The 288,358-nt window shown below is 38.9% G+C and overlaps 2 protein-coding genes across 2 annotated transcripts; one reads left to right on the top strand and one right to left on the bottom strand.

Annotated features, from left to right (window-relative positions):
* Positions 1–64,020: 64,020 nt before the first annotated feature.
* LOC121518444 (reticulon-4 receptor-like 1) lies at positions 64,021–219,793 on the bottom strand. The gene is made up of 3 exons (XM_041800751.1): positions 219,183–219,793; positions 72,756–73,210; positions 64,021–69,563 (listed from the first exon to the last, which is right to left on the bottom strand). Exons 1-3 carry the CDS (start codon positions 219,193–219,195, stop codon positions 68,673–68,675), a joined length of 1,359 nt encoding a protein of 452 aa, XP_041656685.1. The 5' UTR covers positions 219,196–219,793; the 3' UTR covers positions 64,021–68,672.
* Positions 219,794–280,514: 60,721 nt separating this feature from the next.
* Positions 280,515–284,409, top strand: ovca2 (OVCA2 serine hydrolase domain containing). Its single transcript, XM_041801570.1, has 2 exons — positions 280,515–280,889; positions 283,599–284,409. Exons 1-2 carry the CDS (start codon positions 280,736–280,738, stop codon positions 284,120–284,122), a joined length of 678 nt encoding a protein of 225 aa, XP_041657504.1. The 5' UTR covers positions 280,515–280,735; the 3' UTR covers positions 284,123–284,409.
* Positions 284,410–288,358: the final 3,949 nt, after the last annotated feature.

Raw genomic sequence — 288,358 nt, 5'->3', positions numbered from 1 at the left:
AAGGCCAACCAACCTTCTTGTGTAGGACACAATGATGAGCGCTGTATCCATCACCAGTTATAAATCTAAGCGCGGAGTGATAGACAGTGTCCAAGGGCCTGACACAAAGACGTCTATTCAACAGCAGTGCATATGTGACCAGAACGGTGAGAAGGATATATCCTCCCTTTTTTCTGATCTGTTTTGTGCGGGGAGGGGATGCATCACTACAGGAAACGTGCAAAACATCTTCTCTGGCAAGGCAAGCTGTTGTTGTGGCTCTGCTCTGGTTTTAAGAAAGAAAGTGGTCCAGGCATTTCTAGAGTGACATCCGAGCTAACCACTAATGCACTAGCAGACCCTGAACATACTGGACAAGCCGACAGAAATGACTGGAAACCTATACCAAAGCAGACTGGGAGTATAGCGAAAACATTTTCTCTGTCATGGATAGCTTGTTGCTGTCTGCATGTTTTAATAAAGACACGTTGTTCAGTTCAGACAGAAGCGCCGCTGCATCTCAGTCCCAGCTAATGATTGCACTAGCAGGCTTGATCTCACAATAAGTAAGCCTGGCCTCATAATGATCACATAGTCATGCCTAAGCTGGGCGGCAGAAGAGAAACATCTTTCCCAACATGAAAAGCTTATAGGGTTGTTTCATTCTTCGTTATACAGAAATGTGGACTAGTTCTGGTTAAACAGAGGCCATGCTAAAGCTATATCTGAGTATTTACAGCAGTGGAGGCAGCCATTAGAGGGCTTTCAGCAAAGTAAACCCCACCCATAGCACAACTCTGTATCTATGGCTCTAGTTATCACAGTGGAGGCAGCCATCACTGCCAGCATTCAGTACAAGCAGACCCAACTCTGTATTCTAAGGCTAATAAATTAGGATCACTCACTCAGGCACTTACTGACTCAGACACAGACATTGCCATGTGTAGGGCTGACCTCAGCGGTCAGCCAAAAATGGACACCATAAAGACAAAAGAAAATACTTAATGGAAATTAAAACTCAAGTATTTTTATGTGTAACACAGTAATCAATAATGACCCATGTTTTTTCTGTGTACAACTGTTCTCCCATCTCTCAGGGACCAAAAAGTAAAAAAAGAATCATTCTGTGACAAAAATCTTCAAAATATTCACAAAAAAGTCGTTGCACTTCTTTGTATTGGCTCTCCTTGTGCTACTATTAAAAACAGTTCCTGTCTGCAGTGACATTGGAGGGCCACTCAACGACAGAACAGCCTGCCATTAGTTGTTGCAGCCTGTCACAAAGCATTGTGGGATACTACAGGGCCATTGGCATGCTAATCTAGTGGTAAAATGATTAAAAATGATTTATAAAATTGATAAAAAAGACATTCAATATCAGATTAAATGGTGTGGATTTAATCTTTAAATACCCTGGAAAGTTGCCTTAATACCAGGCTCACTGGAAAAGCTTCCCTAAGAGACACAAAAGCATAAATAGTGTGATTAGAATGAGACTGGCTGGGAACAAAGACAGGAAGTCACACAGTTGCTTGCGTAGCTTGTTATTAACAATCATTTAAATAACCTAGAATATTTTAAATATTCTGATGAATCAAATCTTAAGTCCTTTGTTTAAGTGTAATGCAAAATTACTTTTAACTCACTATCAAGGTAAATATTTTCTATGGAGACAGCAAAACAAAATAAAAAACATTAATTTCAAAGTGACACCATTGGTCAAGTTACCTGAGGTCATGTGTTTATTTTCCTTGTGTTTTAAGTTATTTCCTGTTTTGAAGTCACTTACCCTTGTCTCTGTCTTCCAGATCTTGCTCCTCGTGTTTCCCACCTCAAGCATCTGCTCTTCCCTTGATTACCCGCACCTGTGTCTCGTCAGCCCTGATTGCCTGTGTATTTAATCCCAGTGTGTGCTCCCTCGTCGCCAGTTTGTAGCCCCCGTTCATTCTAGCCTAATTTCTAGTGATTGATTCCCAGTGTTTGACCTGCTCATGTTTTCTGATTTAGCCTTTAGCCTACACCTCTGGATTTGTTTGCCTTGTTTACTCTGCCTTTTTGTGTATCGAACTTGGACTGCATCAAACGACCTGCCTTTTTCAACAACCCAATCAAGTCTGCACCTGAATCCTTTTCATGAGCGATTCACTGTGTCACAAAGTTAAGTAACAAACATTTACTCACAAATTATTTTAACAATAAATAACAGTAAACTGTAGGCAACAACAGTGGTTATCACCTTTCAGTATTAAGTGTTGCTAAACTTAACACTGACATCACATCATTGAGCTTATGTTGCATTTACTTCATCTTTCATTCATGTACTTTAGCAACTACACACAACTTACATACACTCATGAGCAGCAAGCTAGCTATTCACTTGAGTTTAAATTGCAATATGGCTTTAGCCTGCTAGCATAAAGCTAACACATCAGCTCGATTAAAAAAAAAAAAAAAAACGAGTGGCTAACATAATCCAAAACTCACATCTAACAGTCCTGATGTAAACAAGCAGCAGCAAGAGCTGGTGCAGTTATGGCGGAAGAGATTAGCGTGGATGCTGCTAAAGCGCCAGTTTTATCAGAACTTGATGACATGTCTTCGTTAAAAGAAGAAAAAAGAACAGCAGTGAGTTGTTTTCTTTTCAAAAACGACAAAAGTGGAGTACTTTCACGTCTATAGTCGCCATGTTTCGTGTTTCAAACTCTCAAATGTTTCCAATTGAAGCTTTCCCAGATGGATGTTTGAAACAAATCCATCTGGTGTGTCAGGTTAATTTGTGCCTTTAACGCATGATTTTATGTTTTTAACAGTTTACTAACCTGAGAACAAAGACAGGAAGTCACACAGTTTCTTGTGTAGCTTGTTCTAATGTTCTCATTGCTTTCCTAGCTCTTTTACCCTTGGCGACTGTCTATGTGGAGCACCATCTCCTGGACAAACGGAGTATATATGATTGACAGATACCGGTTAATTCAGTGACTTTCTCTTTTATAAAACACACATGGATTTTGAAAAACGTCAACCTTTTAAAAGTCTTTTAAACTAATTTATAACTTTAAATGAAATGCAATTTCAAGACCTGTACATATGCAACAATGTCAGTCTCTTTTCTGAAGGCTATTATAGTCATCACAGAATATTGAAGTATTATGTATGTAAACATTTAAGTGTGAGCTCATTTCATCAGCAGGGTAACATTACTTTTTAAAACTTCAATCGTGTCCTTGTTATCCAAATACTCAAACTAATGGGGATATATCCAGGAATTTGAGTTAGCTTTGCATGTATACTGTCAGGAAGTAAACATTCCTCTGATATACCAGAGAGAACGAACTGTGCAGATGCTTCTAGGATTTTTTTTTTCCAGTGATGGATTCCTTTTTTGAGAAAGAAACCATAAAAGGGATTACATAAACTGTAGAACTAATGTGTTATATTACCTGTTATAACAAAAAGTAATCTGAGTACCCCGACGAATTTCTGTTGCCTGTTTCTCAGTGCAGTTTAGAGCCATAATATTGAGCACCTGAGACTTTCTCCATTAACTATGAATGTCATGGAGGCAGTTTCAGAGGCGTTATAGAGATGAAAATTGGATCAGCTGAGCAAGCAGGGGAGCGCAGTGCTGTGGCTTGTCTGACTGTGTATGCATGTAGAGCTCATGCTGTGCCGTGCTCTCTTACCATCCCACAGTGCTGAAACACGCTGTGAATTGAAAAATAAGGATGTGTAATATCACACCATCACAGAATCAGTATGAATGTCTCAAGACATAAAGGGGGTGGAGCTTTGTTACAGCACTGTTGTGGAAGCACACCTCGATAACACACACTGTAGCATGTCACCCTGAACACCGTTTACTGATTGCACTCATGGTAGCACTCATGTGCTGCATATCAAAACAGCTGATTTGTCAAAAACATGCTGATATTTGGTACAACTGCACAACCTTGAGTATGAATGACATTGCTTTCAAACATTTCTGCCAGCTGCAGAGTTAACCATGGCAGTAATAATAATTTTGGAAATTAAATATTTCACTAGGCTCCAACAACACTTCTGAATTTCAAATGGAACAGACTTTTATAAAGCATATTAAGCCATTTTTGAACCACTGCTGTTTTTATGTCCAGCATAATTAATTGATTTGTGACAATGTAAATGAACAGTATGAGGGCCTATGGTCTCAGTCCAAAGTCCCACCCCTGCTATGTTATAACAAAAAATAAAGTACTCTTCTGTAGTCAAATCACAGTGTGACAGATGTCACCTGTCTGTCCTGATCAGTGTTATCCAATGGTAATTCAAAGCCTTTATATTTCATTTGCACTGGCACTCACCTTATCAGTGCACAGTATACTTGTTTTTATGATGTTTTCAGAATTTGTTGAAAAAACATCATGAATGTGACATCTCTGAAGATCCCCTGCAGACATGTTTTAAATGTTGATGCAGTGCTTTGAATACAAATGTCTCTGACGTGTTTTCCTCTAACAAAACTCTCAAAATTGCACCCACTCTTTCTCTTGTTAAAAGGATACTCTGTCTATGAATACAAAAATATTATTAATTTAAAAAAGAGCAACCATTAGACACAAAGGGGAGCTGTTTTTCAGCAGAAGATGAACAATTAATGTGGAAACTGTTTTCTTGGGTCAAATTTGGCACATTTGCCAATCTGACAGTGAGGGCAAAAAAAAAAAACATTCAGCTGGCAGTTATTTCTAATGAAGCATTTTAAATGGAGGCACAGTTAATGAATGTCAGCACACATAATAAAAATGTATCAATTTAGAAATACTTTATATATAAATATTTCTTAAAACTGCAATCCAGTAAGCTTCATTTAACTTTAAAAGCATGAAATTAAGGTGGAAGGAGAGGCTTTAGAATAAAACAGAGCATTCAATGCAAAGGGCTCCCTCATGCCTCTGGTAAAGCAGGGGGTGCCTCGACATTATTTTGGAGAAGCTTCTCACTCCATGAGGACAGATGGGTCAACAAAATATTGGCCTTTAACACAGTAACCCACTGTCCTTTTCCTGTTTCCGCCTGACTGCCAATAGGATTTCTGTCAGCCATGACAGCAGAAACTGTGTTTGTTATCATTTCAACCGTGAACACCTTTCCTTCACAAACTCTTAGGCCATAGATTACATACTACTGTCAAACACAGTGTGCAGATTATCAGAAGTAGATGTTAACAATAGGCCTGTGCTAAAAAACATCGATACAGCAATGTACCGTAACCTGCACCTTGTCAGTACTTGTATTGATGCAGATTTTAAGGTCAATACAAGTACATAGTGTGACAGCAGTACACCCTCTATGATGGCAGCAGTCATTAAACTGCATGATGCAGCATATACCCCTCATGGAACATAGCTTCAAGTGGGCTAAACTCAACGGTACTGGATTATTCTTCAAACACCAGAAAGTCAAGAGTTGGTTATGAGTCATGGAAGCTGTTAGAAGGTAAAACCCTGCAGTAACACCAATCATCACTGACACACAACACCAGGTTAACAAGCAGTTAGCAAAAACAACTAATCTGTGTTGTTCCAACCAGCACTGAATGATGCTGTAAACTCAAAATCTCCCTCAACATCTGAATGTTATCAGAATGTCATAAGCAGCACTTTATGCTGTATTCATAAGGACATGAGCCAAACAGCAGTGCTGATTACAAGGGCCTCTAGCAGCTGCTTCAGGCAGTGTTAGTGACTCTGTTTAATCCTTACTCATCGGTTCATAACAGAAACTGTGGTGTAAGTAATTTTTATAAATATAAGTGGGCTTATAGTATAGTGAAACCAGAATTTTAGGTATGAAGAAATGTAAGAGAGAAATCAGAGAGGGCCCTTTAAAGTTTAGGAGGTTACCTCTATGCAAGCTCTTTACCCTTGCACAACTTCTTTAGGGAGTACGGGAGTTTTGTTTTCTGGATCTGGAGAGGGCTTATGATTGTGTTCCAAGTGGGGTCATGTAGGGGGTACTGTGGAATATGTGGTCCTGGTGCTGCTGCAGTGAGCCATTGGGTCCATTACGACCAAAGTGTTTGCATCCTAAGCACAAAGCTGTACACACTCCCAGTGCACGTTTGCTTCTACCAGGGCTGCCACATTATCTCAACTGGATCTTGAAGTGCAGTTGGGGGTAGTAGGGTTGCTAGTTAAGGACCTCAGAATTCCATCTCTGCTTTTTGCAGATGATGTGGTTCTGTTGGCTTCTTCTGCTGGGGACGTCCAGCAGGCATTGGAGCTGAGAGTGAAGCGACTGGGAGTGGCCTCTTTATTGTAATAAGCATTGTATCATGACGATATGGGAAATGCCCAGCCTAAGTTAACAATGGCCCATGGCTAATGCCACCACAGAACAGCAGCATAAACTTATGATATAAAAATGAATAATCAAAATGAGTAAAAGCTTCTAGAAAAGCTGGTTTTTAAATACAGCCTAAGTGTTTCTCACAAGTTGTTTTGTTACATCCAACAACAGTTTTATCATTTCAGAGAACAACAACAAGTTTTATTGTTTATTTGAGCCACATGTTGTGCTTTCTACCTGCAAAATCCCTCACAGTGGCATTGTTACAAAAGAAAAACAATAATTTTCTTCATTATTCTTCCTAAAATTGCTGTCTGTATTGGTGCACAGAGGATTCACTAGCTTGTTTATGGGTGGAATAGGACGAGAACGAGTTGCACTTATGGTGTAAGTAAAGACAGCAGTGATAATATTTAGAGATTTAGGACAAACAGTATAGGGGAATTGTGCATGAATAACAGACATCACTCAAAAAACTGTAATATTTTGGCATGTTGTGGCTGCAGTCGATGGATGAATTGGTGTCTCTGGGCTCAGTTTTATGGAGTCAATGGTGCAGAGTGCTGCTCTGTGAAGACTTTTTATATTTCCTTCCTGAAGGCATGTGGCACAGCTGAAGTGCAATTGAAAACAGGATGGGATATCAAAGCTGTATTATGATGAGAGGGTAGGGGCGCACGTCAGTCATCATCAATCAAATTAGCCTTTTTTCTCTTTGTTAAAAAATGCTGGTTTTTGCCAGAGAGCAGTCTGTGATATGGATTTACTCCTGAAGCTTCTCTGTGGTTTGTGAGGTGCAGAACTGGTGTTCAGAGTGAAAGATCTGTTGTTTAATCTTGATTTTAAAAAAACAAGTGACAGAAGTGTAATGAAAAGCAAAGGTGTCCAAAAGGGGGATAAATTTTGTTTTGATTTTGTTTCGGTTCTTTAACCTTGATTGCTCTCTTGACGTTGTTTTGTTGTCTTTATCTCTTGTTTGGGTTCTGCAGCTTTTCTGCATGTCAAACCCATGTTTTTAAAAATGCTATACAAATAAAGTTGTTGTCATTTTTATTATTATCCTCAAGCATAAATCCATAAGATATTACTGTGGTGTGCTAAAGGGATATTTTGGCATTTTTGTGGCTGGGTTGTATAAGATATTTCCAATAGTAGTGTCATTAGCCTCTGGTGTGTCAGTGCGCGTTTTATCAAGATCCAAACAGCTATTCAGATACGCTGAGGCGAAAGAGCACACACCAGGTAGCCAAAGCTCACATTGCAAAATAGTGCCAAACTCAAAGGTTTTCTAGGTTAAAATAACACACTTCAAACATCTTAGATATAGCATACAACTGAGCCAACATCAATTTTTGGCCAACTTTTAACTAAAACACACTAAAGAAACTGTACCTATGTGCTACACTGTGAATTTCTTCTCCAAACATGTACTTTTTGAAGGAGCAATGTTCACTGATATCACTGGAGGCTAATGCCACTACTATCACCAAGTACTTCATACAACCCAACTTCAAAAATACTGAAATACCCATTTAAATATGATCTTTCACTTTCAGGGCTATATTAGAGACTAGAGCTCCTACCTACAAATGATGTCAACAAGGATTTCAATCACCAGACAGTAAAAGTACAGGAATGGGTGATGAAAAAAGGCAGGGTATCTGTAGTAATGGGATTTGTAGTAATCCTATAAGCAAGGGATGAACATGAGGCCCTGTTACGCTGACCTCTGGCCTCCACAATCTAATCAATCATTTTGAGTCAAAGAGGAAATTTGTGCAAGGTTTGAAGAAAATATTAGAGCATTCTTGAGGTATCATTTTCACAAGTAAAGGTTGAACAGAAGGTCCAATGATCTTGACCTTTGACCTCCAGAAAGATGTCAGTTCATCCTGAGTGAGAGTCAGTGCCGAGTTTGAAGCAAATGCCCCAAAGTATCCTTGATGTTTCATTTTTACAAACAAGAGATGAACATCAGACCCAGTGATGTGGACCATTAAAGATGCCTTTCATGTGTGTGGCTGAAAATGTGTCCAGCTAGAGCAAAAGAGATGACGTTTATCATTATGCAAAATACATTTTCATAGTTGTATTAAGCTGGATTTGTTTTTAATTATATGCTCACAGAGAATATTTTTTTCTGAGCACAGATATTGCATCAAGTTATAGAATTATACAGCTAAGATTTAAAAATTCTTACTATATTTGTTTGAGTTATAGAAAAAGATGCAGTGCCATTCCTCCCCCATTCACCAGGAACCCTTGATGTTCTCCCGCCCCTGCACACCTGTCGCTGATCCCTCCTCATTGGTTGTTGTGACCCACTACTTGACGCACAGTCATTACCTCAAACCTTAACATTGTATGTATGTAACTGACATTTTGCCTGCTGGCTTTTGTCAGATTGTCCTGACTTGTCTGTTTTTTTTGCCTCCCACACAACCACCTACTCACCTGTTTTCTCCATGCATGTTCCTACACTCTATTCTGTTATTCATTTTGCTGAAGTCCTCACTTGAAAAGCCTGGCCACTGAATTTTGAGTCTGTGAATCCAACATTTTTCATCCCTGTTAATAGGTAAATTTGACAACCATGCAAGATTCTGATGTAAGGAATCTCTAAAAATGTAATTTATTTTAGTATGTTTATTAAATCCACATGCTGCAGCCATTCAGCACCTTAGTCTTTGCCAGTGAGTCCACAGTACGCCGTCCTGCACGGAGCACCTGTAGTGCATCAGTATGAGCCAGTAGATAACTGTACTAAGCTTCTATCTTCATAACCTGCTATCTGATGGCACAGAGATGACTGTGATAACTCTTCCTTGTTTGCTTTGCTTATCTGCAGGATTAGATACACCCACTGGGATGGCACTTTTCTATTAGCAGGTAGAGAGAGGAAGAGGTGTGAGAATCAGGCTCATGCATGAAGATTAATAATGTTTTCCATCTTCACATATCCCGACATGTCAAGGTTTTAACACACTCAGGTTTCATTTGATTAGAGGGAATATTCCTTAATTCATTTAATCAAGCAGTATTTAAGTACAATTTTTCATTTCTAAAACTTTGGTTAACTTGATTGAATCTGAAAGAGAAAAACTGAAGTTATTATTCCACTGAGCGATTCCATGATTCAATATTTTTGCGATTTTAAACATTTTATAGTACAGTGAATATTGCATTACCATATATTGCAATCTATACCGTTTTTTCCAACTGTTTAACTGATTGAGAATTAATCTTGCACTCATGTTTGTCATATTTCTGCAGTATTTTATTTTTGTGTAACACTTCTTGCAAACCTCATGTGTCATGCCCATCTCATTTGTGCCCTGCTTGTGTTCCTGATGTCCTTCCTCTGGTGCTGCCATATTTGTCTCCTGCTCTATGACCGTCACCTGTGCAGACCTCACCAGACAAACAATTGTCCAAACAATTGATTTTATTTTTCCATTATCACAGACTTCAGTTAATAGTAGCAATTAATTTGAAAAAACAAACAATACTTGGTGGACGATACGATATATCACCAGACAAAATATCGTGATACTATGCTGTATCGATCTTTTTCTCCCAGTAGTTTTGAGTGTTGGCAAGGAGATTCAATAAAATGGTGTGTTGTCTGCAGCCATCTATCTCTCACCAGAATACATATGATTTGCTTGACATCACTCAGAGACCCCATGATACCCCAGCATAATAAGAACTATCCAAAAGTTCTCAATATGCTGGACCAGTCACAAGGCTTGTGGTCTGCATCATTTAGTTACATTTTTAAGGAGGTTGCATGTCAGGTATGTGTGCCTCTGCCAAGTTTTAGGACCCTGTTTGCACAGCAATTGCTGAGTTGTGAGGCTAGAAATATATTCCAACTGGTTAGTGTTCAAAAAATTTCTGTCGTAAGTAAATTATGAATAAAAGCCATGGTTTAGCACTGTCATTACAGCCCAGTCAATAGAGCAAGTACCCTGTGTAAAGAGGCATTGAACCAGTTATTAGCCAGAGGTTTGACTTCGGGCCTCGGCGCTTCCAGTGAAAACTTACATATGCCTTATTTGTGATTGAGCTGCAGCCTTTTCAGATTCTGATTTTACCAAACAAATCAGATGTGTTTTGTGGAAAATTGCCTGAAAAGAAAGAAGGATTCAAATACAGGGCTGACATGATTCTGCTGAGGTCTCTTTGTGCTGTTTGTTTTCTTCTTAAGAAGAGTTCAGCTTCAGGAGGGAGTGATGGGGGAGGCAGAACATAAAAGCAAACAGTGCTGATTGAACACACTGCTTATGGATAGTTCTCATTATGCAAGCATGTGTTTTATAATGATTTGTTTCGGTATTGCATTATCCCGTGATGGAATCAGAGCGAGCAGATGTGGCGAAGTCTCTGTCTGCTGCTCTGCTCACCCTCTCTCCCTGTTTCCAGCTGAGAGCTAAGTGGAGACAGAGCTAATTACCCAGTTTACACCACAAACGTAATTACACCCCTATGGGAAGTTACACGATGTGTGTGCAGTACGTACTGAATGTGAAGAAAGTGGGTGGGAGGATATGGAGGCTCTTTCTCAGTGTGTGTGTATTTCATCACAGGTACATCAGGGGAGTGTTATCCTTCATATCCTAACATTGACTGATAGGATATGAAGGATATAATAGGAGAGATTCAAAAGATATGACATGATATCATATGGCATAATACCTTATGATAAAACTGGATATGATATGTTCAACAATATGATACAATATCATGTGCCGTGATGACACACGACATGATGTGATACAAAAAATGATACAAAACAATTTGAAGATGTACAAAAGGATACAATATAACACGCTATGTTAAAATATACAAGATGATGCAATATAATACCATTTAAAATTATACGATACACCACCACAAGATAGAATTGGGTATGCTACAATTTGCTACAGTGTCACAGTATAATATGATTCAACAAGAAATAATATGCTTTGATATGATATAATACAATAAGATATGATATGATACACATCCATATGTTACAATATGCTACAATAGGCTCTAAGATATGCTATGATATGATACATTACAATATGATATGAGATGCTACTAGACAATAGGATACAGTTTGCTATGCTCAATGATACGGCAAGATACAATACTCTAAGATACGTTATGATATGATACAATACAATAAGAAATAATACGATACGCAATGATGCGATACAATATGCTATGATATGACAAGCTACTATTGGATTGGGGCCCTTCAGTCAAACTTTGCTTAGGGCCCCCAGTAAGCTTGGGCCGGCCCTGAGGCCTTGAGTTCATGTCATTAATGCAAGATGTAGAAGTCAGGACCTTAAGTGTACTGTATTGATGATATTTACAGTGAAGTAACACATGTGATTGACAAAGTTCCTCTCAGGGAACTGTAAGAAATGTCAATAGCAACTTTTGCAGCTTTAAACGGTTTGGGTCTGTCTTATTTGGTTAATGTTGATGACAGCTGTGAAGTTAGCTCAAAGTGCACAACCACGTGTCTGGGGTTTCCATAATGCTTGTTGTTTATTATCAACTATGTCAACTTTACAAAGCTTGGTTGTATAGTCACACTATTAAGCAAAACACTAGTCCTCCTAACCCTGGGGTTCCTGATCTTTATTTCCTTTGGGCCCCTCCAGTATAGTAAAAAATTGCACAACACTGTCAAAAATCAACATCATTTAAAAAAAAAAAACCCTCAGAAAATAGGCCTTTGTATGTGTTTCTTAACAAAACAGCTTTTTTAAAACTACTTTTAAGTATTTTATCATAAATTTTGTAAATCTGTTTTTGACGACCTTGAAGCAAATTAAGTCTCCTGCCTTCCCAGGGGGTCACGGACTCCAGGTTGGGCACTGATGCACTTACCATTATGTTACATACTTGTGTACTAAAAACTAAAGCTGCCACATACACAAGAAACATGAGCACTAGAATGTGGTTGTAGTTAAGTGATTATGGAAGTATTTGATTGAAACAAATCAATGGAATCATGAAAAAAATGAATCACTAAAGGAAAAAAGAATTGCTAAAATAAATAGGAAGGGCAGAACTAAATTTGTTTGGAAGGCCATCTATCAGATTTAAGGTTTTAATTTGTACACTTTTTGATATGACATGTTTTAGTCCCCAATCAACCTCCACTGAATCTAACTTGAAATAAAACAACACAGCTCGAGCCTCATAAATCCCTCCTCCCAGCGGGACATGGCTAATCACTGGAGCACCACATGTCTGTAGCTCCATCATTTTCTCCTCAGTGCAGGAGGTAATGTGAAACAATGCTGCAGACCACATTCCTAAACATAAAACCTCAGGAGGAGGTGATTGCTGGAAATTTTGCAACCTTTTATGTAATTAGATTTAAAGGGAGAAGAGAGAAGATGATATTAAATGGGGGATTGGAGAGTAGAGGCTGTCAGAGTGGAGCTAATGTGTAAAAAATGATCTTTTCTTCCCCCTGCTATTACATCAAGCTGCTCACAGACATTTCTTGTTGTGTGTAGCATGTGTGCCCACTTATTTTTATCAATCCTGCTTTCAAAATGCTTTAAACCTTTTAATTCACTTACCTTTTTTTAAATCAAAGCTCCAGGTTTGTTTTTCACCTGCTGAAGTGTTTGTGAATTTCACACAAGCACACAAAAGACATTTTTTAAATAAATAATTAAACACAAAAATAGAAAATGGAAAACAGTTACAGCCTCAATCAAATAACCATCACAATTTCCCATAACAGGTGCAATATTCAATTATCTCTGTTGCTTAATTTGCCTCCATGCTGCTGAGCATTCACTGCAACAGTAACAGCTCTGATGCAACAGATGCAAACAAGGTGTTATTCAAAACATATTCCACATCCCAGCACAAAAAGACAGTAAGGAATAAAAAATCAGACATGGTGTCTCTGCCACAATAGAATGTCTTCATCTTTCTGCACCAGCTGCCTCTCTTCTTTGTGCCCTAAAAATTGATGTTTACCCTCCATCCTGCAGACTGTCTCTGTATTGTTGTGGGGAGAAAAAGCTGCTTTGTTGGAGGACACACATACGTTTTCTCTTACAAAGCCATTTTACCAGTTAAAAAAAAAATCTGGCCCTTGAAGAAGATAAAGTAAGCTTAACATCAGACTGAGAGAGCACATTGGACCTTTTTCATTTCATACTTAAAAGCATGATAACTCACCTGCATGTTGCAAATTGGCCATGTCGAGATGTTGGCGTGATCTATAGCTCTGCAGACTCAACCATACTTTTTGATATCACATGTTTTAAAGCATAACAATCTGTTATTTTAATGAGAAAGTATAACATTTAAAGAGAAAACTCATATTAAATCTTGACTGGAGTTCACTTAAAGGCATGCGGGAGACTCCATGGTCAAGTGGAAGACAGATCTCTGATCTGTTGAGACAAAAATGGTGCTTTTTGGCCATCAGACAAGACGCTACATTTGGCAGACACCAAACACTGAACATCACCACAAACATACCATCCTCACTGTGAAGCACGATGGTGGCAGCATCATGCTGTGGGGATGCTTCTCGGCAGCCTGCTCTGGAAGGCTTGTAAAGGCAGAGAGTAAAAAAAAGCAGCAAAATTTAGTAAATCCTGGAGGCCAACCTTCGCTTGGGCGAAGATTTATTTTCCAGCAAAACAATGACCCCGAAGCATACAGTGAAAGCTACGCAGAAATCGTTTAAAGACAAGGAGGTGAGTGGCCGAGTCAAAGCCCAGACCTCAATCCCATGGAAATGTTTTGGCTGGACTTGTAAGGGGCTATTCATGCCTGATCCCTGTGCAGCCTGACAGAGCTTGAGCAGTTTTGCAAGTAAAATTGCAGTGTCCAGATGTGCAAGTCTGATTGAGACCTGTGCATACAGACTCAGGGCTGGGATTGAAGCCAAAGGTGCATCTACTAATTTCTGACGTAAAGGGGGTGAATATTTATGCAGTAACTTATTTTCACCTTATATTATTTTATTTAATTGGCATTACTTTGTAGAAATCTGTTTTCACTTTCTCATTAAAGAGTTTAGAAAATAAATGTGTGGCTATAATTAATTCTTTATTAGCAGTTACTGATTCACACTTATCCTTTTTTAATGTTTGGCAGTGTGGCTGTTCTGTTCAGTGACAAACCCAGAGCAGAGCAGGCACTGACGGTAACAGAATGACATTGATAAAGTCAGTAGCAGAATGAAGGAGGAGCTGGGGTGGAGGAGGGTTGCAAGAGTAGCTTGCAGAGAGAGCAGCAGAGCATGGTCAGGCAAGAGCAGTTTAGATAAGGCAGCCTATGTGTGATCAGTCATCAGCATGCTTGGAGCAAATCAGCTGGCTGTCAGCTGATGAAGGCTTGTGTGACATCAGCTGATTTCAATTATGGCTACTCTTGACTCTGTTGCATGGACTAATGCTTTATTCTCAATAATTATAATAGTGAAGAGCAATTAAACATTTTGTGCTGTTTATGCCTCCCTGTGTCAGTCAAAAGACTGTGACAAAATGAGGGTGAAGATCAATTAAAGGGATCCAGGAAGCCTCTCAGCTCAGTACAAGACTCCTCAAGACTCTTGTCCATCTTCATCTGGCTAGGCATGTAGGAGGAGATCTGCAGAAATTAATCATTACAAAGCCAAGAAAACTTGGGGTTCTTCACTTCCTGCCCCCCATCTGACTATTGCGTGTTTTGGTGCCAATAGTTTTTGACATCTTAAAACAAGAAATTGTCTAATATTAGGTGCCCTGGACATTACTTTATAAAGCTGTGGTATCAAAACAAATCAGTATTGCTTGATTTTTCCTAGTATCATTTCAATGTATAATTTTCTGGCACTTGGAGACAGCTACTTTTCATCTTGGTTAGGGATGAGGACAGAACTACCTAGTGCTCAAAACTCTGAAGAGATTGATGTTGACTTCATAAAGAACCCCAAGAATCTGACCATCACTACCCAGAGAGACTGTACCTGATGGTCATGGATGCGAGGATGGCCTCAAATGACACCGAGCAGAATTCCACTCCTACTTTGTCTCACTCATCCATCTGAGATTGTTCAAAATTTTTGACATCCTCCCAAATACTTTTTTTAATCGCTGCTATAATGATGTTTTTTGAGGGAGCAGTAGGACTTCAGAATGGCAAGCTGTAACTGCCTCAGTCAAAGATAAGGGCAGGCTGCAGCGTATTATTTGTAGTGATTAGATGTAATCTCTCTTTGCCTCCAGGACCCTGTGGTAAACAGCCGAGTTCGGGGCTGACACCGAAAACCCTAGACATAAACTCTTTAAGACTCTCTGACCAGACAGGGGGCAGTCAGCTACATGGTGTAAAATATCTCGCCTTAAGAGCGAATTTTACCCGCTCATTAGCAAGGCCTTAGCTGACACTATCTCTTATTTCTACACTGATAGACACAGTACCCTCAATAGCAGTGGCAGCTGGTGCATTTTTCTTTAGGTTGGGGCTACAACAAAATCCCAATTTGAAATGTTATGTATGTAAGGAATATCAAAAGATGTTACTACACCGTGAGTTACGTTATATTAATATGCCTTTTTTACATCTGCATTTGTTTGGTTGGTGAACAAATATTAATAAAGATGGCTATAATAAGGGTCATCAGCAGCCACAAGTAACTAACTTTTATAGCAGTAAACTTAAATTTATAAGTTATCACAGATTATCACAAATCAACTCAATACATGACAATATTATGTTAAAAAGCTAATTGAATGTTTATTTTAAATAGTAAGACATAAGGTGTATTAGTCACTGCTTCAAAAGTGACTGGATTAGTAAAAAATATAAATTCCAGACCTGAATGCAGCAAACATGTTCAAACACACAAAACTATTATTTACTGATTGATTTAGTCATTATTGTTAGTCTAATATGCCATCAGGGTACTGTCTCCCTCTGTCACAGCTTTGTTGCTTCATCCTGATATCCGGCCGGTCTGGTCCAAGCTCTTTAATTCTAAGTTTCTCCTCCAATTTCCTCCTCTTAAAGGAGATGTAATAATCACTTTTTCAGGCTTTTCTAACACAGATATGTGCCCCTTGCCTGTCCACAATCCCCTCAAATACCAGAAATTTCCATTCCCTTTCCCCCCTCTTTCTCCAACTTTCAGAAAATGTGTGCTGAAACAAGCCGTTCTCAGATTTTACATCTAGTGACCTCACCAGGGGCAGGAGCCCCCGCTCCCAGGTTTGGTTGGCCCACCCCCACTCAGAGGAAAGTTCCACCCTCCTCTACTGATCCTCTCAGCTACCAGCTGAGATGCTGGATAGCTCAGTGGGTGATTCTGCTGACTATGAGCTGGGAGATTGATGGTTCAAATCCCAGTCAGGTCCTAAACTTTGGATAAAAGTGTCTGTAACATCGGGAGTGCTGCATCCATGTCCTGAGAGGGCTGTGGTCAGGGGCGGAGTCAGACAGCTCATTACCATTTACAGACACAGAAACAGCTCTTTCTGAGAAGGGCTGAAATAAAGGAGTTTTTAGACATGCAAAAATCTAATACTGAAGTGATTTTTCAGGAATAAACTTCACAGGCATGTTTTGGGGACCTCTGAGACTGATATAATCTTGTCTTAAAAGGGTCAGATATGTCTCCTGTAAAAGACCTTATTCTTAAACACTCAAGGAAGGCTGTGGAAGCACTTCAGGAAGGAAATGAGTGAACAGGAAGTAAAAGCAAAGGCGTAGAAAGCTTGTAATCTACTGATTTATGGCACACTACACATTATAATAATCTCAGAAAAAAATCATATTCATACAGTGCATAATAAAGTTGATCTGAATATACATTTATTAATATTTAAAGGAAAAGTTTAAAAAATTTGTTCAATGAACTTAAGCTTTATCCTCTGTTTTTTGGAGAAAGTGATGGAGCACCACCACTGCTCAATGGTAAAAGTATTAATTTTAGTACAAATTAGTCTTTTTTGTTTTTTGCTCATCTATCTCATCTTATTCCAATCAGGACGGATTTATTACGAGTTTAACAATTTTCAATTGATTTCATGAATTTTAATGAAAGTGAAATGTGCAATGTCCTCAGCAATTCGAGTTTAAGTTCTTATTGAGGTACAGAGGTCATACATGCAAAATTAAAATAGATTTCCAACCAAATTATGTAGGCATGTCAGTCTGACTTTGAGAAATGAGGTTTAGTAGTATTTAGTATTATGAACTTTAATGTTTTTTTATATCCAGAGCTTTAACTCCAGTGACAGACAGCTCACTTATGTTTGAGTTTAGCTTTTTTTAATATCATTGATCACATAGGGAGACTGTTAAAGGAGAAGATCGGTTCATTTTGTGAGTTTTTGCCTGGTTGACTTCTCTCCATTGGACACACTTGGTCAGTGTGGATGCTCGGTCTTTATCAAACATGGCTGTGCAAACTTTGATTTTCTGGCTGATTAGAAAGCAGTGAGCAGTAAAGCCAGACTTTAATCTTCATAATGCCCGTTTGGAAACCTGTGAGTGAGAAGTTCAGTACTTTTTAGAGGGATTTTTACATGAAACACCACTGCCTATATACACACTTCTCCTTACAAATTCAGTTCAAGTTGACAACAGCCATAATGTTTAAAAACCCTGATGTTTCCAGTGACAGATGTCAATGAATTCTCTGTAGTAAAATCTAGTAATGTGGCTATCTTGTAGACTTCACAGCCTTTAGAGAGATGACATCAGTATCATTTTTATTACATGTGTCAAAATACAGATTGACAGTAGGTTCTTTGAGTCATAATGAATCATCAGAATGGCCAGTAAACACAGTGAAAATGGACATATTCATATCCTAAAATGTAGTTTTAGTAGTATGCTTAATGGAAAACAAAACTAGTTTTCTGTTGTATTTTATCCTAAATTAAATATCTTCCCCCTTGCCTGCTCCAGCTTTAATATTTGGGCATGAGTGAGTCACTTGACACAGTTTGCAGAGATGCTGAAATCTGTGTCAGTCAGTTCTTTTTTAAAATCCAGCACAATGGTCGAGCAGTTTGCCTCGAGATAACATGAAAGAGAAGAAAGAAATGCTTTGAACTCTATCAGCGTGAACACAATTTGGACTTTTTTAATGAAAAATTCTGTGTGTAGTCCTATTTATAGCAGCACATCCTTTAAGATTAGCATGAAAATAAAGCCAAACAGTGCTGAGAGTATGGAGCCAGCTGTCAGACTGACACATCTGTAAAATATATAAATATATACTTAAATAAACCGTTGTCTTTGTTGCTTTCTTAGTGGGTTTAGTTAGCCACATGAGAGTTTTTAGAAATCATCTTGGGCTCTCAGGTTTTCATCCAAAGACAAGCTTGATGTTAATTGATGACTACAATTTCCCTTTTTTTGTGAATGTTTTTGTTTGTCTGCCTCTGTGTCTCAGTTCTGTGATTGACTGGAAACCAGTCCAGCATAGACCCCGCCAATCGCCCAATGAGAGCTGGGATTGGATCCAGCCCCCGGTGACTCCAAACTAGATAAGTGGGATGGATGAATGGGTGAATGGGTGACTGTAAATCCAGTCATGCTCATTAAAAGTTGTTTATTTTAGGCTCAGCCTCATGGTCAGGTTTTGTATCAGATTAGTCCACATTAAAAAGCCTCACAAGACACAAGGAAGAACAAAAATCATACTATTGTTGCTTTGTTAAAACCTTGATCTTAGTGTTTTCTGTTAATGTATTTATAATTGAACCTCATTTTGCAGATGATTCATGACCACAGAAGATAACTTCCTAATCTTCCTCTCTGCAAACATTCAACTAATATTTGTAATTGTGTTGTGTCTTGTCTCCTGTATTTTTTGTAAAGAGCCCTTGGGTCTAATGAAAGGTGTTATATTAATCCATGCAATTATTATTATCTATTAAAAAAAAGTTGAGATTACATTAACCTTTATTGATCCCATGTTTGAGTAAGTTTGGTTATTAGAGAAGCTCACAATAGAGGGGAAAAGTAATCAGCTATATTACACAAAAGTAAAAAAATTCAAGAAAAGGAACACCAATGATACTTAAATACAGAAGACAAAAACAAAATAAAGTATTGATGTGAAATTGGGGCTGTATTACAGGGTAACATTATACATATGAAAAAATAAAAGAAACTGAATATTAAAAAAAAAAAGAGTACAAAGCTTTTGCGTGGTTTCACATTGGGGACCAGGACTGGATCACAATTCCCTTACACACAATACACAGTGGGTTGTTTGCAATCATGTGATCCAGAATGTCCATTTGGAGTCTGGCAGAGGGGGGCAGCCTTTAGGAATGAGTAGGAACAGAGGAAAGTTAGTACTTCAGAGCTCCAAAAGGACCTGTATGCAGCAATTATCTGAAGAAAACATTGAATACAATCCCTACACTTTACAAAACAGTGATTTTAACCACAATTTGAGTGATTTACCTGGCGTGGTAGCAATCATCACAAATACTCAGTCCTGCAGACCTCCTAGCATCTAGCGCAGTCTAGCCAGATAAGGCTGGCCACACAGTGCAGGATGTTAAGCCCGATTTGAGGCAAGATCCATCTCCTTCGAGGATTGTGGGGGCATATCCCGAGTGGCACCTGTGGCAAATGATTATTTGTCTAAATAATCCTCGTGTGTGGTGTCACACAATTATTTTACTGCTCCAAACTGCGTTGGACCCTCCCAGGCCCCCAATCGTTAATAACAGCGAGCAGACGGGGTAGCGTCACCAGCCAGATCATGTGTAATTTCACCGATCACAATCATAAACACAACTGTAGCTTCATTCCTGCCAGGATTTCATCCTGAGTCTTTCCCTACTTTAATGATTTTTGCAGCATCTGTAATGTATGCCAGGGCAGCCTGTTGTGGAGGGCCAGCAAGAGAGTATCGACAGAGAACCGTGTTTGTTTGTTTTTCTGGAGTCACGTGATCATGCGAGGTCGCTGGCAGGTTGGCAGATGTTGGGTCTCCAGTGATCTGACAGTCTGGCTGACTTGTCTAGAGTGTGCATTCAGAGGATTAAAGAATAACAATCATTTGAAATTGTCCGTATGTCTGTGGTCTCCCATGTTTTTAAAATTGTTTCAGATTTAAAAATCATCTTTTGTGTGGCTGGCCTAAAGGGAGAAAGGAATCTCGAAAAGTCTTGTATTAAACTAGGAGTCTATCTGAGCCCCTTTAGCATGTGAAAAAATCCTCATTTTGTAAAAAACATTCTTTTAATTGAAACAGTGATGTGCTATCAACCAAATAAACCTTGTGGGGTTTAGTGACCGAGTGATGATGAGAGGTTAATGAACAAGCCTGTGCTACTAAATGGTGTTTTTAATGTTAGTCATGGTAGCTACTTCCCATCTGAGTGCCAGTTTCTTTTCCTCCATCTGTTATTATTGAATCCACATTTAAAAAGCCAAGTCAAAACTGGATCTCTGGATTAACTGGATCCAGTTATCCAGTGCCCAGTTAATTCTAAAAGGAGATATATTTCCCATCCCCACAAAAGGCTGTGTGAAGTCATCTGCCAAGAACCTAAAGCAGGGAGGACTCAATTCTCCACATGAAGAATAAACATAATAATGCCTGCAGTAGCCATGGCCGCCTTTTGTTCTTCTCATCATAGAAGCGCTTATCACCAGTGGTGTAGTGCAGGGTAAGCAGTTTTTTGGAGCATACCCACTTATTTGAAGTCTCCACAGAGTTTAACTACATCTTAATAAAGAATATACCCAATAAAGAGTATATGAACTGAGAGTACACCCACCTCTGCACTCACCACTACACCACAGCATGCCACATAGGGTACAGACTGTGAATGTACAGTATGTAAGTGTGCTTGGGCACGGAGTGATGGGGAGGGGGTGTAGTCATGCTCAGGCATGCCCAATGTGAAATGCTCCATACTGTCTTGATTTGCAAGACAACAAAATAAAAAAAATTACAATAGAACTCCATGAGCTAGAGTAGAAATAACTGAAAATTTATACATATTCACATTAAAAACATTGTATAACTGATCAGTAAAACCACAAAATGTGGTTTGGGATGTTGAATTTAGACAGCAGCAAATACTATAGAAAAGTATAATGACACCGTTAGTCACATGAGTATATTTAAAAATGTATAAAATATATTTATAAAGTATATTTATATTTAAAAATGTAAAAATAAAATATTGTTCCTTAGGATGAGGTAGAACACTCAAACTAAAAGACTGTGAAATTTGGGTGTGCTTTTACAGAACCAGCCTTCTTATTCCTCTTTAAGTGCCGTCTTTTGTCTCCTTTTTTAAAATATGGCCCTCTTTCCAATATTATAAGCGAGCTTCTCTGTGGTCTTTTTGTCTTCACTTTAATTAGAATCCCTCTTTCCACAGTCCTCTGCCTACCCATTGATCATCAACTGTCTGCTAATGAGTTAAGCTTAATCAGGCGTCCCATTTCACTTAGGACCTACTGAAATGTTGAGATCTTTCACCACAGTTCTCATTTTTTAAAGGGGACTTCTCTGCATTTGGTTCTCTTGGCACAGTCACAGTAGATTACTTAAACACAAAGCAGTGCTTCCCTCACTGTGTCTCTGAAGCAAAGACATCATTTCAGAGGACGTTATAAAACCGTGAGCCAGGCTATAAGAGATGTTCCTCACAGAAATGATAACATATTACACCATGTAGTCCAGAGAAATGGAGACTCAATGTGCTTATTTATGATTTAAGAGAACAATGTGAACACAGGATATGAGGCGTTTCAATCTTACACTTTGTCAGACAATGAAGTTGGAGTAAGTGAGAATTACGTATGCTGTGTTCAGGAGCAGGATCAAACTGTGGAATTCAAACTGATGGGCTAATTTATGGCTCAGCTATGTTTCAAAATGCAATGACTCATACAGCGACATGCTGTGAGTGGGCTGATGTGATCAATGACACACCTCCTTCTGTTAAGTGTGTGTGTAAGACAAGGAGGTAACACATGAAAATACAGACTGTTGTAAAGAAACTGAGACTAAAATGTGTTTGTACACAACATCCTTGAGTTTACATGTCATCCATTACCTGAAAATATCAGCCCTCTCATTTATAAGCACCTGTGCAGGATAAGAATGACAAAATAAACCTGCTGAGGTCCATAGCTTAAGTTTATTCATCAGCAGAATGAGAAGTTGTACAACAATCAGGCGTTTTTGGATAGTGTGGCACTAATGTTCCTCTTACTATGGAGTGATGATGAAGAGTCCACACAGATGCAGGTGATGCTCTGAGCCGTGGACTCATTCAGTGACTGGATTACAATTGATCCTCAGGTTGAGTACGCTGTTAGAGTGAGAGTCAGGAGTGAGTAAAAGTAGAATCAGGAGTTTCGTTCCAGCTGGGGAGCAGGAAATGCAAAATTACATTTTATTTGTGATATGATACATATTTTTACATCTGCAGCCTGAAAGGGCCCAAAGGCCTTTAAAACTTCACTATTATGACATTTCTCACTGCAGCGGACTTAAAGAGTGCTGGAGTTGACATTAGGCAATTAACAGAGGTGGGTAGTAACACGTTACATCTACTCCCTTACATGTACTTGAGTAGTTTTTTTTTTTAAATCCTACTTCTGAGAGTAGTTTTTGAGCAGAGTACTTTTTACTCCTACTCCGGTACACTTGTGATGAAAAAACTATACTTCTACTCCGTTACATTGGGTAATACACTGGTCACTACTTTTACTTGTCTATAATTTATTTTCATTAATTATTTTTATACACTCAGCTGAGCTCTTACAGCAGCGTGAGGTAAAATCCTCAAAAAAAGTGGAAATCTCAAACTCCAAAAATAGCACATCAAATCTAAGATAGCACGTAATGGTAAGCTAAACAAGCTAACGGCTGCGCTGCTAGTTAGATAAACGTGTAAGTTCAGATCTCTGTTTTAACTTGCAGACTGCAAGGACACGGTTGTCTCAGTGATAAATGATGTCTTGTGTCCAACCAACTCTGCAACTCTGCCACAAATGTGATTTTAGATGTCATTATTTAACGTTACATCATAGGTACTATTATCGTGTGTGCGGCGTATCTCTGATATCAGTGATTATACCTAACATGGTTATAACGTGGGGCTAGTGGGCCAAAGTAGTCTTTGGTTTTAATAAGTTTCAGTTTGGCTTGCCAAATCTGTGGAGTGATAATCAGGATAAAAATTTATGAATTGGAGCTAAAAAGTAAAAAAAATGAATAAAAAAAGTGTCAGCCAAAAGTCAGAAATGAGACAGTTCATAAGACTAATTTCATAAATATGAGCCAAAAATCAATAACACATGAATCATCATGTAGAAATAACATAGCTATTATGAGAGAAAGAGTCTGTTTTTCTCATTATATTGAATTTTTCATCCAATATTTGTGATTAACAAACATAACTTCACTGCTGCTTTACGTATTAAGTTAAGATTTTTATTTCTTTAACTTTTGGCAATTTATTCTACTTTATTAATGACAATGTACAGTCTACATTACTACCTCTGAATAATATGTTGTAATGCAATACATTTTAATAAATTGCAGAAAATGAATAACCTTGCAAAGCAGATGGGTACGCCCGCTTCCTTGGTTATAGGTTGATGGTTACAGGAAGCAATTGGTTTCAGGTGTTTCCCAAGGGTGTGCACCCAAATATAATATAGAGGATGCCAACAACTTTGTCTTGCCTTTTTTTTTTTTTTTTTGAGTTTTGTGTAAAATTATGTCAATATTGGCTTTTTTCTTGGTTTTTTTTTTTTTTTTTTTGGTGTTGTTCCAATGCATGTAAATGCAATAAACACGTGGATACCAAAAACATTTGTAATTGCAACAATTTCTGGGAGAAATTGTGTACTTTCTGAAAAAATTCCAGTGGAGCCAATACTTTCATCCATGACTGTACAGTTTTGGGTACACAATCATGAATGTGGATGTGCTTGATGTGCTGGATATTCTATGTAGGAAAATAGTTTCCCGGCAAACTTTCAATGAAAGTTCAAAACTTTTTATTCGACACTGCATATTATTAAATTAAACTTGTAACATTCATTCATATCTAACACAAAACTGAAACTGTGTACAGTTGTCATTTGCATTTTTCACACCCTTGAAAAAGTGAAAATCCTTTCTGGATGACGAAGTGTCACAAACAAGAAAGTTGTCAGTCCTCGGGAGAGTTCATACAAATAGATGCATGAATAAAAATTCAACATGACAAAGAGTGAGCACTAGAGATCAACAGTAGAAGCACAAACATGTGAGTGATGTTCTGTTGACGTGCTGAAAGTAGATGTGAAGAATGCAGAGTGGACGTCAGCTGAGAAAGTAGAGGCAGGGCTGAGCACATTTTATAACCTGAGAGTCCATGTAAACTATATGAAGTGATTACCTGTCACAGTCAACCTACTGTCTGCTGACATAACAAAGTCGTCTGTCTGGACAGAGGGAGGAACCTCATACATCTGTCTTCATGAACCAGGCTCTACTTTGAAATCTGAAACGTGCTACAGAGGGAAAGGTCCAAAACAAAGATGATGCAGAAACATGATCTAATTTCTCCTCTTGATTGTCTCAAAGATTCAGTGAACTTTCTTAAACCAAGGAATTTTCTGATGCACAAATAAGCGAAAAATAGAGGAGTTGATGAATCTTTCTGTGTTGAATTTGTTTCAGATTTAGGTAAGATGGATGATTTCATTAGTACTGTGTCATATTTTACTAGTGCTGTGTAATAAAGGTTCTTGTTGGTGATTAATTGCTATCATTATTTTCATTAGACAAGGATGGGGTGAAGATTTAATACTATGGGATCCTGAAATATATTTTCTAACTTCTCTCTGATGTTTGGAATTACAAACAGCTCATAATAACCCTGGAGGAAGCTTGAGTGATGGCAGCCATTTAGTTACTAAAAGGATATTGTGAGTCCAGTCTGCATCAGCTGCCACACTGAAAATGTCTTTAGCCTCCTGATGAACAGCCATATTCATGGACTAAAGTATTGGTACCCCTGGAATTTTTCCAGAAAATTCACCATTTCTCCCAGTAATTGTAACTGCCATTAGCCCTATCTCCCAATAGTAAGGAATCCTTAAAAAAATTCCTGGATCCAGACGATGATCCAGATCACTCCCAAAATCGAATCAGTTCTTCCTTATGCCATTTCTAACATTTCCTGAAAATCTCATCAAAATCCGTCCATGACTTTTTAAGTTATGTTGCTAACAAACTAACAAACAAACAAACACACCCTGCAGATCACATAACCTCCTTGGCGGAGGTAAAAAGCCAAAATTTACAAAATTTTACACAAAACTTAAAAAATGGGCCAGACAAAATTGTTGGCATCCTCTACTTAATATTTGGGTGCATAATCTTGGGAAAAAATAACTGAAACCAGTTGCTTCTGATAACCATCAACAAGCTTCTTACACCTCTCAACTGAAATTTTGGACCACTCTTCATTTGCAAACTGCTCCAGGTCTCTCAGATTTGAAGGGTGCCTTCTTGCAACAGCAATTCTGAGATGTCTCCATGGGTGTTCAATAGGATTTAGATCCGGACTCATTGCTGGCCACTTCAGAACTCTCCAGCGCTTTGTCTCCAACCATTTCTTGGTGCTTTTTTAAGATATGTTTCAGGTCATTGTCCTGCTGGAACACCAATGACCTCTAACACAGACCCAGCTTTCTGACACTAGGCCCTACGTTGCGGCCCAAAATCTTATGATAGTCTTGAGATTTCATAACCTTGCAAAGCAGATGTTTTTCACTGGCGAATCCATCTTGCACAGCTCCCTTCTGAACCATTTTGGCCCGGTTAGAAAGTGACAGGACCAATCAGCAAGTCATGACGTAAACAAGCACCAGCAAGAGGCTGGTGCAATAATGGCGGAAGAGATTAGCGTGGATGCTGCTAAAGCGTAAGTTTTATCAGAAGTTGACGACATTTCTTCGTTAAAAGAACAACAAAGAACAGCAGTGAGTTTCTTTTCAAAAATGACAAAAGTTGAGTACTTACATGTCTATAGCTGCCATGTTTCGTGTTATTCCTCCACAGCTGCGCACGCACAGCTTGATAGCAGCAATGTCACGTGTTTTGTTGCTCTGATTGGCCCATAGAGATGTGACAGACAGAATGTTTACCCAATCACACTCAGAGTTTTTTTCAAAGCCTCTGCCTTTTTCTGAAAAGTTTCCAATTGAAGCTTTACCAGATGGATGTGTGAAACACATCCATCTGGCGTGTCAGGTTAGAGATTTCATGAATCATTGCACACAGTCAAGGCACCCAGTGCCAGGGGCAGCAAACAACCCCAAAACATCTTTGAACCTCCACCATGTTTGACTGTAGGTATACTGTGTTCTTTTCTTTGCAGGGCTCATTCTGTTTTCTGTAATCAGTAGAATGACGTGCTTTTCCAAAAAGCTCTGCCTTAGTCTCATCTGTCTACAAAACGTTCTTCCAGAAGGATTGAGGGTTACTCAGGTACATTTTGCAAACTCCAGTCTGGCATTTTTTTTTTTTTTTTTTTTTTTTTGTCTCTTTGTTAGCAGTGGGGTTTTCCTCAGTCTCCTGCAGTGGTGGGTAGAGTACACAGTTACAGTACTCAAGTAAAAGTACTGTTACTGATTAATAATAATTACTCAAGTAGAAGTTAAAGTACTCATAAAAATAAGTACTTGAGTAAAAGTATAAAAATAACTTATTACAAAACTACTCAAGTAGTAAGTTCATTTTGTGCAATTTATTAAAACGTGTTGCATTATAACATATTATTCAGAGGTAGTAATGTAAACTGTACATTGTCATAAAGTAGCATAACTTGCCAAAAGTAAAAGAAATAAAAAACTTAACTTTAAACATAAAGCATGAAGTTATGTTTGTTAATCACAATTGTGAGATAAAAAATATAATATAATGAGAAAAACAGACTCTTTCTCTCATAATAGTTATGTTATTTCTACACGATGATTTTAATCTTGCATACATGAATTTGTACCTTGCAGTTCTTACTTTTTAATGTCATTATATTCATTTTATCATGTGTTAATGATTTTTGGCTCATATTTATGTAATTAATTTTATAAACTGTCTCATTTCTGACTTTTGGCTCTTTTTTTATTCATTTTTTACTTTTTAGCTCCAATTTATGAATTTTTATCCTGATTATCACTCCACAAATTTGGCAAGCCAAACTGAAACTTATTAAAACTAAAGACTACTTAGGCCCACTAGCCCCATGTTATAACCATATTAGGTATAATCACTGATATAAGAGGTATGCCACACACAAGATAATAGTATCACCTATGACGTAACATTAAATAATGCCATCTAAAATCACATTTGTGGCAGAGTTGCAGAAGTGGTTGGACACATGACATATGTTATCACTGACACAACTGTGTCTTTGCAGTCTGCTAGTTAAAACAGAGATTTGAATGACGAGATTAAAGTCAAAATGACAAGAATAAAGTTGAAATTTCCAGAATAAAGTTGACAACCAATTTTGACATTAAAGTTGAAATGACAAAAAACAAGTCAAAACTTGCTATTACTAACAGCGGATCTTAGACACTGTGTTTATGTGTTAATGAGAGAGAGTCTCTGTTGTTTTCTCCAATAATGAGGGCTAGTTTCATGTATTCATCAATATGAGGCATGAGGCAGGATGAACTGTTACTGTCTTAAATACTCATAAATCAACAGGGGGGATATAACAGCGTTCATGTCTTTTCCTCTCCATCTGATCACCTGCAGTGACGCACAGGTGACAGACTCAACCTCGATACACAATGGGCAAGCAATGGGAGATGGTCTTGTAACCTTGAGATTGTTCATATTTTTCCACAATTTGCTTCTTAAGTTCTCAGACAATTCTTTGCTATTCTTTCTCTTCTCCATGCTTTGTGTGACACACACCAGCACACAACACAAAGATTGAGTCAACTTTTATACATTCTAACTGGCTTCAGGTGTGATTTCTATATTGCCAGCACCTGTTACTGCCACAGGTGAGTTTAAATGAGCATTAGATGCTTGAAATAAAATGATTTACCCACAGTTTTAAAAGGGTGCCAATCATTTTGTCCAGCCCATTTTTGCGTTTTGTGTAAAATTGTCAATTTTGGCATTTTTCTTCTGCTTTTTATGTTGTTCCAATGCACATAAATGAAATAAACATGTGTATACCAAAAACATTTATAATTGCAACAATTTCCAGGAGAAATGGTGTATTTTCTGGAAAAATTGCAGGGAAGCCAATACTTTCGTCCATGGCTGTATACATCAGAGTAAGTTAATATGTATTAATGTGTATAGTATGGGTAGCAGGCAGACTTGTCCCAGATTAACTGTGGTGGGCTAAATGCAGCAGACAGACATTTTTTCCTTGATAGTACATCATAGACATTTTGAAGAGGTTAAATGTTCATATGATAGTTTTTCACCCTTCACTCTGTGGTAAAATATGCCTCAATCTATCTCTTTTGTTTAGGTGTTTCCACCTCATCAAAAAGCTCTTTAAAATTTGAAACAAAGTGGAAAAAAGAAATTAAATGAAATTGTTGCATAATTGTTACAAGCTGACATACAGAAAGGCCCATTTTTTTTCCTGGTAGCCACCTTTTTTTGTAAACTTAAAACTGCAGATGATTTGCTAGTCATACTTGATTACTTTTTAAGTTTTACTCTGTGAGTACTTTATTTTTAAAACAACTGTTGTCACAGTTGAATGGATGTTCAACACTGGTTGAAAGTGAACCATTTTCTCAGACTACTTGAAGACAATGATAAAGCATTTATATTTAGACCCCTTCTCACTTGATTTGCAACACTAGCTTTCAACTGAGGAAAATAGTTGATTATGTTTCAATTTAGCTGTAGATAATTGTGTGGACACTGCAGAGGAGGATATAACAGTAAATTGTTGCAAATCTCCTGTAAGTAGGATCCAAATAGATTATTAAAAACTGCATCAAATAGTCTGTGAAAATCAAACTTTTGAACCCCTTTTGAATATCTGGTCACTGGTGACTATTGTTATCCCTTAGGCAACTAATGAAAAGGTGCTAATATTTTTGTACATGCATTATATATTTCTCTGCTTATTTCTAGAGCAGATTCCATGGCAGAGTTTCAAAGGCTTTGGGAATTAAGTTAACCACGGTGAAAGCCATGATCCACAAATGGAGAAAACTTGAACCTTTCCAGGAGTGGCCCAGCCTACCAAAATTACTCTAAGAGAGTGCATCGACAACTCATCCAGCAGGCCACAAAAGAACCTTGAACAACATCTTAGGACCTGAAGACCTCACTGGCCTCAGTTAAGGTCAGCGATCATGGTTTAACAAGAAAGACTGGGCAAAAATGTCATCCATGGGAAAGCTCCAAGACGAAGACCACTGCTACATCTTGATGATCCAAAAGACTTTTGGGGCATTCTATGGACTGACAAGACTATAGCTGAATTTTTGGAAGGTGTGCGCTACGTCACATCCGAATGAAACTAACTCAGCGTTTCATAAAAGAACCATCTGGGGCTGCTTTGCTGCTTCAGGACCTGGACAACTTGCTGTAACTGATGGAACCGTGAGTTCTGCTCTCTATCAGAAAATCCTGAAGGAGAATGTCTGGCCATTAGTTAATGACCTCAAGTGCAGGTGCAGTTGGGACAATGATCGAAAACACAGCAACAAGTCCACCTCTGAATGGTGTAAACCCCCCAAAAAGTATAGGTTTTTGAGTGGTGTTGTCAAAGTTTGGACTTAAATCCAATTGAGATGCTGTGGCATGACCTTAAACAGGTCAGAAATGTGGCGTAAATAAAAGAATTCTGCAAACAGAGTGGGCCAAAATTCCTCTACAGTGATGTGGAAAGCTCACTGCTATTTATCCCAAATCATCATTTAAAAACTGCATTTTATATTTGTATAAATACAGATTTGAAATGAGGGCCTTTGTAGACCACCATATATATAACGTGGAAGATGTAGGGTAGCAGTTATAGAGAAACAAACTCTCCACATGGGGCAATTCACCAAAGACAATGTGTGCATAGATCTGTGTATGTGTGTATCAACGTAAAGACTTATACCTCAGAGGCCTTTTTATGTCTGCTACCCAGAAGTCCTGGGAGAGAACATGTGCGAGAGATCCCCCGGCCGGTAGAGTAAGTTAGCTGTCATCAATAAATAGCTGCCTGTGTGTTATTGTGGGCCACTGGGGTGGGCAGAAATAACGAGGGCTGAGGATGGAGCCAGATAAAGCCTCGCTTCACACACTCTGCCTCTGCTCCACTTCCTAATGGACAGTGTTTTGTCAAGAGGTAGAAAAAAACTTGGGTCAGTTTTCTGTCAGTTGTGTTTCCTGCCAAAAATAGAGGCATCTTTATTAGTGTTACAAAAATGCTGATGTGGAAATACTGCAGAAGGATGGAAACACACCCATGGCTCAGCAGTCAGCATATTGGAACAGACTGGAGCCTTGGAAGATCAGCAGTATTTTCACCTCAGGAGATAAAATTACATTGTAATGAGTGATTGAATAAGCTAATATAGTTAATCATAAAAGCAAAACTAGAATAGGCTTCATTGAATGTGCAGGATAATATCAGACCTTTTGAACTGTTGTAGAACATTACCCAAGAAAGTGTCATCGATGTTCTGAGAAATCTGACATAACTGAAGGCTACATTGGATTTTTATGGTGCTAAGTGAACATCTTCCACGTGCATGTTGGCATTTGTGAGCTTGCGTGTTTGTTTTTGTGTCTGGAGCGTTGACATTTGTGTTTGCAGAACAAATGGTTTAGTGGAGTGTACAAGCATAGCCAGCTGTATTGCCTGCTGTAACAACACCCCCCCCCCCCCCCATCTGGTATCACCAGAGCACATTGTCTGAGTCACCCAAGTGTGTGTGTGACTTAAGCCTGAACTCATTGTGAATTGAAGGAAATTGCATAAAAAAACAAACGCAGTGTCTCTGTGAGCTCTCTTTTAGAAATTTTGAACAACAGCCACGCAGCAGTCACAGAGCATGAAGTGAATGTGGGGAGGCTGGATGTGCTTATTGGATGCTGTAATATGTTGCCGGCAGTGAGTGCAAATATTACATCAGATGTAGTGCTCACACAACAAAGACGGTTAGTAAGAGCAACTATTTTTACTCAGGAGGGGAACAGTCTTTGTACAATCCTGGGAAGAGGAAGCAGTTTACTTTTGTTTTTGTGGAAGGATACACACATATATATAGCTGTAGTTTCAAAACATCCCAGGTCATACAGTACGTCAGAGTTAAAGCTCCTGCGAGGGGATTTTAGCTGTGCACGAAGGACAGTATATTTGGTTCTGATGCCTTTTATTGACATACATAGGCATATGAAACTATCAGGAAATACATAAGCTATTTTTATATTGTTTTTAAACTGAAACCTGTGGTGTAGTCAAGTCTGCCCACAGAATCAGATGGGAAACTACAATTATAATAATCTCTCATACTAAATTATTCATGGTCTTAACCTATTTTTTTTTCCTGTGGGCAGAGCTAATGGTATATAAAGCATAGTTTACAGTACACTTACCTCAGTTTGTGATATTATGGTTCTTCTGAATAAACCAAATACTACATAAAAACTTAACAGTTATAGGAATGAAGGAAGGATCGTTCAAATTCATAAACTGTTGTCACAAAAATATTCCAATCAATGCGGCAAAGAGGGAGACTAGTACAAACTTAGTTGAATTAACAATAATCCACTCAGAGCAATAATCTACTGCCACAATTGTCCAAAATAAACAGCCAATAGCCAATATGTATTAGAAACTTAATAAATAACTGCAGATATGTATAAAGCAGCCACACACTTCTAATTAGAGGCCTTTAAAATACACATTAAACTTAGTTTTCCCTCAAAAACACTAGCTACATCTTATCATAGCAGCTTATTTTATCCTTTTATTCTACATTTATTTTCAAGCATGTAAGGGATGAAGACAGGTGATTTTAATTCTCCTCAGATGGGGCTGAACGTTCAGCTTTAACGCTCCCTAGTGGCTAGTGGCACTGTGTTATTTTTTCCACTTTTAGCCTATTTTCAAGACTCTGGTTAATTTTGCAAATATTCTACCACTTTTTATAACCTTGTAAAGCAGATGGATACACCCCTTTCCGTGTTTCTCACTGGCGAATCCATCTTGCAAAGCTCTCATCTGACCCATTTGGGCCCGGTTAGAGAGTGACAGGGTAAATCAGTGTCGAGGGGCAGTACTTTCGGGCGCGGCGGAGTCGTGATGTAAACAATCAGCAACAAGAGGCCAGTGCAATTATTGCGGAAGACATTAACGTGGATGCTGCTAAAGCGTAAGTTTTATCAGAACTTGACAACATTTATTTGTTAAAAGAACAAAGAACAGCAGTGAGTTTTCTTTTTAAAAACAACAAGCTGCTCATCATGTGTTTGTTGCTCTGATTGGCTCATAAAGATGTGACAGACAGAACATTCATCCAATCACCCACCAAGTTTTTTTCTTTTTTTTTTTTTTCAAAGGCTCCGCAGTTTCCCAAACTCTGTCTATGAGTGGCTTACCACTAATGGCTTACCTCTTTTAACCATTTTTGCCATTTGTAACCATTTTCTACTGCTTTAAACCCATTACTGCCATTTTTAAACCTGTTGTTTCCATTTTCCTACTGCTTTCAACAATTTGTTACACCCATTTTTGTCCCTTTTTGCAATTTTGTATCAAATTTTTCGACTTTTGTTGGGGTCACTTTTTAGCCAATTTTGGATTTTTTTAAACACTTTCCAGAATTTTCTCCACAATTTTTGCTTCTTTTTTGCCCATTCTGCCGCTTTTTCCCACTTTTGGCAGTTTTTTAATAATTTTTTACCAGTTTTTTTTCATCAACCCAATTTTTGCCCCTCTTTTCCAATTCTTACCCAATTTTGGGATTTTCTAACCGCTTTTGAAAAATTTTCCTCCAGCTATTTTCCCCTTTTTACATTTTTGTAACCCAATTTGCCACTATTGACTTATTTTTGCTACTTTTAACCCATTTTTGCCATGACCTTTAACTCATTAATGCAACTCTTTTGAACCACTTTCCCCATTTTTTCCATCCATTCTTGCCCCTCTGTTGCATTTTTGTTACTGATTTAGCCTCTTTTATCGGCCTTTATTGCCATTTTAACCCATTTTGGCTATTTTCAACTGCTTTACACAATTTTCTCCATGAATTTTGGACTCAGACCATTTTTGCCCCTTTTAACCCTTTTTGGCATTTTTTTTCACCCCTTTTTTCATCAATATTTGCCACCTCTGACCAATTTTTGCCACTTGTTGCCCATTTTTGCCACTTATAACCATTTTTGCCATGTTTGACCTGCTTTCCATTATTTTTTTCTCCCTCACTACACCTCTTTTTACTAGTTTTGATATCTTTAAGCCTCTTTTCACCACTCTTTTAGTCATTTATTTTGTCCCTTTTAACCCAATTTTGACATTTTTTGCAATTATTGTTCTGATTATTTCTCCCTTAAAGTTGTCTCTGTTCCTTCTACTTCATTTTCTGGCATCCTTGTTTGTGCACATCATGTGTAGCTATGAAGTCTGACATTACTTTCCAAGTGGTTTAGTCAATGTGCCCATCCACATTGTCAACATTACTACAAACATGATTCTGTTTAAAGAAAATGGTTTTACATTTTGGAAAAGGGCAATATTATTCTACAGCATAAGTGAATTAACCTCATTTTTCATTGCTTTGATAAGAGTGGTTATTATTCAGCTTCAGTATAAAATATGGTTATCACTGATTAACTTTACAATGGACCATGATTTTGCTGACTTCCATGGTCCCCCCATCTGGCTGGGCCCCAGGAAGCTCTTCCTTTTGCACAAAATAAAATCTAATAAGAATAATAACATGTCATCAAAGTTAATTGAGAATGCATCAAATAAGATCTGCTTTCACACCTGAAGTCTAAATCAATGACTCCTAAAATCCAAGGGCACATCCAGTGAGTGCACAAACACGCAGTGCAGCAGCTTACCCAACATCTGTTCACATGTCCCCGCAGAGGTAATAAATCAGGGGAGTTTTCAAGGGATGCAAGAAAAATTAGAGCGCACGAGAGGGAGTGCACAAATCACAGAAGATGATGCTTTTAGTTTTGCCAGTTTTGAGAAACTTTAAAGCAGAATTTAGTTTAAACACAAAGAGAAGAAGGACATGATTCTTCCTACAAACCCGAATTACCATTTTTCAAACTGAAAGCAGCAAAAACACAGTCAGTAAACACAACACTGTCACATCATTAGCCTACAGTGAAATGATCAGCTTGTTTTAAACCCAACAAACCATACAAGTAGCACAACCTCAAAGCTGTTTATCTACCACCTCTATTTCTAATCACTGGAGTGTTTTCTAAATCAGTGGTTATCAACTGATGGGTCATAGAGCTGTCAGCCAGTGTGGTTGTGTTGGTCACTCTGATACAAACAGCACATCCAAGCTGATCCCAAAAATGTCAATGGGGTTGAGGTCAGGACTGCTGGCAGGCCATTCCATCCTCTCCACTCCCATATTCTGGAGGTAGTCTCTGATAAACCCTGCTCAGTGGGAGCAAGTGCAGTCATCTTGGAGTATAGAGTTTGGTCCCAGACTGTGGAGAGATGGGATTGCCACTGGTAGCAGAATTTCATCTCGATATCTCTCCTCATGGAAATGACCAAACAGGCACCTGATTGTCAGCACCTGGGGGTACCAGAAGCTCAAAACAAGTCAATAGAAACAGGAAAATAAGCTGTTTAGCATTGGCAGAAAAGATTCTTTCATTTTTTTAAGGAGCACAATCCACATACTCAGCTCTGCTGCTCAATCCACACTTGTACGTTCCTTATGAATGTGGCACCATGAGAAAAGGGTGAGAACAAATTTCTTCAATTTTTGTACTAAATAAAGCTAGCTAGCTAACCTTTTTCTAACACAAAAAAAGTAACTGTTTTCTATTTGATGAAGGAATTATGTGGTTTTTTGTTTGTTTGTTTATTTTTTGGTGCAGAGATTATCAGTCTGAGATATGTCAGTGATCAGAAACAACACTACTTTTGATTGATTATTACTTTTTGTGTAATTATAGAAAATAAAAAAACCTCACTTCACCCCTCCAGCAGCCCTAAAAGGGATTCTGTAATTAAACAGTGCATTTGTTTTTGCCCCTGAATGACAGGGTTACAGAGGAATTAACATGATTTCATATTTCTGTGTTGCAATGGCAGCAGAATGAAAGTAAGTGGATTTAATGATAGTCAGTGGGGCCAAAAATGGCCCCAGGGAGAGGACTCTTTACCCACATTTTAGAAAAAGTGTGCTAAAACAAGCCGTTCTCAGAGTTTCCCCTCATGATGTCATGTGGGGAGTTAGCCCCGCCCCCAGGTTCAGTTTGCCCTTCCCACTTGGAAGAAAGTTCCACCCTCAGTGACATTTAAAGCTACAGACACAGAAACAGCTCATTCTGAGCAGGGCTGAAACAGAGAGGTTTTTGGACATGCAAAAATCCAATACTGGAGGGTTTTGTAGAAACAAACTTCACAGGCATGTTTTGGGGACCTCTGAGACCAATATAAACTCGTCTTAAAGGGGTAAAAGATGTCACCTTTAAACCAAGGTTATAGAATTAAATAACAATTATGATACTGAAATCTTTTTTTCCACAATATATACACAATATATGATTTATTTGTACCCTGCTTTGGTGATGCCAACACATGTGTTCCATGCAGATAAAGCTCACTGAATCTGATTTGAAACAGATATGTCTTCTGAGACATCCACAGTTGTTAGATATGTATAAAATCTGAAGTAGCTAGAGGGACACACTTTGTTCAACTCCACTGTTAAATCCAAGCTTATCTGGCTGACATTAATGTCAAGCCCTCTGACCACAAGACACCAAATTAATGAGATGATGACAATTAAAGGAAACTGTGACACCACTTAAAAATGTGGGCAAAGAAAGGCCAAAATTAGCTCAAAGTCTTTCATGTTAATGCATTTGTGCTAAATGGGGTCCTCCCAGTAGACTTCTTTTAACAGGACTAATATAGAAGAAGCCTTTAGAGTTGCTAGAAACCTTCAGAGCTTTCGATTAAGTCTGTAATGAGGAGGGGTTGAAGCAACTTTGTCACAGCAGAACACAAAGGAAGTATCATCGAGTAACATGGAGGGGATGCATTTTTTTTCCTTTGTCAAGGATGGAGGAAGTGATGGATCTCAGAAAGCTGCAGCACAATAATAGATCCTCAAAGAGGGAGTGACAGGGTGACATGGCTGGATGTTGCACCCTCCTCCCTCTCTCTTGGTCTTACAGTCACGAAAGTGTCGCAAAGAAGACAGTTATCTTAGAGGCACAGGAGGAGGGAGAGAAACAGTGGGAGAAAGGGGAAGAGAAGAAAATGAGGAGAGAAGAGGATGGAGGATAAGACAAAGAGGAATGGAGCTGTAAGAGACGAAGAGAGCGTGAGGATGAAGTAAGAGTGTGAGGGTGGGAGGAAAAGGAGGAACAGCAGGAGGCATAAACACTTCGAATGTGAATCACAGGCATCTGGCAGGAACGGAGGAAGAGGGGAGGAGAGGAGGAGGTGGGGGGACTGAGATGTGAGACATAAGGAGAGGTGACAGAGTTAGGGTGGGTGAGTGAGACAAAAGGTAGACTGATGGAGAAAACAAGAGGCAGAGTGGGAACAAAACGCGCCAAAAAAGAGAGACAAATCGAGTGTGATACATGAAATCAGCATATTTATCCTCATGTCCTTTTCCATGGCTCTCTTATTTATTTGGTTAGAGCTTGTAAGGGTGGTGGGCTTCCCCGCCTGGATGTGTTGGAGTATGTTTGTGTGAGAGAACAGGCAGGAGGGAGGGAGGAATGAGAGTGAAATGTGACAAATCTTGTCAAGTCGCTGTCCTCCCACATAATCTGCTGACAGCATTTTCAGTCCGGTAAAAAAAAGAAAAAAAAAAAAAAATCACAACATAAGAAAGGAAGATTTTATTTCTCTACAGACATTAATGGGCTCTCAGATGGGGAGCAGGAAGATTTAGAGAGAGTGACAATAAGAACTCATCCGCTTTCTTGGGGGGAGTTTAAGCAGAGATAGGAAATTTACAGCTTCCTTGTGTTTATCACAAAACCTGCATAGATTTTTCTTGAGTCATTTGATTTAATCTGTGAGAAATCAGTCAGCCTTTGACAAAGAATAAAGGGAAATGAGGCATGTTATGACAGTTGTGTATGAGTCACAATCAAACCCATATACATCTCTTCTGTTTTGGGGAGCAAGTTGACAGGACAGCCTTAATTATAAGGATGCCTCTGCAGGTTTTGCCTCTGATAAGATGCCTTTTTGAACTCAGTGGTATTCAGGCTGAGCTTCATTAGAGACTTGTATGGTTTGTCATGGAAGCCAGATTTTTTGGAGCTTATATCCAAGAGTGTGTTTGTTACAGATCTTATCCATACTTCAGTCTTTTTCTGATTATCTGGGGTCAGGTCATGGTGGCATTAAGCAATCTCAGTCTGCACTACTTCAGGAGGAATCCTGAATCATGCCCTGGCCAGATGGGATGTATAATACTTCCAGAAAGATAAGATCTCTGAATCACTCAGTCCCTGCATCACATAACAATACATTAATGCTCAGGCAAGAACTCATTTATGTGTAACACTAATGCACACTGGACTGGAGGACTGCCTTAGCCAATATACAATGTGTGGTTTCAGGCTGAATTTGATCCAGCAGTGAACCCAACTACTGGCCAACTTTTAAGCCGGATCCTGCATAGGTTATCAAACAGTGTACATCAAGGCTTACCACAGTTGAACAGGCCGCAGAGCCGGGGACTGTTTCCTCAACTTTAGGGCTTTTGTTGCAACTGCATAAAAGTGACAGACTATCATCCCAGATATTGGGTTTCCACAAGGCTGCACACAGAGTTGGCCAGGCCCCTGAAGAGAATGAGCGCCCCCTAGATGTAATTTACTGATATCAATGCAATTAAACTAAATTTATATGCTACTTTTTAACCCCTTTTCACCCCGTTTTCTGCTTATTTTTGTTATATTTTTTGACCATTTCTGACCCGGTTTCTTTGCTGGTTTTTACCCATTTTTGCTACTTTTAACCCATTTCTGCCATCTTTTGCCCATTTCTGCAATTGTTTAGCCACTTGTTTTTGACATTTTATTACACTTTTGCCACTTTACCATTTTTGTCACTTTTACAGCTTTCTGCTCTTTTTGCCTCTTTTTTGCCACTTTAACCCATTTAACCTCTTTTTACCCATTATTGCCTTTTTTTGGTCATTTTCTACAACAATTTTTGCTGATTTTATGCCTAGTTTTGCTGCTAATTTTAGCCACTTTTAACCTATCTATGCCAACTTATGCCCATTTTTGCAACTGTTTTTCACTTTTTTGGCACTTTAATCACACTTTTGCCACATCTTGCCCAATTTTGGCCCATTTTTTTGCCACTTTTAACCAACTCGGCTGCTTTCTGCTTGTTCTGCCATTTTGGTAAAAAGGTGGAAATGATGGGCTAAAAGCAGCTAAAATGGATAACACTGGCAAGAACAGTGGCCAAAAATAGCTGGAAACTGCAAAATGGGTAGGGAGCGGCAAAAACTAGAAAAATGGGAAAAGCAGCAAAAATGAGTAAAAAGCAGCAAAAATGACTAAAGGGCAGCAAAAGGTTGGCAATGATGGGCAGAAGGCAGCTCAAATGAGTTAAAGTAGCAAGAGAAGGGGACAAAAATGATCAGAAAACAACAAAAGTGTGATATAAGTATAAAAAGGAAGCAGCAAAACAGTTACAAAAATGGCCAAAAGGTGGCAAAAAGGGATGAAAAGTGGCAATAAAATTGGCAACAATTGGTTAAAAAAAGCACCAACGTAATGGGTCAAAAGTGGCAAAAACAAGTTTCAAAAATCTGTGGCAAACCTGGGGAAAAGGGGTAAAAAGTAGCATGAATAAATGCTAGCACCAATCCTACTTATCCAACACGCGTGCATTGATATCATGAATAAATTACATCTGGGGAGAGCCCATTATCTGGGTTATACAGGGGCCCAGCCAATTCTATGTGCAGGCCTCTCCCTCATAGTTGCATAACAGTGGTGAATGGAAACATACATTTACATGTTCTTTTGCCAAAATTCTAAAATTTCATGAAAAAATGTGCAAAACATTTGGATTGAATCCCCACTTGTCTTAATATAAACTGGCTTCATCTTCTATCATTGAAAGTTTTAGAGGAATTTTTTATCGATATTTGTCAATGCTCCATCTAGATCAAACTAACAGAATTAATTTCAGGTTGCACCCAACAACTGGACTGCAGAGTGTGAGTACCTCAGATATGAACTTTGGTCATGCGCTTTAAACATTCCAGCTGTGTAGTGTAAGCTGGCATACGATCACAACATTTTTTGAAATGATGTAGTGTATCCTCAACCTTACCCTGCACACTGTAATAACCTCACACAAACTATGCTATGATCTACCATAGCCTAAGGTAAAGGTTTGGGTTTAGGCATGAACTAAATGATAAAGGTATACACAGACTGTTGAGTGGTCATCAGAGTAACCCTGTGACTGTTGAGTGGTCATCAAAGTAACTCTGTGACTGTTGAGTGGTCATCAAAGTAACTCTGTGACTGTTGATCAGTCATCATAGTAACTCTGTGACTGTTGATCAGTCATCATAGTAACTCTGTGACTGTTAAGTGGTCATTGTAGTAACTCTGTGACTGTTCTGTGATCACGATAGTAACTCTGTAACTCTTGAATGGTCATCATAGTAACTCTGTGACTGTTGGGTGATCATCATAGTAACTCTTTGACTGTTGATCAGTCATAGTAACTCTGTGACTGTTGAATGGTCATTGTAGTAACTCTGTGACTGTTGAATGGTCATCATAGTAACTGTGACTGTTGAATGATCATCATAGTAACTCTGTGACTGTCGAATGGTCATCATAGTAACTCTGTGACTGTTGAGTTATCATCATAGTAACTCTTTGACTGTTGATCAGTCATCATAGTAACTCTGTGAATGTTGAATGGTCATTGTAGTAACTCTGTGACTGTTGAGTTATCATCATAGTAACTCTTTGACTGTTGATCAGTCATCATAGTAACTCTGTGACTGTTGAATGGTCATTGTAGTAACTCTGTGACTGTTGAATGGTCATCATAGTAACTGTGACTGTTGAATGATCATCATAGTAACCCTGTGACTGTCGAATGGTCATCATAGTAACTCTGTGACTGTTGAGTTATCATCATAGTAACTCTTTGACTGTTGATCAGTCATCATAGTAACTCTGTGAATGTTGAATGGTCATTGTAGTAACTCTGCGATTGTTGAGTGATCACTTTAGTAACTCTGTAACTGTTGAGTGATCATCATAGTAGCTGTGTGAGTGTTGAATGGTCATCATAGTAACTGTGACTGTTGAGTGATCATCATAGTAACTTTGTGACTGTTGAATTGTCATCATAGTATCTATTTGACTGATGAGTGATCATCGTAGTATCTATTTGACTAATGAGTGATCATGGTAGTAACTCTGCGACTGTTGAATGGTCATCACAGTAACTCTGTGACTGTTGAGTTGTCAAGGCACCACTATGTGCACCATTTCCCAAGACCTGTTTAACTTCAAAGTCTTATCTATTATGCTCGATATCACTGAGCAGATTCTGTATCTCAATATGAAACACAGGAAGACGCTGTAATTTAGATCTTAAAATTTTTCTTATGACTCAAACTTTACACGATTGGCCGTGAACCCCATCAAAATTGATCTGTAGAGATCAAACTATGATTTACTTGAAATGAAGGCACTCTGGGGCTTTTTACTCTTAACCCCATATGGGAAATTTAAGATAAATTCCTCAGATATGAAGCACACCTTCAAGTACTACAGTGCTTATAAAAAGTATTCAACCCCATTGGATGTTTTACCCTTACCCCTACAAATCAACCATGGAGGATATAATTTTGCCTTCTGACATAAAAGAAAAAAACCTCTTTACTGTCAAAATGGAACAAGATTTCTACAAAGTAAAGTTAATTGAGTAAAAATAGTTGATTCATAGAATGAATAAAATGGAAAAAAACATCAAAGGGGTGAATACTTTCTGTAGGCATTGTAACTGCATATATTGCAAATACAGGTGGTTTTATTCGGGAAATATTGTAAATGTATTCTTTACTTTTGAAGACTTATTTTCTTCTGCTAACTCAGGTAGCTGGCCATCATCAACATTCTTATCTGTGATGATGATAAACACTGTGGCAACCATCCCTGCAAAGAAATTTTAATAAATGCCATGGCGACATGTCGTCAGTGTTATTCCTGCCATGTGGAGTAACAAGAATGCTACATCAACCAGAATGTCTGGGGACACTCTGAGCAATGATATGACTTGGAATTGATGATAACCCAATAGGCACGGCATGCTTTGTAGTAACCAGCCCCCTGCTACACACATTCACACACACTGAAACAAAAAACTCACACATACAAACACAGTTAAGGTTTTGGGACACACAAGGTCTACACAGGCTCATAAAAACAGATTAAAGCATGATGGATCCGGAAATGTGCAACACAAGTCAGATAAACAGGGTGAGGTTATGAAGAGGAGGAGGAGACAGGGATGAAAATGACAAGAAGCTCTTTTGTCTCTCCTTTATTTTCTGAGTCCTGCTCCCACCATGCATTCTCATGCTTTCTTCCTCCCCCTGACTGTTTTCCCTGCCATTATCCACACACTTAAAGTGTGCACTCATACACACACAAAGAGCTCCAGGCACAAACCACCTACACTTTAGTCATTGTTCTCTCGCTCTCTCCCTCACTCAATGCGGTTTTAATTTTCCAAATGCTTGGGCTTTAATTAATAAGGGAAAGGGAGAAGCCCTTAATTGAAAGCATTCCTGAGAATATCAACGACTACTCCTGAGGACTGCTCCATTTTCTCCCTTTTAACAACACAACGCCCAACCACAGCCTCACACTCTTTGTGCAACAACATATGTAACACCCAAGTTATGCTAGCTATTAAATTCACCAGCTCAAAAAAGCCACGTGATTTAGCATTTAGCTTTCAGCACTAAGAGCAGTGCATAAAAAAAACTTCTGAAATGATACACCTGAAGGATTTTCTTTCTTGAATGGATTTGTTGAAATGAATATTTTTTCTCATCTATGCAGATATACAGGCTTGAATTTATGATTCATAATAAAAAGGGCTGCAGTTGTTAAGAGTGAAAGTAGATTAAATAAAACTTTGTCAGTCTGCAGTGAAACACTTGACCACAGCGTGTGATATGATGAAATCAGTGCTCCCAAAGCGGCTGCAGAAAACTGATGTAACATATGCATGAAAACACATTTTGGCCCAGTGTAACCTTACAGCGAGCTTCTGAAGCAGCCGATCAAAATGGAGCAGTTCAGAGTTGAAACCTGCACCCCGGGCTAAGAGGATTAGCGCTGAACATCATCCGACGTCCGCGGACAGACCAAAGTCATTCTTGACTTTAAGAAGGACAATCTCAGTATTGTGTGCTCTGAGACCTGATTGGCCCTTTTGTACATTGGCCTACTGCTCTGTGAGACACTTTTAGCTCTCTACTGTTACCAGCCGTAACAGAGCTGCCACATTGGCTGGAATGTGAACTTCAATTCTGTTTTAAATAATATGTGGTCATTTTTTCTCTTTTTTCCCCCTTTGAATTTCTGTCACTACATACCCACTAAACAATAAAATAGAGATAGAGAAAGTGCATGACCGGGTGAGTTTGCACTGAGGACAAAGGGGGTTTTGAAGTTTTCTGGTAATAACTATGGATTTCTTTTATCTGATTGCCTAAAGATAACACTGGTGAAAAGCCTCCGTGTATTTTATACACAATTTTACTGGAGTGTTTGCTGTCATGGCAAGCAACATATGACTAGTGGTGCTATTATCATAACACTAACCAAAAACCCCACAATAATTATCATTATTATTATTGTTAGTAGTATCAGTAGTAGTAGTAGTACTAGTAGTAGAAATAGTATTGTTGTTGTTATTGTCATTGTAGATGCGGTAAAAGATAAAAATAACCAGATATGTTACTTATCAAACACAGAAATAGTAATTTTGTGATATGACAAAAGAAAGCAGTTTAATGTCCAAAAAAGGGCTTCTGAAAAATCTCATGGGATTTCCCGGCACTTTAACTTCCTTGTGAGTCGTTTTTTCATGTTTTCAAATGGATAAGGCCCCCCAAATAAAAGTTAAACTTTTAAGCAGCCAACTGACAGGGGTAGCGGTTCCACATCGCTATGAACAGCTCCAAACGTACAGATGGTACGTTAGGTTAGGTTAGGTTAGTAATGTTTAATAAAATTCAAACTGTACATTTTACAATTAAAGTCAAGTTATAACAGACAGTGGTAGTTTCCTTTGATTACCTGAAGCTATAATTCAGATCGTTTGTGATGACTTGCTCCTTTGTTTTTAGAAAGAAAAGACACATCGCAGATTAATAAATATTGCCTAACACGAACCTAAATAATACAGAGTGGTTCCTCTTTGTGTAATAGACCCATCTTTGACAAAGCATACTGTCTATGAAAGTCTACGATGTTTGGCTAGCAAAAAAAGGGTTTTTTGGTGTTACATTTTCTAAATACAGACGCTATTACGAAGAATCTGCTTGGAGACACATTTAAACAACCAAAAACAAACGACTACTCCTTTATTTGAAAGCTGAGTTCTCGTTTTGCTTGCCAATCCACTGTCTTCACTCCTGTCCGCTGTGCGACGCTGATAAACTTTTGCTGGTTTGCCAACTGCCAATCAAATCAAAAGAGGAGGAAGGTTAACTTTTGGTAACGGCTGTGGGGAATAAGCTAGTGCACCACGCTGAGCCTGTTTAAGTTAGCTAACCACTTACCAACAGTTATTCTTGTGGAGAATATAACATTTGCTTGCTAAAGCTAATAATTTAGGAGCATGTCAAAGTATGAACGTAAGTAATTGGTAAAAATGTTTTTCTTAAGCTTGCTTGACACACAGTATCTGCTTCATTAGCAACGTTTTCCCTTCTAATTATTTTGCATTTACACAGGGTATGCCTATGTGTTACACTATTTTGTGCTAGAAACTCCACATTCAAAGAAAAAATGTAGGCCTAAATTGACCAGGATAAAAAAGCTATGCTTTATTTAAAATTTGTCAGACACCTGCTCATGTATCAGTTTGTTAAGATAATGAACTGACCTAGTCCTGTTTTTGCTTCAGGATATTGTTTTTCTTTGGATGCATGAATGGGTCCACTCTATGACAACTTACCTCTATGGAGCTACCTGCCTCAAGCACTGAAGATTTGGCTTACAAAGGTGAGTTTGTTACTCTCATTTCTGTAAATATAGACATCTGGGATGCCTGTTTTGTTTGTGTGCTGTGCAATATGGCTGCTGTTTTTTTTTCTTATCTTCAAGAAATATGCTGAGCTATTTATATATTCCAGATCAAACTATACCACTGTGATTGCTAAATGAAGCTTGTGACAGACGTTGTTTGTTGAATGTATTTAAAAAGCATTAGAACCACCTGCCTTAAAAATACTGCATTTGCCCCAGTGTTGGTCACTTGAGTGACAGCTTTGTGCTGCAGTCATCTATTTCAGACCATCTACATTTGTTTTCATGATGACTAACACACTGGTACATTTTCCTTTTCATATTGCTGTTGGAGTGTTACATTATGATGCTTACATGCTGTTATTAAGGAATATGAAAATAAAGGGCCAGGTTTACAACAAAGCTTTCTTGATTGGCACCTGGTGTTGTTAGGGGATGTCCTGTTGTAAACGTGTTTTTCTGAAAGTTATGTGAACTTTGGGGATGCAGATTATCACCGCAGGGCTTCATGAAAACCTCCAGGAGACTTTGCCACTCATCAACATTATCAACGTTTCTTACAAGCATAATATGATCCTGATGCTGCAAATCAGGCATGTTGCAGGTTTACCATATCAGTTGACTAAATCCTTCATTTCCTGCTCTGGCTGATGTTGCTCATGGGAAATATCTACATTGCTTCTACATAATATAAGCTGTTGGACTCTGTAATGCTGTTTCATAGGGTGTCTGTGTGATCTCTGCTAAGCAGAGCTTGGTGTGAGCTTGTGGAGAATGATAGTACTATTTATGCATGTTTTATTCACATGATTCTGGTCTGTGTGAGCTGTCTATTGTATTTTTGACACATTGAGTGACAATGATTGAAAAAAACAATTTAGGCAATAGATCCACTTCTTTAAAATTTTTTTAATGATGTACATCTCTTACACTATATGTTTTTTAAATTTAATTTTATTATATTGCACATATCAGGGTTCTCCTGGCTGAAATTGAGGCAGAGGTGGTACCATTCTGATCATGTGCACATGTGCATATACACCGCTTTCCACATTATTAAGCAAATGACATTTTTCTCTTATTTTCTGAAATATTAATGCAAATGACAGTCAGAGTATTTTTCAAGTTATCAGCCATTAGAGCTTAATTCAAATGTTTTTGAACAAACTTTATAATGATAGCCGTTATTTTTTAAATTGCAGTTAAAAATGACATCTACCTAGTCAGAAAATTACACATTTTATGACATGAGTGCTTTGAGGAGTGGGGGCAGCAATAAATTTGCTGGAGGCAGTCGCCTTTTTATTTCAAAAGCAGGAAAAAATCCTCACATGAACAAAGAAAAATGAATCAAACACAGAATAGAACAAGGAATGCAATGCATGCAGTGCATGATGATTTGGAAGTCAGTGACAAAAAACTAAAAAAAATGTGCAGGGGAATACAAAAAAAAACAAAACAAAAAACACATATGGGCTTTCCCAGTGTTCTTCCTAATGTAAGAAATTGAACATTTAGATTAAGAATTAAAATGGTACAAATCAAAACTATACAGATATTTTAAAACAGTTAAAAGAATAAATCAAGAGAGATATTACAATAAGAGAGAAAACTAAAAAGATATGTATTTTTTAATCTATCATTTTGTTGTGCTTAACGGGTCCAACAAAATATGTTTGGTTGGTTTCTTAAACAACTTTAAGCTGCTGTACTTTCTATTATTACTCGGTAAGTTGTTCCAACAATGAGGTCCTTGATACTGGATGGTAAATTGTGGATAAAGTGTTGTGAATTTACTGTGTAATTATGGCATCCTTATCTTCTAATCATGATATAACATTACCCCCCCATCCCATACAGTGAGCTTCCGTGTAGTAAGTCCACTTTCATTTTGAAAACTTGCATTTGCTAAAATGACAAGTTCATTCAAGTATAAGTAGCGGTTACACTTGTTTCTGTTCAGAGGCTATTAGTTTATTTTTCCATTGAGGAAATCAAACCTTTCCAGACAGAGGAAGGACAGTGGATAGATTCGGAAACAGGGAAGAGAGTGGGGAGAGACATGCGGTAAAGGGCCACAGGTCAGATTCAACCTGGGCCGCCCGCGTACATGGGTAGTGCCTTAAACCACTTGACCATCTGCGCTCCCCAAACCTTTCTTTTTAATTCAAACTGAGAGAAAAAACATCCCGCATAAATGAACTTTCCCATCAATATTTTATACAGTCCAGGCCAAGTCAAGGTTCTTGATATATATTTGACTATGAGAGTTTTGGGACAAATCACAAATGAAGTGTTTTTTTTTTTAATCAACAGATGGGCTAAATTGAAAGAAAACAGTGAATCACTGCCGAGAAGTGCAAATAATTAATAATATAGAGGACTTATGGTGTAGGAATGAGGCCGGGGCTGCATCTAGATGACAGGTACAGGACTAAAAGCGAGATGCTGGCTTGTCTAGGAACGGTTTCAAACCACCCAGCACAGCAGTACACTCAGAAATAATAGATAGGACCCCATTAGTGGGGAAGCTCTGGGTGAAGTTCCGAACTCTTTAAGTTCTTTTTTTAGAAAGAAAAAAAAATAGGGGAAAAATACAGAAAGAATCTTTTCTGACTTCTCAGAGAAGGTTTGAAGTGGGAGGAGCTGAGAATATGCAGCATCATATTCAAAAGCACTCTTCATCACTGTGGAGGGTTTTTTATTCATGATGATGCTTTTATTTTCACACTGTGACCTTGAATTGGTTCTACAAAGTTCAGCGGACAGTAGACTAACTTTTATACTTATGTCTGAACTGTGTCTGACCTGATTTGGGATCTTTTGGTTTCTAATGTCGTCAAGTAGTTCCTGGAGATTTCTGAAAGTCAGCAAAAAACACCTTTAAAGTGAAGCATGATGCTCATGTGCAGCCAATTAATGATATGAAAGCAAAGATATTCACTGTCATATATTCAAGCCAGTTATTTCCCTACAGGTTTATCTTTTAACTCGTGTTTTTCTTCATTTGGACTACACATTTGTTATCCTTGTGAGTCAAATTTGACACCCCATTTCCTTGTTTTTACAGTATGATAGCATAGTGTCTGTTACTGTGTTACATAATTTTCTCCAACTCCATTTCAAATAAATAACACAAGGTTTACACCTTTTCTTCAATTTGTGGCCATTATTCCTCACTCACAAGATTATTCCTCATTTTGGAGTTAAAGAAATAATTTTAAAACAAATGTTTAGAATAACATTTGATGGTTAATGATTAGAGACTGGATTATGGTACATTTTAGTTTGAAAATTTTTAAACTATAAGTATATTTTTAATGGTACCAAATAATCACAATTGTTGTCCTTGCCTCAAAGTATGTGTAAAATATATCATTATTTCTATGTTTAGACTTTTTAGATAGATAGATGGATAGATAGATAGATAGATAGATAGATAGATAGATAGTAAAAATGCAATTACGTGTGGCAGTCTCCTCTGTAGCATTCAGAGTTCCTTTCACTGGAACTAAGGGGCCAAACCCAGCTCCTGAAAAACAACCCCACACCATAATCCACCCTCCACTAAACTTTACACTTGGCACAATGCAGTCAGACAAGTACCATTCTCCTGGCAACCGCCAAACCCAGACTCGTCGATCAGATTGCCAAATGGAGAAGCACGATTCGTCATTCCAGAGAACGCATCTCCACTGCTCTAAAGTCCAGTGGCGGCGTGCTTTACACCACTGCATCCAACGCTTTGCATTGGACGCAGTGGTGTAAAGCATTGTGTCCAACGCTTTGCATTGCACTTGGTGATGTATGGCTTGGATGCAGCTGCTTGGCCATGGAAACCCATTCCATGAAGCTCTCTATGCACTGTTCTTGAGATAATCTGAAGGCCACATGAAGTTTGGAGGTCTGTAGTGATTGACTCTGCAGAAAGCTGGCGACCTCTGCGCACTATGCGCCTCAGCATCCGCTGACCCCGCTCCGTCATTTTACGTGGCCTACCACTTCGTGGCTGAGTTGCTGTTGTTCCCAATTGCTTCCACTTTGTTATAATACCATTGACAGTTGACAGTGGAATATTTAGGAAGGAGGAAATTTCACGACTGGACTTGTTGCCCAGGTGGCATCCTATCACAGTACCACTCTGGAATTCACTGAGCTCCTGAGAGTGACCCTTTTTTTCACAAATGTTTGTAGAAACAGTCTGCATGCCTAGGTGCTTGATTTCATACACCTGTGGCCATGGAAGTGATTGGAACACCTGATTTCAATTATTTGGATGGGTGAGTGAATACTTTTTGCAATATAGTGTATCATATATTTCTACGTTACCCCTTTTAGCAGACTTGTATCCCAAGTTTAACTCTTGTTTTTGGAATTACTGATCAATGGTCTGTTTTATGTTTGTGTAAAATAGCACAAATTCTGGTTAAATTTTGATCATTACAAACTGGTGCATGACCGGTAGTAGTCAGGACAATCACAGTCCATATTTAACTGATCTTACCTGTTTTCTTTCAAACAGCCAGATAGTGACACTTAGAGCTCAAGCAGACACTGGGCTGAAAACAATTACAGAGAAAGTTTGCACCAAGAACTGCTGACAAGAGTCCAGAGGGAATGTGAGGGAGAGGTAAAGGGTTGAACAGGTAACAGTAGGGGTAATTGGCAGATATGTGTAGGATGTCCCCGCCCTCATACTCTGTCTGTAGAAGGTCAATACCCAATGTTCACACATTCAGTATTAACCAAAGGATAGCATAAAAGGGACATTGAGAATTTAACAATATTTGATTCATGTTCATTTTGATCCCTGTCTTCCCTTTATTTTGGGTCAACAAAAACGAGTTGCAAAATAAAGAATATACATGGTCTGAAACAGAAAACTGTAGAAGCTCGAAAACAAATATTAGAATAATATTAGTAAAATGCTATCAAGGGAGAGTGATGATTTATTTCAGCATGTTCAAGGACAAACGAAAAAGTAGCTTAAACTTGACAGAATAGCTCAACCTCTAAACAGAACAGCCACTCTCACCTCAAGAGGTAAAATTCCCCTTGTTCCAGTCACCATCAGACAGACAACAGGGCAAATACTGACATCTTAACTACAGGAATCCTCTACAAAAAGGAGCAGAAGAAAAAAAACAATAGAAGTTGAGTACATGGTTGTGCAAGATGATTACAGCCAGGAGGAAGAAAGTATCAACATGAAAAGCAGAGTGGTCTAGAAGAACACTGAAGAGATACTCATCAGAGGACATTAATCACACAGCCAAAGAAAACCAATGCACACACTTGTTGGCTGCTTCTTTTTCTTAAGATGAAATCTCCAAGTTGATCTGTTAAAAAGCTTGGAATTATTTTTTAAGGAAGATTCAAATGCTCAATGGCAAATCTTCATGGAAGAAATCAGTCTACAAACTCCAGGAGAAACCTTTTAAAGGCTCAGCTCTGTCAACTTAAGCCAATTTGGTCTGGCCAGTGAAAAGACAAAAACATCAGGGTAAATGGATAAAAACTTGGGAGTGAAGATCAAGATGTACTGCAATCAGAGGAACATAAAAACAATTTTCAGGGCATTTGCCCTGATGAAGACGTTGTAAGTTGGAACCCATAGGCACTTTAGCCCATATATTAAAGGCTTTTTATCTTTTTCAATACAGTGTGCCTTAGTTTCTTCTGGTTATGACTCTTTTTACCCTCAACAAAATACAAGTCTGACCTCCCCCCCTTTTTTCGGAATCACTCGTTACTCCATGTTGACTTTTCCAATTGATCCTTTCAGACACAAGTTTTTCATCTTTTGGCTGTGCAGCAGTGTTAATTTTGGCAGCTATTTTTAATTTTAGTCTAAGTTTCAGTCTTTAACTGAAATTCATTTTAGTTTTAGTCACATTTTAGTCATATCTATCCTTTTTAGTTTTAGTCTAGTTTAAGTTGACGAAAACTTAAAACATTATAGTCTAGTTTTAGTCCATAAATAGTCCTCACATTTTAGTCTTTACTTTCAGTCGAAACATTTGTTTTCTTGCCTAAATCTGGTACCAAATCCATGGTAGTGTGTTCTATGCACTCTGCTAAACCTGGGGTCCCTGCTTTCTACAGCTGAAAGGCAGAATAGCTACAGTTACATTGTTTTTTGACAGATTTACCCCCATTTGAGAAATATCATGGATTTTGAATGTCAGATGAAACCCAAATTACATTTAAGTCTAGTTTTAGTCATCTATACAGTTTTAGTCATCACAGATCTATTTTTGTTAGTTTTAGTCTAGTTGTTGTCATGGAAAAAAAGGCTGTCGATGAATAGTCATAGTTTTAGTTTACGAAATGAACACTGTTGTGCAGTGGCACTTACATACATACAGTTGCAAGAAAAAGTATGTGAACCCTTTGGGATTTCTTGGATTTCTGCATAAATTGGTCATAAAATGTGTTCTGATCTTCATCTAAGTCACAACAATAGACAAACACAGGCTGCTTAAACTAATACCACACAAAAAAAATATGTTTTCATGTTTTTATTGAACAAAAAATTTAAACATTCACAGTGCAGGGTGGAAAAGTATGTGAACCCCTAGGCTAATGACTTCTCCAAGAGCTAGTTGGAGCCAGGAGTCAGTCCAATCAATGTGATGAAATTGGATGTGTTGATTAAAGCTGCCCTGCCCTACAAAAAACACACACCAGTTTTGAATTTGCTGTTCTCAAGAAGCATTGCCTGATGTGAACCATGCCTCGCACAAAAGAGCTGGAAAGAGTTACAAAAGTTTCTCTAAAAGCCTTGATGTTCATGTGTCCACAGTAAGACAGACTGTCTACAAATGGAGAAAGTTCAGCACTGTTGCTACTCTCCCTGGGCGTGGTCATCCTGTAAAGATGACTGCAAGAGCACAGCGTAGAATGCACAATGAGGTGAAGAAGAATCCTAGAGTGTCAGCTAAAGACTTACAGAAATCTCTGGAACATGCTAACATTTGTGTTGACAAATTTACAATTAGTAAAACATTAAACAAGAATGGAGCTCATGGGAGGACACCACGGAGGAAGCCACTGCTGTCCCAAAAAAACATTGCTGCATGTTTGAAGTTTGCAAAAGAGCACCTGGATGTTCCACAGCACTACTGGCAAAATATTCTGTGGACAGATGAAACCAAAATTGAGTTGTTTGGAAGGAACACACAACTCTATGTGTGGAGAAGAAAAGGAACAGCACACCAACATCAAAACCTCATCCCACCTGTGAAATATGGTGGAGGGGGCGTCATGGTTTGGGGCTGCTTTGCTGCCTCAGGGCCTGGACGGATTGCTGTCCTTGATGGAAAAATGAATTCCCAAGTTTATCAAGATATTTTGCAGTGAAACTTAAGACCATCTGTCCACCAGCTGAAGCTCAACAGAGGATGGGTGATGCAACAGGACAACGACCCAAAGCATAGAAGTAAATCAACAACAGAATGGCTTCAACAGAAGAAAATACACCTTCTGGAGTGGTCCAGTCAGAGTCCTGACCTCAGCCTGATTGAGATGCTTCGGCATGACCTCAAGAGAGCAATTCACACCAGACATCCCAAGAATAATGGTCCAAAATTCCTCCTGACCATTGTGCAGGTCTGATCTGCAACTACGGGAAACGTTTGGTTGAGGTTATTGCTGCCAAAGGAGGGTCAACCAGTTATTAAATCCAAAGGTTCACATACTTTTTCCACCCTGCACTGTGAATGTTTACATGTTTTGTTCAATAAAAACATGAAAACATATTTTTTGTGCGGTATTAGTTTAAGCAGACTGTGTTTGTCTATTGTTGTGACTTAGATGAAGATCAGAAGACATTTTATGACCAATTTATGCAGAAATCCAAGAAATCCCAAAGGGTTCACATACTTTTTTTTGCAGCTGTAAATATGGATAATTGTGGGCTTTGTTAATCAGTTTGTCTTTAATTTTCTCTACTATTGTTGTTCTGCTGCTGCTGTGTTGACTGTCACACCTCCTCTGCCTCTACGAACCAACAAGCAGTGGGTACTCCATGCTGAAGTTTTAAATATTGTGGCAAGCAGGAAAGAGTCTTTTGAGTCCCTTAGTACATTTAACACAGTTTAAAAAAAACTGATTTATTATGTTAGTCTGACTAAAACTGGACTTTAACATTTATCTTAATTGTCCTCTACTTACTGGCATTAGTCAGGACTCTGTAGCAGAAGTTAAACTCTTCTATTTGCAGCAGTGAGGGCAAATGCTCATGAGTTTATACATTTTTGGACACAGCCATATTGCATCAGCCCCAACATTATGCTATGTCTTGTTTCTGTGACGCGTCACAGTCGACAGTTTGCATGCAACTATGAGCAAAGATTGCAAGGATGGGAGATGGGTCACTCCTAGTCGATATCCATGCTGGAAAATAGTGCAATGGGTGCTTTTAGCTTGGAAACACGAATCCAATGAATTATCGACCACTGAATCGTTTGGCAAAAAATTTTGCCATTGAATTTTGATGACAACATTGATGATTCGTTGCATCCTTATCCAGGTGTCCCTAATCTGGCCCACTATGCTCAGCTAGTGAAAGGCTCCTTGTTCTTCCATCACTTTAGGGCCCTAAGTCTCTTGCTCAACTCTTCTCCTCCATTGTCCCACAATGGTGCAATGAATTACACTACTCTATTCAATCCACAGTCACTTTGTACTTTCAAGGGAGAGCTAAAAGCCCAGCCTTTTCAGGAACACCTCTGTTGTTTCCAGTGGTAGAATAAATCTCCCAAATACAGTTACACCAACCCATTCTACTTCAATAGTTTAATGCCTCTTTGTGAGCAACCCAGCACTTATTGCTAAAGACTTTTCATTGGTGATCGTGATATGATGTATATTACTAGGAAAACATACCAAAAAAACCCCAAATCAAAACACTTGCAACAAACCCCTGCTTCTATTCACTATGTGTATTACCTCATTAGTGTATGACAGCACCTGCGTTCGTTTGGGCTTGAAGCACTTTGTGGCACTTAATGATGTCATTTCCTCCTGTCTAGAGCTTTGCTTGTGTTGTACCTGTACTCTCAGATGTGCATCATACAAAATCATCTAAATCTAGAAAAGCACTCGGAGAGCGCAGACCTCCGCCATTAGCCCTATCTCTCAATAGTAAAGAATCCTTGAAAAAATTCCTGGATCCAGACGGTGATCCGGATCACTCCCAAAATCTAATCAGTTCTTCCTTATGCAATTTCTGACATTTTCTGAAAAATGTCATCAAAATCCATCCATAACTTTTTGAGTTATGTTGCTAACAAACAAACTAACTAACTAACAAACCCTGCGGATCACATAACCCCCTTGGCGGAGGTAATGACATTTTAATATTTTCACATTTAAAGCTTTTTTGTTGCTCTGATTAGAATAGTTTTTATTCAGGTCAAAAATAAGATATGATTATTACAGCTTAACTTTACAATGGATCATGAATTTTGCTGTCCTTTGTGGACCCCCAGCTTGGCTGGGCCCCCAAAAGCTCTCTCCTTTTTACCTCCTAATGGGCGGCCTTGGATGTGATGATTCAACCAGAAAAATGTCCAATAGTAACTCAGTGAAAATGACATATTGCTACCTACCATAGTTGACTTGCATTTCTGTCATTCGATTCTACCACAGTGCGTATGTACTGGGACAAGGACAGAAATCCAAGTAGTCTTAAGTGTGCATGCAAACATGCACAAGCTAACTTCTCTTAAGCATGACCCTGCAGCCACATTGTGCTTTCTTGTTTGCATCTTAATGGTCCATATGTTCATAACTTCATATTAAAACTTTGGACCTAGACGTTACAGTTTTCCTACTTTAAAAACAAGCCATGGACAGGTTGTCTCATCTTTCTTTGTGATGACAGAAATGGACTTCATGAAACCCAAAATGCTGAGCAAGCAGGGTTTTTGGGTAAACATGACTCAAATTCACTAAAAAGAACAACCTCCCATTGTGTGTTTGGCAGGACACAGTAACTGCTATGGTACTGTTTAGGTCCCATGACTCTACTGAGAAAGGTTCACTGAAAGGAAGTGAAAAAACAAAGCAGGAGTTGAACTAAAGTGAGATTTGTAGTGCCAGTATGCCTTTCTGACTACCAAAACAGCACATAAAAGATGTGTGTTCGCTGAATTAATGCCAACATCCCTCAAAGACATGATGGATGCAGATCATCATCTTCTCCTAAGCTGACAGATGGTTCAATGTATACATCGCTGCAAGGTTTCCTGGAGGAAAAAAAAAACATTCATAGCTGAATACAGTACAGAGTGGCATCAAAGACTGGCTGGAGGAGCTGGCACAGAAACTCGTTATCCCGGTGACAGCAAGAAGTGCTCCTCAACCAACAGTACCTGAGGGAGCCACATCTGAGCATGACCGAAACACTCTCTGAACAGAAGGATCTGCAGGGAGTTTCACTGATGCCAGTGCAATCGTCTGAGTGCAGACAGTGCAAAGAGACCAGGCAGATGTTTCCTTGCCAAGAACATCCCTAGACCTTGCATAGAGGTTTGGTGACATATACTAGCTGTTTACTGTCAGCTACCTGTGATATGCTGAGTTAAAGCTCTACCACTGCCAGCTCCACGTCTGGGTGCAGATATGTTTTCTTTTAATTACTGTAGAAACAATAGTTTTCATAAATGCGGAGTTTTAGTCTCTAAAATGGTTTGAACATCATAGACACGTCTGTTACATAACCTGCTTTACAAAGTTTTTAATCAAAGGTGTGGTGGATGTTAGCCTGCTAAAAGCCCTCAGGTTTCAGCCGGTTATTTTCAAACAGCGCCTTAGGTTGTAATTGTTTTAGTTGACATTGACAAAACACATTCACACTCACACATTCACACCTGAAAATTGTCCTGCGTTTGTGATGTTGCCCGAGGATACTCTAGTCCATGAGAACGTGACAACTCATTATGTGAAGAAAGAAGTCAGAGAATGCAAGGGCAGTTTTAGAAGTGGTAGTGTGGGTTCAAGCACAACAGAGATCCATGGTAAACCATGCTACATGTGCTGTAGAAATGAGAAATTTAATGATACTAGAATTTCAATATAACAATATTTCTATATTTTCAGAAAATGTTCAGAAAGTACTGATACATCATGCAAAATCATTTCAAAATGTTTGATTTAAAGATCACAGAACACTACAAAGTTCAACTTGTTAAGACTTGAAATTGTCCACTTATTGAATATTGCTGCACAATTAATCTGACTTCAATCACGATGTCAGAATGTGAAAATGCCTGACGAAAGGCCTTTAAGTTTACAAAAGCGCCACTATTGCACTTTTCAGATTGTAGTTAAATATTTTCAAAAAAGGAGCAACTTATTATTTTGGAAAATATGAAGGTATTTTAAAGTAGTACGATAAAAACATCAAGTTTTTTTTATTATTATTCTCTGTATTTTCCTTGATGATCAAGTAAGTGCACCAGTGATACCATTTATGCTTTTATTGTATTTGTAACCACTAATTGCAGTAATTTCCAGTATAATTACATTCACACATTATTACCAAATAGTGGAGCAGTAAAGTGACCATATAGTTTAACAAAAGTCGTGTAAGCTGTGTAGAACTTGAGTTAAAAGGTAGGACAGTCATGATTCCATCTGTTCTATTCTACATTGCTGAAAAATAACCCAATTTTCATCCTATTCATTGAAGTTTTTTTTTTTGTCAGAAACAGAGTTTTCCTGATGTTACATTTGAACACATCATAATAATTATCTGTCAGCTTGTTGAGTCTGCTGATCAACTATGACTTTTTTTTCAAGCAGTCAATGGTATGTGCTATGGTGGAGATGATAGCAAGCAGAGGAGAGAGACAGCAGTGTCTGCTGTCCCTAAAAAAACCTTTTATGTGCTTTTTCCATTCACTTTGGTTAACTTGCAAATGGGGCAGTGGGTTTGCTGAGCAAGACAGTGTGGTGCTCCCATATCTGAGTATGCGAATGAAGTCAGAATCTTTCGGTCCTTGTATCCCCTAGTCTTATCATACTCTTGTGAGACCTGGTTGTTGACTGATGGCCAGAAGCACCAGCTGGACTCCTTTGTGACAACTTGTGTTTGGCACATTTTTGGGAATTGTTGGTAAGACTGTGTGTCTATTTCTGACGTGCTCAGGAGCAGTGTTGGGGATAACGCGTTACAAAGTAATCTGTTAGAGAACTCAGATTACTTTTTTGTTTTAATGAGTAACGTAACGCGTTCATTTTACAATTCAAGAAATCCTGTTATTAGTTATATTTTCATAAAAGTAATCCGTTACTAAAAGAAAAATCTCTCAAATTTCCTGTCTTCTGTGGCTTCAAAAAGAGAAAGAAAAAAAAAGCTCCTTGAAGCATCTGCTCTGTCCTTTCTTCCTGTAATCACATTACCAACTGAAGGTGAACATTCTGTGCCATTACGCACGCATTGCAGTGTTTCCCCTAGGTTTACAGCTTTTTTTTCGGGGGCCGGGTGTGGTTTCCTCTCACAACTGCCCATCTAAAATAGATGAAGAACAAACAAAATAGACAGAAAACTTACATAATCCCATATATATATATATATATGATTATTTATTTATGCATGCATGTATGAATGACAGAGTCGGAAATTAACTTTTTTCCTACCTACCACATCAGGAGTAACTTCAGGACTGTGTGATACCAATATTAAGTGTAAAGTTTACCTCTCCAGTCAAAAAGGCCTCCCCACATGCAAATGAGTCGGACATCTGAAAGATTTAACAAATAAATGACCAAAAAATTATTTAAGAAACCGTTTGTTGTAATCGTATTTATAATAGGTAAGATTATGTATTTTGGTAGATGTTCTTAATGATGATTGATTGTCCTTCACTGACTTTACTCATTTTCTCTCTCTTCACTATTATTATCCACACACATGAGACTCCGCTGCAAGGAAGCTGGACACTCAAACCTGTGGTGTTTTTGTATGGTTATGTTTAGGGCTACAGCGGTTGCCTTGACAATTTTGAACAAAAGGCAAAGGCAACAGATGACAGTTCAGAGGCAAAGTTCGTATGGCAAAAGCCACATATAAGCATATGAGTATGATGTTAAGAAACGTCTCGGTCCCCTCTTCTGTTTGCATGGACCACGCCATGTCGATTTGGAGTGAACTGGTCATGACACAGTACTAATGTCCTGTGACAAAGAAATGCGGAAAAAGTGTTTCCATTGCACTTTTGTGATATATTTCTATATCGAAACGTCTAAAAATCCTCCTCATGGGAGCATCAAACCTTTTTAGCTATATTTGAGAGGTTTTTTTTAAATTAAGGTGTTTCCATTACCTTTTTTTAGGGCTATTCAGATTTTGTGCATTTCTAAGGGTAATGGAAACGTAGCTATAGACCAAGGTTGACTAGGTAAAGTGCCAAACTGGCATATGGTCCCATACCTGACCTCAGTTAACAGGCCCATGTTACGTGCTGTCTGGACATAAACCATGACATGAATTTGCACTTATTGCAAACTGTTTTGATGCTTATCAAAATTTGAGCAGTGTGATAACTGTAGAGAAGTTTTTGGGATGCACGATATTATCGGCGTGATATCTGTAGCGGCAGATATGAAATTTTTTCTGATAATTAAAACTGATATTTTGGCTATAAAAATCTGTCTTTATCAGCTGTGCCATACAAACAAATAAGTTCGAGAAGTGTTAGGCTGGACCAACAGAACTACGTCCACTGGAGTTTTTTTATCATCATCATTCCTTACACTTACAAGTGTGTTTTAAGGACTGAAATGTGTTCACCCTCAAAACTTAAAATTGTTTTAAGTATTGATATCAGTATTGGCTAAAATTAATTTGTAAATATCAGCATATCTGACATCGGCAACAAATGCAATTTCCTGCGTCGCTCAGAATTTTTTTTTACCATGGTTATTGGTAAAAACAGTAGCTGTTTCATCCCAAGTAGAAATACTTGGTAGTATAGACATCTCATGTTTTTGATGGTGAGTCCTGATTCTCCAGTTAAGTTGGGTTGAGTTAGAGTGATAAAACTTTTAATCTTATCCATGAGATATAGTAAACAGCCATGCATTTGAACTGGACAGGGGATAAAGAAGATAGAAGGAGGCACTAGATGGTCATAGAACTTGATTGCATTGGTTATTACCATACAAACGGCCATATGGAACTTGGCTCCATCTCTGTACTGCTTACCAGAGCTTTTAGAGATAGACAGAGAAGTACTTTATTAAAGATGGGATCCTCTAACATTATTGTGATCTTATAAGGATAAAATGCTGCATTGATAACCATTATTCTAAGACTGGCATCTTTTGTGAGTTAACTTGACCCTCACTAAGCCACAGTGTTCCTGAGGATCACCATGTCTCCCCCTGGAGTCTCCCTTCAGTGTCACCTCCTGACACTGCCACTGTGACAGCTTGTCTCAGTTATAATCAGCTCACATAACATATAGATAAATGGCTCTGTGTATTTACATTTTAGTGTCTAGATTCCAGAGGATCATACTTTTTCACATGATTCAAGGAAAATAAAACTGCCTGTATTTAGGCTTGTATGGCATGTTTTATTTAGGATTTATCTGCCATTCTTGACAAATGTACAAATGTGTTGTAAACTTTAAGGTATGTTTGATTAACAATACAAAATGAACGGCTCTTATTACTTTGCAGGATGTGCCCCTGTTATCACAGCATGTCATGCTCCTAGATTAGAACCAGCACAGTGACAATTACGCCTAAAAACTGTCACTTTCCTTCAGATGTGTTTGAATTAGTTTTGACATCTCTTTCAAGATGGCTTGGTTGAGGGAACAGTTCATTAAAAATGCAGTTAGAAACACAAATATTGTTTCTGTGAGAGCACAGTGCAGATAGATCAGCTTCACTTATTTAAGACATTAACCCAGGATGATGAAACATTTAATAAAGCTGCAGCAAGACTCCAAAAACTGATGAAAACACACTGACACAGATGGTTTACCATGCATACACAGCAGATGATGAAGACATAAATTGCATGTTTCAAAGTCACTTCTAAGATTTCCTTGTGCGCTGCTTCAAAGTTTAAAAATAACCCCAACTGTTTGCCTTTTTTGTTCTTATGCTCATGAACTTTTGTTACCCTTTAAATGGTGACATTTAGACCTGCCAAGTGACAATTATGTGTAGACATATTGAATAAAGGAGCTTGCAGCATGGCGGGGTTTATTCTTCAATAGAATAAAAGAAGCTGTCAATAAGTGGAGAAGTGTGCTTAGGTTTAAAGGAAGTTTTGACTTGAAACTGACAAAAAATACAACTTTTCCAACAGATCAACTCAGATCCAGCAGAGTTTATTCTTCTGGTTTTACAGCTGCATTTCCTCAGTTCCACTGTGGTTCCATACGTTGACCTTCCTCCTAATTAGAATCAGATATCTGCCTGTAATGAGAGTAATGAAGCCTTATGGGGTTATGGCAGTGAAAAGATGGCTGGTGTTAAATGGTGCTTACAGGAAGGTAAGGTATGTGAGCTTGGGCGTGAGAAATCCAATGCGCTTGGCTGATGAGAGGAACGAAAAATTCAATCACACAGTGCTGATATTCTTCCTCTTTAGAAAGAAACATGCATGCGTCAGTTTGTTTGAAACATTTGCATGTCTCTTAACGTGTCCCTTATTTTTCACTTTCCTGCTTGTTTCACCAAATCTCCCACTGTTCTTTCAAGCTGTTCTTTTTCAAATAAATCTTCCTTGCTCTCTTCTTTTTGCTGAGTCTCAACTCTTCAGGGATTCACACAGAGAAATCAATTTTGCTTGGCCTCTTTGCCTTTGGAAGGGAACATAGGCATATATAAATATTCACATGCGGCTATTTCAGATCCTCAGCTTAGGGACTGAACTAGTGGATGAGCTGTTCTTCTGTTTGATCATGAAGCCTGTATACATAGGTCTCTATGGATGATTTCTCTCTCTCTCCTTGTCCATACCTCTCTCCCTCTGCTCTTATTTCACTGCTTTGTTTTCTTCCTTAATACCTTTCCACTCTTACCATTGATCACCCTTTACGGCATCTTTGTTTCTTCAGTTCCTTTTGCCTTCAGTTTTCGGCCTTGGTTCGTTTTTCATCTTTCTCTTACTCATCTTCTGTCAATTTATCATTAATTCCCATCCATTTTTGCCTTCATCCCTCTCACTGATCTTGTTCCTTAACTTTCTTCATTGCTTTTGCTTTCCTGATATTTTTCTTGCTAACTTATTTCTTGTAATCCATCTTCTGTCTTTTTCTACTTGCTAACTTTCTCCAATCTTCCTCCCTTTATCGCTTCGTTCCTTCATCCTACTTGTCTAATGAGACCCTGACTTGCTTTATGATTCTCTTTATTTTTGTCTTTAATGCAGCTTCCTTTTAAATTCTAGAGCTTATGTTCCTCAATGCTTTGCTCCTTTTTGTTTCTTCTCTGCCTTCATTCACTAGGATATTCATCCTCAATCTCGCTGGCGATTCTTGCATATTTTTATATGCATATAGTATTTATATACCTTTTTATTTTTTTGGTTCTTAATAATGAGTGTGCCTAAACCATGTGGTCTTATTTAAAATGAATTATATTTAATATTCTCCCAGAATGTATGGATACGGAAGGTCTGGCATCTATTTTAAACTATGGACAATGTTTCCCACAGGACATTTTCCAGTTAAGGTGGTCGCTGGCTTGCTGGCTGGGAGTTAATTACACTTAATACACTTAACTTGTACTTATTATAGTGAATGAAAGTGCATGTACACAAAATAATAAAAAACTGAAGTCACTGTCCACTAAGTGTTGTACTATGTGTTGTAGTTACTGCTTGTGTTTGTACTTCTCTATAACAGAGCTGACATGGAAACATTGCCGTACGCTACCTGGCTGTGAGGAACTGCTCCATGGTCCTGTTGTTATTTCAGTCAGCCACTAGTGGGCTATTGATACCAGTACGTCTAAATTAAGTAAGAAAAATCACAGTGTTGTGTTATTGCCATTGCCCATCAAGGGCAATAAGGATAATTGGCCCAAATTTTCAAAACTTGTAAGAGGCAAATTTCTTCTATTAACATTAGTTGCAGCATGATTTTCTTTGTATATTATGTAACTCTGAAAGCCACTTACATATCTTAAGGTCTGCTGTGTTGTTTGCACTTTTCACCGGTAAATGTAGATACTTCAGATAAATGCGATAACTCAGAGGCGAATGATGTGCCTTTCTTGCACTTCAGGAGCAATGCGATTTTCTGAATAAATTATACAAATTAAAAAATATATATTTGCACTGTGAAAATCTTCTGTGTTTGGCATTAATCGAAAATTTGATCAAATCGCAATATGGGCTGCTGCAATTTTCAATTCAAAGGTGCAATACTTTTTTATCCTGAAATTTGTGTCAGAATACCAACTTAAAACCTTTTTTGCAGCAGAGATGTTACACATTACATATCATGCAGTCATTCAGGTGCCATTTATTTTTAGAATAGTCTACAAAAAAATGCACCTTCTTCATTTTGCACTTTTTTCTTAATATCAGAATGACAAATAAAGATCATTCCTTTCAACACATCAATTCATATCCAGTTTGCAATATGAGTCAAAATCAGCAGAACTAGGTATAATTTTTGAATTTGCTCAGCCCTTGTTTAATATAATGTGTTGGTTACAGTATAAAATAATTGAATGCTTGTGTTTGTAGGAAAACACATTCGATGAGGAACTTAAGGAATAATCGCATATAAAATCGCAATATTGGGGGAAAAAAAATCACAATTAGATTATTTTCCCAAATTGTTCAGCCCCATTTTGCACAATCCTCTGGTTAACTGATGGCCAACTCAGACTGCATGAATTCAATCAGATTTTTTTCCTACTGCAATGCCTCAGCTCATTATTTAACCTCGAGTGCGATTTCAGGACTTTGATCTGAAAGTTATTAATAATAATAATAATAATAGTAGCCCTGTGAATGACTCGCGGCCAGTCCAAGATGTACCATGTCTCTCATCCAATGACAGCTGGGATAGGCTACAGGCCCCTGCAACCCCAAACAAGATAAGCTGTATAAAAAATGGATGAATAATGAAAATGATAACGATAATAATAATAGAGTAGTCTGATTAATTTAGCATTTAATTTAATAATTTGAAATTTGTCTTCTAGAAACATCCCTGGCTCAAACGCTGCTCTTCATCACATCCTGTGTCTCTTTAAGGATGGACTCCTGTAAACTGCAGCCAAGGCTTTGCATGAGACGCATGCTGTGATTGGCTGCCTGTATTATGCCCACTCCCTGTCCCCTGGCTGCTGGTCTGTTTTGCTACTGATAACTACTTCATGGATTTCTTTTGTAGATATCTCCACCCCTCTGCCTTAAAATCCTTGTGCTCCACTCGTTTCTCCTCTCTGTCTCTGTCTCTCTCTGTCTCTCTCCCAATTGTCAGCTTAGTTTTGCAAACAGAGCAGTGATACTGTCTCTCAGAGGCACACCTCTTCCCCCTGCCCTGGCCAGCTGTCAGGCTGGATCTGCCATGACAATGGGCATCCTTGTAAACCGTTAGACACACACCACACATGTATACACACAAACAAATGCAGCAGAAATAGAACATTTCAGTGGTGTGCGGTGTTCAGATGCATTAATGTGAACACTGCGCAGACGGTCAAAGTGGATGTGGCACAGGCTAGCGCTCTGTTTGACCTCACCTTGACCTGACACAAGACACCTCCTTCTCAGGCTCAGCACTAACCCAGCTCGACAGGTGTGTGTATTTGTGGGTTTTTGTGTGCGTGCTTACAGTCATTCTGTTGCATATTTCATACCAAGCTGCTGAGTGCACGAGTTAAACTAGGACATGAAGGAGGCCGAAATATACCCCGGTTTGATGTGGGTGTGTTCCTCTCCCAGCAGTAGATGAATATGTGTCCTTATTCCATTACAGTTTTACTTTTCAACCATTTTTTCTTCTTCTTTTCATTACTTTATCATGCAGCCTTGGGGCTCTTTTTTGAGGTCTGTCTATTAGCCCCACTCACACACACATATATATATATATATAGGCTATACGCACAGACAAATGTGCATATGCACCGACAACAAGGAGGCAAACAAACAGACCACCTCAGCCGTTTGAGGACACTTTCTGTTTAATGTTATTTATAAACAGCTTTTGAGTCTGGCATTGTTTGATAACCACATACAAAACATTTGGGTTGCACAAATGAAGAGAGGAGAGGAAACAATAAGGAGATAGAGAGGGGAAAAGGAGAGGAAGAGGAGGAGAAGAATAGGCAGACAGACAGGAGGAGGCAGGGTGAGAAAAAAAAGAGTGAATGAATATGAGGATAGAAAAGAAGAGAGGTGCAGGAGGGGGCCAGTGCAGTGTATGCTTTATCTTGAATGAGTCAGCAAAACCAAAAAGGCAGAACTGAAAAATATTAAATAATGATAATAATCATATTAAATAAAAAAATTAAGTTCCAGCCCCAAGCTCCCTGTTTATTTTTTTAAGGGAACTACAGAGACACAATGGAACATTTCTCTTTTTTTTGTTCTTCTTTCTTCTTTTTTTTATACAAAAAGTCATCCTCACAAGAATAAACGGACACAATTTACATCACCTCTGGGTTCACAGCAGCACAAACAAGTTCACCAGTAGGGGTCTCTAATCCTACATGTCATGAGAACGACACCAGCAACAGGCTTCCTGTTCATCCCCAACATTTAGATAGACACGAGAAAGGCGCGGCTCTGCAGAAAACACAAACATGCAGGGTACAAAAGTGGACCCTGCTCTTGGATCCCCATACAAACCATGTTTTTAGGTTACCATCAAACCAAACAAATGTTTTTGTGCTTTCAATTAACATGTGATGAATTTAGCTTAGTCATCTGTATACAAGGGCAGTCCCTTTTCAAATAGAGCTCATAAAGTTGTAATGCTATAAGACCTGGAGAGACTTTAAGGTGCCCAGATAGCCTGTATGAATCTTCACGTTTGTGACCATCTTTTGTGACAGAGCACTCAAGTCCAGGGTGGGGAACGTGTTTGTTTTCATTTTTAACCATACTATTAGAGACACTTTGAGTCTTACTTGATACCTCTATTGATGCTAAAATTGGACTCATGAAATGAGTTTGCAGTTAAACAACTTGGAATTCCATTTTTTACATCTGTGTTTGATTGCATGGAAAATGTGCAAATTTGCCTTAAACAGTGTATTTACTCAAGATTTTTTGCCTTTACATAGATTTTTCTCAATGATTTTAGATGAGAACAAATCATGATGGCATTTAATTTACTTCACCTTTGCCAACCAGTCCATGAACTCATCATAAAGTGACAGTGTCACTGTGTTGTGTTAGCTTACTAGCTTCTGCACCAGCCAAATTCAATTAATGTTGAATTGTTATTTTTAATTAGCAGGACTTGCTAGTTTGGGAGTGTGTACAATGGCTGTCGTGAGAGGAGAGGAGGAGGATGAATGTCCCAGTATCATTCAACCCAAAAAGTCAAAGGTAAAGCATTTTGGTTTAATTTTCTGGTCTCTTTGTTTTTGTTTTTTTTTTATTTTTAGAATGGCCATTATACACTGTCACAATATTGGATAGTTTATTCATGGATCTTTTGCTCTGTTATGTTAGGATTTTTTCAATGAAAACAATTAAAATTGATATTAATTTTCCTAAGTGAGTCCTGGCTGGGGGGGGGTAGCTTGCAAGGTTGGGAACCACTGCTTTAGGAAACCATGCCACTCTTTCACAATATTATTATTACTAAGGCTGTGTGCTTTTAGCGGTCTAAACAATAAACATTTTTACCCTCTTTTGTTTACACCAGAATTAAATGCATTCCGTACACCTTGGCCCCTCTGTGCCATTCAAATATCACGTCCATGCTGACTACCACTAGCTGTATCTGTAGCCACAGAATGGCCCTGGCTAATGCGCCTTCTCTTCAGACTTTACTGCCAGGACTGCTGAACAGTGCCGGCCCAATTTGGCCGTGCTGTTTCCAGAAGTGATTTTCACCATTCAGATACCCCATAAATATTTTGTAGAGTTCTTATTACAATGCTTTAGATGCATGGACCAAGCCACCTGAGTACTCATGACTATAAAAGATTTGATATGGTGCAAAAATAACGTTTGAAAAATGGAGAAAAAACCAAAGCTAGAAGACAGTGTCCATATTTCTTTACAAGGAAGGAACTATGTATCCCACAATCCCTTGCTTTTCATTTTCTTTGTTGTTAATGATAACTTTTCAAACATTCAAACCATTTTTCCTACACTTATCTTTATTGTAGTGATTATATTTGAAATGATAATGTCGTAGTTTGAGTATTTATTGCTTCATAATGTGGCGACATGCATTGTCATTGTCAACAGGTAACAGCCTTTGTTAGCAGGCTTTGTAGAATTTCCATGATAGGATTGTGGGTCTGGGTAATTTTGGCTGAGATTGTGTAGAAGTTTTTCTTAAAATAAGGTTCATATGTCATGTCTTCTACATGAGCATATACTATGGTTTCAGACTCAGGTAGCTCGTGTTAGGTTTATCTTGGGTCATTTCGATAATAGAGCTAATAACCAAATGTACTGTGGAGTAAATGAATGGGATTTTTGCTTCCTGAACCGCACTGTTGAGCCCTATAAACAAGCAAGAAAACCATCTTATAGGGGAAACATGTCTGGCAGTATTTGGATTTAGATAACTGATGTGAAATTATATGTAGGCTGTGACAGTTTAAACTGGCACATCAATAGGAGTTATGTCTTACCAAATCCACTACAGACACGAGAATGTTAGCCTGCAAGATGGACCGAAGGCCGGTGGTGTTTGCACTGCTGACTTTAGCCACCTTTAGACAACCAAATTACATTGGTTACTGAAAAACAATTTGGAATTAGTTGTGCTAAGTTTGGACTATTTCTGAGTTTTTTCTCACCTTTAGACTAATATGTTAGTCCGAGTTGAGATTTATTTTTAGTCAACTTGATTGGTCACTTACGAACATGACTATCAACATGGCTATTGCGCTATTTTCTTGATTGAGCTAGGTCTCCCCATCCCTACTTAAGACTTTTACTGACAGACTCTGAAATAACCGTGGTCAAAGATCAAAACATAGACAACATGTTGTGCTCTGTTCTGGGATTCAAGAGGCCCTGGACTTGGCAGGGGTTTGTAGTTTGTAGTGAGACTGCTGTAAAGGTAATTGGGCTCTGTTAGGGGCATGTGTGCACTTCAACCAATTCTGTTCATACAGGGTACTGTTACCCACAGTCTTTTCAGTCCTTGGTACTTCTCAGCAAAAAATCCCAAGCCTTGGAAAGGGATTTTCTCAGACATAGCAGCATTAAAATCCAACTCTCCAATCAGGGCTTAGAGATTGTTCAGTCCATCTGTTTGGGAGCGCACTGAATACACCAAAGAAGATGAAATGTGAACTTCAGTGGCAGGTTGTTATTTCCTTCACCAAGTGATGATCACAGGAGAGTCTGGCCTGCTTTTGTTATCAAGTTCAGCAGGTGAATAGATCATTGCAGGTGATATATTGCAATGTTGGGTTGGTGGTTATAAGTATTCCTCCCTGATTAAAGCCTTTTCCCCCAGTGTTCAAAACCCTCATGTGACTCATTGGATTGAATCGTGTGTCTCCAATGATATATATTTTTGTCTTATTAGCCTCCACAGGGTTGCAAAGAAAGTGCATATAGTTTTTTGGAGTCAGAAGTTTCTCAGACAAAGACTCCTTTTCCTTTGCCTGCTTCAGTCGACCATCCAGGCTTGTTGGGGTCTTTGTTTTTGTAGCCAGTGAGGGCTGAAGAGTGAATGAAACTGTCCACTGGTTTGTCCTCTTTGGCTCACTGGCTCTTGTTAGGCACTCTTGCTATCTAGTGTCGTTCTACCCGCATGGCTTTAGTGATCATTTTCAGTGGACACACACACACATACAAATAATACACAGAAGTCTTCACTCATTCATTTTCGCTGACTGTGACAAGTTGGCTCTTAAAATCATAGGTCAGTTCTGAATGGCTTTTTAGGTTAATGCTATGAAAGGGCAAGGGCAATGATAGAGTAAAAGAGATGTGTCACAACTCCAGTGGTGTTTTTTCAGAGTTTAGGCTAGAATTCAAGAACACAGCTGTGCAATAACGTAGGTCCACTTTACTGTGACACATGTCAAAATAAAAGCACTCTGCAGGTATATGATGTTAGACGTTTTACTGCTTAAACAATGACTCATGTCACTGCGTTTTATGTCTGCAGTATTTTGGATCTTAAGGTGCTGCTGAGTGATCAGTGTGACAGGAAAGAATGACTGTGCTTCTGTCTCAGCATGAGTGACAGATGGATGGCGTGCTGAGAGAGCATTATTGTGTGAAAAGGGCTAAACATGGAGACAGAGCCTTGGACCGTTTTGATTTGTATTGTGCATTCTTTTTGCTATTATTTGAATGGATCATTGGCTCATTTAATATGTGGCTGTACAGTTTTTATAAGTACATACATTTTGTGAGGCAATCAGTGCCACAGAGACTGACGTAAAGTTTTGTTTTCCTGTTGTTTTCCTTGGTGACATCATCAAAGAAATGGGCTTAATTGATTTCCCTGACTGCCATACTTTTGTTGTGACTTGTAAAGACTCCTGCCTTTTTACCACAGGGATACTTCCACAGTAGATATTTGATAATGTTCTTTGTACACAGTCATGTACACGCATAGTTTTGCACATGTGCCTCATCAAAAAAGCCGGGGCAGGGTGGTTCAGCAGAGTGAATCCATTGGCTGCATCACCAGCACAAACATGTCCATTTCCTGCCTCAGCGTAGGATCACAGAGATGAGTGATAGCAGCAGAGCTGATGGTAAACAGAAAATAGAAGCAGCAGTGTGGGATCCTGCTTTATTGTTTGCTCTCTGGACCCCACTTGGTGGGCCAACAGAAGTTCTGGGGATGCACTTGTTCTTCCTCCTTGTAGTTCCAGACAGACCATATTTACCTCCCTCTGGAGAGAAGTCTTTCTCACCCTCCATCTGGTGCACCTGCACCTCATTGAGCCCACCCTTTGCCTTACGCCCTCTGCGGGTACAGTTTCTGCGGCCTGACTTGGGTGGCCGCGGCAGGGGTGAGGGTGAAGGGAGGTTGTACTGGTCCCCATGGGGCAAGTATGGGCGCTGATGATGATTGTGATGGTTTCTGTGGCGATTCAGGTGGTTCAAAGACTCTCCGTGCTCCATCTCCCTTCCCCCAACACGACCCTCACTCGACAAGCAACTGGGTAGCTCCTCTTTCTTGAGTGCTTTCAGGTCCTTTCCCACCAGCTCTGGTGGTGAAACACAAATCAGAGAGGAAGTGGAGCCTCGGAACCTTCGCAGCCAATCCCAAAGAGACAGGGCTTTACAGTCACACTCCCAAGGGTTGTCATTCAGTCGCAGATACTCCAGGGCTGGCAGGAGAGTCAAGCTGGCACCAGATAGCTCTGTCAGGGAGTTATTGAACAAGTACAGGGTGGTGAGGCGTCGCAGGTCATGGAAAGCCTGGCGATCCACCCATTGGATTCGGTTCTGGTGGAGAAGAAGGCGATCCAAGACCCCAAGACCACGGAAGGTGTTCTGCCTGAGGCTCCATAGTCGGTTTCCATGCAGGAAAAGATGGCTGAGGTTCAGCAGGTCAATGAAAAGGTCATCTTCCAGGAACTCCAACTGGTTGTCCTAGAAGGTATAGAGAAGTTAGGAAGGGTTTAATATCAAAGTTACAATTTAATTGATACTGCACAGCATTAATTACAATAATCATTAACACACCTGCACAGCAAAATCATTAATGTCAATTCAACTCTAACAGTGTTAAATCGAACACTTTCTCAGTTTAAAAAATTCTGACCAGCTCTGAGTTGGCTAACTCAATGGATAACTTTACTCATTGTGCATAAGTGTCTAACATCAAAAAACAACTGTAATACAGTGATCAATGTACAACAGGCAGCATCTAGTCATATCTAACACACTCAGCCCAAGGACATGATTGGAAAAACCTGCTCCAATTTGCAATGGCAGTGGTCAGAGTTTAGATCAGTTGACTCTCTACAAAGTTGCACTAACACTAATACTGAACAGTGTCAAATAACTCCAACACTGAAAACCATTTAATTCAGCATGGCTTCACAATTACAGTTGGAGAGTTAAAATCAACTCTGAAATGTTTAAAACTCAAAATTTACTGTGTGGAAATACAGTTCAAGCTTTGAACTGTAGTGGATCCGAGTGTGACATTTCCAGCCATCACATTCAACACTTACAAATACAACTTCAAATCATTCTGAAGGGGCCTGACCACAGTGATGGCCTTTAATACCTTTTTTTATTAGCGTCATGAATATCTCTGATTTCCAGCAAAGTCAGAGAAAGTGCAACTGTGTGCCCCACAAAAATTTAGTTATAAATTCAGAACACCAAAGATTGTCTGTTCTGCCCGCTGCTTACAATGTTATCAGCCTAAGATTCAATCACAGTGGAGGGCAGCAGAGTAGATAGTCACATAATGTGATGTAACCACATTCTGGTGCAAAAGTTGCTCAGCCAACTTCAGTGAAAGTCATCACTGGAGCAAAGAGCGCTGGAGCAGCCAGCATTCATGCTGCCCTGTGTCAAAACGGTCTCTCTGCAATGTTACTATGTCCATCTGTGATATCCAGCATGAACTTCTGCTTGTTTTATTTGACCCTTTTTGGGAAGCACTTTGGTCAGCTGAAGGCTGTTTTAAATGTGTTATCCAAACAAACTTTACTGACTTACTAACTGTTCAATGAAACCCTCCTGATTTACCTGCTAACCTGATTAACTGATAACATTAATTACACTAACACAAATAGGTGATGCTTGGCTTGATACCTGGTCTCTCTAGTGTCAGATTGAAACATGCTAATGACTGGACTCAGACGGAGCTGTTATCTATCACATATCACTCTGGTATGCTAACAGCAGCATTGGCTATGCATTGTTTTTGTACTACAACACAACCCATGTGTTGAAACTGGTGACAAGGTGATGATACAGATTACTGCCCACCACTATCACTTTATCTAACTGCACATTGTTTGTAGGTTTGTTGGGTTAAACTAGCATTTAGCCCTTTGACTGGAGCAATTACTTCTTGCTCAAAGAACACATTTAACTTGAGCGGGTGAAGTCTGAAGTATTTTTATTTCAATTACTTATACAGTGCAGAGTACTTTACATTCAAAGATTGCTACCTCACATTAAACTGCTATGGCAATGTAAGGTGTCTTACGGCAATCGTTGAGCAATGAGACAGATGCAAGCTAACATATGCCTTGAGTTCAAAGTCTGCAGCCCCACTGATATTGTAAACCATACATTGCCACAGTCAGCAAGTGACCAACTTAGCAGGCAACTTCACTCAGGGTACAGAAGTGTTTAACATCAAAAACAACAACAATTCACCAGAAACATGAGCACAGGACTACCAGTGATCACTGTACAATAGGCAACATCTATACACAGCTAAACATCTAAATACTTCCAAAAGATACAAACATATCAACTGACTCTCTACTGAATGGATAAACGCTGTTAGATAACTCCATCACTTAAGGACATTTAGTCTGACTGGAGCTAAAATTACAAGTAGTGTTAAAATCAACACTCGGATGTTTAACCCTTTTCTGCTTACCTACCTTGCACAAGTGGGCCATGTGGATTTGTGACTCATTACTGGCACCTTCCACTCTGAAGTAAATTGCAAAAATGATTTGCTTTACTGGTGTGTTGTTAATATGTTGACTCAGCATAAATGAAATGTATAAATTCTAAGTTCTTGCATTTTATGCTCAATCAACATGATGTAATCTAGTTCAACCTTAAATCGTGAATTAATTATTGAATTGCATGTTCAGTATTATGCCATCAACTGGTTTTTAGAAGTACTTCATCCCTCTTTGAGTAACTTAAATACTTCATGTCAGCAAAACATGTAAATATATTTTAAAGGGGACAAGTGACAAATTTACATTGACTTTGTTAGAAAAAATATTTAAACCCAACAAATGCATCTATTTTAAGTTAACAAAAATAATTATAAAATAAACAGTTTCTCTATTTCATTTTTTGAGTGCATACTGAAAGCTGATACTTGGATTGGGCAGTATGACTGGACCAAATGACATACAGTAGGTGTAAAAGCATTCGAAGTATCCATGTAGGCAAGTACAATCAGTAGCAACAACAGAATCAATGCAGTACTTCTTTAAAATGAAGAATGCAGGGAATGGCAAGATATGCAAGACATTTAAATTCAGTGCTATTCTTGATGCTGGCTGGGTGGCTAGTCAGTGATCTGAACAGCCTCTGCAGGGAAAGTCAGGACTTTCTTTTCTGTTTGAGTTGGCTTTTGAATTCAGTGAGTCTTTAATAGAATGGGTGTCAAAGATTGTGTAGTAAAGTCAGGACTAGCTCTGTATATTTGACTAGCTGCAAAGTCATAGAAGACATACAAATGTTCTCAGACATTCAAGCTGTAACCTTTACCTCACTCTCTCATTGTCAATATTGGATTGATTTCCCCACAATGATATGAATATTAAATCTTTTTATAAACCAAAGCTGTTCTCCTTATAACTCCGACATATAATGAATGAATTGAAATCCTTCATCCTGGATTTCAGCTGTTGTCCTGTTTGCCTTTAGTGGTTAACCACAGGAGCTATACTGAAGCCTGCTTAGTAGTATTTTCCCTGCACTTAGGATAACAGGGAGCATTTGATCAGCATCCAATTCATAGGCAGCAAGTGCTGAGCCAGGCTGATGGACAGATTACACCATAATGCGATTGTGGCAGCAGCTGCAATATACAGTAGAGATAAAAGGTGGCTGTTATCCATGTACCTGTAGGTAGAGATACTGAAGATTATGGAGCCCCGCAAAGATCCCTGGAGGCAGGCTGATCAGACCACAGTGGTATAGATGCAGGGCGTGCAGTCGACCCAGACCAAGGAACGTGTCTGAAGCGATGGCTTTCAGGTGCTTGTTATCCCCGAGGTCAAGCTCCTCCAGGCGGTCGAAGCCGTGGAAGGTGGACGGCTGTATGTAGGAGATGTTGTTGGAGTAGAGCCACAACATGGTGGTGGTCGGCGAGAAGTGGCCGCGGAGCAGCCGCTGGATCTTGTTGTTCTGCAAAAAGACGCGCTCGCTCTGAGCCGGGATGCCCTCGGGCACGGCATGGAAGTTGTGGGCCTGGCAGGAGACGGTGCTAGGTGAAGTGTAGCAGATGCAGTGGCGAGGGCACGGCAGAGAGAGATCCAGGCCGCAGAGCACCAACAGTAACTCCACCCCGCCATAACCTGAGACAGGAGAGGACAGGAGGAGAGGGGAAAGTGAAACAGAGATTGAGAGAGGGAAAACACAGCCAGCGTTAATTGAATTCATACAGCAGAGCTCCTGTTATCACACTCATCTTAAATGAAAACTCATTGCTCTCAGTTTACAAGGACAACAATAGGCATGGTTCAGTGCAGACAAATTACAACGCTGACACAAATCTCTTAGTAACACACACACCCACTCATGTATTGTTTTGTGTGCTAATTCTCTTGGCAAACTTCAGTCTCTCCCTAACCGTTTACCCTTAACCTTGAGTAACCTTCATTGTTATCCTCATTTTAAACCATTTAAAACCCTAAATCCAAACTCTTGGGACTGTTGATTCTTGTTTCAGAAAACCTTAAAACCCCTTGCCACCCTACACAGATGCTTAAAAACCCGGCTGTTGTTCCACTTTTTGGAGCAGAACGTGTGCAGTCGTGTGGTTTTTTTTTATTGTTTTGTTGTCTGAGTGTCACAGAGGTACCAACATTTTTATTTATCTCTTCCTTGAACCAATCTTGATGATACAGCTTGCACACAAATGCAGCATTGTGTCACGCACCGCACAATGTTATATTCTTTGGTTATCCTCTAAAGGCGACAGAAAATCGATGCCACTCCTGCTTACAAGCGAACATGCAGCACACCTGTAATACATTCCCACAATAAGGGGGAACTGCAGAAGAGAGACGGAGAGAAGAGGTGGATGGCCGAGCAGCAATCACCTGCATTATTCCTCTGAAGTGGATATTACTTTTTGTTTTCGGATTCCATTCATCTCATGCCCTTTTGATTTATTTATTTATTTAGGTTTTTTTTCCCCTGCCTTGGATCATTCTAGTGTTTCATGCATTTTGGGCCTGGGAAGAGAAAAAAGGGTTAAAGGGAAAAAGCTCTGAAGGTGAAGACATGCTGATCCAAGAGGAAGATACAACCCAACATGAACATCGAGTGCTGACATGTGTCCGGCCTTCTGTGTGGGTCAGTGACATGGACAGATGTGAGAGACAGATGTCTGGATCACTATGACACGGCCGCTCCGTAAAGAACGCCATGTTCTGAAACGTCAGCAGAGGACACAGCGGTATCACCCAGAGAGGAACACATGTGTCTCTATAGCCGGGTACACTTGTGTAACCTCATACGCACAGGTGCACACAGTGCTTGTGTATTTCTGTGTGTGTTTCACAGTATAGGTTACATTTACCCTGAAACATTGTGACAGCAGTGTCTGTTGTGTTTGACAAGTCTGACCTTTTCTTTAAAAAAGGGAAAAAAAAGAACACAACATTTAACAGCTGTTGTCACGGCAGCCCATCTGCAGTCTTGTAAACACAACAGATAAATACTGCTCCATCATCTGTGATTCAAGCTTTTATATGTGTTTTGATTTAAACAATCAAAAAAATGTGAGACTTAAACATTACAAATACACTTCCTGGTTATTCATAACATCCTTTAAAGTGTCGTTTTTTCCTCGTTATATTTGGCTTTTTTCTTTTGGGCATGACAGTTTTTCAGTGAACTGTTTTTTGACAGAGTATCATGGTGCACTCACACGAGGACAGGTTGCCCCATAGTGTGCAGAGGCATCATAACCCCCCCCCTTCCCGAGTCCCCTGCTGGGCTGCTCTCACATTGTTCCCAGCATGATGCCTGAGCACAGTTACCTCTTGTGCATACATCATCACAAAGTAATATGACACATGCATGGCTTAATGTCCTCATGAAGTCAGTCTGCACTCTGGAAAATGACACAGACAACATGAATGCATCTTTACTTAGTAGCTTATGTGAGTCAATTTGGTCAGATGCAGCCCTTAAAACTCATGGATTTTTCATTTAGGCAGAGCTATGATTATACAACATGTCCATGTTGTGTACTGATGCTTTAACCTTGCAAAGCAGATGAATTTGCAAGACTCCATGTCTGTCATCAGGCACATCCGTCTTGAAAAGCTCCAATCGACACCATTTGTGCCAATCAGTGCTGTAGATATTGGCTGGGTTTAGTTGTACTAGCCCAAATATTTCTATTTAATTCTCAAGTGTTCAAAATAAATGAAATGAAAATATTTGATTTAGCATTAAGGGATCTTTTTGTTAAAACCCTTTGATTGTGTGACTTGTTTGTATTTATAAACCATCTGTTTGCTCTGAGATGAACTGAATAATGAATATCATAAAATCAATACATGTTAATAACTAATGCACTGGAAGAACCATTTGCACGTGCAATCCTTTCCCTCCCTTTTTTGTGTTGCACTACCTTTCCTCATCCTTTCACTGTTATCTGCTCCACACAGTATCTTTTCCCTCATATGCTGCCTATAGGTTTAATTGGTTGAATATGATTGTTACGAGCTGTAACATATAGTGTGTATTCAGTCCCTCAGGGTAGCAAAGTGATTTCTATCTCTCTGTTCTTTCTTCCTCGGCTGTATCTGTCCATCTGTGCTGCCCTTTGCTTCATGCTTCTCTGCCTCTTTTCTGTGCAGCGTTTACACTTCCCTTCCTCCACAGCTTATCTTTGTATACTGCTCTGCCCCGCCTGCATGCTCTGTTAATTACATATAAGGATGCTATTTGCCACTTTGTGGACCTACATGTTTCAATATGTGTGTATTTGTTTGTCTATATGTATCAGTGACTGTGTCCTTGCATCTTTATGGCACTTTACTCAGCTGTAGATTGTTCATCTGAATGCCTTAAGATCTATTACAGGACTCATACTCTCTTCTTACAGACTGTACATTTAGACTCTTTAGATTTTAATATGAGATCTGTTCTGGTTTCCATTTGTATTACATTTATGGTCCTAGTGCTACAGACCAATTAAGAATCAGCACGCTTTGGTGTCAATTTGGAAAAATATCCGAACAATACAATCTGCGGTAATACATCCTGACTCCATCTTAAGTGATCTAATGATTTAATGATTTCTAACAGATATCTGCATATTGTGTCAGGCCAAAACCTTGTATCTCCAATACCACCTGTTCAGGGAAAACACACACAAAAAAAACTGCTGTATTTTCCAATTAATTTAACACTAAATAGTCATAGTCAGCAGCGCTTCGTCCCTTTTTATTGCTTTAAAAGTGGCTAAAACCTATACAGGTATAAAGGGTGACAAATAGCACTGATTTATGAAAAAAAATCCCCAAGAAATTGAGGTACAAGGTTTTTACCCAATGCCAGTGATGTAAGTGAAGCTAACAAGTTCAACTAGCTCCAGATCAAAAATTTAAGCTTGGATAAGTTATCTGCTTGAAAAGCCAATCATCGTTGATTTTCTTACCATCTAGAAAAAAACTGAAAAACTTTAATTTTTAAAGTTAACAGTGTGGATCATGATGTTATTTTGCAAACTTAAGACACATTCATTGTTAAAAATTCCAAGTAATTGGTTTCATTTACACTCATTCATTCCACTTAAGTAAGCTAGAGTGAATCCTCAGAGCAACTTTGTATGTATTATCACGCTTCCAGGGGGGTGATTACCTTGGATATACAGTGCTTAACAAATTTATTAGACCACTTCTCAGAGGCCATCCAGCATCATGAAGTGCTTTAATGCAGACTCTTTATTTTCAGTGAGCTCTCCACGTTTTACCATTTTAAACAGGAATGAGTAATTTCACACTGAATTCATCCAAAATTTGAGCCGGCTCACTGGGCTTCTCTGAGAAGTCAGAAATTAATCAAGCATAACATTCAACCACTAAAACTCATTTTTTTCTTCAGGAATGCAAGTAAATAACTATAATTTGACATATTAATCAAGAAAAATAATGTGCTTTACTATTTTTTCAGTTTTTTTGGAAATCAGTAAATTTGAAAATTCATGGATAACAATAATGATTATATTTTAGCATTAAAAATATCATTTGGGTTAAAGAGCTTCTACATATTGGTGTATTAACCATTGCAGAAACATAAAAAATGATTTTTGTTTTACCAGTTTTTACCAGTGCTGTTAATTTAGGGCAGCTGTGGCATAAACCTTACTTTGGGTGGTGGTCTAATAAATTTATTAAGCACTGTAGCTCTAGTGTAGCGGCAATTTTACCACAACTTTTACATGTTTCTGCATGAAATAAAGAATAAAAACAACACTAAAAGCTTTTCATGATGGGAGAAAAGTGGTTGTATAGAATGGCTGCTAGTGGAGTGATTAGCTCAGACTTAGCCACAGCAGCAGTTTCATTGGAACTTGACAACACATCTTTACCAAAACCAGGGCAGAGAGCAACACTGAAAACTTTCCATGACAGAAAAGGTGTTTTCGGTGTACTCCCTGCCTGCTTTGGCATGAGTTTGCAATTGTTACGGACGGGGTTTGCCGGTGTATCCAATGGCAGCTGCCATGGTAGCTGTTAGCTCGGATGTAGCTGTAGGAAAGCAACAGTTTAAATGGAACAGGGCCTGAACTTGTCTTGACAGAGAAGATGTTTTTGCACATCCCCCGATCGGCTTTGGCATCAATTTTATTCACTGAGAAGCTGCTGCCATTAACAATCTAAGGCAGTGGTAGCCTGTCAACTCAAGAGTAGCACATGTGCACAACGGCACTTTGTCTTGTCCCTCTGATTGGCTCGTCATGAATATGACAGACAGAGCGTTCCTCCAATTACCTTTCGAGAATTTTTTGAAAAGTCCTGCCCTTCCCAAATGCTTTCTATGGGAGCTTTCCCAGATGTATGTGAAATATATCCATGCAATGGAGATATGAAACAGTAATAAAGGCATGTGAGGCTAGCTGTTTCCTGCCGACTCTATACAACTGATGATCAACCATGTTGTCATTGTCATCCCAATATAAAAATATGCAATGAACTCATTCAAAGGAATCCTAAGAGGCCATACATTAAAAGTATATTTAATATACACCAGCCATGTACTACGTAAACATTCGACATTTGACCAGTTGGCTGGGGCAGAGGAAACAAGAGCAAATCAAATGAATCTCCAGCTAACAAGCTCCCCAGAGTAAATGGGTACCACTTGACAGTGATGAACATCAGCTACGACGGATGAAAAAGAAGAGACAAGAAGAAAATTGTGGAATACATAGACTTGAAGGAGAAAATGAACAACTTTGAACATTTAGATTCAGGAGAGACTACAAACAGAGGGAGTATGTAAAAGTTGCAAAGCAACTGTGGCTACTTGTAGAAGAAATCTGACAAACCTCTGTCACCATCTACAACTCAAACATAAAGACATGCTCAAAAACTCAAACTAAACATGTAGCCTAGTTGTCATAATCACAACAAATGTCAATTTCTCAGTGTTTTGCAGAGAAAATCATAAAAATGCTTAAGAGAAATAACAATTGGCATCACTTGTTATTTGGCTAAGGACATGATGCAAATAAACATGGTGAACAGTACATATCTGGCTGAGGACAAGATGTCTGTGACCAAAAATGGCTTTGTGAATCTGACTTTTCTCATCATGTGGATTTAGTTTCCTTTTATATTCAAAGCTCTTTCGTAATGCCCTTTTTCTATTTTTCACCCTCTTACATTATCTCTCTACGGACCCTCTAAGGCTCAGGTCAGACAACATAAAACGCTGTTAGCAAATCCGTACCCACCATTTACAAATTGTTTCCTAAACTGTGCCCACAAACTGTTGGACTGTAAACCAAAAACTAACTGGACTGTGAATAATGTAGCCCTAGGAAAAGGAAGTTTTACTGGAAGTTGTTAATGGCTTACTGCTAACTATACAAGGATCTCCATGAAGACATTTACCATAGTCAGATGATAGCAGAGGGGATTGATCTAGGATTGCTTGATTTATTGACTTAATGAAATAAAAAGAAATTAAGTGACATTTAGCTCTTGTTGTAAACTTTTCATGCCTTGGCAAACAAGTTCTAACTGCAGCTAGAAAGCAGCTTTAGGTGTCTTTTTTCTCTTAACTTTCAGCTGTGTCCTAAATGATGCTTTGGGATTCCTCCGCTGTTAGTGCATGTGAACTAATCTCACCAGTGAGCTTTTCCCACTGGTCCCATTTTCCCGTTTTAGATTTAGATTGTCTCCCTGACATGTTCTTCTGAGAGTGCTTCCAGCTTAGTTTGCATTTCCAATTGCTTTTGCTTCCTTGCTGCCTTCTGTTTACCCCTGCAGTCTTTATTTTTTTCCTTTTGTGTTCTCATCTTCTCTTTAGATTTATCTCATCCTTTTACCTCTCCCATCCATTTCAGTATTGTTCAGTATTGTTCTCAATCTTTCTGATGTTCAACCTGTTACATGGTAAATATATGAGATTGAAAATTGAAAAAGATGACATGTGAGTACACTTTGGAGCACTCGGTTTGGCAGATGTACTGTGGGTGCATAGAGATAAGATTGAGGGATGGATGCAATGATACGAGATGGAAAATCTGTTTGCTGCTGTATGCGTCTGACACTGAGGGCAGTGAATCTCCCACCAGCATCCAGCTGTGCAAACATCTCATTTATTTATCACTTACTTTGTAAAGCACAGAATTATCCCTGTTAACATCAGGAGTTAGTCAGCTTTTAAGAGCGAGGCAAATGCATCAAAGATTTCAATTAAACATGGAGATGATGCACAAGATGTTCTTAGGGAAAATCTTCAAATTCAATATAGGACTGACTACTGTACATATTGGAATGCCTAACTTTACAGCACTTTAACTGCAAAACTGCAATTAGCTGAAGCATCAATTTGGAAATGAGCCAAACATCAAACCTTTTACTTGTCTCAGTATGGGGCATCAAGGTGCATAAAAATGTCTTTCACCTGTATTTCCTCTGAACACATTTCCTCATGCTGTTTAATAGAAAAAGGAAGCAGGATGATTCCCATTAAACTAATCTGTTCCTGGTGTGAATCCTCAGTGAAGAGGTGTAATGTTTCATACATTTGATTACTCATTTATTACCATTACTGGGATATTACCAGCCAGGTGCAGTGTTGAACAAAGATGGCAACCAGTATGTGTGCTGAACAGTTTTTTTTTTTTTTTTTGGTGTGTGTGTGTGTGGGGCGGGGGGGCGGGGGGCTGTGATTTACATTACATTGTTGATATTATAGACCAGGGGTCATTAAGTATATTTGCATAGAGGCCAGATTTAGCCTTGACAGAGGCTCTCAGGGCTGGACTTTCAAATAAATCAAAATTACTTAAATGTTTTGGTCTAATTAAAATGTTATTGTGTTAGTATTTCTATTTCCTTTCAAAACGCAGAACATTTTTAGGCATTAACAGTGAGATCTATTGAGATCTATCCCTATTATCTATGATGCAGCAGACCACAAGGAGACAGGCCTGTCCACAAAATTGGCTGGGTTCGTGAAAAATGACAGAGAATGGGCCCTCCCTAATTGTGATTTAGCAACAATATTAACACATTTTTGACACTTTTTAACCCCTTTTCACTATTACATTTGACCATTTCTGCAGCATTTTTTGCTACTCCAAACTCATATTTAATCATTTTTGACACTTCTTGCTTATTTTCCCACTCTTTAGCCCCTTTTCCCCACTTTCCTGCCAATTATTGCCACTGTGTGTCACTCTTTAACCCCTTTCCACTGATTTGGCAGACTATTTTTGCTTAATTTTTGCAACTTTTAACCAATTTTGATACTTTTTGCCTCTTTAGCCATTCTTTAACCCCTTTCAACCACATTTCCTACATGTTTTATCCCCTTCGGCCACTTTTTGTCCATTTTTGCTACTTTTCAACCCTCTTTTATCACTTTATTTAGCCTTTTTTTTTAAATATAGATTTAAAATATTTACTAATATTGGCTGACAAGTGAATTTCTGTGAAACAGATCAAATGTTAAGTCATTCTAAAACTATGAAAATATTAATCATTGTTGGGGCTGCAGACATTTAAAGCCAAAAGATACCTTCAAAACCACAACATCTTCTTTTCTGCTTTTTTTGAATTTAAGGATTTTCTGGGGGCCAGATAGGAAGCTTTGGGGGACCTGATATTGCCCTCGGGCTGCCAGTTGATGATCAGTGTTATAGACCAATTATGTTCAGTATAACTAGGCTTTTTTGACCCAATAAATGTACATAAACATCTTTGGTCCAAAGACCAACGACCAGCATCACATTACCGTGAACATGCATGCAGAGACACACAGACTCTGCATGCACAGAGCCCAGCTCTCAGACTGCTGATAGTGATTTATACAGACTTTTATTGAAGATCAAACATGGAAATGAGAAAACTTGCTGTATTGGTTTGTATTAAACAGCACAGAAGTAGCAGCATGACATACTTCTTGTCACATGGCTAACATTACACATCCTACGATGTAAGTATTGCGCATGCACACATAAACACATCTGAAAACTTATGAAACATTCAGTCCTATCTCATGTTATGGTGCAGTACTGTATTGTATTGTTTGTATCATGGTATAGAATGGAATTGCATTGCAATTCAGTGTTTGTTTGGTGTAGTACAATGAGATATCATATGGGATTGTATTGTATTTTAAGGCATCATATGGGATGCTATGGGGTTGTGTTGTAAGTTACTGTGGCAGTTCTATCTCTGTTATCAAATATACAAAATTCCTGTTCAGGAATGTTCCACAATCATGATTAACTTCAAATTTAATATACAAACATGTATACATCCTTACGGTAAGTTGTCACCAGAACTTAACAGCCATAGAATTTACATTCCAGCCATCTGTTGCCCTGACTGTGAACTTTGCCGTCTTAATCCACAGACCTTTGTTGCATCCCTCTCTCCTCATTTGTCCTCTTTCATATTGTCTGTAAAAAAGGCTTATAAATGTGCAAAAAAAAAAACCCTAAAAAATAATCTGCTGCCACAGTTAACAGCCTCTTCTCCTCTGCAAAAGCATTTCACAAGATTTTTTTTTAACCGGCTGCAGGGATTTGCATGAGTGAGATCAGACACTGATGTAAAATGATAGACCTGGCTCACAGTCGGCGTTCCAGTTAATCCCAGAGGTGTTGGATCAGGTGTGGGTCAGAGCTTTGTGCAGACCTGTACCTCACAGCAAACATGGAAAACCCTTCATTTCCTGACCCGACTGTGCCTGGAGGTATGCTCATGTTGAGATAGAAAAGTATCTTGCCTCAAATCAGAAACAAGCTGTTGTCTCAAAGGTGAACTGAAAGGAATGCTCTTATTTTTCACTATTAGAACAAATATAACACAACTGATTTTTTTACGGCAACAAATGAGATCTGACTTTGAACATAATGCTCTTACTCTTTATAGATTGCTCCAGTCTTTATGTTTGCAGGCATAGAAAATGGTAGTGATATAAATCAGTAACCATACACAACCACAAACATGACCTAAAATATGCTCAACGCTGGCGCTATAACTGTACTGTCATCTTTGACTGCATAGAGATGGGATTTCATTCTAGTTTAAGCTCTTGATCACTCACATGACCTTGTGAACTCAAATATTCACGAATTACAATGACTGTAAAAAACAAATACATCACTCATGGACCTGCCAGTGACCCACTTTGTTTTCTGTGGTGAGCTGCTCATCAGTACTTCAAATCCCAGCGTAAAATAACAAGAGATGATTATGTAACTAGGGGTTATTGACCTAGTAAATACAATGAAAACATTAACATGGAGCTCTGTAGTATAAACAAGACTGTCCAAAAGTTATTCAGCCATTGCTGTCAACTCCCTGACACAACAGAACACACTACTCTGAGACAAAATAACTAACACATGACTCCATGGAGAGATCTGTCCATGTATCTGAAGTAATGGCTGCTTATCATCAGCACTTCTTCACTCACAAGCTTTTATTAGCAGGCTAATCTTCTCTGCTTCACTGCAGCGTTTCCAACACATCGATAGTGCGTGAGTGGACCACCAAAGGATGTTTGCTGACCATTTTTTTCTTCTTCTTTTTTCAATACCATAAATAATTTCCAACCTTGATATCCACAAACTTGTCTGGTGGACTTTTATGCCTTCATTGTAGATATTGACTATTCTAGGGTCTTAAACTATGCTATTGTTTAATTGCAAATTTCATCTGATTCAGAGCATGATTCACTTGAAAGTCGTGCCGATTTTCAGTTGGATTGGGCGTTGTTCGTCATGCACTCAACAGCCAACTACAGCCTGACCAGCTGTTCCTGACTGGTTGGTGGATTTCTTACTAGGGATTTTGGTACCGGTACCAACACATCTGACACCAGACCGGATTACAACACATATATCTATACTTTATTTTGATAACCTGCCTCCCAATAGAAGGCAAAAAATATGTTAAAGAATTTTTGTGATTTATGTGTTAAGTTACACTGGTTTCCTTTTATATCTCATGTTTGACTAGCATATCATAAAGATATTTCTGCAAATCATTGATTACTCAAAGACAGCATTAATTTTCCCGCTGACTTACATTTTTTTCCCTTAAAAGTATTGATTTAGGCACCATTAAGTATCAATATAGCACCAGTAACAGAAAAAACCCAAATGATACCCAACCCTATTTCTGACATGTTTGATATTTTGATCATGCAATTGCTCACAAAGTGAGAGCAGAACCACAGGTGCAGAATCCTCAACTTAGGGGCATTTTCCCCTTACTAATTGTCAGACAATGTCTCAGATCCCCATGAAAACAGAATGTCTTTCTAATCCCGCCAATAATATTAAAGGAAAAATGAGCAGGAAATATGCTTCCAGCTGCATGGATGCTGTTTTTGTGTGTGGAAAAAGGGAGAGACGGCAAGAGAGAGAGAGAGAGAGGATGTGACTAGACAGACTTCGACATCAGAATGTCAGACTTTTTCAAAGCAAACTTCCTAGATTTCTGTCGCAGTCCATCCCAAATGCACTTATACAGTTTGAGCACTCACGCCATGCACAAACATTAGATCATACAGTGTGAGCACATAAATTGTGCACAATAGTTGTGCATTGTAAGCAATTCAGTGGCACAGTATGAGCTGACATGCCACCATGTCTAACATAGAGTCGGCTTAAAATTGCAAAGTGTATGCAAGGCTTAACAATGGATTTATTTTTTTTAAGTGAGATCTTCCCACAAACTTTTTCCAGAACATGGCAGAAAACTGACTTGAAGTGGGGAAAGATGTGAGAAAGAAGCCACAGATTGTATTTCCATAGAAAACAGCCTCTATAGTAGGAGCACATGGACATAAACATAAGGCTGCCCACGGCCCATGTCCACAAAGTTCTGACCACATAATACAGATCTCCTTTCAAAAACTGATAGGGAAGTATCCACTTCCCCTCACAGTCAAAGATATTTGGCTGTTGAAATTCCAGCTCGATTGGATCATTATCACACGGGTGATGGCGTCTTTTTGTCCTCTGGGTTAGTCGACTCGCACTGCTTTCACTTTCTGCCAGTAATTGTCCATTTCAGCAAGTGATGCCTTTTTAATCAAAAATCTCTCCCTCTCCCCCTCTTTTTCTCATTTTCTCTGCTGCGCTCTCTCCGTCTCTGCGTCCGTTTCCTGCTGGTTGTTTGTCTAAATTCTCATCTTAGCTTCCCGGGTTGGATATTTGCTGAAAGCTTCATCAAGCACAGCCAGGGTTCAATTACAAGAGCCGTCTCCCTCTTTTTGTCTCCTGCTCTCTTGCTCCCATTGCTCCACACCAGTCATCATGTGCACACGCGCGCACTCAGAAAAACACACTTGTCAGGCCATCATCACAACTGCCTCACAACTACATGTTGGCTTGTGGAGGAGACACCTGCCACTCATTCTAGCAAACACAAGCAGAGAGGAAGGAGAGGGGGGTGAAAGGAGATGGGGGGGAGCCAAGAGGGGAGGAATGGGCAATATTGTACTCAGAGGGAATGAGGAGCTCTTTAAACATGAAAGCAAAGGCAGGGGGAGAGAGGCACAGCGTGGCGGTGTGGGAGGGAAGAGAGCAGAGCGAGTAAGACTGGAGCTAAAAAAGGATGATTGGGATGACAGGGATCCACCGCTGAGCACAGACCATTATACAGCAAGGTATGCTAATGTCGTCTGCTCTGTGTTGTGACTTCAGCTGAATTCCCAACTCATTCTGTGACCTGTAGGGTGACTCAGGTAAACACCAGCAAATTGATTACACGTCACACACATGTATAGACGCTCACAAGACAAAACAGAAGCACATGTTTTCTCCAGGTACTAAAACACACACGTGCACAAGAGCTGCAGGCGCATACACCCACATACAGACACAGATAATCAAGTCTAATTAAGAAGCAGTGGCAGGATTAAAAATGAAAAACTAAAAGCAAAACAGAATGTAAAAGAAGATCCAATATTTTCTAAAAAATGACGAGGCGGCAGAGAGGGAGAAGGTGGTGCAGGAATGGACGTCAGCTACATCTCAATATAGATGCAGCTCCCCTCTTGTTGGTGGTTGATTTAGCTTAGCATAATCCCAGAGATCATTTAGCCTTGCTCATTCAAATGGTGATAAATCTCTGGCAGAGTTAATGAGAGATTTAAGTGGCGTCATTGCCTCAAAGACACAGCTGAAATATCTGCACACTATATAATCCTCCCGTCTCATGTAATATTGTACCAAACCATTACATCCATCTTCATACTGGAGACAGATCAGGTCAATAATTCCTGCTCAGCACAAACAAGCCTGTCAGGACTATCATTGACTATTCTGGGGTCTTAGTATTGTTATAATTTAATTCTTACCTCTTTGACCCAAAATAAAAAAAAAACAAACAAACATTCAGATAGAGCTGGAAAAAGCAACTGACTGACCAGGCAGAGTCAACTAACAATTGATTTTTTGTATAAAAAAAAAAAAGTGAGATCCTTTCATGACCCTTGCAGACCTTTTACAGAACATGGTAGACGTTTGTCTTGTAATGCCTTCGGGCAAACAGAAAGATTGCCACCGAAATGACTAATGCTTCCAGCATCCAGGGATGAGTGGGCCTTTATAAAGGCTAACACTTTATGTAAAGGATAGAGAAATTCCCCCAGGACAGTGACAAGGCCAATAACTGAGAAGGATGGTAGAGTTTGAAAGATCATGTTGAAAAAGTTAAAAAAAAAAAAAAAAAAAAAAAAAAAAAGGAGACAGAAACATTTAGAAACAGTTTCAGAGGCATTTTTTCATCACACATTTTAGAGCTACTCAGTGGTGAAGCATAGAAGCGCTTCCTGCAGATTCTTGAAAAGTCTTAAAAAGTCTTTAGTTGGACTTGGAAATTTTAAGGCCGTAAATGTCTTAAAAGTCTTATTTTTACTTCTGAGAGGTCTTAATTTTTTAAACAGCACTTTGCCTAAGATAATTCTTTATCATATCATTGGTTTCCTGCCAACTTTATATGCTTGTAATCATTCTTTTTGTGTATATATTTATACCAATTACAGTTCTCAGGCCTCACTAAACATACAGGCCCTCTTATGTTGACAGGTCCTCCCAAACAAAAAGTGTAGTTTTCCTTTTTAACAATATAAGTATTTAGTATCAGGTTAACACACCTAAAAATGTCTTATGATAAATATATATTCTATCAATATATGTTATAATGTTAGGATAAATATATTAAATGTGCCAGAAATCATCAGATTTGGGCATTTATGACCCAAACATGTCTTTCCCCTGTACCATTTGACATTTCATAAACAGTACATTAAATCAGAAAATTCAGTCTTGGTCTGGTGTACCAAGAAATCTCACATGCCTTTCATTTTTGACTATTTGCTGTACAAAAGTATGAATATTTCTCAGTTTAGGTCTTAAAAAGTCTAAAACTTGATTTATAAAAGTGTGTAGGAACCCTGCTCAACATCAGGGACACAAAAAAAAAAGCTGGGCCCAAAAAACCTCTTAAATATTGTGTTTTTTTCATGTACTTTAAATCTCTCTAAATGTTTGGGCTTTAACTATTAATCCATAAGATGCTCAAAGGAAATGAATCACACTTTTACAATACATGCCATGTTGCCCACCAGTATTATCTAACACTGGTTCCCAACTTGGGGTCTTAGACCCCCTTAGGGGGCACAAACCTATAATGGTGTTAGGGCCTCTCTAGAAATAAGAATAACAACTGTTAAGTTTCAATAAAAAATAGCAATTTTTGAGATAATAAAAGGGATAAAACATAGTGGCCCTAACATGCCTTTTAGAAACTAGGGATTCATGTGTAGCACTCTAAACAGCTACACTGGGATCTCATATTAGATTCATGAGTCAGCTAAGCTAATAATGCATCACTTTTTAAAAACATGGGCCTGAAATCCCAGTCAAAAACTCTTTTAAAACTATAATGAAGCTTCCAGCCCCTGGTAGCTGCCCTAGCTTAATGCTGCTGCCTTCCTGCCAGAGTCCTTCCCTGGCACTTCACTGGACATAAACATGAGCTGCTTAGAGTTTAGCATGACATAGGAACAGCGCAGTATGGCAGTGTTTTTAACTAGAAAATGGAAATAAAGTCGTATGTAGGCTGTTGAAGGTTATATTCGTGTATAACCACTCAAGTGAAGTGATGAGTAACCACATTAAGCATGATATTAATCTGCAAAGAGGAATGAAGGCTGATGGAGCTCACTGCTAACTTTAGCCACACTCTAAGCAGCATGACAGCCTCACATCATAAACCCACTGCCACATAGAGCCTGTGATGAATTTGACTGTTTTCAGAGCATTTTCTCCTCGTCAGACTAGTTGATTAGATGTAATTTGAATGGGTGTCAAGCTAAATGGGGAAATAGCAATATTGGAACATCCTTATAAACCAAACTGATGTGGAAATGACTTTTTGAATCTCAGTGTTGTTTTTGCTTTTTGTGTCAGCTTACAACTTCATACCTTTTTTGGCAGCTGCTGACTCTTAAATATCTGCTCTTAAGTATCCCTGTAAAATCCCCAAAGTTGTCAGACCTGTCTTTGATTTTGGATGTGCATTACTTAAATAATTGTGAATGGCTCAAATGATGGACCACACATCTAAAGCAGGGTGACGCCCATCAGCATGTGCTTCTAGATGACAGATGTAAAGACTAATGGACGATATGATAAAATAAAACTTTGTTCTTGCACTTCAGCATGTACATGCACCTCTTATTGTTCTGTTTAATTGTGTATTACTGAAGTTAACTGCAGACAAACCTGAGGATCTCCAGCACAGCGCTGTTGTCAGCCTTGGCCCAGCAGGGAGGCAAAGTGCTAAAAGTTGAAAGAAAAATCGATGTTCATTATCATGAAGCACCTTAAGTGGTGCTCTTCCTGTTTAACAAATCCGAGAAGACCTGTTCTAAAGCTATTTTTCAAGGTATCTTATAATGAGAGCTGCTGCTGTGTGGTCTACTCTGTTCATCCTGACTCTCTCGGTGGACTGATTCTCTGCTGCAGCCCCCTCAGCCTCTGGCCTGGCATGGTGACATCAGTTCAGCACACAATATACCAGCACACTAAAATACACACACACTTTACTATGATCGGGGTAAGCGGAATATGTGTGTGGTGATGCTGAGACACTGACAGAGAGAAGGAGAGAGAGAGAAAATGCAAAAATAACCTCTACCCTCTTTGCATGCAGTAATTGGGTCATTTGAAAGGCTAAGCTTATCTCAACACTAATCAAGCTCTAATTATACTCAGAAAACTTTGCCCACCCCGTCCTCTCATACACACTCTCTCTCTCACACACGCTCCTCCATAATCAGATGATGCAGGTCACAGCTCTCCCCGTTTAACTCCTGCCTATTAGTAGATGTAAGATGTGAGATGGGAGTTCAGAGCTGCCGCTGAGGCTGCCCCCGCCTAACTCAGACTACAGTGACACAGATTGACAGGCTGACATGTGTAAACAGGAAACAGGGGTTGTGTTCAAACTCGGATGAGCAGGTGTGATACCCTCTCCTTAGGCAACAAATTTTAATGGTTTCATGCACGCAATGACATAAAAGGCACACTGCATTATGACTGCCTGTATAAAGGAATAAAGCAATAAACCAACTGGATTAGTATTACCCGACACTTTCACACTGGAAAGGTGAACTGTGTAATTTATTCACATTTCCTGACATGATAAATAAGGATCTGAAAATTCTTGTTTTTAATTTTATACAAACAGGTAAGTGCCCAAGTGTAGCCAATTCTTTGAGCTTATTTTTATAATTATTTTTTACTTGTAGCCTACCATACATGATCCTCCTGTTTCTATGTGAGAGAGAGGTAAGATGTCTGTTGTTTTGAGGTCTTTTTGCCTTTATTTAGGGAGGACTAGAAAGTAGATAAAGTAGGAAATCAAGGGGAGAAAGTGTATTCACTTTACAGCTCACACAAATCAAAAATCCATCCCATTTCTACACCGCTTATCCTGTGGGGATTGTGGGGGGCTAGTGCCTATCCCAGCTGTCATTAGACGAGAGTGCAGGGTACACCCTGGACTGGTTGCCAGTCAATCGCAGGGCTGACATACAGAGACGGACCAGTCACACTCACACATTGCAAACTCCACACAGAAAGACCTTTATTCGAAAGTGAACCAAAACCCCCTGTGCTGCCATGCAGACCAGTCAAAAATCCACTTTCTTAAAATATTGGAATATCACAAAAAATCAGTCAAAAAATTAATTCTTAATACTGAAATGTTGACCTTCTGAAAAAGTCTGTTCATTGATGGACTCAGTAATTGGTTGGAGCTCATTTTACACAAATTACTGTTTCAGTGAGATGGGGCATAGAGGCGATCAGTCCATGGCACTGCTGGGGTGTCTGGTGTCTTTCATCTTCCTCTTGGTAATTCCCTAGAGATTCTTTCTGGGGTTCAGGTCAGGCCAGTGAGCTGGCCAATCAAACACAGTCATACCATGGTCAGTAAGTGCCAAGTCCTGCTAGAAAAAGAAACCAGTATTTCTATAAAGCTTCTCAGCATATAGAAGCATGAAGTTCTCTAGAATCTCCAGCAGCAGATGACATTCACAACCCAAACCATCACTAACTGTGGAAACTGAAAACACTGGACTTGAATCAATTTGGATTCTGTGCCTCTCTGATCCTTCTCTGGACTCTGGGACCTTTATATCCAAATGAAATTCAAATTTTACTTTCTAAGAACAGGAATTTGGACCACTGGGCAATGGTCCAGATAGTTGTCTCCTTAGCCCAAGCAAGACGCTTATGACATCTGTGGTTCAGGAGTGGCTTGACACTAAGAACATGACACCTGTAGCTCATTTCCTTTACAATTCTGTGTGGTGGTTCGTGATTCACCAACTCCAGCCTCAGTCCACTTCTTGTGAAGCTCCCCTTAGTTCTTGAAAATGCTTGGTTAGGCAGTCCTCTGAAGGCTTCACTCCTCCCATTTGCTTGTGCACCTTTTCCTACCACACTTTTCATTCCAGTCAGCTTTCCATGAATATGCTTGGTCACAGCCTCTGAGAACAGCCTGTCCTTTCAGCAGTGACCTTCTGTGGTTTATCCTCTTTGTGGAGGATGGCAATAATTGTCCTCTGGACATTTGTCAAGTCAGCAGTCTTCCCCATGATTGCAGTTGTGTGTGATGAGCCAGAGTGAAAGATTAAAGGCTCAGGAAACCTTTGCAAATTGGACTTTTCCACAATATTCAAATTATTTAAAAAAGTGAATTTTTTTCATGAGCTGTAAGCTGTAATCATCAAGTTTAAAACAAAAGAAGTTTTGAAATGTTTCACTTTGTGTGAAATGAATCTAAAATATATGTAAATACAACTTTATGAAGTAAATCACAGAAAAAAAACAAGAAAAGCACTTGAAGAGCGCAGACCACCACCATTAGCCCTATCTCCCAACAGTAAAGAATCCTTTAAAAAATTCCTGGATCTGGGTCACTTCCAAAATCTAATCGGTTCTTCTTTATGCCATTTCTGGCATTTCCTGAAAATTTCATCAAAATCTGTTCATAACTTTTTGAGTTATGTTGCTAACAAAGGAACTAACTAACTAACAAACTCTGCTGATCACATAACCTCCTTGGCGGTGTAAAAATGAACTTTTACATGATGTTCTATTTTTTAGATGCACCTGTATGTACAAAAACGTTTGGGAAGTTACAGGCAGGAACAACAGACCTGTATTTGTATTGGTTTTGGTTAAGTGAATTCACAAATGTTACCGGCAAAATTCTAGTATTGTGTATACCTACTTCTATGGCAAGAAGTCTTGTCTCCCACTTTGCCCTCACTGATAGTCAAAACCATGTTAACAGTAAACTGATGCTTTCAGAGTTCTCTAAATGTTGGAAACAGAGAGAAAAGAAAATCTGGATGTAAGTGTTTTGCTGGAAATCTGCAAACAAGTGATAACGATGAGTGAACATGCACACTAACATAGAGATTTACACCCCCAGCGGAGCAAATACACAGCAGTCACAGGAATTTCACGGCTGACTGACCCTGATCTGGCAGAAGGCATCTGTTTCTGCTGAGATGGTGTGTAAGAACGTGTGCACTTTTTAATATCCTCGCGTTTTTGTTTGTGGTGGAGGTTCTGGCCGCCCTCCTGTGTCTTGCCATCGCTGGATCTGGAACGCTCTTTGGCAGATATCCTCAGCGGAGAGCGGGCGAGAAATGAGCCTGTCCAAGTCGCCGATGAGGAGCTGAAGAGAGAGTGCGGCATGGGGGCGAGCTGGTTCTTCTCTTAATAGCTGTTTGTCCAATTCCCCCCAGCATGTGGAAAATCTCTCTTCCTCTTCTTGTGACTAAATCATTCCCTGCTCTGTGCTCCACACTGCAGGTATGAATCACCCTTTGTCACCCTCCTCCGCTCTCCTCCCTGTTGTTCGTTTAGTTTCCCATCTGTCTCTATTACAAAGACTGTTAAAAGTACATCAAGACTTATTATTGCATAAATCTTTTACAGCACTGACTGTTTGCACTCTTGCACCTTCTTTCCACAGTGTTTGTTTCGGAGGCTCTCAGAGGGAGACTTTCCTTCATGCTCAGGGATTACACTTGTAAATCAGACATTCGAAGATTTGAGAAAAGAGAAGAGAAAAGAAGGCAGACGGCGAGCGAGATGACGGGTTACAAATCCAAACATCCAGAATGACAAGTGATGTGACATATCCGATGGATCATCTGTCATCAGGCTGTTTTATTGACAAAGCACACTGTTCCTGCACACTTCTGAGCCAATCACAGGGAAGTATTGGCCACTTTTCAGCCTGTTTGGCCAAAACAAAAGAGAGACATAATGGCATTAGGTCTCTCATTAAACAGGCTCCCTGTGGAGAGTGATTTTAAGCACCATGGAGCTGTCAGCGCTCGATGCAATCACTTTCATTCCAAAATGACTTATCCAGCAGCTGACAAATGTGAGACCAACAGAAACAAAATGATTAATGACTTAAGAGCACAACTACATACAGTAAACTGCACTGGAATGAAAATGCTTGATCACCCACCCCTTCATCTAAATCCTGATTGTCAAGCTGAACTGTTTCTAATAGCTGACAGCATAACCGTTCTCACAACACCATTAGCATGATATTAGCGTAAAGCAAAGTGCCCCGCTTCCCTCCATGGCCTGTTTTTTTTCTTCTTGTTGACATTTTGTGCACCGTGCCACAAGAGGAAAGTACACTGAGGTGGAATGACAGAGAAATGGTGCAGAAGAGACATCAGTCAGGAAATATGAGAAGGGCAGCAGGGAGAGAGAGAGGGGGAAGGATGTATGACGGGAGAACAGGAGGAGGTGTCACAGCTTTTCTCCATCAGCTAAAGAGAGATGGATGAAGCCAGGAGAGCATTGTCAGTTTAAACTCCCCCATCCGTCATCGGATCTGGCTAATCCGAAGGTTGCCGGTTAAAGTCCGCCATCAGTCATGGTGTTTGGCTCCTTTGAAGGTTAGAATCATCTGGAAATGTCTCGTCCTGCTCTTTGTGATCACGCTGTGTTTTCTCTGTGGTTAAGTGTTCGGTTTATTCCTGAACTTGCCGCTTTATATGTGACGAGATACTCCACTGTCTGGGGTATAAAATATTTACCGCCTGAAGGACTGAAAAGTGGTTCTGAAAAAGTTTGTAGCCCACTCCTCCGCTGAGGGCAGCAGCAGTACAGCTTGGATTCACAGCAGTGACAATGGATTCCAGTGATGACTCAGTCACAGCATGAAAACGTCTGTAAACGTACCAAAACATGAGACATTTCAGACCCCTCCTGTAGTACAATCTTTTTCTCTGCTGTTGAGCTTTGTACTCCCTGTGCTCTAAATGATGTCACTGTCATCAAGTTGTTAAAATCTTCACTTTGGAGCTAAAGGTGGTCAATGCAGAGAAATATCTTTAGGCTTAAAGAAGCTATTACTTTTACTGCTGTTTGGGATTGTTGGGAGAAAGGATTAAATCCTGTTACAAAAAACAGCTTTGTGGCTCACCTAGTGAATCCTTGCTAGTTTATGCTGGTAAGGTGAACTGCTTCAATGATGAATCAGTTTCTCATAGACGGAAATTAACCCCAATTAGTTTGTTCTTTGATGAATCCTTATAACATCATGCAGAGCTTAGCACACTGATTGGCCAGGTGTTCTGAGGTGCCCTTCTAGGAGATGCAATTCACAATCTAATCTTTAAATGCAAATTCAGCTAGTAATTTCTGAAATTGGCCAAATGTGTCCTTCAGGGGTGTCCTGAGGGCCAAACTGGGCCTGTAGTCCATTTTTAAAGCAAAGTCTAAATATAGAATTACATATGGGCCACATCTGCCTTAATTGACAAACAAAATAATTACAATATCTTGATTCACAATGCCCTAGTAAATATCAACAAAATTATTATTATAGCAAATAGCAGCATGGATGGTGCTCATTTCTTCTACCAAGCATATCGTGAAATACACTGGATTGGTTTTACTAATTTTAGTCCACTTGTAAGTTTAGCAAACTTGGTAAATATTGAAGATAATATTTAAAAGAGGCGGAGGTCTGCGCTCTCCAAGTGCTTTTCTAGTTTCAAAGCAATTAATCCATCGTAGCATGAATCTGAGGGTGCAATCAGCTTTATGCTATATAGGAGGAAGCTAGGGTGGAGGAGGTTAAGCTTTGTGAGTGGCAGCAGCGTGCTGCATCAGCATTGATGCCAGCAGGGATTAGTCAGAAGTATGTCATGCTTAAAAAGAAGAAAAAGAGCAAAAATGATTTACAAAATATCAGCATATTGGAAGTCTACGCATATCAAAGTACAGCACATCCTTAGTTAGGCATCTTTTAGCTAAAATAAATATGTGTGGAAGTAGAATTGGTCAGAACTGATCTGTTGTAATTTTGAGTCTCTTTTGATAAATATATTAGGCTATGTACAGTTCATTTGTAGTCACACATAGTCAGACTGGGAACAGCCATCCCATGCAAATCAAAGGGTAACACAGGATCTATGCCAATGCTAATTTGCAACACTAGTTCCTAGAACGACTTTTAGGAGAATTAAAGTTTGTAACAGTGCATCAAAAGGAAGCAAGAAAAGGTGAACTGGGTTAAACATGAGACAGAAAATCAGACATTAGTGCAGCATTTTTGCTGAGTTAATTAGGATTTAGGTAGCGCATCTTAAGAAGTTGTAACTTTTACAACTTTACCTGATCTTGTGTTGCCATAGAGAAATTTGGAGGGGTACAAAGCTCATTAGTATTTGATACAAGCTTACCACAATCTCTGCCTTTGCTGTTAATCAGCTGGTAGAGCTTCGACATCCATCTGCACTCCTCTTTTAAAATATCTTACTATGTTGGTTAATTCTTAACCTAAAGCAACTATAGGTGTAAATGCACAGCCATTAGTTAAATCTAGGGAGAGCATCTTTTAAAAGTCCTCAGCTTTTGTGGCCTTTGAAGTCCACTCAGAACTTAATTGGGGCATCTTGTCTGTGGAGGATTTCCAGGTATCCCCAGACATACTCTTACCATGTACTTCCTGTAACATAGTAAACCCAACAGCTGCATTGGAACTAGCTAACTAAATCACTTTAACATAAATTAACCAATTATTCTTGAGATATTAAGTTTTCCGGCTTCTTTTTTCATGAGTACCTGCTCAATTGAGTTAAATCAGACATCAAACAGATTACTTGGTGTTTTGCTTGGACCCTTGACAGTCGCCTGCCATGTTCTGCAGTGTGTTACCTCTGGAGTATGTAGAGTATCCTTTGTTGCCTGGAAAAGTGGGACTGGTTTGTAGACAGCATTTGAAAGGATTTTTTGGTTTTACAACAGGGACTGCATTTGATGCGTTTCTGTGATGCAATCCATTTCAAAATGCACCCTTAAAGGGATGATGCCCCTGAATTGGGACAGAGCTATTGTCAACAGCTATCAACCCTTTGCCTTCAGGCGTGGACGGCAGAAATGCTCTCCTTTCAAGCATTTTCCTCCTTTCCAATTTTTGCACACTGGGACCCAATAATCCTTATGACTGTGTAAGACTTTTATTTTAAGAAATACATTTCACCAAACACAGCTGGATGCTACAACTGTGATCTCATGTAAAAGGAAGAAAATGAATCACAAAAATTCAGTGTAATGAAAAAAACATTTCTTGAAAACAATGATGAATAAGAGCACTTTTCCTGTGTTTTTTGGCTGATCTGAACTGTTTGTTTTTTCCCCTTACATTTCACAGCCTCAGAGAAGAGATGATAAAAATAGCCAAAGGCCTGTTGGCATTGATACGTTTCGAAGTGTGGTACTTCTAAAAATAATCGAGCTCTGTAAATAACTTCTCTGTAGCACATTTTGAAAGGGATTTCAAACAGACATAAGACATAAGGCTTTGTACTGTATGTACATTGCTGCATGAAGACAAAGTAGACTACAATAAAGATAGGTATCTCTGTGTTCTCAGTTTGACTATTTTAACTCTTAGATGTCTGTGTGTATTAAGATTCTCATCTAGGCTAGATGTGTTCATAGCCAATACTGCAAACAACAAAGCATGAAAGCAAAAGACTTACTTGTGAATTAGCCCAAATGGCCCTTGAGTTTTAGCATCTTGTTGGACACCACAAGTTTGAACCTATTAGTTCATGTTTGAACCTATTGTGGTAGATAGCAATGATAGGAAAAAGGAGCAGTAGACCTGTGCTTACATAGTTGCTGTGTCTGACTGGTGACATTAGATTGCATCATTCAGGCTGGGGCTGGGAAGTATATCATGTTTTCAGTATGTTTTCAAATGAGATACAGGGTAAGATAATGTCCTTGATATCTAGATAGTTCATGTTGACATTGATTCTGGCAAAAGAAAAAAATGGATGCCAGGTCTGATGCTCTGTTGAAAGGTTGTTTACGGTGAGAACCAAAAGCAGTAATATGATAATTGAGCACAAATAATCTGTTTAAAATGCTCAGTCTAAATATGAAACTATCATTTAATTTAATTTATCTAATTTAGGAGCAGCTTTTTGCCTTTTATAGGAACAACGTTATATCAGGGTATTACAAATTAAATGAGATAACACATTTAAATGCATGTTCAGGTGCTACAACCCCCTTCTCATCCTAAAACTAATGTTGGTTAAGAAAAAGTGATAGAAACCGAGAGTTTCAGACTTATATTCCTTTTAATCAAACTGAGGCACTGACCCAACCATGCCCTCTTACACCCCTAATGATTTTTGGTCCATTCAGGCTGTGCAAGAGATTTCTGAGTAAACTCTTTAAACAGCCAGCTGTTACAAGTATACACTATTTTTCTCTTAATTGCCTGTGTTTTCCAGAACTTTCTCTTCATCTTCACATTTTAATTACTCTGCTTCCTTCCTTCATCACTTACAAGATTTCACTCTCTTGTTCTGCATCCTCATCATTCCCTTGTTTACTATCTCTCTTTTATAGGTTGTAGCAGCCAAAGTTCATTGTCACGGTGTATTTTGGTAGAAGCAGGCTGAATGAAATCAGTTCATGGAAAGGTCTGAGCATTATCTGCTGTAACTGGGACATGGTTCTGTGGAAAAACATCAAAGTTGAGGTCTTCATATGTCATTTATGTGTGCTTTGAGCACTGCAGAATGAAACTCGACTCACTGAATATGGGTGGAGGCAGAGGATCCAGAGAAAAAAATCAGGGAGTATCTGCAGGGCTCAATTTTTGGTTTGGGCACATAAGATTTTTTAATAAGATTTGGACGAATCAATCCCTTTCTTTCTTTAGCAAGTCAGAGCTGGGTCACGACTGGGTTTTGGTCAACCACAATTTGTCCTGTACTATTTTAGAAGCTCAATTCAGGGCAGGAAACTTTCCTTAAACCTCTTTTATTTCTTCTTTCCATTCAACAGAAATCCCATCTATTTTTACACACACACAAATACAAGGACAAGAGCTCCTCAACAAAAGAATTCTTCATGAATTGGGAATTTTAAACTACACTGAAACATTTTATTCCAACATAATGGCTCAGCTCTCCCCCTCACCTGAAGCGAGTACATCGAAAAGAGAGAGAGTGTTCCCACAGTGCAGCGCGTCCCTGATCTCTTTTCAGCGTGGGGGCAACAGCACTCATCACAACACCGTAAATGTTTTGAATTTTTTCCTCAAGGCTACACAACACACCTCCGAACCGACACCCGTGCTATCAGCCATTGAAAAAAAAAATGCATTCACAGGCAAGCAGGCCCGTGTGAACGTAGAGCCATCACTCCACTGAGCAGTTATTCCAGGAGAATCACATTTACAAAAACATGCACAACACCAAACCCACGTTTTTATGCAATGGAGCATCCATGGAGACACGTTTCTTCTTCATGCTTCCATGAAGTCATCCCAGTCACACATGCCAAAACAAACACAGATGAATGCAAACACCAGCTGAAAATGATTTCCCCCTCCCTTCCCCATCCCAGCTTGCTACATCCACTCAATCGACCCTCACCTTGGCTTTGTAATCCTCTCATTTTCTCACCCATATTTTACCTCCCTGCTCAGACCACTCATCACTCCTCAACTCCCTCTCTTCCTCCCTACATCCTCCCCCTCAATGCATCTGAAATGTGTTCTTTCATCTGAATAAGGATCTACCCATAATGCAATTCGCCTCTGAATTCTGATGCTTAATTTATGTAATAATGCAGTTTTGCTTCTATGTGTGCTTGCATGTGTCAGAGAGAATCAGAGCTCCTTCTACAGGCTTACTATGCAAACTCTGGGAGGATTTTCAGAGCTCTTTGGACAACCCCCTACCCTCCTCTACCCCCATGCTTCCTTACCCTCTCTGCTGATGACATCTGGAAACATGGACACCGGCTTTGCTCAGTTGGTAAAGCAGATCCCCGTATGATCACAGGACTGACCCTAATACTAGCACTGTTTCCCACACATCTTTCTCCAATCTCTCACCATATTTCCTGCCTGTCCTCAGCTGTCCTTATCAAATAAAGGCAAAAGACTCCCAAAAAATCTTCAACTGATCCCAATTATCGCCTCCCGGCTTCCACAGCAAATCACAGAACTTTCTCTCAACAGAGCAGCGTATTTAAATATGATGTCCTTCTCGCATTAATGCTGATGCACCACACTGCTGCTGCTTCTGGCAAAGCTTAACCTCCTCTACCCCAGCTTCCTCCTTTATTATACCATAAAACTGTTACACCCTCATACTCAGGTACACCCCACTATGGTCTAAGTGTTTTTTTAACCAGTTTTATAATATGCATTGTCATAAACGTATCTATCCAAATGGGGGTTTCTAGCCATGCATTCCCTGGAAAGTCAAAGCATCCTGCTTGACTAACCCAGGGAGCATCTTTTGAGCAGAGCCTTCTCCACTAACTAAAACTGATACATCCATTTTGCAATAAAATGGTTAAATATGTGACGAGAGTTTTCTTGAATGAAGTCCCACTTTTATCTTTTACTCCTGTTCCTCAATATAAAGTGCCACCTTCCCCTTGAAACAAAGTAAAAAAGAATAGTGGTGAAATCTCCCCATACAAAGTGGGACAACCCTTCAAATTCCTGATAAGTCATCAGTTTTCATTACAGCCTTTAAGCAAACAGATGCTACAGAAACGTGAAATTATGATATTAGATCGTGGTCTTAAATTTTAAATATTAATCAAATTCTGATTTCTGCACTTAAATGATGTTCTGTGATATCTGAGTTTGCATGAAGAGTATGTAATCAAATTAAACACAGAGCTGAAAACAACAAACCCAGAGGGAGTCTGACTTCACTTTCTGCCTTAGGAAGTTATTACACCACTATATATTTATATAGAGTTTTGCTATATTGAAGTTCATAATACTGCATATCAAGCCTTTAAGTATGTGTGCAAATGAGGTTTCTCTGTGTGAATATTAACTTACAGTTGTGTAAATGTAACAATGACTCAGGTGTCTCCACTGGCGTTTTAACTCAAGTCTCCTTGCCTGAACATCCCCATGATTTCTATCAGCAACACAACTGAGCCCACTCTGCAGTGTTTCTCATAAATACTACATGCTGACTGCCATGCAATCAGTATTTACTGTGCTACTGCACTAACATGTCAATCAACTCTGGGTTTTATGATTGCAAAGGCTGACAGCAGCTGCAGCGTGTAATCAGCTAAATTGACATTCAAGATGAGTGATCACAGAGAAAGTTAGAGGCAACAGAAAGTTAAACTTTACAGCCACATAGCCTCTGAATGGACTGCATCAGCATATTTAGAAGGCTCTGTTCTTTTGTCTCTACTAAATTGAAAGGCCTGAATGTGGACAGGATGAGAACTAACACATTAAGATGATCAGCGACTTGGCAGACAGGAAGAAAAATGTGCTTTGATAATCAATTCCAAGACCAAACAGGTTTTGCTCTGTGTTAATCAAATGGTTGTGATTTTCCCTTCTCTTTCTTGGAGATCGACTGAAAATTTTGTGATTTGCATAGTTTTATGCACATGTGAAAAGTACTAAAAAGCAGGTTTTTCATATGTCCCCTTAAATACACACAGTGACGCCAGTTTGCCACTATGTAAAGCAGAAATAGTGAAGTAAATTTCAGGATACCTAGCAGTTTTTGATAAAATGAAGCCTGTTGAAAGTAAGTGTACTTTAAAGGATAATTTATTCAGGAATATTGAGGCACTGCTGGCTTGTGTTGGACTGTGTTTGAGGAGCTTTGCTTATTGTGCTTAATTAAAAAGAAATAAACTGATCATAGATGTTGTTGGTAAAGAAACTCAGGTGTCATTTGGACCCTGTGTAATTATTTGCAGTCCTACTGAGAAGAGTGAATACGAAATGATAAAGGCAAACAACGACTTGTGTAGATGTTGCTGTGCATGAATGTGCACAGTGAGAGAGAGCTGGGTGACATTTTCCCCTCACTTGCAGAGTTCTGGTTGGCGATGCACGAAACATAAGTCTGCATGTGTTCTTATGCCTTTTCCAAATGCCACTTTCCACTTCCAGTTTATGGCAGCCCTGAAGACAAGCATACAGAGTAATACATACACACTGACACAGCAGCACTCACACACCAAGATAGAAAATTGTTATTACAGTTGTTCTATGCTGGAGGGTTGTGCATGATAGTAAACATCTAACCATACTGAAGAACTCGTACAGTATACTCACAGTCAGTGAGAAAAGTATTGTTGGTCCAACTATATGTAGGCTTTTAAAATGAATGCTAACATGTTCTACCAACTGAAATTGTACCATATTGAGTTTCTCAGAGACTAACACACCTGAATTATGTGGTTAGGGGGCTATTACACATTAAAGACCAGGGTCAGGGTTTAAAGGTCATATATTTTACCCCTGTAAGACAAATTTATATTGGTCTCAGGGGTCCCAAAAACATGCCTATGAAGTTTGTGGCTGAAAAAACAGGCCAGAGACACATTTCTTTTGTTAGAAAAGCCTGAAAAAATGTATTTTGCACAATATATGACCTTTAACCAGTGATGTAAACTTAAACTCATACATAATTCATATTAGATTACTGTGCAATTGAAGCAAAAAAAAAAAGTCAACTTTGTTTTAGGTTGAATTATGCAATTAGTAAAAAAAAAAAAAAACACAACAAGTGCATGCTTAAAATCTGCATTATTGATCACATTTTAATAAAATTTCAAATCATGAATAATAATTTACAGCTCCTTAATTGGAATTTGTTTTAATCTGAAATCATTTCTGAATCAAATCATGACCCTAGAATTAAAATCCAATCAATCATGAGATATTGAAAGATTTACATCTCTATTGGGACTTATCCACTTGGACTTATGGCTGCACTGAGCCAAACCAAGCTGTGCTGATTTACTTTTCCATCACCAGTTTTAACTTTGGCCCTCTGAAGCAGGGCTGCCCCACCTCCAAGCACCACAGCAGTTTGTCATCATTCGGGGATGCCTAACAGACATGTTTAAGTAGCAATCACTGCACTGAACTTTGAAACCCCTCAGAACAACAGCATGGACAGGGATGATGTGAGTGGACAGTGAAACCAACCAGTGCTGCTTCCTCTTCTAATTATGCTTACTGAAGCACAGCTATTTAATGTCACTGACTCAAAACGGCACCTCATCGGCTCTAGACGCGCCCTCAAATGGGAAGCTTGGTTATGGTGGAAAAGCAAATCCCCTACCATGCTGTGCTGCAGTGCAAAGAAAAAACAAGTAAAGCCAAGCCGCTCAGTGTAATGGAAAAGCACCTGATGCTCCATGTCTGTGTTGGGTTTTGTCCTGGCAATTGAACGCCATAAATGCTAACCATAGCAAGAGCTGCTTTGTCATCTGCCTTTGCTTATCACAGTAAACCAGAGGTACAGGGGGCATCTCATTTGAACCAAAAGTAAGGTGTAGATAGTGTACAAAGGGTATGGAGTGTAACATTTGACAGTGTTGTACAAGCTTACTCATTAACACAGTGAACAGGGAGAGGGTCTGTATTAACGAGCTAAAATGGCTTTGCCTGTTTACTGTGGTGGAGGTGGACATGCTCCTGCCAATAAATGATCACTTTCTAGTAGTCTAGTAAGTCCAGTTGTCTTAATGAGCTCTAACCATAGCTCGACTTCACTGTGTAAAACGTAGTGATACTCACACTCAAAGGCAAATTTCTGTCTTTCTGCCCCCCCATCCTTTTCTCTCTTTATCTCTCTATTTGTCTCCTTGCTTCAATTAGAGCCCATATGCTTGAGCCCCCCAGCTCTCCATGTGCCCCTTTGAAGTGAAGCAGATTATAAAAACAAATGTTTGGAAGGCCATAAATGAGCATTTGCTGAGCTCAGAATAGGCAAGCATGCACACACACATGCACCCACACTCAGCTAAACATTAATTTACATGCATAGTTTTACAGTGGCGTGTACAGAAACACATCTCAGATGAGGCATGAATAAATTCATAATACATAATACACAAACACACACAGTTACCACATTAATGTTTAATATTCAGTTTGACCTCTGCCTGGTTCATACATGAACAGAATGACACGTGCAGTGAAAAGAAGCGATAGAAGAGAAAATGTGAGTGCCATTCTGAATGTCCTCTCAAAAGAAACTAAAATCTGCTGCTTTCACGTTAAAGCTCTCCCTGCTGAATGTGGAGCAGGATTGGGAAATTGGATTTTGAAGCCATTTTGTCCTCGTTTTTTAAAAACTTCATAGATTTCTCTGTTCAAAAAGTTCACTGCACAGGGATTTGTTACCTAAGGTGCAGTGCACTGTGGGACTACCTTTGGTTGGCCCTTACCAAACATACACATTGAGAGAACAAGGAGTGTGTTTTAGAAGACACACAAAAGCATGTTTATAAAACTTTGTCTTTATGTCTGCCTTCAAATTGCCCTCACAACATTCAACTGAAGTAAGAAGTTGTAGCACTGAGAGAGACACAAAAAATGTACAGTTTTACCTTAGAGTAAAAGAGAAGCAAAGTGTCATTGTTGCCAGTTCTTTTCTTTTCTCGGCATTCTTGTACATTTAAAAGTTATAGATTTAACTTTAAAATCCATCAGAACTTTCAAAAGTGTGCCAAGCAAACAACCAAAGTTTGTCATGTTTACTTCAAGCTTCAGAAGATTTTTCAGCTAAAACTTAATCAGGATTTATTATCAGGAGCTGGCTTGTTAAATAATGCCTGCTCTACACTGCCATTAATGAAATCTAACAAAAAATATGCTGAAGACTGTAAAGAATGGATTTGAATCTCTACCTCCCAGTCTCTTTTATTGGTTCCTCTTTGGAGGAAGATATTAATGGTCAACACTGAAGTCCAAGACAATGGTGTACAATAAAGCACATCATATCAAATTGTATCACGCATCATATCAATTATCCTTATGTAAATGTATGTTCTGTTTAATCCTGTTGCATCCTATTATATAATCATACTATATATTGAATTACACAGCTTATTGCCTTGCACTTTATTCTGTCATATCTGGCTGGGCCCTGTTTTGTCAGTCAAAAAGTTACCCTGTGGTTACAAATGCAAAGAACCCATTATTACATGGTAATAACTCAGTTTATTTAGACGTGAAAGAACTTTCAGTGAACAACAAATTGATTCATACTATGCAAGAATGTTTGAAATATACATTACTGGAAACTGAATAATAGGGATACCCTGATTGATTGATAACCGATCATTATTGACTAATATTTATTTGAAAAAATGTGATTAAAATATCAAAAATAATGCCTGCAGTCACTGGCTGTTTACCTTGTTAATACATCCGTAGTGAGATTATAATCACCGATTGAATTGCCAGTCAATAAGTAGTAAACACACCAGCATTTTAAATCAAGTTAAACAGAAATGCACCACCTTCCACTGTTAAAGCCTGTTAAGAGTTACAGTGCCTGTAAAAAGTATTCATCCCCTTGGCTATTTTTCTTCTTTGCAAAACTGCTCAAGCTCTGTCAGGTTGCACAGGGATAGGGTAGAAACGGCCCTTTTCAAGTTAGGCCACAACTTCTCCATTGAACTGAGATCTGGGCTTTGACTCGGACACTCAAAAACATTCACCTTGTTGTCTTTAAACCATTTCTGTGTAGCTTTCGTTGCTTTGGGTGATTGTCTAGCTGGAAAATAAATCTCTCCTAAGCTGTTGTTCTCTTGCTGACAGAATAAGATTGTCCTCCAGGATTTTCCTACATTGTGTTGCATTCATGTTATCCTCTAGCTTTACAAACCTTCCAGAGCTGGCTGCCAAGAAGCATTCCTACTACATGATACTGCCACCACTGTGCTTCACAGTGGGGATGGTGTGTTTGTGGTGATGTGCACCTAGCACGACAAAGCGTCTTGTCTGTAGGGCTGAACGATTTGCAAAAATAATCTAATAGCAGGTTTTTTTCCCCTAATATTGTGATTGCAATTTAATATTGGGGTTCTTATAAAGTTCCTCAACTTGTACATTTTTTAACAAATTCAAGCAAAAATCATTCTATATCATAACCTACAATCAGTCAGAGGCTAGAAACCCCCATATGAATAGATACATAAATGACAATGTGCATTGAAAACAAAGAAATTATTTTAAAAGCAATTAATCCACAGTAGCATGAATCTAAATATAAAGGTGCAACAAGCTTTAAGCTATAAAGGAGGCAGCTGGGGTGGGGGAAGTGAAGCTGGTTATAAGCTGACCACAGGTGGGAGTATAGACTATTGCTAAGCATCATCAATATTAGATAGAAGGAAGTTATTTCTGTTAACACTGCAAATTTGATAGCTATAGCTTTATTGAAGGGGATTATCATGTTTATGCATTCATTTTGACTAAAAACAAAACATACATGAAACACAAAAAGGAAGATTTTTGTAAACCATTAAAAAAATATTACACTTGAATTATTGCATAATGTGCATAAAATCTCTGCTGCTGCTGCAAAAAAAGAATTTATTAAACTACTGTTTTGACTAATTTTAAGTTAAAGAAAATTGCACCTTCTGTGATTTGTATATTCCAGTAGGCCAGATTGCAATTTAATCTAGTTTGCGATTAATTGCCCAGCCCTACATGTCTGATGGCCAAAAAGCACCATTTTAGTCTCATAAGACCAAATAACTTTCTTCTTCTGGACCATGGAGTCTCCCACATGCCTTTTGGTGAGTTCTAGTGAAGATTTAATGTTAATATCTTAATTTTAATATTCTTTCCATTTCTCTATGATGGATTTAACTGAGCTCCGGGGTAGTTTCATGCCATGGAATTTTTTTTTTTTGTATCCAGCCCCTTACTCACACTTTTCAATAACCTTTTCTCTGACTTGCTTTGAGGGTTCTTTTTATGCAATCACTTATTCTACCTCACACATTTTTGATTCATTGACATTCCTTTATAGAAATCTGTTTTCACTTTGACATTAAAGATCTTTTTTTTTCAGACTGTTAATAACTGTGTTAATAATTCCCATTAAAGAAAACATATAATGAACAAATGTTACATGGCCCCTTAGGAGGTTTTTGTATTGCTTTGTTGAACTAAGTTAGTAAAAATATGTTGTTGACTGAATAAGTTAACCTTTGTCCTCCTTTAATTATATTCGGCTGCAACCAGTATGACACTAACACTTTAAAGCTAAGAAGACTGACCACCTGCTGAACAAGCTTCTATATCGGAACACAAATTAGGATCTGTGTCAGCTGATCTCACACATCAGTGATTGATATCAGCTGAAAAACTCTGATCTGGGCATTAATACAACAAAAAGCTTTCTGTCCTCTTTGATTCGTGCATTTTTGCTTCCACTGAGGCTAAAAACATCCTCTGACTCTCCTCCATGTAATCATCTAGAGAGCTAGCCCTTACTTTTGAAAATAACACAAGGTCCCTACAAGTAAATACAACAAAAAACAAAAGGGCCAGCCACACAAACAGACTTTGGTGTATGTAAACAAACCTGGATGACACCCACGCTACTCCAAATTCAAGAACAACATCTCTGTAACTCGTGTGGTGAGATAAAGTCTGAAAGCAGTCCTGGAGCACAAAGGAGTGATGTCTTATTTTCCTCTTCCGGTCTCCCGAGGTTAAACTGTTTGATTTTTGCATTTTAAGAGCTTTTAGTCACACAGCTGTTATGTAATCACTAACAGGGAGAGGAAGGTGAGGAGAGGGCGGCATATGCTCGTTGCATGTGTGTCAGGCCCGTCTTCATACGTGTGACATGTGTCTGAGCCTCTCTGCGTGTTGGTGATTCTCCATCCAGGCCTGTTCTCTCCTCCTGCATGTAATTAACCAGGTCACCTGTCAGCTCAGGTACAAATCACACCCTAATTAGACGGCGAGAATGAGAAGTACTTTGACAGACTCAAAACCCAGAATGAGAGGATTTGGGGAACCTTGGTGCATATATTCAACCCTGACAGCATGGAGCTCTGTATCACACCCGCCTGTTGACAGGAGTGACTTCTCACTGACTACATTTACATGCACACCAGAAACCAGATTACCATGCAAAATCAGTCCAAGGGGAGGCACTAGATAATGAGTTCACACATTGTGAAGTTGTCTCATAATTGTGAAACCTACATGTAATGATCAGATTTTACCTTTACCAATGTGTGTTTCTGCTCCTGAAGCAATACTAAACCTTTTTGGACCCTTATTATGCAATGTCAGGATTTTCTTTTGAAATCATTCAAATAACCAGGACGCTAGCACACAACCAAACTTATTGAACCCACCTAACATTAACCATTTACAGCACATAATTACTTTTATCTTAACCCTATGAGACCAACATTCCCATATACACCAAGAGGAGAAACAGGCTATTAAAACTTGAGGAACTTTTGAACCATAAGTCGTAGCTACTTACTTTTTTTCCTCTGGAAGCCTTGCATTTTGCCGTTCTAATGATGCTATCCATGCCTTTGTAGCCCTGATGGGAGCACTTCTAACGAGCTTGGAACTTGGGTGACTTTCTTGTTTTTTTTTTAAAGATGAAATCCACACCAGTAAATCTGATATTAAACGTATTTTTACCCATTTTATAATCCATTTTTAATCGTTTCTTTCACTAGCTTAGCATTAGCCACCCACTGAGTTCCCAAAACAAATGTCACATGGGCTGTGACAACCAATGGCAGGCTGTTCTGTTGTCGAGTCATGCTTTGCCAAAGAGTGTGCACACTTAGAGGAGGGCCTGAATAGCTCATAATGGAGAGAAAAAGCAACAAAGCCTGAGATGTGTGCCATTGCAGACAGGAACTGCTTTGAATAACGGCCCATAATCAGCCAGTATAAATAGCATAAGGCTGTCCTGAAAAAATAAAGGATGTTTAGAGCTTGACTGTGCACCACAGGGTTGGTGTTTTACAAGCTTTCGAAGACAACAAGTCCAGATGAGACAAAACGGTTAAAAATAGCTTTGGGCTCAGAGGGTTAATAAGGAGCCTGTAATGACATCGACCTGTCTTGACCTCTACTGTCAGCAGAAGATTTTCTGTTGGCTGGGTATGCAAACATTACTCTGTAAAGACATATTATATTTCTATCCTGAGCCGTCCTCTTGTGTATTAATATACATTTTTGTCAAATAAAAATGTATCCCATGTTTCTTTTGCACTTAATTGCACTTGCATCCATAATTCCCACACTGCATATGTTTACACCTCAGCTCCAGTCCAAGGATATCAAGATTTATTGGCAAAATGTAAATGCTTGACATTATGTGAAGAGTTCCCATATGACATTTGGGCTGATTACTATGGCTTGGTTGGAGTCACATGACTGATGACTCATGAAAGCCACATGGGGCGATTGAAGTGAAAATACAGGTTGGGAATCAGTGGGAAAAGTGAGAACACTAAAACTCCAGATGGTCCTGCATGCAGCAGGTATCATCTGGAAATTTCCAGATATATTCGTAGATCCCTTCACTTTACCAAAAAGTGATGTTTCTCAAGGGTTGACTGAATTGTCTGGAGTGGAGGAGATCGATACCACTACTTAGTCCTGCAGACCTCCTTCTACACGGCTTGCCAGATGAAGGCGTACAAAATCTTGAGGCTTAAAAATATTTTTTTGTGTTTGGCCAGGTCAGTGACCTACGATGCATGTAATGACTGCCGTCTTGTTTATGCTTGGGTGAGAATGTTTGCTTGAGAATAATTTTTTTTTAAGTTATAAATGGTATTTAGCTTCAAAGCACACGCTGCATAATGAAACCTACCCTACTCTACAGAGTGATGTCTTATATGACCTGAAATATTGCCACTTTTATCTGTATTTCTTTAAGTTTTGGTCAGAAAAAAAGTTTGGTGGCTAAATATGAAATGCTGAATATGATATTTGATTGTCAGATGATTTGAGAAGCATAAAACACTGACTTCTTTTTAAAGTGGACTTTTTGGGGTTCAAATAGCAGTGATTTTTTTGTGCCTGTACACGTGGATGTTAATAATTTCTCAGGCCCCAGAGTCTCCGAGCATGTCTATCTATGCATGTGTCGTCTAGATAACACAGGGTGAGTGGGTTCATGGACAAATTCAGAAACTGTGAACCAGAGAATAGTAAGAGGAGGCAGATGGTGAGAATGATGTTAACCTAAACATGTGAAGGGTGAACTTTAAAGATCACAAGAAAAATGTGTTGCTCTAAAGCAACATTATCTCCAAACCTCTCCTCTGACCTTTTGAAGTTTTCCTATGACAGCAGCAAACAGTGCACTGAGCATCTGCCAAGTACGATAAAAAGAATTACTTGGAAGATCACAAAATTTATAGGAATGTGTAGGGTTATATGTCACTGCAACTTTCAGATTATTTATAGCAACAAGATGTAGGATATTCTGATTTGGAGTTTCCAGAGGAGTTGTATCTGCTTGTTTATACATACAAATGACATGTGACGTTGAGTTTGTGAGGTTATAATAATTGTGGAAACATCAAAAAACAAGTCTTCATTATCAATGAAAAAAAAAATCAGATGCCATTATTGTAAGAAGTTGCATTTTAATTAGGGATGCACAATACTGAATTCATCCTAATATCTGATATGACACTATTTTCAAACTCATTCAGGCCAATGCAGTGATTGACATCAACTAAAAACAGTATTCTGGCCAAAACTCCACATACTTAATGCTCCCCTTATAAAGTGAGGCGATGGAGGCTTTTAAGGGATGTGCCATGTTATTTGCAGATTTGAACATTTCTGCCAATATTTACCATCGATATTTTGACGATAAAAATCTGCCTGTAAATATTAGCCATGCCAGTAGGACCAGCAGACCTACATCACTCTTTTTCTTTATTCATCATCACACCTTACACTTACAAATGTGTTTTAAGGGCTGAAATGTGTTCATTTCTGCATCCTCAGACTTTGAATTGTGTGTTTTAAGTACTGGAGTTTGAAGTCTGAATTATATTTAAATATTGATATCGATATCAGTATTTGCTAAAATGTATCTCTGCATATCAGATATCAGCAAAAATCCAGTATTGTGTATTGATGTTTTCTAATTTAATCATTTCTTAAAAAATACAGATTTCATGCAACTGTTATTTCAATTAAAAACCTTTTTTGTCATGATTTTCATAGTGCCTGCTTTGTATGGGGTGATGCCCGATGGTAGCTGTGATGCATCTGATAGCTGTTATTAAATAAAAGAAACAGAATGCAGTGGTGCCTGCTGAATTAAGAAACTAACTTTGCTTTTCTTCACTCAAGTAATATAACCTATTTTGATTTAATATTTTTGTTGATAAGCAATTAAATAATCTATTAAACTCTGTGTTGTTGAGTAAAGATTGAGATCAGTTAAAAATAGATTAAAAATAGATTTTCTCTTGAACAAAAAGTAGCACCAAAAATACTAAATCTGTTAGCCTTTTGAAGGCAATGTCTTATATATGTTAGCATTAAGCTAACAAACAGATGTACACTCACATCCATTTCAGTGATTTTCTTGCAAGTGACTTTAGAATAGTAAGTTTCTTTAAAATGCACATTTGCTACCACCGATAATTACAGCTGGTATTTCGGCTGTACGTATCAGTTATATAAACTATTGATTTCTGCTGATACCTATAATTAAATTTTAAGCTATTATCTGCCAATACTGACAATGCAATAGTCTTCTGCAACCTTAATTGCAATAATTATGTAAAGCAACACAGTGTGTGTGGTGAATGAAGGAGGCAAGATGTTTTGAATTAATTGAAAATCTTAGCACTTTTTGCTGTCTTGTCTCCTGATTTGATCCTTAAGCGAGACACACACTAAACCATAATTATGCCGATTGTTGTGCTGAATCCTCCCTACCGACCAAAGTCAGCAAAAGTCCAATTATTGGATAGTTCTCAGGATTATCTTTGCAGACTATCCAGTGAGTGACGAGTGAGTTTTTCCTTCTCTGACCTGATCAGAGGTGCTACAACCCAAGATCGTCAATATTGAATATGAAAATATTTCCTGTTTTTGAGATCCTGTTATGTGTGGTGAGAACTGATGACAGACGAGCAAAATTGTGATGTGATATGAAGGAATAGCCAATCAGGAAGCAGTCTGACTGAATGAGGAAGTAAAACAAACTCACAGCCATGGCATAAATAGTAAAGATGGCACTGGTAAATGTAAAGTATAAATTCAGAAATGGAGGACAAACTTTTGGATCTGTTGCAACAAAAAAAAATGTTTAAAATGTACTGTAAAACCTACCATACACAAACTGACAAGGGAGGGAGCTCGACTGAAGTGGCAGGGGTGGGGTTAGCATGTCGTTAGCAGCAAACAACAGTGACTGTAGTCACTCATGTTTGACCACACAAGATTTGGTGTTTTGAGAGACCATGCCAAGGCCAAGGCTCTGGTAGTCTCCTCTTGTTCTACACCACACAGTAAACATAACTGGAGAATCAGTGATTATTTGTCACCGTGTGTGGGGTCTCTCGCACTGAAAAAATCTGTTAAGATTTTAAGAATGTTTATGTGTGTGGCAGGCTTTAAATGATTGAATTGTGGCTACTAGTCTACTGTAGAGGCATTGAGGCTTTGTCTCCATTCACTTCAGTCTTTGGTTTGAGGCTAGTTTGCTCTTTTATTTTTAGCAGCTTATATCCCTGCTCTTACAATCCACTGTATTGTGATGTGTGCGTGTTGCAGAAAGTGCACATTACTACACTTTACTGTACGCGGCTGAGCTGGCCTTATCCAGATCCTAAAATACTGCACAGTGGGTTTTCTGCCTAGAGACAGACACAGACACACACGGAGCGATTGAGTAAGAGAGTAAAGATGAAAGAGGTAGAACAGACCAGCACAAGGCGAGCTGAATGAATAATAGGCAATCTATAATGGATGACAACTTGACCAAGTTCCTTCTCTCTCTTTGTCTTCCTGCTTCGTATTTCCCTCCCTTTTCCTTTTTTTTTTTTTTTTGTTTTGCTTTTTTTCCCGTTCTCCTCTCTCTCACTGACACCATGTCACTGCTTTGAGGCACATGTTCTGGAAGAAGACAACGACTGCCATCCTCCCCTGAGCCTCTTAGCTGCCTTTGGAAGCGAGCCGCTTTACTTTATGGGCTGCTCAAATCTCTTGGAGACGTTCTCTTTTCTCTCTGCTGCTCAAAAGAGAACGATTAGAGGACAAGGGATGTAAAACAGAGACAGAGGAAAGAAGGATGTAAGAACCACTCACTAAAACGTTAAAAGGGCAACTGTTAATGGGGGGACGGTGCAACATTTGACTCCTGTTTTTACAGGCACTTTGCAGACTGTTGTCATTATTTCCCACAAAAAAAAAAAAAAAGATAAATTGATGTCCATGAAACACTGGGTGAATCACTGAATGACTAAGGGCTTTGTTGCCTTCAATTTGCAGAGGAAAAACGCCCTGAAAAGCATCTGTTTTCATTTTTTCTAAATGAATTAAACACTTTCCCCCCTGCAATTCAAAAAACAATTCAAAATAATACTAGATAAATACGTTTTTAAAAGTGACATTTAAATTGTCGCTAATGCAGGCCTTATCAATGGAACAGTAAATGTCTATTTTTCAGCAGACATTTTCCTGATCCCCTCCAGCCACAAAATGTTAATGCAACTCCAACACAATGACGGAAACAAAAACACCTCAAGCCTAGCATCAGGTATTAGCAAGCACCTCATGCTACAGTAAGTACCACCAAACATGGGCCATGATTTGATCCGTATTTGGATAGTTTGTAATACTCTATCTGGTCTGTTACTTCAACATTTTTTTTAGAGAGTAAAGAGAGTTATTAGGGTAGTTTATGCTGATTATCATCTACTGTTAAAGACAGAAGAAGTGTCAAGTTTGATTTTGTGTATTTCATGTATATCAGGGTGAATTATTATTGGATGGTTAAAAATTATGTAGCGCTTTATTTTAGTGGGTCCTAATTACCGAGTAGCTTTATTAGAATTGTTCCGATACCAGTATCGGAAACACATCCGATACTGCTTAAAATACAGGTATTGGTATTGGCGAGTAGACAAGTTGATGCACTGATCTGATACCGTTTGGTTTAATTTTATAATTTGCTTAATTTTGCCATGCTAAATGTTAGCGATATAAACCAGACATTAATTCTTCTTTGCTGATAGAAAACACTGCATGCACAAGCACCAGTTTTAGAGCAATGAAGAAGAACTAAAGGACTCACTGCAGCAGCAAAGAATAGTGGCTGCATTACAGTTTTGCTCTGAATGTGATCCAGGTCTGTCTCTAGGAATGAAAGACAGGGGGGGCTTAGCCCCAAGGGTTGCAGGTAATGCTTGGCATATAGCGCTTACCAATTGTTTTTCTCCACATCTTAAAATGCTTAATTAATTGATTTATTATAAGTTGTAGAGCATTTATCAGGACCTAAAATATGACTCACTCTCATTTCCTTAGAAGACTGTCCTTTCCTGAGCTTTTAAATCATTGCTTCTTACTTGTTTTTCCTCTTAAAGCTAGTCGTCGTGCCCCCCCATCGACGCCATTTATCCCTTTGAATCCCTTGTGGCAGCATTTTTTAATGATTAAATCAACACCAGTAAACCGGATATTGAACCTCTTATCCATTTTAATCCAATTCCGATCATTTACCAATACCTTGGTATCGGAATGGGTTTTGGGAAGGAATAAATGACACAGCCTGGGGGTGGGGCTTGGGCTTACTCCCCACGTGGCATCATGAGGGGAAAATCTGAGAACGACTTGTTTCAGCACACATTTTCTGTAAGGTGGAGAAAGGGTTGTGATTCTTGGGGGATTGTAGACAGGCCAGGGGGGGCATATTTCTGCTGTGTAATATGTGACCTTTAATCATAACATAACTTTCTCCTTTACCAGTTTATTTCAGCCTCACTCCTTTGCTTGGCTTCATCACCATTGAATACAGCATGACTTAATGTATCAATGCAGGAGACAGACAATGGATGGAGACTATAATGGATACATGCTACTGTGTAAAGAAAGCAAAACAAAACCTATATAACAATACCATCAAAGTCAGGAAAAAGCTTTTTTTTTTTTTTAATTTTTTTTACCTATTTGTTGTCTGCTGTAAACATTTGCACTCGTTAGAAGAGTGAGCTGTGGCTAAAGTTTCCATGCTCGTCAGAAAGCAGCTCTGTATTGTTATGACTCTAACAGCTGTGTTGGCTGTAGGTAAGCTCCTAAGCTCCCCTCCCTGCCGTGCCATCCCCCGTGCTGCACAGACCTCCTGTAGAGCTTCTCTGGTAAGTTGATTGTACACATCAAAACAGAGCACCGAGCACATTACAGCATGTAGAGAGCTGGAAATAAGAGCCAGGCAAACATACATAGAATGTGTCTATGCTTGAGACTGAATCCACCTTGTTCTGCGGAGATGGAGGTAGGATTTCTTCTTCAAGGATCAGATTTGTGCTTGTTATTGGATATTAATGCCAGAGCTGAACAAACAGACATATTCTGGTGGGGATCTGTGTCACTGGCAGAGACAGAGGGAGCAAACATAGTGAAGAAGAAAGAGATAACAGAAATAATAAAAAAAAAAAAAAGAAATGTATTCTCCACATCAACTAGTCCCTGTTGGTGTAACAGTTTTTCAGAAGTCAGCTGGGATCCAAAACACAAAGCACTCTGGGATCTGCTCAGTTTTGCCATCACTTTATCTCAATCCAAAACATTTTTTCACTTTCAATAAAATCTGTACTCAATAGTTTGAGACTGAAAAACAGAATGGAAACAGTTTTTATTGTTTGATCCGTCCTTATCCGTCTATCAGCTGTTCTGTCTTTCTCTGAAGACCAAATTTAAGAAAAGCTGATTAATATTAGAATTCATTTAAATCCTGAAAACTGTCTTTTTCAATTTAGCTTGCTCTTGTTATCTTTTAGTTAACAATGAAGTTGTTCTTTCAACACAGTGCTTCCTTTGCATCCATAACCAAGCTGGAGTACAAACCAAGATCTTCCTCCTTTAAAGATGACAGCAGTAACAACTACAGTGCATTACAGCTGTGTTACAGTTTAGACAGAGTGTTTGACTGGGGTTGTGGGCCTGAAACTATTAAAAAAAATTGCAGTTTTAAGTTCAACCGACTTGTAATTCTAGTGCTGACAACAAGGAGATCCAAATTTGGCAAGCACTGAATCACATCATACATTTGTCATTATGATGTTCTGGAGGAATGAGAAAACTGAGAAATTTAAAGGATGACCCCTATTTCAAGCTGTTTCTTCATATACAGTACTATACAAAACTTTTAGGCATGTGTGGGCCAAAAATTGAGGCTGAACTAAGATGTAAGTGTGGCGAGTAAGCCACCTAAGGGTGCCACTAGGCAGAAATCAGGATTGATACAACCCCAGTAATGCTCTGGGTGTCCTTACCAGGGGCATGGGGGAAAAAGTTGAAAAAATACCACCAAAATGTCCACACCCTTTTATGGTGCAGTAAGGGGTTGATGTGGTAAGCACAGCCTTAAGTACAGTCTGGGTGGGTTGTAGGGTAACCACGAGCTCCTGGTTATGCTGTGGATGTCCTGAGGGCCAGAAAACTGCCGGCGGTTTCTGAGCCTATTACCAGGGATGAAAAGGCCTGGACCAATGAGATGCCACCAAGCTTGACCTTGGCTACCCCACAGTGAATATTTAGAACCCTACGTGCCTAAAAATCAGGGATTCACCGATCCACTTTACTTCAGTTCCAATCCGATTCCGATAAATATGTGCCTATACGGATACTGATTCCAATATATATTATATATAAATTTTTTAACAATTATTATTGTTGTTGGTATAATGTGTGAGGTTACATGAGGCTGTAGTAGACCACCCAGCTCCTCCTATTAAAAAGCAAAAAATATATATATACAAAAGTGAATTGAATTTAAATGTATTCCAAACAAATTTATTTGACCTACCACTAAAAAATAAACATCAACATTATCCAAAAAACAGCAACAACTGAGTATAAGTTATAAACAACAATGCTTACCCTAAATAGCATAACTCAAGTAGGTTAAACTACTGCTTTAATAGTCGGTTAAACTAATTACCTATCATTTTTTATGAACACAGTCTTGAAATCCCTGTCTATAATGCTCTTTTAAATTGTAATGAACCTCCCGCCACTAGAGACCGCTGTAGCTTCAGTTAATGGCCGCAGCCTTCCTCTCCAACCCTTCCCCGGATATAAACATTGAGAAGGCCGGCGGTGGCTAATCTTTTAGCATCTCATAGGAAGACCACCATACGACAGTTTTCCAAAGTAGTAAATGGAAATAAAGTGGTATGTGGGCTGTCGAGGGTTAAGCTCATGTATGACTACTCACCCTAAGTGAAATGAGACTAAATATCAAAGCACAATATTAATCTGCAAAGAGGAGCGAAGGCACTAGCGGTGCTAGCTTTCAATGCTAGCCACACTGCAGACCGTATATCAGGCTAACGCCACACCCACCCTTCTTTGTGTTCTCTCATCTTTAGACTAGTTTTGACTATTCTAAATATAGATTTACGTGTAATCGACTAAGTTTATACTGCTAAGAACATCCCCAACTAATACTAGCTCAGTTACACACAGACTGTCTTGTGTTATACTGCGGCGCGTTCATGGTCTACCGCAAACTGTAGGATGGATTTGGATCGGTTACTTGGATCTGCGCTGTCAGTCAGATATCTGATCTATTAATTACGTCCATATCAGACCTGATACCAATATTGGATCGGATTGGTCCCATCCCTACTAAAAATAAATTTATTTTCATTTGAAACATTTGTGTATGCTAGAAATTTTTACATTTTTTAAAATTACAACACATATTAAGTAACCACGACATTTTAAACATTCATATACAGCAGATATTAAATATATCTTAGCTAAATATATATTTGAGTATTGACTTTTCAGAAGAACTGAAACTCCCTCTGGGTTTGTTGTTGTCAGCACTGTGCCCACACTGGCAGGAGGACCTTCAGTTTTTTTTATATATTTTGCCAAGTGGGGTTGAGGGAAAAAATCGATACAGCATAGTATCGCAGTATTTTGCGCGGCAATGTATCATGTCGTTTCTTCTGCCTGGTATCTTTTTTTTTTTGTTCAAATTAATTGCTAACTGAAGTCTTTGATACTGGATAAATAGCATCCGTTGCTTTTCTGTCCACTTGATGACACTGTTGCACCCTTTGTCCAGTGAGGTCAGCAGAGGTGATGGTCATACAGCAGGAGAAAATTAGTACAACCAGTATGGTGGCACCAGGGAACGGACATTAGGAATGCAAGCAGGGCATGAACAACATGGAAATGACACATGGGATTTGCAAGGAGTGCCGCATGAAAATAAAATACTGTGGTATTAGGATAAAAATGAAGGCAAGGCTAATGCTAAATCAAGTAAACAGTTAAAAAAATTGTATCGATAGTAATACATATCGCAGTATATGGTAGTGGAATACTCTGTGTATTGCAAAATGTTCAAAATTGCAATAATATCCAATCGTGGCATAAGTGTCGTGATAATATTGTATCGTGGGGCCACTAGTGATTCCAACCCCTATTGCTCAGAGAATCCATCATGTTTCTTACATCTTAGATTGCCACTCTCTCAGAGTGTTCATCTGAGACGCTGTCACTTTCATAAGATGTGCTGTAATTTGCAGGTACGATGTAGTTTTTTTTTTTTCTTTAATTCAACTTTATTTACAAAGTCTGGCAGTTACATTCATGTAAAACCTGCATTGCAAATACTAAAGACTTATCAACATTTCATCAATAAAAGAGAAAAAGAGATCTAATCTGGGATTGAGACCTGTTTTAGAAATATTGAGATGAACAGTGACCTTGCTTTAGCTTTGTTAGCCTTTACTTAAGCTAACATAGCTACGCTAGCTATGTTAATAACAATACTACATTAACTGAAGGTAACCTAACTACGCTAGCCTTGTTAATAATATTACTACATAAATCAATGAGGCTAAGTTAGCTTTAGCGATCTGAGCTTTCGCAAATGTAGCTAAAGCTTATATGACTACATAGATAGCTACTTAGATTAAGTAGCAGCTTTGTGAAATTAGCTTTAGCTGTGTAGCCACACTAGCAGCTTAGCTCCATTACACAGCTAACAGAGCTACGTGAGCTACGCTTGCTGTTTTAGACTGTTACCATGCAGGACAAACAGGCTATTTCCATCCATCCATTTTCTAAGCCGCTTATTCTGTTGTGGGGAGCTAGAGCCTATCCCTGCTGTCATTGGGTGAGAGGGGGAGTACAAAAGGCTGTTGGAACAAATTTCAGGGTTCGAATATAATTTGAATATTTAAAAACTCATTACTATTCGAAAGCTGAAGTTACTATTTGAGCGTGTTTTTTTAGATATTTTTGCTGTTTATAATCATTCTCGAGTCTCTCCCCTCACTCCTTGGCCTCTACTTCACCCGTATGTAGGGGTAGGAACCAAATGTTTCGTCACATGACACGTGACATGATGAACAATAAAGTTTTCACACCAAAACATAGGGGCGCTGCAATGGCCGCCATTGTGGATATTTGGGTATGTTTATCTCCAAGGTGGTGCACATGTTGGTGGTGATTTTGCAAGTGAGGCTTCGCTACATCAAGAGATGCTGATGTATGAGATTAAAACCACGATGCCAACCGACAGTAACCTGCTGTATGGTGGAAAACGTTCTGGTCTAGGTATCCTCTCCTGTCCCAGCTGGCACACCGTTACCTGTGCATCCTGGACACCTCCATCAGGGCTGAGAGGGTTTTCTCCATGGCTGGGACCATAGTGAAATAAAAAAAAAACCCTCTGTTCTTGATTCAGAAAACGTGGATTGCCTCGTGCTTTTAGGTAAAAACATGTAGGGACAAGATAGTACCAACATTTTTAAATGTTTTGTTCACTATAAACATGATGTGATTATCGCTGTAAGTGGCGTAATTTATTTTATTTTTGTTTGACATTTAATTTCTAACCTGTTTTAAAGTTGACCATCAGTACCAAAAATACCCATTAAAGGCCTCTAAATGTTGCAGGTGGCTGTGTTTGCACTTAAAAAGTACATAAAAATTAACATTCAATACTTTTGCTTTTAGCTCATTATTTCTTCATTGTAATCTATAATGTAATATTGGAGGGTCCTCTAGTGGACAGTTGTGTAACTACACGGTGATTAAAGCAACTAAACATTTTACGTTTTAATAAAAAAATGTGCAGAAATATTCAAATATTATTTGAAATCTGTAAAAAATAATGAATGAATGGGACTGTAGATAAATATTGACCATCTCAGAGTACACCCTGCTCGCCAGTCAATCGCAGGGCTGACATATAGAGACAGACAACCAGGCAGGCTCACACTCACACCTATGGTGAATTTAGAGTCCCCAGTTAACCTAACAAGCATGTCTTTTGTGGTGGGAGGAAGCAGGAGTATCTGGAGAAAACCCATACATGCACAGAGAGAACATGCAAACTCCACACAGAAAGAGCTTGACCAGGAAGCGAACCAGGAACCTCTGATTTAAGTTTAATCAAATTTTATTTTGAATGTTTCAATGTGTATTTCTGTTCTGAAAGAGACGGCATCTCAGATAGACAGTCTGTTTGAAAAGCTGTCAGAGATTTACAGTCTGCAGCCAGACCCCTCTCTAGAGATCAGTCCTACAAAATGCTGAACTTGGCCAGAACACTGAAGGAGGGGAGGCAGTGTGGTTTGTTTTGGTCCAAGAGTGCTAAAGTTGGACATCTACTGTACATTTACTAAGTCACATATTATACCTTTACAATTAAAATGAATTATAAGTTACTATAAGGCCTTCTAATTGTTGTTACAGCATTAGTTCAACTGAGTTTGAGTTTACTCTCACATTTCTGGATGAGCTGAAGCCAGTACTTTGCAGCAATTATATATTAACCCACATATTTGACAGATTAAAATGAGTATTTTTCATTTTTAAGAAGAATCATCCTTTAGTGAAATGTAAACAAATATCAGAGGCTTTTCACAGCTGGGGACTGTTGTCAGAGGAAAAAATAATTGGTTATTATTTTGTTTTGCCCTTCTATACAATTACAGCTGAAAATGGGTTATTGCATGCTGAACACCGTAGTTGCATTTTTACAATTTAATACACTGCATGATGGATGTTTCTGATGAGTGACACAGTAGTTTTGCATCAGTTTGGAATTGGGCATGTAGGATTTTGTCTTTCTCCAATTTACTGTTATCATACCCCAAAGATGTCTCTCTTTGTAAAATCCTGCACACCATTAAGTTAAAACCTAATCCCTGGCCTACAGATATTTTGTCTTATACTGTAGTACGCCCACCACTATGCCCAAACAGCCTCGCAAGGAAAAAAATCCTTCTGAAAAATCAGCTAGAACGTCTAATTAGCTCCATATTTTTCTGATGTGGAAAGTTTCCTCAAGCGACGCAATCACAAGCAGAGCGGGAATCTAAAAAGATGACCTTTGGAGACCTAACAGAGTCTTGCGCATGAGTCAGCAGAGGCAAAAGTGCCCACAGTTATCATCAGCATCATTATGAAATCTAAAAAAAACAGGCAAATACATGCACATACACAAACAGGAACATAAATATTAAGACACATTTACACATTAAACACCAGATAATGAGCTTTTTCCTTGTAAACTGCCTCAGTGGTAGAAGCAAACGCCAACACACAGCAGGATGTTGAGCAGAAGCAGAAGTGTCAGTTCCTCAACAAAGTAGAAGAACAACACATACAATTACAATCACTCTGACTTTACAGGAGTCTCCCTTCATATATATATTTTCATGTGTGAGTGCATTCGTGTGTGGCAGCGCTACTGTTTGACTGACAGCTGAGGTAATTATAGTTCCACAGTGGCAGTAACCCCCACACAACCTCTCAGGCTGAGTCCTCAGCACTGATGAACCCCAGCATGGAGGCTAATGCCAAAACTCACGCTACCTCTGCTGAAAATATACCTATGACCTGGGGAGGAGAGACAGACAGAGCGAGGGGGGAGGAAAAAAGAGAGAGAGAGAGAGAGAGAAAGAAGTTGGCTGATCTGACTGAGCATGAGACTGGAGAGGGATCAAAAGACAAAAGGAGATGAAGATTTGAAAGGTGAAATTGTTTAACACTAGAAAGGCTAGTATCCAAGACTGGGAGAGGTGACTGCGAGATAACACACTTAACTGATGAAACATTCAATCTTGATCCCCTTTTATAGTTAAATAATGATATCCAGGTATCATAAACAAACTGTTGGAATTGTTTTCCTGATCACCGGGAAGTTTGTCATGCTTTTCCAATAAATACTCTACAGTCCTGTTACCACCTACTGTCATTACATTGACCAAGTTTCACTCTAACAGCACAGAGCCATTTGTTCATCTTTGTGAATAAGATGTCTATGCTATTGACAGGGCTGAAGTAACTACATTTACACAAATTACTGTAATTGAGTTGATTTATAGGGTACCTGTAATTTTTGAAATAAACACACAAAACTGGTGTTAATATCCCACGGTTAATTTTAACTCCCAAAGTTTAATTTTAACTCCTTTCTGAGTGAAATGATCTTGTAAAGAGTCAGTTGATCTAAATTCTGCCCTCTGCAATTTCAGAACAATGGGGATGTGTAGGGGGGCAGTTCTTCATCATGCCCTGGGGCAGATTGTTTCTCTGTGTTTTATGTGTGTTTAGTTGTGTTTGAATTTGGCCTGTTGTACACAGAAAACTGTTGGGGTTCATCTGTTCGTGGGTCTGGTGGATTGTTGATGTTTTTAATGTTAGATGCACTTGCACCATGAGAGAAGTTACCCACTGAGTTAGAGGTCCAGTCCGTGACTTTAGGTGCTCCTAAAGGACACATAGAACATATTCTTTATATTCATCATTAGTATGCATTATTTTGCTATGACGCTCTGCTTTGTTCTTGCCTGAAGACCCTCCTTGCCACAAATGATCAAGATTTACTGAAGCCCTGTTGCACTGTAAAACATTTAACACTTTCAAAGTGTAGTTTAACTATATATATATAGTGTGCTCAGATATAGGCAACAACACTGTCAATTTTATTGTGTATTTGACTTTATTTTAGAGGTGTGAGATCTATAAGAGATCTATTCTTTCATTTTTGTCAATAAGGAAAGATCATATTTTACTTTACTATACTATACTACCCATCAGTAGCAACTCAGTACTTTAAGTAAACTTTACTATGTACTTTTTATTTTAGTATATTAATAGACCAGTACTTTTACTTCTAATTAGGTACATTTTAACCTGAGTAACTGTACTTTTACTAAAGTTCAATATTTATGTACTTTTTCCATCTCTGGCTATCAGTTAATCCAGAAAAAATAAGTTTTACTACTTTAAAGCTTCACCCAAGAGTAATGTTACATGCTAAGCAAAAGCAACAAAGCAAAATACACTTAGTACATCAAAACTGATTTGCATTTATTATGATGATATTACTTGTTATGTAATCAGGATTATTATTTTAAGGTTTTTCTGTTATCCTTGTTTTTATATTGAATCCATTTTTTGTTATTTGTCAGATTATTTTGCAAATTTTGCATGTTTTGTTGGACTTCTCTGTTCTAAAATGAAGGCTTTAATTTGTAAATTATGAAGTCAATTCAGTTTGCAAAACCATGCTAAAATGTGTGTTGTTGACAGCTGAAACTGTGTTTTCTGTTTCTCTCCGTAACAGCTGATGTCTTATAGTGACCCCTGAAATTGTCTCTCAAAGCAGCCCTTGATCAGCACAACAGAGCAGCACAGACTAATAATATCCTAAAACATCCTCAGCCTGGTTTAAGTAAATGACTAAACATCTAAAATTGCTCCAATAGGCTGCTTACTCTGTAAGAAACCATGAATGCTGCCAAGAAACTAAAATGTGGCAAAATCTGTGCAGTCAAAATAACAGCCTGTGGTCTCTAGGTAGAATTGATCTTATTATTTTCTTTGCCTTTTGTGCAGATTTGTTAAAATAACACTATAAGGTAGAATACAATTTTAGGAAAGTCAGGAACCAGCAGCATTGTAATTTTTAATTCGCCAAAGTTCTACTTATTACAAATGTGAAAACAGTCCAGAAACCTTCACGGTCTTTCTTGTGTTAGAGTGTAAAGAGGAGGTAGAGGTGGAGAGCACAGGTGAGGAGTAAAGTGGTGGTGGATGAGGTTGACAAGCACGGCGTGCCGCTGTGCTAACAGGCATCAGACCAAAATAAACCTGCAAGACTGAGCAGAGGTGAGAAGAGGCAACTATCCTTAATACAGAGCCAGGACAAAAACCATGAGGAGGTACAGAGAGAGTGCAGCTGAGGGGAAGGAGAAACGAGTAAGTGATTTTGTAAGCATGGGGAAAGTTAGTGTGCTGAAAAACAAGGCAAAGGAGTAAAAACCAAGAGAGCAAGCACAGGTCTGAGCTCCTACAGCAACTCATAAATAGATTTCTTCCGTGACCAAGTTCAAATTTAAGTCCTTGCTGAACCTCCAGTAGCAAAAAGTAAGTTTTAAACTATCAAATGCATCTGGTTGCAGGATGTAATTGTAGAGCTGTTTCAAAATAAATGATTAGCTCTAAGTAGAAGATGAACTGTTGGTGCTGTTAGATGAGATTTGTTGTAGGTTGTAGTTCCAAACCAATCAGAGAATTAACGTCTGAATCTTTAGTTCTCCTCAGGTATCCTGTTAGTGTGACCAGTGTATTTAAAATCATTATTTTATGGTCTGCTACTTAAGTGTTAGGGATTGCGTCAGTGTTACTTGTTATTTTGGGCAGCAGTAGGCAGCTGTTGCCAGCAAAAAAAATTACAATAAAACAATGTGTGCAGAATGCCCACTCAGAAAACTGCTCTTACTGACTTTCTTAAGGAAAGTCAAAGCTGTTGGCCTTACATAGTAAACATGATTCAGTTTCTATGAAATATCAGCATTGTCCTAATTCTGTACTGCTTTATAGCAAATCATGGATTGTCAAATTCACCAAGTGCAGCAAATCAGACTATTTAAATCATGGACATATTCTCTGACTTTATTTGTATGTTTCTTAAGCTGTGTGATAAAGCCCAACAATGGTGGCTGCCATAGCAAAAAAATAAAATAAAACTCAGCCTAATTTTTGATCACTCTGGTAACAGCAAGAGATGGAGATGAGATGGACCATAAGCATCTCAGCAAAATGCTGTGCGCTCAATGTCACGCCAACATCCAGGCAAATTATGCAAAACTCTATGATTGGAGAACTGAGACAAAAACAGGCTCTTAACATGTTTCTTTCTGCTTTAAAATTGACACTTTACCATGAGACCTTAGCAGGACCGGAGATCGAAGCCAACTCAAAACATTTTTCAAGAACCCAAAAATCAATAACACTTAAGCTTATAAATAGTGCCATTGAATCTTGTGTGACTTAACGTCATGCTACCATGTCACTAATGAAAAAACATACATTAGTTCTTGTGAGGGGGAGCACAGGCTTGAACAAATCAGCATTGTGCATCAAATTAAGGCTCATGGCTTGAAAAAAAGAAATTCTGTTTGCTGATGGGAGAAGCAAACACGCACTCCACTGGCTTTAGCTGAAGGACAGTTTGAAAGTCCTGTTGCCTAAGAATTTGACTCAACTGTCAAACTGTCAATTCCTATCAAATGGATACAACTGATGGAATCATGACATTGTTCACTTTTTAAGCAAGTTTTTATACTTTTATTGAAAAAGTATTGTTATTTTTTGTCTTTCCACCAATAATATCAATTTGTTGTACAAAGCCTATTTTGTTTGAATACATTTTCAGTATGTTAGAATATTATAAGTAAGGTCATGTTTTGGCATCTCAAACCATAAATATGTAAATTGGCGCGACTGTCTAAGTAAATGAAAAGATTATTCATAATATTAAAAATTGGTTTTTCATTGTGAGAAATGCAAATCTAAAAACTTTGGCATGTTTTACAGTAGAAATCTTTGAAATAAATGTTAATTAAAATTTTTAATTTTAAACTTAGCAAGGTCATCAAAAAACTGTCCTGGAACTTGCAAGGGTGGTGCAACCGTAATCCTGGGTCTTTTATTTGAAAATGAATTGATAAAACAGATAAAACAAATTTATCATTTATTTGACTCCAAGTGACACACGTGGACACTCAAAGGACTGGTACACCCTGACTGTCAGTGAACTGCTAAAAAAAAATTTTTACCATGAAAGTCTTGATTTTATTTAAAAAGTATATGTGTGCAACTGGAACAACAGTAACAACATGTGTCAAAGTATTTGCCTTTTTATTTAAAATTAGTTGCAAATGTCAGGCCGTGCAACCAGTTTTTCAGGATGAACAAGTTTACACATTTCCATCCTGAAAACACACTTTTTAAGTGTAATGAATGATAATAAATGAAGAAAAAGACTTCAGATGATGAAGATCTGTCAGTCCAGACCAAAACTCCACTAACTTATTTGCTTGTACTACCCATTTATAACTAATGCAGATTTTTATAGCCAATATCAGTTGTAAATACCGGCAGAAATTTTCCTACCTGCCATACTGATAATTCACTTTCCAAGCTAATATTTGCTGATACTGATATCGATTTAACAACTGCAGCCATTTAAAGCCTATCAATGAAAGTTAACAATCTCCATCCTTAATTAGTATACTAGCAAAGCTGATACAAATTTACCAAAAGCTCTTTCCCATCTGAAAATCAAAACAGACGACTGCTGTAAAAATATTCCCATTTCACAATGGGACGTAAGGAGAATCTCTTGGCTTTTGAAGTCTGCCTCAAGAGGACATATGAGGAACTGCAGTTTTTTGGGCTTGGGCTTTAGCATTATTTCTCAACACTGGAGGTCAAGATGAAGGGGAATCTATGGCTACTGATGTTTCGTCCATGCCGGTAAATGAAGGCACTAGATCAAGGATAGCATGAAGCATGAAATGAAGTATTTATTGATTTACAGACTCTGATTTAATTAAACCTGCAGCCCCTGTAAATACTTTGGTTAGTGAACCAGACAAAAACAGACTGTAGTTGTGGTGGATAAAATATGGTCACAATAACCATACTTGCAATTTAGGGAAAATAAAACTTTTTTTGTTACTGCTGCAGTAAATTTAGTGGATCCTGTGTGTGTGTGTGTTTTTTTTTTTTTTTTTTTTTTAAATAAAGCTAGTCAATTAAGCAAGGTCTACATCTTTTAGGGTTTTTACAACATTCCTGAACAGCTGGTACAACAGTATCCAGATAAAGATGTCTTTGACTTTTTCTTCCTCTCAGTTTTTCCTCTCTCTCTCCCCACCCCCCTCTTACTCTCTCTCCCTTTTTCCATGTTTTCACAAGTTTGATAAAATATTCATCTTCCCCTTACGTAGTCCTGCTCTCTTACCCTCCCTTCTCTCCGCCTGTTTCCCTCTGCCTAGTCTGTCATTAAAATCCATATCACAGTCCTCTTCTCCAACCTCGTCCTGATCCCATCTGTCTGTCCCCTCCTCTCTTATCAACCCCTTCATCACCGTCCGTCGTCTCTTGTCCTCCTGTCATCTTTTCATCTAACTATACTGAAATAATCCATAATCTGCGGGTCTGTGCAAGCGCTGTCCTGGAAATGTTAATGTAAAGGATCACAGAGCCGGGGATTATATAAATTAATGTGATGTACAGTAACAGAACAGCTCAGCAGAGCTATGCTAGTTAGCCATCTAATCTACAGCAGAGTGAAACATACTCTATAAAGCCTCACAGGACTCTAAAACCCAAGAAAAGTAGATCTAATCCTATCTTTGAATAGAAAAAAATGTATCTCCTTACTTTTCATGCTCTATCATTTTGGGCATTTAGAGTACATCTATTAGATCAACATCCATTAAGGAGAAATCACATTTTCAGCTGAAAATGGGTACATGCATCCCATCATGGGATTTGACATATTAAGGTCAAATTTTGATTATATTTTGGGATGTGAGCTTAAGGTTCCACTCTGTTGAAATCTGTTTGCTTTGGCTTTCTGCAGAGTCTGTAACTTCTGCTAAGCACTTCTTAACCATCCGGACTGCACTCAGTAAAGGCACTCTTCTGCTAAGACTGTGCAATCCTCTACTTTTTATGATGACATTTTAATATGCACGAATTTATTTATAGACCATCATTGGACATGCACGCTAGGTTTTTACTATTAAAGTAAGAGCAGGCACATCACTAAAAATATTAGGGTTTGCTTTGAAAATGGACCCCAAACTAGTAGTATTTAAATTAAAATTTTACTTTATTATTTTGCTATCTTGCATTGGCCTTTCTTTTATCCAGCATGACTCTGTAATTTTAGTTTTTGAATGCAGCCTGACATCCTCTTTTAGGTTTGGAGGTGCCTTCAGTGACGCAGAGCTGCCAGGCTCCATCATGTTTGTTTTGAGGCAGAGAAAGTGTTCTAAAGATACAGCATTGACAACTCAGGGATGAACATGAGGGTAAATTACCATTGAGATGTAATCAGTTCATCCTTAAGTCTGGTGGACACTTGGGAAAAGGATGACGAATATCCCTCATAGAATCCATGAGATATCGTATGCACAAGCAAGAAACAAACATAAGGTCCAATAGTCTATGACAGGGGTCATCAAGCTCATTTACACAAGGGTCAGATTAAGTCTTTGCAGAAACTCTGGGGGCCGGACTTTCAAATAAACAAAAATTTAATTTTACATTTTGCCACTTCTAAACCAATTTTTGCCACTTTTCAACCTTTTGCCACTCTTAACCCCCCTTTTTTTTGCAACTTTCTTGCTAATTATTGCCCCTGTGTGCTACTCATTAGCACCTTTTCACTACTGTGCCAGGCTATTTTTGCTATATGTTTGACACTTTTTGCCCCTTTTTGATACTTCAACCCAATTTTCGCCACTCTTTAACTCCTTTTAAACCACTTTTCCTGCATGTTTTATCCCATTGTGCCCCTCTTCTATCCATTTTTGCAATTTTTCTTGTGTTTTTGCCACTTTTTAACCTATTTTCATTACTTTTTTGCACTTTTTCCTTATTTTAACTAGTGCTGTCAAACGATTACAATTTTTAATCAGGTTAATCATAGCATTGCTGTGGATTCATTTTGATTAATCATGATTAAATATCATTCATTTCTAATCTATGTTAATCACGTTTCATTTTGCATAAGCAGAGAGACTCAAGAAAGAAGGGAAAAGAAAACTCCTTCCTGCAGAATGTGCATAATACTTTATGTTGGTCGACTGCTCCATCTTGTGTTTTTTTTTGTACTCAAATTTCCAATTGAGAGGGCCAACGTGCTGTTTGCATCTTCCATATTGAGTTGGTTGGTCACTACTGATCAACCCATTTGTACGGTGGCAGAGAGGTCTCACACGAATGCAAATTCAAAACGCTTTGCAAAAAGAAAAAACACAACATTTGAGGAAAATGCAAAAACGAAAGTTCACAACACAAATACAAAAACTTGCTGCAGTGCATGAATACAAACACTCAGCGCCACGCATGGATACATAAACTCGGCACAAAAACACAACAGCACAAAAATACAACAACTTGGCACAGCAGATGCAAGTAAAAAGTCCCAATGGAAAAGTGGGGCCGTTATTAGGGATGGACCTGCCAACCTGCTAACGGCTCTGTTAGCAATAAAGTTACGTACAACACCGCTACTCAAAATAATTTCTGTACTGAAAGTATGTAATTTGTAGTGTGTTTTTCGTGATTTTTAACAACTGTAACCTCCTGTACAGTTTAATATGTATGTAAACAACTATCTAAATCAAATTGGTTGAGTCCATTCGTCTGACAGCTTACGCCATGCATTTTGACCCCAAACGTAGCTGTCCGTCCTGTTTGCCGGTTAAAATTACTTCTAAAACTAGTCGATTACAAAATAAAATGTGCAAGAAGTGGAGCTGACAAACGAACAATGTTTACTTACTTTAATTACTCGATCCAAGCGTGTCTTTAGTTAGTTTGCGTTGTGGTACGTAACTTTATTGCTAACGGAGCTGTTAGCAGATTAGTCCCTAATAACGGCCCCACTTCCTTTGTGACTTTTTATTTGCATCTGCTGTGCCAAGTTGTTGTATTTTTGTGCTGTTGTGTTTTTGTGCTGAGTTTATGTATCCATGTGCGGTGCTAAGTGTTAGTATTTATGCACTGCAGCAAGTTTTTGTATTTGTGTTGTGAACTTTCGTTTTTGCATTTTCCTCAAATGTTGTGTTTTTTCTTTTTGCAAAGCGTTTTGAATTTGCATTCGTGTGAGACCTCTTGGCCACCGTACATTTGCCCATTAGTGCATGCACGGCGGCATGCTCAATGGTTACCTTACTTGGACAAACTGCCCAAAATGCGTTGCCAGAGACGTTTCAGGGATTTTGAATAATTCTGCGCTGTAGATGGGTTAATTGCATTACAATTTTTAATCAGATCAATCATGATGATGGATTAATCCGCATTAACGCGTCAATTTTGACAGCCCTAATTTTAACCCATCTTTGACACTGTTTCCCCCTTTTTCCTCTTTTACCAATTTTTGCCACATTTTAACCTCTTTTCACCACTTTTCCTGCCATTTTTTGCCCCTTTGTGCGACACTGCAACACAATTTTCTACTTATCACCCATTTTCACCACTCTCTAACCAATTTTCACCACTTTATTTGTCAATTTTTGCAACATTTCTGGCAACTTTAGCCCTTTTTTTCAGAAATTTTTACTAATAATGGCTGGCAAGTAGATTTCTATGAAGAACGATCAAATGTTAAGTCACTCTAAAACTATTTAAATATTAATCATTTTTGGGCCAGATTTAACAACTGCAGCCATTTAAAGCCAGCATCTTCTTTTACTCTTTTTCTGAATTTAATAATCTTGCAGGAGCCAGACAGGAAGCTTTGGGGGGCCTGATATGGCCCCCGGGCTGCCAGTTGATGATCAGTGGTCTTTGATTTCCAAAATCTAATCAGGCCATCCTTGAGTCAGAGTGGACATGTGCAAAGTTTGAAGAAAATCCCCCAAAGTGTTATTGAAAAACCCTGCATTCACAAGAATGAACAGAAAAACGAATGGACAGACAACCCCAAACCCTGATACTTCCAGCCTTGGCTATTGTCAGCATGGAGGTATAAAAGATCCTGAATTGTAAAAGATATCCTGGATATCAAAGGTAATGACATTGGTGTCTTTCCAAAAACAGACAAATAGAAAGCATCTGAATAATTTAGAGGTAAGAAAAATAGTAATCACAGCAGGTTTCTATTTCAGAATCAGTGTGTTACGAGTAGTAGCATCATTCATTCTGTGCTGGAAGCACAGGCTGTCTGATATTCAAGGTTAATACTGCAAGAGGAGTTCAGAACAGCTGTGCTCCCACAGGGAGCTTTGGTGGGGGGGACAAAGATCATCAGATCATTCTTCTTCAGAGGGAAATTTCCTACCTCTGTGTGCTTTTGGTTTACTTTGCCATGACATTATTGTGAAAGGATATGAAGGGCTAAATTGCATCTTGACTTGTGTGTTTCTTGGCTGAGTGATAGCATCGACTGTGAAATCTCACAGCTTGTAGGAAATGAAATGGAATGAACAAGATGACTTACATGATGACATGACGAACCTTATGCACACAGTCTCCATCTCTGCTTCTCATAATTACTTTGGGGAATAGAGCAAAGATATAACTCCATTTCAATTATTTAGATTCAATATCATATCAGAGCAGAGCTCTGGTGAAAGATGTAGAAAAAATGAGTCTGTGCATGCACATTTGCAGCCCTGACTGTGTAGCACACAGAAGCTGCATGGCAATGCTCTGAGCCAATCAGAACCACAAGAATTAAGCTGGTCCAATCAAGGCGGAGGCGAAGTGGAGGGAGAGAAAGAACTTGAGAGGTGTGATGGAGACAGGAAACGGAGAGATGTTCATGCTCTGAAACAGAGGTTTAAATCTGAGTTGTTGTATAAAACATTGACATTTTGATACAAAAAGTACCCCCACTATTTCCTCCAGTGACTGGAAAAGAAAATAGCAGTTGCCTTTTAGCCCTTCCATTCTGGTAACTCTGTCTTGTAATTGGCTGTTTCCATGTGGATTGCATTGTTTGTATTGAACTGTCAGCACTTATTTTCCTGCCTGTCCACGCTGCCGGAGTTTTAGATGCGTGAATCTGCAATCTAATGTGTAAATAAACTATTAACACCACAGGGAATTGCAAAGTTTTCTAATTTACATTCACAGCAGAGAACATAAGGCATTCCACGCTCACCCTGATAAATAAATGTATTGATTTGTTGATCAGAGGTCAGTTTCATTCTTATACCCACAGCATAGCTGGCACCTTTCAGCTCTCACATGGAAGGAAATGTTTCTCTGCTCGGCTGTCGGTGTGTGATGGAAACATGGAACATGTGAGTCTTTAAATAACACCACACACAGGACTGGCTTTCTCTGATGCACACACAAACACACACACATTCAGTGAGGCAGAACTGCTGACAACAGTCTGTGGATTATCTCTGAGCCTCTCCATCCTTCTTCACAATTCACATAACCATCACTGTCCTCTGTCCATACCTGCATTCTTCCCATTTCTGGTGCTTAATTTCCTTTAAGTCTTCCATATTAATGTCTTTACATGTAAAGTGTCTATGAAAAGAATTCACTCCTGTGGATGTTTTACCCGTCTCAATACACTTTGGCTTTTTTGACCAAAAAAACAACCCCTGTCTCTGAAAGGTCCAGTCACTGGTTAATCAGTATTCCTGGCTACCATTACACCAAGAAGACAAAAGAACATTCCAAGCAATTCAGAGAAAATGGTTATTGAAAAATACAAGTCAGGGAATAGATATTGTTACACGTGTGGTAGCAGCAGAAGCAGATGTATGTGTCACCACCATGTATGTCCAGAGCATCAGTCATACTGCTGACCAGGGGCCAGGGCTGCACAGGGAAAACCACAAACCACCGCGACCAGTGGTTAATGAGGTGTGTTCAGCACACTGGCAACTCTAACCATTATCTAGCATGCAAGGCAACAAAGCCACGGGAGGCTATCGATTATCTATTTGACATGCTGCTAAATCCAGGAGGGCAGGAAGAAAAAGGACAAGGACACACAAACGGAGGAAAAGCAGAGTAAGATGAATAGCTGGAAACAAACCAACTTTAAGACGGGAGTCAAACACATCAGAAAGTAAGCTATGATTAAAATTAACAGTGTTTGCAGGAAAATCAGGCACAAGAGAAAAACAAAAATGGACTCTCTTGCAAGATGACTATAATTTTCCACTCTTGTAATGATAAGTTTGAAGATAAATGTACTTTTATTTTGACAAGACTCACATTGTTAAATAATCAGTGTAATGAAATAGGATTCTGCTGGATGATGAGCAGCTAAGAGGAATTGAGCAGCCAACTATCTGTCTGTCATGCTCAGCTCTGCTGAAATACTACCAACACTTTCAGCATTGGGACCATTTGTCCATCCATTTTCTACTCCTTATCCTGTTTGGGGTCACAGGGTTCTTGTGCCTATTAGGGATGCACGATATTATCGGCAGTATATCGGTATCAGCCAATAATAGCTTAAAAAGTTAATTATCGGTATCGGCCGATAATAAAATTTACGCCAATAATGTGGTGTCATAAATAAGCGCACGCGATGATGCCGGACATGCACCAGTAACAACAAACTCAACATGTCAGCTGTGTGTGTGAAGTTTGAGGTGTGGTAACAAGTCAGCAAAGCAGCTGTTTGCATTGCTTGAAAAGTACATGTGATGCAAGGAGGACTCAACAGCACGCCTTTAACACCACCAGTTTATTTTGGATCGAAAAAACTGTCACCTTGATGACTACAGGGACTTTCTTAAGATAAAGAATGACAAAACTTCCTGCCAGGGAAAACTTGTCAGCAGCCTCTACTTAATTCATTCAACAAAGCTAAAAAAATAAAGCAGCGACCACCTAAAGGTAAGGAGCTGAACAGGAAAATCATTGAATTTATAGCTCTTGATAATCAGTCTTTCAGCATGGTAGAATAAACGGCCCATGGGCTAATGATACATTTAAAGCCCCGCTATGTTATACCTAGCAGGCGCTTATAGCTTTACCTGAACTGCAAAACTTCGTTTCCAGTCACGTAGAGAAGCTCCTCGTTAAAGCTAAACATATTGGCTTCACCATGGATATATGGACATCAAGTGTTTATCCTGTTAGCATGTTGAGCCTCACTGCCTCAGTGGATAGATGAGGATTTCACTCTTAAAAAGCCTGTCCTGCACTTACAAGAGTGCTCAATCAGCAGCCACAGTTAACCTGTTTCAGATATGGAAAATAGAGATAATGTGCATGTCGTCCTGCGTGACGACTTCTGTGTGCCAAGTCTCCTGTACACACTTGAAGGTGCACAGACGTGTCCTGTCTGATGTAATTTTATTGATACTGATACTGATACCGATACTTTTGAAGAAAGAATAAAATATTGGACTGGCAAACTTTCAAAAGTTACACATTTCAGGCAGTTAAAAAGGCGTATGCAGGTCATTCAGAAATTCATTTAGGGAGAAACTTCAATTAAATTAAAAAGTTTAAGAAGGTAAAAAAATAAAATAAATAAACTGTAATCATAGCACAAATACCCAAAACATAACCAATTACTTTTCTTTTTTTAAAATTCAGCTATATTAGCCATCTATACCCACTAATTTGAAACAAAAATGTAAGAAATACAAGTCATCAAAGATTTTCATAGAAATATTTAACTTGTTATCTTTCTACAAATTAGTCTTTATACATCTTATGGTATTGGCATGTGGTCTCAGTATTTTTTTTATGTTTTCTTACAATTTTGAAATTTACACGAGGACCACACTGAGTGAGAAAAACAGCCAGGTTCCCATCACAGACTATAAAATGAATTCATATGTGAGTGAGTGGAGTTGGAAATCTGTTACTCATTAATAATTGGTCCTCAAAGTCACATGGTACGTCAGGATAGACATGTCCAATTGGTCCTTAAAGCCATGTGACACGAGCGAGCAGGTAAGCCACGTTTGATTGGTCTCCAAGGTCACGTGACACGGACTGGCAGTAAAGTCAAAACAGTCTGGAAGAGACAGAGGCAGGGAGGCACTCGGCGGAGAAGCGGTGTGAGACGTATTTTATAGTACTCATTTGGTATCGATACTTTGCTAAAGGGATCGATATCAAAAGAGTACTTGGTAAATATCGATACTCCCACCACAAGTTTATAGTGAAATGCCCATTAAACTTGGTTGCTTAGTTTGTGCTGTTTAAAGCAGAATCAGGACTACTTCAGTTCAAGTTTTATTTCTGTTGTTCATCATGGGTCTCAAAAATTTAAAAGCATATTTAAGCTCTGAACTATAGCTAGATTTTTTGCATGTAAGAATCTGTCTTTTTGTTGTTGTTATTTTAAGTACTTTGTCAGGAGAATGTCAGGGAGCCATCCTGCAAACTGGCTGAGTAATAAGGAGAATCAATCTAAATGTGTAAGCTATTTCTTTTTCACACTGTGGAGCTCAGTGTCAGCAGGTTATTTTGCTGCTTTTTATTACCCTCAAAGATGCAGATGAGTTTGGCTGTGCTGTTAAAAATACATATAGCATGTAATGCACATGTAACCCAAAGACATTACTGTAAGTTTTTCATTAGTGCATGGCTGTATTTGAAAAAAAAAAAACAAAAAAAAAAACAATACATCCTTCATTTCTAAAAAAAAATCAAATGTTTTGTCAGTTTCTAAAAAAAATAGACTACCAATATTTAAAAGAAATATTTGTAATACAGGATGGAATTGGTGTTTTTTTACAGTGGAAAAAATGTAATTAAATATCGGCATATCAGCAAAAATCCAGTGTCGTGCATCCCTAGTGCTTATCCCGCTTTCATTGGGTGAGAGGTGGGGTACAGCCTGGACTGGTCCAATGCTGACCACTTCTTCCTAAATGTGACACTAATGCAGGGAGTCTGCAACGAGCTTGCCATCATGTAACCTAAAGAGCTATGATGGCGTTTTGGATGCCTGCAAACTGGTTCCAGAGTGCAAACATTTAAAAATGGCACCATGTCTGTCATCAAGTAAACTGTCAGTGTAGAATTTCCTCTAAAAACTGAGCCTCAGTGGAAGGACGTGTATGCGCTTGATGTGTACTTACCAACAACTACTGACCCAGAATGTTAACTACACCTGTTAAGAGTTTTTTGATGGATCTGTGTCCATAGTTGTCATCAATGTGTTGTCTGAACTCAGAACTTAAAACTGAAAATGAAAATGGATTCCATTTTCAGGTGATTGTTCGTGTTAACATGGCCTGAGCCAACATGTGCTTCACCTGGAACCTGAAGCTAAAGCAGCTTTATTGAATTCTGCCTTCTTTCATTCCTTCTTGATACTACTGATGTTCCTAGGGAAGGGGAGTAGGGGTATATTTGTACTGAGTGAGTTTTGGTTCAAGACATTGCCCAGAGGAAGATTCATTTAGAAAGGAGATCTCACCAATGTCTCAGTTATTTCTCTAAGATCTCTGAGAGAGCAAAGCGAGACTGGCTTTTTTCTCCTGCTTCTCATTTGTTTCTCTAGAGTGAAAAGGTGAGCACAATCTCAACCTAGTCTCCACTGAAGTTTCAAAAAAGAACTCATCGAACGCTGGAGTTATTTTCAGATTTTGTCAAGTTTTCTTGCTCTTTTTGTGTGTGTAGTAATTGTCTTAATATAATGGCTGGTGGTGGAGCAATTAGCTCGACTGTAGCTTTAGTGTAGCAATAGTTTTATCAGAACTGGGCCACATTTCTGTATTACTACAAAAGCAAAGAGCCATAATGGAGACTTGTCTTAACAGAAAAGAAGTTTTCACTCTTCTGCCTACCTGCTTTGGTATGAGTTAGCAATCTTTACAGGGGTATAGGTAAGCTGGTAGCCAGTAGCTTGGATGGAGCAGTAGAAAAGCAACAGTTTGTGGTTCCCAATGATTTTTCCTTGGAGCCCCCCTTCTCTTTTTGAAGACAAGCTGAGGTCCCCCCAAGACCCAAGCAAAAAAATTATGTCATATTGTTGCCAAAAATCAACATTGATTTAAATGTTTCATTGATAAAACCCTAAGGAAGTGGCTTTTCACAGGTTTTTCTTACCAGAAGACCATTGTATAAAACTGTTTATTAAATGCTTCATCATGATTTTACTAAATATTTGCAACTCTAATTTTGACAACCTCAGAGCAGACAAAGCCTCGCCCCTGAGATCCCTGGTATCCCCCCTAAGGGGTCCCGGACCCCAGGTTGGGAACCACTGGTTAATACAGCTCTCAACCACATTTAATTTTTAAGACAATAGCAAAGAGCCACACCAAAGCTACTCTTGGCAGAGAAGATGTTCACATGCCACGGCAGGACCAGCCTGAGCTCAGGTTTGAACTGCAGCTGCGCATACCTGACTGACTTTGTTTTGTTGCTCTGATTGGCCCATCATGAATGTTTTCATCCAATCACCTTCCCAGTGCTTTGAATGGGAGCTTTCCCAGATGAATGTGAAATATATGCAATGGATATATAAAACAGTCTATTTGGCATGTCAGATGTGAGCTTAGCTACATGATCTTAGGGTTAATTTATGAACTAATATGTTACATTAAAGGCACTTCTTTATTTGGCTTGATTCCACTGTTTGTGAAAATTAGGGCCTCTATGGATGTTTCAACTTGTGATTTAGTAAATGCCATGTTTTTTTCATGACTTTGACCCCTACTGTACCAACAAACAGTCAGAATACCTCTGCCTAATGGAAATCTCTTTTTTGATTCTGCAGTTTGGTGTGCCTGATGTCAGCATTAAATTGACTGAACATAACAAATACACATGTGCTACTGATATCTCTTCATGCCATATTATATGGCAATGGCTGAAGTTTATCAACAGGGCTAACATCAGCTACTACCAATGTTTAACTGAAACATCATAATGAATGATGTATCAGTATTAGTTAAACACGATGTATCTCAGTTCATGAACTGGGAGGTTCCAGTAAAATCTACATTAATGAAATAAGTTAGCCATGCAAGGCTTGAGAGTTTGATGTGTTTTTTCATATCAGATCGGTTTAGTGTATTCAGTTGATCAGAATTTAATATCTGATGAAGATAGATGTGCTGTTGTGGTTTTTACCAAGTTTTCTTATTTATTGATTTTGTCTTGTTAGCTGTTAGACTCCTCTTGTTGTTCTTGTTTGTTTGTTAAACCACATGAGGGGTGCTGCAGTTGACATGGAGGAGGCGGCGTTGGAGTTGCTGAATGGCACCTCGAAAAGAGATGCTTCAACGTTGTCACTCACTGTGATGGGCTGAGTGACAGAGTTATGTAATGAGTCATACAACTAATTAACTTTGTGACTGAGAAAATAGCAATGCAGTGCATTTTCATTTAAGTTTTGTTAAATGATCCCCAACAATGGGTGATATTCCTACACTCGCAGAATGCTTAATTGGCTAAATAATGTTTGGTGAATGTGTGGTCGTCTGAAACTTTCCTTCTAAATGATGGTGCATAATAAATAATGTTGGATGCACTATAGAGGATAAATTTTTAACCTGATCATTATTTTTTTACCACTTATGTACAAAGATGGACACAGTCCTTCCCCACTTACGATTATGTGCTCAGTTTTCTGTTTATCTGCAGAAATCATGCTGTGAAAGCAGATCTTAGCGTGAAATACAAAAAACTGTAAAAAGAGCATCACTCCCAAGTCTCGATAAAAACCGCAATAATCCCACAGATGTGTCATATCAGGGCTAACAGTGCTTTTAGTGTGTGACTTCTTTCTAAAGTAGGACATCACCATTAGCTCATGTTTTTGAGCGTCTCTCTTTGGTGTCTTTGTCAGCATGTCTGTCACAGCTGGAAACCAGAAAATCAAGGCTTTAGTCTCTGATGTTTTGCTGATTTACATCCCAGTGCTGCTCAGTTCACGGTTAATCAGGGACTAAAATTAAGGAATCGTGATTGAAAATCATATTCAGATAATTTAGAATGTATCATAATAATTGGTTCCGAAACAGCTTTAGAAAAAAGAGATGAATTCCATCTTAAAATGTGCATACAAATAAGACAATTGTCACGTTGCTGTCATGAGTAACAGTTTCAATGTGTACCTGAGAGGCGGCTGTATTATATTTTCATAACATTGAATATACAAAGCAGACAAGGATGGGAAAAAGGCTTTCATTTGACTTTTAAATGGGGCAATAGAAAGAAAGAGTGCAGTGGGTTGACATATTTTACTTTGCGAGAAAAATTTGTTGTTGTAATGTCAGTGTTTGGTCTCTAATGGTACCCTGTAGGGTTTTTGACAAGTGCCATAGAGCATTGTTTTTGTGAGCGGGTACCAGTTTTGTTTAGAAACACCTGCATATGGCACTAATGTGACTCTTCTGTCAAAGGCAGGGTTATGTGATGTAAAGTACTGCTTATGAGTTCTATCAAGTCATTTATCTTCTTGACAATGTTTAAGACATATTTTCAGAAGAGACTTAATGTTGGCTGCAGTAAGGCTCCTATTGAAACAGAATCATCTCATACTTACAGTGGCGGAGCCATTGATGTAGCAGTTGTAGTTTTCCTTTTATCAAGACAAAGGACTGTCATGTACCGGTATAATACCCCAAGACTGAAGGCCTTTGCACACAGAGTCTGTTAATTTCATCCGAATTTTTCGCACGTTAAAAAAGAAAATCGAGCTCATGTTGTTATGCAAAAATTTTCGTCAGTCATATTTTTTCGGTACAGGTTTGATTCTATGCAAAATTTCGCATCAGTCCAAGTCATTTAAATGGGTGACTGATGATTCAAAACGGTGCCCGCTGCATCCTCCTCACTTGCGCGGCCCCTCCTCTCTCTCTCTCCCTCTCTTGCACTGAATCATCACTTCAAACACCATAGTTTGCCGATGTATTATGTGGATATCAGCCATAGAAATATGACAGATAAAGGCATAAATTGTAACCTACTCACAGGTCATAACAGAGACTAAATTGTAACGTTGCTCTCCGTTTCTCCAACGTGGATCAGCACTATGAGGCATGAGCAGGTGCTGGATGAAGCTCTCTGTCATGAGGGATCCAGCAGGATTTTAAAGAAGTGACAGTCACAGGCTCGCAGTACACCACATTCAACAAATTTTCACAGTGAAGTCAAATAAAAACTCATCGGGCCCAGTGTGCAAGGTCCAAGTGCGTGATGTTATTTTCGGATTACGGATCAGAATAAAATGAACCCGAAAATAATGGACCCAGTGTGTAAAGACCTTAAGGATGTTCCTAAGCGTCTACTTCCCTATTTTGCTAAATGCTCATTTAAATTTTTTCTAACCGACTGGTCTAAAGAGTCATTGTGTCAGGGGATGTGATGTTAGCCTGATATATACTCCCTACAGCGTGACTAACATTAAAAGCTAGCACCAGCAGCCTTAGTTCCTCTTCGTAGTTTCATATCGTGCTTTGATATGTGGCCTCTTTTCACTTCAGGTAAGTAGCTACACGTGAGTTCAGCAAAAACATGGCACTTTTTAAAATTTACTACTGTAAAAAAAGGTCATTCTGCACTGTTCCTACTACATGCTAACTACTACGCCACCACTGGGCTTCTCTTATTTACATCGGTGAAGTGCAGACAGGAAGGCAGTGGCTGTTAACTGAAGCTACAGCGGCATCTAGAGGCGGGACGTAAATTACAGTTTAAAAGAGTATTATAGACTGGGATTTCAAGCCCGTGTTTATAAAAATGAAACCAACTAGTAAAACCTGCGCTGGCTACTTTGATAAACAAATTGACCGTTTTAACCTCGCATCCTTACCCAAGACTAGGAAATAATGGAGGATGCCTAAGTGGCGTTACTGATGGGGCTTTTGAAGCTTATCTACAGTAGTCACTTACCTAGTAACAGACAAAGAAGGGGAACTGAGGCAGGTCTTAAGCCTCCTAATAAACAGCTACATCACAATAATCTATTTTACTTATAATTGTTTAATGTATAGATTTTTTCTCTACTTAGTTTGTTGGCATCTCCACATTTATACAAAGCTTTAACAGCTCCAAAATGGGTATTTGGACACCAACTAGTAATAATTTTGATGCTTTGTGTGGATGCACCTCGGTGCATACTGGCAACGCTTTGGTATCCAATAGCTCAGACTGCATGTGGAAGTGGTTTTGGATGCCTTTATCCAGACTGGATTAATTATGTAGACACAATGAGTTGTGGCACACATTTAAGACCAACTCATCAACTTTCATGGTCTGTAGTCTTCCACTAGCCAACAATAAACATGGCTATATTTATGACGGCCCAGCCTCACTTGAAGAGATCCAGACTCAACTCAGTAATAACATCTGGTCTTTTTGCATCCAAATGGCTCTTCATCTTGCCTTTTTATATCTTTAACCCTCTGAGGCCCAAGCTATTTTTTTAAACATTTTGTCTCACCTGAACTTATTGTCTTAAAAAGCTTGTAAAACATCGACCCTGTGGTGCATGGTCAAGCTCTAAACATCCTTTTTTAGCACGACCTGGACTTTAAGAATATGTATTCTGCAGTGATGTCACTTGAATTAAAAGTAAGTTATGGGACTATGAAGACAGAAGAAAAAGTAAATGGGAATTAAAAGTCAAAGATTTTTTTGTGTGACACAGAGAATAATAATGGCTATTTTATGAATATACTTGTACTTCCATCTATTGGGGACTAAAAAGTAGAAAAATAATCATTATAAGTCTTTTAAATATTCACATATTTGCATTGTATTGGCTCTATTTGTGCTATTGTTCCAAGCGCTTCCTGCCTGCAGTAAAACAGAGGGCCACATAACAGGCTCTCTATCTTTCTCTCCACTAGGAGCTATTTAGGCAGTCTTCTTTATCATGTTTAGACATGTGCTGTTTGACAAAGCATGGTAGAACGACGAAGCAGCCTACTATTGGTTGTCACAGCCCGTCACAAAGAATCAAGAGATACAAAATGCCAGCTAGCATTAGCCACTCGCAGAAGACACTATTGAAAATGAAAAAAGGATGAAAAGATGTTCATCATCGTGTTTAGTGTGGATTTAATCTTTAAAGACCCCTAAAAGTCTCCCAAATCAGGCTTGGTAGGAACACTTTCTATAAGGGCTACAATGGCATGGATAGCATCATCAAAATGGCACAATTGCCAGGTTTAAGAGGAAAAAAAACTCAGTGCTACAATTTATGATTAACACGTTGTTTGAGTCACTTCTTATTGTATATTACAATGTCGGTCTCAGAGTTAAAATGGTAACAAAACACTGAAAAAAGCAAAACTTCCTTTCAAAGAAGAGCCCACTCCCATTGCTCACAAAAGGAGCCAGCTTGTCTTATAAAATGAGGGAGAAAAGCGGTCAAGGATGCACTGCTTGCCTCGTATCCATTTTTATTTTCTACTGCTTATCCTATACCATTTGATGGTGGCTGCAGAATAAGTCATCGCAGATATTCCTCTCCAAAGCGACATTTTCCTGCTCCTCACAGGGGATCCTGAGGCATTCTCTGACCAGACGGGGTTTAAATAACCCTTAGCCTCTAAGATTATGGCTATTTTGCCCATTTTATTGCCAGTGGCCTCATAGCACATAACATGCAGGGATAGTAAGAAATGCACTGGCTGTTGTTTGCATAAGAGCTCGGACAAATGAGCTCCGATATCAGGCCACTGAAGATGTATTGTTAATGCATAGTGTGGACGCCAGTACTACAGTGCAGTTATTTGGTATCTGATTGCCCAGAAAGGACTGATAATCTCTAATAATGCATTGTGTAAACTACCCCTTAGGCTTTCTATTTTTTGGCAACCAGTCACTGAAAAAGAAATGGGATATGGATCTTTGCACTTTTTGCTTGCAGCATCTTTTGATTCATTTTGTTACCTGAAGGTTTTTTTAAGGCTTTGGTACTTTTAAGTTCTAGTGATTATTAAAAAAAGGTGGTATTGTTTTAAATTGCTTGGTGTCAAAAGTCTCAAAAATTCTGACCAACTCCTAAAATGCAACATTACATATTGGTAAGTATTTCTGCATTGAAACAACAGTAATAAGACATTTCTTATTGTGCATTTCACAGTTTAGTTTCTGCCTTTGATTAATTTATACAGTTTTTTTTTCAGGTGTTGGGTAGCATTAGTAGAAAGGTCAGTGGATTGCCATTACTAAGACTGTTGTGTTTCTGCCCAACGCAGCACAATGTGACACACCATCCATCCCCTCTTAGAATAACTGCTCCCTCAGGGACGAAGTCCTCCCCCCAACACACACACACCCTAAAGTCTTCTTCACAGAGCCTCCATTATCAAAGACCCTCACCAAAGACCACCATCAAGACCTACAGATTGACTGGCTGTGTTAGAGAGGTTCTTTGTTACTTCGGGGTCGCAGGATCATCTCCATGTTAAATGTTCAGTCTTACATTCAGTCAGGTGTAGAGGTCAGAGCCGCCGTCTGTGTGCGTGTGTGACTGAGCAAGTGAGTGCGCGTGTCTCCGGGCCTGAGTGGATGTTAGTGTGCAGGGATCTGTAAAAAGACCTCAAGTAACTGGCTTCATGTTTCATTTCCCACAGGACTTTTTCTCTGGCTTAGCCAAGGTCAGAGGTTATAGAGGAGAGAGAAAAATAGGATTTAGTGTGCAATGTTTGCAACCTTTGGCAAGGTGTAGACAGAAGTTAGAGAGAAATTAAACACTGGAACGAGGCAAGAGCAGAGCTCAGACATGAATATTACAACAAGTTAACATGAAATGACATGAAATGAGGGAAATCATTCTGATTTATGCAAAAGGACTGAAGAAGCAAATAGTCTGCTTTCACTGCTGGGCTACACATTTACACTTACATTTTTTTTCACAGTCATCTGTGAACATCATGCTTTTCTCACTCTTGTTATTTAACTGTGATGAGGGAACAGGGACTGTGCATATATGCTATTGTTAGCAGGGAGAGAAAACCTATTAAAAAGCATAGACTGTGAAGCATAAGCACTTAATATACAAGGATATAATAGTTGATGCATGATGGTATTAGTGCTGTGAGATTAACTGCAGTGATATCATATCAGATGATGCTAAATAAATAAGCTAGCCTGCCTGCCAACATGGAAAGTCCCTTCTTGAAAAATCAGAACATAGCAGTTGATTCACATTATGTCCTGCTAGCTGAGCTGCGTTTTGAGCGCAGAGATTATGAGAAAACGTCCCAGATTTTTTCCTTGAAAGCATGCAGGAACACCGTCTATTTCAGGGATCAGTTAGACTTGTATTTTTTTCCTACTGAGGGCACTAGAAAGGCTTTGGAGACATCCTTTCATATGTGAAACTGATATCTATCTCTTAAAGGGTTGCATATATTAGGGATAATGGAGGTTCAAACTAATGATTTCTTGAAAAACAGGAGATGCAACTCTGTATATTCCAGTGATCACCAAATGAAGCGAGGTGATGAATTGTTATTGGACGGTCACAGCCAGGGGGTCAGAGGTGGAGTAAAAATGTAGATAAATAAAGATGATGGAGAAGTGGCAATACATTAAACATGATGTCAAGTAGGTCACCTTCAGAGTGTTGAGAGCAATGTGCAGGAGGTAAATGAACTCAACCTTACAGTGTGGAACTATGTGCATTTACATGTTGGTGGCATGTCGCCTCGAGGAAACACTCTGGAGAAAGCCTCACAGTCATCAGACATGATGCACTGAGGTGTAAAATACACATTCTGTACCAGCATAATCAAAAGTTTCAACCTACGCTACACTCAGCGACATGGAAGGAGAATATGCTAATTGCAAATTGCTGTGGGGATTCAACAAACATGTGTTCTGTAATGGCACAGCTCATGCTCCACAATAAAGCACACAAATAGTTGCATATGCTTATTTGCAGCAAATATGATGAGTTTTATTCAGTTTCTCTATTTTAAATTAGCAATATAAATGTCACCCAGCCATGGCTCCAACTTTATGTTGATATTGCTATGAAAAGGCATTTAGTCCAACTGTCTAGGGCCTTGTTGGCATTTCTGAGGCTTTATCTTACTGCATGCTACTGCCAGCATGCACCTTAATATTAAGTTGATGTATAATTACCTTGTTTCTCTAGCATGCTAGGTTTATGCTAACTGGCACTCAAAGCACAGCTGAATCTTACTTTTGCAACCACAGGAGTGTGGGAATAATTGGGTGTAAGCAACCCATGCTGTGTGCAGCTGCAGAGCACAGAAAGCATGTTGATCCCTCCAGGGCTGTTTTTTATCATGTAAAATGAGAAAAAAAAACAGGACATTATATGTTAGAGATGCTTCTGATTCCTTGCATTATGTGGCGCCTTAGCAAAAATATGTAATACACGCTTAAATACATATTTAAATATGTCGTGGGGCAGACCCTGATCATGTGAGATTTGATGCAAATCATAATTTCCATACAAGAGTTACTATGACAGTGAGATAATAAAGTGCTCACCAATAAAGGAATGACCCAATTGTGTCACTTCCTGTTGTCCTGTCCCTTTGCAATAAGAGTGTGAAATTTCATCCCTGCTAGATATTCCACAATTAACTGTAAGTGATAATATTAGTAAATAGAAGTGTTTAGAAACAACAGCCACCAAGCAGAAGACCATAAAATGTGGTCAATGACTGCTAAGTTGCATAGTGTGTAAAAATCATCAATTCTCTACTGATTCCACAGCTGAAGAATTCTGAACTTCCACTGTCATTAATGTAAGCACAAAACAGTGTGACAGGAGCTTAATGAAATGGTTTCAAAGGCCAGGCAGCTGCATGCAAGCCTCACATCACCAAGTGGGAAGAACTCGACTGGCCTGCATAGAGCCCTGACCTCACCTATCGGTCAGTGCCTGACCTCATAAATGCTCTACAGAATGAATGGGCACAGAAACACTCTAAATTTTGTCGACAGGCTTCCCTGTTGCTGTAATGGTCAGGCGGATGAATACTTTTGTCCATGTAGTGTATCTGTTTGCTTGGAGGACCAACCTGAAGTCCACTTCTATGGCGGCCACCAACACTGGGCTTCAAAACACTTATTCAGAAACCAATTGGTGATGTCACTGAGACTGTCCATGTTGTATACAGACTAAGCTTAAGTGGAGAAGTGTTGAGCAGAACAAATACAATCTCAAAGACTCTTAATTTAACTGTTAAGGGCTTTGAAAATAAGAATCAATACAGTGTTATAAGGTTTGGAATCCCTGCATAAGAGCATGTGTGAACGTCATACATGTTTAGCAGCGAAGCATAAGAGGCCAACAGTGACAGGCAGGGACCAGCAGTGACGTGACTCATCTGCACTAAGCATCAAGCTTCAACACTAAATCATGACTGGTCCTGACTGTACATCATATAAATGCACAACTGAAATAAACATGGATAGAAATGCAGAATGACTAGAGTGGGTCATACATGACGGGAGATGCATATGGATCATGGCACAAATATAGCACACACTTAGAAACTAATATGTGCACATTATTGCAGTTCAACACAGCTGTCCAGCTACTATAGTGCTGCAGTGCTGCAGGCAGAGGACAATGGCATGAATATTGACAAAGAAAATGCAGCTACACAGGTCATAATTATGGAAATATTAATGATATGGAAATACAATGGGAGACGATGCTTATATGTCATTGTATAAGACCGGAGTTAAAGAATTCCTGCTTTCAGATGGGCTTTAAGGTTAAATTAATTCAAGTAGAAGTGCAAAATGAGACAGGCTTGAACCAGAATAAGCATGTTTTTATGCAACAAAAAAGCACTTGAATCCCAGCAGAACATTTGCATACTGTTTTAAGCCGAAAGACAGCATCTGTACGGCTGCAAGTTAACACATACAGGCAGTTGGAAGAATCAAAGCGTCGACTCTTGCATTATGCAAAAGTACATGTTCTGAACAATGATAATTCTATAATATCCCCTTCTTAACAATTCCCTGCTCTGTCTCTCTTACAGCCTGCACTTAAAACGCACCAACTCCGTCTGTGCTCACTCATGTCACTTTGCTGTCACACAGTCAAATCGTGGACTCATTCTTTTATGAAATATTGTGATTTTTATCCAGAGTACAGTGGATGATCACTTCAGAGAAGAAAGTGATTGTGTCTTTTTGGTTTGCAATCCCTGCTCCGACAAAATCTTGGCCGGGAGAGTGAATAAGTAATGCTTTATCCTTCTCTTTAAGTATTCACTCCACAGAGGATATTTTTCTGCATATGAAGGCCGTTAAAGCATGAAAAATCAACCTGTAGATCATTTCTTTGTCTTATATTTCAACCTTTACTGTAGCAGAATAAAGCCTTGAGTCCAGCAGTAGCTCAGTCATCCACTCAAAAGGACAACTTTTGACATTTCAGAAAAATAAACTCCAAATATTGCCAAATTCCCTGCAAGAAATTCAATTTTGACTCAACTTCTTTGATGCATAAAATGTGTGTGTAAGAATCCAAAATGAGGCCCCTGCTCCTTTTGAGGTTTTTTTCTCCCCTCTCTACAAACTGAAGAGCATATACTGTATGTAGTAGCACTATTCCCAAACTGGGGTAAGTGTACCTCCAGGAGTTTTTTCGCTCTCCAGAGGGATGCAAAAGGAGATTCTAAATTCGGCATCAAATTATTAACGATGAACCTCATTAACTTTGAGAGCATCCTGCTTATCATCGCCTCCCATAAATGTGAACACTTGTTAGTGGAATCCTTAAAATATGTAAATGCAAAATAGGTTGAAAGTTTCAGAAGTGCCCTCCATCCTTGGTGGTCTTCATTCTCGCCTTAAAGTTTATATTGCAGACATGTTTTTTTGAATGCTATGCCCTCTCTGCTTGTGTCCTTTGTATTTATCTCTCAGTGTATCACTCCTCTCCAATTGTACTTTGAGGATGAGAGCATTTCTAGCTCTCACTTTTTTTTTTTCTTACCAAGGAGTCCAAATGAGCAGTCGGGAGCAATCTTGTTTAAAATCTTGTTGCAACATTGCAGATTAGCTTCCTCTTTGATCTGCTCTGTTTTCTGCGTGAGCCCTCGGCAACAGAGGGATGTAAAGCAGCAGGCAAACAGTAGATCTGTCAGACACACGGAGCAGATTTGATATTCCTGAATTTCATCTGCTAGTAGTCCAGCAAGTAACAGTGTGGTGTTATTTTCTATTTGCAAAGCTGGGCCGTTCCATTTTCTCACTTGTGAACGTTATAAATGTCCCTCATTAAAAGCTACTGAGGTCCAGTGAAACATAAAAGCACAAACACTGTTGGTTAGGCAGAGTAGAGATACACACATGCATCACATCGGCTTGACTCATCAGCTGTGCACACCCTTAAAAGTGGTCACAACCCAAACACATGTATTGAGCGCGTGTTAGTAGAGGCTGTATAGAGGGAGAAGGGATTGACAGTCAAGCAGCAGAGACAACAACAGGTAAAAGTTTTAGAGAAAACTAATAAACCTAGTCCACAATTCTCCACATTTTTACAGTGTGCCACTTTCACTGTGCAGAGACAAACATGTCTGTCAAACTAGTAGGGGACATGCAAATACCTGCTTAAAAGTCAATGTTTATAGAGCTCAACAATGCCCACGCACCTTTTTGGCAGCTCTGGTCCCAGAAGTGGATTTCCTGTTCAAATCCTCCAATGACACTTTGTAAAATTCTTATATCAACACTTTAACACATAAACCAAGCACCTACCTGAATACTCACGTCTGTAAAACATTTGACATTTGCTAGTTTTAATTTTAGTCTCAGTCTTAGTCTTTAGATTAAATGCTATATAGTGATATAATTAGGGCTGGGTATTGCCTCATGATTCAATTCGATTTCGATTCTTTAGGTTGCGATTCAATTCGATATCGATTCAATATTAATTTAAATGCTTTAATGTTGATTCAGTAAGAAGTAGAAATACACAAATGACCTGCTGACGATTTTTAATAAATATTTTCATGCCCATGTGAACATATGTGGTAGGTCACCTCACATTTTTTACAAATAAACCATCTGAAAATAAAAATTTGCACAATAATAACTTAATTGTGCATAAGGAGTACAAAAGTGAAAACATGCCAGTTCTGTATAAACACTGAAAAAGTAAAGTGCATGTAAACTTTAATAATATTTCTTTCCTCTTGGAAATTGTGATAAACCTCACATAACATGGTTATGGTTGGTTGCTGTTTGGTCGCGTGTGGCCACCATCCATACAACGCAAATCACACGCACAGTGACCCCCACTGGCCAGGAGGTGAATTGATTCAGAGGATTTGCGGAATCGATATTGAATTAAGGGGGGAAATACTGCGATGCATCGATATTTTTACCCACCCCTACATATAACCTATATTGCTAATAACATTTTAGTCATTTTCTACCCTTTATAGTTACCTCCACCAAGGAGGTTATGTGATCGGCAGGGTTTGTCAGTTTGTTTGTTAGCAACATAACTCAAAAAATTATGGGCAGATTTTGATGAAATTTTCAGGAAACGTCAGAAATGGCATAAGGAAGAACTGATAAAATTTTGGGAGTGATTCGGATCACCGTCTGGATCAAGGAATTTTTTAAAGGATTCTGTACTATTGGGAGATAGGGCTAATGGTGGAGGTCTGCGCTCTTTGAGTGCTTTTTTAGTTTTAGTCTAGTTTCAGTCAATGAAAACTCAAAAACATTTTAGTCTAGTTTTAGTTCATAAAAAGTCCACACATTTTAGTCTACTTTATTCCAAGCATTTATTCTCTTTCCTAAATCTGGTACCAATCATAGTTATTCTTGCAAAACAGATGGATACGCCCGTGTCCGTGTTTCTCACTGGTGAATCCATCTTGAAAAGCTCCCATCTGAACAGATTTGGCCCTGGTTAGAAAGTGACAGGACCAATCAGGAGTAAGAGACAGTACTCCCGGGTGCGGTGGAGTTGTCATGTAAGCAAGCAGTGACAGGAGGCCGGTGCAATTATGGCACAAAACAGTATCGTGCCACAAAATATCACAATACTTTACTGTATCAGTATTTTCCAGCACCCCTAAAAATTAGTACATTATTTCTTTAAAATGGTGATTAATGGCATGCTTTATTGTCTCTTTCAGCACACTTTGGTTATACCACTACAATGTCTAATAGCTATGGATGCAGTTGGCCTAGTCACCAATTAACATGGTCACTAATTAAACCATTACACCAGGAGTGTTTGCATCCATCCTTTATTGTCTCTTTTAGTTAACATCAGGTTATTTTATGTGGCTGAACTCTTGTGTTTCATCTTGAGATGTGACAAGCATCACCTACAGGTAAATATATTTACACAAGTGCTCATGGCACAGATGGACACTTACACAAATACAAGGTGAAACGGCAGGGCTAAGTCGCCTTTTCATGAGCAGCAAAGCTATTGATCAACTGTAACATTACAGAAAATCTTTCACTTTCAATCAATCAGCCGCCTGAGATGTCAGCCAGCTTTACTGGCTCTAAATGGATGTCACACTAAAGTCACATTGCCTGTTAATCACGCTCTTAATGGTTGGTTAGTTGGTTAAAAAAGGGCACCATTTCTCTTTTCTCATGTTGCAGAGTTAAAGTTTAAAACTGTACTTGTGTGGTCAAAGACGTCAAGTGTTGATTCAGTGGATGCAAATTTCAACTCGGTAGTAATAATAATAGTGATCAGGATAAGAAGAAGGATAGGAGAGGAGGAGAGAAGAAGAAATGAAGCAGAAGGAGGTAGAGGGTAAAGAAGAAGAAGAGATATAAAAAAAAGTAAAGGAAGGAGGAATAACAGAGACGAGGATAAAAGTAAAGGAGGAGAAGGAAAAGAAGAAGCAAACAATGGGACTATAAATTCAGATGATAATAAAGAAGTAGGTGGAGAAGGAAAGGAGGATAAATATGATGGGAGGAAGAAGAAGAAGAAATATCCTCCACCCTGACTCCAAATATCTGCTGAGTAGACAATTCTATCTACAGACACACCAAGTGTTATTATTCCTCATACAATAGCAACACAAACACATGAATAATTTTATATTTCAGTGATTATGTGGGAAATACAGATGAGTAAACTCTTTCCAGCCAAACAGCTGAATGTAGATAAACTTTTTTTTTTTTTTTTAGAAAGCATTGTTTCCAGCCCAGAAGTTTTAATCAACTGCTCTTTGCTCTAAAGGTTTATCATTCCACCATGTTTAATAGAAATTCAATTATTTTTCTCGTTAAACCTTTTGTTGAGCCAAATAAAAGCTGACTTTTCCTTTCCTCAGAAAAAATATGCATAATTTGTATTCATGTAGCACGGGTTACAACAGCAGTAAATATTAAAATGTTAAACATGAAATAAATTAATAAGAATGATAGTATTGAGAGTTTATTCATTAAAATTAAATCAGGAAGATGTAGCTGTAGATTAATTCACATAAGGACTTCTTTAAAAAAGATTAAGTTTAACTCTTCGCTCTTCTTTTAGTTCTCACTGCACGTCTTGCACAGCTGGAAGCCAGTAAAACATCAGCTTTTAAATTCTGAAACAGCGGGGAAAGTGGGACCTGTGGAGCTGAGGCTGCATACCGACTCATTTAAAGGTATTTTAAGGCACACAGGTGCCAAAGTATTGGCAAGTTCAATCTAAATGTGAAAGCTTAAAGACAGTAGATCCCTCCAAACATGGCATAAAATCAGTCTGGATGATATTAAGAGTCTGAAAATAAAGTGAATCATATCCGACGTCCCTCACAGCCAACAGATTTCACCTCGTATAAACACAAACATGTTAGACAGCATCTGTGGAGGATGATCTGGCAGCTCATGTTGACCCAGAATCTCCACAGGTCCTTAAATTCAGAGACAAAACCTTTGTTGGTGTTTGCCCCGTAGCAGAATTACACACAGGAGAGCCTTCTGATCTGATCTGATCTGTCTGGGACGTCCAAACCAATTACAAATCAACTCATCTTTATGATGTGACACTGTGTAAAGGTTAACGTTGTTTGGGTTAGGGGGGAAAACATGAGATGGGTTAAAATCAGTAAATTGTTAAGGTAAGAGATAAGTTTCCATGGTAACAATAACAAACTTAATAAAGGTTAAGATAGGGCAATCATGCTGCTTCAGAAAACAGTGTTAATGGAGAGTACTCAACATTTGACTCAAATATGCATAATATAGGATTTGCATTTAAGTATTATATTTTTATGTAATTATAGGCATTGTTTCATCTAATCAGAGTGCAGTTGATGCAATGTATACAAGACACATAGCCACGGCTAATTTACAGTCCTTGTCTCTGGTTAGGCTTTAAAGAAATAAAACACAATACAACAGAATAAAGGAGACATAGAAGACAGATAATTACAGCAGACATAGATGAGCAGCTATGCAGATGCAGAAAGATGCAACAAGGCAGACATAGACAGGCACCCACATACATGCTTAAAATCTAACAGTAAAGCAGAAATAAATATGCAAATTGATGGCAGGGTCTAAAAAATATCATCAGGCTGTTTGCAATCACATGAGCCCAGATGTCTCTTGGGTTTCAGGAAGTCAGGACAGCCATGAGGAATGAATGGGACCGGAGAAAGTAAGCACTTCACAGCTCTAAATGGACCTCTATGCTAGTTATTATCAGAAAATTTCTACATACATTGAATATGATCCCTATCCTTCACAAAAAAGTTATTTTTACCACAGTTTAACAGATTTGCCTGGCGTAGAGGCGATCGGTATCACAAATTACTTGGTCCTGCAGATCCAATAGTGTCTAGCTTTGTTGGGACAGGTGAAGGGACACGAGCCATTTTAACACATAAAAACATCCTTATTTTGTCTCAAACATGCTTTTAATTAAAACACTGATATACTATCAACTAAATAAACCTTATTGGGTGAGCAGCCGATTAATGAAGTGCTGTTCATGCAAAGCCTTTGCTAAGAAACACCTCTTTAATGTGAGCCACGGTAGCTAGCTCCCATTTGAGTATCATTATTCTTTTCTCCAAACTTTGTCAACATTCAATCCGTATTTAAAAAGCAAAACTGTCTACAAATTAAAAGCCATTTGGGGGCCAGCCAGGTGTATGGTTAGTTATTTTATTGTTTTTTAATTTTATCCAAACTATTGAAAACTTTTTTCAATTTCTTTTGATTTTAAAGAAAATACATTTTATTTTTTTTTCATATATTTGTATATACTTTTAATTTTTTTCCACATTGTTTTGAATGTACTTTATCTTTAGTTTTTTGATGTTATTAATAAATTGGAATTTATTTATTGTTGAATTGAACTTCTGAATTTTTTTTGTTTTTATTTATTAAACATCTTTATTTTGTTTTTCTTTACTATTTTTTAATAAATTTTATTATTTTATTTTATTTGTGATCATTATTTATTTTTGTTTTTATTTCATTATATTAATTTAATTTCAAATTTATGTTATTTTTATTTCTTTATTTTATTTTTTATTTTTATTTGACTTAATGTCTAATTTTCGTTTATAGAAATTTCATTTTGATTTTGTTTTTAGTTTGATTTATTCTTATTTCATTAAAATATTTTACATTTATAAATAATTAATTTATTTTTGTATATTCCATTTTCTAATTTTTTGTATTTTATCTGATTTTTTCTTTATAATGTAACTTTTAATTTAATATTTGATTCATGTTCTTTTAGTTAGTTTTTCTTTTTTTCTTTTAAGTAGATTCATTTTGCCGCGGTTGTTTGTGCAATTTTTTTATGCATCGCTTAGTGCACTTGTAAAAAATATACAAGTAAAATACCAAGTAAGTTTCGTGTTTACTGCATTGAAAAAACAACTTAAAATTCATTACATTTTGTGTATATTTCATTTAAGAAACAATTTCTGTTTGTTGTTGATTTTAAATCATAAATGTTGGTGTAATAAATTTTTAGGAAAGTGACATATTCTTCCTTTCATTAAATTGTGAGTAATCACAGGGATAAATTGAGGATGAATCAGCTGCAGCTGTCTGATTGACTTTTTAGGCAGACCAGTAAAGATACTGTTACAGCAGTCAGCTTGACTAAAGAGAAATGCATGGACAAGTTTTTCAAGGTCCTGCTGCAACATTAGTCCTCTAACCCTAGAAATATTCTTGAGGTGATAATAAGCTGACTTTGTAATTGTTTTTATGTGGTTTTTAAAATTCAGGTCTGAATCCATGACAACACCCAGATTTCTGGCCTGGTGACAGCCAATAACAGGGCTGACATATCGAGAAAAACACGCACACCTATGGACATTTTAAAGTCACCAATTAACCTAACAAGCATGTCTGAGAAGCATGTGCTTCTCAGACATGCTCCAGAGTACCTGGAGAGAGGCAATGAATGCACAAGGAGGACATGCAAACACACAAATGCTCTGACCACAAAATGATTGTCCTCTTCATATTCTGCTCATAATACTACAGGGTTTATTTATAGATGCTTGTTTATTTGAAGGAAAATGCATCATTTTTGTGTGTTTCATTGTTTGTACTTCATGGCTCACATCTCATGGTTTTGAAGACAAACCCAGAATTAAATCCCCCTCTAAGCCTTCTCACTGTCTTTGTTGCACTGTGTGAACAACATACTTGGTTCCTGGAACTGAGCACTCTGGCTGTGTTATATTCTGTCTGATTTTACTGGAATTATTTGGTCCAAGTGAGAAAAACATCAAATATTCAGTCCACATGACTAAGGATTAGTCCTTTAAAGCATTAAGAAAGCTGGACAGAAGTCATAAGAAATAATCTATCACTAATACCCAATACTAAATTGATTGGGGTTTGATTTTCAGTCAAGCTAGACACTTCAAAGGCGTTCACTCTTTCTTATTTCCTCTCTGCCATGAAATCGGCTCCTTATGAGCTGCTTTTTATCGTACACTATTGTGTTGCATTAGTAAAATGACTGGCTGAGGTGAAAATATCAAAGGTTTGGTTTTCTTTTGATTTTTTTTTCCTTGAATCTGTCTCTGCGTGATGAAAATTGATCAAACACACCCTTTATTAATCTCACCCTCACTTGTAGGAGAATTCTTTTAAAAGAAAATACTGCATTTCTCCCTCTTCGCTGCCTCATAGGCTCCCAGGAGAGCTGCTCAGTGGGCACACTGTGCTAACACAGCTGACCGTATGCACGCTAACACACTCTCACACGTAACGCTCTCACATAAACACAAAGATACACACAGAGTGGGTAATCTGTCTGATTGAAAGAGCTTTCAGACGGGTAATTAAATTTCCCAATGATCCGTCGCGGTGGTTACACACAGATCCTGCTTTCAGAGGTGTGCAGACAAGTGAGACCCACAGCAAAAAACCATGCTACCACTGACACACAGAAAAAAGAGAGAAAGGGAGGTTATATTTCATGTTGACAAGGACAAGATAAACACTCGGACCTTTAAAGACCATTAGCTCAAAGCTAACCTTCATCCTCAGCACTTCTGCCATCCCAGCCTAATCCACAAACAAACACACACACACAACACACCCACACATGCAAACCCTTATCAGTGCTGCCTGCCACCACATATGACAGTAATGCCATTCACAGCAGAAACTATAAATAAAACATTTTATAACTCCATTTCTGAAGATAGAACACTCACACTCAGTGTCACGCCTTCATCAGTGATACACAACAGCAATCTAGGTGAGCCTTCACACACGCAAGGCTCATTCAAAGAAGGACCAGATCTTTAAGTTTGGATCCTGGTTTTAAAGAACGATTTAACATTTAAGGAAATCTTCTGTTGAAGCTGGCGTTTTTTCTGAAGTTGTAAAATAAAGTTCAACATTATAGGACAAGCAGAGAGCTCATTTGACTCTTTCACAGAGTGAGTTAAGCAGATCAATAGTAATCTTGTTCATTAAAGGGAGTTTGGACCTTGTTTAATGGGGATGTCCAATCATGTTGATGGTGAATGTAGTCAATTTAAGCAATAAAGTCCTAAGTGCGTGAATATTGATTGAGGAAGACGAGTTCTTCTTTACATGGCTACATGTCCCAGGATGCATCACTCGCAGCCTCTGCTTCAATCAGCTTCCTCTATGCATTTATACTCCACATCATATATACACAGTTTAGGGTGGAAAATAGCATATATACAGATGAACCTGGCATTATTTTTTTCCTCTTCTTTATCAAACTATGTGTGATGTAAAGGCAACAATAAAAACTGTTGCAAATCAATAAGAAATTTTAATTTTGATGTGGAAAATACAGTTTAATGAAATTAAAAACCAGCAAGAAATATTTTACTTATGATTTTTATTGCAGACATGTTTGTAGCTCAATTAGGATATTTAACCTGACCACTGTCCTTGTTCCAGTATAGAAGTACTGGACTGCAACCTATTTCTGACAGAACTGAATATACCGTCCTCCAGGAAAAAAGAGGCACCAAATGCTTTCTTATCTAATATTCTAGTGTATTTTCATCTCTATTTTGTAATGATATTGACTTCTTTACAGTAACTTAATTTTATTTTAATAGTACATATCTATGTCTTGGTGCATGAATTTAAAATTTTACTTTCAATCAAGAAATGAAGTGCCACCATAACTGTTATGATACCCATAGCTGTACTTGTATTGTAGAAATAGGATTTTTCTCGATGTACATTTTTTATGTGTTGGTCCTTTACGAAACAAGACATTTTCATCAAACATGGAAAACAGGTTTTAAAAAAAGTTAACCTGTTTCCATAAATCAGCTGTATTATTTGTAACTATTGTTTCTTGTCTGTCTACCACCTATTCTGGAGATAATGGCTTTAACTTTAGTTTAATCTTTTTATTACATAAATGCATTGCTTTATAACACTGTAGCACGCTGAAGCCAAACCAGGACTGGAGTGCTGCTGATGGTGAGCACACAAGGGAGAAAGACACAAACAGCATTTCAGCATGAGCAGGAGTGCAGACACTCAATCAACGGGACAAAAAAAAATGAATTTGAGCTGCTCTGTATAATTTTCTTGTCCATCTGTGAAGTTTAAAGCATCCTCTGCAGTTTGGAGTGTGTTTAAGAACAAACACTGACCACTGTCTTGTGTGTCCGAGTCAGGCTTAACGCACACACACGAGGATCTGAGTAATAATGCCCTGAGCCCACAGCCGCTCTGCTTTCAGTGGAACCACCACAACAGCATAGTGTCACAGTTACACTAAAACGATGGCCACGGTTACATGATGTTTTTTAATTCAGAATGAATTATTCAGAATTAAATAATTCGGAATTCAAGTATTCTCCTTTGTGTTTACATGGAAACAGTAATTCCGAATTAAGGTTTAGATGGAAAACACATTTAATCGCCTTTATTCAATTCCGCTTAAGGTCTGTGGGTTGGGAAGGGTTTTGATTGGACAGGGGGCAGACATGACGTATTTACGTGTACCAGAAAAAAAAAAAACTCCGTCTGCTTCCGTCCATCCACTCTTTTCATTATATCCATATCTTCTAAGGCTCTTATTAAATAAATTGTCTCGGCTTGAGTCCCACAGCAGTAACTATCACCCATGATAACATCCCTATATGTTGCCCCAGTGTGCAGACAACAGCTTCTATAAGTCTGGGAGGGAGGGTTTTCGTACCGCTGGTGTCACACCATAGGCTAGCTCCCTTGAGAACACCGCGTAGAGTTAAGCGCCAGGCTTCTTCAATCAGTGTCCGGCATCTTTGTCATCTAAGTCCTTTGTCAACTATTGGGACATCTTTGCCATGGTTTAATAAACCCTGTCCATCTTCAGCTGCACTAACATTCTAACACCGCGAGATCCAACACTTTCAGTTCCCAAAAAGGCCCGCTCCACACAGCTTCTGATTGGTTGGTTAGACTGAGGAGAGGTTGAGTGGCAGCACTGCATTACTCACACACCATAAGTCGGAGAACTGTAGCAAACAAAACAAATTCCCACGTGCATGTTATTATACCTTAAAGCCTTGCACCGGAAACCGGGCATGATGCCTAGTAGTTTGAGCTCTGATGGTGAACTATTCTAAACAGCCTTAATAGTATCACATTTATCCTAGTCAACTTTTTTCTGGTACAAACTTATTCTCCCATCTCCTGGGCACCAAAAAGTGAAAAAAAAAAAATCTTTCTGTGACAAAATCTTCTTCTTTATATGAGCCATAATTCAAAGCAGTTCCTGCCGGCAGTGACACAGAGAGTCACATCACAGACTCTCTGTGTCACATTCTCTCTATTATGAACTATTCAGGCCGTCTCCTCTAGGATACTTTTCTGTGTTTTGATAATTAAAATAGGGATGGATGTTTCAGTATTAACAGCCTTTAACCTCTCATGGAAGTTAAACTTCAAAGAGAAGCCAAAGCTGACGATGCCAGCTCTGATATCATTAGCTGCATTCAGCAAACCAATTCTATCATCGTTTAATCCCAGTTTAGCCTATCATTTAAACTGGTTTCTAAGGTTTTCTAATCTTAATGTTAATGTGTGCTTAACTGGCAGGGAAATTAACTAGGAACACCTCTAGTTGATACCTTGTATCTCATTTGTCAATCCCACACAAGAAAAACTGTTTCAGTGATAATTATTGCATGCAGTGTTAATATTTTGGCTGCACATTACTTTGGCATATTTTCTACCATTGTGTCTGTACAGAGACAAAAACAAAACCTTTCTCTCTGGTTGTAACTGGCAACCTGCACCATGTACATCTCAGTGTTTGAAAGAAATACACATGCTGAGTATTTCTTCACAGTGCTTTTTAAATCTGGCTTTATGAGACTCAGTTAAATCTCAAATGATGCTTTTTTTCTGTAAAAAGTCATTGTTCACCACACTTAGGAGCTAACCACACTTCAAGCAATCAAAAGGATAATAAATGAGGAAAAAAGGCAAATAAGCTGCTAAATGGGCAGCAGAAGGCCTCAAAGCAATTACATAAAATATTGAAGTAAACTGAAATGTTAAATTCTTAGCCAATCCCTTTACGTAATTTCTTAAGAAAAAAAGAATATTTAAAAAAATCTCACAATAAGCTGATCAACGATGGGAACACTGGTTTGAGGAGAAAAAAATCACCATGCTAATCTTATCTGTTTCCCAGTGTGATGTCTGGTTTCACTGACAGCGTTCGCGCTTCCAGGTGGAAGGAAAGGGCATCATTATTAGGAGAACATGTTGTCCGCTCAAAGCAAATAAAGGCTCTGGAACACAATAACAGCCGCCTGGTGGGTTTAATGTAGCGCATCGGCAGCAATGAGAAGAACAGAGGTTATAAAAGCAGCGAGGTGATTTGATCACCAATCGGCATGGCAACCAGCCCAGGCCAAGCAGCCTAAATTAATCGAGGTATCCTGTGGAGACAAAGGCCACGATAATCAAGATCAGACCCAGCCATCCTGGTCTGTTTAGCTCAAAAGGCATAGCATCTGGATCTGTTATCAAATCATTTTTCTAGTTTTAAGTCATAAAGGTTGTTCCTTTAATTATAAACCTTGATATGCAATAAGTAAAGAGCTAAGAATGTATAATACTCCTTGCTTTTGGTTTTGATCATAGAAAACAGACTACATAAAGATGAACTGACAAACAGCTACTTCCCCTGCTGACTGGTTCTAGTATTTTTTTAAACCCTGCTTCCTCTATGTGAACAGATAGAATATGGATCAAACTATAAAGTTAAGATAAACATTCAGAAAAAAATCTTTCAAGGAATTTGGATGAATATTCTGTCTGTCTCATTCATTACAGGCCATTCGGAGCTACAACCATATGATATAGTGGGTATATGCAGCACCATGGAGTTAACTATGTAGCATGAACTCAACAGGCAGCCACTATCAGTGTTAACTATCAATGTAGCCAGTTGGTGATCAAACTAATCTAATGGAAGAAGAGCAAAAACATCATTTCTGCCTAGAAAAGCTCTCAGTGTGGTTCTTTCTCTTCTTTTGATAAAGAAATGTCTGGTTCTGATTGAAAAACATCTGCAATAATCAACCAAGCAATCCTCATTCTCCTCAAATGATGCTAATTGGTCAATTCATTCCCTGACCAGGGAACAGTTGTTTCAGATTGGCGCTTTGCTACATGGATCTGCCTGATGACAGACATGGAATCTGGCCTTTCCATAAGCTTGCAAGGTTACTCAAACATAATTAAGCAGCACATTAAGCAGTACATTAGAGATTTGATGCAAAAAATAAGTATAATGTCATGATTTACAGCTGATTTCAGTGTTCTTACTTTAAGCTACATTTTTGGGCTTTTATGCTTTTATCTGGAGAGGAGGACAGTGGATAGGGTGAGAAATCAGGACGAGAGAGTGGGGGTGAGACACGTGGGAAGGAGGCGGCAGGCTGGACTTGAACCTGGGCCCAGTGTTTAGGGCACAACCTAAGCATTGGGCCATCTCTGCCCTACATTGAGAAGCAGAGTATGGCCTCCTGAAGGCCATTGTCCAGGCCTGTGTCAGGTCCATGCCCCATCCACCTGCTGACCCTTCCAATCCCTGGTCTACTGAGCACTTTAGCATTAGACACTCGGTCTTGCCTACGACACCCAAAAAGAGAAGTTGTCATTAGGGAGTCCAGTCTTGCGCCATCAGTCAACGCCTGGGCCTCACAAGAGTATAGTTAGACCAGGAAGACCAAGGACTGAAGACATGGTCCCGAGTGAGAAAATCAGGACAGGTCAGGAATGTGAGAATACGCCGGTTCGGCACTTCACTGCCTCAACCTTGGTCCAGATTCCTGATGGCCATCATCCAGGCCTGCACCAGGGCCATGCGCCATCTCTCCAGGTGTTTTCCCAGCTGACACCTTCCCAACACATGTAGCCACCCCCACAACTGGACCAGCCCACCGGGTCCTGGGCACCCTGTATGCAGTGAGCTGGATCAGGCTCTGGTAACTGTGCTGGGTGTCCCGTATCAAACAGCTGACCCTTCCCATCCCTGGTCTTCTGAGCATGTCAGCATTAGAGACACAGTCAGTCGATACACAAAAATGCGCCCAAGAGAAGTTGTCATTAGGGAGTCCAGCTGCAACTCAGGCCATCGGCCAACGTCCAGGCCTTACAATACTATAGTAAGACCGAAAGACTCTAACTTTCAATACAGTCATTTAAGTTTCCCAAAATGGCAAGGTCTGCTCCAAACATGCCCAAGAATCTGTCCTGATTCGGACTGAACCATTCTGGCATTTTAACACTCAATTTAATGTAAGTTTTAGACGCAGAAGGGGTGGGCCATTAGTTCTACACTTTAATTAGCCTTTTGAGCCTGTCCTGGTTCCAAATTACACAAGTGTCAGCGCCCATAGCAGTGCTATTGTGGCTTTATTTTGTTGTGCGACATGCCGTCCATTTTAATATGCAGTAAGTCGGATACAGTCCGTTGCTTGAGGACACTTCAGTAGGTGTTTATTCTTAGTATGTGCACGTTCTTGTGCAAGGGGGAGATTTTTTATGCTGTTTAGATGATTTTGCTGTTTTTTTTTACTTGTCAGTTTGCATGAAGTTTTAAAGGATGGGCACTCTCTGAGAAAAACACCCACAACGACACACACACACACATATGGAGGAGCTATGTGCCTGTCACTGCTTTTCTTCCTTTTTTCTTACATGGACAGAAGTAAGTCAGATCTGCTGATGATGACAGCAGCTCACGTCTTCAGCTTTTCTCGCCCATCTGGACAATATGTGCATGGTGTACGGCACTAACTGGTTTTGCATTTGTGTGCAAGTATGCTTGGTGAAATAGAAAGCATAGGGAGAGCAAGAAAAAGGAGGCCCATATGGGTGGAGAGAAGGATGTGTCTTGTTCTTTCTTGTTCTGGCTCGATTTTTTTCCCCTTTCCGCTGTAATTAGACAGGTCTGTGTGAGCTGCATAGCAAGCAGAATGATGGAGGAGCTATTGGGAGATGGTGATGTGTGCATGTGGGGTGGGGGGACAAGATGAAGCCAAATACTTAAACAGAGCAAGGTGATTAGATTAGATCAGACGGGGAAAAAATAAAGGTGTAAAGACTCAGATGAGACAAAGGACAAAAACGTGATGATGATACAATGAATTCTGCGGATGCACAAAGGTATCCTGATAATGGAACAATCAGCAGAGGATGCTCAAACTCAGCCACTACAGCGCCTCCATCTGTGTTGTTTATCTGATATCTGATTTCATCTGTAATGGGAAATTGGGACACAAGAGAAAGAGAGGGTGGGATGAGAGAAAGGAGTGTAGCTGAAGGGAGGAGAGAGAGATAGAGAGAGGTGTGAGAGACAGAAAGAGAGAGGTGAGGAGGGGTGGGACTGGGAGCAGTTCACAAGCTTGTTAAAATATCACTAATTAGCAGCTGGCCTTGCAACATAATGAGTCTACCTGAGTGCTAAGAGCTGGGGGTGGGGGGTGGGGGGCGCAGTGAGATGGATGGATATCGGGAAGCGAGAGAGAGAGAGGGAGACGGAAAGGACGGGCACAACCACTGATGATGTAAAGTGTTCATGTAAACAGATCCAGAACAGTGGAAGCAGCTGAGTATATGAAAGAGAAAATACAACAAGAAAAAAGAGCAAGGCTGTAATTACAGCAGAAAAACTCTCAGAGCTCTGCACTACAGTAGGGCTGTGCCTAATGATACTTTTAATTATTGATTACTCTCCTAATTATTATTTTAGATTTATGAATTAATCATTTAATTCATTAAATTAGGGGAAGGCTATGCTAGCAGCTGATTAACAAGTTAGGTTCACCCAGATTAGCAATAATAAACAATCCACACAGTTCTGCGTCATCTATGTTGTATTTTGTGCCAACAAGCACCTTTAATACTTCACACTGTAGCTGCTAGGTAGACCACATCCCTTTCTTTTACCTGTGTGACAGGGTTTTTGTTGCCTAAATCAAGACGAAATACTGTTTATTTTAATCATTACAGGACTAAAAGTCAATTCTTGCAAAAAATGTCGTGATTTTTTTTAAGTTGGTCAACTTGCCATTTATCAATAATGGGAAAATCAGTTCAAATCATAAAAGTCGGAAGTGAAATGCTGCAGTGGTCTTAGACTGAAGTTGCAGTTCTATTTATTTTCTCATGAAATCCAAATATACAGGATTTTGTTAGTAAAGAATATTTCTGATGGCTTGTTGTAGTGAATATGGATGTATGTTTCTGGGTGTATCAGGATGGGGGCGGGGCTTGAAAATAATTTTATTCATTTCATCTTGTAAACCACTGGTTTAGTGTTAGCATGTTAACATTTAAAAAAGAGAAATAAAGAAGTTACCATAAACAAACACCACATTACATGTTTTAGCATCACCTGTTCAGTTCCAAAGTATGCCTTTCTTTCTGAAGAGAGCATTCATTCATTTTGATTTAATTTGATTTCATTTTTACTAACAAGGAAAGCTCACTAGTGTTAAAAGTCTTATTTTACGAGAATGTACTGGTCAAGACAGTTAGCGAAAAAGAACGAGCAGCCATACATAAAAAATCATCACAAGATACATGAATACACATTTTATGAAAGCATAAAATAGTAGAACAACAGCAGCAGTGTCAAAAACATAAAGACCAGGCTCTGCATTTTTCCAAACCCATCCATTCATCTTCTTCTGCTCATCCAGGGCCAGGCGGGTCTTGTTGGTAGCAGACTGAGCAAGTCAGCCCAGACAACCCCCTCCCCAACAACACTTTCCAACTCCTTCTGGAGGATCCCGAGGCATTCCCAGACCAGACAGGATATATAATCCCTCCAGCGCATTCTGGGTTACCCCCTAGGCCTCCTCCCAGCTGGATGTGCCTGGAAGACCTCCAAAGGGAGGCACCCAGGAGGCATGCTGATCAGATACCCGGACCACTTAACTTGCTTCTTTTGATGCAAGGGAGCAGCGGCTCCACTCTTAGTTCCCATCGGATGTCTGAGCTCTTCACTCTTTCTCTAAGGCTGAGCCCAGCTACCTTCTGGGGGAAACTAATTTAAGCCGCTTGTATCCATATGCATGACCATGGTTGAGGGTTGGGAGGTAGATCAATTCTGTCAATCTTACGCTCCCTATTACCTTCACTTGTGAACAAGACCCCGAGATACTTGAACTCCTTCACCTGACACAGAGACTCAAACTCCACCCGGAGGGCGTGATCCACAGTTTACCAGCAGAAATCCATTGGGACTTGGGAGGTGCTGACTCTCATCCCGACTCCCCTGCACTCAGCTGCAAACTGTCCTAATGCCTGCTGGAGGTCCCTGACTGAGGAAGCCAACAAAACCACATCATCTGCAAAAAGCAGATCGCAGGAATTCTGAGGTCCCTGAACCAGAGGCCCTTTTCCCCCAGGCCAAGGCCTTGAGATCCTGTCTATGAAAATCACAAACAGAATCGGAGCTATAGGGGAGCCCTGGCAGAGAACATGCACTGGGAACATGTCCGGCTTTGTGCCGTGAATGCAGACACAACTATCACTTTGGTTAGACAAGGACCTGGCTCACCGCAGTGGCCAGTGAGCCGATATTCCTGTAGTATCTCCTACATGACACCCCGAGGGACACGATCAACTTTTAAAATCCAAAAATCAATAATGATTTATCTTATTGATACTGCTATTGAGCCCTGTAGGTTCTGTGTAATGTCATATTATCTGATCACTGGTGCAAAAATAGGCATTTGTTCTTGCAAAGGAGAACATAAGCTAAGTGCATCAGCTTTGTGCATCAAATTAAACCAATATATGGTACCCTTGACTCAGCATGAGGTAAATCTAAATATATGCCTCTGCAATAGGAGCAGCTTGCATATCTCATCCAAATACTTTCTGAGATTTACAGTGGTTGAACAGCTTGATTCCCTTTACAGTTCACAAACTCCAGCATCTTCAGACCAACAGGCAGGCCAGGTTTTTATAATATTTTATTTACACTGATGATAGAAGCAGCTACTTAAAAAGGAAATAAAACTGAAAGAAATATGTAACCTATAAATTTGCGATGAAAATTAGCATTATCCTTCTATAAAATATTAAATACCCTCATTATAATGAGTTTCAGTCCCAGTCTTAGTATTTGACCAGGTTCCATTTGATAATGTGAGCCAACCTAAGTACATAAATCAGTCTAAATGTCCCAGGATCATAAAGTGTGCGGTAAGCCAAAGCCTGAAGATGACTGTTGTGTTACATCACAGCTTTATTGGGAAATAAAAGTTTCTGCTCCAGCAGGCATGCACACTAAACCGGTGAAGATAGAGACCCGGGGGATGGAAATAGACTTAAAAAGGTCAGCTCTTACAGCAGCATCGACACAACTAAATGCAGTGTCCTTGTAGAGCAGCAACAGAGCAGAGAGAGCAGCACCTTGTTGGAAGCACAAAGGTTTGAACTGCTGGTTTAGTGAGTGATGAGGATTAACTGTGGCTGGAGGAAGGTTTCGGGAGCTTCTGCTTTAAGGGTGAGACAGGTCGTCACTGGTATGAAACATGCTGAGCCAGCTGATTCCCATGATGCCCTGTGGACTTCATGTGTGACATGTTTTACATCAAGGCAAATCTGAGAGGGGGAAAAAAGCTCACACATACACCCACACTAAATCGATCAATTTTAAATGCAAATGTAGGACAAGTGCCTCACATTTCATTAAAACATTCAGAGATTCAGTCTGTAGCTCGAGGGTACGCTTCAGTTTTATATGATGTGCTCAGTGATGGAGCTTCAGCAGTCGAAAGATACATGGTGCCAAAAGCATTAACTGTTTAATAAAGCAGTGAATTTGTAGTCCACTGTCACATTAGCAGAGATGAAGAGCCCATTTGAGTTGTCTTGTAGCTTTCATTTATCCTTCAAGCATCATCTGATTTAATTTTAGCATTTCTATGGGCCTTTGTGGCAAATAATGAAAGCTCCCTCGAAGCCCGTTTAAGACAGACAAATACTACCTGAGATAATTATCCATGTCCCTGAGTTATTTCTTTTTTGAAAAACAAACAACCAAAAAAAAAGACAATTCTTCATCTGGTTTTGACCAGCAAATACATCTGCAAGAGTAGTTGCACAAAACTTCCTGTTTCACCAGCAAAGTGCCATTAAATGGCTTCCTCCAGATCAAACCTTCAACTAACAAGTATTTACCTTTGCCTGACTATCACCAGCAATGAGGAGATTTCTACAAAACAATATTTAACACCTTGTTATGAAAATTTTAAAACCTTAGAGGTAAAAACCTTCTTCAAATTTTTCATCAATGTTTGAGCCGACTAAATCTCCATCTAAGATCTCCATCCATCTGGTCTGGGATGACTGAAGTTTTATTGCAAATTAAGAATATATTTTGAGTAACTTGAGAAGATACCATTTAAGAGCAAGTTTATTTATGAGGCATGGCTTCATGCTGCTACACATGTATTAAACTTTGATTTTAAAGACTCAGTAATTGATATTTTCCAAGAAAAAATCAAACAAGCCCTTTGTCAGTATAAAGAAATTACTTTCTAAGAAAAAAATGAAGTCAAACAACCTTTGCGTTTGTTGTTCTCAGCTCCAAATTCACACTGATGATAGTTTGCCTCCTTTCATTGGGGAAACACTGCAGGTCTATTCTGTCAATTCCCATCAATCAGAAAGCTCCAAACAGGAAGTCAAATCAGTACGCAGTACTTTGAAAATACAACACAGTGCATGGAATCTCAATTGTAAATCATCACTATATCAACATTAATCTCATCCTGCAGTGAGACCAAAGGGTCACTGGGAGGTCAATGGGTCACAGGGCTACAACAGCGTCACTGACAAGGAACAGTTAACTTTTGAGGAAATTTAGCAAAATAATTTTACATAAAATCACACATTGTTTAAGCAAACAAGAACCTTTTAAGTTTATGTACTCACCCATGGTGGAAGCATTAGTATCATGGACTCATGCTGGAATGGATGATAAATCAACCCTGAAAAGGTAAAATAGTCCACTATTGACATACTACTCCTGCATTAACTCGCAGTTCTCCCATGATCTCTGCCCTCTGATCAGGGTTGCGCGCCGCAGTGCGCTGAAAACTGCAATGCTTTGTAATGGGCTGTGAAAACACATGGCAGGCTATTCTGTTGTTGCGCAGCCCTCTGTGTCACTGCAGACAAGAACTGCTTTGAAAACTGGCACAAATACTGATACAAATACTGGCACATTGACGGTGCCCCACATGGTTGATGTATACAAGCTTTTTAAGATAATAAGTCCAGGAGAAACAAAAAGGGGAAAATAGAGCAAAGGAGAGCCCCAAAACTGATTGACCCTGCTGAGACCTATAATCCACATCTTTTTGTGAGAGAACCATCTTTTTTTGTGTTAAATCAGTGTTAATTTCATCAACTAAAACTAAAAATGTTTGTCGACAGCCTATTTTCCACAAGAAACACTACACTAAGACTAGCCAAAAATAGATATTTAATGACTAAAATGGACTAAAATTAAGTTTAGTTTTCATTAAGATGACTAGAACTAGACTAAAATGTAATCTAATTTTTGTCAAACATTCAAAATCCATGATATTTCTCCACCGTGGGCAAATCTGTCTAAAAACAATGCATCTGTATCTCTCCTGCCTCTCAGCTGTAGAAGGCAGGGACCCCAGGTTTGGCAGGGTGCATAGAACACACTTCCACAACTTGGTACCAGATTCAGGCAAGAGAATAAGTGTTTGGACTAAATGTGACTTTTTATGGAGTAAAACTAGACTAAAATGTTTTGGAGTTTCCGTCACCTGAAACTAGACTAAAACTATAAGGGTATAAATGACTAAAAGGCATTTAAAGACTAAGACTGAGACTAAAATTAAAAATAGCTGCCAAAATTAACACTGTGGTACATCTTGGCACCATATTGAAGAAGAGAGACAGCCCTTTGGTCTGATAGTCTGCTTCGAAAGTTTTCAGCACTTCACTGGAAAGAATTCCTCTAGTGTCTACTGCAACTCCACACTGCCATCCTTTTTTGCAACTGTGTTTTAATAATTGTATGAGTAGAGGACTATTTAAAAAAAAAACAAGTAAAATGCCATTACTGCGTGCACTTGCAAACAAATACTGGATGAATACAGTATGTGGGTGTTTTCAGGGAAAATCAGGCCCTCCATTAGCAAGTAACCTTAATGTGAAATAAAAGCATTAAATTGCAGACAACTGCTGACCTAGATCTATATGAACCTAGAGCAGTTAGATTCCCATTTGTTTGAAAAAAAAAGAAGCATGTCACAATGTATGTTAATGACAGGCTTGACAAAAAGAGCTAGTTACAAAACACATGATTCATAAGCAACACTCTGCTGCCTTGCTGATGAGTAATTATGCTGCTGCTTTCATAAGTCGAATGTGCATAATGAATTCTGGATCATTCTGGTGCATGCGGCGCGTACAGCTTCTGCGCCTGAAGACAATGTTGAGTAAGCATATACACCTGTAGTCTGAAGTAGTGTTGAGATGAAGTCTGAGGGCACAGATCTGAGGGAACATGCTCACATATGGAGCAGAGCAGAGTAAATTAATAACTCTAACACAGAAACCATTATCCCTGCAGACTCGCTGAAAAGACCGATCCAGGCTGCACTAATTGTTGATGAATCACCCTCAACAATGCTTGCAAATGTATTTGATGAAAAATACCTCATACATTTTTTAAGATTATATGACAAGACTGTTAAAAAATGTTATGCATGCGTGTTACGTGGTGTGGATCGTTACAAAAGCCAGTCCGGATGTAAAAGACAAGATATAAAGTCTTGTGCCACTGTTCAATCATCCCACGCTGCAGGAGGTGCTGTAAACAAAAAGAGAACAATGCTTTGTACTTTGTAATCATCCCCATCACAAAGGGTTGGTATTCAGAGAGGATTTTGCCACACTGGGGAGCAGATCAACACTTAAGTTGAATCTATAGGACGTTCTCTGACTGTTTGGCATGCTGCACCACGAACCCAGGATCAAGGGAGCTCATGCGTCTGACAGCAGCACACATCAGAGTGGCTCCCTCAATCTACTTCTCACTGATGGTGGCAGTGGGGGAGATGCGCTTCATCTACTTTAAACTCTGCCGCTCTTCCAGGTGGTTTTACGATGTTATATCTATAGCCTTCTTTTATGCAAAGATGTCCTTTACAGCTTTATTACACGGTTTCACCAAGGTGGTCCAGAATCTCCATTTTGTCACAGGCATTAAGAGGATTACAAATCTATGTGTTCCAGCTCATTTACATTGAAGATAATAAGTGGGCTATCTATGTGAAATATCAGAAACTAAAAAACTGAACCTCTGCCTCTGAGGTATATGCACTTAAAGCGGCCGTCTGTCATGCCTCTCGTGCACAGGCAGCAGTGTCCTTTCCCAGAGTACTGAAACATGCTGATGAGGTGTCTGCATGAGGACGCTGTGACATCTTCTGCTTTGCAAGTTTTATTTTTTTCCCTGGCACTGTGCCCGCATGATCCTTAGCTGTTAAATTTTTCAACCATCCATTGACACAAAACTTTGAAGGAAATTTGAAAGGAAATAGTGAAGTGCAAAAATATCTTGTGGTGTTATTGAGGAGAAGTCACAGAGCGACTCTCAGGGCTGTCACAGTGTCTGCTAGTTTGAATATTCTCAGAGTGTTAATCTCATCCATCTCCACTCACTGTCATTCTTTGAGTTTTAATGCAACCCTGCTGTGCAGGGGCATTAACACTCTTTAATTTTTAATCATTTAGATTTTAGTCCTTGTTCAGTCGATGACACAAACACAATATATAGGTTAACACTTGCATACAACAATGTCGACTGCCTTTTTGAAATGACGCTAAAAAAAGTTGTTCTAATGAAGCAGTCAGTAAAAAGATATGTGAAGATAAACTCATTTACTTCTGAATATGATGGGAAGAGTTCTCTGCACAAAGCATTAAGACGGTTTACAAGATAATCAGGATGTGTTTTGGCCTTATCCAGTAAAGGGTGGATTATCTTATGTTTCTAACCATTATCTTGACAGATTTTCCTGTGATGTAAAACCCTCTCTGATCTGCTCAGAAGATGATTACATCTGCCCCAATTTGAAATAATAAATATTTAAAATTTTCAATATTCCCAATAGGGGTCCAAGCGATAATCAGTCAGGCCAATTATCAGGGTCAATATTTGGCATTTGGTTGATTGTTTGTATTGGCATTTTGTTACCGATAGCCGATAAAATGCATTATTTAAAAAATGTGCAACTCAAACTCCCCTGTGAGATCAGTTTTTCCCTCTTGCTCTGTTTTTACTCTCAACAGTCTTAAACCCAAAACACACCGGTGCCTGACCAGCGTGTCAACAGTTAAACTCCCCTACACTCCCCTTACAAAATAAATTAATAAATTAAAAAAAACACACCTCTTTCTTTGCTCTCCTTTTGTTGTTCTCCTCTCCTTTTTGCAGTACTGTAATCTACTGGGAAACTTCAATTTATATTAATAAATAGGTAACCCTACCTCAGTTGCCCAGCAGGAGGGGGTTTGATCAATTAAGGTACATTTTGTCAGTGTATAATTCATATTTCCAGTAATTAACCATGATTTTAATCATATATTATGTAAATATAATCAAATGCATCACTTTCATTCTATTCACTTTTCCATTATTATTCTTCTCTTTTTATTTGACAGTGGGTCATTTGTTTATTCCTCTTACTGTGCTGAAACTCTAAAGTTAATTTTGAACTGAAGTCCTGAGTATTTGTCCACTGTGCTGACATGTTTCATTAATAGACACCTCAATGGAAGTGGCTAGCACTTTAATAGCTCGCCAGCTTCACAGGAAGTTGGCATAGCTCTCATATGAAAGCTCTGATTTCCTTAGAATTTCACATGTATGATGAAAGACTACCCCTTGGCATAAAACGGAATAATTCATGGTTTTACTGTATTGCAACTTACTGTTACAAGCCAGCACTGCTTCTATCAATGAATGTCCAATCAACTTTGATTTTGATATGATAAATATCAGTTCTGCCAAGATCACATCTGCCTATTAGCTTTTTGCTTTGCCATACTGCCACCTAGTCTCCATTATTTTTATAATAGTGCCGTCTTAGTAAATTGGTTGGACACCACTACACTGACATGTTTCATTAATGGACACCACACTGGAAGTTGCCAGCTTATTGATAACTCGCCAGCTTCACAGGAAGTTGCCATAGCTCTCATGAAACATCTGATTTCCTTCAAATTTCAGATGTATGATCAAAGTGTGCCCCTCTACATATTAAAGGGTTAATTTTATGATTTTGACTGATACAAGTCAGTAACACCTCTATCAATGAATGTCCAGTCTTCTTTGAAATTGATAAGATAAATATCAATCAGATAGAAAGTGTCAAAAATTACCAAAGCTTCAAAAAACTAAAGTTCATCAATCTTATTTTTTACCCAAAGCAAACTGAAGTATGGATCATTAGAGATAGCACTGTCTAAATTGCACAAATACATTGACAACATTATAGCATTGAAATGCTGCTTTGTTGATTTTTACTTCCATTTTATCAAATTTTAAAATTCAGGTATTGTGTCAACTCATAGTTATATGAAGAAATGTAATTTTCTTTACAGTGTTGTTGATGTTCAGCCATCAACTGAGACAGAGTTAAGCCGAGCTGTCAATAGATAATAGCTGATAGATTAAAGAAGATATGTTTTGCCTCTTTTGTCCCCACACAGTAGACAGCACTCACTCCTCTGACTACTACTGCACACCAGAGCACTGCTCACGACCAAAATATCATCCCTTCCCTGTAGATTCAGTCTGCAGAATCTGTTTATAGAGATTAGAACTGCAGATGCAAGTAAATGCAGATAAATGGCAGCAATCTGGCAGCTTGAGTACATTTGGGCATTGTTTCTTCCAGCATCCAATCTTGGGCTCTTTCCACTCTTAATGAAAACTGTAATGCATTGTGGACCACAGCTGCCAGCACTCATCAGCCCTGACATGCCTGGGTCTTCAGGACTTGTGTGCTTGTCGAGTGTCTCTACAAAGTTTCAGGTACAGACTCAGACACCTGAGACGGACATTTTCTAAAATTCCGAAAAAAAGGTTTTGGACTTTTCTGCAATCTCAGGTAGTACACAATAAACGTTGCTTTTTTACCACTCCAGCAGTGTGAAAGTATCTTTTCAGACTGTCACTTTGGTTAAAACCTTTCTGAAATGATATGACATCGCTCTTTGACAACCTTGTGGCTGAGTGCCGATCGTCTGAAATCAGACGACAGATCCAAACATGAAAGGGAAGCTGTTTTTGTTGCACAACACGAATATAACTTTGCAAGTTCAGTGTCAGGAAACATTTGCACATGAATGTTCGACAAGACAGAGCATGAGCTGAATAATGCATTTTGACATAAAGTGTCAATGACCCAGAGGAGCTCTGCTGCTTGTACTCTTTGGTTTTAGAATAAAACTCTTTCATTTTAACTATCTTGGTGCCCTCAATTTGATGTTAACCGAAAACATTTTACATTTGTGTGTAAAATAATTCTATTTTTCTTTTGGCAACAATGTCTACATTGACGCTAATTGCTCTAAATTATAGTTACCTTTACCTCACATTGCCTACATTAAGCGTACTCTTTTTCTTTCCTTTCTTTTCTTTTCTTTCTTTCTCTCTGGGGTGAAGCTGTCTTTGTTTGATGTAAAGGTCATTTGGCAATTGTGTGAGAGCATTAGATGGGGTTGGCCTCTTCTCTTCACTTGTTCCCTCTCTGCTCAAAGGTTCAATCATCATCATCATCAATAACCGACATCAAAGAATCTTCTCCACGTCTACAATATGAGCGCTTTGTGTATGAAGAGACCTCATCTGTCCACTTTTAAACTACAAGTCTTGGTTCAAATTTGAGTGCAGATTATTTTGATACATACTTGAAAGACATCCAGTCAAGAAATAAAAAATATAGCTCAGTTCCCTACTGATTTATCTGTATTGTATGTGTTCAAATACTCTCATCTGATACTGAGTTAGCCACAGATGAATTTTGTCAACACTCTAAAGTGAGTTCTGTACTTTTAAATCAAAGGTATAATGCTTAAAAATGAAAACATCTTTTCAAAGGGATAGGTTGGTATTTTTGAGGTCAGATTGGGTTGTGTAAGTCCCTTTTTATGCAATAATTGAGTGCTTAAGAGACCTCAGTCTGGCTTAAGGGAGAACCATACCACAAAATAGCTCTTGAACAATTTGTTTTTAGCATCAATTGTGCACCACAAACTTCTGATCACTAGGCTAAGAGATTGGGTTGGGATATGGGAGCAATCACTAAATCTTTTTAAAATCATACCTGGAAGCAGAAGGATTAATTTTCATTCGCATTCATTCATTCCCTTGCCTGTAAGGTTCCTTAGGGTTCTGTTTTAGGGCCACTTCTGTTTTCATTGTAAACGCTGCCAAAAAGTAACCTTGCAAAGCAGATGGATATGCCTGCTTCCGTGTTTCTCACTGGAAAATCCATCTTGCAAAGCTCCCGTCTGAACCGTTTCAGCCCGGTTAGAAAGTGAGAGGACCAATCAGCGACAAGGGGCAGTACTTTCGGGCACAGTGGAGTTGTGACGTAAACAAGCAGCAACAAGAGGCCAGTGCAATTATGGCAGAAGATACTAGCATGGATGCTGGTAAAGCGCCAGTTTTATCAGAACTTGACGACAATTCTTCTTTTAAAGAAGAACAAAGAACAGCAGTGAGTTGTTTTCTTTTCAAAAACAACAGCAGTCGTGTACTGACATGTCTACAGTCGCCATGGTTTGCATTATGCAGTTCTCTATGGAGTTCACTCCTCGTAGCGGTGCCCCTCGTAAGCGGCTACGTCACGTTTTGTTGCTCTGATTGGCCTTTCTTTGCAAACGCTCTGCCCTTTCCCAAACACTGTCTATGAGTGGTTTACCAGATGAATGTGTGTAACAAATCCATCTGGCGTGTCAGGTTAGCCAAAAAGTGCCCTTGTAAGGAAGCACAGCACAGATTCTGCAATTTAATCATATGACTAAGTTTGACCACAAGTTCCTCCCGTAGTCCTCCTGTGCAGATGTTTACATCCCTGGGGTGAAAAGTTTAAAGGCGGGTGAAACGCTGCCAGCAGTGATGAGTGAGGAGACAGTGCCAGGTCTGCTTAAATTTTGATTTAAAAAGCTGCCTAATGGAAGTCTGGATGAAAGTTGTGTGTACATACTGCAGTGATGAACTGTCTACACCGAAGCACAAAGAGTCTGAAGTACCACCTCCAGGCAAAACGCATCTTTTCTAATGTTAGCAAAGACGCCAACAACAACACGGGATCAAGCCATAATGCCAAGCTACACCGGCACAGTCCAGCAGACCTGTATTTGTCCCTAAAATGACAACATCTAAGCTAACTAATGCGATCACTAATGGGTCGCCAGAGGCTGCAGACTATCTACGTCATTGATGACAAAGGGCTTCAAGACATCATCCGGGTCGCCTCGGATGACCCATACCACAGAACACCTACGAGAACTCCTGTCACAAGAATCCGTGAACTGTATGACAGCTAAAAAGGCAACTAAAGTGGAGCAGCTGGCCTAAGCTTCATTTATTACACTGACGAGAGATCACTGGACATCAGTCAGCAACTTCAGCTACCTCAGGGTAACAGCACACCTGATCATTCCCTTTACAGCAGAAGTTATTTTGTACCTGATGTGTTTGTCTTCTGGGCTTGTTTGCAGTCTGTAAATATAATTTCTCAGTGAATTAAGACACTCTGATTTACATACCACAAATAAGTTTAAGAACTCTAGTTTGTTTGATATTTCTTCATTTAAACACCATACTTGTACTAATTTATCTCAACCAAAAATACAAGTAAATGGTAGTATTTTAAATGTTAATTTATAAATAATAATAATAATAATAATAATTATACATTTTTTAGTAAAAAAAAAACGCTTTCAAAGTGCTGTACATAAAGTTAAAATAATGAAAATAAACACTTGATAATAAGAACGTTTAAAAATCTGAAAATTACTAAAACTAAAAAAATGCAGTGATTAATCATGATTACAGCACAGTGATGTGATTAACTTGATTAATTTTTTTTTATCAATTGACAGCACTAGTTTTATAATTATGTAGTAATTTTCAGTCATTTTTCCATCAGTAAGTCACTTCGTTTTGGCAGTTCTTCAGCACATCACATGCAGTTTGCAGTGCACTGATCAGCTGTTTCCTGTTTATTTCTTGTAGTTTATATTCTTACACTTGACAAGTATTTCATACAGACCAACTTTAAAAATACCAAACTGTCCCTTTTCATTTCTTTAAAGTGGTGCACCCACATCAGCCTTGATCTATCCAATGGAAATCAGTCATTTCATTCAAAAGGAGGGATACACTGTTAGAATTAGCAAAGATGATATGTTTCAATTCAATCTAATTGATTTGTTTTATTGAAGACAAGCTCAATAAAAGTGGAAAGAACTTTGAACTTTGCTGAGAATATGTTTTTCACCAGCTAGATTTTCATCTACAACTTTTACTGTTATACTTTGAAAAGAGAGCATCTCCCATCGTCCCACACTCCTCTAATCTGATAGAGAGACCCCTAGTGACAGAAATTCTTTACTGAGCCTTAAATATTAGCGTATAAGCTTGCAAACTGAAAGCTTACTATTTTGTCACAGAGCTAATGCTGAAAATTCAAAATTTAATGGGCTGTAAATGCTTTAGTGTTTCCCAGCAGGATGGTAACACCTCCCACACCTCTGCTGCAGCTGTTTGTGTCTAAAACTTATTTTTCTCCTTAGTATTTGAAGAATCATACTTTATTTCCTTCTTGTCCACATTACGCCTTTGCAGTCCTCAAAGGTCAAGTTCGGTTATCTTGTTTAATTATCAAGTTATCTGCAAAGATAGCAAACAAGAGCAGTTTTAATGCATGCTGTGTTAAACTCTGAGAGTGGATGATCTGATGTGTGAAATAAGAGCAGTCAGGGTTAAGTTTTATAGCTGTGACTAAACAAAATGTTCAACAGCTTCTGGAAACAGGTCTGTGTTTACTCGGGATGCAGATTGCTTGAGGCTATGCTTGACAGAAAAAGTTTAATAGAAGAACTTGGCTGGTCACACAACGGCTCGATTTTTCAATTTCTGTGCTTCTTTTTCCAAGCAGTGCTGGTAAGACTCAGGTGTTTGAGGTCACGACTGTTTTGGGCATCCTGTCACGTTCTGCACAACCAGTCTGGCGTGGTCGCTGGCTGAGATCTCACAGATTTGAGAACAGGAGAGGTTTGTCGCAGGGGTGAAAACTGACAGGGCTGGAGAAGATGAAGGAGAAAAAACAGTTGGCTGCAGGAGCTGTGTGGGGAAATCTCAACACGAGTTACATTTGTCAGCAGTAATAGAGCGGATTTCCGGAGCATGATTCGGTGATGTACAGAAACGGACAGCGCTGCCACAGCTGATGGGACCCTGGTATATTTCCACGCTCTGTGTGTAGCTGTGCACTGAATGCACAGCACATTAGGGAGGGTATAGCTGCTTTCATCAAGAGTACTGATGAGGTGAAACCAGGCAAAAGCCATTATCTCCTATGGAGTCTCTTATTAAAATATCAGTCATGGAGTGAGACACAACATGTAAACATTCAGTTAAACAGAACAGAGCTGCAGAATAAGAAAAATAATAATTAAATTCAACTGCAGCTCAAAATTAGGAAAATTATACTTCTTTAAACCAAAATGACAGCCTGAAAACAGTCATTACTCCTTACATTAATTCATTTGCAGCTTGACATTAGTGTTGATGCAGACCTGGTTAGCCTAGTGCAATACATTTCACTCTACGTATACTTCTGTCATTTAAACATCAAAAACATCCATTTTTCTATGCGTCATAAAGTGGTAAATCATAGCCTCTATGAGACTTAGCCTAAAAAGCAGTATTGAGCATCAGTGGATGTCACAGTCAGTGCACCAGTCTAATAAACAGACCACTGTTTTCGGTTAAAGTGCTAACCTGACACACCAGACCAGTTGGCCAATTCTTACTTTTAGAAAAGAGAAAATAGTTTCCAAACAGTTTCATACTGAACACATAAATAATTAACTGAATAAAAAATATCATTTAAAGCCGAATGTCTGACACTGAAGTGCACTGACTTTGCAGACTGTACCTGCTCCTCTTAATTGCTTTGTTTTCTACATAGAAACCACAGGCTGTAAAGAAGCTAGACATAGCCTCAGTGGCATCATTCATTGGTTTGCGAAGATGTTTTGAGGCCCATTGATAGTGGTCACCATATTAGATATGCCATCTCAAGCTAGCTTTTGATGTGTCTAGAAACTGGTAAGAGGTAATGAAGAGGTGGTAAACAGCTACAACACATTTATCTGTGGCTATACTCAGCTGTACCCCTGTTAACACAAATGCATGCTCCAAAGCCACATTAACATGACCATGACTTCATCTGAAAACAAGAGATGAGCGCAGGTTGCTGGGCAAATGGTTAAATTTGATTTACAAGTCGGTTGAACTAATTATCTATAAATTTTTATAAATGCAGGCCTGAAATCAACCTCCCGCCACTAGTAGATGCTATAGTGTGAATCAATGACTTCTGCTTTTCTACCAGAGCTTTGCATCTGCTCCCTGCTGAATGACGACATGAGAGGCTCAGCAGCACAGTAGGAACAGCACATTATGGTGGTATTTTGAACTAGAAAATGGAGATAAAGCTCACATGACACACAATATTAATCTGTAAAGAGATTGGCCCATTATTATTTTTTGTTTGATTTTGTTTTTGTTTTGTATAAAATAATGTCAATTTTGGCTTTCTTCTTCTGTATTGTTCCAATACACATAAAGGAAATAAACACATGAATACCAAAAACATTGCAACAATTTCTGGGAGAAATGGTGCATTTTCTGGAAAAATTCCAGGGGTGCCAATACTTTTGTCCATGACTGTACGTGGAACCCAACTGAGTAGTTCACATTCACTTTGCAGCAGAAGTTATTAGTGTACTTGATATGTTTATCTGCTGATAAAGTTTGCAGTTTATAAATGTTATTGCTTTGCAAATTAAGATATTGTACTTTACAAACTATTCTAACTAAGCTGAGATGTTAAATTAAGTTTAAAACTTTAGTATACCATACTTATTTTATCTCAAACCAAAGTGCAAGCGGTGTTTGTATTTTAGATGTATGATTAACTATGATTAATCACAGGGTACTTGTGTGATTGACTTTACTTTTTGATCTTTTACCAGAAATAATTATTATATTATTAGCCTTAATGTAACCAAAACATATGAGATAAACCCCCCTACCCCACCACCACCCCCTATAAAGTCTTTGCAAAGAAAATATCTTTTTAGATCAAAAGAGTATTTTTAACCAGTCAGTAGTTGTTAAATAAAGGCATTTTATCATAGGACCTGATGAAGATTATGTGGCTTTTGCAACCTGTCTCAAGTGGACACTGAATGAACTGCGTTTTTTTTTAAACCCGGGTGGTAGCTTCATTTTTCAACACCTGAGTTTCCCGCTTTTGTGTTGCTTCAGAACTTCTTAGCCTGTTGTAATTATTGTGACTCTGTGGGTTTTTTTTCTGTCATTCAAAGCCAAACAACACACCTGTTCGCACGCCATGTCCATGCAGACTTCACACATTTCCTCTTGTCTCTTCCGGCCACTTTACAAATGAACGCGCCGCTGTGCTGTTCTGCCACAGCCGTCTTATCATATCAGCTTCGTACAGATTTCCATTGCTGCTACCTCGCATAGTTTGTCAGAGTAGATGTGCTGGTGTATGTGCGTGCGTGTGAAAGCATTGTGACAAAAATAGGAAGAAACAGAATTATGTCTAGATGGGAAGGCCGTCATTTCAAACAAGTTGTGAATTTGCACATGGTGATGGAGGTGAAATCTCCTGTAAAACTGCTGTAATAATTGGCACCTTTTCATTTGGGACACGACTGGAGAGAGAAAGAGCTTGTGCATGTGCAGATATGATCATATGTGTATTTCCATATTAGTGCACTGAGCTGTGATTTGAATAAAGCCTTCCTCCTGCAGCCTCATGAGAGGAGATGTGGATTGGGACAATAAAGGAGGATTAGATTGTGTTTGAGCATATGTGTGTTTTGACTGTGGTTTGAGGCATATGGAGAAGAGATTCAATGTGAACCTCCAGGCGGCTAAAACATGATGAGAAAGCATTTCACACAAAAGGTATCAAATCACTGCTATTACATTATTGAAGTTGTGTTTCTGAATCTAAATGGGATGCTCACATGTGATTTAAAAAGTGATTCCAATCAGATCATCAACAAAAGGCACACTGATCCAAACGCTGACATACTTGTGCTTCTAAACACAGCTATTATTGTGAGATTATGTTCTGGGGTGTTGATCCCCACAAATGGGATCAGACTGATGAATGTGACAGCTAAAAACATTTACCCAGAGTTTCAAAATCCCCCCATTGCCTGCTTGTGTCTTTGTAGGATTACAGACATAATTTGCGTAACTTTTTCACTTAAAATGCCTAACGACCTGGCTAAAATCATTTCCCAATGCAAATATTAGCATATGGTTTAACCTCACCACGCAGGGTTTTAAATGTCACGTCATATTAGCTAAGTAGTGATTCCTGGAGAAGCATGCTGAAATTGCTCTCAAATGCTTCCCTTTGAATGTCAGAACCACTGAATTTGGCATCTCCAAGAGTCATGGCAATCTATGAGAGGCTTCTGTAAATGCTGTTTGACCCAAACTGTATTTCATTAAGGCTCTTCAGCCGTCGCCCCGTTTCTGCTTCCCTCCGTCTCCCTTTACTCAGTTTTTTCCCCCTGTCACATCTCAGACATCTCCTTGCCGACTCTCTACGATGGCGGGCGGAGGCTCGACACTGTTTCATGAAATATGAAATAAGAGTTACATAAGGAGGATTCAGGCAGCTGCAGAGGACTGAGCTGAGTTAAACATCTGGGTACAAGAAAAAACACTCCCTGGCACGCACATATACACACAAAGAGCGCTCACCAAAACACATTGTGAAGGCTGATATGCACTGAATGCATTTTCTTCCTCATACGAAAAGATGCAATGCTGAATTTATGATTGAAATAGCTGTCACTTCTGGAAATTTTCCAACAATATCAGCACATGCTGCCCAGAAATCTTCCTAGCTTTATTAGTTGGGTCTCAGAAGGCAGGACGTGACATTTAAAGTGATGCTGTAGAGAGTCAAGATGGCTGAGAAAGTCTGACACTATAATGATACGGCTTTGCCTTTATATCAGTGCTGTGTGTTAGAGGGTGCATTCACAGTATGAATCAAAAAGTAAGAACAAGCATAATTGAAAAACATGAAAATGAAGCCGATTTATAAATGCATGAAAATAACATCAGCAATGCTCTGATCTCACAATATACTGTGCCTATAAAAAGAATTCCCCCCTTGGGTTTTTTCCCTTGTATTGGTTTTACAAATCAATCAATATAATCCTGCTGAACAGCCCTTTTCAAGTCCAGCCCAAAATTCTCTATAGGATTGAGGTCTGGGCTTTGACTCGGCCACTCCAGAACATTCACCTTGTTGTCTTTAAACCATTTCTGTGTAGCTTTCACTGTATACTGCAGGTCTTGTTGGTAAGTAAGTCAGACTTCTGCAGACCGAATAAGATTGTCCTCAAGGATTTTACTATATTTTGCAACATTTATTTTACCCTCTACTTTTACAAACCTTCCAGGGCCAGCTGCAGAGAAGCATCCCCACATCATGATGCTGCCACCACCATACTTTACAGCTTGGATGATGACGTGCCAAATATAGAGTCTTGTCTGAGGGCCAAAAAGCACATTTTTGTCTCATTAGACCAAAAGACTTTCTTCTACTTGACCATGGAGTCTCCAACATGCCCTTTAGTGAACTCTAGTCCAGATTTAATACAAGTTTTCTTCAACAGTGGCTTTCTCTTTGCCACTCTCCCATAAATCTTTGACTGACCCTGGGCAACAGTGATTGCATGCATAGTCTCTTCCATCTCAAGTGTATGCTTAGACACCATGATTCCCAGCATGTTTATTCACCTGTCATAAAATGTGAAAACATTTGCTTCTTCAAAAGGCTTTCAAAATGGAAACCCACTTTTTCCAAATTGCTCAGTAGCAATATCAATAAGCAAAAGAACTTCTTTGTAAAACTTCTGAAAATCCAATATTGATATTCTGCTTCAAATTAAATAACTTTAAAATTTGAGTTGAATTGAACAAAGCAAGCAGAGCTATTGACTTTCTAAACCGTCTTCAAGACAAAAGTGTTATATAAAGTCTAACAGGCCACACATTTTACAGTTTATACAACCATTATTCAGCCATATACTGTCTGGGAACATTTATAGAGGTTTGATCCCAGCTCTTACACACATCTGTATGAACACCCTACACATAGATGGAAACAGTAGAGGATTATTTTTTCCCTTTTTTTTCCTCTTCAGCCTTTATTACAGAACATAAGCCCCACAGACTCTTCTCCTAAGACTGCACACTCAGGCAGCAGACATTGTTATGAAACCTCCTCTCTGTAATCACCAGCATGTCCTCTTTGACCTCCAGAGGTTTCCATGTGTGCACAGTCATACTTTGCACGACCATGAAAAGAATGAGTCATGAGAAGCATCCTCAGTTTTATACCAGATAATTCTATGCTGTGAACAACACTTAGACATTGAAATGAAAATATACACACACAAAACCCTAGCTGTAGGTAAAAATCAACCCACCAACCAGACAAGAATTTACTTGATATATGCAGACACAAGAAATGCTCTTGCTTCCATAAAACCATTCCTGTCATTGATATGAAGGTCTAAACCAGGGGTGTCTAAACTATGGCCCGGGGGCCAGAAGCAGCCTACGAGCCACTTTTGTTTGGTCCGTAGCAAATTTTAAAGATAAAATAAACTATGGCCCACATTAAAACATGAAGCTTCTGCTTGACTGTACTTCTTCATTTCAACACAAGACGGTTCTACCATGCTAATTCTGTAAACAAACATTTTGACGGGAAGAATTTAATGTTGTTGTTTTTTTATTTGTGACCAAACAAATACGACACTGTAGATGGTAAACATATTGGCAAACAAAATAAAACGGATATCTTGATTTATAAAGCCCAAATTGATTACCACAGCAGAAAACAGCAAAAATAGTGTTCCAGGTGTGTAGTCAAAGGTAGCCAGGGCCCTCTGAAATGTGGTTGGCCTCCCCAAAAATCTTCAAATTTATTGGCTATTTTTCTTGTCAACAACTACCAAGCTATTTGAGCACACTCAATCACTAAGAATATATAAAGCTACATTAGATTAGTTTTACTAACTTTCATATCCTCAAGGTGTGGCGTATGAAATTGGGCCCACCATTCTTATATATTTCTATATGTGGCCCTCAGTGGAAGAAGTTTGGACACCCCTGGTCTAAACCTTTAAAAATAATCACACTGGACATTAAGTCTAAGAAGACTTGAGGACGATGAACTACCTTCCATGAGCACTGGAGTTTTACTTTGCGTGATGTTGAGCACGCTACCCCACTGGAACAGTTTCTGAAGTACAGCGCAATCAGAGCAGCTGGATTTACGAGCTCATTATCACACAGGAACAACATACAAGCTGACTTCCTGTCCAGGTCAGTCTTCCCTGTTCAACTTGACACATGCCAGAAATGAGTCAGAAGAAAATAGGGTGAGCCGATTTTTCAAACACAGCAGAGTGGAATTGTTCCTTAAGACATTCCTGAGACGGCGGGCAACATGTACACAAGTATAGCGCTGGGCAATTAATCAAAAAATAATCAAAACATTTAGAGCCTCTTACTGACATCAACCTGCCATATCAATTATTTCATTTTTTTCCCCTTGCAGTTCTCTCTACACTAATGCACCATCTCCTTAAAAACACACTACTGGCTGTGTAGTCACGTGATTGGCATCCAGGGGTCGCAAGGCATGCAGCCTGTTAGAAACCCACAAGAAGAAGAAGTAGTCCCGTGACACTGTCCCATCCAGTCCATTAAAACTTAAACATGGAGCTGACTGTGCAAAGCAAGCAACATAGTTATTTTTTTACTTTTTATACAATAGTAGAAAAATGATAGTTTTGTTTGCAAGAAATACACAACATTTATTTCTACTTTTCAAGGAAAATTTGAGGTAGATTTTAAGAAAAAAATCATTTCAGCTAATGAGCATTTTAATTTGAAAATTGTAAAATAAAAAAAAAACATAAATTGCAAATAAATCACATGTTCCTTTCAGTTATTTGCTTTTAAATCATACAAATACTTACAGCACAAACCGAGTGGGGGATGGGATAAACGTTCATCAACTGTAACCGAGGTTAAAAGTTCAGTTAATCGTGATTTTGATTTTTGCCATAATCACCCAGCCCTATAAGTACTGAGCAAATTGAATTTTGTACAAATGAAATTAATCTACTTTCATCTTTATATCTGAATGCTCTTATTAAAAACCCAGATTTATTGAGTCACATCCAAATGACTTCCTAGAAAGCCATCAACATCAGCTTGAGTGTGTAGAGAGTGAAACGGTTGTTTCTGTTTGTGTGGGTGTTTTCTCAGTAACACATGCATATTAGCCTATTTAGGTATTTAAACTGCATGTCAGAGTTCGTGTATGTGTGTGTATCATGTGTGAAAGCTGTTTTCTTGAATATTTGATCACCTCCTGCCGCTCTGAGACTGGATCACAGCCCACTGCCTGTTGAAATGATGTAAACAAGTTATGCTAAGAGTGCTACACTTTTCTAAGAACTCTCATTAGGTATGACTCTACAAATACAAAACAGTTTTTGCTGTTCACCTCAGCACCTCCCAACAACAAAAATAAAAATCCTCCAGTCAAAGCAAAGCTCTACACTGAAATGTGCCTGCTCTCACATGGCTATTTTTGGTTTTCTTCCATGTTAACTAGGTAGACTCTCCACAGTCATGGCTTAAATAATATAAAAAATTTTTTGGTCCCATTGCAGCATGGCTGTCAGGGATGCTGTGCGAAAACATCAAAGCCACCTCAGCCCCATTTTCTTTTTACACCTCATCAATTCTGCTCCAAATTCCTCTTTTTTTTCTTCCTCTCACGCTGTGGTTTTTAATTCCCTGTCTGTGAGAAAGATTACTAGACTTGAATTTGATCTCACTGCACTCACAGTACAAGTATTGTATCATGCACAATGGTCAAATAGATACACTTAGGCTGGAAAAAACAGAAATATCAGATCTAATGAAGTAATAATATTTTTACAGAAACTGAAACAGCTACACAAAATGTCAAAAACTTTCAGATTACAAAATGCAGGTCTTCCAGCCTAAATATTCCCTCCAGTTTGATATGTGCCTCGTCAGTATGTGTGATGTGGTGAGATAAATGCAGCAGGATCATGAACTGTCTCCTGAATCTCACATCAGCAGCAGAGGTAAAATGAACTGCTACAGAAGCAATCATTTTCTGTCTGCGTCACCGGACTGCCTGGATGACCTGTTCACTGTCTGTCTTTTTCTTCTTCTTCCCCTGTACATGTTGGGATATATGTACTGTACACATGTTAGTGTGTGTGTGAAAACTTGTAGGTGTGAAAGTCAGAGCACTGCAACCTCACAGCATATTTTTCCAAAGCTTAAGTTGTGAACAGAACGTGACACAAATGAGACTCTCAGCTGTTTTATTTTGCATTTAATCTACTTTTGAGAAGTGCGAGCAAAAGGTGGTAAAAAATAACTCTGCCCTCTCAGTTTCATAGAAATCCCTGAATTAAGCTTATTCTGTGTTACTGATGAATCATCAATGACTTTTATGATATTCTTCAACCCCTCACCAACAATTGGATGTCACTCAGTCCAGCTTCATACCATCATAATGTTATAACTACATTAACAATGACTTTTATGTAAATGTAAGTGTATTTCTAAAGAAATAAGGCTGAACTTTGGCTTTCTCACATTCATGGCCATCAGTAAATCAAGCTTGATATAAAAAGTGGCCCACTCTCTGTCATGGCTAACTGAAGTCCAGTGATCTAGGAGTGCATTCACTCACTTTTTAATCACTTTTCACCAGCTCCAACTGCAATTTTGTGACCAAATTTTCCCACTTAAATCCCATCTTCGCCTCTTTTAACTGTTTTCCCACCACTTTTTTCCCTAATTTGCCCCTTTTTTACTACATGTATTCAGTTTTTTTCCACCTCTAACTCTCTTTGTCACTGTTTAGCCCTGTTTACTATATCTGCAATTTTTTGCCAATTTTGGTCACTTTTCACCTGTTTACATATTCAAATATATATGTATTTTTAAACATAATATATGATTATCACGGATTAACTTTACCCCTCCCCCCCAAAAATAGCTCTCCCATATATTCCCTCTTATGGGCAGCCTTGGGCCCTGTTATTGAAAAGATGATAACACTTCATCAGTCACTACCAGTCAAACCAACATGTTGGTATCCTATCATGTGATGAAATTTTGAGACTGTAAATCCTCATTATTTGAACAGTGAAATGCAAAGTATTAAGTGAATTTATTTATGGGCTTGTTAAATGTGTCTATTATGGGAAATGAAATAATATCCTTTGAATCCCCACTGCTTTCCCGCTCACTTAAAAGGTTTTGTTCAGCCAAAGCTTCATGCCTGGCCCTGCACATACTAGTATGAGTGAGCCCATTAACTTTGTATTTCTTGCATTTTCTTTGATGTCCTCCTCTCGCAAGTCTTTGCAGAGCCCAGCCTTCAATCCCCTCTGCACTTCAAGCTTCCTCTTTGCTCCCTCTTGATCCTCCTTCTCACGGTAGTGCTGCCCTGTCCTACCCAAACACGCTCCTAATGAGGCCAAAGCTTCCGTTTTCACACGCAGATGCACGTTCACACATACACGTGCAGACATACTCATGCATGCACGCTCACACCTGATCAGTTCTCAGGGTGGTGGTGTGCACCCTCCAGGCTTTGGTAAAAAATCTCCCCTCCATCTGTCAGGATTTTACACATATCTCTCCGTTTATGTCTCCTGCCCCTTTCATTTGCACCTCTGGAAAGTGGGACAGCCACGCAGATCACAAGTGGAGGTGACACAGATAAAATGGTCACCATGACATACAGTACAGTAAAAGACCCCTACCCTGCACTTAGACATGCTTTTAATTCCCCTCTCTCTCTCCTTCTCTCTGGTGTTTTCCAGTGGTCTGCTCTCCCCAGACCCTGGAGCAGCAGATGTTACAGAGTTAAGCTGTAATCGTTCTGCTTTAGCTGTGGGCGACAGCTGTGCTTATAGTATATTCTGAAACAGCCGCGTCTCCTCCAGTGCATCGTCTCTCCTCCTGTTGGGGGAGTGAGAGTCATTGAAGAGGGCTGCAAAAGCCCACTTCCTGCTCCAATATACTTTTATGATGTTTGTTTACATTGATCGCTATCTGCTCCCTCGATGAGTCTTTTTAAAACATTTCCATCTCTTCTTTGACGCCATCAATATGACTTTCTGTGAAGCCCTTTTTCTATTTTCCTGTCTTCAGCCTCAGTGTCTCCTCTCATACTGTAGTTTTGTCTTCCTTTCCTAATTGGCCTGTCTCTAATGTATAATGCCTCTCAGCACAGTACCTCTAGTTTCTTCTTAGATGAAGGAGAATTGATTGGTAGAAGTAGAATGAACTTTATGCAATGTGGACAATGCTCTGTCATTTGAGTGTACAAAAGAGAGAGAGTGGGGAAATTTGAGACAGAATGTCTGCAGTGGAGTTAGAAACTCTGAAAATTAAAAGTTTTATTTGGGTGCAGGTTGTTCCATAATAGAACCCAGCACCATGAACTACTCTTTTCCGAGAACACTTTGCTACATTTAATATTTACTATGATGAAGCTTTTACGCGGAGTACTTTGCAATTAGCTCTTCGGTAGACTGAGCTTCTGTTTATGCCTCACTAGCTGTAGAAACCAAAAGTAAAACTGAATGTTTTTACTGAAATTAGCATATACAGCCCATCAGAATGACCAAGGTCATGGTCCCTGTAGCCAAGGCTGCCCTTGGGGGGGGGGGGGACTTTCTGGGGCCCAGCCAAATTGAACAGAATTATCTTTTTTATTGTAAATGTTTACATTGTGGATGGGCACACTGAACTACCTCATCAGGAAAATAATCTGAGACTTAAGCTGAGCCAAGATGTGCACAAACATCAGCATGCCAGATAATAAAGTACAAGGAACTGAGACAACTTTAAGTGAAAATTAATAATTGCAAAATGGGTTAAAAGTGGCAAAAAAAAAAAAAAAAAATTGATGAAAAGCAACAAAAATATGTGAAGAGGGGCAAATTAGGTTGTAAAATTTAAAAAAAGGCTTCAAGTGGCCAAAGAGCTGTTAAAATGACCAGATAATGTAGGAAGAATGGGTTAAAGAGTGGCAAAAATGAGTTAAAAGTGGAAAAAAATGGACTATAAGTCGGGAAAAAAAAATGGCAAAAATTGTGAAAAGCAGTTAAAAAGTGGCACAAATAAACATCAGAACTCAATAATAGATTGACATACTTTTCTGCTCTAAAATGAAGTAACTGTTAGCAACAGCGCTGGCACAATGCTACTGATCTAGCACACATGCATTGATATGATCCATAAATCAAGATCCTGATCCAGCAGTGCATGTACAAAATGACTAGCTCAAGTCGATCAAGGACTGCATGTACAAAATGACTTAAGTCCAATGATTGAGGAGCGGATAAAGAAAGGAGTAAGTCCAAATCCCTAGGACAGTGTGTAGAATATGACCAACTGAAGTCCAGTTATCCAGGAGCGCATGTACAAAATGACTGCTGATAACCAGTTTACAGGATGACAAAGGGAGTTCCAGTGTGGGTGTTTTCTCTGTGTAAGTAACTGAGAACTCTCAACCCATTTAAGGATGAAAATCTGGAGACTTTATGAAAGAAACACAAACTAAGGGTAAACTGAAAGTGACATTAGCCTTGCATAGAAAAAAGAGAACTTGCTTAAAAGAGAAAAATAATTGGAAAGCGCCTAAAGGAGCAGTTCAAAGTGAAAGACAGACTAAGATGGATGAAGATGCCTTGTTTTGCAGGATGCTGTGTTGTGTAGTTTATTGGGGCTACAACTGCTGGTTATCAACATTAAAGATTATTCAGCCATTAAACACAACAGTGTTTCCCAAAGACGGAGCTGGAACCATATAGCAGTATAAAATACTATACTTTGTTTTACCCTGGGGGAATAACAGTGTGTAGCTTTTCTTCTTTTCAAACAGTTCTGAGAGAAGTATATAATATATGGTACCAGTGATGACCCAAAACAGTTTGAACATTTTCAAGGGTCTAATGTAGTTGGTTGCAATGTTTACATCGGTAAAAGCCAGAAGCAGAAATGTTACAGTCCTGGCTTTGTAGGCCGTTGTCTAATATCCACTTAGTAATAATGGCTGACCTCACATATGCTAGCTGTGGCAGCATTATGTTACAGCACGCTCTGTTGACAAGATATTGGCATCTCTGACTCTTCTCCTCCAGGAGGCTCCTGCCGTTTCACCAAAACCTTATTTTATGTTATATTCCTAAATTTAGTTTACAGTTCTATGGGAAGTAATCCAATAAAATGAATTTATTAATTTATTATGCTTTTATCTTGATCATTTTATCATCAAGCTGTCATTGCTTGTTGATTTTATTTTTATTGGCATAGTGTTGCTGAAAAAATATAAAAAACAAAAATATAACCAAACAAAAATCATCACTGATAATCCAATATTGTTAGATTCAGATGACACTCATACACACATTTATATCTGGACTATTGTGGACTGGTCATAAAACATTGATGTCTCATGACTAAATGAGGAAGAAGCCAACTTAAAGCTGTGAAAAAAAGACTTTCTTCATCATTAATTTGGAGTTTGTTATGTGTGGTCACCAGGATGTTGATATAAGAAGCTTTTAAGTGTCACTAAAATTAGAAGCTAATTTAGCAGGTTGCCAGGGCCTTAAGTATAAGCATATAATTGTAATCCTTAAGAGAAATGGCTGAATTAGTTGCTGTTTGTGTGTGTGTGTGTGTGGGTGTGTGGGGGTGTGTGTGTGTGTGTGTGCATGAGCACAAACACAGCTTTATGGGCACACACATGCTTGTGCTTTGGATATGAGCGGCTCATTTCACAATAAACTGATGCTCACATCCAGATAAGAGGCTTTTTGTGTGGTGAGACCATTTCATAATTAAAGCAGAGTATGAATAATCTCCTGTGAACATGTTTCATTACTGCAATCTAACTGGAGCGTTTACTCCAACATTTACATACGACACGTTACCCAACGTCATACCATGATAACATCCCAACTGGGCTGATGATCCATTGATTTGACATCAGGATGCATCTAAAAGTAACAGCACAGATGGACTCTGCAGTTAAAGTGTCATGACTGATATGTAAACGTATATATCCCAGAAGAGAGAAACAACCTGCAGCACAACTTTGTCCTCCCAAAATGAATCGATTTTCTCTCCGTCCCCGTGGAAAAGCTTTCAATTAAAAATGCAGCAACAGCAGTGCATGAATCAGCCGCACAAAGCGGGATTGATAAACAATAAGCTGTCAGGATGATAAAATATGCCTTTAAGGTAAAGAAAGGTAAGGTTGGCACAAAGGGCCAAGCTCACACACACACCTTGCAAAGTGATGAGACAGCTCTACTTTTGAATTGAAGCTGCCCATCTTTGGTCAGGCCATAAAATTCCCCTCAGAATCACAGGTCTGAGCCATAAAATTCCCCATGATAAAAGGAGTATATGACAGCCCCCCTCCCTCCTTTTTCACCCATGTCTCCCCCTCGATCCTCTCTCTCTCTCTCTCTCCCTCTCTCTCTCTCTCTCCTTTGATGTGAGCAGAGCGAGGGCTTAACTCCACTCCGGCCTGGCTGACTGACTCCGACTCCGAAGGTATTAACATGCTAACACTTTAAGGTAAGCTTGAGCTCTGTCTACTCTGGACCACAGGGGCTTCGCGGGTTAACATGGTCAGAATGAAAAGGAGAACATGGAGAGAACGTAGTAATAACTTTGTTATAGTGGCAGTTCTGTTGAGGTAAAAATGTTACTGTCTTTACACTTGATCTATACAACAAAATAACATTTCAAAACCACTTAACTTATTTAAGGTGAATACAGAGAGTATGCACTGATATTCCTTTCCTGCAGGCACAGATCCCCTCTGTCCCTTCTGTCAGAGTGGGTGGCAAAACATTGTGAAACATGGCTGCGTTTGGAGGGGGCCAGTGGAAACAGGAGAGTCATATTCATCACAAACTGAATTAAAAAAGTTTAAGTGCTACTGTAATTGAACAGCTTCATTCGTCAGCTTTATTAAAGTAATGTTTCAGGTTCTTAACATTTTTATTCATATTATATAATGAACATCTAAGCTAAAAAAAAAAAAAAAATTCAAGACAGTAAGCAGGCTCAACTCCTAGCACAACCGTCTTCTGACCGGTTACACTATAGGTTAGCATGAAGATCTAGCCAGGTACAAAGACAGCCAGCTTTGTGGTACGAAAGGTTCAGCCAGACTACATAAAACTGGTACCTGATTTCCCTTCAATTTGTCATCTCCCTCCACCCTCAGCAGAAGTCCTTTTTTGCAGTTTAGCTAAGGATGCTCACTATTAGCTGTTTTTGGATCCCATGGGTGTAGGCACCTGAATTACATGTTGTGGTTTTTTAATTAGTTTAGGTCCACAATTCAGTCAAACACTCGTCTTAACTGTAACGCAGCCACTTAAAAGTGGAAGCATTTAGGAATAACAGCAACTCTTATGAAGCAGAAGGCCAAGTAAAATCCCAGGGTGGGGTCAGATGTTGTTACCTGTCTGCCTGCATTGTGCCAATGTCAAGTCTAGTGGAGGAGGGATAATAGTATGGGGCTATTTTTCAGGGTCTGGGCTAGGCACCGTGCCTCCAGTGAAGGGCAATCTGCTTCAGCATTAGTGGTGTAAAGATAAACCGATCTGAATCGGTTAACCGATCTAAACGTCCCAGGTTTGAGTGCATCAGTGCGTTTAATCCCCATTATAGCTCGTTCTGCCATGCTTTGGTTCAGCGTCTTTAAATTCACATGACCCGAGGTGACCTTTTACCTTTACACAAGACTAACGTTAGCCGTAGGTGCTTGGTCGATAGCTGGATGGGTTTCACCGATCATCACTGAAACATCTTACATTTACTGTTCTCCACCTCAGAAATCAAGTCATGTGGACTTAATATGAAGGAAGGATAACCTTCAAAATGTCTGCCAACCAGAGCGCTTTGGAGAAAAGAGATTCAGTACAACGGCAGCACACTGTTGAGACAGCAGAGCTAAAGTTTAGCTAAGATGCTTACACTGGCTCTTATCACAACCAGACCTGAAAATAAACACTTTACTTGGTTAAAACTCTGGGAAGTCTTCAGTTATCACGGTATCCACAGCCTGTTTTATTCAGAGTTTAACATGTTGCTGAGAATTATTAATTTGGCGACATAATCAATACATCTGATCCCACAGATATGATATGAATTTCACCATGTTGGACATCAATTCAGGAACCAAAACAAAACAGAACAGAGAGATTGGAGATAATAATCTCTGAGCAAAATGAGCAAAGACATGGTTTAATGAGTTCAGTGTGGAAGAACTTGACTGGCCCACACAGAGCCTTGACCGCAACCCCATCGAGCATCTTTGGGATGAACTGGAACAAAGATTACAGGCCAGGACTTAAGGGCAATGTGCATACTTTTATTAATGATACTGTGATGTTATTATTTGAGCACATATGAAATGCATTGCAGTGCAGTTATTTTTTTTCTAATAATTTTTGTTGGCTTGTTGATGTGAGTATGACAGGCAAGGTCCTGTATCTTTGCACACACAGATTTGCATACTATAAAGTAACACACTACATTTTGAATCATAGTATGAGTATATGTATGACATTGGGTGTTGATTATGCCACATGATGCTTTGAAAGTGACTGGATTCAGTTATTTCTAAATTATCACCTGACAAAGACCACAATGGTGCTAAATCTTCACATACAAAAACAGAGTCCTGGTTCAATGTGTGCAGACCTATCCTGACATGATGCTTCCCTCCCTACCAACACAAAATCGGTCAGTTTCAAGCTTACAGTTAGAGCATCTATACTACATATTTAATCCAATTAATCTACCTTTGCTGAAGTGTTCTTGTCATTATTAAGACGTCAAAGAAGCATCCAAACAACTGGCAGCAGTAGGAGGGAACTGAAGAAGTGGATTACACGTTATTACCCTCTTTTCTGGTGACATCTCAAGATGATTAAGTAGGAATTAAGTCGCTCCATCTCTGACTGCACCATTTAAACAACACAATACTTTATTGAACCCACATCCTATTTCTCTTCTCTCAGTGGAAAAATGTATGTGTGTATGCAGTCTATTTAGCACTCTGATGTGAGATTTAATTGGTTATTATCCTGGTGGATCCGGACAAATAAGGTGGCGTCTTTAGCAACTCCCACACGCAACAAACACAACATAAAGAAAAGCTCTCCTGCGAACATGTTGGGGGAAACGTTTGTGAAATGGCATTTGGAGAAGATGTAGCTGTCTTGATCTGTTGCCGAGCGGAGCGTGTAAGGTCCCTGAGACTGGCGGAGGAGACAGATGGGAAGAGACGGGGCAGGTAGGAGCAGGCGGAGGAGAATGCAGACCAAAACACATCCTGAGAGGGAGGCAGGGACCCTGGCAGTCTGGATTAGTGTCATATTTAAAATGGTTCCTCTGTTTTTTTTTTCTCTTTTACATTCGTGATAGGGTACATAGATCTATTATTCAATTTGGATTCCATTTTTCATGTTTCATTTCATTGTTCATTTGTTTTGTTCCTTGCAGAGACCTACTTTTTCTCTCTTGTGTATCACAATAACACTGAAAAACAGATTAGTCGTCTGTTTTCCCACTCAAAAATGGGTTTATTTTGACGCCGGCAACAGAAATCAATATTTTCTTTTTCTGTTTTTCTTGGCCTCAGGTAACTTTTCATGTAAATAAATTAAAGTGGGCTTTTCAGCACTACAGCGTTTCCTGGGAGTTGTCTGTATCAATTAGTTTGTGCAAGTTTGGAGCCAATGAATTCAAGTGTCGCTGATTCTGCTCAATACAAAACACTTCCCAGGATTGTATACACTCAGGTCGATTCCAGCTGACTGATTACGTTATGGCGAAAGACTCACTTTGACTTACTGGGTGGATTTATCTAAGCAGTAAAATACATTTATGTTAATGGTTTTGTGTCCTCCCTTCAGTAAATAGATTCATCGTCACTTACGCTGAAGATGAAGAATAACCTGTCTCTACAATCTGGACAAATATGCTCATCTCAGTTAGCCGCTCTAAATCTTGAGCAATGCAGCACAAATCTGCCCTGAGGACAGATAATTTGCTCTGAGAGGCTGCCATGATGTTAGTCACACATACTGAGAGATAGGGTGGAGAAAAGGGCATTGTGGGAATGGGAAAGATAGTGCAGGTGGCAGGTCAGCAGGGAGCAGAGAGGGAAAGACAGAGACCAACTGTAATGATGTTTGTTTTCGTAAAAGGTTAACTGATTCCACCCCAGTTCTGACTTCAGGTGTAGTTCATTAAAAGATGTTAACTGTAGTCACACCTTTAGGTAGTGTTCGCTCCTGATCAGCTGCTACAAGTCAACCAAAAGTTACCCTCTGCTAAATAAAGAGCTCTGCGCTTTGTGTTTGCTTATAGCTTGTGCTATCACAAGAGTGATTGCAGTGGTATTGATCGAGCCTGCGGAGAAATTGACAGAAAACATGTTTGACATCATCTTCACCTCCGTTTGGCTCTATTTCTTTCATGCCATGTCCTCCATGCTTTTTATCATCCCACAGCGTAGGCCGTGTTCCTTCACCTCAGCTCTTTACCTCCCTTTACAAATCACCTTCACACCTCTCTTCTGCTCATGTTATCACGCTCATCACCATCACTCTTTTCCTCAGACACTCACCCTCCACTCTCATCTGTAAAGGCTTTCCCTCAGTTCACTTCTTGCTCCTCTTTTTCTTGCATCCTAAAGCTTTGAGTCTTTTCCTGATACATAAATTGATGCACTCTTAGCACCACCTCACTCCAAACTTGTCAGATAAAAAGCCTTGATTTCAATATAGTAAGATGATCTAGCCAGTACTGTACTGTGAGGATGATATTTGCACGGTCAAATAAAAAATAAACAAAATTTACTGTTGGACTTTTGACATAAAAAAATAAAAATCCAGTTAAAGAACAAAGCACAATATCAGACACTTGTCTAGGTACCAATCAAGAGCCAGTTAGACTTAAATTAAGTTGGCTAAGTTGGTCAACTTAATTGGATTGTAGCACTACTAACTTTAGGATTGCTAGCTTTAAGTGTCGGTGTCAGATTCATTAACACACTGCCTGTACTGTCAATGAAGCAGTGAGACACTCAGCCCATCCTGTTTTTACTGAGGCATCAGAACACTGGATTTTACAACTCCCCGGTTGCTCAGCATGCTAAATGAGACTAAATAATTTCAGGAATGACTCGAATGCCCAAGCTCGCATCATACACCAGCACCCAGAGTAAAAATAAGTAGAAAAGCCTTCGCATGCTAACCATCACTTTAGGAACAGTGTTAGGGTTTAACAGGTGACCATGTTAGCTAGTGACTTTATGTCAAAGGCGTCTTTGGTGTCATCACAGCAAATGCTAAAAAACTTGATGAGTCCTCTTGTCTAGTTTTCATATCTGCTAAGTATATTTAACCCTTGGAACCCCAAGCCAGTTTTTACTATTTTTGGTCTACCTGCATTTTTTAAGCAGAATACCCGTTGTTGAAAATCCCCCTCCTTTCCTGACTCTCCTGTACCTGTCTCTGTGCTCCTGCACGGGTGGAGCCTCAGATATAATAAAGGCAGCCAGCTCACCTGCTGCAAGAACAATGGAGCTGGCTTCAACCTGTGCATACCTCAACATTGCTTGGAACTTCAACCGTGTACCTGCTTTGTAAGTTTCCTTCGTTTTACCTTAAATAGATCATTTTTATTTACTGTTTACTGTTGGGATGAAGTATTTATTTCACTTATCTTTGAACCTTGGTCTGTTTGTTAATAATGTTAAGAGTTAGTTCTGTTTGATCAACATCTTTTGAATAGTGATCTGAGAACTAATTCTGTTACTTTTGTCATTTTGTCACCAGATAAAGCAGTTGAGTGCCAGTCAAAGCAGTAATTCTAATAAATACATTGGACTGGAACACAACCCTTCGCTGATGTGCCCTTTGTTTTAACTGACAACCCATTGAGTTGGTATATAGTTTCTAAACCAGCAAACACCTCCTCCTGCTCCAAACAAGTAAATATTCTACACCCGTAGAATCTAAACCCTTTCAAGCACATTCAAGTTCTAGACATCTGTTTTTTCAGGACAACCTGGACTATCAGAATATGAGTGTTGTAAGGATGTCAGATGAATGTATCTAAAGTTATATGACCATTAAATAGCAAGTAAAAGAACAAAACTGTAACTGAATCACATTGAACTTTATGTAAATCACACCTGGATCCACAATGAGGAAGCCTTTTCACATTTGCATTTAGCTCCTACAGGTCCGGTCCATCAGAAGAAAAAATAACAACATGCTAACAAGAACACAACAGAAACTATCACCATCAACTACCTCCATAAAAACCAATCCACATTCTGCACACATGTGGTATTCCAGTGAATAAATGCTCATGAATTGTATTTTAGGAGTGCAAACATAATGTTTTTATGTTTCATTAACTTTTCTCTTGTTGATCTTTGGCTGGCCCTGATTGGTTACTACTGTGAAGAGAGCAACAGAAGATCGTGATTGGCTGACAGGGCGAACAGAAAGTTAGTACTTAAGTTGTCAAAATCGCAGACTGATAGCAACACTGCAAAAATTTCATTCAGAAAAATGTAATTTAAAGTCATATTATCATGGTTTTTGCAATGTGGATTTGTAGTATTAAAGCTCTGAATACACATTGGGCTTTGAGCCAGGATTAAAAATGTTCTGGAGGAGATATAAACACTCGGAGTTGTCTGTAGATCAGCAAAAAGGTAGCTTAAACTTTACTCCTTAGAAAATCTGTCATAACAGCAACAACATAAAAATACTGTTCTAACTTTATCAAACAAAGCAACATCAGTTAAAATTCACCATATAACACAGTCACCTGTTACCTCCTACACCAATGTCAATATTGATGGCTTTGAATTAATCATTTTTCACTGGTAAGTTTCTGATAAATATTTAGTGATCTTGCTTTAGCCATTCATCCATGTTAACATATTTTGCAATTCAAGCACAAATAAATGTTTTTTTGGTTTTCCTCTGTAAATTCCCTCGGTCTTTCAGCATGAATGCTTTAATCACACTGTGATTAAGGTCCATGATTAGTGCTTTAATTCTTTAAATGGCATTATTTGCATGTTTTACACTTTGTTAAGCCACTACAACATCTCCCTGCAGCCACAGTGATGAAAATAAGTACACCACTGCTTATTAATGTCTTATTTCACTTAAAAAAATCTCATAGAGCTTAGTAGATAAGTCACAAACTTGTGTCATCAATTGTTTCACAAACCCTTTGTTATCTATAAAAGGCTTCATCTTCTGTGGTTAAGCTCATCGTTCCTTATTTTCCTTCAAAATAAAAGTAGGCGTGATCCAAACAGGAGGTGCTTTACATGTAGTTTAAGATGGAACAAAATCCAAAGTGAAGCAAAAACCTATTAAATTTGAAAAAGTATAATTACCTCTGCCAAGGAGGGTTTGTTAGTTAGCAACATAACTCAAAAAGTTATGCATGGATTTTCTCACAAATGGCATAAGGAACAACTGACTAGATTTTGGGACTGATCCAGATCACCGTCTGGATCCAGGAATTTTTTAAAGGATTTTTTACTATTGGGAGATAGGGCTAATGGCAGAGGTCTGCACTCTCAGAGTGCTTTTCTAGTTTCAAACTGCAATAAAGGAGATAAAGTGTGAATAACTGTAGAAATGAGAGTAAACATGACTTGAAAAAACAAAACAAAACAAAAAAAAATTGACAGTGCTAGTGTGACATTATTGAAAACTAACCAGCAGCTAAAAATGTCAAAAATTAAGTGTAAAAGCTGTATTCTGAACAAATTGTATTAAGCTTTTTGTATGCTTTCAAAGATGTCGTGCACTCAGATTGATTCCTGTTGACTAATTATGATTGGAAAAAAAACCAAAACTTTTCAACCAGACTGTTTATCTTGACAGTAAAATTGACTTATGTCAATAAAGTTGTATCCTCCTTCAGCATATCTTTACAAGAAGTTGGCATTAAGAAGTGTAGCGTCGCATTATGTAATAATGTAATACATTTTCCATCCATCATGTAATAACACCGCATTTTCTAAGCCACTAAGCAGTTAGGGTTAGGGCAAGGTAGTAGGGTAGGGCTTACCTTGCAGCCCACAATAAGTCCTATGGTTAGGGTTTTTACATAATGCCACGTTATTACATAATGTGGCTTTACAAGAAGCATTAAGATATATTAAGACACAATGATTTCTCCAAAGCAAACATGGTTTGTAAATCTTCATGCTCAGTGTAACTTGTGTTATTCTTGTAACAGAGTTGACTACAGTAGTATACATTACGTAACTTATGTAAATTAGATATAAAGAAGTGAGCATCATTATTTAAACTTTGCTTATAAAATTACATGTTTGACCTGCCTATCACCCCTGACAGCCACTGCAGACTTTTTAAAGTAGGTCAGCTGTCCTCAACATCACATCAAAACAATCATGTGAAGAACAGCATCCAGAAATGATGCTGGAGGGATTCCCACAACTCTTACTTTGAAGCATTAAGGCCCACACCTTCCATCTTGCTCTTTAACCATGTCCTCCACTGTCTCAGACTGGCTCTCTTCTTACTACTACTTCCTCACCCCAACAACTGCCTTTCCTATTTTTTAACCTGGCAACTCACCCCCCTTCCCTCCACTTTCCCTGCCTCCTTTTCTCCTTCCCTCCCAGGGTGATTAAGTGATGGTTGGGCTGGCACAGCTGGTGTAGTTGGGCAGGCAGCCCATCTTCATGACAGCTGTGCTGCAGTGTGGCCAGATCCTTATTGGGGCAGTAGCACTGTAGCAATCATAACAACAACACAGGTCATACGAGCTTTTTGGGATTCACTGTGTTATTATTAGGTCGGCATCTGTTGTGTGGTGATTATCTCTCAGGTCATTTTATCACTTAATAACAGGTGCAAGCAAAGGTGTAAAAGTCCAGTCCTGTGACGCTCATGAGCATGAATGTTTCCCTGTCGAGTCTATTTCCATTTAATTCGCTTTTCACACAGCCTCACCTTGTTGCAGCTTCACACTGCCTCCTCTCCATACACCTTTCTTTATCTCACACCTGCAAACAACACCGCGTGGCTCCGGATGTGACTGTGGACGTGTCGAGGTGAGCTGACATTAACTCATGCCATCTGTTAAAGCGCACATCTGCAGAAAAAAAGTCTTAAAAGTCAGAGTTCTCTTGCCCGCACTGGTTCACAGCGAGGTCATGCACACACAAACACACAGCAGGCGGAGAGTTATGAGCGATCAGGAATATCTGAGGTAAGCACCTTCCTCAAAGCAGTAATTGAATTGTGCCAAGGTGATGGTGCTACAACTCAGTTATGAGCTTGGTGAGCTGCGCTAAACTCATGATTAGTCACAAGCTGTTGTCTTCTTGGCGGGAGTTTTTCCCCTTCTTTTCCGCTCGCTTGTGCATCATCAGTTTTAGGTCACGCTGACAGCTTAAGAAGATTAATGCAGTATTGGTTAAAGGGGGAGAGGGAGTTCGGAGGGTGCACTGTGGATGTCTTCACCCTCTCACCCTCTCTGTAACACTCTATTCATATGTGAGACAAGCAGTAATCGCACGCTAACACACCCTAACCCTCCGACACAGGTGCGTCTCCCATAAACACCACTCACATGAGACAGCAGAACGCCCATAAAGCAGCTCCTTCAACAATGCCTTCACACTTCTAAAACTTTTCTTTAGAAGCTCTCCATATTTAATGTGGTCTGCTGCAGTGCATGCTGAGGCTCTGAGTGAACATTCAGCTCCATTCTCATGTCATTCTGCAGTAATCTGTCCATGATTTAAACGATAAGGTACCGTTAGCGTGCTAACATGTCGTAAATGAGATGTTTTCTCTCTCAGGCATGATCCAGCGTCTGAATGATTACTGACATAAAATCAAAGATTGCAACATGAAAGAAATACTCACTATGGGTTATTACAGGGAGGTCTTTGAGACAATAATGTGCAAGTCATTTCTAATTGAAAGCAGACAATCTCAGGCTTATTTATTTATTACCTTCATAAGCCAAAGCTATTAGTTCCCCACATAATTTGTCCAATTTCTAGAGCTTTCAACATCAACAGCAGACTCCTAGAAGGGTGATACCCAGTGTTGTAATGCAGGCCATACACATGTTTTAGTCTCCATTACAGCTTCTCAATCCCCTCTGATGATCATCATTTAGTGGTATGCTGCATTTCTTTCCAAGGATGATGAAACCATTACCCTGTCTCTGCCTTGTTATTGCCTTCATAGCTTGGTGGGGTAAGAATACCAGGCTAAGTCAATCAGAGGCCGAGTGGGTCAGGTCATACTTTGCAGTTCTCTGGAATATCTAGAGATACAAACAGAGCTGGCATATCTAACTTTTAATCAGCTTGCTTCCCTCATCATAATGATCCCTCCTACATGAAGTCAAGCAGCAGAAGTTGGTTGTCAATATGCAGAAAACAAAAGGTCAAGGCTTGATATTAACACCCGCCAACCAGCCAAATGCAGGTGGAATTCAGACCTGGCAGGTAGGGCAGTGACTCCCACTTTGGCAGGCTGAACTCATCAGGGACACATCCTGTGTTTTATTCTAACTGGCTTTGGTTTGTCAGTGCCAGTGTTTGTGAACTCTGTTACAGTAGTAGATGCTTTTTTTTGCAGTGAGGCTGTTTTGCACATATAAGGGTCAATTTTCCACATAATAATTACAGTGTGAAGATTTGTGCCCACTTTATATTAGACCTCAAACTTTGTTGGTCAATTTGTGGATGAGGAAAAATAATTTCATATGGGTAGTAGGGTTGGGCAGTTAATTGGAATTTAGATTAAGTCGCAATATGGTATGCTGCAATTTTCAAATCGCAGAAGGTGAAATATTTCCTTAACCTTAAATGTGAGTCAAAATACTAGTTTAAAACTTTTTTGTAGTAGAGTAGTTTACAAAATATCCAACTGTCCTCTATTTTGTAATTGTTTTTCTTAAATGAGTGACATAAAATGCATGTGGGGAAAATTTCTTTTGTAAAGTTTCGGAAATAAAGCTAATGTATGTGGACATTTTCTGCTGCTAATTGGTCCATTTAGAAATCTAATGTTCCACCTTTCCTCTGTTCCCATTCATACCTAACCCGGTGCTCTTCACTTCCATCTGAAATTTGAGCATCATCAGGATCCCTTAACTGCAAACAACCTATACTAGTAAAAGTGAAACAATGCCAAAAGTTATAATGATACCATGAAAAAAAGAAGTCCTAGAAAACCATTACTGGATAGTTTCTGTTTTTTGATATAATTGAAGATTTCTTTTTTTCTAAGCTCTGAGATTGTATAATTATAAATATGTGGTATCAAAAGTTTTGACAATCTTACTCTGTAGAGTTTCTTTACTGTATTTTATAATGCAGCTTCAAAACTAACAGGCTTTAATTGAAAGTGACAAAGAGAGGGAAACAGCTAAAAAATAAATATTAAAACCTCCTCTGAAGTATTCTGACTCACCCGTTCTGGAAATCATCACCACCAGTATTGCCTAAAATATAAATGCACTGTCATGAAGATGATTGCAGGTTTGTGCAGTGGCGTATAATAATGACGTGAATTTGTGTGAATATTGCAGTGAGTAAACATTTATGACTTCCTTGCTCTGTAGAAGTTTGTTTTTGATTACTTTTTCTCACTTGTGTTCCAGAAAAAAAAAAAAAACTCCACGTTGGATTGGCCAGAAAGGGCCATCCTGGGATTCATCTGTACAGTGTCCCCAGCTGAGCAACTGATTGTTATGTAAGCCTAACGATGACACTCACACAAGCGTACACACACGTTTGTACGCACACGCAAGTGCCTGTGCGTTCTAATGAGAGTCAGACTGAAGACACAAACAAGCTGTGGCAGCAGACAAACACGTCCCTCATCTCCTGTTCTCTCACATCACTCCATCTTTACTTTCCCTCGTCACTCTGAAGCAGCATCAAACACACACTCCCACTCAGAAGAAGCTTCTTCTAATTTCAGCCATTTCATGCGTCAGTGTCTTTGGATGGTGTGTGCCTGTGCACCTTTGTGTGGGCTTTGCGAATTGGAGTCTTTTTTTGGCTTTTCCAGGTTTGTTCCAGGGCTATTTCAGGATCTTAGTCAGGACTTGGATTTAGCCTCAGTGAAAATGGATCAGAATGAACTTTAATAAACCCACTGGTGGATCCTGGCAAATATCAGGGTATTAAATGAGAATTTGTGTGATTTTGTGTGTGTGTGCATGTGTGTTTAAGTCAGGGAATTTGCTTTAGCCTGTCTCAAATCTCTAAAAAAAGCAGCCATGTGATGCATGGACATGAGGTAAGGCTTTATTTAAAACTTTAATAGAAAAAAAATCTCCAACCTTTAAGGATAGGCAATCTCTGAAAACATTAGAACAAATGATAAACAACAATAACAAGTTTTCAAAACCCAACACAGTGTCCTGAATCTATTAAAAAATACATTTAAATCACTTGTTATTTAAAGGATTTACCTTTACTGTTTCAATACCTTGCAATATTTGTTGAACCTAATAAATAAACAAACCGTGTACTTAGCAAACTCCTAATAGAGCATTTATGCCAATAGCTTTTCCCACTGTTATAGTTATGAATTTCAAAGTTGCTATTCTAGTACCAAAAAAGGTGCCTTTGTGTTTTATTTTGGACCACATTAAGTTTTACAAAATATATCATCTTTGCTTTATGCTTATCTAAAGCATATTTACCTCTGTCCTTTGGTGAAGACATCTAGTTATAAAAGTTATTTTGACAGAAGCAAAGGCCTCAGTCAAAATGACTATTTGTAATTCTTTTCATATGTTTTTTTTTTCAAGGACACATAAAAAACATGTTTAGAAACACTTTCAAGAAGACAGTTCTGTCCCTCTAAAACTGAAACATTGTGCCAACATGTGTAACCTAACTTGTAATCTTTCACACGTAACTTTGTTTACAGGATTTACGAGCTACTTTCAACCAAAACCAAATCTGTCTTTATTCTAACCCAGTAGGTTTTCAAACCTCACATCTCACTTGTAACTTGTCCACTTATTTACAGTAAATGGGGAGCCTAACTAGCCATCTCACTTGCATGTGTAACTGAAGTTACATGATTTACTAGCTAATTCAAACCCTAACTAATATCTTAATATCTTTAACACAAATCTTTTGTGAGAAAAAAAATCTTAGAAAACAGTCAAATTCATCACAGGTCACTGTGTCAGCAGGTTTATGATGTGAGCTTGATATGTTGTGAAGAGTATGGCTCACATTAACAGTTAGCTTTGCCAGCCTTCGTTCCTTTTTCCAGATTAATATCATGCTTAATATGGTTCCTTGTAACTTTGGTTAAGTAGTAATACATGAGTATAACCCTCAACAGCCTACATACAAATATAATTTCATTTTCTAGTTGAAAAAAAATGTGCTGTTCCTATTACATGCTAACCGCTAAGCTTCTCATGCTTACATCTGGTGAAATGCCAGGGAAAGCTCTGGCAGGACGGCAGCAGCCATCACCTGAAGCTATCTGCAGCTACTAGTTTTGGGAGGCTGCATTACAGTTTTAAAACAGGATTTCTGACCTATGTTCATGAAAAATTATAGGTTATTAGTTTAACCAATTTTACTTGGTATACAAATTTAACCACTTGCTGGATAACTGCACAACATCTTATCTTTGATATTAGGTGACTTGTTACTTTTGATTTATTTTTCTCACCTTGAATCTTGCGTACATAACTCAGTTACATGGTTTACTGGCTAACTGAACCCTAACCAATATATGCCATTCATCTACCCTAGTAGATTTTGACCACTGTGTCACTTGTGACGTCATTATTGATTGACATGTGTAACCTATCTTGTAACCTCACTTTTTTAGGAAACTAAAGTTACGTGATTTAGGCCTAGTTTCCACATGCGTACATGACTGTCTGTCTGTGATCTGTAAATATATGGACAATGCCTCCTAGTGTCAGAAGCAAGGAACTGCATTTTTTTACAGCTGGATTAAAAGCTGATCTACCTTTAGCCATTAGTGAGAGGATAATATTGTCAGGGTTTTCTCCATCAAGCAGCTTGGAATCTGTGTTTACTAGAATTACTGAGATAAAACAGGACTAATGTTGCATATGAAAAAATAACTTAAGTTGGCCAAACAGGAAAGCAGCATGAATTTCATACAAGGACATCTGAACAGCCGAACGAGCTAAACTAATCTAACTTGTTTAGCCATACAAATGTTGGTTTATATGTTAAATAACTTGTTTTTTTTTTCTTTTCATCCCTTCCTAATTTTTCACTGAAATGTTTATATATATCTCACTCTTCTAAAATGACCTTAAAGCACTTCATATTGACTGATGAATCAAAGTGGTTAATATAACTGCATTTCATATCAAGCTGATAAAAATGACTCATTGTAGTCTGTTAGCTAGTTGGCAGCTTAGCCAGCTAGCACACTGCCATATGGTCTCTTTGAAGTCTACGGAAAAACTTAAATTTCTTCAACGTACTTGTGGCACAGTCCAGACAAAAATATTACTGAGTGATATAGCAGTCCTACTGCCCACCCAGGCAGTACCCTTGGCATGTTTACTCGCCACACCCACTCATTACTGTGCCCTAAAGTGGGAACTTTTTAATTTTTCCACAGATTATTTTCCCATGCTCTTGCTTTTTCCATGCAAAGACATCCAGAGCAAGCCTGGGGTTGTGTTAATCCTCGTTCCCGGCTGATGGTGCCCTTAGACAGCTTCCTCGCCACATCTACACCTTACTTCTGCCTCAATGTTTGGCCTAAACATCCCTAAAAGTTCTCCACAGTACTATTAGTTACGTGATTTACGATCTAATCTTAACCCTAACCAATATCTGTTTTTAGCCTAACCTAGAGGCGTTGTGAATAAATAATTCTTGAGTCTTACTTTTCACATATATAGATGCTATGCTTGTCCTGTCAGTCTGCTGTGGTAAACCCACATGTCTATATTCTTGACCTTTCTAGCACAGTGCAGATTCAGTCTGATTTCCCACAGCTTTTCTGCTTGCAAACACACTCAAGGCGGCCTTTTTGTGTCTGAAGTGGGCATCATTTTAACAGAGTTCCAGTGGAAGTGCGAGCACCAGTCAGAGGCAGATGGGCTTGTTAATGCAGTGATGTCGTTATGTAAGACCCGCTACTGCTGCCGCTCCTGCCTGTCTCTGCTGCAGCACTGAGAGAAGGGGGGTAAAAATATAAAACAGTGAGTATCTGTGTGTCTGCATGTGTCAAAGTGGTTATATATAAGCAGAAAATGCACAAACATGTTTACTATAGGTGTCTATTTAGGATCACCGTGGGATAAATGGGGTGTGATGTGCTAAATCAGGAGGAATTGACTTGTTGTCCTGGCTTTGATGAACTCTTCTTCCTCTTTAACCCATCTCCTTCAATCCCCACATGCTGGGTAACAGCCAGCACAGGTTCCAAACACTTTACTGCTCCCACAGAGAGGAATAGCGGAGAGAGACTGAGAGGCAGCAAGCCTCAGAAGCCAGGGGAACAAATAAAGAAAAAGTTTGTGAAGCAGTTTCTGAGCATGCATATTAATGTGTGTTTACATTCTGGCATACCCAGGTGCTCCATTTGAGATTTGCAGGAGGAAGTAGACAAAACAACATAAATTATAAATGAAAAATTTGCCTTTAAATACAAAGCAATGGAAGTAGGAGGATGTCCTCATTATGAGTGTGAGGTTTAACTTCAATGTGCAGAATTTCTTTAACTACATAATATATTTGGAAAGAAGGAGGAAAAATAGCTAAATAGAAGTGCTCGCAGTCCCAACTGCAAGTTTATTACAATAAAAACATGGATTAAGATTTATTTTTGCAACAAAATGTCCTACCATTTTGCAGACAAGTCCTTAAAACTATTAAGGAAAATAGCGACTCATGTGAGCTTACTCAGATGTCCTCAAATATATCATTAATCCCTTTTAAGTATATGATATCACTTTTAAAAAATTGTTTTATTCTGTCTTTTATATATTTAGTTCTTAATCCACCTTCATGCTTACAATTTTATGACTCCCCTGGTTTATTTTTATGCTTTTGTGAAGCTCTGTGCAACTATGATTTTGAAAAGTGCTCTATAAATATAGGTTATTCTTGTTACTATTTTATTTTATATTGCTTTTCTACATTAATGAATTTATTCACCGCTACTACAGTGAGGTTAAATGAAAAAACAACAAAGGTAACAGCCTGGAAATAATCAGCAGTCTCCTGAGAAAAAACCACATGCTTTGCTGACTCAACATTTCACCAAGAGCTCTGTCAACACGTCATTGTCTAAAACAATGTCACACTACTTGAAATACTATTTTACATGGCCACTAAAGGTTATTGTCAGGAAAGCATGAATATAAAGCCCTGCATTTTAGCAGAAAGGGACTTCTCTTAAAGAGATGTTCTTTGAGCACCTTTCAGAGGATTAAATACGATTTATGAGAGCCAAAATTCAAGAAATATCCTCGTGTGTGCAGGTTGGCCATTTATTAAAAAAAAAAAACACCAGTCCTTTAGGTTTTGATGTGATGGTAAGTGATTGCATTGACTATAAAAATACAGAGTCTAGGTTGCAAACTTGTCTCCAGCAGGATGTGCTTGCACCTCTTTGGCTGGCTGACATAGCCATGCTGCAAACTCCAGTGTTGAGAGAGGAGGCCAATGTGGAAATGGAAAAAGGAAAAATTCCTGAGTGTCTACTTGAGACTGGCTGCAAAATAAGTTCCATAAAAAAGTTTGTTTTTACAACAAAAGTAGAAATGTTTACAACCTGGCTCAAAAGACAAATTTTGTCTTTCTAGCTTATTTCTTTCTCAGTACACATTGTAAAGGGGTTGAATTTTTTTGTACCTGATCTATTTTGGTTTTATTAAGCTAAAGAGGTCATGATAAATTTGTACATGTAGGGTGTGGATCAGTTGGCTGACAGGTGAGCATGTTGTTTCTGTTTGCCTGAAGGATTAAGACCCTCCTGAGCTCATCTATTTGTCTGTAAAGTTAGGCAGAGACTGCTGCCATGTTGGGCTTCATAAAACATCTTTAGAAACCAAAGAGTGTCATCTCTGAGACTAAATCCAGGTCTTACACAGTCTATAAATCTATAAATCTAAAGCTGTTGCAGCTGGAGTCAGGCTGGCTGATGGTGTTGCCTTCAGTTCAGTTTGTTGCATTTCCAATAACTGTTTTTTTTGTTTTGTTTTGTTTTGTTTTTTACTATAAAAGCCAGTAAATATTTGTTCCAAGTAGAACATTTTGTTTGATAAAATCATGCTGTCAATTTTGGGAATATCTTTTTTGAAAAAAAAAAAGAAAAAGAAATCCGTTCAGCCTGACAAACACTCCTGTCTCCTCTATCAGCTGTGCACCTAGTGCAGGAATACAGCCTAATGTTACACAATAACTACAAAAATAAATAACTTTGAACTTATTGACCATGAGAGTGGTTGCTATGGAAAGGATACATCTCCCCTTCCAGTTGCAGTGGTGTGAACTGGGGAGAGGGGTCTGTCAGCAGTCTGTACATCTTTGATGGCCACTCTTGCAGACTGTTCATCTGAGATGCTGTACGTCTCAGAAAAGAAGTGCTGTTTCATCGGTTTCCAGTTTTAGATTTTTTTAATTTTTTTTTTTTTTTTAAGATCCAGCTTTATTCCTTTATTCATAAACAAAATCTGGCAATACATTGATGACATACACACAATGAAACATCACAGACCAATAAAATAAACATTCAATAGACATCAAAGGTCTAATCTGGGACTGAATTGTGAATGGACCTGTTTTAGAAGTAGTGTCATGGATGGCGGCTCACTTTAGCTTTACCAACACTAGCTGCATAATTAACGTTACTAGATAAACCAGTGTAGCAAAGTTTGCTTTAGCAACCTGAACTTTAGCTTTATCTTAGGCTAACGTAGCAACATAGATAACCTAGATTCATAGCTTACATAGCTGCTTTGTTAGCTTAGTTCTAGCTACGTTTGTTACGTATTGCCATTATCTAAAGCTAAGTCAGCTTTAGCAACTGAGCTAAAGCTAAAGCTGAGCTAAAGCTAACTTAGCTACATAGCTAAGTTAGGTAATTTATGAGCTAAGCTTTAGCTTCATTAGCTACCTAGCTCCATTATTTGTGTAGCTTACTTAGCTAACAGATCTTCATAAGCTATGCTTGCTGCATTAGAATGTTTTCATGGAGAACAAGCTTGTTTTACCTGTAAGCAGACTGTTTACTCGGCTTTATTAAACATTATGTAAGCAAGTTTTGCAGGTTAGGATTTTAGCCCTAAATGGAAGTTTAATCCCTTTTTATTTAGAAAGTTTTAGCATGTATTTCTGTTCTGAGATATACGGCATCTCAGGTGAACAGACTGTGAGAGATGAACAGACTTTCTTTGAACTAGTAGACTTTCAGAATGATGCAGAGCCCAGTGCGACTGTCTTGATGCAAATCTTTGGTCTAAACTGAACGTGTAGGTGGACTTTAAGGCATAACTTTCGGATGGAAGTTGAACCCTTAATAGTAATTCCTTTCCAAAAGCTTATACTTATTTGCCTTGTCAGGAGATTTGCCTCTGTCAAATAATTGAAGAGTTAGATTGATGAAGAACATAACCTGAGACACTGGGACAACAACTAGTCTGTTCACAATAGTGTATCAGGCTTCACATTCATACAGGGGTATGATGGACAGTATAAACGTGGTTTGTTATAGCTATTTTCATGATATTTAATTGATCCATCTTTCTGATGAATCAACAATATAGAAGTTAAATTTATGAAAATGATTTCTCATGGAGTGTTTTTGTTTTTCTTTGTCTCTGGTAAACACCCGGGTGAGGCTAAAATCCCGACTCAGATTCCATGTAACAGCCGAGCTCCTGCTGTGTGAGCCAGTTTACAGAGACATGTTAAATATCTTATCCTCTTTACTTGTTTTTCTGTCTCTAGAGTTCTGTTTCCATGGTAATATCCAGAAAGAAAATATGTATTTATATTTGCAAAGCTGTTTGGAATCAGGAGAAGAAGATGGCTATCAGGAGCTTATCTTGAATAAAACCTGAAACAGCGTCTGTTGGACATAATACAGAACAAGGCTGTCAACATGCTTCACACAATGCAAGTGCTGCATATCTGAATAATTGGCATGAGGAGTGAATAAATGGTAAAAAGTGGAGATAGGGAGGGTAGGGAGAGGGTAGGGAAAGATGGACTGAGCTGTGTGATGTGCCGTGAGGAAAAGCAGCGAGCCCGTTCTGCTGAGAGCTGTGGACCCCAAACGCCTTATCGGAAACCAAAACAGCGATCAATTATTCAACAGGTACAGAGCGAACCAGCTACAGAGGAGAAGACAGGGGGAGGAGAGGAGATTTGAGAGGAGAAGGAGGGATGGAGGAGATATATCCAGCAAGGGAGTAGCACCACAAAGGATTTGAATTTTTTTTTGTGTGAATCTATGTTGAAAGTTGTTGCGCTCTTGAATGTTTATCGTTAATTTAACCATCAGTTTTTGAATAATGCAACAATGGACAAATATGCGACTTAAAGCCTGGTTCTCATTGTGTTTCTCAATTGTTCAGTATCATGAACTAAAGGAATAAATGTGGTTTGTACATAATTCAGGCCCATTTTTGAGTGACACTTCTTAGTCTGGAGTCGGGCTAAATTTAAGCCTGATCACGCGTCATTCCTTGTGCATTGTAGAGGGGCATGACTGGCATTTATGACTCGATCTGCAGCTACTGTTAGGCTGGATGTATTTCTGTCATGACTCACATTTGAAATTTTGGTTTGATAATTGCATGCTCCATCAAAGAGAGCAGAGTCAAAATCAGATTCTCCAACTTCAGGGCATTTTTTTATACTGATTTCACCTGAAAAGAACTTTCAGTTTCTGAAAATACTTGCAAAAACAGACATGCCTGTTGCACCTATGAATGAGATATGAAAGTAGGAAACACTGTGAGAAAGCATCTTTGGACCTCTAGCTGTGATGAACATATTTGCTATCATTTAGCTTTCCAGTGAGATTTTGTTTGAGTGTGCCGGGGTGAGGGAGCATTTATGAAAGTCTATGTATTTGAGCCTTAAGGAAAAATCGCCAAATGATTTGCCCCATCATTTTCTCTGTACAAAGCCACACCAGAACCAGTCAGGCGCACCTGGCACACTGCAGCAGTTTAGAGAGATCAGCTGTTTGAGTGACTGTTCAGTTCTGAAGAAAAATTTCTCCCCATCTTCCATTCTAGGTGTAGAATAAGTGGGAGGCCACAGCTGCCAGTGAAATACCACTGCTTTTATCTTTTCTTTTTTTTTTTTTTTTTCCCCACTTACTCGGTGAGGCGGGGAGGCGAGACCTGAGTGGGCTCTCAACCCTGGTATCAAGTGCCTGTCCCAGCATTGGCTGGAGGGGAGTTTGACCACTGTGGTGGCACACTGCTGTGAGGAGCAACAATTGAACAACAATCAAATGACGCAACACTGCACTGTGGCCAGTGTGTTTTGGGCTTCATGGGTGCAATAGACAGATCTGATTGAGTCCAGAGATACACATGCTGTTAACTACGCATACATGGATGCATCATGGCTGCCGCATGGCCCCAGCGTGGGTTTGGTGGTATGTCTTTCCTTATCATGAGTGTGGTTTATGATAAAAATCTCATCTGATTACTTTTAACTGCCAATAATATGACTCACTGTACATGTTCACTGTGAAAAATGCTAACAAATCTTTTGTCACAGCACCCTGTAACTAACCTTATCTGAAACCTACCCTGCTGTGACTCTACCCTGCTGTGCTGATGGTCTTGTAGGTCAGTGGTTCCCAACCTGGGGTCTGGGGTGCGCCAAAGAATCGTAAAATCATGACTATAAACATAATGTACACCAACATATTAGATCCACCCTAAAAGATTTAATTAAATGTTATCTTATTAGCAATACAGTCAACATTTTGGTTTAACAGAATTCAAAATAGCCAGCTAGTCTGAAGTTGAGAAAATAGTCAGATAAAAGTGTGTTGTTTAAAATTGTTTGTGGGTAAACAATTTGTTATGCCAAGTGTGACTAACAAGCTTCAGCCAATAGTGAGCTTAGTCGCAGTGAAAGCATTTAATTTGACTGGCATTAGGGATGACACATATAATATTAGTTAAATGCACATCCCTAGCTCAAAGGCCTATTTCAGATTTTTGGAAGGCTGTATTGCACTGTCTTCAGCTTTAATGTGAAGCCAAGTTATATACACAGACATACATACTTGAAGAAGCAGTAGCTAATGTCCCGTTTTCCCCACAAATTTCTGCCCCTTATAGTCGGCTCATGGCTTACAAAATGGAACATGCAGGCATTGTTATGAATATCAGTGGCTCATTTTGTTCAGCTGGCAAACAAGCATTCTGCTGCAAGCGTCAGTTTGTCCAACAGTCTAAGCCTCTGGAGACTCGATAATACCAAAGTTCCTGGGCAAGAGAGAGAAACACACACACACACACACATACACCACAATCAGTTCCCATCAGCTCAGTTTTTACTCCCCACACTCTCTTTCTCTCTCTCGCTGCACTATCCTCCAGGTGAAGTCGGCTTTCAAATAATCGCTCATACTCTACGTGTCCATCTCTCTGTCTCTGTCACACTTTCTCTGCCTCTCCTCTTTGTGCTTCAGCATCCACCTGGCATACAGTAAAACTCCTCTAGTCCTACCGCTCTGACATTTACAGTTCTGATTTGTGTGGCTCAAATACTCACAAAGTCCTGAAGATCAAGATGCTTTTCTGAGCGATCTCACACAAACGCATATACAGTTCTTGCACCACTAGCCCTAGCAGTGGCTAAGCTAACATGCGATTATAGGCTTCCACTGTGTCCCCGGTGTGTCCTAATGTTTCATTTGATGGACACCCTGCACACCCAAGACCCTCCTGCTGTGAAGGCAGTGGGTTCTCAAGGTGAACTGCTGTGATTCATAAGCAAATTAATGCACCATATTTACCAACAAAATCAGCAATAACTTTACAGCAGCAATTATACGAGTAGCATGAGTCTAATTAGAGGGAATTGATGCATAAAGCGGCTCTACTTTGTTCATTTGCTTCATGTTTTTTTCTCCTTTTCTTCCTTTGCAGTTAGCAATGTGGCTGGCTTAATTAACTTGCATTGTAACCTCATAAAAATACTGAAAGTGCAAAACATAATGTTTGTACACAAAGATAAATGCTTCATGGAGCTTTATTTAGTGAGAAAGTTGGAATCAAAACACCGCAGGGTCATTGTAGAATGCCATTTCATGCTCCGTACAGCATAATTTGTCACACTTGGTGTTTATTTAGCATCAGAATCATTCTTGTGTTGTTGTTTCTGTGCACTGTTTGAAAGTTCACCAGAGCTGCAAAAACATCCACCCCTGTAATTATTTTAACATATTTCAACATGGTGCCCAGATTTGAAATGCCGCGCATGTTCTGCAAAATTGTAGTGCAACTTAATGATTAAATTGGCTGGACCGCACTTAGCTCAGGATTCAGGGGGAAGAAGAAAGGAGTCTGTGTGTGACCTTGAGATCAGGCAAGAGGAGCAGTTGCAAAGGTCATTGATATGCACGGCCATCGCATGCTCACTGTGTGCGGCGGTCTGAGTGTGTGCTCATGCGTTTCATTCCCACTTGGGTCTGACTTGCATTAAAGATGTAATTGATTATCATATGAATCCTATTCAAGGCATCAAAAGCCCACAGAGAATTCAGTTTTTTATAAAAACAAATCCACAGAACCCACACTTCCTTACTCTATATGTTGTGTCCCTTCACTCTTATTTTAAAAATCTGTCCACTGCATCGCGATGGCTGTGCTGCAAGAGCACATTTGGATCAATCTCAGCACCCAATTATCCTGCCATTTGGTGCTTCACGACCCGAATAAATATTTTGTCACTAATCCATATGTTATTATCATCCACCAAGGCTATCATAGATGGAAGTAAACACACACAAACAAACGCAGCAGCGGATCGTAGCAGGAGCAGCAGCTTCTAATTGTCTGACTTGAAATTGGCCTGCAGGCAAATCTATGAGTATAAAGCTGAGTACAGAGAAAGTACAGATGTGGCATAAACTTCATCCAATGAGAAAGCAGGCTAATTAAGCTAATTAGCATGAATGGCTTACATTCACATCATAGAGCATTTCCGCATAGACATACAGTACACACTGTCAATGTTTGGATTAAATCAGGTCAGACTTCTCGCTCATTTAGGATCAAGTTGAGCAGGAAGCCCATAATCCTGCTGCAAAGTTTCCTAATCAGGACAGACTTTATTCACATTTAAGCCCTGAGAAAAAGTCGCCGGCCCTTGAGTGAGGCTTGAAGAACAGTGACTTGCAATTTTACCGTAGTATATTGATATTGATCTGTGAATTTCTGCACAGAGCTGGATTTAGTCGTACATTATCATGGCTGAAGGTTATATCACAGAACATTTCAGATATTGCAATTTTTTTCATGGATTATAATACAGTCCTTAGAGGGAGGGAGAGTAAAAGTGAGAGGATGGAATCATTTTATGGAGTGATGATAAGAAGATTGAGAGAAGAGTCTGTGTCATGCATTTAGAAGTTCAAGTTCACAATAGGGAGAACTTTCATACTAGATGAGCACTTGATGGCCATCTTCTACTCCTAAATGTGTAGCTATGTGGACAAATTCCCACTGCATCTACAAATCTCAACCTAAATTCATACATTTATTCAATCTTATGTTGTTTATGTGGGTTAAAATGATAAAATATCCACCAAATTCTACAAAGATGTCTACTATTATGTAGTATTTCCCAAATAAGGACAGCACGTGGATGAGCCACCGCGGTGTCTTTTCAGCCACCCAAGTGTATTTGTTGAGCTTTTTTCTTTTTTGAATGTATACAGTCACCATTCGAAATACGACTGGGTAATTAATCACAAATTAGATTAAACTGCAATATGGCCTGCTGCAATTTTCAATTTTTAGCAGCGACAGAGATTTTATGCACATGATGCAAACATTCAAGTGTCAATAGTTTTATAATGGAAAGTCATACCCCAGCTGCGATCAGCTAGTAGCCAGCCTTACCTCCTCCACCCCAGCCGCCTCCTTTACAGCTTAAAGCTTGTTGCATCCCCATATTCAGATTCATTCTACTATGGATTAATTTCTTAAGAAATAATTTTATTATTTTTAATACATATGGTCTTATTTATGAAATTATTTATTGCTTGAATTTGTTGAAAAATACATGCGATTAACCCAAGAATAATCACATATTAATTTGCAATATTTGAGAAAAAAATCGCAATTACATTGCTTTTGCAAATCGTTCAGCTCTAATCCGAACACATGAGAGACATCTACTCAAACATCCCACCTGGTGAGATGTCTCCATATAGCTGGCATTGAGCCAAAACCTCATATCTCCTTGTTTTTATTTTTTAGATTATTTTCTAGGCATTTTTCCTCCACTGAACATGCACTGAGACTGGGAATTGATCCTACGACCAGTGCACTGAGGACAGCAGCCTCACTACGTGGGCATCTGCTCCACCAACCCAGCCAAACTGGCACCCATGATTACCTTTTGTTGTTTGTTTGTTTGTTTGTTTGTTTGTTTGTTTGTTTTATAAATCAGAGCATTGGACACCCTGTACATCTTTGAGTGGGTTTTTACAAATTTTAAAACCAATAAAAGGTTTAAAACTTTAAAACTTTAAGCATTCAGCTTCCCTCTGCCCCTTCTCGAACATTGCTAGGGTTCTTTTTTTCTTTTGAATGGTGAACAGACTGGCAAGATGATATGATTTCATTGAGTAAAATTGTTGTATTTTTTAATTTATTTTTATGGTTTAGATAAATAAAAATCAATCAAATCAAAATCACTACAGTGGTTTTTCATTCCCTGAAAAGTGGTGACTCTGCTGATTAACACTGTCAAAAGAGCAGAAACAAACACTAAATAAATATACATAATGGTGTGGATCCATGCCGCCCAAGTAAAGCGTCATTTTGTTGGAAATCAGCACAGTTCATCCATAAGTATGAAATTCATTCAATTATTCAACTTGAGAATGTCCGCAAACCCTTGTCAAACAGCAGAACATAGAGTTTCCCATTAATTGCCTAGACTGTGGTGGCTTGGGTATACACTGTGCATATAGACCCTGAGCCTCAGCCTCAAACAACCTAGGTGCTTTTTAGCAGAGGAGACAAAGCTTGCACTTAATTTCTATGTAGAATCAGTGTTTCTGCACTGTATGCATGCATTTCTGCTATCTCTCTCACACATATTCAGACTGGTTAGCGTGGTTAATTAAATGAATAGATAATTAGATTAATATCCCAGAAATATTCTGAACATCAGTGATAAAAACTTAGCACACAAGCATTACCAAGACTAAGCTGCAGTCAGATGCATCACTTTGCAGGAAATATATTAAATCAATATTGATAAGAAGTGGATAATTACATGATATTCTATGCATACACAAATACTGTTACTGAGGCACAGAGAAGGAAGTTCAAAGATTTTATGCAATATCAAAATGAAACAGTCATTGATTGTAATTATTTGTGGGATAATTCATAATTTCTTCAGGGTTTAGAGAGAAAACTGCTGAAGTAAATTTCCCTGTTTCTAGGATTTGATTTATTCATGAGTTACATCAAACAAGGATGGTTGAAAAAGACCAGTCTTTCCAGAATGATAACAGAAATTAAAGTCATTATGTATGAAACGTTTAGAAAATAAAGGAATTAAAGGGTGTGACACAAAACATTCTAGCAGAAACGAGTTCAAATAAGAGATGGACATGCAGATTTGAAGATCTCTTAAATAAAAAGACGATAAACGGTTAATCTGTTCTTGTGAACATAGAATTAAACATCATTGAAGAAAAGGTAAAAATATAATTTAAATGTTAATACAATTTTTTGATAAATTTCACAACCCAAATTTCTTGAATTTTTCAATCATAACCCCTATTTTAATGAAAAAATCAGGCAGTTAAGACATGAAATGGAAAAAAATGTATCAGAACAAAGAGATTAATACATTTCCTTCAACATAAAAGCCTATCATAGACTTTTGTTTCTGGGCACACATCTGAGACCCACTGAAATTGAGACCTACCAGTTGAGAACCAAGGATGTAGAGGACAGCAGATAGAGTTGGAAATAGAGATGAGGGGGTGGGAAATGATATGTGGGACAGAACCAGGGTCGCCCACCTATTTAGGGCGTGGCCTAGCCTCTAGGCCATCTTCACACCAATCAAAATTTTCAGAGAAAAAAAACTGAAATTGGCCAAAATTAGTATCAACAGGTCAGACCAGAGATAAGCTGGAATTTAGATTTAGGTAACTGATTCTTTGCACCTCTAGTTTAATGACTAAGAGCAAAAATATATCTGAAGAGAGGAAGCTGCACAGATGCAGTTCAAGTGCACAACATTGACACATTTAACTGAAAAAAGTACTAATTTTTCTTGCAAAGGCGCATGCATAGACAGTTTAGAGGTCCCCCACCATGGCCTCATAAAATCATGTAGGGAAAAACTGGAGTATTACTTAAAAAAAAACCTTCAATGATAAATACAAGAGGCTTGCAGTTCACTGATAAATGGATGCTCCGTAAAGTGAAGCCATCCAGAGTACTGTATTATTCTGAAATAGTATGCTTCAGTGGTATGAAATGATGTTGCATGGTGTCAAATGTAGTCAATAGGGCTGCCAGCAGGGTATGTTTGACAGTGTAGAGCTCTCTGCCACGTCACGATCAGAAGAAAGAATGCTGTCAATCAAAATGCTTTCTAAAAGTTTAGCATATTGATCAGTTTGTGTATTTAAATTGCTACAGTCAGGACTTGACAGTTGTTTTTTTTTTACTCTTTTATTTCATTCGTGATGTAACTCAATTAGCTTTGTTCAATGGCACTTCAGGATGGAGTTTTCTCTAGTATAAAAAGGGTGACATGAATGTTATTGTGTATAAAATGTAAATTAAGCAGGTATTTAGAAGAACCTTACAATATGGTGCATATGATGATACATGGGTCAAGATATTATCTATACATGTTCCAATACCTGTCAGCAGGCCCGCCCATAGACATGGTGGGACCCCTGAAAGACAGCAAACAGGCCCTCCCCTGGTGTCCTTTAATAAAATCAACACATGCACCTTGGATCAGCAGGCTTAGCCTCCTGGGTCTTGCTACCATCAGCTTTGGAGATAAAAGAAAGTTTTCTACAGGGCTTAGTAGGGCTATACATACCAACATTACTGTCTGAACAGTTAAATGGGCCCACTGTCAACAAAAATCAAGGGTAAAGCATTAGTTCAGTCAGGCCACAGAGTCGAGCGCTGCTATATACTCAAGATCAGCTGATCTCACTCAAGCCTTCATCGGCTGGCATCCAGCTAATTTGCTCAAAGCGCGCTATTGGCTAATTGCACCCATGCAATTTAAACTTTTCTAGACTGGCTATGTTTTGCTGCTTTTTATAAGATTCCTCCACCCCAGCTCCTCCCTTATGCTATATCTGGCTTAATCAGAGTCATTCTGTTGTAATTGATGTCTGCTCTGTGCTTATATCTACATCTTGTTTTGGTATGTTTTTAAAGTTAAGACTACTTAATTCAATTTCCTATGTATAATAACACCAGGTTTTCACAATACAGGGCTTCAACTTTAATATGATACTCTATATCAACTTCTATCAGTACTTGTTTATCCCACAGAAACAAAAATGTAAATCACCATCTTGTGGACAATGCTGGTGGAGAAAGAGACACTAAACATATCCCAACTCATTAGATAACAGTAGAAATGTATACTAAGGAGGCTCTATCCAAAAACAGGGTGAAATATCCCTTCTCATTTATTTAGTAATCCAGATGAAGTGTTTGGTGGTGTCTGTATCTGCTCAAACCTTGGCCTCTGTCTGTACTTTGATGATTTTCTTATGTTGCTGTGACTGGGACATTTCTTGTTGCACATTTGTGTGTGCTGTAGATGTGTTTGTTTTCTCTTTGGAGTCCAAACACTATGACTGACTCAGGAAAGTATCTCCTATATCTTTCTTTTATGAATATATTTGCACTGCCATTGTTCTCTAACTTCCACACAACAGCTCTGGAGTAAAGGGGCTGGCATTTAAGCGACACCTACACGCATGGAGGTAGTTTTTAATCACAGGTATTGAGAGTATATAGAAGGATACTCATCCATCCAATGTATCAATACAGGATGTGTGAAAATCAATATAGTACAATGACAACTGATCAAATTTGAAAAGAGCTGGCGAGTGCAATCGATAAGGGTTTATAATCCAACAGATATTTTAAATGCTTGTTCGGGATTTTCAAGCCTCTATTAAGAGAGCAGGACAATGAATAGAGTCAGAAATAGGGATGAGAGAGTGAGGGTGAGACATGTGGGAAAGGAGCCACTGGTCTGACTTGAACCTGCCCACATATATAGGGCATGACCTCACCACTATGCCATCTGCACCCCGAAGGAATAGTTTTTTTAAACTTGAATGCACATCCCTAGTTGAAATTTGATGTTTTTGAATAAATACACTTAAAATCGTTGGCCTTTTTGGTCAACCAACCACCTATTTCCTTGCTTTTAGCCACATGTAATGTGGCTAATGTGTAATGTCACCTGTTATAACATGCAAGGGGGGAAAACTGTTTAACTTTGTAGTGTATGATTCCATGGATTGGTAACCAAAACACAGCTGTTTTGATCAGTTAATCCTTTGAGTAGTTCTGCTAGGAATATTAGGGTTGGATGATCTTTTTATTTGTTGGCTTGTAGGAATGTACACTCTGCGTTTTTCATGTTTGATGAGCAAAATGACTGATTAAGATCAGTGGATGAGTCAATAAGATAAAACAGTTGTAGGCCAAGCCAAAGAGAGTAATCCAAATGAAACCATTTTTTTCACAGAGCTAAATGTGCCCTGTGTTGTTGGTGTAGATTTTTTAGATAAAATAGCTTTTCCCTTCACTGTTGATTGGCAGATTTGGCATATTACTCATGTCTGCAAAGTGTCACATGTTCATAACCGTGTAAACTTTCGATAAAACAACAGACTACTGAGGAGCGGGAGGGGCGGGGGAAAAGTCAAGTAAGGGAAACAAATCCAGCTTCAAACACGCTGGGAAACAAAGCTTCGGCAGCTTCCCAAACCAGCCAGCTAGTCGCCAATCAGCCTGCCAGGCCTCTCTGCTCTCAGACTGCGGCTGGCAGCGTGAGCCGGCCAAGCAGAGAGATAGAGGGAGACAAAGAGAGAGAAAGAGAGAGGGAGTTTTCATTACACAAAAACACTTATCCTCCTTCTCCCCCTCTCTCACGCTTGTTTTATCCCGCTGCAGAGAGATATTGTGGGTAAAGGTGACAGACATAGATAACTGTATCTCAGGCAGACTGAACAATTACTCTGGATTTTATTATTGTTTCTGACAGCCACATATTTGTAGGAGGAGATACAAAGCCATCACTTCTGTGTGTGTGTTTGTGTAGGTGGGTGTGTTCTCCATCTGAAATTACAGGAAAATTAAAGCTGGTCCCCCTCTAGCAAGCAAGCTCACTGTGTCTCCCCCATCATACATACACTCATCCACACAGAATGACAGGTCTAATCAGCCCTCTGTCAAGCCCATTAGGTCCCACCCTTAATGAGGAGATCGCCCAGCTTGTGCCCCGACTCGGGCCAACCGAGTGAGCTAATAAATAATGATGTGCATGGATGTATGAGTGTTCTTCCTCTCCTCAGCTCAGCGTCGGGATGCAGCGAAATGACAAATGACAGACTTCTGGTGTCTCCATTAAAGACTGTTTTTTTTTTCTATTATGTTCTCAGGGTTCAGTCAGCTGTGTTACACTCATCAGCAAACAGCAGCCTGACAATCTGCCTTTCACTAGAGTCCCACTGCTTTATTTGAAGGGATTGACAGATGAGTCACCATTCCACACTTTTGTTTAGATTCAGCTCAGTGCGTGGATTCATCCTTTACGTTACAACCCTTCACTAAGTAAGATGAAACATACACTAATTACAAGCTTTTAATGATTTGTTTAAAGTGATACTTAACGCACTTGCTGTTGGCACCCGTGCACGCTCACGTGCGCATGGAAGTAAAAAAATAAAAAAATAAAAAGACTGACAGCAAGATTGGAGCCTCCCAGTCAACACGCACACAGGCAAGGTCAAATTGGTAAAACTTAATACCCTTTCTCACCACAAAACAGTCGCGTGCTGATGTGGTAGTAAACAGCACGGCATGTGCGCGCGCTCTTATTCGCTTGTCTGCTGCTCCACCGGGAGAGCCACCCTCTCCCTCCGCATGGGCAGGAGTCAAAAATCTCCCACACTTGGCTGGCTAACCACCTTCTTCTGTCACGCCAACATAACCTCTCACGCGCACTAAATGCAGGCGCGCGCACAGAGTCCAAAAACAGATGAAACTTTTGCCACAGCATTTACATTTATGAACTTCTTTATCATTTCCTAACACGCACTCTTTTCCTCTTTCACGCACACAGGCTCGCGTAGCAACAGCACCAACCGTCCTCGTGCAGGTAAGTCCTACAAACTGCAGTGCGGCAGCGTTCGCTATTTTAAGGATAATTTTTACATGAAGTGGATAAATATTTAATTCCTTTTCCATTCTGGGCTCCTCGCGGATCAAGGGTGGATGGGAAGTTGTTAAATAGGCATGAGTAGGCTCCTCTGTGACACCATTTAGCTAAATTGTGACATAAAGAGCATCAAAACTCTAGGAATTTGAATTAACTTAAAGGCACACACACTCACAAACACAGTTTAACAGCTCGGCTCACACATGCTCCACATAATCATCGACAAAAACAGGTGAAATCCTCTTTTCACTTACCTCGCCTAAACATGTTGGCAGCGGCTGTTTGGACCGTCTAGGAGTGTCTGTGCGGGAGTAGCATCCTCGTGAATGTCCAATCCTGTGCTGTTGTTGGCTAAATTGTTATTTTGATTCCTTTTTTTTCACCACTGGCAGTGAAGTCTTGTCTCCTCTGAGGCTGGTGTTATGATAAGTGAAAGCGGTCGAGGAAGAGAAAAAAAGAAGTGGCGGTGGAGGAGGAAAAATGAGGGTGCTCGGGTGATGTTTGAGAAAATTCAGGGCGAATATAAAAGGACGACGCGCCACAAAAAGAAAAAAAAAACAAGTTCACTCGTCCGTAGTTGTTATAGAAGAGGCGAAGAAAACACCTTGTCCCGTCCTGGCACACTTTGATGTGCTTTATTTCAACTAACCGCCATCTGGTGTTTATGAAACAATAACATGCATTTTGACTTTGTTTGAAGCCCTGGATGAAAGGAGGATATGCCGCCAAGAGCAGGTAGAAAAAAAAAGCCCAGAAAGCAGAGGAAAAGTTGCCTTAAGCCGTCATCAAATACCTCCTGTCAGGTTGCAGGTCAGGTGGAGTCTGAAATGTTGCCGTGTGCGGATCGTCAGCGTGAGTCAGAGCCGTCTACCGTCTCTGTTACCGGAGAGCTCCGAGGAAGCCGCTTCAATCCCCCTCCCACAGCGAGATGTGACTGATGAAAGCCAGAACATCTCTCTTCCTCTCTCTCTCTTGCGCTCCCTCTCTCGCTCTCTCTTCAAATTCAAATAGGCTCTGCTTTATTAGCGTGACAGGCGAGAAGCCTAGCTATATGTTGATGAAGCTCCATTTATAGGTTCATATTAAAATCTGCCTTTTATCACTTCTTGCTCTGTAACTCTTTCACTCATGTCCCTGTGTGAACTGCTGCTGTATGTCCCTCTATTTAATTTCATGTGAAATGTCAAGCTTGCTTTATAGGCGTCAGTGTTACACAAACAGTACAACCACAGCCTTAATTACATTTTAATTAGCCATGTCTTTCTCTGCTACTGATCTTCCACTATGAATTGTCTGTCTCCTTTATTGATAAATTAGAGGCAGGCATGACCACAATTAAAGCTCCTTTAAGGAGTTTTTGAATTGGAATTAAAAAGTATGGAATTAATACCGATGCCATTATACAAGTTACAAAAGTGCACAAGAACATAGGGAAATGACTGTTTAATTCTGTATTGCATAATTTCTATAAGCCTGTCATCCTTGCCGTGGGGCATTTAATAGCTCACAGTAGAACTGGCTCCTTATTTTCTATGCAAAAGATTCATCCTGATTTGCATGTTAGAAATTTCAATTAAAATAGATTACAGAGGTCTTCCAGCTTTGTCCACAGTGGGCACCAAAATAAACACAACTTGAAAGTACCTCAAAGGAGCTTTAAATGAAATCAAAATGTGCCAACGCATGTTGAGCATGGTTTACAATACAGGGATAATTCAGACATACAACTTGACTTGAAAGCAATATTGTATATTTAACTCTCAGGTGAAAGAAATCATCACCAAAGGAGAACATTAAAAAACATACTAAACTTTAACTTAACTTAGCACAAGTAAGGACATGTGTGATGTCCAATACAGAGTCCAACAGTCCAACTTTGTTGCCTACTTGTTGTGTTAAATTATGTCTCGCTTCAACAGAAAACTTTGCTCAGTAAGCTAGTGGGATCACAACAGGCCTGATGCGGCTAATCTGGAGAACTGGGAGAATTTTTCAGTGGGCAGGGCTGGTTTTAGGGCCAGATGGGCTTTGGTACAGTGACAATAAATAGATCATACAGGCTGCAGAGGACCTGGACCACAGAGAGATGGCTTGGGGGGCTGCAATAAAAGGGATGCAGGATGGCACAAAGGAGCTGCATCTGGACACCAATGAGATGTGATGGAGGTGGCTGGGGTGGAGGAGGGTTGAAACAACTGAACACAGAGGAGAGGAGAAGAAATTTTAAAATATGACAACAGCAGGATGATTATATCTAGAGAGGTTGTGGCAGAAAGGGTATGGATCAGAATTAAAGGTCATATATTATGCAAAAATCCCTTTTAAGGCGTTTCTAACAAAAATATGTGCCCCTGGCCTGTCCAAATTCCCCTCGAGTACCAGAAAAATCCACCCACCCTCCCTTTCTCCACCTTCCAGAAAATTTGTGCTGAAAAAAGCCGTTCTTAGATTTTCCCCTCATGATCTCATGTGGGGAGTTAGCACCGCCCCCAGGTTTGGTTGGTCCTCCCTGCTTGGAAGAAAGTTCTTCCCACCTCTCCTGATCCTCCTCTCAGTTGCCAGCTGAGAGGAGGATCAGGCGAGCCGCAGCCATTAAGCCACATCCATTTCCTGAGAGGGGCAGAGTCAGAAAGCTCAGTAGCATTTAAAGCCACAGACATAGAAACAGCTCGTTCTGAGCAGGGCTGAAACAGAGGGGTTTTTTTTAGACATACAAAATTCCTACACTGAAGTGTTTTTCTCAGCAACAGACTTCACGAGCATGTTTTTGGTAAAACTATTCAACTTGACTGTTTTAGAAAAAAAATGATAATCCCATAGTATGACACAATTATGAGATGATAATACATATGAGAAAATGTTTTTAACCTGATCTTGTCAGTAGTTCAAGGATCCAGTAGTAAGCCTAGTGTAATTATTACTGTCAACAAGGCACCAATGAGCTGTTTCTCCGGTGTGTGAACTACTTCTCATCAAATAATTTCAATATCATAAGTATTAATAAACAAACCCTAAAAGTGACTTTTTATACTTTTTAAAATTTGTAGTTGTACAAAACTGTTTAAAAAAACACTCCAGTAAAACGTGAACTATAGTGGGCTGGTCTGAACCATGAAACTCCAGGGCTGAAAAGGAGTCCCACTGCTGTCAAATGATGCAAAATGGGGGAAAAAAAAATCAAAGCTAAGAAAATGTTGCTGAGTGTCACAACCTTGGTAAAGCTGCATATTTGTATTTTCAAAAGAACTCCCTCTCTCGTTCTGTCTCTTCGTATTGTCGTACACAGGAGTGACTTTTGCTTTTTCAGTGGTCAGGTTTGTCTGTGTCCACCGGTGTCCATGACCAGGTTGTGGCCTCTCAGTGTGAATTTACCTCATGTCACTCTCAGCTCTCAGTCTCTTACTGAGCCCAGATGGTCTCTGCCACTCTTGATTCTCTGCTGAGGGCTAAGTTGCATTGTAGTTTGCTTATTTTCTTGCAGTATGTCCAATCCAGTGTTTTTTATTATTTTGCAGTGTGGTTTGTCCATTTTTGTGAGAACTGTGCTTTCTCAATCTCATATTTTCCCATTTGCCTCCATTTTTTGTGACTGGTTTAATGAATTTAACTATGAAACTGCCAAAGCAATTACCCACTGCTCAAATATGAATGATGGCACACCTTGTACTGTGTAAGTGTTTTTCCTGGTTGTGTATTATGAATGTGCTATGTACAATCGGCTTTAACAAAAGCATTCTAATCATGCAAGGACTCATGAAAACAGAAGCAAATGAGCAAATGCTGATGGGAGTAATTACAGTTTTCATGTTTTCACAAATGGTTGTCTATTTTATTGTGCATTGCACTGATATATTTAGCAGTCTCTGGGGATCTTTTTGTCTATCCCAGAAGCATTGCATTTCTGTGCGGTAGAAAGAGTGCTCATTCTCATTCTCATTAAACTGTATCTTTATTTTAGTGGTTTGGTCCCTTTCTGTATTGTATTTGTTACAGCGGAGGAGAAAATGTTTCTCATCTCATTTTGAAGGCTGATCTGACACATCCGGCTGAATATCTGCTGCCTAGTGCGTCTGTGCGTCGGCCAGTTTTTCTCTCTGTTGTTAATGAGTGGGTTTTTATTGTGTTTAAATTGTTGCATTAAAGTTTTTAGTCCCCAGATGCTGTTCTCTTTCCCTTTGTTTAGTTTTCATCCCCCCCACTCAGTTTTCCTCAGAATTAAAGTGTTGTCATGCAATAAAACATACAAAAAGTAGTCGTCCGAACAATAGCACAGTGAAATTACTTTCATTTAAGCACAATGTTCATCCTTGTTTAGCTATGTGCCATTATACTATAGAAAAAGTACTCCTGAGTTTAGCCATAACACTTAGGAGAAAGTAAGAGCCTGCTATAGAAGACTATAATTAGAGTATTTGCCTTTATGTGAATGCGATGCAACATTTGACAGACTCGACAACAAAAGAACAAAGAAGAAATGAAGGCAAACAGAAAACATACAGCAGCACTTATGAGCACGCAGCTTGCACCGGTCCCACTCAGCCTATGTGGTGCACTGATCACAGGGAATAAATGTCACAACACCCTCCTGTGCACTCACGGTGAATTCCCATGAATATATCCTGCTGTGTTCTCACATCAGCTCACTGAACTTATCACGGAAATTCTACTAGAGGGCCAGCAGGAGAAACTCCCAATAAAGTCTGAGGGAAATATATGGCTTTTAATGTTAGCACCTGCAGTGCAACCTGAAAAATTCAGGATTTTTTTTTTTTGCTTGTGTGAAAGCATCTTAAGTCTTCTTTTCACTGAGCTGGTACGTAAATTACGCACCAGCTATGCCAGAAAACAGCAACCTACAGTGTCTATTAAAACTATTCACCCCCTTGGATTTTTTTACCCTTCTATTGTGGAAGCAATAATATCATAGGCTCATGGCCGAATAAATGACAGATCAACCCAAAAAAAAGGCAAATAATCCACTGTTGAGATACTATTCCTGCGTGAACAGTTCTCCCATGATCTCTGATCAGTGCTGCGCTTCATTGTGTAGCGCTCTAGACATGCTTCAGTGTGGGAGATGTCTCATGTGGTGTTGGTAACCTGCTACTGGATACCTTGCTCTTCCCTCAGGAAAGTAGATCGATCTATCCATCCATCTGTTTTATTCTCAACGGGTGTGTCTCGGAGTGGGGAAGGCTGAAACGTGAAGCAGTTGCTGGTGATCCAAGTGGGTCTTCGTCTTATGGCTTTGCCTTCCCCATACAGTCACCCATCAATTGTTTGGATTCAGGGGTGTGAAGTGGCATTTCCAAAAGAGTTACCCTGTCCTCCAGAGCTACAAATAAACTACATTTAATACATGCACCATTATCTGTAAAGGAAAACGGGGAAAAGCTGAACATCTGGCACACGGAGCAGGAGAGAGAGAAGCAGACAGAGTAGGCGAGGCTAAGCTAGGCTAAGTTGTAAAAGAGGAAAGCAAGGCTAAGAGAAAAGCAGCTAAACCGCCAGGGTGCTTGTAGTTAACAATATGTACGCTTAAACGCACAGCTATGGGATTATCATATCTTTTATAACACAGTCAAGTTGAATAGTTTTACAAGTCTTTTTTGTTTTATATGTCCTAGTCATCTTTGAGCCAAGTCAGTGTTATTTATATGAGGCTGAATCAGTTAGTTTTTTTTGTACAGAGCACTTTTCGTATGGAGCAGGTAGACTGTAGTCTGCTTTTTATAAATACGAACATTGGCTGAGTCCTCCCTGCCCTCTCTCATAGTTTGTGGCTGGTAGAGGTGTCTTTTCTGACTGTCTGAGTACTGTTTGAGGTGCTGCAGCTAGTGTTTCACACTTAGTTCATGTTATAACATAGTTACTCTTTACCTGGGGTTTAAACTTGGACGATGATTGCATACTATAAAGTGTGTTTTGTGAAACACATCTGAAACTGCGAGCTCACCTAGCACATTTCCATCGAGCTGGGAGCTTATTCTAATTTTTGTAAGGGAGTAAATTTGGCACAATTGGCCATTTCAGCTTCTAAAACTTTAGGTTTTTTAATCTAACCTTTTCAGCGCTGCTTTTGCTCCTTTTATTATCGATCCTTTCCTTTATATTATCCTCTTGACTTTGATTGGGTGGAGGGATTTACCAATGTTGAAGGGACCAATGTTGAACTTCTGTTTCAAGTCATATGGACTAAGACAGACCTCCTGATGAAGCAAACTAATTGGCTGTCGGTTGGAGAGGGATACAGAAATGTTGTGAGAGGGACGAGAAAAGAGAGGGCTGCAGAAAGAGAGGGAAGTTCAGAGGGGAAACGCTACCTAAATAATAAGTGCTCCTGCCCATGCCTTACAGTGAAAACTATCATATATTTACTGTTACTGGCCCTTGCAGCCCTATAAGCAGCCTGGCCCACAGGGAATTCTCCAGCTTCTCCATATTAGCCATTCTGGGCCTGATAGCAACTGTTAGCTGGGTTCTTTACCATTCAAAGCTTTGTGGCAGAGTGGCAAAGAGAAAGCCAGTGTTGAAGAAAACTCATATTAAATCTCCACTAGAGTTCATCCAAGAGTCTATGGTCAACTTGAAGAAAGTCCTTTGGTCTGATGAGAACAAAATGTTGCTTTTTGGCCATCAGACAAGACGCTATGTTTAGTGGACACCAAAAACTGCACATCAACACAAACACACCATCCCCACTGGGGGGGTTTGGTGCTGGCAGCGTCATGCTGTGGGGATGCTTTTCGGCAGCCAGCACTGGAAGACTTGTTAACCCTTAGAGCTCACAGCTGTTTTTTACCATCATATCTCGCCTGGACTTTTTTCTTAAAAGCTTGTAAACCATCAAACCCGTGGTGCACAGTCAAGCTCTATACATCTTTGTTTTTTTAAGACAACCTGGGCTTTAAGAATATATCTACTACAGTAATGTCACTTGAATTATGAAAAAGTTATAAAACAGTAAAGACAAGATAAAAATCAGTAAACAATAGTGACTAAATATTTTCTTTGCATAGACTTGTTCTCCCATCTCTTGGGGACAAAACAGTGAAAAAATAAACATTCTGTGACTAACGGTTTTTAAAATATATACAGTGCTAAACACATTTATTAGACCACCCTAACCCTAACCAAGGTAAAGTTTATGCCACAGCTGCCCTAAATTAACAGCATTGGTAATTACCCAAATCATTTTTTATGTTTCTGCAATGGTTAATACACCAATATGTAGAAGCTCTTTAACCCAAAGGATATTTTTAATGCTAAAATATAATTATGATTGTTATCCATGAATTTTCAAATTTACTGATTTTCAAAAATCTAAAAAAAGTTAAGCACATTAATATTTCTTGATTAGTATGTCAAATTATAGTTATTTACTTGCATTCCTGAAGAGAGAAATGAGTTTTAGTGGTTGAATGTTATGCTTGATTAATTTCTGACTTCTCAGAGAAGCCCAGTGAGCCGGCTTAAATTTGGGTGAATTCAGTTTGAAATCCCTCATTCCTGTTCAAAATGGTAAAACGTGGAGAGCGTGGATTCGCCAGTGAAAAACAAGGAAACGGGCATATCCATCTGCTTTGCAAGGTTAGTCAAGGTCCAGACCTCAATCCAATAGAGAATTTGTGGCTGGACTTGAAAAGGGATGTTTACACCTGATCCCTGAGCAACCTGACAGAGCTTTAGCAGACATTACTTTGAAGAAACCTTTTTTCACTTTGACATTAAAATGTTTTTTTTTTAATGTTGTTTTTTTAAATGCCAAAGTATAGTAACCATGATTGATTTATAAAATCTATAACATCTAAAGGCAATGAAACTCTTTATGGGCGCTGTATTTAAAGGAGGGCTAGGTAATTCCCATACATGATACGAAACATATTACATCATATCACATTGATTTTAGACAATAATCTTGGCTTACATAGAATCTGTTTATTATCCCTGGACTATTATTAAATGTAATGCATATTTTCCAAACTTGAAATGGCCCTCACTGTTGTCTCCCTCTGTTTTGATTTTGATACTCTAATCTTCTAGTCTCACTTTGCTATAATTAGATTTGTCTTTTTGCAAGAATATCTTTTTGTTGTACATCTGCATTCAATTTAGGCACCACAGTTTCTGTGATAAACCGACAAGTGGGGATTAAACAGCATGACTCACACTCAATAAGCAGCTGCTTGAAGCCTTTGTTATCAGCTACAATGTTCGGCTCAAGTCTTTACAAATAAAGCATAAAGTGCTGCTTGTGATCTTCAGATCCTGTTTAGAAGTTGAGGAAAACTTGACTTTGCAGCATCACTCAGTGCTGGATGTGACAGCACATGCTCACCCATTGTAGCGAGCCTAGCTGTTGTTGCCAACTGCTAATTTGGCTGGTGTTGTGTAGAAGTTAGCAGTGTTGATTCTGTTTTGTTTTGCATACCTTGCATGAGCTGTGACTCATGTCCAACTCCCGACTTTCTACTGGTTTAAGAATCCCAAAATAATCCAGTAGCTTTGCTTTCAGTCTTGTTGGCAGTGAACAGGCTTTTTTCTAATCAATGCTTGCTTGTTTCGACTTAATGTTTGTGCTACATCATGTAGTTCAGCTGCTTCTAGCTGTTGGCTTTGCACTGAGGTGAGGCTTCTGTCTAGCCACTCTGCTATAAGCCTATTAGGTAAAAGGAAGCAATAATGTTTCTCCTTCTGGAACCTTGTCCCATCTCCACACAGGATCTCTGGAGCTCAGTCAGATGGACCATCGAGTCTTCAGTCACCTCTCGCACTGAGGTCCTTCTACCCTCATTGCTCAGTTTGGCTGGATGACAGCTCTTGGAAGAGTCCTGGTTGTGCCAAACGTCTTCAATTTGAGAATCATGGAGGCTGCTATGCTCACCTTTGTGCAGCAGAACTTTCTTTGTAGCCCCCCCCAGATCTGTGCCTTGCATGAATCCTCTGCAGGCAGTTCCTTTGACCTAATGTCTTGGTTTTTGCTATGACATTCATCACCAGCTGTGAGGCTTTCTATAGAGAGGTGTGTGCCTTTCCAAATCATGTCCAGTCAATTTATAATACATTTCAGCAGTGATCCAGAGAGATGGGAGGAACCTGAGCTAAATTCTAAGTGTTCTCTCGAAAGGTCTGAATACGTATGTCAATGTGATTGCTGACTAAATACTTTGTAGAGTATCTATCAGCTTCAGCAGACTTAATTTTTATGATAAATTGTGTACATGTATGTGCTAACTAGTGGCTAAAATGGCAATGACTGGAGGGCTTATAGTCCACAAGTCATCTTTTCCCTCAAGTTGAGGAGGTATAAGAGCCTTCCTCCTTGTATAAGAGCTCTCCTGCCATCTCTCAGTCTTTTCTGCTTCTCTCTTCCTCTTACCGACCAATTTCTCTCTCCATTTCACATTCCTCTCTTTCTTAGACCTTAAGTTGATTTGAATATCTTCTCTCCATATGTGGAGTTGAGTTTCATAACTGCAGTTTGATGGTTGTGTCCCATATTCAATCATTAAAATAGACTTCCCTCAGCTCAGAGGGATTTTCCACAATGATCCTGAAGTTTCCCCTGTACAGCAATATAAAGATGATAGAGTAGAGGGACTGCTGAGCAGATTTTTATCATACATATTTATTAGTGTGGTGTGAAGACTTCTGTCCTGGGTGTTAATTCTTCTTGGAGATGTAAAAAATAAAAACTTCAGTCTGTGCTGTCAGTGTTAATTTATCTTTAAAGAGTTCTGAGTTTCTGCCCTTGAGCCAAGTTAGCTCTAAACGGACAAGCCACTCTTAAATAAACAAAAATCACAGCTAAAGAATAATTAATACAAGCAAATCCGCTGTTTGGGGAAAAATAGTGTTTTGTATTTTTCTTGTTTTAGCTTGCTGCAAATGATTAAATGCAGTGAATAAAACAACCAATAAATTTGTGGTGAAATAAGTCTTTAGATGGGGTGAAGAAACCCCCATCTTTTCTTATTTCTAGTTGAAATATCTCATCAGTTTGTAATTAATTGCACAAGAAGGGAAATATTCATAATTTTTGTCTAGTGTTGCAGGCAATTCTCCTGTGTTCCAGTCAATTCTCAAACCTCATTAAGCCTGGGCTCTGTTTATTTTATAGCTCCATGATTTGTTGTTTCTGTGGACATTTTAAATTTAAAACTATTGTAAATGGGAGGTCATGCATTTGATTAATGACTGAGTTGTGTTTTAAACACTCTTGTATAAAACATGGACCTGTGCAAAGCAAAAGATACATGAGATGCATTTGTCTTAATGATGCTACAGCGAGACAAATGTGTGTATAAGAGGACCAATAAATATGTTTTATGTGTTTTCTCTAATTATCATTCACATCTGAAATCATTTTCAGCTTCATTAAGTTTGTAAAAATGTGTAAATATAGTTCTTGTGTGCACAGGTTGTAATGCAGCCCACCAGCAGCTCACCATGAGCAAACAGGGAAGAGAAAGTGATTAGTATGGGTGCTGGATACTCGACTTAATACATCAATTTTATACTTCAAAGTAATGGGCTTTTGGGCCCTATTAGAATAAATGTGCATATTTTCATGAAATTAATTTGATGACTGATACGAAGATGTACTTGAGTCTATGGTCAGTCAGACTTTATTCAGATAGTCCAGTAATGATACTCTGTAGTGAAGTACTGTGATATTTCATTAAAATAAGTGCTAATTATCTTCTATGTGTGAAAATATGTCCACAGAATCCTGCATATGTGAGAAAAGTTCAAATAGCTCTTTTATGGTTTCAGAGGGAACTATGACAAGAGTAAGTTTAGTACCCCTGTGTTGAATCAGTGTCATAGCTGCATAGTAGTGGCCCACGTCGCTGTGAGCACTCTGCAATACTCCACCAAATCACTAGTCAGCAGTACGATTGCTCTTCTAGTTATGCTGCCATTTCCAGTTCCTTGACATCTCTGTTTGCTTGTACACAGGAAAGCAAGCATTATGTTGGAGGTGGAGCTGATACAGTAAAAGTATTCACCCCCTTGGATGTTTCACCCTTTTAGTGAAATCAGTCAAAGATTGATCTAAATGGAAGTCCAGCCAGTAAGTGCTACTAGTCCCACATTTAGTAAAATAGGGATCACCTGAGTGCAGTCAATGTGTCTCAAGTGATTGTAGTATAAAGTCACCTGTGTCTAGAAGGTCCAGTCAGTGGTTAATCAGTATTCCTGGCTACCATTACACAATAAAGACAAAAGAATACTCCAAGCACCTCAGATTAAAGGTTATTCACAAGTATAAGTCAAGGACGGATACAAAAACATTTCCAGGGCACTGAACACCTCCCCCAGTTAAATCCATCTTTGAGAAATGTAAGCAATAGGGCACATGTGTAAATCTGCCCAGCTCAGGCCGTCCTCACAAACATAGTGACCAAGCCAGAAGGAAACTAGTGAGAGAGGCCGCCAAGACACCGATGTTGCTCGGTTTCTTCACCAGTCAAAGCTTTATGGGAGAATTGCGAAGAGAAAGCCAGATTGAGGAAAACTCAAATTAAATCCCCACTATGGCATGTGGGAGACCCCACGGTCAAGTTGAAGAGAGTTCTTTGGCCTCATGATACCAAAATGGTGCTTTTTGGCAATCAGACAAGACGCTATGTTTGGCAGACACCAAACACTGCACATCACTACACACACACACACCATCCCCACTGTAAAGCATGGTGGCAGCATCATGCTGTAAGAATGCTTCTCAACAGCCAGCCGGGGAAGGCTTGCAGTGGTAAAGGGTGAAATGAATACATCAAAATAAAGACAAATCCTTGAGGACAATCTTATTCAGTAGAACGTGCACTACGACTTGAGTGAAGATTTATTTTCCAGCAAGACAATGACCTGGAGGATACAGCAAAAGCTACACAGAAATGGTTTAAAGACAATGAGGTGAATGTTCTGGAGTCGTTGAGTCATAGGCAAGGCCTGGCTGGACTTGAAAAGGGCTGTTCATGGCCATCCCTGTGAAATCTGATAGAGCTTGAGCAGTTTTGCAATAAAGGAAGTAAAATTGCAGTGTCCAGATGTGCAAGCTGGATTGAGACCTATCTGCACAGACTCAGTGCAGCCAAAAGTGCATCCACTATATACTGACTTGATGGCGGTGAATATTTATGAAGTCACTTGTTTCACATTTAATATTTCTATTGCATTAACATTTGTGGAAATCTGTTTTCACTTTCACATTAAAGTTAAATCCAAATTATATTGACCATGACTGACATACAATCAATGAAAGGGTAAAATATTGAAGGGGGTAAATATTATTTAAAGACACTGTACATCAATGTCTTTTTGCTTATCTGTCTACATACTTGGCCTATCTGCTTGCACATCGTCTTTGAAAATCTCACCAACTGGAAGTATGTAAGAAGTAAGAAAATTGTTTCGCTCTGCAGAAGGAAAAAGTTTCTCTTTTCTTCATCATTTAAATGTGTATAGACATCATTTGTAAGATAAAGCCAGTCCTTATTTGTGAGACAGCTAAAACTAATGTTCAAACCTACAGCCTCCAGAGTAGATGTGCTTTAAACAATGGCAGACTCTAATTGCTATTCAAAGCATAGTGTTTATTAAATGTCTGGAGGGCCTTTAAATCTCGGTGCTCGACAGTTGAGAATCAGCCAGTCAAAAAGTGCATCTCACATAAAAACAAACAGATCATCTCATCCATTTATTCATAACATCCTCACCTCCTGCCAACCGCTATTTCCTATCAAAAAAGATCTGCAGTTATGCAACAATGTAAAGGGAATAAATTATCTCCTGGCCAGGTCTGAGTCCTGTGTGGGGAATCTTTTGGCCAAACGTGGTTTCTGAGTTTTGATGTCAGCTTCGGTCAGCCACCATCTGTCCGCCCAGTCACTCATCTGCCAGATGTTGTTGAGTATTATCTGCTTACCGGTTACTCTGGCAGGTAACCAGCCATTGTTTGGGGATTGTTTTTCATGATTAAAACTGGCATGTGGGTAAACATTGGAAATCTTCAGTAAATAGTGGTAAACTCTGTGACACAGACTTTTTGCCAACAGTGTGAGAAAAACATGGCTTTTAGCTCATGAGCAGTAGCACTTGCTTGTAATTATTAAGTTGTTGAGGTGCACCAACGATGCTTGAGATCAAGCATAGCCTTAATTTGAGACATTTATTTTTATTTTAGACAAAAGCTACTATTTTAGAGGCCGCTCCAGCAAAACTAGTTCCATAGGAGGAATAAACTCACACCTATCTTCATGGGCTTCTCTGTAAAACACAAGTTGTCATGGGGCATCAGTTTGACAGGTAGGATAACTTGGAGGGTGAAGAGGAGCAGAGACCTTAACAGGCTGTTTTGATGCAGCAGCACATTCTCTGCAGTAGATCCCATCCCTCAGAAAACAACGACTTTGATTCGTGCTTCCACTTTTGTGTTCCACAAGCAGAGATAATTACACCTGAAATGGAGTACCTCTACCTTAGCTTCAGTTGAACATTTAACCATTTAAGTTTTCACTTTTGTTGTTTTTCCTCAAGTTGCAGACTGAGGTTGCAGGTTTCGTTTCTCACTTTAATGCTTTTCCCTTGTTGAAGCCACTAGCCTCTTTATAGACAGTTAGGCCCAAGAGGTAACGCTGGAATAATCACAGTCTTAAGTTGGCCAAAGGAAGTGAACACACTATTTCTACAACAAATAATAGCTTTATCTGGATCTTACATACTACTAGTGAAGATGAAGCATAAGTCCCCCAGGTCAACCAAACATTGATCCAAATTAGATAAAAACTCTCTAGTTGTGTCTCTTTGCCAGTGAAAGCCAGGGCCAAAGACATCATGCTTTCAGGTTTTCCATCCACCCATTTGTCTGTACATTTATGCCAGTTTTCTAGGTTATCCTGTCATTCTTTTAGGATTTGCTTGTGTTTGCACCAATTTCCTCTGTGACTCAATCATGAGCTAATTACATTTTGGAGGTAAAAGTTAAAGTCGGTGGTCCTCATGTTCATCCCTTGTGCAACAGATTCCTAAGAATCATGCTACTAAGATAAAGAAAACTATACAGTAGGTTCTTTTGTGTTTGTTTATGGGGAACATATTTCTTTTCATGATTCTTTTAAAGGATCTTTTTCAAACTTTGCATGGATGTTAGCTCCGATTCCATAATAAATTGATAAGATTGTAGGTCATAATTTGAAGTTAGGGATGAGGATCAAAATATGGCACCAACATGGTACTGTTAACGACATACAGTTGCAAGAAAAAGTATGTGAACCCTTTGGGATTTCTTGGATTTCTGCATAAATTGGTCATAAAATGTCTTCTGATCTTCATCTAAGTCACAACAATAGACAAACACAGTCTGCTTAAACTAATACTGCACAAAAATGATGTTTTCATGTTTTTATTGAACAAAACATGTAAACATTCACAGTGCAGGGTGGAAAAAGCATGTGAACCTTTGGATTTAATAACTGGTTGACCCTCCTTTGGCAGCAATAACCTCAACCAAACGTTTCCTGTAGTTGCACATCAGACCTGCACAACAGTCAGGAGGAATATTGGACATTCCTCTTTACAAAACTGTTTCAGTGCAGCATTATTCTTGGGATGTGTGGTGTGAATCGACCTCTTGAGGTCATGCCACAGCATCTCAATCGGGCTGAGGTCAGGACTGTGACTGGGCCACTCCAGAAGGTGTATTTTCTTCTGTTGAAGCCATTCTGTTGTTGATTTACTTCTATGCTTTGGGTCGTTGTCCTGTTGCATCACCCATCCTCTGTTGGGCTTCAGCTGGTGAACAGATGGTCTTAAGTTTCACTGCAAAATGTCTTGAAAAACTTGGGAATTCATTTTTCCATCAATGACAGCAACCCGTCCAGGCCCTGAGGCAGCAAAGCAGCCCCAAACAATGATGGCCCCTCCACCATATTTCACAGTTGGGTTGAGGTTTTGATGTTGGCGTGCTGTGCATTTTTTTCTCCACACAGCGTTGTGTGTTCCTTCCAAACAACTCAGTTTTGGTTTCATCTGTCCACAGAATATTTTGCCAGTAGTGCTGTGGAACATCCAGGTGCTCTTTTGCAAACTTCAAACATGCAGCAATGTTTTTTTGGGACAGCAGCTCCATGGTGTCCTCCCATGAACTCCATTTTTGTTTAATGTTTTACTTATTGTAAATTTGTCAACACAAATGTTAGCATGTACCAGAGACTTCTGTAAGTCTTTAGTTGACACTCTAGGATTCTTCTTCACCTCATTGAGCAGTCATCTTTACAGGACGACTTTGCCTAGTGAGAGTAGCAACAGAGCTGAACTTTCTCCATTTGTAGACAGTCTGTCTTACCATGGACACATGAACATCAAGGCTTTTAGAGATGCTTTTGTTACCCTTTCCAGTTTCATGCAAGTCAACAATTCTTGATCGTAGGTCTTCTGAGAGCTCATTTGTGCCAGGCATGGTTCACATCAGGCAATGCTTCTTGAGAACAGCAAATTCAAAACTGGTTTGTGTTTTTTTTTTTGGGCAGGACAACTTTAACCAACACATCCAATCTCATCACATTGATTGGACTCCAGGTTGGCTGACTCCTGGCTCCAAATAGCTCTTGGAGAAGTCATTAGCCTCAGGGTTCACATACTTTTTCCATCCTGCACTGTGAATGTTTACATGTTTTGTTCAATAAAAACATGAAAACATATCATTTTTGTGCAGTGTTAGTCTAAGCAGACTGTGTTTGTCTATTCTTGTGACTTAGATGAAGATCAGAAGACATTTTATGACCAATTTGTGCAGAAATCCAAGAAATCCCAAAGGGTTCACATACTTTTTCTTGCAACTGTATCCAATACCTTCCAGACCAAAAAACAACAAATTCAGAATACAACAGATTTCACTGCTTCATTTTAGTTCTCCATCAAATGAAAGGCACCAAATATGTTGTTGAATTTGTATGATGTATGTGCATGTGCTTTATTTCAGCAGAGTTGGAACATTTTTTGATCAAGGACACATTGACTTTCCTGCAGCACCAGTCTCTGATTTTTTTCTCTAGCCTCTTACATTAAGAAGTTAAACCAATTTCCTTTTCTTATCCTTTTATTCTCTAGCATCTTTTGTAAGATATTTCTCAGAGTCATTTATAATACTAACACAGCTTTTACTCATCTTATGACTTTAAAAAAACCTTTTTCCCTTTTAAATGATCAATTTAAGCACCATTTAGACACAAGTATCATTTAAAAAGCACCCATCTAGCACATCTAGCACCCCTATCAAGAAAAACTTTATGCAACCCTATTCAAAGTTCAAGGTTATTGGGGCCCATGTCCATCCATCCATTCCCTGTGGATACAAATATATCCATGACAGTCTGGCTGCAGACTGTACATCTCTGACAGCCAATCTAACAGACCATACATCTGAGATGATATCCTTTTAAGCATAAAATGCCGTAATTTGACGGTTTTTGGGGTTTTTTTGTTTTTGTTTTTGTTTTTTTTCAAATTTCAGCTCTATTCAAAGCTGAAATTCGGCTGTTAAATTTATGAAATAACTACATTGCAAAGATTACAGACTGAACAACATTTCATTAATAAAACAAAAAAGATCAGAGGTCTCTTTTTTTGACATCGAATTATGTTTCGACCCGTTTTAGAAATAGTTACAAAAATGGTGGCTAATTTAGCTTTGTTAGCTTTAGCTAAAGCTGACATGGCTATGTAATTAATGTTATTATATACGCCTATGTAGCTAAGTTAGCTTTAACAATGTGAGCTTTAGAAAATGTTGCTAAAACTAATGGTAGTACATAAAGAATGTACCTACACAGCTGCTTTGTAAACCTAGCTTTAGCTACATTAGCTACATAGCTATATTGGGTATGTAGCTACATTAGCTTACGCAGCTAACGTAGCTATGTAAACTACGCATGCTACGTTAGAATGTTTTCAAGGAGGATGAACTTTTAACTTTTGGTATCCTAACTGAGAAAATAAGATTCTGAAAGTCAAGTCAAGGTCATTTTTCCTCATGTTCATCACTTGCTTGTGAACACAATATCCAAGCAATGCTTGGAGGGATTCTCCTTAAACTAAAAATCTCCATCTTCACTTAAGGATGAACTGACCAGACTTTGTAGTTAGAAAGTCACTGTCATTCACTGTCATGTTTATCCATGGCTCATAGGATTTCTGCAAACAACCTTACCACAACTAGGTAGCTGAAACACACAAAAAGCTTTGTTTGTGTTTGTTGATAGTCAGCATTTTCCTTTACATAATTGTTTTAAGGGATTTTCTTAAAACTATGCACAAATTTCCACTGTGACAGCAGGATCAACTGCTTAGATTTTGGTGGTACAGGGTCCTGATCACTGTGACCTCTAATCTTGGGAGCACAACATTTCGTGAATGCATTGAGCAATTTTTGGCAAAGTTGGCACAAGGGGGATACGATTTTGAGGTCAAATGTCTTTGCTAGGTTGCATACAGTATTGTGAGGTTGAGGTTGCCTTTTACCATATTGTAGCTTCTTCTAAACTTTACCTTCTTGACCCACCTGTGCTTTCACTGCAGCTGTACACCTTGTGGAGACATAAACTGCTGGGTGGTAGCTCTACTTTTAATATATATGGGCTAATGTGGACTTCAAACCCTAATTTAAAACAGAACTTGCACATACTGTGGCTGTCCCAGCAGGCCGCTATGTTGTAGAAGTGAAAGGGGGTCATCAGGGATCCTGTCTTGGTCTTCAATAATTGTTCTTTTTTTCCTTCATATACTCTATTCACATTGTATTTATGAGATAATACTCTTCACCCAGTCTTCCTTTTCCATCATCTATCTGAGTCCAGATTCATGAGGAGTCTAGATTGTGTTCTGGGCTTACTGGATTGCTTGTGTTTTTCTCCATTTCCCTTCCATGTGTCTTAAGCATCACTGCACTGACTACTATAAATGACTCATCTCCCCTCTTGTTATCAGCTCTTGTGAGTCTAATTTTCTTCCTGACCACATGAGTAGGTACCTATTCTTAGTGAATTCTGGGCTGGTCTGTCTTAAGCAAAAATGTATGCAACACAGAGACATTAATAACTCCTCTCGTTTCTGCTCTCTTGCCCACCTTGAAGGGATAGGTCATTCGCCCAAGATGATGGACAGGTGATCTGTACCGGGCCGCTGTGACCTCTACAACCTTTGAATGACCTTTCACGACCTTCGGACTAGCCGATTAGTGTCCACCCTGTTCCTCTCTGATTAGCCTGAAAATTGGAGCTATTTGGACGACCTTTTCAGCCAAAAGGTCCGCTCCCCACTTTCCCTCTTCATGCACTCTGTCCTTCTTTTTCACAGCCCTTCATTTGCAGCAGTGCGTACACACACAAACCCAACACTCGACCTCAAGCAGCCCATCTCCCATCTCCTCTTTTTGCTTCTGAAGGGTAACATGATGAGGCTTATTGACCACCGTGTTGTTAACCACAGCAAATTTGTAGTTGGCTTCTCTTGTATTTCACTTTGGACTCCAGCTTGAGTTTGTTCTTCAATTACCCTTTAGTTCCTGTACCTGTTCTCACGTCATACGGACGCCTCATGTCTTTACATCTTCATTTATAGCATCTTTCTTTGTTTCAGAACCTTGACTTCTAACACAAACATGATCCCTGCTACTAAACTGATCTTCCAGAGCCACGTAGAGTCCCTTTTTAAAGTAACGGAAATGGCATTTTTAGTAAACTTGCGTAAAGAGAAGGTGGTCAAATAATATAAAAAAGACCACCAACAGGCCTCACAATGCTAGTTTGTCCTTTGTAGTCGATCGAGGGCTCAGCCAGACTCACTTTTAGGTGGGAACAATGCCACAGCTGCATGTGGAAATGTTCAATAGATTATATAAAGCAGTTACTTCAGGCTTTGTTGTAAAGCACCAGCCCACACACTGCATTTTATCCCTCAGAGACTCACCCCAAATGAACAAGTTATTTTATCTCCCCCAATCCATATCTTTCACTCGTCCTATCGTTTATCTTCCTCCCCCTGTTGTATTTTATCACTGTCTATCTTGTTTTACAGGGTTTGGGGGAAATGAGATACAGAGAGAGAGAGAAAGCATCAGAGGGAGAGAGGGAGACAAAGCGGTGTGTTTACGGCAGAGCTTTTTCGCAGCAATAAGCATGTGTGGGTCCCTGTGGGAGAGCCGGTTGGCCTTCACCTTGAGGTATGAGCATGCAGACAAACAGGTTCAATGCACAAGTGATTTAAGCGGCTTTGGAAGAGAAAGAAAGTCATTCAAATCTATCTAAGACATTTGATAAAATAAATCATTAAACATTAAGAGAATTAATCAACATTTTTCAAACATGCAGCACAAAGCTGTAATGTAGCACCATAGTTTATATAACATTTCATGTAGTCTGACCCTTGGTTGTCATGGCATTACTTATAATCTTAATGTACTCCACTAGTATGCATTGGGGATGTGGATAAAGCAAGAGCATGAATGTGGCAGGCCTTTTTGTGTTTATCTCAGCCATAGTGCAACCCAACAGTAACAAGTGTCAAGCATCACCTCATGGCAGTCAAGAATATCTCTATGCCAATCTTAAAGACTGTATGAAGAATGGACAGCACCACACCTACCTTTAAGTGACGCCAAAACATTTGGCAATCCCCATCTGATCAGCAGTTGATAGGTCAATAGTTCCACTTCTGCGATGTTAACAAATGGGACAAAGGACAAAAAATAATCAATCAGTGCTTATTTTTATAGCATCAGTTCATAACCAAAGCGATCTCAAGATACTTTACAAAGAGGGCAAACCTACAGGGTATACTTTTTGTTGTTATAACCCTTGACTTTAAAATATTTTATTTTAGGCTATTACTATTGAAGTTACATTATGATATTTTACTTGTACTAAAATATGAACCATTATTCTTCTCTATGGGGATATAAATATGAACAATTATACTTCTTAAAGCCTGACTTCAAATAACGAGTGTCCTTATAAAGGCCTGGTACCCTCTGCAATTAGGTGAATAAAGGCCCTGGTCTTTGTTTGAGGATTGATGGTTATGTGGAAATAGCGAAGACAGATATGCTGGAAACAAAACAAGATAGAGAAAGAAGAGGGAGATGCATGGAGAGAGAGGGAAGGCACAGAAAAGAGAGAGGAGAGAGACGGAGAAGAGATAGAGTGCAGTCAGAAAGTATTCAGACCCTCTTTACTTTTTTCATTTTGTTATGTTGCAGCCTGATGCTACAGTCAAAAAATCATTTGTATTCCTGTTAATCCACACTCAGTACCCCACCATGAGAGGTGTAACCAGGATTTTGCAACTATTTAAAAAAGAAAAAACACTTAAATATCACATTGACATAAGTATTCAGACCCTTTACAACAACATTTGAATTTAACTCATGTGCCTCTCATTTCTCTTGATCACTGCTGAGATGTTTCTACACCTTGATTGGAGTCTACCAGTGGTAAAATAAATTGACTGGACATGAATTGGAGAGGAACACACATCTCTATAGAAAACCTCACAGACAATGCATATCGGAGCAAAAACCAAACCATGAGGTAAAAGGAACTGCCTGCGGAGCTCAGAGACAGGAATGTTATAGGGCTCAGATCTGGAGAAGGCAGTGAAAGTTTGGCACTCTTCAAGAGCTGGTCTTCTGGCCAAACTAAGCATGCGTGGGGAAAGGGCCTTAGTGAGAGAGGTGACCAAGAACCCGATGGTCATTCTGACTGAGCTGCAGGGATCCTGTGTGGAGATGAGATAAAGATCCAGAAGGACAAACATCACTGTAGCCCTAACCTACATCTTTACATAGAATACATCACATTTTATCATACAATAATGAATCTTATCTTTTGACACTTATGTAAAGAACCTAATTTTGCCATATTATTTAAAGAGAAATAATCCTAATAGGCCTTTAATTTGCACCAGGGAGCATTAGCTTGGGAGGTGGAAAAGAAAAACTCTAACATGCAGGATTTTACTCACATTATAATTTCTAATGTGGATCAGTGTTTGAGAATCTGTGTGGGGTTTTTTTTCATGTGAAATTTACAAGAACAGATTATTGTTCTTTAGCAGTTTCTAAATTTGTTCTAGCCTTTCTTTTTCACCTGGTAAAAACGCATCCTGTTGAGCAGCATTCTCGCCATTAAAGAGGAAACTGAGAGAAAGCCTGCATCATCATGATACCATTATCCTACTGGTGTGAAAACTGCAAGAAAACATTTGCAAGCCGAGTACATCTCCTTCCACAGAGTGCCCTGCTTTCTCTGCCAAGCGACTATTCAGCTCCTCACCGCTCCGCACACATTTATTCTCCTCATAAAGTGCAGAATATCTGAGACCAGAGCAAACAGCTATAACTCACACAACTCCCATCTCCCTCCAGTAATTAGCCTCCCCCACCATTTCCTCCTCTGCACGTACTTAATATCTCCAGAATGTAATGCTGTCTCACAAATTGTTTTAAATGGTGCATCTCATCTTCAACATTTAGCGTGCTAAAATGTACAACTTCCTACCTAATGAGATAACAGTCTTCACTAACACATTTAACAATAAGAAACCTCATGAATTATTCAAAGAGCATGGAGATAAATAAATAATGATAATTGAATACCACAGGGAAATTAGAAAGCAACCCTCAAAGCACATTACAACATCACTGTGATATTTGTATGTTCTATGTTAGTCTGCCTAAAAATGATGTTTGTAGTTAAGGAACATGACAAATACATGACACACTGCTTTTGTTTTTAAAAAATACATGTACTGGACATGATGAGGAAAATGAAACAAAATGTATTCCCATACCTATTTAAAAAATAGTTTTGGATGTGCACCAAATAAGTTTGGTAGAAGAACAAACAAATCACATTTACATATTACCTTGTGAATTCTAAATTGCCATAAGCTGTTACTCTCTCCCCCGCTCTTTTTTGGTGTATTAAGCAGTGCTTTGTTCCAGCTTTGATCCTTATTTTTGTTTAGGGAGTAGGCGGTTGAGAGGATAGTTGTTAGCAAAATCATTTGAGATCTGACAGTGAAACAAAAGCTAAGAAGACATGGAGCTTTTACTCATATTTATACAGCTGTTTTAAGAGTACTTCTTTTGGAATACAATTCTCCATTTCTCCTACAAGTAATATAAGAAGATCAGATTTACTGTATTCTATCACTGCGTTAGATGTGAAGTTAATCTAGGGCATGTTTAGCTTAACTTACCATTAGACTTGAAATGGGAAAAAAATCTATCTCTGTTTAAATACTTCAACAGTCTGGGACAGAGGCTCCCAAACTTGTAATGTCAAGGACCCCCATACAGCACCCCTCTTGCCAAATTTCTTAAAGGAGCCCCTTCATAAGAGGAAATGAAGACTTAAGTAGGCTAACAGTTGTGTTTTCAATGTATGTTGTTTGAAGAAAAGGACTAGATATCCACTTTTTAAGAAAATATAAAAAATTGTGCAGACTGCTATTGCTACACAATGCATTTCAGAGGGACATAAATACACACTGAAACTTTCAGTGACTTTAAGTTACAAACCTGGTCCAACCTGGTCAATAAGAAGTGTGCTTATACAGGAAAAAAGCTTGTCTGCAATGAATAAAGTCTAGTATGGCAAACAAAGCTTATCTGTTAGCTACATAGATAATGTAGCTAACGCTAAAGCTCACAAAACTCATGGATATCTTTACAGACCAGGCTACAAAGTTAATTTTTGCTACATAAGCGGCATAGTTGTGTTATCTAGGTAGCATACATAGCTACATTAGTTGTAGCTATGTCTGCTTGAGCTTAGGTTGCTACAGCTAACTTAGCTTCATTGGCTTACACAGTAAATACGTAGAAAATACATTTTATCTACAGTCACAGCACTTCCATTCTGACAAAGATAGTGTCTCACTGTAACGCTCTACGAGAGGGGGTGTCTGAAATCTAGAGTCTGCAAACAGACTGTCTTGATGCATTCTGGGTAGTGATGTTATATGGTCGCGTGGTCTTCTATCTATGGAGTGGTGCAGGAACAAGTCCTTAAATGCAGAAGTGAGTTAGCATTTCAGCATTTCCCGTTCCCTCATCTGAGTCAGTGGGATTTTTGATTGAGTTTTGGTTAAATGCCTGAAATAAGGTCTGTGGTGAACACAAGCTCAAGAGATTTTAACGTTTCTGCGACATAAATACATCTGCAAAGGGCCCCACCTCCGAATTGTTTATCTTTTCATGTCTTACAACATGCATATAAGGGCACTAATATTGATCAGATGAGGTCAGTGTGTCTTAATTTCAGGGTTTCCAATAAGATTATTGCATTACAGAGCCAAATATAGAAAAATAAATTTTACTTTTGTGTGTATTTTGTTATTTCACTGATGATCCATAATCACATTCATTCATTTCAACTTATTCTCAAAAAGTTTTGAAACAATTTTTGTCTTAATAATCAAAGTGTTAAAACCAAAGAGTTTCTCCTGTTATTCATTCATCATATTAAATATTTTTGTGGGGTTTTATAGAGCAAAAAGATCGTGACTGAAAAAGAACACAAAGGCTTTTATATGCAGTCAGGACAGGTGGGGGGCACATCCCAGTTCGACATTTGCCCCATCAACCTTGGTTCTGTACTGCTCTGGCTTTCTCCAGGCCTGCGCCAGTCCCATGCCCCATCTCTCCAGGTATCCTCCCATCTGCCCCCTCCACGATGCACACGGCTGCCCTGACATCTGGACCAGCCCACCGGGTCCTGGGCAACCCAGTGTGCAGGGGGCTGGATCAGGCCTGGGAAAGCACACCAGGTGCCTGTTAAAGTGCAGCTGCTGTTCCTGTATCAAACAGCTGACCCTTCCCATCCTCACTCTCCTGAGCACATCAGCATTACTGGTAAGTGGACCTCTGGCAATTTAGGAATTAACCTCTAACCACAGTAATGGTGCAGCACATTCTGACTTGATAAGTGAAGTCTGTAATATATTAAATTTGTCCGACATTTCTGATGGAAAACATTGCACCATCCACATTGTATCCGTTGGAGGGATGTAATTTACAATGTACAGCCTATTGGAAATATATTGTAAATCATTCAGAAGAAACCTGAACTACCCCCTGGTAGTTATATGCCTCCATGAGGTATACAATTTCCTTAACAGTGAAAGGACAGTTAAGGGATGGATGTAATCTGTGGCAGTGATTCCTAGAAATGTTGTAGGCAAAAGCTGACCATGAAGCTCAGTTACATAACCTTTGACCTCCAAAATCCGATCAGTTCATTTTTCAGTCACAGTGGACATTTGTAAAAAGTTTAAAGAAAATCCTTCAACGTGCTCCTGAGTTATTTATAAGAATAGCTCAGATGAGCAGATGAATGGACAACCTGAAAATATAATGCCTTTGGCTTTGGCTATTGAAAGTGAGGGGTCATGAAAAGAGAAAAATGTCATGAAATGTTCCTTTCCAAATGCTTCAAAACCCATGAACCATCTAATAATGCATTGACTCTACTTCTTCTGGATTTTACTTTGCTCTTTATATGAGTGGCTTTCCATTCTGAGGTGAGTCAGCTCATTTTTCACCCAAAATCCCTCCAAAAACCAGTTTACAATGTCCACCACAGCTTCCATTACTCTCACCCTGGAAAAGAGGTACAAAAATTACTGATGTGCCGATTAGGAGGGGGATTTCTTAAAAGGACCTCTCTGTTTTCTGAAATATGAAAGGTGATTTGCCCAGATATTCTTACTCTATTACAAGCATTATGGATTCACACAGGATTAAAAAACACACATTCATGGCAATAATGATGCATTTTTAGAGGCCTGTTACACATGCAATCATAATAACTGCCCACAAACGTAATAAACCACAAACATTATACATATCTGCAATTTTTAACATAATAATCGCAAGAGATATTTTAAAAAATCCCTCAAATGTAATATCAGTTGCCTACTGCATGCATAATTACAGATTTCCCACAAACACACCTTTTAAATTTGCATGGATTTATTTCATTTAAAATCTCCAGATTTAAAAATATATATATAATAATTCCCAGATGTATGTGAACTTGACAAATTAATTTTTGTGGTCATTGTTGTTTGTAGCATTTTTACAACTGCCAGTGGGTTAAAGTCAGCTTAAGCATAAGTCACACCAAACATGTCATTTTGGCCTTTTTTTTGTTTGCCATGAAACAGGAAGGGGTTTTTTTAATTCACGGCTCACAAGTGTTTTATTACTCTCAAAGAACTTCCTGTTTCATGGCGAACAAAAAATGGTCACAACTACATTTTTGATGTGACTTGAGATTAAGTTGACCTGAAACCCCTGGGAGTTGTAAGAAGGATACAGCAAACAGTGGTCATAACTGTAATTTTTGTATGTTTGCATTACATTTGTGGGAAGTAGTTCTGACAGATGGTGATTTATTTATTCCCCAGTCATAATAAATCCCCACCAATGTACATTTGCGGGAGTAACTGCTATTATGTTTGTGTGGTTATTACATTAAAAGCTGCAGATTTTTTGATAATGTTTCCGCTTTATTATGTTGTCAGCAGGTATTTTGTTTGCAGGTAATACAAGGTCCCCAAGTTACACAAATCCCATGCAATTAGGGCTCTAAATGATCATATTTACATGATTTAAAGAGTTAAAGATCCTCTCCTTGAAGTTTCAGCCTGACATAGAACAACCCCCTTCCTGAAATATCCCAGGCATTTCATTTAACCTGATCATATCATTGTTAGCCTCCTGAGAGCATGCGTTTTCATCTGCTACTCTATTCTCTTTTTTCATCAGGCCAGCGCTGGTATTAGAGACTCTGAAGAGGAGAAAAAGAACAGATATTATGCCAAAAACAAATTTACTGTGAATTTATAGGAACAAAATGTCATGAATATGTTGACATAAGAGTGAGTGACATTATATAGTGATCAGAGAGGTTTGTAGGGACTGGGTATCAGGTATAATTAAGTGACTCTGAAGAAGAGGGAGGATAGCTGAGTTAGCTGAACACATCCTGTCTTTAGCCTCTGTAGCCTCCTCTATTGACAGTAGTATTGACCCAGTGGCACCAGCAGCAGGTCTGTATCCCACTCAATGTAATCAACACTGTGTTTTCTGTCCAGTTCACTGAGAGTACAGAGGGACTACATAAAGAACTACTCCTACTGAACCCCAAAAGTAATGGTTAAAACCTCTAACAGTGAGGCTACACAAGATCCATCTGGACCAGGGCTGCCATCTGTTTTTGTTGTCATCCCATTCTTTCTCTAAGTTTTGTCTTACGGTGAACCTTCTGTCTCTTGTGAGAGATCAAAATATGGCAATTCTTGTTCACTCAGGTCGAGGGAAGAGCCTGTGGGGAGCAGTGTTTGTCACAAATTCAAACTTTTGACGCATGACTTTCTGGTCAGAAATGGCTTTGAACCCACGTTAAGTGGCTTTAGGATGATACACAAGCGGGTTTCTGGGAGCTGTGAGGAAGCTTGTAGCTATGGATCACAAAAAAGTGGTAAAGGAAGCATTAGTCCTACAACACTAATACAGATTTTTCAGTTCTTAGTATAGCCCTGGAAAGGACTCGTTAACACACATTTAAAACTTGAATAACACACCATTTGTCACATTGTCGTATATGAAAAGAAGCAACACAGGTTATTAAAAGTTAAGTAACTTTTGAGCCATAAATCATAGCCACTTACTTTTTCTCCCATCAGAGCCCTCTGTTTTGTCGTTCTAATGACACCATCAATGTCTTTGTAGCCCTGCATTTCTAGCAGGCCTGGAACTCTCTGGGTGAATTCAGTTTGAAATCCCTCATTCCTGTACAAAATGGTAAAACGTGGAGAGCTCACTCAAAATGAAAGAGTCCACATAAAAGCACTTCATGATGCACGGCAGCGCAGGAGTTAGCGCTGTTGCCTCACAGCAAGAAGGTCCCCGGTTTGCCTCGGGGCCTTTCTGTGTGGAGTTTGCATGTTCTCCCTGTGCATGTGTGGGTTCTCTCCTGGTACTCCGGCCATCCCACCACCAAAGACGTGCTTGTTGGGTTCACTGGTGACTCTAAATTGGCTTTTGACCTCTGAAGCTGAATCGGTTCGTTCCTGAGTGAGAGTGGACATATGTGCAAAGTTGGAACACATTCCTCTAAGGATTCTTTAGATATTTTGTTCAGAAGAATGGCCAAGACTGACAGACTACCTGAAAACATAATGCCTCTGGCCTCCGCTATCACCACCACAGGCATAAAAAGAAGAAGAAGCCCATCAACAAACACAAAAGAAGCTTGTGTATGTGTTTCTTTTTTTTTTAGCTGCTTACACTTTTTCTGTATAATGCTGTGATTTTCTTCTGGGTATTCTTCCTTCTATTCTTCCTCTCGGCCTGTCTCAGTATGTTTTATGCACTGTTAGATCAAGTGAAAATTATTCATGAAAACCAACTCAGCAGCATCTACATTGTATGCACTCATATAATGCATGACCACTCTCAAATTTCCTTCGACAGCACCTCTGGACTCTCACAGAACATCTGGAATACAATAGTGAAATATTAATGAACAATGCAGGGAGCAATCCTATTTTCTAGAGCTTTAGTAAACATCTCTCACCACGGGAACCAGGGAGCACATTAATAATGTCATTTACAGTCTACATCCTCCAATGAATAAAATATATCAAGGCTTCTTACTCATTTCAACAGGGAACAGCACAACATCTGACAGACTGTTTGAGGCGACAAGCTTCATCCTGCACATGCATGTTTCAATATTTGGGTCAGTCTGCAGGGATGTGTCGTTTTCAAGGCTTGGCTAGGCAAAAATGATGTGAAGTAAAAATTTGAAATGACTTGGGAGATTAGAATGGACAGACTCAGAGGTAATAAAAGCAGTGTGGGTGGCAAAGTGCAGCACTGCTTACTAAGAGTGCTCTGGTATGTATTTTAATTTTGACATTTTACACGTGTATGCAAAATCCATATGAAGTTGTATCTTTTATTGTTTCTTGTGCAGATCATTACCTTGATGCCAGTATCTTATCTCAAAATGATATTAAAAAAAGATTTTCTTGGTTGTTTAAATTTTATTAATAAAGTTTGGCGTCCTTTGGAGGATGCCTAAACTGTTGATGGCTGATTTGGCACCCGTGATACATCGTGCTATTTTTACATCCCAAGAAATGCTGCATATGAGCCAGGAGTGAGCTAGCTGTTATTACTTTGATGTTTTTAAATGTTCTCACATTTAGCACTTTTTGTTGCAGTAAAAGCCAACCAATACAAATTCCCATCTGGTCTCCAATTTTAAAAGGACATGTGGGTGAGTGAAATTAAATATTTCTCTGCCAAAAAAACATTAGAAAGTTATGAGAAAAAACAATAATTGATAGTTTGATGCTGATAGTGGAGAAATTACTCTTTTGTTTGAACCAGAGAGAGTCAAGAGCCTTTTAAAGATTTATTTTTGGGCTTTTGCCTTGATCTGGAGAGGACGGGACAGTGGAAAGAGTGGGGGGATGGCATGCAGGAAAGGAACAACAGGTGAGATTCAAATCTGCCCGCTTGGAAGACAAGTTACTGTTCATGGAGCGTAACCTAAAAATACATGTGAAAATTAATGACAAAAATTGTAGCCAACATAACTTAAGTTGAAATATGAAAACAAAACAGTGTCTCATCTTCAGCTTTAAACTGATCAGTTTTAAAGACAGTGCAATCACTGCCTACTATATAACTTGAGATTCTTTGCATAGATGCCCTCTTAAGCAGCCTGCTTGAGTTGGTTTTCACTCGTGTTTGCCTCACTAGAGTACACTTTATGGACAAAAGTATTTGGTTGCCTGACCATTACACCAACACGGACTGTAATGACATTGTATTCAAATACATGTACTTCAGTATGGAGTTGGTCTGCCTTTAGCAGCTATAACAGCCGCCACTCTTCTTGGAGGGATTTCCACAGGATTTTGGAGGGTTTTTGTGGGAGTTTGTGCCCATTCATTCTGCAGAGCATTTATGAGGTCAGGCACTGATGGCCTGGCTCACAATCTCTGTTCCAGTTCATCGTAAAGATGCTTGATGGGGTTGCAGACGGGCCTTTGTGTGGGCAAGTCAAGTTCTTCCACACTGAACTGAAGAGGGGTCTTCCACAAACTGTTGCCACAAAGTTGGAAGCATAGCATTGTCCAAAATGTTTTAGTCCGTTGAAGCACTAGTGATAAGTTGTTGTTGTTGCAGTTGTTGGCCCAAATCTGTGATTTTACGTGGTCTTCCACTTCGTGGCTGAGTTGCTGTTGTTCCTGAATGCTTCCGTTTTCTAATGATATTATTTACATGTGACTGTGTAATATCCAGCATGGATGATATTTCCCAAACCACAATATTGCAGAGGTGACACCCATCACAGTACAACACATGAAGTCTCTGAGCTCTTCAGAACAACATCTTGTTGTATCACAAATGTTTGCAAATGGAGACTGCATGGCTAGGTGCTTGACTTTATACATCTGTGGCACAGTTCTGATTGAAACACCTGCAGTGCTACTTCCGGCATTTGTGATTGCAAGTTTGGAAATGGCTGTGTTTCAGAATTTCCACTAAATAGACACTTGGCATTCACAGTCCCCTCCAAAAGTATTGGAACGGTGGGCCTAGTTCCTTTTTTTAGCTGTAGACTTTGACACAAGAAGATGAATATGAGACAAGAGATCAAAATTTCAGCTTTTATTTCCAGGTATTTACATCTGGATCTAATACACAACTTAGGAGATAGCTTTATTTGTAACGGAACACCAAATTTTTAGGTGAGCAAAAGTATTGGAACAGATAGACTTAAAACAGATTTAAATGAAAAAGATTTGATATTTACTTGGAAATCCTTTTCTTGCAATAACTTGCTTCTCCAGGCTGTCACCACAGCCTCTTTCAGTTGCTGTCTGTTTTGGAGGGTTACTCCCTCCAGTCTCCTCTTTAGCAGGTCAAATGCATGCTCTATAGGGTTTGAATCTGGCCAGTCTAAAACCTTCCACTTCTTGCCCCTGATGAACTCATTTGTTTTTTTGCCAGTGTGTTTTGGGTCATTTTCTTGCTGCATGATCAGTGATCTCCCAATTAGTTTGGTGGCATCTTTCCTTAAATTGGAAGTCAAAAAGTTTCTGTAGACTTCTTAGTTTATTTTGCTGCTGCCATCATGTGTTACATCATCAATGTGAATTAATGAGCCTATCCCAGAAGAAGCCAAGCAAATCCAAACCATGGCATTACCTTCACTGTGTTTCACAGATGAGCTTGTATGTTTGGGATCATGATCAGATCCTTTCTTTCTCCATCTTTTTCCATCACTTTAGTGAAGGTTCATCATTGTATCATCAGTCCCTAAAACTTTGTCCCAGAATGTTTGAGGCTTGTCTCTGTACTTTTCAGCAAATTCCAGCCTGGCCTTCCTGTTCTTCTTGCTAATGAGTGGTTTGCATCTTCTGGTGTAGCCTCTGTACTTTTGTTCATGAAGTCTTCTGTGAACAGTAGATGGTGATACCTTCACTTCTGCTCTCTGGAGGTTGTTGCTGATGTCACTAACAGTTGTTTTATGGTCTTTCTTTATAGCTCTCACAATGTTCATGTTATCAACTGATGCTGTTGTGCTTGGTCTACCCATTCAGCATCTGTTACTGAGTACACCAGTGGTTTCTTCCTTCTCTAGGATATTCCAAATGTTTATACGGGCTGTGGCCAATGTTTGTGCAATGGCTCTGATTGATTTTCCATCTTCTCTCAGCTTCACAATCACTTGTTATTTCACCCATAGACAGCTCTCTGGCTTTTATATTGGTTACAACTCTAACTACAAATGCAGTCTGCACAGGCAAAACCTAAATCTGAACATTCAGCACTCTTTATTGTGTGAATAATCAATGTAATAGGACACACCTGGGCAACAAACACACCTCAGCCAGTCACATATTCCAATACTTTTGCTCAAATGGGTGGACTCAAACTATCTTTTAAGTGGTGTATCAGATCCAGATGTAAACAAGTGGAAATAAAAGCTGAAATTTTTATCTCTTGTGTCATATTCATCTTTTAATGTCAAACCCAGATGTTTGTAGTCTACAAGAAAAATAAAGGAATTGGGCTCACCATTTCAATACTTTTGGAGGGGATTACCCAGTACTTTTTGAAAAACGTAAAACTCTGCGGGTGCCCCGAGGAAAACACTGACTTTGTTTTTGACATGATAGCTAGCCTACCTGACAATACACAGCAGGTTTTGTGAGTATGATAAGCACACAGAGATTAATTGATGTGCACCTACAAATCAGTAGTGAGCTGTGACGTACAGTGCAGTAATGGTTTTTTCTGTTGGTTAAATAGAAACAGTCTTGGCAACAACACTGACTGACATTTATGCAGCGGGATGTTCCTCAAAACATCAGGCCACATGGTCACCCCAAGTGTTAAACTTTCTTGAAACAAGAGAAACCAAAATCCAACAAATCCCTCTAATGATAAAAAAGGAATATTGCAGTATTTATTTAGTCAAATCTATTTAAAATGGCCATATCTATGCTGCCTTTTCATTGTATTGCCAGAAATGTTCTATCTGTATGGTGTAGTGCTTGGTTTGTGTCAATCCCTCACTTATTGCTTCTTCTATATGGAATACTTCATAAATAATCAAATAAAATATTTCTTATTTTACATGAACTCTAACCCCTGTTTCACTTGTATACGCGGTCATCTTCTATAATGAAGGCACAAAGCAAGCTCCTTTATAGAAGTGCTTTCTCAGTATATACTTGCATGCACACAGGAAGGTGAGTGATCTTAGTCAAAACGTATTTCAGGAAGGAGAATTGATCGCTGTAAACATGAAAGGGCATTAAGGATACAGGTGTTAATGAATACCCACATAAAACCAATGCCTCATACATCCATGACTCACCGGCTCATACACAGAAGCAAAACGTGTGATCCCTTCAAGGCTTACACCAGGCAGAGATTAAAAGAACTTCCTTTGCTGTTGTATTGAGCAGTTTAACTCAAGGACTCTTATTCGTAGTGAGTATTTTTTACAGTGGGATATCTCTACCTCTTTCAACACTCTTTAATTTAACACAGACACTTGCACTGTTATTAACTGGTAAAGAAAAACTGGGTTCTCTCTCTCTCTCCCTCTCTTTGTTTTATAACCATCTAACCCAATCTGATAGCAACTAATGAGTGTGATTACTTTAGAAGCTGCTAATAGCTGTGGCTAATCCCCCTTCTGCCCCCTTTCATTTCATCTCGCTGTGCTCCTCCTGCATCTCGCTGAGCTTTCTGACTCTACGCGACATTATTATTATATGCGTGGCTCCTGATTTTCCCCTCTGCTCCTCATCACATATTATCCATCACAACTGACAGGAGGCCATGTACTAAATGTTCTACCTGAAGAGGAATTAGTTGCTGTCTGTGTGCGGACTGCGACAGGAAGTGGGTTAATGTTGTGCTGCTCTTTAAATGAGAGTACTACACTGAGTGGGAGTGAGACTGGCTGACCTCTAAATGGCAATTATTCACACCACTGTAGAAAGAAAAGTGACGTTTTACTGTGTGGGATCTTTCTCACTTTTTTTTTATCACTTAGGCAGAAGTTTCTTTAGTGTGCCCTCACTTCTTCTTATAATAATAATAATAATAACTTTATTTATATAGCACCTTTAAAAACAGAGGTTTGCAAAGTTCTTTGACAATAAGCAGAAGCACAAATAAAACATAGCATCATCCTAACACAAGCAAAGAACATAACAACAAGACAAAATCACATCAGCAGATGAACCCATGAAAGATAAAGCCAGCAATGTAACTCCAACATCATAATCATTCTAGTAGACCCATTACAGAGCCTGAAAACATGACAAGTTGGAAATACATTATGAATCCTTGATATATAAAATTCCAGAATAAAATTAAAGACCAAGAATAAAAATAAAACTGAAAACCCAGAATAACCTAGACGAATCCAGGCAACTTATGTCGGCACACAAGAGCTGGAACAGCTGCCAAACATTTATATGCCTCCACAACCTGCTAACTATTGATGGTGTACGGCTGTATGCCTCGGTCTAGAGCAATAAAAAAAGACTGAAATTTCATATATTTGCTCATGCAAACAGAAACAGTTCACCCTCAAGTCCATGGATAGGTTTGGTCACACTTTGACAAAAGTCTCTTGTGCATTCTTGAATTATTTTGCTACCAGATTTGAGGACAATGACCTCATACCCATGAAATCTAATCAGTTCATTTTTGAAGCACAGAAAAAATTTAAGGAGGGTTGAAGACAATTCCTCAAGCATTCTTGAGATATTGTGTTCTCATTAATGACCATGAGGCCCATTAAGTACTTCTTTTGATTTAAAATTGTGCTTTTCTGCCAAAAATGAGATGAAAGGAGCAGTTGCACTGATTTGAAGCTGAAACTAGGGCACAGTCAGCTTAGCTTTCCACATATCATGCTGATAAGAATGTCCTGGTAAGGAAAACTGATAAAGATGTGGCCCAATGATCTTGACCTTTGACCCATATGGTGCAAACTCTTATCAGGTCATCCTTGAGACAGACTTGGAATTTGGGCAAAGTTTGAAGAAAATCAGTCATAGACTTCTTGAGATATTGCATTCGTAAGAATGGCTTAAGGCAAGCTCAGACTAGGAATTCAGTCAAATTTTGGCCCGACTGCATCGTCTCAGTTCACTGTCAAACGTCAGGCCTAAATATGAGCATCAGGAATGACCAAAGTTCTTATGGTGTGACAAAATTAACAATGTGTAAGATATCCTGAGACCAAGTTTCAGACTAGCATGTCAGAATTTTTTCACGACAGTGTGGCTGCAGACCGTTCATCTTTGATGGCCACTCTCACTGACCATGCATCTGAGACGCTTTTTATCTCAGCACAGAAAAACACTCTACAACTTTCAAAATAAAGCCTGATTTAATTTCCATTGAGGGTTGGGGTAGGGGATACCATAAGTTAAAAGTAAAAAACCCTGACCTGCAAAACCTGATTACAAAACATGTAATAAAGCTGAGTCAGTCTGTTTATAGGATTTTCTTCATTCCATTTTCTGTCACTTTTTCTCTTCTTTACTGCTAGGTGGGTTGAGAGCACTGCAAGAATCAGCATTTGTCAGCATCATCGTCTAGAGTACGAGTATGAGTACGATTACTATCACAACAAATTAGGGTTTGGCAAAATACATGTAACCCATTTTTTAATTTAAATACATTGGCTTCACTTCCAAGCAGCTTTTTCCCCTCCATCTTAATAAACTGTCTTTGACAGTGGTTCTTCACTGGTGGGTCAGGACCCAAAAAAGTGGGTCACTGAGACTTTTTCAGTGGTACTAAAGGGAACCAAACAGAGTTGACAGACAATAAGTTATTAATCCTACTCAATTTGTGTCATAGGCTTATTGGTTAGCTGGAGTTAGTATCAGGAGATATTTACTTGACTAAAGAAGCTAAGACATAAATAATCCATCCGCTCTTTAGTAAAGCACTATCGTCTTTATTTGTTTTATTTAACATTTATTCAAGGAGATTTGTCCCATTAAAATCAAAGATCTCTTTTTCAGGGCTAATCTGGTTAAGAATGGATGCAACCCAAACAACTCAAACTCATGCATTACAATATAGAATCTAAAGAAAGCTTGGATTTTAGATCTTTCACTAAGGATTTGAACACATTAAGGGTATCCAAGTCAGTTTAACATATTTGTTTAAAAAAACAATGCTGACTCCTTTGTATGTTCTACCACCAATAATCCTGGTTCATACATTCCAACTGACAACACAAGCTGTATTAAAGTGGTTCAGGTCAAGAAATAGTATCCAAGTGTGGACGGCTGGCTCCCCAAATGCCTGGATTTGCCTGGTGCCAGGTGCTGATTTCCAACCCTGATACACACACATGTTGCACACCGATTAAGACATTTTCATTGTTTTAACAAGGACAAAGACATATTTATTTCTTCTATAAAACAACATCTTCTGAATAATTGTATGTGACATTTGGAGACATTCCCAAGAGGCCACTAGAGGAATTGCAGCCTTTGGCACTGAGTATTGGTTTCATTTCTTAACTACAGATAATGCTGCTTGTTTATAGGTGTACACCTTGAATCACGTTACCTCCATTTCCTGAATTTACAGACATGGTTTTATAAATAAAGGTCAGAAGGTTTTGCTGACTGGAGGTCCCTGGGGTGGTCCATGATGAGTAGCTATGAATTATGAACACAAAAATTGTTAACACTCTGCCAAAGTCAGAGATCAATTGATCTCACGGTGCTTGGTATTCTCATTAATTGGGATCAGCAGGAGGGTCCCAATTGTGTATATCCGTCCCAATATTTCTTTTTGAAATATAATCTATATTATTTGTGTTAATTAAAATCTTGGAAATGCCAGAAGCTTGTAATGAGAAAGCTTGAGTAATGTCTTTGAGAGTAATAAACTTTAACAAAGCAGTGAGTCCATAAACATGCTGGTATATGTGTGTATGTTGCGGGCGTTAGGTGACATGTGTTGGTGCATGAGAGAGTCTGATAAGAGTGTGTGAGAAGAGACATGGAGCGATACTTCAAACAGGAATAGCATGGAGAGTCACATGGAGAAACCAAGGTTATCAGTCTTTCCACTCAGGCCTCTTTTTCTCTGAGAGCATGTTGAGCTGTGATAAGGTTAATTAAAGTCCGTAATGAGCAACGGATACATGTGCATACGACTGGACCTGTGCTTATAGCACAGGCTTGACTTGAAAAAACAGGTCATCCTACAGAGAACCTCTCACTTACAAATGAAAAAGAGACTCAAACTGAGATTCTGTGAGTTACATTTTTATTCCACGTCTGACCTATAAAGTGACTCGTTCCCTGATGCAAAAGGACACCAAGTTGAGTCATTGCTGTAAAAATCCATTAAGGAGACTAGCACCTTTCCAGGATGTAGGAGCATCCTGGTTTGTTGTTATTTTAATTTAGAGAGAAAGCCTGAGTGCATATAGGAGCATTCATAAATTGCAAATGTATGCTGAAGTGGTGTGTAGGTGTAGAATGTATAGCAGGAGCAGCAGGTGTTTTTGTAAGTGTCCACTTATTGTTGTGATATATTTCCTCCTCCTTTTAGCATATGCATACTTTACCCTTTTACTTGTTTGCACACATCCACACGCATTTAACACTCCTCCTCCCCTCCTGCTGTGCTCCCATTTCTCTGATTTGCAGCAGGAATATTATAATGTTTCTGTTCCTCATAAATCACCATGACAGGGAAGGGCCACATTACACCTGAGTATAGGAACTCCCCAATTTCTTTCTACCTTCTTTTTCTATCACACCTTCTCTTATTTGCACTTATCCCCCCCCCCCGCACCTCCCTCGGGGTTCGACACATGGCTCCTCATCAGCACTGGAGAATGTCAACAGCAGCCTTGTCCCCTGGGTGTGTTTTTTTAACTCCCCTAATTGGCAAGTGCATCACGACACAACACTAGGCCTGTGTGAGCTAGCACAGCAACAAAAGACCTTAAGTAAACCCGAAGACTACGTATATGTGACACCTATTTAAAGCTAGTGTCATATTCTAAAGGCTATAAGAAAACAACCTCAAGGCACCGAGAGGAGAGAAAGCCAAGCTGCCTTGAAGCCAGTCCAGAGAGCACAAGTAGTTAGTGTCATCCCCGCCTAACTACCAGGTCCCAGCTGGGCTCTTTGATAACATGGTGAAGCTCACAGGACCCGGATACCTGCAGGATATAGCTGTCTGCTGATGTCTTTCTCTAAACAAACAAATCTTAAGCTTTTCATTCCTTCCATCTCATCCTGTTGGGCTGATAACATGTGAAAGGTGACACGGGCATGCCACTTGTTGCATTATTGTCTTTGCAGGGTCTTGTATCAGGTTACTTTTTTTCCAATAAATAGACCATGTACTACTGACACGCCTTAACAAGCCTCCACTCTTGCTCTCTAGGCATCCTTTTCTCCAACAAATATCTACATGCAAATGCTTTGAACTTACCTAAATATAGCAAATAATCATTTTTTTCCAACGTTAAAGCTCCTTTGAGGCACTTTCAGTTGTTGTTGACTTTGGTGCTCCCTGTGGAAAACATGAAAATGCATAGGTCATGCAGAAAACTAGTTGCTGCTTTCTTTCCACAGTCAGATGTATCAGACATTGGGACTATCTGCTGTAGAAAGGACTGCTGCACCCACCCCATGGCAGTGGTTGCAGACATTAATTAGAACTATCACCTGGCAGTGACATACCTCCGTGAGGGATCCAATTACCCCGCTGTGAGAAGTACAGGACTGGGTCGAGAAAAGTTAGACTGTTTTCACATCCACAATCTTGCAGTTCATCTTTGAGTCACAGTGGACGGTTGTGCAAAGTTTGATGGCAATCCCTCCAAGCATTGTTGAGATAATGTGCTCACAAGAGAGAGACTTTGATCTTTGACCTCCAAAATCTAATCAGTTCATCATTGAATCTGGATGTGCAAATTAGGATTGCCTCCATCAGGTCACAGATCACCAATGAGTTACATCGCCTGATCACTGATATGATATTGATCATGCTCTGTGTGTTGATTTAGCAGCTGATGGTCTGTCCTTCTGGCCTTATAATGTACTGCGACTTTCTAAAATAGAGGATTAACCTTATGAAAGGAGCATAATTATTCAGTCAACAACATGCTTTTACTTCCTTTGTTCAACAGAGCAGGACAAAAACCTCTCAAGAGCAATACAAGACATATCACAGGACTACTGAATTAAGCAATGGGATGGTTCATTCATTGAATTTGTTCATTTATGTGAATTAGTTAGCAGAACTATTGAAAGACTGGAAAAGTATTCCCCTCTTAAGTGGGCTAAACAGTTTTAGTGATCTAATAAATGGGACAAAGTTCCAGAAGGACAAACATCACTGCGGCCCTCCACTGATCTGGACTTATGGCAGAATTGTTAGATGGAAGCTTCTTCTGAGTGCAAAACACCTGAAACCCGCCTGGCTTTCATGTGAAGTTTTTCACAAACTCCAAGCAGGTTTTGCACTTAGAAGAGGCTTCTAAGTTGATCTCTGGAGCTCAGTCAGAGTGACTCACCTCTCTTACTAAGGCCCTTCTCACCTGATTGCTCAGTTTGATGAGCCACCAGCTTTTGGAAAGGTCCTGGTTGTACCAAACTTCTTCTTTTTGAAATTTATGGATGCTCTGGCTTGGTTTTTGCTCTGGTCTGCATTGTCTGCTGTGAGGCCTTCTATAGAGAGATGTATGCCTTTCCAAATCATGTCCAATGAATTTAATGGACTTAAATCAAGGTGCCATAACATCTCAGCAAAGACCCAGAGAAATGGGAGGAACTGGGCTAAATTTCAAGTGATTTGCAAAGGGTCTGAATACTTATGTCTCCGTGATACTTCTTCTTTTTTGAATAATTAGCAAATAATTTTAAAATTCTGTTTTCACTTTGTCATAAAGGGGCACCATTTATAGATTAATGATATTAGATTAATTAATATCCTTTTCTGATGAAAGCTGCTGACTTGTTGAATGATGTAACCTTTGTTATGTTCTGCTTCTTGCCATAAGTGTGGAACTTATCGCACTGCTGATTAGATTAAGAAACAGCTTCTTTGAAGAAATTAAAAGATTAAGATTCAGGGAATGACAATCACCACGCTGACAGAAATAACCATCCTGTGAAGGTTATGGAACAATGACAGGCATGGCTATAAAAATACAACAACATTGCGTGTTGGAAGGAAACAGGAAACAAACAGCCGTCTCCCTCGGCAAGGTTCCATGTTTTTGTTGACCCATCCATTGAACCTTCTTCACTGTGGACTGTGTAGCTCCAGGAAAACATCTCCCAACCTTGTCCATTAAATAATGCTGCTTCGTTTTATTCAGTGTTAACAGAAAAATATCTACTAATGCAGCTTTTCTGGCAAGAATCTTGTTGTTAGCGTACAGAAGCTGAGAGATAAGAGGTACAGGATATCTCTCTTTTAAAATCCTTGCTGCTGCAGTGTCTACTTCACATATTTCTACAGCACAGTTCATGAAATTGACTTATAAATATACGTTTTTGCACAGATTTTGCCAAAAAAAAAAAAAAAAAAAAAGCACTGTAAGCTCAAGTCTGTATCTTTTTAGCTTCTAGTCTTAGTCACAAGTTATTTTCTCCAGATTTTGTGAAGCATCCAGGTGAGTGAAAGCCCCTCTCTGTCCACTTCCATCTGTTTCTCTTTGGAGTTTTTTTTTTTATCTATCCTTTTTCCACCTCTCCTCCTTCAAACAGTTCCTATATAAAGTATTCATACCCTTGGATGTTTTACCTTTTTACAGATTTTATAAATTAATTATGGTCAACATAATTTGGCTTTTTTGATTAAAAAATACTCTTTAATGTCAAAGTGAAAACAGATTTCTACAAAGTAATGTCAATTAAACAAAAATATGTAAGGTAAAGTAAGTGACTGCTTAAATATTCACCCCCTTGACTGACCTAATTCAACAAAGATCCAGCCAATTAGGATTAGTAGTCTCACAATTAGTGAAATGGGGATCACCTGAGTGCAGTGATTGTAGTATAAAGACACCTGTGTCTGGAAGGTCCAGTCACTGGTTAACCAGTATTCCTGGCTACCATTAAAAGACAAAAGAACACTCCAAGCACCTCAGATAATAGGTTATTCATAAGTCAGGGAACATCCCCTTGAGTTTAGTTATATCCATCATCAGGAAAGGAAGGAATATGGCACATGTGTAAATCTGCCTAGATCAGTCCATCCTCACAAACTGAGTGACTGTGCAAAAAGGAGACTAGTGAGAGAGGCCATGACTACTCTGAAGGAGTTACAAGCTTCAGCAGCTGAGATGGGAGAGACTCTGCATACAACTGTTGCCTGTCAAAGCCTTACGGGAGAGTGGCAAAGAGAAAGCCACTGTTGAAGAAAACTCTCATTAAATCTTGACTGGAGTTCACCAAAAGGCATGTGGGAAACTCCATGGTCAAGTGGGAGAACGTTCTTTGGTCCGATGAGACCAAAATGGTGCTTTTTGGCCATCAGACAAGACGCTGTGTTTGGCAGACACCAAACAATGCACATTATTGCAAAACACCTTGACCACTGTGAAGCATGGTGGTGGCAGCATCATGCTGTGGGGATGCTTCTTGGCAGCTGTTGCAAAATATAGGGAAATCCAATCTTATTCAGTCTGCAAGAGAACTATGGTTTGATTTATTTTCCAGCTAGACAAGGACCCGAAGCATAAAGGAAAATACTCAGAAGGATGACAAGAGTCTGGAGTGGCAGAGTCAAATCCCAGACCTCAATCCAACAATGTAAAAATAGGATATGTGACTAGGCTGGAAAAGAGCTGTTCATGCCTGATTGAATGAAACAGGCTGGAATCGCCACTCTTCTTAATGTGCTTGCATGCAGGCAAGTGCTTGGTCAGAGCCACCTCTTTAACAACCTGGGGGTAATACTGTTCACAGTGGGGACATTTTGGGAGGGTTTAAAACAACTTAAAATTGAATACCATCCAATCATGTAAGGTCATCAGACATGCCGGTACTTACTCAAGTGTATTTCACGTACAAAGAATAACAATGCGAGAGATCAAAACAGATGCTCTCTTTGAACACAATCCCTCAGCCCCCATAATAGCCATAATATTTTAATGACTTTGACACAATTACTTTTTCACTATACTGTATGTAGATTTTAGTTTCAGGCTAAAATCCCTGGTAAAATTCAAATTAGTTTCATCATTTAAAAATGTACTTTTAAAGATGGAGTTGCACTTTACATTTCTTGTGTCTTATTTTAAAACTCAAAGTCTGTTAAGGTATAACTGCAGGTTATTCAGGATGTTATATGCTTCCAAAAACTAAAACAAAACACGCTCTCTAACTTTGTTCTGTTCCTCTCTTCTCCTCGAAGCCTCCATTAAGTTTTCTATTTGCTGAAGGCAATTGAAATAGCAGTGAGTCCTTTCACCAGAGGTTATACAGGGATGTCTTTCTCCATTGTCTCTGTGAGAGCACTGATATAGCACCTCTCTGTTCATCTCTTCAATCTTCATCTCCAGTGTCTAGCACGTGTCCTCTTCTCCCTCCCTCTGGACTCGAACACCGCTGCCTCCTCTGAAATGAACAAACTGGTGAAAATCCTCAACACAACCTGAATGCCCTGCAGGACAAAAATCTGCACAAGTTCAGGGTCATTTGTCTCTGTGAATGTTGGGCCTCTTTCCAAAAACAACTGATACTTCTTGGAGGGAGATGAGCAACATTGTGCTCCAGTCATTCTTTTATTGCCAAGGAGAGAAGGGGGCAAAGTTAATGTTTTATAACATATGCAGTCTTTAATTACTCGCTCTTGAAGTATCTGCAACATAAAACTCAATAATTGAGCAGCATGTGAAGCGGATGATGCTGTGAGGGGGAAAACGTGGGATTTCCCATGTTCAGTGCTTAATTCCCATGCATCTGAACATAAAATTTAATTTCTGCTGGCGACACGGCTTATCGCCCCTCCTAGACTTTTATCAATCTGATCTCTTTGATCTATTCCTTAATGAAAGCCTGCAGCTAAAAGCATCCAGACCACTGAAGTTTCTGCTAGCTCTGCAGCAGGCGATGGGCTGTGGATTTTAACACTAATGCATCACTCTCAAACGTTCACTGGAGAATAGTGTTGGGCAGCTTTGTACAATGAAAAAAAGGAAAGCACTTCACCATCAATAAAGAGATTTTCCCCCTCCCACATGTAAAGAAGAGTCATTTAAGGCTACACCATGTTTTTCTCATTGCTGAGTCTCTAAAAGGACAGGCTTATATTTTTTTCATATCCATTCATTTTCTCTGTCATGATTGTGAAGAAATCCTTTGCTGCAGTGATTCTAATGAACAAGTAATGTGAAATTTCAAAATTCATCTTAGGTGAAAGCAGTGACTCCTGAGTAAAAATATCAGCAGTGATGCAAATCTGAAGTAAACTTAAGTGAAGCTCTAGAATCAGCACAAGGTAATGGAACAACCAGATTTTTAAAAATGACTTTAAGTGTAAATTGGCCTTAGTGAGTATCATGTTCTTTAATCCTACCAGGTTATTTCATCTGTTATCTACAGCACTGACCCGTTCCAGCCAATCCTGGCCGTCAGTGGGCCGGAGGCGAGGTACGCCCTGGCTTTGTCAGCAGTCGATCACATGGCCGACATATAGAGAAAAACAACCAACCACCCTCACACCATCATCGATTTAGAGTCACCAGTTAACCTAATGAGCACGTCTTTTGTCTTTTGGAGGAAACTGGAGCGAATCCATGCATAAACCAGAAGAACGTGCAAACTATACAAGTGATACTCAACACGTGGCTCTTGAGACACGCGTTTTCTTATTTTAGAGGATTTGTGGCTCTTCTCTGTCTTCATATTTTTGCTCAGAAAACCTTAAAAAAGGGAAACTTGGACTTTTTTGCCACTTCTTTTTGCCACTAATGTCCTATTTTTGCCCTTTTTTTTTTAAACAATTTTTGCCTCTTAAATCCTGCTTTTTGCTATTTGCAAATTTTCCCCCCTTTTATGCCTTTTTTAACCACTTCTTGCCCATTTAAGCTGCCTTTTGCCATTGAATGCCACTTCTTTTCCCCATTTTTTCCACTCTTGCTGCCTTTTGCCCATTTTAGTCACTTTTCTCTCATTTTTTGCAATGTTATAGCATAAGCATAAAGGTAGAGAAGGTGGACGCAGAAGAGTTAAGTTAAAAAGAGTCTCACCGACCGTTCATCTGAGGTGCTCTCAGAAAGGAAGTGCTATAATTTACTGGTACAACGTATTTCCAGTTTTAACTTTTTAAATTCAGTTTCATTCATAAACAAAATCTGGCAGTTATTCATGGAATAACCACATTGTAAACATTACAGAATAAGAAACATTTCAAAAATCAAACAGAGAAAAGGTCCGGGGTCTAATAGAGGTAGTTAAACCAACAGTGTCTAGCTTAAGTGTCATCATCTTTAGCTAAAGCTAACAGCTACACTAGCTACATAATTAACATTGCTACATAAGATCAATCTAAGTAAGCTTTTGCAAACATAGCTAAAGCTAATGTTACTATGTAGATAGTATATCTACTTAGCTTGAATAGCTGCTTTGTGAGTTTAGCTTTAGCTTTATTACCTGGGTAGCCAAGTTAGCGAAGTAGCTCTGTTATCTATAGCTTAATTAGGTTTTGCAACATGAGCTTTAGCAAATGTAGCTAAAGCTAACTTAGCTACATAGGTAAAATAGATTTGTAGCTTACATAGCTGTTTTGTGGTTTAACTTTATCTACATTTTCTACTGTGGCTATGTAGCTACGTTATCTTTGAGCTTACGCAGCTAACAGAGCTATGTAAGCTACACTGGCTGATTGGAATGTTTTCGTGGAGGACAAGCTTTTTTTCCTGTAAGCAGACTGGTTACTCAGCTTTGTTAAACGTTTTGTAATCAGGTTTTGCAGGTCAAGTTTTTAAACTCTTAACTTTCAGTATCTTAACCTTAACCCTAACCCTTAGCCTAAATGGAAGTTTAATCCCATCTTATTTTATTTTGTTTTAGCATGTATTTCTGTTCTGAGGCACACAGCATTTTAGATCTGTGAGAGTGGCCATCAGAGATGAGAGGTCTGCAGCCAGACTGTATAGAAAGGACAGTGAGAAAAAAAGAAGAAGGAGATGCAGAAAGCATGAAAACAAACAGAAAAGCAATAACAACTAAGATAAGACAACTAAGTGAAAAAGTGTTCCTGGCCATAAATTAATCCTAAACATATTTTCTTGGGTATGACTATAATTTCAGTGATGAAGGAAACAAAATGTGTAGAATTAGTAGTGATAGGCAATTGTTTGATAGCAGACTAAACATTCTAATATTAACATTAGCAGCTGAGGTGATGATAAAAGAGGCCTGAAATTGATAGTTACAGCTCTTAAAGTTGAGCTGCTCTTAGATTCCCTTTAACTTTTTTTTATTCATGTTAACAAATGTAAGACCTATGTTGGTAAATGAGGCAGTTTTAGATGGGTAGGAGGCGGTTAAAACTATCCAGAGGACCCTGAGAGACATGGAAGCTCAGGAGCTCCCAGGAAGATAAGATATGATGCTTCGTGACTTAACTACATGAAGATTCACAGGTGCAGGTGTACGGAAGGAATTTTAACCTCATGGCAGTTCTAGTTATAAATGGCCATTTTTGAAATCTGGATTTATGCAAACAGTTTTTTAAAGGGAGAGGTCTCAGACTGACAGATTTCAATTTTTTTAACAATAAAAAGTAAATAAAATCGAGGAAGAGCCTTGGGTAAATGTTAGCTGATGGTGGCTCTAGTCATCAGTCTTTTGACTGTAAATAAAGGGGAAAGTTTGGCATTGGCATAAATGATGGTGAGAAAAATATAAAAGGCCTTTAATTCATAAGGCTGGAAATACTAAAAACACACCCACGTGTATCGGCTTGCGCCTTCCTCAGCCATCTTTTGGCTATGTCGAACAATATGTTTTGTTAACAGTGCTGAGGTTGCCAAACCAACACAATATTGCAAGACAACAAAACAAGACAAAATAAAAGATTAATACATTTTTTAAAGAGATTTGTCAGCTTTGAAACCCCTCAATATTTCTCACCCATCTCAGCCAAGCAGGGAAGTTCTGTTTTAAAGAAACACATCATTTGCTTTGTCTTTCATTAAGGTTAACATTAATATACTAAGAAGGCAGCTGGATGTCCATTTTAACTCTTGTCCAAGTGAGGCTCTGAATGACAACTGTGTGTACACATTAGTGAATGTTAGAACAAGTACACAAAGAATTTGCTCAGACATAAAAAACAGTTCTTCTTGTTTGTTTTATCTGTTATGTCGAAAGGCAACATCTCTTTGTAAAGGATGTTGTATCAGAGGAGATTTTAAGGCTCCGCTGTCTCACTGTCTCTTAATAAATCTCCTGAAGGTAGAAGATAAGACAAATATGCCAGTTGTTATTCTCATCCTCCTGAACAGGCTTTAGAGAACCGATCTGAGTTTAACAGTCTGGTTATCAAACCTTGCTAAAACACTTTACTGGCTGTCCTGTAAAGCAGTAACATAATGTTTCTGTCTGGTCCTTGAACCCTGAATATTTTCAGAACATCTGACTTGTTCACTAGCAGTTTCATTCAGTCTTACTCAGATGTCATACAAATGTAAAAATCACTTCACCACTTCACACGCTATTCCATAAAAGAGAGCCTACAGTTGAAACCAGAAGTTTACATACACTATATAAAAAGGCACATAAACTTTTTTTTCTCACCGTCTAACATTAAATCAGATTAAACTTTTCCTGTTTTTGGTCATTTAGGATTACCAAAATTATTTCTATTTGCTGAATGCCAGAATAATGAGAAAATGGTTTTTTTAGACAATTTTTTATTATTTTCTTGATAATAGATAAAAAGATAAAAAAGGGGGCAAAAAGCATCAAAAATTGATACAAATGACAAAAAAATAGTGCAAAAAAGTCATGAAAAGGGATTAAAAAGTGGCCAAAAATATAAGAAAAGTGGCAAAAATTGATAAAACAGTGGCATAGAGGGGATAAAACATGCAGGAAGGGGGGTTTAAATGGGTTACAGAATGGCAAAAATTGGGTTAAAGAGGCAAAAAGTATCAAAAATGGGTAAAAAGTGGCAAAAATTGGTTTTAAAGTTGCAAGAATTGTTGAGAAAGAATGCAATGAGAAAAGGGGTTAAAAAGTGGAAATAATAGCAAAAAGTGGAAAAAATGGATAAAAGTGGCACAAAGGGGATAAAACATGCAGGAAAAGTGGTTCAAAAGGGGTTAAAATCTTGAAAAAGTTGGGTTAAAGAAACAAAAAGGGGCAAAAATGATCAAAAAGGGGTTAAAAGTGTCAAAATGGGTTAATACTGGTGCCAAATCACAATGGTGGAGGGCCAGTTCTCTGGGATTTTTAGGGGCCCAGCCAGTTCTGTTGTCAAGCCTGTCTCCTTGTGGCCTGCTGCATTATAGATAATAGGGATAGATCTCACTGGTAATGACTAAAAATGTCCTGAGTTTTAAAAGAAAATATAAACACTACTACAATAATATTTCAATCAGACCAAAATATATATTTAATTTTTGTTTATGTGAAAGTCCGGCCCCCAAAGTTTCTGTCGAGACTAAATCTGGCCCTTGTGCAAATGTACTTGATGACCCCTGGTGTAAAGCAAGGTAGTGTTGTAAAATAGGAAAAAAGGGTCACCTTTGATTGTCCGGCCTTTACTTCTACATGCGTAAATGAGTAATTATGTGCCCATCATTCTTAGCTGAGTCACACGGTGCAGCTTGTTCCCAAACAATAACAACTAAAATCACAAGGAGTCCCTTCTGTGTGAGTGAGTCAGCATCAAACTCTGTGCTTAAAATAAATACTAGTGTAGCTCTCAGATATGAAGGCAGCTAAGAAGAGTCGGTCTGTGAGTCCACGGACAAACTCATCATGTACCAGTGAGGTGCCAGCATGCTCAGGCAGAGCAATGAAAGCATCATCTACAGGGAAGGATAAGAGGCTTTGTAACAGACTGTACTGTGACTGAATGGAGCTGAGAACAACATCAATATTGCAGAGATTTCATGTGAAGAGAGCGTGCGGTCATACACATTATCTCCTACAACAGTAAGGGGTGTTAGTTGAACTCTGTGCATAATTGACCCACTGTCTCTTTTTACTCAATTGTACCAGGAAGTGAGGTTGAAACAAAGCAGGAACCTCTGGTGCTAAAAAAAATGTAGAAATGCACAAAGATGAAGTTACATCTGAAGTCATCAGCTGTTGGTTTTAAATAAGCTGTAGGCATAGTTGCCATTACTCTATATAATGGACTGTTGGACTTGCACCTCATATCTCACTGCCCATGTATCATGATGAAATCCATGGGAGTTATGTGTTATATATGTATGTATTTAAGTGTATTCTTTATTATGAATATAGATTATGAGGGCTTCTACTGCAAACAAATTGCCCCTTGGGGACCATAAAGACTTTCCTATTAAATCCAGTGGATGATGTGATGATGTACGAGATAACCGTGGCTGGGCCTGAACAGTGTGAGTGCAGGGCTGTAGGAGACTAGAGAGGAGACATGCTTCAGCACAGTATGGGGCAACTGGGATTAGTGTGATTGCATCTTTAAAGCCCAAAACACAGCGCCGCTGTCTAATGCACGTCAAAACGATCGCCTCCATTATCTTCTATGAATGAAACCACAACAGCAGCGGTCAGATGCCACTGCTCTATTCCTGATGCCACCAGATGCGGAGTATTTCCCCAAGAGGGCCACTGATTTGTCCATCTTGACTACCGTAGTAGCAGCTCTGTTTGAGAGCACTGAAAATAAATCTAGTGCCATCTTTTTAGGTTTACAGCCTTTCTTTTGACTGAAAGATACTATTTCCAGTTGGGTGACCACCACTGATAGGCTTCAGAACAATGACTGAGAAACCAAAGATTGGCATTACACAGACTACTTACATGCCTTATAATTCTATGACAGCGGTTCCCAAATGGTGTAACCTGGCACACCAGATAGACTGTTTCAAATATCAGTTGCATGGGATGTGTCTCACTGGGACTGGGACACAGTCTGTGTATGGGAAAGGCACCTTTGGACAAAAGTCTCAGAGGCTGATTGGACAAAAGTTCTGTCTGTCACATTTATTACAGGCCAATCAGAGTGACCAAAAGATATTTGATTTAGAAGTGACAAGGGAGTAAAGTACATAACATGAGCTCAGCAGGCATGCTGCTATCCGAATGACTTTGAGAGAAGAACGAGAACATCTTTTCTTCCAACAAAAACTTTCATTGTGGCTCTTTTCTGTTCTTTTGATAATGAAATATCCAGTTCTGGTAAAACTGCCACTATAGCGGGGCACAGGTGGCCTAGTGGTAAAGTCCCACCCATGTACACGGCCTGTGGCTCTTTCACCGCATGTCAGCCCCCACTCTATCATCCCTGTTTACGACTCTATCCACTGCCTATCCCTCAAATAAAGGCCAGAAGCTGACAATATATCTTTAAAAAATCAGCTGCAGTGTCATCCAAACCCCTTCACTGGTGGCTATCATTTACCACGCAGCTCACGGTGCAACTAAACCATGTCCGTGCTTCTAATAAAGACACATCATCCAGTTCTGATAAAACCTGCAACTTTTTGCCACTACATCCAAGCTAATCACTTTAACTGTCACCATTGTATACTGGCTTGCAGTGCAACTACAACCTGCCAGATAGACTATATTGCCAAAAGTATTTGCTCACCTGCCTTGACTCGCATATGAACTCAAGTGACATCCAATTCTTAATCCATAGGGTTTAATATACTGTCGGTCCACCCTTTGCAGCTATAACTGCTTCAACTCTTCTGGGAAGACTTTCCACAAGGTTTAGGAATGTCTTTATGGGAATTTTTGACCATTCTTCCAGAAGCGCATTTTTGAGGTCACACACTGATGTTGGACGAGAAGGCCTGGCTCTCAGTCTCTGCTCTAATTCATCCCAAAGGTGTTCTATCGGGTTGAGGTCAGGACTCTGTGCATGCCAGTCAAGTTCATCCACACCAAACTCTCTCATCCATGTCTTCATGGACCTTGCTTTGTGCACTGGTGCACAATCATGTTGGAACAGGAAGGGGCCATCCCCAAACTGTTCCCACAAAGTTGGGAGCATGGAATTGACCAAAATCTCTTGGTATGCTGAAGCATTCAGAGTTCTTTTCACTGGAACTAAGGGGCCAACCCCAGCTCCTGAAAAACAAGCCCACACCATAATCCCCCTACACCAAGCTTTACACTTGGCACAATGCAGTCAGACAAGTACTGTTCTCCTGGCACAGGACCCAGACTCATCCATCAGATTGCCAGACGAAGAAGCACGACTAGTAACTCCAGAGAACACGTCTCCACTGCTCTAGAGTCCAAAAGCAGTGTGCTTTACACCACTGTATCCAGTGGCTTTGCATTCCACTTGGTGATGTATGGCTTTGATGCAGCTGCTCAGCCATGGAAAGCCATTTCATGAAGCTCTCTGCGCACTGTTCTTGAGCTAATCTGAAGGCCACATGAAGTTTGGAGGTCTGTAGCGATTGACTCTGCAGAAAGTTGGTGACATCTGTGGATTATGCGCCTCAGCATCCGCTGACCCCGCTCCATCATTTTATGTGGCCTACCACTTCATGGCTGAGTTGCTGTCATTCCCAATCGCTTCCACTTTGTTATAGCACCACTGACAGTTGACAGTGGAATATTTAGGAGCGAGGAAATTTTACGACTGGACTTGTTGCACAGGTGGCATCCTATCACAGTACCACTCTGGAATTCACTGAGCTCCTGAGAGTGACCCTTTTTTTCACAAATGTTTGTAGAAAGAGTCTGCATGCCTAGGTGCTTGATTTCATACACCTGTGGCCATGGAAGTGATTGGAACACCTGATTTCAATTATTTGGATGGGTGAGTGAATACTTTTGGCAATATAATGTATTTCCCCCTTTTCCTAAAATGACATTGATTGGTGTGTACATTCTCACATTGAGCACAAAAGTTTCAGACTGAAGCTTTGCAAGTTGGATCTGCAAGTTTACAAATGGTGTGCACACCAAGAAAGTCGAAGCATGCCATGGGAATATGTAAAATCAGAAATTACAGTTATAAAACAACCAAAGGTTCTGTAGCACATGTTAGAGAGACTTTTTGGCATGGATATAAAGATGGTGTGTCTTGGGTTTTTGGCTTTATCTTAGATGTGCTTTAGTTTTGAAACCCACTTCTCTATGGTACAAACCAGATTTTACCAACATTTTAATCTTGAAAAAGTCTATTGAAAAAGTGTCCTTTCATTTCACTACATGGATACAATTTTGAAACATTTGGACAAAAAGTAGTTACAGAAGGTTGAATTTCAAAGGCCATTGTAGCATTAAATGCACACCAAAACACATCTGTCAACTTTGTTGCATTAAACTGCTAGGTTTAGTTGTTCTTATGTTGCTGTTGTGCCTTCTAGATCAATATGATATACAGATACTTGTGTTATATTTTGACTCAACCGTTTAGGAAAACAAGAGGAAGAAAAGCTTTGTTTTCCTAGATGCTAAAATCTCCTGGATGCTTCAAACAAATGAGTCAGCAGTAGGCCTTGAAGCTAGGTATTTAACGCCAACATTCAGAAGTAATTGTTCTCAGCTAAATTCAATTAACAGGCACAATTTTGTTAGTTTCCCAAAACAAGTTTTAAATGGCTTGGTGTCCAAGAGGCATATTTATATGAGGCACAGACCAAAATCTTTCTCAATGCTAAAGCCAGTCAAAGAAACAAAGACAATATTGGGTTAGGATGCTACTTCTTCCAACATGTGTTTTGGCTCAAGCTCAATATGATGTATATGTGTGGCACTTAACCTGAATAAATGTGTTACAGTTTGGCAAAATCACAGACAGGAAGAAGTATTGTATGAAGTGTAAGTTTCTATATGGAGTGTCATCCTTGAATTGTTTTTTTAATTTTAACCTGGGGCAGTTTTATCGAAGAGGACTTTATGGAGGAAGAACAATGCAAGCATTTGGCATGACTAACCAGAGTGCCTCCAGTAGCACAGGCGGCCTACATGTGAATCTATTATTAAGTTTTGAAAAATGTAGAAATCTAATGTTTTTTTGTGCAACATGCATATTTAGATCACTATTGTTATTCAATGTGTCTTAAAATTCAAGGTTCTCTTTAGACTAAAGCTCATGATTGGTCTTACCTTAATCAGGTCAAGTGAAAACTATTTGAACAAGACACATCCACTGCAGCTAGAGCAGACATGTCTCTTCCCGGGCCGTAAATCTTCCTCTGAGAGAGCCTTATCATAATAAATGTAAATAATTTCAACAGCTGTCTATTTTATGCCAAACTGACAATTTAATTTATAAGGACATGACATGTCTCCCACTTCTGCTGCCACACCTGTCACCTTTGTCCCACCCTGCTATGATATCTGTCTGCTGTCAACAACAGAGCAACAAAACAGCCTTTTATCACGCTGTTTTTACATTATACTTGTCTTGATAAGAGTTGTAGTGGTGTCTCACTGAGCAGAGCTCAAAGATAAGCATTTTGTCTAGATGCTTTTTTCCTCATCTGTCTGCTTTTCTTCCTCCTCTTCTTCTTCTTCTTTTTCTTCGAGGACATTCACAGACTGCGTTCATGCCCTACATTGCCAGCTCCAGAGAGGATCCAGAGCAGACAGGACATTCGTCATACTCTCCTCTGTCCTCCTTTATGTGCACACAGACTTCACAGATTGCATGGCCGAGTGACAGGCTCTGTAGTGCTGTGGCTTCAGAGGACAGCAGCAGCACAGATCCTCTGCTGGAGGACACAACCTGCAGGCCAGTCTGACCTCTCTGAGCACACCCGCTCCCCTCCCTGTTTAAGTTCTTGGCTCAGACTGTGAAGCTTAACCTGTGTGTCCTCGTGATCAGTGAAGCAGCTGTAACATGACATGTCAGCAGCTGGCTCTACAGTCAGAATTACGCAGACACTTTGTATACCAGATACTGTAAACATCCATTTTTGGTGTTGATCTGCTACAATGAATTTCAATGTTTTTTTAATCCCTTTTTTCCCTGAATTTCCTCCTTACAAAATTAGGCATGGTTCCCCTCTTGATCCTTATTGTGAGCAGAAACTTGCTGAGGATTAAGGTTTTTTTTTTTCATTCTCAGGTGGGTTCAGCTTGCTGAGAGCATTTTGCTGCCAGAGAAGCATGAAGTCTGCACCAAACTTGAACATATAGAGCACCACTGCCTCCCTGTGGCGAAAAGAAAACCATTCTTTTGGTTCTGATTGTCACAATCAGGGTGTTTTCAAACAGACATGGTCCTGGTTCTGGCACTAGTTCCGTTCTGGAGACCCAGAACCTTGGTGCTTTCTGGCGAACCAGCCCATGTTCACACCAGTTTAAGCAGAACCAAAGTGGGAGGACATGATGGACATTTATTACCACGTACTGCTCCACTTTTGCACAAGTCTTTCATGCGGTCCTGGTATTCCTTCTTCAGTTTCTTGAGTTAATCAATTATTTGGTCTGGTTTTCAGGTGAATCCAGCCTTTGCATTCTCTTCTGCAAGTTCAGCACAACTAACCTGGAATTCTGTCAATGCCCAGATCACAACCAAACATTTTGTCTCCCCAGCAGACCACTTCTTCTTTTTTTTCTGCTCATCTTCACAACCTAGAATGTGATACGCCCACTGATGACGGCAAGGTTCCAAAGAAAGAACCAACTATTTTTGGTTCCAGGTGAGAACCAACTTTTCAGGTTTGAACCCGCCGGAACCAGCATGGAGCTCTGCCAGTCTGAAAGGCCTACCTGTGGATTATAAAAGCTTTTTTGAAGAGTGATCTACCACATTGTCTACTTTTCCTTGTCCTTTTTTGAAGAGTAAAACGCTCCAACAAAATGAAATAATATGACAAATAATCTCACACTTTAAACCCCAAAAGTTTTGATTAAAAAATAATCAAAATCTAGACTCAGTCAGCTAAATGCAAAAAAAAAAAAATAATAATCGATCTAATCTTCATACTTATCATTTATAAGTAGATTTGCTTATGAAGTAGACTGGAATGATCTTTGATGTCTCTTTACAGCCATCAGTAATTAGTAAATTATAGCTGAACTATTATTAGAACTGTATGATACAGAGGAGGAATGAGATACTTTTAGTTAACTTTTTTGGGGGGTTATTTTTGTGGTTTTATAAAAGCATACAAAAGCATACAATGAAACGTCCACATCTGACAAAAAAGTACATGTACTAAAATGTCTATCATTTTTAAAGGTGCAGTGTGTAAAATTGGGACTATCAACATCTAACAGTCAATTCTGGAGTGTGATGATCATTTCTCTGGTGATAACTGTGGGAACCAGTGAAGTTTAAAAATCAATACATGCTTAACTGTTATTTGGTTCCTTCTATGGTGCCATAGAAACAGGCAAAATGCAAAAATCCAAGATGGCAGCGTCCTTGGAGGGGACCCTCCCTATGTATGAATAAAAGGCTTATTCTGAGTTAATTTAAAACATAAATTTAAAAAATGTGTTATCAGATGTCAACACTAATTTAGATCAATCTACTTATAAATGTAATGTTTCATTTCAACCAAGCTTGTTTTGCTAAATGCTACTAGGCTAAATATTACACACTGTACCTTTAAAACAAGAATCAATTCCTATTCAGTATAAAGTGTAAAAAAAGTTACCTGAAACACAGAATACATTTAAAATTGATCTGTTCCAGGTGTGGAGGGCCCAATAAAATAAGTAGGATCATTAGTAAACATTACATAATTTAAGTTACAATATAAGGTGTTATGAGAACTTCATCTTAAAAAATGTAGGATGTTTAGAGAGGCTTCCATCTTACCACTCTGCCATAAGCCCAGATATGAAGAGGGCAGTATTGTTTGTCCCTCTGGAGTGACCATCAGGGTCTTGGTCACCTCTCTTACTGAGGCCCTTCTCCCCCGATTGCTTAGTTTGACGAGCGACCAGCACAACCAGTCCTGGTTGTGCCAAACTTCTTCCATTAGAGACTTATTGAAGCCAGTGTGCTCTTGATGGAAGTTTTTTGCAGCCTCCCCCAGATCTATGCCTGTCAACACTTCTGTCTCTGAGCCCTGCAGACAGTTCCTTTGACTTCATGACTTGGTTTTTGCTCTGAGATGCATTGTCAGCTGTAAGGCCTTCTATTCAGAGGTGTGTGGCTTTCCAAATTATGTCCAATCAACTTAATTTACCACACGTGGATTCCAATCAAGGGGTAGAAACATTTCAGCAATGATTAAGAAAAATGGAGGAATGAGCTAAATTTCAAGTGTTTTAGTAAAGGGTCTGAATACTTCTGTTAATGGGATATTTTAGTTTTTATTTTCATAAATTTTCTAAATTGGTTCAAGAATAGATTACTTAGAATGCACTGTATTTATTCAGCTGATTAAACACTATAAATCTGTGTCCTGAAAGTAGCTGAGGAAAAAACAGTTTAAAAACTCACAGAGAACAGCAGCAGGCAGGAATTAAAAGGCCTCTATCTAACACCTAGACAAGCAGTGTCACACAACACTCATATATGGTCAGTTTCCACAAAGCTTGCCAGTTTGGTTCAGTACATTTGTCATGGTTTAGCACATTAAACTCTGATCATATCAGTGTTTCCTCTGCTGACATTTGTCTCAACAAACTCCAGTCTCATTCATTGTGATGGAAATCCATCCCTTTTAAGAGATCAGGATCATTTGGCTCAGCTCATTAGAGCTGTTTTTTTCAGCTCCTAAATAGCTCTTCAATTGGTAACAGTTTGGCTTTTTAAATGTGAAAGGAATAACAGCAAAGGATCGGAAATGGGAGATAGCTACAGCGGTTCCCATTAAAGAGCTGTTTCGTTGAACATGCTCGTTAATGAATGACACATCATTACTCAGTCTCTTACCCCACAAAGTTTATTCAGTTGATAATATATTTCTGTGTCAATTAAAGGCATGTTTGTGACAACATGAGGATTTTATGTTAAAGAAGCTCAGCTAAGCTCTTAGCTTAGTATAAGACTAAGGTCCCCCTTCATCTGGCTAGACAACACTAGACACCAGGAGGTCTGCAGGATCAAGTAAATTGTGATTTTGATTGAATACATGGCAGGTAAATCAGTTAAACTGTAGAAAAAAAATGTAGTGTAGACATCGTACTCAGTGAACTGTATTTAAACATTTTCTGATAACTACAGCATAGAGGTCCATTTAGAGCTTTAAAGTACTAACTTTCCTCCATTCCCATTCATTCCTAATGGCTGTCGACCACTTCCTGACCCCTGATGGACATTCATGCATCATCAGAATCACATGACTGCATCAAACCTATAGGCTGTGAGTTGGGCCATTTGTTACGTGCAGGTTTAGATTGTTTTGTAAGTTTAGAAGCTCATAAAGCTAACTTGAAGACTGACAAGGAAAGAGAGTTTAGGTGTAAATGGATTTATTACCTCCACCAAGGAGGTTATGTGATCGGCAGGGTTGTCAGTTTGTTAGCTTGTTTGCTTGTTTGTTAGCAACATAACTCAAAAAGTTATGGACGGATTTTGATGAAATTTTCAGGAAATGTCAGAAATGGCATAAGGAAGAACTGATTTAATTTTGGGAGTTATCTAAATCACCGTCTGGATCCATGAATTTTTTAAAGGATTCTTTACTATTGGGAGATAGGGCTAATGGTGGAGGTCTGCGCTCTCTGAGTGCTTTTCTAGTTTATATATGTGCGCAGTTGAGGAACTTTGATTGAGGGACTTTCTGCTCTCCTAAATCCGTTAAATATTAGAAAGCAACAACGCCGCTAAAGATGCAACTTAATTTTACATCACATTCTGTTATCAGTATGAGCAGAGAAATACTTTCTCCTGTCATATTGCTGTTTGTCCAACTTCCTGCTTGGTCACTCTCTTCTTCTTCCCTCACCACCATCATCTGTCTCAGCCATTGTATCAATAAGTACAAAGATGGACTAACTGGCTTCTTTTTAGCTCATGGTTGGTGTGTGAAATGCAAGGAATACATATTGTAAAAATAAAAAATAAAAATAAACAGTTGACCGGGGCATTCTATGAAAATGGCATAGATGCAATTATATCTGTAGATTGACTTTGAAACTACTGTTTTATGGTGGAAAAGTTGCATACTGATGCTTTGTTCAAGCCACAAAATTTAAAGCTGATGTCCCAAGTTAAAGCAAATTAGAGCATCATAATTTGGAGAATAATTATGTTCTTGACATTAAAATTAACACAAAGGTTTGTAAATTACATCATGTTTCAATTAAGATTAACAGTTTGATGATTTTTCATGATCAAATGCCATTTTTTTTTCAATGCCATTGCTTATTTGTTTTGCATGATTTAGGTTTTAAAATGTTGTGTTTTTAGGATCCAAAGTTTCATGAGCTTTTAATGATAAAAATGAACAAGCGTGGAGCAGGAAGGGATTAATATGCTGCTGCAGCCAGTCCTGAAAAGAATTAGATTTCTTTTTAAATGTAACATGTTTGTCTGCACCAGAGGTCTCTCTCTCTCTCTCTCTTACTCTCTCTCTGTCTCCCTTAGGGCGACACATGGCTCCCTACCAGTACTGGAGAACATCAGCAGCATCCTTGTCCCTTGGGTGCATTTTTTTCTCCACCCTATCTCTCTAATTAGCATGTGCGTCATGGCAGGGCAGCACGTGTGCTTTCTTTCTCAGCTACAGAAACCGTTTCACTGAAGCCAGTGTGTGTGAGTCCTCTTCAAAACCTTGAATGCATCATCAAAGAAAACAATGGCATGTTGACAGAGACCCTGCGAGGAGACAGAGGCAGCAGAAAACAGTCAATCTAAATCAGAGATTTTAAAATACCTCAGAAAACATCTGAACCACATGAGTTTTTGTTGTTATCAGTGAAAAGAAAACATGTTAAAGATGGGTTAACAGGAAATAAAACGTGATAATTTATGCATATTTTGAATGCAACTGCATAGTGCATCCATACTCTGCAAACCTGTTTAAATGAGCCTATTTTCTCTTCTCGTGCACCAAGCTTTTATACTGCTGTGGGAATAGGAGAGTGGTAAAATGCCAGCTCTTGCAAATCACTGCTGAAGTGAGAATATGGTGTTTGGGATATTGCCTTCATAAGGTTGTCAAAAAAGAGAATCTGGATCAAAGATAATGTCTTCATTTTTGGCTGGGTCCTTTGGGAGAGCAGTGATGCCAGTGAAGTTAAAAGAGACTCTGATGACTGAGTTCCTGTGGCCTTGAATTAGCATTTCACTTTTATCCTTGTTGAAAATGAAGTTCTTTGTTGGTTTTTCTGTGTGTGTTTGTGTGTGTCCGTAGGTGTGTGTTGTGGCATGTTTTGAGACTGGAGTACTGAAAGATTTTATGATAGTTACTGTACAGTAACTGTTGGCAATACATGGCTCTCCAAGGATGTCACAGTCGGAGCCATTCTCGTTTAATTCTAAAGGGGTCAGCCTCCCACCAGTCAGCAAAGACTTAATTGCTCTGCCCCAAAAATGCAAGTATACTGTACATGTGGAGAGATGGAGGAAAAATTGTTTTCCATTTCTACAAAAGTCAGAATCACACTTGGGGTTTACTGCTGTGTATGGTTACATGTACAAGGAATTTGATTTAGTGCTTTAGTGCAAAAACAAAAAAATAGAGGTAGAATAAAAATGGTTATTGGATTGCAGCTCAAAATAGAATAAGATTGTTTTTTTAAATGGTAATACATTATTTAGATAAATAGCCTAAAACAAAATACACAGTCAGTTCAACAGAGGAGCTGTACAGTTTTGCACCATTAAAGCTGAATGCAAAATATCTTACAAAAGAAAAAGTCACACAGTGTGCCGCGTCATAAAGAAAAACTTAAATTCAATCAGTATGTTTACTTGCTGTTAGAAAAAGTAGAACTATTGTATTGATCTGACCAAAACTGGGCTTTTAAAATGCTATTATTATTGCAAAACTATTTGCAAATGCATACATAGATTTGCAAATGCAAAGATAGATTTGCAAATGTGTGCACAGATCTGCAAATGCGTGCACAGACCCACAAATACATTAGTCGATCTGCATATGCATGTATAGATCTGCAAATGGGGAACAGATCTGCGAATGAGTGCACAGATCTGCAAATGCAAGTACAGATCTGAAAAGACCTGCAAAAATCTGCAAATGTGTACAAAAATGTGCAAATATATACAAAAAAGAATCTGGATAAAGATCCACAAATGTGTGCACATATCTGCAAATTTGTAGACTGAGTCCAACTAAAATTAATCATCAGTTTAATCAGGATCGTGTGCCAGCCTTTGATCCGGAAGTAAAACAGCATCAATGCTAAACATAGTCTACCGTCTTTGGTTTTAATTTAGAGGAATGGAATGCACCTCATTTGTACCAAAAGTAAAGCATTGAGTAGGTATGAAACATAGTTTGTTGTACATTTTGTCCAAGTTTTCATCATTCGACATTCAAACTGTTCGCTGTATGCTGATTTTTTTAAAAGATAAACAGGAAGAATGTCCACAGTAACTAGCTGAAAAGGGGCACGTGACCATCTACGGCAGCAGAGACAGGCATGCTTCCATCAATAGATGTATTTTCACTGTACATGCAGAGAACAAGAACAGATGAGAAACAAAGTCATTGGCATCTACTAGTCTGGAAAGAGTTACAAAGCCATTTTGAAGGCTTTGGGACTCCAGCAAACCACAGAGAGAGTCATTATCCACAAATGGAGTAAACTTTGAATGGTGGTGAACTTTTCCAGGAGTGGCCGGACTACCAAAATTACTCCTAGAGCGCATCGATGACTCATCCAGGAGGTCACAAAAAACTAACAAGAACCTGCAGGCCTCACATGACTCAGTGAAGGTCAGTGTTCGTGATTCAACAATGAGAAAGGGACTGGGCAAAAAATGGCATCCATGGGAGAGTTCCAAGGTCAAAACTAGTGCTGGCCAAAAAGAACACAGAGGCTCAGGTCACCTTTGCCAAAAAACACCTTGATGATCCCCAAAACTTATGGGAGAATATTCTGTGGACTGATGAGACAAAAGTGGAACTTCTTGGAAGGTGTGCATCCCATTACATCTGGCATAAACTAACAGCATTTCATAAAAGAACATCTTACCAACAGTCAAGCATGGTGGCAGTATAGTGTTATGGTCGGGGGCTGCTTTGCTGCTTCAGGATTTGGACAAGTTGCTGTAATTAATGGAACCATGCATACTGCTCTCTACCAGAGAATCCTGAAGGAGAATGTCCGGCCATTGTCATGACCTCAAGTTCAAGCACACTTGGGTTACGCAGCAGGACAGTGATCCACCAGAATTTCTACCAAAAGAAGGTTTTGGAGTGGCTTGGTCAAAGTCTGGACTTTTGAGATGCTGTGGCATAACCTTAGACAGGCTGTTCGTGCTGGAAACCCTCCAGAGTGGCTGAATGAAAACAATTCTGCAAAGAAGAGTGAGCTTAAATTCTCCAACAGCTCTATAAAAGACTCATTGCCAGTTATTGCAAATGCTTGCTTACAGTTGTTGTCACCACCTGGTCTGCTCGCTCTCATTGGTTGTCATAGTAGGCAGCAGTAAAATATTTATATTGACACCACTCACTTGAGAATATTTGAACAAATAATCATTTGAGGTGAGCCTTGATACAGGCCCCTCCTAGATCATCAAGGGGAGCAAATCTAGCCCAAAGTTGGGCTTCAAATCATACAGTGTGACATTAACTGCCCCAGTGTCATTTATTTATTCATTATTTTATTTTTGGTTTTAACAATAATAAAGAAACCGCTGTGGAATCCAGTAAAGCTTTGATAAATATTACAGGGGTCAGGACCTGCAATCTTCAGATGAGTGCATCAAAGACACTGTTGAAGTTTACCCTAAAAGCCACTTATTTATCATCAAAGATCAAACTGAATTCTGTTTCCTCTCATCAATCAATCATTTAAGAAGTATCAGATACTTCAGAGAGGAAAATCAAGAGCTGGATGCATCAGAGCAGTGCAGAATAAACCAAGGAGCTCTTGTCATGTCTTGTCAGTGTCAGACATTTGACTGTCAACACATTCAGTCAACTCTTAACTTTTATTAATTTATTTACTTACAAATCTAACTATGCATGTTATATGCCAGATGAATAATGAACACACATGATAATAATTAATCAGACAACACTCTCATGTTGTCTGAGCTCGCCATGCTTCAGTAAGTGAACACCAGACTTTATTATTTCATTTACAGTAGCTGTGTGAATGGCGGTAGCATCGTTAGAACGAGCTGTTCATTCAGCAGTCTGTTAATTAAGAGCTGAAGGAAAACAGCAAAGACAGGCAGTTAATGAACAGCAAAAAGTTTGATGTGAAGGGCTGTCACAACTTCACACACTCTGAGCTGCTGTTTCATGAGAGGAAAGCTGATTGATGATGTACTTTGATTAAAACTCTGTTAAAAATGTTCAATTTCCTACAGTTATGCTGTCTAGACTAACCTTAACATCTAAGTTCGAGCCTGATTATCATCATCCCTGGATGAACATGATTATGGATACAATTAATTTTTCTATGAAAACATTTATTTCGTCACAGTGTTTAATGGGTTAATGGTGTCTTCTGCCTTTATTTGACTTCAAAGAGATGGGCCCCTGTGAATATGAATAAAAGCACTACATTTTGATCTGCATTTGAACTGGAATTCAATCAAAGGGTTTTGTTTTGTCATGCAACTGTAACTATGCATTTATTTTTTAAGAATTGTAAGCCTTCTTTATACTGATTTTTTTCATCACTGTTTTGTGCCTTTTTGTCTTTTCCTCATTAACCTTTCATATTATGCTTTCTATATACAGTATTATTCATTGCACAGTGCATATGACAATAACATGAGTACCTAGTTTTGCATGTCATTGTATATGTTCTCTATGGAACTGTTCAAACTCAAACCTTATCGGAATCAAAGTTCAACATTTATAGCAGATCATACAAACTGTAAACATAATGAATTGCAACATTATTTTTTATCATCGTAGTAGCATGTTCAAGTCATACCCAGAGAATCTTGATCAAGCAAAGTACATTTTTTATGTATTCACAAAATCTGCGTAAATCCTGTACATAAAAATTGGCAAGCTTTAAATATGTACGCAGAATGCTTTTTAGGTTCTTATAATGTGAGCCCATTTCTGCCACTTAAAAAAGAAAAATGCTTTGTTAAAAATTATGGCATATTTAGCCATAATCATGAGGAAAAAAAGTCAAAATTCTAAGATAAAACGTCAGAATTGATATAAGAAGTCAAAATTACATAATAAAAAGTCGAAATTATGGAATAAGTCATAATGAGATGAAAAGACAAAAATATGAAATAAAAAGTCGACATTATAAGATGGAAAGTAATATTTATGAGACAAAGAACAAAATATGGCAAGTTACTCACAGTTATGAGATTGAAAGTCAAAATTATGAAATGAAAAGTATAAATTATTGGATAGTTAGTCATAATTATAAGATTAAAAGTAAATATAATAACACAGTAAGTCATAATAATTTGGGGAAAATTAGATTCTGATGTCTTTCTATCTCACAACTTCAAGGAGCACCTGGATGCAGACACGGACCTTTACAGTATCTGTTAAACAAACTTTCAGTGACTGTTGTACTTTAATATTTTTTCTTTTTTGAGTGGCAGAAATGCGCTTCCATACAAATAGGCCTCCTTTGGTTTCTCTTACTTTCTATCTTTCCATGAGCTTAGAATCATTCGTGGGGGGAAAAGTTTTACTTTGAAAAGAATAACCGGAAGCATTTTATACTTATTCCGGCTGACCTCGCGAGCTCTGTAGATATGCCTCGAACTACCTGAATTTGCGCGTATTTCTAATCAAAACAACTCATTTTTACGATTTAGATATTTCGCTTTATACTTTATGTGATGTTTTAAAGTGATCTGGCACATGACAACAGCTTTGTGCTTCAGCGTTTATATCCTTCGACTCACTGAAACTTACTTATCTGGCTAGCTTTAGCTAAGTTAGCTGACCTCTCCATGGCTCCTCTCCGGGTCCTGTGCATCCATGGTTACCGTCAGAACAGCGTCTCGTTCCGTGAAAAGACGGGATCCCTGCGGAAGCTCCTGAAGAAACACGTGGAGCTTGTATACCTGAGTGCACCGCACAGTGTGCAGCAGGGAAACAGTGAAGGTGGGTCGCCTCTTATTCTTTCCTCTGACCAAAACATGCTGAACAAGCAACTAAAGAGTAGATAGTAATCAAAGGTTTGAAGTTAGAAGATATGAACACCATATTTTACAGCAAAGTCTTGATGTTACAGAGGGTTACACCTGCTAAAGTATGAGATAAATGTATAGGTAATGAAACATAAGAATATATTTTGATATTACTAAATACCTATCAATAGATAACAGACTAGTTAGATAGTTTATGGATGATGTGTGAGAATTAAGAAAGATTTTTTTGTTTTGTTTTGTTTTGTTTTTTGGTCGGTGTGTTAACATTTACCAGATAGACCTGCTGACATCTCCTCAAATGCTATAGTGTCATAGGAACCCTGTATGAACAACTGTACAGACCAAGAATGCATTGGCTATTTCGCCCTATGCAAATAAAAATTCTGTATGTTGACATTAGAAGAACCACTACTGATAGGGATGTATAATTTTGGATTTTTGCCACTGTCCAATAAGCGATATTTCCCTAATTATTTTTGTTGATACGAATAGTACCCCAATTTCACTTAAAGAACATCCAGTCTCTTCTGTACCAGAATTGAGCTGTAACTCTAAATGGGTAATTCCTTTGAATATTCATGGATGTACATTTTATTCAAAATGTGGTGTAATAGTAAGAGTAAACAAATATTGTCTGCCTTTTGAGAGCTATGAACAGCACTGTAACAACCTGCTGACAGGTGGTGAGCTCCATGCTTGTATTTCCACATTAAAATTAATTATCCTAATTACACAACAGGTTTGCAGTGGTTTCATGCTGTATTAACTTTGACAGCTATTCTAAGTTTAGTCTTAGTCCTATGATTGAAATGCTCATTAGTTTAGTAACATTTCAGTTGTTTCTTCCCATTATAGTTTAAGTTAGTTGACAACAAACTGAAAAGCATTTGTAATCAAGTTAAAGTCCATAAAAAGTCTTTACATTTCAATGAAAACTTTTGGTCAAACCATTTATTCAAATCATACTTGTGTCCTAAGCACCCTGCAAAACCTGCAATCACTGCCTACTGCAGCTGAGAGGCAGAAAAGCTACAGATTGTTCCTAACAGCTCATGCTCTCTCTGCCACACTGAGTGCTCATTAAGTCTCTTTGACGTGTTATTTGTCTGAGTTTTTATTATCATTAATCTACACTCAGGGTCACACACTGAAACACACAATCCAATGAGCTTATTTTTGTAGAACAAGGCAAATAGTTGTGCAACAAGGGGAAAAAACAGTGAACAGGTTTCTGAGGCTCTTACTACTAAATCACAAGGTCCAACCATGCTGACAGACATGTTCATATGGCACAAGCTTGTGCGTCATAGCACTGTGCCAAGTTGGAGAGATGGAGCACAACTTTTCAATTCAGTCTTTGTTATGTGGCTGTGAGTACATATTTTGGCCTCCACAGTGTTTAAAGTAAGGTTTCAATGCGAGGGGGAGAGCAAGCGAGAAGCGAGCTGCAGCTGCTGTTCTGAATAATCAGTCACCCATTCAAATGGCTTGGACGGATGCAGAAAAATGCAAAAATATTGACGGATCTAAGTGTCAGAGTCAGTGTGCAATCATAATTAACACAACATAAGATTGTATTTCTGTTTTAACATGTGGCAATGGAAGAAGAACAGACTGTGTGCAAAGGCATTTAGTCTCAACCTTATCATGTCAGCCACTATTGCCAGACATAGTTTTAGTTGACAAATTAACTATGGTTCCCTAAGACAATCTGGAGAAAGTGCTTGAAATACTACGAAAAACATTCTTCTCAAGAGCAGACATTATTTTGGCCATAGTTTTGATCTAAACTTAAGTCCGTAGAGCACACTTAAAGTTAAAAACAAAAACATTAGAAAAACAAAGTAGGTCTGTTGTTTCTGCTTGAAACTCAACAAACTTAATGCTCTTAAAATGCTTAGTTAAAAGGGAGTAAAAAGGAGTGTTTCATGGACTTAATAGAGTTTGATTGAGGTGCTTTTTGGCATGGGATTCATGTACGCAATTAATTAACAAGAAAAACTTGAAGACACTCTCTTCATACCCTGAATGCCTTTATTTTCATGGCCTGATCACAAAGACTTTATAAACACTCTTTGACACAGTTTGGCATCAAGCCTTCATCAGGAAGTCAAAAAGCTTTGATTGAGCGTGTTTGAAGAGAATACCCTGTGTGTTTCCTTGTTAATTTATTGACTCTACCTGATACATTGAGGTTGTAGACAATGGCGGAAATGTTTTTTTTACCTACCGATCAATGAAGTTTGAAATCTCTTATCCGCTAATATTATGTCAGTAACATTGTGCATCCCTAAATATGAAGATAAATAATTGTTTCATGGGGATGTTACACAACAGATAAGGTGCAAAAGGCTAGCCCAGCCTCAAGTTAGAAATATGATACAAGATTTTTCTGTTTTGTGTTTGAACAAGCAAATTATGTTCTGATTAAAACAGCCACACAGATTTTAGACTTCTGCAAACTTAAACTGCTGTCATAAAGGTTAATAAAATAGGGATTAATAACAAACTGTTGCTGATATCAGTCATTTAAATCAGGATTTATTCTGCAGTGCATCAAAAACTTTTAATGTTTGTATTAACTTTAAGATAAGGTAAGGCTTTTTGAATTTTGAATGATTTCAAACATGAGACTAATCCCTTTCTTCCCCTGACCATACAGATGCTCCAGAGAAGGAGAAAAACTCAGAACCTGGACCTAGAGATGATGAGGACCCAAAGGGTTGGTGGTTTTCTGACATCCAGGCTCGCAGCTTCAGCGCTCAGCAGCAGTGTGAGGAGAGCCTGGGCCTCAACGAGAGCGTATCTGTTGTGAGAGAAGCGGTCAAGGTCCAAGGTCCATTTGATGGCATCCTGGGCTTCAGTCAGGGAGCAGCTTTTGTTGCCATGCTGGTCTCGCTTCAGGAGCAAAAAATTGAGCCAGAATTCAGCTTCCGCTTTGCCATCCTGGTTGCTGGTTTCCGCAGCGCCTGTAAGGAACACCAAAGATTCTACAGGGCTCCCCTCCAGATTCCCTCCCTGCACGTGTTTGGACTGGAGGATCGAGTCATCCCAGACATCATGAGCAGGGATCTTCTCCCGTCCTTCACAGACCCTCAGGTTCTGACTCATCCTGGTGGCCATTTTGTTCCTGCTGGATCAGCACATAGACAAACCTACCAGGACTTTCTCAAGAAGTTTCAGTGACAAATGTCAAAGGAAATCATTTTAGTGAGGAGCCTCAATCCACAAGGACTCACCCCCTTGAATATGACTGGGGATGGTTGATTATTTTCTATTCAGAAAAATCACGGGACAACATAATTTGATCCAGAGGCATTTTGGTTAAAATGCTAAATGAAGAGTTTTAACCTTTTCCCTGAAAGCTTTGAGCTTTTGTTGATCACATCTAATACATTAAAATCAGTACAATGCTGTTCTTCTCAGGGAGGATGTCATATAACCTAAAATAATAAATTATTGTGTACCAGTTGTATTCTTGTCTGTTTTTGTGAGCATTGAGAGGTTTCTCAAGTAGTAAGAAAACATAACATCAATGAAGCTTCATTCCAATGAGTCGTTATTTATTGCACAAGGTTGTTTAGTTTTAAACACACTTTGGTTTCAGGGACGAAGTGGAGCAAAACAGTCCACATGGAACAAATTAAAAAACAGATCCTGATGTTCTTAAGCTTTTAACTGGGGGAGTTGAAAATAGTGAGGAAATCTGTTTTGAATGGGAATACATGTTGAGATAAAATTGAATTCAGTTCCATCAAACAAAAGGTCTACAGGTGAAATTGTCTTTGCATTCACCTGCTTGCATAATCACTTCAAAACTGAAACATGAGGAAGTTGGCATAAATATCTGATGGTGTATGGAAGCCTGAAGGTAGCTTACATCCGTATATTGTATTTTATTCCATTTTCCTGTGACAGTGAGTGCATTCTGTTGATATCAACTTATTTCTGTAACATTCAGTGTATAAAACACCTTTGAATACCAGTTTTTCCATGTAAAAAGTTGGCTACTGTCTATTTAACGGTGCAACCAATATGCGTTTTTAAGAGTTGAGTCGTGCTGTCATGACCAAATATGCAGCTACCATCATCACACATTGATATAACTGATATAACTGATCATTTGTTCCTATATTTTTTACTGCAAGCTGGTGTTGTACAGCTCAATATGTCATGATGAGAGCTCAACAGCTGTATTATACCTAGCAGGGGTCTTCTCACTAGGCAGTCCGTACCATTTCCAAGCACTCTTGACCCTCAAGCTCCAGTTTGTTTGCCCTGTGTAAGTGCTTCGCTACTTTTCCCTGGCATGGTACACCTTAGTGCAGACAGAGGTGGGTATTGGCACGCATGAGCACAGCTGCACAACATAGACATGATGATAATCAGTGGTGACAATAAAACCATTCTTCTTGACAATTACTTCAATCAATGTCAGAGTGTGAGAGAGCTATATCTGGTTGAACTCAGAATAAGCCGAAAGAAAATCCGCATAGGAAGATGGTTTGAACTGTTTTTGCAGCTTAGGCTATGATCACAGCACTGAGTCTGTGTGGATAGGTCTCACATCTTGACACTGCAGTTTTACTAATTGCAAAACTGTTCAAGATCTCTTAGCTTGCACAGGGATTGCACACAGCCCTTTTGAAGTCCGGCCACAAATTCTTGATTGGATCAAGGTCTGGGCTTTGACTTGGCCATTCAAAAACATTCACTTTGTTGTTTTTTAACCATTTCCGATGGGTTTCTGCTGTGTGCTTCTGGTCATATCCTTGCTGGAAAACAAATCTCTCGGGTCCTAGTTCTTTTGCAGATTGAATAAGATTATCCTCAAGGTTTTCCCTATATTTTGCTGCATTCATTTTACCCTCTACCTTTACAAGCCCTCCAGAGCCCACTACTGAGAAGCTCCCCCATGTCATGATGCTGCCACCACCATGCTTTATAGCGGAGATGATGTGTTTGTGGTGATGTGCAGTGTTTGATATCCACCAGACATAGCATCTTATCTGATGGCCTAAAAGCACTATTTTGGTCTCATGACACCAAAGAACTTTCTTCAACTTGACAATGAAGTCTCTCACATGCCTTTTGGTGAACTCTAGTCGAGATTTAAGGAGTTTTCTTGAACAGTGACTTTCTCTTTGCCACTCTCCAATAAACCTTTGACTAGTGAAGAACACAAGCAAGAGTCATTGTATGCAGAGTCTCTTCCATCTCAGTTGCTGAACTTGTAACTCCTTCAGAGTAGTCACAGGTGTCTGTGGCCTCTCTCTCTAGTCTCTTTCTTGCACAGTCAGTTTGTGGGGATGGCCTGATCCAGGCAGGTTTACACATGTGCTATATTCATTCAATTTCTTGATGATAGATTTAACTGAACTCTGTAGGATGTTCAGTGCAGTTTTGTATCCTCTGACTTTAACTTTTCATTAAAATTTATTCTGAGTTTTTTGGAGTATTCTTTTGCCTTCATGGTGTAATGGTAGTCAGGAATACTGGTTAACCAGTGAGTAGGCCTTCCAGACACAGATGTCTTTATTTTTACTTATTTTACCTTATATATTTTTATTTGACATTACTTTGTAGAAACCTGTTTTCACTTTGACATTCAAGAGTTGTTTTTTTGTTTTGTTTTGTTTTGTTTTGTTTTGTTTTGTTTTGTTTTGTTTTTTGTCAAAAATGGCAAATTATATTGATCATGATTTATAAAATCAATAAAAGAGTAAAACATCCAAGGGGGTAAATACTTTTTATAGGCACTTTATGGATGCATGTCCTCATAGCTGGACACTAAAAAGTACCCAGCAAATTTTAAGTTACCATCAAATCTTCAGTTAAAAGGGTATTAAAGACAGTGTACTATCTTTTTTAATGACGCATTTTCAGGCTTTTGAGTAGATTTGATAAATTTGTGTTGGACCTTGATGAATTTTTGGAAAAAATCAGATGAACTCCTTTTACTGGAATAAATGTCAATGGATTTTCCATTTTATTAACTTTGGAAATCCCAGCTGTGAGAGCTCAAAGGTGCTCTCTCTTTCCTTAAATTAAAGTAATGCCAGGAGAGGACTGATGTTTTTTAAGATCTGGGAACACTCTGCCATGATTGTGGAAAGTTATGACAAGAATTTATATCAGAGCCACAATGGAAAGATTGATTTCATAAGTTTGAGTAAAATTTTGCGCAACATGGCTATGTAATCTTTGCTTATAGGCCTTACTTTGAAGGAAGTTGTTATCAAAAACTACTTTCCCCATTGGAAATAGGAAAACATTTACATTAGGGAACTTTAACATGTAAGCATGGTACATGCAAGTCATTTATAAACATCATAATGGTCCTCTGAGTCATTCCCCCCATATGAGTAGCTTTACTCACTCCTTGGGCCTTGAAGATGAGCTTTTCTGTTGCATGACAGACTGTCTTGACACGCGGGTTGTATTGACAGGTTTCTGCACACCCTTCAACGCTCAAGGTTCAAGGACAAGTTGTTCTGTTACAGCTGAAGCATGTGCACGTCAGACTGCACTCAGTCAATTGTTTCCAGATGTGTGCTCCCTCCTCTCCACCTCCCCCCTCTGTCTCTCTCTCTCTGCCCTTCCCTTTAGCTTTCATCTCCCACTGGCCTCTACCTCGCTTCCAACTCACAACATCCTCCTCCCATCCAACATCCTGTGTGTGTCATCCACATACTCCATCCTATCACATGTCTGCTACGTTTATGACACGGGCAAAAATAGTTTGGGTTTGTCTGGATGTCTCATAATCCACTCTTGACCTAAAAAATACAGACAACTGTGGGCTTTTGCGACAGGTTATTTAAAGTGCTTATGTAGAGCATCCTCTATTGTAATCACTCTCTCTCAGTCTCAATGTTTATAATTTGTAAGATAATTTTAAACCCATTCATAGGTTTATGGTCCATTTTCTGCATCCCATCCCAACATTTTTGCTCTCTCCTGTGCTCCCCTGTGGCCCTTGTGTCCCTCCAAGACCTCACAGCACCAAATACACACAATCACACACATGGTTTTGATAACAACGAAAGACAAAACGGAGAGAACAGGCGAGCGAGGGAAATAGTAAAAAGAAAAACACAGAGGGTCACTCTTGCCAGTAAGTTTTACAACAGAGCCGTGACTCTTTCCTCAGGAATCCGTTCCCCCTGTTGCACAACAACCGGGAAATAACGGAATGAGAGACAGAGACAGATGAGGGTGGAGTTATCCTCCCTCTCCCCCTATTCTGAAGAGTAAGAGCACATTTGAAGTTTCTATTGAAGGATCATTTTTTCCTTCTCTGTCCGATGGAGTATGGGAGAGGGGTGTGTCACGGCACAGATGGGCTCTATTTTGATTATTTGTTGTTAAGGGAGACGGAAGGAAGGAGGAGGAGGGGCCACGTGGTGTGGTGTGTCTATA

Source organism: Cheilinus undulatus, linkage group 12 (assembly GCF_018320785.1).
Source record: "Cheilinus undulatus linkage group 12, ASM1832078v1, whole genome shotgun sequence".
Classification (NCBI taxonomy): Eukaryota; Metazoa; Chordata; class Actinopteri; order Labriformes; family Labridae; genus Cheilinus; species Cheilinus undulatus.
This window is presented reverse-complemented; position numbering and strand designations above follow the sequence as displayed.

Excerpts from the sequence above, each read along its gene's own strand:
- LOC121518444 (XM_041800751.1), bottom strand. Across the intron at positions 69,564-72,755 it reads TTCAGTATCTCTACCTACAG|GACAACCAGTTGGAGTTCCT; the intron begins GTACATGGATAA and ends TATACCTTCTAG.
- ovca2 (XM_041801570.1), top strand. The coding sequence starts at position 280,736 with ATGGCTCCTCTCCGGGTCCTGTGCATCCATGGTTACCGTCAGAACAGC. Across the intron at positions 280,890-283,598 it reads GCAGCAGGGAAACAGTGAAG|ATGCTCCAGAGAAGGAGAAA; the intron begins GTGGGTCGCCTC and ends CTGACCATACAG.